Source organism: Erythrolamprus reginae, chromosome 2 (genome assembly GCF_031021105.1).
Source record: "Erythrolamprus reginae isolate rEryReg1 chromosome 2, rEryReg1.hap1, whole genome shotgun sequence".
Taxonomy (NCBI): domain Eukaryota; kingdom Metazoa; phylum Chordata; class Lepidosauria; order Squamata; family Dipsadidae; genus Erythrolamprus; species Erythrolamprus reginae.
The window spans coordinates 183,154,251-183,390,460 of record NC_091951.1 but is presented as its reverse complement, the minus strand read 5'-3'; the positions used below and the strand labels follow the sequence as shown (position 1 = coordinate 183,390,460).

Here is a 236,210-nt window from a genome sequence, read left to right as displayed (position 1 = left end):
CTCCAAACTTGACTGTAAAAAATATAACTTTAACAATTGAGTTGTCGAAGCGTGGAACTCATTACCGGACTCAATAGTGTCAACCCCTAACCCCCAACATTTCTCCCTTAGACGATCCACGATTGACCTCTCCAGGTCCCTAAGAGGCCAGTAAGGGGTGTACATAAGTGCACTAGTGTGCCTTTCGACCCCTGTCCAATTGTCTTTCCTTTATCTCATATATTATATTTTCTTCTTTTCATATATCTTCTCTTCTATTTTCACTTTTATCCTTATATATATTACTTCATGTTTATTTTCTTCCTATGTATTTGTGTATTGGACAAATGAATAAAATGAATGAATGAATGAATGAATGAATGAATGAATGAATGAATGAATGCACTGCAGTGGGGCTTGATGTGACGGAGTCGTGAAGTAGAGTTGTTTTTTCTTTCAAAAGGGTTTTTTGTTTTTTTTAAAAAATTACTCCACAGCTCCATTTATATATCAATACACACATACCTTGAGATAAATAAAAAATGAAGAACATAAGAAGAGCCATGCTGAATCAGGCCAAAGCCCATCGAGTCCAGCATTCTGTGTCACACAGTGGCCCACCAATTGTCCATGGGGATCTTGAGCAGAAAGAGAAGGCAAAACCTTCCCTTTCCCTGGATCCCCAAGAAATGGTGCCCAAGAGAATCCTGCCTGCCTCAACCAACATAGAGGCGGCACATGGACATCCGTTTCAATACACTTGACATCCATGAAAAAATTGTTTTGTAAGCCGCCCTGAGTCTATGCGAAAGGCATCATAGAAATACAAACAAACAAATAAATAGTTTTACATTATAATTCAATCATCCAAAAGTCAATATCTCATTTTGCACTTACCCGTATTTTCCCTCTCTCTATCTCTGTCTCCTCCTCCTACCTTCTTACTCCTTCGCTCCTCCTCTACCTCTCTACTCCTTCTCTCCCTCCTTCTATGAAGTAGGGTTTCTGACCTAACATCTGGCTTATTCAACAAACCACATTAAATTAAATCATAATACAATGTATTGAGTCCCCATCAAGACAACCTTAGACAATCGGTGCCTTGTAGAGGAGGTGGAGTTCAACTTCCAGAACCTGCAGCTCCCACTGTAGAAGGTTAAAGATGCTAGGAATTTATTCGGTAGATTTTTATTCCACCTTATTTATTTATTTATTTATTTATTCATTCATTCATTCATTCATTCATTCATTTATTATTTAGATTTGTATGCCGCCCCCCTTCGCAGACTCGGGGCGGCTCACAACAAGTGAAAAAACAATCTACAACAAATCTAAATTACTGTTTAAAAATATTTAAAAGACCCCATGTTCTAAACACACATACATACAAACATACCATTCATAAATTGTATCTTCCTCGCGGAGATGTTTCTGTTCCCCCATGCCTGATTACAGAGGTGGGTCTTAAGGAGTTTACAAAAGGCAAGGAGAGTAGGGGCAGTTCTAATCTCCGGGGGGGAGTTGATTCCAGAGGGCCGGGGCCGCCACAGAGAAGGCTCTTCCCCTGGGGCCCACCAACTGACATTGTTTAGTTGACGGGACCCGGAGAAGGTCCACTCTGTGGGACCTAATCGGTCGCTGGGATTCGTGCGGCAGCAGGCGGTCTCAGAGATGTTCTGGTCCAGTGCCATGAAGGGCTTTAAAGATCATAACCAACACTTTGAATTGTGACCGGAAGTTGATCGGCAACCAATGCAGACTGCGGAGTGTTGGTGAAACATGGGCATACCTAGGTAAGCCCATGACTGCTCTCGCAGCTGCATTCTGCACGATCTGAAGTTTCCGAACACTTTTCAAAGGTAGCCCCATGTAGAGAGCATTACAGTAGTCGAACCTCGAGGTGATGAGGGCATGAGTGACTGTGAGTAATGAGTCCCGGTCCAGATAGGGCCGCAACTGGTGTACCAGGCGAACCTGGGCAAACGCCCCCCTCGCCACAGCTGAAAGATGGTTCTCTAATGTGAGCTGTGGATCGAGGAGGACGCCCAAGTTGCGGACCCTCTCCGAGGGGGTCAATAATTCTCCCCCCAGGGTAATGGAAGGACAGATGGAATTGTCCTTGGGGGGCAAAACCCACAGCCACTCCGTCTTATCCGGGTTGAGTTTGAGTCTGTTGACACCCATCCAGGCCCCAACAGCCTCCAGACACCGGCACATCACTTCCACCGCTTTGTTGACTGGACATGGGGTGGAGATGTAAAGCTGGGTATCATCAGCGTACTGATGATACCTCACCCCATGCCCTTGGATGATCTCACCCAGCGGTTTCATGTAGATATTAAATAGCAGGGGGGAGAGGACTGACCCCTGAGGCACCCCACCTTGATTACTTTATAAGCACAGGTGGTCCCCTAAGTTAAAACCATTCATTTAGTGACCATTCAAAGTTACAACAGCACTGAAAAAAGAGACTTGTGACTGTTTTTTCACACTTACAACTATCACAGCATCCGCATGGTTGTGTGATTGAAACTCAAGTGCTTGGCAACTGACATGGTTTTTTTTTTTTGACAGCTGCATGATCGGGGTTATGTGATGACCTAATGATTCACTTAATAATTTTAATTTAATTTATTAGATTTGTATGCCAACCCTCTCCGAGGATTCGGAGCGGCTAATAACTGCAGTGATTTGCTTAACTGTAGCAAGAAACTGAAAAATGAGACAACTCCCACTTAACAATTTCCTTGCTAAGGAATGGAAATTTTGGGCTTCTTTGTGGTCAAGGACTATCTATAACTCAAGGATTAAGTTGATTGCAAGTATGTATGTTTTTTATATTATTGTTATTATTGATGTTTATCATTAGATTTTAACTGTTTTTATTGTTGCTGTATTTATTCTGATTGTTAGCTGCTCAGAGTCCATTTGGAGTGAGTGGGATATAAATACAATACAATACAATAAATAAATAAATATATAAGGAGACAAACAAAAGGGGCGAGTACAAGTGCACTAGAGTGCCTTCCGTCCCCTGTCCTATTGCTCTCCTATATCTCCTATACCTTTCCTCTATTCCTATATCTCTTCTTCTATTCTTTCATTGATATATTCTATTCCTATATCTTCTTTTCTATTATTTTTTAGATATATTTTACTATGAGTATCTCCTCTATAACCTTCATCATGTATTTTACTCTGTGTATATTGATATATACCCACTAAAACCCTCATTGTGTATTGGACAAATAAATAAATAAATAAATAAAAAATAATAAACATACCTAATATTCCTTTTTTCTGTTTTTTCTTACAACAACCCTGTGAGGTGGGTTGGGTTGTGAAAGGTAAAACTAACTCAAAGTCACCATCCATAAATCAGGATCAGAACTCATGTTCTGGTAATAGTAGACCATGGTACCTTTACCACCACACTTAACTGATGTACACTAATTGCTGCATAGCTACAGATTTTCCATTCCTATCAGAGCAAACTTTTCTAAAGGCAGGTCCCCCATTGTCTGTGCAAAGGGTTGATGCCATAATAGCAAGAGAAAAGAATGGCTGTCTCTGCAATGGCCTTTTGAGGAAATGACATTTAAGATAGAGCCTCGGTGGCGCAGTGGTTAGAGTGCAGTACTGCAAGCTACTTCTGCTGATCACCGGCTGCCAGCAGTTTGGCAGATCGAATCTCAGTAGGTTCAAGGTTGATTCAGCCTTCCATCCTTCCAAGGTCGGTAAAATGAGGACCAAGATTACTGGGGGGCAGTTTATTACTATTGTGAAGCGGTATATAAATATAAATGCTAAATGGTATTGCTATAGATCAGTCTAAACAGGTACACTCTTTCAGGATTAGCTGAAGAAGAGAATGGAGCCATGCTGTTGCTTTTCTATCTTGTTTTTGGCATCTCGGGAGCTTTTATCTGACCAGGAGGAACTACAGTGGCATACACCGGCCTTAGTCAAGCCCATCACATCTTGGTGTGTTCTAAGAGGGAAAATATGGTGTGTCTTCCTCAGGAAGCATACATTTCTGGTTACTTCTGGAAATGTCTCTCTTCCAGTTCCTCATACTATATAGAAAAAAGGAAGACTCCTCGTCTGCCTTCATGTGTAACCTCGACCATGTTTCAAGTTATAATTTTAACTTTCCTCAGGAAAATCCAATGAAGACATTTCCCCTCAGGGGTTCTGGTTTCCTGGTACTGCAAGGCTAACCCGAGTTCTGTTATAATTTGGTTTCCTTCTTTTAATTATCCCTCCCAGAAATAATTCATGTTTCAGATTAGGGATGTAGCAAATTTTAGCCCTTTCTCTCCCTCCAGCGTCCATCTTTAAAGATTCATTTATTGTCACACTCTGCCCAGAGTTGCTTACGATAGGTGGCCACATACTTTTAAATAAATGCTAGATGTAAACAATACATTCATGTTTACTTAGCTCAAGAGTAGGTGACATGTGGACTTCAACTCCCAGAATTCCTGAACTAGCACGATTGGCTCAGGAATTCTGGGAGTTGAAGTCCACAAGTCATAGAAGAACCAACTTTGCCTACCCCTGACTTAGCTTAAAATGTAAGTAAGTACTGGTACATTGAAAGTATATTTCCTATTTTAGGTCACTATTGTAAGCACTGATCAAGGTCCTAGTAGGAAATAAGATTACTTAGCAGGTGGCATCCTTTCTAGATAATAATTTGGCAGTCAGTAAATTTTTTGGAAGAAGAAAATTATATTCTTATTGGAAGCCTCTATCACAAAATGATTATAAACAGCTGATGTGCTATTTTTCTCTCTCTCTCTCTCTCCTGTATTATGTGGGTACAACTGCTCTGTGTCTGCCCTCAAGAAGCCCTTCTCCCATACGTTCATCTAGTGAAAACCTTACTTGTTGTAAGCCACCCAGAGTCCTTCGAGAGTTGGGTGGTATAGAAATACAATAAATAAATAAAAAGATGATAGGTAGGTAGGTAGGTAGATGCAATGAGTAAATAATACTTAAAATTCAGAAGCATGGCATGCAAGCTGAGTCACTTGAAGAAAAATAGGCAAAGCGAGCTGGAAGATACAGGAAGGATTGGAAGGCTACTTCTACACCAAACTGAATTGTTGAAAACAGTTGGAGTCGATCAGTGCTTTCTTCCAACTGGTCAATGGGAGCATAGTATTTCACAGGGAATCCCACATTCCCCTCCATATTTTGAGTGTTGCAAACTCTGCATTTGTTCAGTCATTCCTTTAAAATCCCAAGCAGCTGCTATTAAAAAAGAGAGAGGGAAGCCACTCAGGTAGTATTCCTCTGCTCCATTACAAGTGACTGTGAAAATGATTCAGCAACCACGATGCTCTGATGACTTCATTTCTATAAGGGAGTGAGGAGCACTTGGCTTGGGACCAGGAGCTGAGGGAGGAATGATTATATTCAAAGGGGAAACTTTGCAGACGGCTGTATAAAGTTTATTCTGATGGGGCAGGCAGTTTCCCTTCATTGGGAGCACTCACCTCATATTTTTTACTGGGATTTCCCCTCTTCCTTCTATGGTCAAAAGCCCACTTCAAGAGAAGAGGAAGCATAGAAGTGAGATAGTTTAGGGCAGCACATAATTGATGCCAGGGGTTTAAAGAAGGCTGGTGGCTACATAGAAATGGTCCGTGTGAAATAAATGATGACATAATTTATAAACAAGATGGTTTAATGTATACAGCATAAAAAAATAGCAAGTTATAAAAAAGTATTCACTTAAAGGTATTTCTCTATCTTCCTCTGTGGTTGCTTTTTTCCAGCTGATTCTATTCTTTAATTAGCTTTCTGGAAGTTCTACTCTAAATTTGGAATATAAAGGAAATAAACATTAGGGAAAGAGGTGTGTTCTCATTTAACATATTTGAGGCTGCTGAGAGACAAATATGAACAATATTTCCTGAGTCATGATCTTATTTTTGGTAGTTGCTGAGTTGCCCTTTGAAGATTTCCATGATTACTGGATAATGACATTAAGTTTATAATAAATTCAGACCCCTTTTCTGATCCATACAAGGTTTTTTTTTTCACTCATCTCTACATTCCTTGATTGAACTAAGATATCTTCAAATAACAATACTTTCCCATTGTTTCAGAGCTAGGAAACTGATGATGATCAAGTTTGAAATAAATCTTTTTATTAAACCATTCTTCAAATGATCTAAACATTCTAGTTTTATTTTCTGATCATCTTTGTTTCATGGGTCAAATAATAACAGGAAATAATAATATTTTCTAATTTAATTTCCCTGCTTGCCTATCTCTGATGGCATGTTAGAGCTGGATGAGATTGTAAGTACTGAATCAGAAGCTCTGTGACTTGCTCTTTGCTTATTAATCATTTGAAGTTGGGAGCAAATGATTATCCTGCACAGCCTAACACAGACGCTATTATTCTAATATACCTAGAGACCCTTTCCTTGGCACCCAGCAGCTTCCTGCCTCAGCTCATCTTTTTAATTTTTAGATTGATTTTATTTTATAGCCTAAACAGGAAATTGGCTCCTGTAAAGGAGAAGGTCAGCCTCTTGGGTTACCTTTGTTTTTACAAATGCCTCTGTCCTCTATATTGACTTCAGTGGCACACTCAGTAACTAGAAATGGGTATGTGGCTGCAACCCAGTGATGGGCTCCTACGGGAACGGCAGTTCCGGTAGCAAAATTTGGAGCTCCACCTCAGAGCACCCAATTTGCACTGAAAGATGTTGAAACAAAATGCATAAGCCACACCCACAGTGTGATAGTAACAATTTTGGTAGCCCATCACTGCTGCAACCCAATATTTTATCTGAAAATATTTCCACCACACTAGAACAAAAATGCAGGTAGCCTAGGGTGGAAGCAACCATCCTGTGGGCTAGAAATGTTTGTGGGAAGCAACTCCACTAGTTAGATTTGGGAGGCTGATACACATATACAGAAACACACCTATACATACACATACATGCTGATGTATACACATACAGACACATGTGTGGGTGGGTGTAAAGAAAGTATTTATTTTTTTGAACTTATTTATTTATTTATTCAATTTTTATGCCGCCCTTCTCCTTAGACTCAGGGCGGCTTACAACATGTTAGCAATAGCACTTTTTTTAACAGAGCTAGGCTATTGCCCCCACAATCCGGGTCCTCATTTTACCCATCTGGGAAGGATGGAAGGCTGAGTCAGCCTTGAACTTGTAGGAACCCCTGGTTTGAGGCCATGTATATCAAAATTAAACAGTCCTCTCTCAACAGGGGGTGATAGATACAACATCATCTATCTCCAGTCTACAACACAGTCATTTCAGCAATTGCAAGAAGGCTCCATACCCATTTGCACTATTCAGGTGAACCTGAGAACTTCAATGACTCCAGGTGGCCTCAAGGACTCTCTAAAAGAATGCAAATGACCAGCTATCTTAAAGGAGCTTAAATCCTTCCATTCCTCACCATCCAGCCAGAGCTGAAGAAGCAGTGAAATGTTTTCAAAAGTTGCCGCCTGAAAAAAGAACCTTTGTGACAACTGTGACCTGGATGACTGAGAATCCCCATAGACATGGGCTGAGAAGAACAAAAGACATTCTGGAGAATTTATTATTTATTTATTATTTGGATTTGTATGCCGCCCCTCTCCGAAGACTCGGGGCGGCTCACAACAAGTGGAACAAATCATAAATGACTTGAATTTAATACATTTAATTTTTAAAAGCAGAAATACTAATATACTGCTCAAAAAAATAAAGGGGACACACAAATAACACATCCTAGATCTGAATGAATGAAATATTCTCCTTGAATACTTTGTTCTGTACGAAGTGGAATGTGCACAACAGCATGTGAAATTGATTGTCAATCAGTGTTGCGTCCTAAGTGGACAGTTTGATTTCACAGAAGTTAGATTTACTTGGGGTTATATTGTGTTGTTTAAGTGTTCCCTTTATTTTTTTGAGCAGCGTATGTTCCAGGTTTAATGTTCTTATATGAGAAAGATAAGTTTTATCTATTATAATTATTAACCAAACAAAATTTAATTCAGGTGCAACAATACAAATGATCTGCACTTCCTATTCTAATTGTTTTATGTACAAATTATAAAGGCAGAACTAATAATATGATGGATGTGTTCCAAAGTCATTAATACTTGAGAAGAAAATATATGCATCATACTTCATCTGATTGTCATCAGATATGAAAATGTTCTTTGATTGATGTACAATGCCAGCCGTGTCACAGAATTTTTGTAAAGATTCTAGTAAAGATTTTTAAAATTTTCTTCCCTACATAATTCTTAGAAATAACTGTTGTAATAAAATCCATCCATGTCTTTGCCATAACGTCATGCACGAGTTTTTCTTGAATCAAGGCACAAATGACATTTCAGATTGAAAGCTCCAGTTCTGTTTCCCAACACATTTGTAAAATGTTCCTTAAGATCAGTGATGGGCTCCTACGGGAACGGTCAGGAACGCAATACGGGTAGCAAAATTTGGAGCTCCACCCCAAAGCACCCAATTTGCACTGAAAGATGTTGAAACAAAATGCATAAGCCACACCCACAGTGTGGTAGTAAAAATTTTGGTAGCCCATCACTGCTTAAGATTATCATCAAAGACAATTATGGTCAGATTTTGAAACTAGCTGAACAGTCAATAAAGAAAAAAAGTTTGAGCTACATCATGATTGGATTTCTGCGAAGAATCCATTCCCACCAGGGGAAGGTTCTAAATCACCTCCCTGCTGGTTCACTTGCTCCTGTGCCATGTGGGCGCATGTGTGTATGCGCAATAATGAAAAATCCAAAAAAAGGGGGGGAAGCAGGAAAAAAGATGGCGGTCACATGCACAGTACTGGAACTCGGCTTCTGCGCATGTTCAGAAGGGGAAAAAAATTAAAAATTTAAAAATTTAAAAATGAGATGGCGCCACCCACGAACTGGCATTGACCGATCCAGTTCAGTGACTTCATTGTGACATCACCAGTGAGTCGCTACCAGTTCAGGCCAACCAGTCTGAACGGGGAGCAACCCACCCCTGATTCTCACATGTAGTTGAAAGCATTTAGACTACAACAAAACCTCAAAATCCCCAAACTGGTTTATATTGCCACACATTTCTAGCTTAATGCTTTAATCCCTTCACCAAACTGGTTCTTAGTAACTTGGTATATTACTGTTCTTATTATCTGGAATTATCTCCCCTGCTCTTAACCTTCAGGAAAATATTGAAGCCTTAGTTGTTTTCTCAAGCATTTTTGTCTTACTTGTTTTCTCCTTTTGGTCTAATTTGTTGTTTTGGAATTTGTGTTTTGGCCTTCTGCTCTGTTATTTTAAATATTGAGCGTTTTAGCTATAAGCCACCCAGAGTCATTTAAGGTTAAATGCATATATATTGCTAGTTCCTTCAGCAATTTATCCAGTAAATTTGTTATTTATGTCGTATAAAATTGTAGTCCAAAATGACTCTGCTTATAATACTTAATTGTTGGTACATGAACTGAATTGGTACATGAACTGAATATTTATTTTAAATTAAACTATAGATCTGTGTTTGCTAGTAGATTCAAGAATCCAAAAGCAAAATTCAGAAGTATTTCCTAATATTGATGCAAAACAAGAATGGCCAAGCAATGCCTTTAGAAAAAAAGCTATTTAAACATGCTGCTTAATTGAATGAGCCATCTCTGAATTTCTACATTTGTCTATTCATCCTCTCTTGCTGCCTGACAATCGTAATGAACTATGCTTTTGTTACACATATTTCAATATTTATCAGTAGCCCTTTCCAAGCTGCAGAAGCCTTTATATATTTTTGTCTCTGTTGTATTTTCTAGTGAAATCATGTCAAACAAAGGAAAATTATGTCATTTTTCCCAGGGCACTAAGTTCTAAGCCTGACCATTATGGCTGGACACATTTTGTTGAGGAAAAAGGTTTAGTATTGACTAACTTGTCATTCTTGCTTCCATTGTTGTTTATTTCAAATCCACTATTGCTACCTGGACATATTTGCTTAGAACATCTAAGCAGATGTCTCAGGGCTGAGAAAGGAGATATTGGAGATATTTACCACTGAGCTTCCAGCTAAAAAGATTTAGGGATGCTATTTAAATCAAGCAGCAACTGAGCAGGTTGAGATAAAGTAAGGTAAGCATTATATTTTCGGAGAAAGCTTCCTGCAGTATGGGCATGCATGCCATTTGTTCCATCCCATTGTGTGCTTAGTCCATGGCATGTTCGAACTTGCTTCATTTGGTACCTTTAGTAGGGTAGTCTTGCTGTTCCATTACAAGCCTACACCCCAAATGTCCTGCTGAAGACTGAATGTATAGAAAACCTTTCAAAACAATTTTTCATGAATTGGGCTAAACTAGCTAGATATAATCCCTCAACTACCTCAGGAGGAAGAGTACTGGAGCAAAGCAGTGACTAATATATTGCAACATACGGACATCCTCAATGAGAGCAAAAGGGGAAAAAATGGTAGCATATGTGATGATTCATCCCACAAATGCCACACGTAAGGTATTTGCATCAGATGTCGAGGGGCAAGGACTAATGTGTGCTGGCATTTGTGCAGTGACATCATTGTATGTGTGTCATTGTTGCAGTTTATTGCAGAAAGTTCTGATTTAACCATCTAAGCCAGTGCTGCTTACATTATTCTTCAAGATAAGCCTAAAATACTTACTTTGCCCAATAGTCAAAGTTTCAAATAAAATTACTTCTTCACCTATTCTTAAAACCAGAAATATTCTTTCTTTCTTTCTTTCTTTCTTTCTTTCTTTCTTTCTTTCTTTCTTTCTTTCTTTCTTTAATTTATTTAGTCCAATACACAATCAGGGTTTTAGTGGGTATATATATATATACACACACATAGTAAAAAACATGATGAAGGTTATAGAGGAGATACTCATAGTAAAATATATCTATCAAAGAATAGAAAAGAAGATATAGTAATAGAACATATCAATGAAAGAATAGAAGAAGAGATATAGGAATAGAAGAAAGGAATAGGAGATATAGGAGAGCAATACGACAGGGGTCGGAAGGCACTCTAGTGCACTTGTATTCGCCCCTTACTGACCTCTTAGGAATCTGGATAGGTCAACAGTGGATAATCTAAGGGTAAAGTGTTGGGGGTTTGGGGATGACACTACGGAGTCCGGTAATGAGTTCCATGCTTTGACATCTCGGTTACTGAAGTCATATTTTTTACAGTCATGTTTGGAGCGGTTAATATTAAGTTTAAATCTGTTGTGTGCTCTTGTGTTGTTGCGGTTGAAGCTGAATTAGTCGCCGACAGGCAGGACGTTGCAGCATATGATCTTGTGGGCAATACATAGATCTTGTTTAAGGCATCTTAGTTCTAGGCTTTCTAGGCCCAGGATTGAATGTCTAGTCTCGTAGGGTATTCTGTTTTGAGTGGAGGAGTGAAGGGCTCTTCTGGTGAAGTATCTTTGGACATTTTCAAGGGTGTTGATATCTGAGATGCGATATGGGTTCCAAACAGATGAGCTGTATTCGAGGATGGGTCTGGCAAAAGTTTTGTAAGCTCTGGTAAGTAATGTGAGATTGCCAGAGCAGAAGCTACGTAGGATTAGGTTTACAACTCTTGAAGCCTTCTTAACTGAATACTTTGTTCTGTACAAAGTTGAATGTGCACAAAAGCATGTGAAATTGACAGCTTGATTTCAGAGAAGTTTGATTTACTTGGAGTTATATTGTGTCCCTTTATTTTTTTGAGCAGTGTGTGTGTGTGTGTGTATATATATATACTCTGTGTGTGTGTGTGTGTGTGTGTGTATATATATATATATATATATGTGTGTGTATATATATATATATATATAAAAATATATGTTTTTTTAATGTCGGATCACCCTGGTATATTGAAGGAACATCACAGCTCCTTTTTGCCTCTAGGCCCAACCCAGGACCATTTCAAGGCAGTTAATTTATTCATAGCCGACAACTATATTCTGTATGTATCAAATATATATATGAATAATTTCATCATACTTTGGTTTCTTTGTGAATAATAGTGGAAATCCTTTCTATTATTTATTTCCCAACAGACAAATTAGTTTTATTAAGAATTTTTGAACACAGTGGAATAATTGCTGTGTAGATGTTCACAGGTTTGCATTACAAGCAGATATAAGGCAGCAATCCCATCCATCCTCACATGAAAATAACCTCTTTTTTATTTTGTTGGTTATACTCCAATTAACAAAGTCTCTCTGGAATTTCCTCTATTAAAATGTGAAGGAAAGATGGATTGAATGGGAATCTGTTTTCAGTTATCTTCCAGCCACAAAATATTCCTCTTATCTGCCACTATTCTAGACTTTTGCTCATTCAAAAGTTCTTTTATGACAAAGAAGAGGTCGTAAATTCAGAATGTGAAATGTATTCAGAATATGAAAAGTACAGTATCAGGTTGTTCTGTAATTAGGGGCAATAATTAGAATTCAATGTTATTTTTTTTTTAAATTGCAACTTTGAGTGTACAAGAAAAATTAAAATATATACTTATTGTTCTTTTTTTCTAAATAATTAAAATAACTTTTCCATTACAATGGAATTTGGACTTTCTCCCCTATCAGCGTCACATGAATTTATTGCAGTTTAAAGTCCAAAGGTCACGAGGATCTGGCAGCTAAAGGCAATGCTTTTTGTCACTTGTTGAAAGACATAGGTATTCAGCAGCTTCCCATATTAAAAAAAACTCTATTGTAGGCTGAATGCTTTTTGGAGCACTGAGCAAAACAGGTTTTTGTGTTGCAAAGGTGTTTGATGTCGAACACTGACATTTTAAACTTGTCTCTTCAGCTGATTCAAAATTTCCCATTTTTGTAAGTCAATAATATAGAGAAACCAAACTAACTTGTTTGACTGTTGGATAGATCAAGAGTATAATCCTAAATCCAAGCCAAGGGCCATTTCTTTATAACCCTTATACAGTTTGTGATGTAATTAGCTAAACTAGCCTTTTTTAATCTTCTGGATTATTTACGAATCACTTGAAAAAAGAACAGTGCAGTTGTTTGATTATTGCTGCTTTATTTTAAGAGTAGTGTAAACAGAAGTGTGCCCTAGGTATGTGTTGATCTGAATAAATTATGTTGATACTGCTCACGTTTCCCATTCTGTTTGCTCCTTCTAATATAATACAGATTTTACAACCTGTTTCTAGTCACAGGCAAGCAACAAAGTAAGACTTTTTGAAGCGTCTTTAAGGAGAAACAGCACTGGGAGACTATATGAGATATAATAGGACATGCATTTGGGCCTATATTTCTTAACTTTGATTTCAAAAATAGAAAATTAACACATGTCACTGTTAGCAAATCTGTATCAGATATTGGAAAGAAGTCTGCTGATGAGAACTCACAAGTTCTTGACTGATTATCATCTTTGGGTTTCGAACACACCTTTGGTTCAAAGTTCACTTGAGTCACAATTTATATGATCGGCTGATAAATTCAGTCTAATTTGCAAGGGTACTATAAGTTTTGATGAAATAACCTAAGCCAAGTGCAGACCTTTGTTTCACAACTTCAGTTACGCTAATAAATTGTTTTATCCATTGTGGGTAGATATTGTTTTACTGCATAATATCCGTTCAAGCATTCTGTGAAAAATAATTAGGTAGATCTGGTTGCAAACCTTCTAATCAACACAAGGTGGTGCAAATTGTTTTCTTGAACAAGAGGCCGTTCTTTTTATTATTATTATTTTTTTCAAATGCAATAGGATGTTGTAAATAAATTAGATAAAAGCGCTTGGGATGCTATTTGCTAATTCCTTAACAAAACAACTCTTTGAAAACAACAAAATAAGAGCCCATTTGGTGTGGGCAGAATTTAGCAAATTCCTGGCAAAAGAAAAGAAAAAAATTATTAAATAAATACTTCTAGAGAAAAAAATGTTCCAAAAATATTAAAATAAAAATCTCCCAAAGTGCCCTAAAGAAAGAAATAACTGGTAGGAACTCAGAATGTTGTTGGCTGGCCAATTCTTTAAAAAAAAATATATATATACTGTATTGCTATTGTTTACACATAAATATATTGAATACAATGTAATTGTCCTAGAGTTCCACTTGCCATGAAAAAACTTTTTAAAAATAACATAAATATTATTTTAAACAGTGCTAGAGTTGTACAGTTATTTCTAACCATCTAATATCTACATTCTAATACATAGTATCTATTTCCATGTCCATTTAACCTGATTCTTTCACATTCCAACTTCTACTTCCTGTTTCTAACTATTGATAGAATTGGTTGGTCCATTCTAATCCCCTTCCTTCCTGGTCATGTGGCCGGATGCATCATTTATTTATTTATTTATTTATTTATTCATTCATTCATTCATTCATTCATTCATTCATTCATTCATTCATTCATTCATTCATTCATTTGATTTTTATGCCACCCTTCTCCTTAGACTCAGGGTGGCTTACAACATGTTAGCAATAGCACTTTTTAACAGAGCCTGCACATCACCCCCAGAATCCGGGTCCTCATTTTACCCACCTCGGAAGGATGGAAGGCTGAGTCAACCTTGAGCCGGTGATGAGATTTGAACCGCTGACCTACAGATCTACATTTAGCTTCAGTGGCCTGCAGTACAGCACTCTACCTGCTGTGCCACCCCGGCTCTTAAATGGCCAGGCCCATGCCTGGTTTAGCGAAGGGGAAAAAGTCCTGATAAATCTTATAATGATGCTGTAATGCCATGTGTTTTACTCCCCTGCTATACACATTCTAATAGCTTCTTACAAATCTTGAAAGATTTATTTTACCTATAGCCATGATGGCAAACCTATGGCACTCATGCCATAGGACGCATGCGGAGCCATATCTGAGGGCATTGCCCTGTGTCAGCTCCAGTGCACATGTGCACACTGGCCAGGTGATTTTCGGTGGGGGGAGGCCATTTTTGCCCTCACAAGGCTTCAGGAAAGCCTCTGGAGCCTGTTGATGGGGAAAAACAGACCCAATGGGCCTACCAGAAGTTTGGAAATGAGTGCGGAGAGGGGCGGCATACAAATCTAATAAATTATTATTATTATTATTAACTATTATTTCTATTTCTATCTTATTTTCTATTTCCCTTTTATTTGTTTATGTTTAATAACATCTAGTAACTCCATTATCCTTTCTTACATTATTCTCTTATCCTTTGTCCCTCTTCTCTAAAAACTCATACCACTTTCCCCGTACTTCCCATAATATTCTGTTTTCTCTTTTTCTTGTATTTCCTTTGTAAGTTTATCCATTTCAGCAGACTCTAAGATCTTTCTAATCACGTTTACATAGCTTGTGGCGGATATATACCACAATTAGTAGAAATGATGTGAACTCACCTGGAGAATAAAAAGGTTGCAGTTGATAAGTAAAGATGCCAAGTTTTCATCACAGAATTTGTGTATTATAATTATGTCCTGAGACCAGCTGTTGTTGATATATATGCATAAGCCTGCTCCCTTCCCCCCCTGATAGTTCTACAATCCTGTCTGCTCTAAGTATCTGAAACCCTGGTATATGCATACTATTGTCATCAATTTCCTCGTTTAGCCAGGATTCAATAAAGCATAAGGCAGATGTGTTGTAAAATCAGAATTGCATCTGTTTAAAAGGAGTATTTCATTCATCATATTAGCAAGTGAACGTACGGTAACTTGGTAAGAAAGATTGAATGGAGCGGGTTTTTTTAAAATTCCCTCATTCCTTAGTCTATTTAAAATTTCCACCCTTTTACCTCTTCATCTCTGCTGTCTGTGTTTGCTTTTGGTAATCCATAGTTGTGGGGAATTAGTTTCCTCCTGTGTTCCTCCTGTGAAAAAGGCTTGGAGAAATCACATGTGCAAGATGAATTAGCTGGCTCAGAACCTGTTGGCAAGGTTCCAAGTCCTATATTGTATACTATAAAGGGATTCATGTGAGTTACCCCTCCTAAAGGATTCTGGAGGATTTTTAAAGGTTCTTGCCAAGTGGTGGAAAAACTTGGCAGCAAAAATAAAATGTTCTAGAATATTATTAGGGCATAGCCAGTATTGTTTAAAGAGAGGAAGTATTGTTTAAAGAGAGGAAGAGGATGCTACAGCTCAAAATGATAAATTTTAAGTGTCCACCTTCATATTTTAAGACATAATACTGCGCCTATCCAAGGAATGAATAATATCCAGAAACAGTTTCCAGAAATCTGATTATGTCAGAGAATATATACTGCTCCAAAAAATAAAGGGAACACTCAAATAACACATCCTAGATCTGAATGAATGAAATATTCTCATTGAATACTTTGTTCTGTACAAAGCGGAATGTACATAACAGCATGTGGAATTGATTGTCAATTAGTGTTGCTTACTAAGTGGACATTTTGATTTCACAGAAGTTAGATTTACTTGGAGTTATATTGTGTTGTTTAAGTGTTCCCGTTATTTTTTTGAGCAGCGTATATTAACCTGACTTTCTCATCTGTTCAATTTTCCTTCAATTTTTAAAAAACTTTTCTGTGTTGAAATGATTAGGTCAGTAATGATTAGCTTTTTTGTTGTGTGCCAACAGAGTGTGCATGTGCATGCACAGTGGAGCTAGACTGGGTGACGGTTGGTGTGCCCGCAGAGAAGGCTCACCTATGGCATACGGGACCGCCTCCTGCTGCACGAATCCCAGCGACCGGTCAGGTCCCACAGAGTCAGCCTTCTCCAGGTCCGTCAACTAGACAATGTCGTTTGGTGGGGCCTAGCGGAAGAGCCTTCTCTGTGGGGGGGCCGGCCCTCTGGAATCAGCTCCCCCCAGAGATTCACACTGCCCACACCCTCCTCACCTTCTGTAAGAATCACTTGTGCTGCCAAGCTTGGGGCCATTAGACTCTAGTCCCCTGGCCGATGAATGAAATATATGTTTGTTCATTTGGAACGGGAATGATTGAGTTTTAATGAAATTGGGTTTTTTAGATTAGCTAGTTTTTAAATTTAATTGGATTTAGGACACTTTGTATTGTCTTTTTATATGTTGTAAGCTGCCCCAAGTCCTCGGAGACTATCGGCAGCATCTAAATCCAACAAACAAATAAAACAAACAAACAAACAAACAAACAAACAGGTTCATCATCATAGGATTAGGTTATCTGCTAGGTGGTTCCCTTCTCCTCACACAAACTGCGATACATTTTCTTTTCTGAGAATATTTCTGATCCGTTGTCTATCTTATTTGGGAACCATACCAAGAGTGGGTCCTGAATTACCTCGCTGCTGGTTCGCTTCCTCACATGCCATGTGATGGTGGGGCGCACGCATGCCCAGAAACCAAAACCAAGCTGCGCATGCACAGAAGCAAAAAAAGAAGATGGGGGTGCCTATGGTGGCACTGAGAGAGCCAGTTCAGTGTCCAGCTGGCCATCACTGCCGATTTGGTGAGTGGGGAAAATTCCCACTACCGATTCTATAGAAACAGTCCATACCAGCAGGAATCCATCTCTGAACTTTGCCAATAATGAGGAGGAATGGTAAACAAGAGATTGAAATCCATTTGCATCACTGCTGTGATTAGATTTGTTTTAGATTTGTTCCTGTACTCTGGAACTGCCATAGTGCGTGACAATTGTTCTATTGATTCTTGTTCCAACAATGTTACATGCAACGAAACAGGTTGTTTGCACTAATCCCATGATGACAAACCTGTTTGTTTGTTAGTTAGTTTAGTTAGTTTAGTTAGTTTAGTTAGTTTAGTTAGTTTAGTTAGTTTAGTTAGTTTAGTTAGTTTAGTTAGTTTAGTTAGTTTAGTTAGTTTAGTTAGTTTTCTTAGTTTTCTTAGTTTTCTTAGTTTTCTTAGTTTTGTTTGTTTTGTTTGTTTTGTTTGTTTTGTTTGTTTTGTTTGTTTTGTTTGTTTTGTTTGTTTTGTTTGTTTTGTTTGTTTTGTTTGTTTTGTTTGTTTTGTTTGTTTTGTTTGTTTTGTTTGTTTTGTTTGTTTTGTTTGTTTTGTTTGTTTTGTTTGTTTTGTTTGTTTTGTTTGTTTTGTTTGTTTTGTTTGTTTTGTTTGTTTTGTTTGTTTTGTTTGTTTTGTTTTGTTTGTTTTGTTTGTTTTGTTTGTTTTGTTTGTTTTGTTCGTTTTGTTCGTTTTGTTCGTTTTGTTCGTTTGGTTCGTTTTGTTCGTTTGGTTCGTTTGGTTCGTTTGGTTCGTTTGGTTCGTTTGGTTCGTTTGGTTCGTTTGGTTCGTTTGGTTCGTTTGGTTCGTTTGGTTCGTTTGGTTCGTTTGGTTCGTTTGGTTCGTGAAAAAATTATTCATGATTCCCGGAAATGTTACTTGCTATGTGTAATACAGGCTACAATAAGAAGCATTTCAGTATTGTCATCCTTAGATTCAAATACTGTACTGCAGTATAGGCAATTTTTTATAGCAAGTTATTTCTCAATATAACTTACTTGCTGGCTATTGCTCAGATGCCACATTTTTAATCTGGATCAGGCATTACACCTGTTGACAAAATCAATTCCAATCTTAATTGGAAGAGATGAATGCATTAAGTAATCATCTGGTATGAATTTTTAAAGTTTTGTGTTGCATTGCTAAATTCTATTTGAACATTTTATGTAATTTGCATGATTAATATTTACAGGGATTGGTTCTCAGACTGACAAAGATTCAAAACACAGTTATTTAAAACTAGCTGCGAAGTCGCCCATTATAACTGTACAGAACTGCTTCCCCTTGAGTGCATCATCAGCTGTGAGAAAAAGGCTCAGTTCACTTGCTGGGATTCTTGTATAACTGCTCTTTCATCTTAGCAAATCTGGTTAAAGAGAATTCTGGTTTTATGCTTGCGTAAAAATACCTAAAGTTTAGACAACTTGAAAAGACCTGACAAAATCAATATTGGTCTTCCATAATTCTAAGAGCTGAATCTCTTCAAATTCCTGTTTTCATCTCTACTGATGTTTAAGCATTTATAACATTCAAAATAGCATAAGGATCAATTGGATTTTCCCCTAGTCTAGTTTTATTTTGTTTTACTTGATGGTTTAATAGAGCCTGACTTTGCTCCTCTCTCTATCTTTCTCTTTTTTATTTATATTTTATTTAGAATACAATTGGCATAGGATATTGAAATGAAAATTTTAAGATGAGCTGAATTATTTCGCGGTCTAGCCCTTTTGTGAGTGTAGTAGCAGCTTGGTATGTGTGAAACCTATTTGTCAAGGAATAATCATAATCAGAATACTTCCGGGACCGCCTTCTGCCGCATGAATCCCAGCGACCAGTTAGGTCCCACAGAGTTGGCCTTCTCCGGGTCCCGTCAACTAAACAATGTCGTTTGGCGGGACCTAGGGGAAGAGCCTTCTCTGTGGTGGCCCCGACCCTCTGGAACCAACTCCCCCCAGATATCAGAGTTGCCCCCACCCTCCTTGCCTTTCGTAAGCTCCTTAAAACCCACCTCTGTTGTCAGGCATGGGGGAATTGAGACTTTCCCTCCCCCTAGGCTTATAAAATTTATGCATGGTATGTTAGTATGTATGAATGGTTTCTAAATTGGGGTTTTAAATTAACTTAAACTTAAATATTAGATTTGTTTACATTGTATTATTGCTGCTGTTAGCCGCCCCGAGTCTGCGGAGAGGGGCGGCATACAAATCTGATTAATAAATAATAATAAATAAATAAATAATCATGTGAGCTTAGTTACTTGCAATATATACTTAATTATACTTTTGGAAGGAAGAGTAAAGACTAAATGTGAGTTGCTCTGAATGATAAATAGGAACCAGGACACTAGTCCAGCTAGGTGAATTATTAGTAGTACTTTTGTATACTCTTCATGAAAAGTAAAAGTGGGAACATTTTCACAGGAAGCATAATGACAACTTATACAGGTAGTCCTTGACTTAAAACAACATTTAATTACCATTCAAAGTTACAATGGAGCTGAAGAAAGTGACTTATGATCATTTTTCACAGTTACAACTGTTGCAACATCTCCTTGGTCACATGATCAAAATTCAGATGCTGGGCAACCAACTCATGATGGTTGCAGTGTCCTAGGTCATGTGATCATCTTTAACAACTTTCTAACAAAGTCAGTAGGGAAGCCAGATTCACTTAATTGTGTGATTAATTGCAATGATTCTCTTAACAACTGTGGCGAGAAAGGTCATAAAATGGGGCAAACTCACTTAACAAATGTTTCACTTAGCAACATAAATTTTGGGGTCAATTGTGGTCACAATTCATTGTAATGCTGTTTTTTTATGTAATGCTGTATTGTAATGCTGTTTTTTTAAAAGTCTCATTGTGACCTAGCTTTGATTGGAGAAAAACAGAATCTGGTTTTGTATGCCAAGTATAAGAATAATTGGAGGAATCGTTTTATTTACTTTGAAAAACAGTGTGTGTTAATTGCTGGGACACAGCATTATGTAGCACAGATGTTGGTTATTCTAATATTGTTTCATTGGTCTATCCAATTAGTCTATATTTTATTTGTCTGATCAGTTAAATTATGTTCTATCAATGCTAAAGTAGAAACGTGTGCAGTCTGCAAACTCATTTTAGCCTTTTATTACTTACATTTATTAATAATAATAATAATAATAATAATAATAATAATAATAATAATAATAATAATAATTTATTTATTAGACTTGTATGCTGCCCTTATCCAAGGACTTGAGCGGCTCACAAAAATAAATTTATGGACAATTGCCTTTTTACTAGATGAATTAAGACATGTTGAACAATGTACAGCAAAAGAAAAATTGTATGGCATTGCAATTTCTGCAGGAAGTTCAGATTGGCGCTAAAGCTGGTAAGATAGGAGGATAGAGAATAGTAGCCAAAGAAGCCAGGATAATTTTGAAAGAACTTAAAGAGCAGAAGGTCTCAAGAATGCTATCAGAATGATACCTGCCTTTTATTGGTCTTAATTAATCTGATGAGAGTTCATTTTGCAATTCATTTTTAAAAAACCATATCCAGAATTCTGGATATGAATTCTCAAAACAATTCCTGATATCTTTCAGTAGTTAACCCAATTTTTTGGCTTGCTGAGTCTTATGGGACTTCTATAGTTCTCACCTGAAATGCTGTATATAGACCTAGAGAGACATAAATAAATCTACAAATAAGACTCAAGGTAAATTCATAAATAGATTAGCATTTAGGATAGCACCACTGTTTAAAGTTTAACATATTGATTTAAACTGAGGATACTGAATAGAATATTTGTGTGTCAGATTTCAAGATTTTTTTGGGCAGCATTAAATATTATTCATTTATGTTGATGTGTCTTTTTTCAGTCTTTAAAACAGACTGCAGAACATACGGTCAAAAAATTGTTATTGCCAAAATTATGCCCAGGCCTTACCAACTTCGCCAGCTCCTCTGCTGCCGCCACATGGTAGTCAGCATAGAATTGATTGGCACACCAGCTATTCTTTTGTGGCCTGCAATTATTTTTAATTTATTAGTATGGCCCTTTTCCCCTCTATGAATTATGCCATACTGTTTTAAAGGCTTAAGCAGAGATAAGGTCTTTCTACTCCAATTCTTGTTTTAAAATTCCTTCATACTTTTATTGCTGTTTTTGTTTCTTAAGAACAAGTCGATTGTACAGAAAGGTTTGCAGATTTTGGAGTTACAGATTCACTGATCTTCAAATCTCTATTAAAAGATAGCACGGTTTTGCTTTCACAGTGAACCCAGCATTTGACATATCGGAATGCAACCGATAACTCATACAGGATCAATGATCAACAGGGGTGGGCTGCTGGCCGCACCAGGTGTGGGGGGATGGACACAGTGGGGTAGCAAAAATGGAGCTCCACCTCAGAGCACCCAATTTGCACTGAAAGATGTTAAAAGAAAATGCAGGGCGTCCTGCATAAGCCACGCCCACAGTGTGGTAGCAAAAAAAATTGGTAGCCCTTCACTGATGATCAACCAATATCTTTAGAGGTTATTTACTTGATGTAGGGTAAGTTGAATTTGTTCTTCTCTGCTTTGCCTCCTCCTCATTTCTTGGTCCTAGGTGAACAAAATGTACTTGTCTATACATTTCTTGAATTACAATAACATTACAATTTTAAATATTAATAGTGAAGTCACTTGGAGACTGTAAATGTTGGCAAGTGTTCTGTCGGGCTCTCTGGTAGACTCCTCCCAAAAATTCACAGGTACAAATTTCAGACACACACGTTTGAAAATTCAAAACAATGTTCTTTATAATGAAAATTCACTTAAACCAAGCCCTCTTTTGGTATAGCAAAGAGCACTCGTCTCCAAACAAACTGGTAATTTATACAAGTCCCTTATCAGTTCTGTGATACTTAGCTTGCAGCTGGAAGGCAATTCACAGTCTTTCTTCTTTCACAAAGTGAAACACACTTTGCCCTGGTTTAGTTTCAAAGCAGGGAAAAATCAGCACACAAAAGGTCAAAGTCAGTAAAGCAGTCATAAAACACAACGATCAGATAATCCTCCACAATGGCCAAACCCACAGGCTGCTATTTATAGCAGCCTCACTAATTACCACAGCCCCAGCCAACCACAGGTGGCCTCATTTTCTTTGATAATAATCTCTCAGTTGTTGTTGCCTATGCATGGCTCTCCGCATGCGTGGCTGTATCATTAACTCTTGTTCTGAATCCAAGGAGGAGCTCGATAATTGATCTCCTTCTGAGCTGTCTGCCACACTCTCCTCCTCCCTGTCACTCATATTTTCTTGGTCAGAGGAGCCTTCATCAGCAGATTCCACCGGGAGCAAAACAGGCCTGCAGCATGTGGATGTCTCCCCCACATCCACAGTCCTTGGGGCAGGAGCTGGGCCAGAGCTAACCACAACAGCAAGAGTGCACAAATTTGTTGCTATTATATTTTTTAAAAACTATGTGTTCTCAACTTCTGAGTCTTTCATTTTTGGATTTTCTGGTGATGCTTCTAAACTCTTTCAAAGGAGGCCAATATTTTTGAAATCAAAATCTGTAACCACTAATGTCAACCAACAGAGGTGAGCACTCCACATAATACTAAACTACAACTCTCCATAGCTTCAATTAAGCTAACCAACAATGAAGGATGCTGGGCGTTATCATACAGGCATAATTTGACTGTTAAAGGTTGTCTATCTCTGGCATACCATTTGGTATTTATTGCAAAGAGAACAGTATTTATTTTACTGTTCAATATTAGTTTGAAGAAGGGTGGTATTCGCTGAAATAAGAAAGAACCTGCCATAGACAAAATAAGAAGATTCTTAGGTTAAAGTAAAGCACTGCCTAATTTTGATGTAGCTTAATGTAGAGTGTACGTATTAAATCCCCTGCATCTCTAAGCAGCCAGTTATGGGAAATAATAATAATAATAATAATAATAATAATAATAATAATAATAATAATAATTAATAATAATAATAATAATAATAATAATAATAATAATAATAATTTATTGGATTTTTATGCCGCTCCTCTCCGTAGACTCGGGGCAGCTAACAACAATGATAAAAACAGCATGTGACAATCCAATAATAAAACAACTAAAAACCCTTATTATAAAACCAAACATACACACAAACATACCATGCATAACTTGTAATGGCCTGGGGGAAGGAATATCTCAACTCCCCCTTGGCTGGCGGTATAAATGAGTCTTGAGTAGTTTATGAAAGACAGGGAGGGTGGGGGCAATTCTAATCTCCGGGGGTAGTTGGTTCCAGAGGGCTGGGGCCGCCACAGAGAAGGCTCTTCCCCTGGGGCCCACCAAATGACATTGTTTAGTCGACGGGACCCAGAGAAAGCCGACTCTGTGGGACCTTATCGGTCCCTGGGATTCGTGCGGTAGCAGGCGGTTCCGGAAAGACTCTCGGCTACGTTTCTAGTAATACTCTCCATGTTGCCCTCTCTCAACATGGCCTGTTGGGGATGATAGGAATTATTCATCCAAGCAGGGGTGTTAAACTGACGGCCCGTGGGCCAGATGCGTCAAGTGCAGGCCTCACCCACTCCAGCCATGGGAAAAATGTCACAAAATGTCATGTGTCAGCAATGTGATGTGGCAAAGTTTGACACCCATGATCCAAAGGCACAAGGTGGATGCTGGGTTGTGATTCAGGGTGAATGTAGCCCTGGTTTGGGGACCACTACTTTTTGCAAAATATGAAATCCAAAATAAGAACTTTGTGGAGGATTTCCATTGAATTGTATAATCCCCTTGTTTTGTGTAAAAGCATCTGCAAAATGTCAGAGGCAAATGAGACATAGTTGATGACATCATCAGACATAGTTATCATTTTGGCAGCACTAGGTGCCACTGCCTACGTATTTATGACTTATTGTTAACAAAAGTTTTATTCACTTTCTATGTGAACCTGAAGAAAAAGTATTGATATTTTTTTAAAAATCAACTTATTCAGGGTAATAAAACTCTTAAAGCTGCATCGCTAAGCAAGCTCAATAAAGTGGCAATTTCCTTGATAGCGGGGAAGAATATGTCAGTCTTCCCTCAACCTAATTCCAATAGTTTGCCAGCCATTCTTTTCAGCTACAAGGGCAGCTGTGCCCCTAAGTCTTCGGAGAGGGGTGGCATACAAATCTAATTAATAATAATAATAATAATAATAATAATAATAATAATAATAATAATAATAAGTCAGGGGTGTCAAACTCAATTTCATTGAGGGTCTCATCAGGGCTGTGTTTGCCTTTGGGGGGGATAGCCATGGCCCAGTGGGTGTGGCCAGCCTGACATCCCTTGTGTTGGGGGGGCATCTGTGGTGGCGTGTGTGTGTATGTGTGTGGGCGTGTGCATGCGTGCACACATGTGGGGACCATTGTCTGCTGCAAAGACCAGCGACTGGTTAGGTCCCACAGAGTTGGCCTTCTCCAGGTCCCATCGACTAAACAATGCCATCCGGCGGGACCCAGAGGAAGGGCCTTCTCTGTGGTGGCCCCGGCCCTCTGGAATCAACTCCCCCCGGAGATTAGGACTGCCCCCACCCTCCTTGCCTTTCACAAACTCCTCAAAACCCACCTCTGTCATCAGGCATGGGGAAATTGATTCCCCTGGGCCGGTTCCGCTTTATGTATGGTCTGCATGAGATGTATGATTGTTTTTATATGAAGGGTTTTAAATTGTTTTAAGTATTGGATTTGTACTGTTTCTTGTTGTGAGCTGCTCTGAGTCCTCGGAGAGAGACGGCATACAAATCTAATTAATAATAATAATAATAATAATAATAATAATAATTATTATTATTATTATTATTATTTTTAAAAAGATCCAAATCCTTGTCCTCCAGAGGAGTCTTGCCGTCTGCTAGTGACCAAGTGCTAAAGCAGGACTTTACTTCCCTCCTTCCTTCTTTGTCCTTCTCTTCCTTCTCCTTTCTTCTTCCTTCCCCTCTCTTTCTTTTTCCTTCCTTGCTCTCTTCCCATCTCCCCTTCCTTTTCTTTGTCTTTCCTTTTTCCGTTTCTCCTTTCCTGTCCCTTCTTGGATGCTCAAATGGAAAAGGGGAAACATTCCTCCTGTTATTTTGTTTTGCTTTGCCAGCAAAAATGGAGCCCATGGGGCTGCATGTGGATTTTAAGCCCTGAGTTTGGCACTCCTGCCCCTGGCCAGTTATGATTCTATATGGTCCTTGGTATTGCCTGCAAACCATAATGAATCCTAACGGTGATGCAGAGACTCTTTACCAGCAGAGGGCAAACTGGCTGCATTCCCGTGCTTTACATAGAAGGCGGTTCCACAGCTTCTGGCCCTAAAAGATTGAGGTTAGTCGAGATGGTGTAGAGCTTTATGAATTCACCGTCTGGGAAGCCACCGATTTGTGCATGGCCACTCTGCTCATTTTCTCAAGAGGGCTGGTAACAGGTCTCTATTAGTCTGTGGCACCTGTGACTGCCTTCTCATGCATTGCACAAGGAATAATAGAATAATAGAATAACAAGAGTTGGAAGGGACCTTGTAGGTCATCTAGTCCAACCCCCACCCACCCAAGCAGGAGACCCTATGCCATTTCCAACAGATGATAGTCCAGTCCCTTCTTGAAAGCCTCCAATGATAAAGCTCCCACAATTTCTGAAGGCAAGCTGTTCCTTTGGTTGACGGTTCTCACCATCTGAAAATTCCTTCTTATTTGTAGATTGATTCTCTCCTTGATCGATTTCCATCCATTAGTGTTTGGGTATTTTGGAAAACAGGGTGAACCCTCCTCTCTGTGACAGCTCCTCAAATGTTAGAACACTGCTATCATGTCTCCCCTGGTTCTTCTCTTCGCTAGATTAGCCATGCCCAGTTCCTGCATCCTTCTTCCTATGTTTTAGCCTCCAGTCCCCTAACCATCTTTGTTGCTCTTCTCTCTATTCTTTCTAGAATCTCAACAAGTGAAAAGTAGTCAAATGTAAATGTTACAAATATAGCTACCCATCATTAAAAAAAAAAAAGACTGGCACTTACAGATTTTTTTAAAAAAACCCAACAAGCATCTTTTTCCCTCTCTCCCTTCCTTCCTCCCCATGTACAGATATAAGTAGATTAGTCTAGGGCAGAGGTCTTCAAACTCGGCAACTTGAAGACTTGTGGACTTCAACTCCCAGAATTCTGGGAGTTGAAGTCCACAAGTCTTCAAGTTGCCAAGTTTGGTCTAGGGCAGGATTATCAAACTCATGTTGTCACACTGTCATGTGGCAAGGGGTGGGCTACTGCCCGGATGGAGGGGAACGCAGTGGGGTAGCGAAAATGGACCTTCACCCCAGAACACCCAATTTGCACTGAAAGATGTTGAAAGAAAATGCAGGGCATCCTGCATAAGCCACACCCACAGTATGGTAGTAAACATTTTGGTAGCCCTTCACTGCATGCGATATATTGTGACTTTCCCACCCTTCGCTAAACTGGGCGTGGCCAGTGCGTGATGCATCCGGCCTGCGTCCAGTTTGGGACGTTGTGAAGGCAGTCCTTCAGATTTATTTGGAAGCCATAAAAACTTATATAAGAAAACTTGTCCTTAATTGTAGAAAATTATGATATCATCTCAAAGGGCAGGACTTTTCCCCTGCCATCCCATACTGTATGAACAATTCATTTAGGTTTCAGCAACAGGAATCCTGTTTGAATCTCGGGAATTTTCTAAGAGTTTTCCAGGACAATGGAACTATTTACCCCAATGAATAAAGGGCTCCCTTTCAAAGGATTTATTTTACTGCAGCCAGTGTTCTAATCTGGATTCCTATATGAGCTAAGGTTGAAGACAGTGGTGAAATCCTACCAGTACACCCCGGTTCAGACATAGCAGTGGCTGCAGGTGGTTCGGAAAACCAGTAGCAGTGGCAGTTCGAGGCTCTGCCCACCTGCCTGGACATCGCCATATCCTTGTTTTTAACCCTCTTTGCATATGCAAAACCTTCTGTACATGCGCTGAAGGTAAAAAAGCACATGCGATGATGGCATGTGCACAAAGCTTGCGCTTCCGAACCACTAAGGAAGGTAAGTAGATTTTACCGCTGGTTGAAGACCTGAATATTTAAATTTATGATCTAAGCCAGTGATAGCGAACCTATGGCACGGGTGCCACCGGTGGGACGTGGAACTAGATCTACTGGCACACAAGCCACTGCCCACTCAGTTCCAACGTGCATGTGTGTGCTGGTCATTTGATTTTTGGTTTAGACAGAGGCTCCAGGAGGCATTTTTGGCTTCCAGAAACCCTCCAGGGGATGGGGGAGGGTGTTTTTACCCTCTGCTGGCTCCAGGGAAGCATTTGAAGCCTGGGTAAGGCCAAACATGAACCTACTGAGCCCACTAGAAGTAGGTAAACAGGCTGTTTCCAGCCTCCAAAGGGCCTCCAGGGGGGCAGGGGAAGCTGTTTTTGCACTCCCCAGGCATTGAATTATGGGTGTGTGCACTCGCACATGTGTGATATCGCGTGCGCACACTCTTTGGGCACCCAAGGGAAAAAAGGTTTGCCATCACTGATCTAAGCTGTGCATCTACAAGTCACTGGGTTAATGAGTGTCCTTATATATTTTCCAAACTGCTATGCAATTCATTGAAAATCTGGTTAAAGTCAAAAACTATTATTTTTCAGTAGTATTCACTGCAGGCGTATCCATTACAGTAAACTGAAATAATGAACCAATAATAATATCTCCGAGACCGCCTTCTGCCGCACGAATCCCAGCGACCGATTAGGTCCCACAGAGTGGGCCTCCTCCGGGTCCCGTCAACTAAACAATGCCGGTTGGCGGGCCCCAGGGGGAGAGCCTTCTCTGTGGCGGCACCGACTCTCTGGAACCAACTCCCCCCGGAGATCAGAACTGCCCCTACTCTTCCTGCCTTCCGTAAACTCCTCAAAACCCACCTTTGCCATCAGGCATGGGGAAACTAAACATCTTCCCCTGGGCACGTTGAATTTATATATGGTATGCTTGTGTGTGTGTATGTTAGTATAGGGGTTTTTCTTAAATTTATAATATTTTAATTAATTGGATTATGTATTGGATTGTCTTTTCACTTGTTGTGAGCCGCCCCGAGTTTTCGGAGAGGGGCGGCATACAAATCCAAATAATAAATAAATAAATAAAATAAGCCACCACCTATTTTTAGGAATTTTGTAAGGCAAATATCTTAAGGTTGCATATGGAGTAAGAGCATGTTGAAATGAGTGGAAAGGATTGGAATCTACTTTAACAAACTGCCATGACACTGATGGACATGGGTAGCACTACCATTAGCAAAAGTAATTGTGCAGAACAGCTGAGAATGGCAGGGAGATCATAAACAGAGAGGCTTAAGCTGAACGGGCAGCCTTGGGCTCCCTAAAAGGCTATTCTGTCACCCATGTTGACATAAGATTTAATTGCCAGCTCAAACTGGGTGGTAAACACCACCTCATCCTTCAGCTTAGGCAGCAAAACCACTCTGGCCAGTGCTATTGTTGGACTTACCAGGAATGACTAATAGACTTGTCTGGAATTTCATGGGAATAGAGTAACACAAAGCTTATTCTTAGAGGAATAAGAAAAAAAACGTGTGGTATTTAAAGCTGCCAGAGTCCATGCATTTCATACTGCCTTGATAATGACAACTCAGGTAGAACAACAACAATGACTATTAAAAATAAAATTTGACATTTATCTGATGCTAAAAACATTTTAATAGTTTACTGGAATTAAATCTTATAGTAAGAAATGTACTCTAGAATCAAACCCGAACAGACACACAACTGCAATTTTATTTCATAATATAGATCCAAACTAAATCGTGCCTAATGAGATTTAAATATTTGACAATAATACAACACCAAACAAGGATGATATCTGAGGTTTTAAGGCTCTTCAATGTTTTTCTCCCCAGTGATATGCTACATGTATTTTGTACTTTATTGAACTTCAAGTTACCTGAAGGCAGAAGGTACCAAAAACAGGTAACGCATTTCATGTACCCTTTAACAAAACTGAGAAGCTGATGGAGAAACATGTACAGAACTGAAGTTAAATTTCTAGAACCATGATTCTGCTGGTGCAACTTGCATTTTTACATACAATACAATCATATGTGTATCATGATGTGTAGCTGGGTTTAAAGAGGTATTATTATAGGGTTGAAATCCTGCCTCAGCCGTGGAAATACTTTCTCATTCCAATTTATCTGCTGTGTTTTTGCTGTGGGGAAAGCTCACAAGAAGGAGTACGGTGTATGCTATTTTGAACTCCTGGAGGAAGAACAAGATATAGATCCAGAGGTGGGTTGCACATACTTTAACAACTGGTTCACCAAAAATGTGAGCGCGCTACACATACACACCTTCTGCACTTGCGCACAACATCTAAAACAAGGCCACATGTGTGTGTGTTGAGGGGAATTATATCTGTTTGTGATCAACTTGCCAGCATTTACACGAGCTGCCTAAAGTTCAGGGGTGGCTTATTTCAAGAAGCCAAAAAGTTGTGGCTGCTCTGCAGTTTGCTGGGAGTAAGTTTTTTGAACCCTACATCATTTGGGAGTGGGTGGGTGCAGCTTCACATGCATTTCTTGACCTTCGCATTCCTGCTGAAGAGCGCAAACACCGTGCTGTTATCTATTGATTGAAACCACAACAGAAGGAATGACACAGAGTTACAGTAGGCTGTCAGCTATGCTCATCACTGGGAATGTTTTGTACATGCAGCTATAGTGATGTGACTGGCTCATAGCTATATATACTAAAATACTGAGAATAGGGGCAAAGCAGGTGGGTACTTTTGCCTGTATAGAATTCTGACGTATCTGTCTATCAGCATCCAGTTATTTTTAGCAGGCAAACTCGCTATGACATTGTTAGTCTGTGAAGTAAGACGATCCATGATATATTTTAACTGCTTCATTTGTACATCTTCTCCCAAAGAACTCAATCAAACACTTTGTGTGTAGTTCCTAGGGCAGTGATGGTGGACCTTTTTTGGCTCGGGTGTCAAAAGGGTGCGGGCACATCCAATAGTGTGCATGTGCTTGCCCACATCTATGATGCAATTTTCTCCTTGTTTCCAGGTTGAATCTCTCTTTGGTCCATTTCCAATTCAAAGTCATGAATCATCACTTTTAAAACTATATGGATATAGTCCTCAATGTGTGACCAAAATTGGGACCAGAATTTTGGTTGCTAAGTGATGCAGCCGTTAAGTGACTCATCATATCACTGGACCTGATTTTATGGCCATTATCACCATAATTGTTAAATGAATGATGTGGTCATTAAGTACATTCAACTTTTCCCTTTGCTTGTCAGAGGTCTGCCGGGGAGGTCACTAAACCACGATCATGTTACCACAGAACAGTGCAACTGTGTTAATTCCAACTAGTTGCCAAGCACCCAGAACTCTGGCAATGGTTTTCAGTGCTGTCAAAATTTTGAACTGTTGTTAAACAAACAATCGAAACTTGAGGACTACCTGTATGCCAGATTTCAAAAAGCATTTCTCTTTGACTTCTGCCCATGTTCCAAGCATCATTGTGAGTGACAGCAGAATTGAGAGATTGTGCTGACCAGTTTTATTGCTATTGAACATTTGTACTCAAAGAAAGCTGGCATGGTTTGTTATTCTGGGCCACTGCTTTATCTTGCCATAATATTCTCAAGTGGCAAACATGTATCTCTTTCCATTAGCACATCATTATTAGCAATTCTGAGCTCATGAAAATAGGGATCTGAAATCTAACTGTTTAGATTGCATTAACTCATATTACTCCAGTATTTTACTGTCCAAAATAATATTTCTTACAGTCCAAAATAATAATAATAATAATAATAATAATAATAATAATAATAATAATAATAATAATAATAATTGTTTATAAGAAATACAAAAACCAAAAATATTTTATTCATAACTTGCTAAAAAGGGCAATGAAGATTTTGTCCATTAGAAGGCAAATGCTGGTCACATAGAGAGATGGCCAGCAAAGAGAGGGTAGATTGTAAAGTAAAGTAAAAAAAAAAGAAATAATTGTGTTGCAAATGTGATTCCTGGTGATCAGGTCTCAAAAATGTTGCATCCCAGAACTTTCAGAGCATGAAAAACATTATGAGGTTTGTTTGTTTTTTGCCTGGACATAAACTGTTTCAACTCCTACCCTCAAAACGTCGCTACAGAGCACTGCACACCAAGACAACTAGACACAAGAACAGTTTTTTCCCGAACGTCATCACTCTACTAAACAAATAATTCCCTCAACACTGTCAGACTTTTTACTAAATCTGCACTTCTATTCTACTAGTTTTCTCATCATCCCTATCCTTTTCCTCCCACTTAGGACTGTATGACTGTAACTTGTTGCTTGTATCCTAAGATTTTTATTAATATTGATTGTTTCGTCATTGCTTATATGACCCCTATGATAGTCATTAAGTGTTGTACCACATGATTCTTGACAAATGTATCTTTTTATTTTATGTATGCTGAGAGCATCTGCACCAAGACAAATTCCTTGTGTGTCCAATCATACTTGGCCAATAAAATTCTATTCTATTCTATTCTATTCTAAGCAATGAACAAAGTATCTCCCAACTTCATCCCAGAGCATTTCCATGACCATTCAAAACTAATTTCTCTTTGAATATTTAGTGACATTCCCTAAAAACCTTTTTGGAAGCTGAATCCATTCTATCAATTAACCCCACTTGCAAGAGCCATTTAGAATTTTTAAAAACACCCTTTCAAAAGAGAACAAGATTACTTGGTTCCAAAGATTGCTTGGTGTCATTCTTTTTAATGGTTTGCTCTTTTTAATTAAGTGATTTTATCTACACTTTTACAAAACCCAGTTCCTTGACTTTAAATTCCTTTTACTTCAGCTCCTCAGATAAATCAGGGGAATTGTATCTTTTGTACATTCTTCTTTTGTTATGTTCAAAATTGAAAATAAGAAACTAAAATTATATGATAAAACAACAACTGCTACAAGAAAGGAATATGAATGTTTTTCATTGTGTTCTGAGAATATGTGCATATTTAATTAAAGTGACCATATAGATAATGCATTGAAACATGTTGTTTAGAAATGCTGAGAATATAATTCAGGTTATCTCCTTCGATTTCACCAGGTGGTTTGTGTATGTGTGTGTGTGTGGGGCAAAGATGTTAGCAGATAGAAAGCCTGGGTGGGCAAGAACCAGTAAAATGTTGTTACTAACTTACAGTATTAATGAGGGAAGGATCTAGGTTATGGGAACGTTTTGATAAAGCACCCCCTATTTTGTGCTATTTTTGAACTGATTCTTCACCTGCAGGAGTTACAAAGAAAGACAGATGGAAGTTGATACAAGAGGCTGATATTGGTTCAATTTGTTTATTGGTTCCATTTGTATGCCACCCAACTCCCTAAGGACTCTGGGCGGGTCACAACTAACAAAAACAATGCATGCAATATAAATATTAAAATATCCAAAAAACTAAGGGAGATTGGTGGAACTGGGCATGGACAGCCTAGTGAAAAGAAGGACCAGGGGGGACATGATAGCAGTACATAGGTATTTGAGGGGTTTCCACAGAGAGGAGGGGGGGGGTCACACTATTTTCCAGGGCACCAGAGGGCCAGACAAGGAACAACAGATGGAAGCTGACCAAGGAGAGATTCAACCTGGAAATAAGGAAGAACTTCCTGATGGTCAGAGCGATCAACCAGTGGAATGGCTTGCCTGCAGAGGTTGTGAACGCCCCAACTCTGGACATTTTCAAGAGATTGGACTGCTTATGGCTGGGGAGGTGTAGGGTTTCCTGCTTGAGCAGGGGGTTGGACTTGATGACCTGCAAGGTCCCTTTCAACTCTAATAAAATAAATAAATAAATAAAATGATTAAAAAACGATTTTTTTAAAAAAAATTAAAAATAGAGCAGAAAGGGGAAAGAAGTACTGTATAGAAAAATTGGGAAATGAGAAAAAGTTAGATTTGGTAGAGAAGACTTTTGGGGAAAAAACCCCCTAAAAACCGATTCATTTTTATGCTTCATTCATTCCCACCTTCCCTCAGACCAGGTTCTGTGTACCATTCCTGGCTGTGTGGGCGTGTACACTTGTCTTCCGAATACAAGACTTAGGACTTTCTCTAGTCCTCATCCCTTTCTTCTGCTTCACCTTCTGTCCACTTTAAGGGTCCAAGCTCAGTCTTCGCCAGTTCCTTTCCCGCCTCTATCCCGCTCCCTCACCTCACCCAACCCTCCTCCTCCTCAGCTGGTTCCCGCCCTCCATATTCCCCCCACCTTTGCCTCACGCCGTTCGCTTCTCCCCTCCCGCCGCTCTCCTCGCTTTACCTTGCGCCCCTCCTTCTTTGGCGCCTCCCCCACACCAGCCGACCCACCCATAGCCATGCTCTAGTCCCCCCCCTTAACTCTCATTCGCAGCCCTCTCGTCGCCCTCCGCCCCTCGCAGCCTCCACCCGGGCTCTTTCCACCCACGCCTCCATCCCTCTCCATCCCAAGAGCCTGAACGCCTCCCGGGCCGGGATTGGTTGCTCGCCGGGAGTCGGAGGAGAGAGATGGAGCCGAGGAGCGCGGTGGCGGGCTGCGGCCGGCTGTGACTTCTCAGCTTCCCCGCCGCTCCTCAGAACGGAGCCACCTGCTCGCTCGGTGTCAGCCAGCCAGTCAGCCATGCCCGCCGAGAGTAACGAGCCCGACTGTCTCCTCCGCTACCAGGTGAGCGCTGACTGAAGGGAGGACGACTGACGCGGCAGCTGAGGGGGAAACTTGGGCGGGTCGCGGATTCTTGCCCCCCGCGAAGGTCACCTTCGCTCGGCTGAGAGCCCCGAGGTGTGTGTGTGCATGTGTGTGCGTGTTTGGGGAGAGGTCTCTTGCCGCCGCCGGCCTTTGGGGCTTATTGCGGCCGCCTTGCCTCTAGCGGGGGCGGGGAAGGAGGGCAGAGAAAGGCGGCGGCGTGCCTGGCTCCCTCCTTTTCCTGGGAAGTGGGGCTGAGAGCGCAGGTGCTGGTAGGAAACCGGCTGGGCGCTTGCCTGTGCCGAAGGAAGACGCCGGCGCAGCGTTGGAAAAGTGTTCGGAGGAGGCTCCTGCTTCTTTTAGGCGGCACCGCTCGCCTGCCATCTCTATAGTTACTTTTCTCCCGATTCGTCCCCCTCTTTTTTATGCACTTGGGCTCTGCGGGTTATGGTGGGGTTTTGGAGCCGCGGCTGCAGCTTTCAGGATCCCCCGTTCACCGACTCTCCCACAAACCTGCACGGTATAAACTGGCTTTTTAAAAGAAGGAGGCTAGACAGCATCCGAAAACGGGCGGTATCTTTTCTCTCCCCCGCTCCCCCGGTTTATCCCAACTGATGGGGTATATAGAACGGGTGTTGTATGCGAAAAAAGATGCAAAGAGGCTCTGTGCAACTTGCAACTCAGCTGATGCAGCATGCTCACCTGTTGGGATTCACCTGGGCAACTACTACCCTTCACAAATATATTTATTATTTATTTTATTTATTAATTGGATTTGTATGCCGCCCCTCTCTGTGGACTGGTGCGGCTAATGTATCTCTGCAAAGCTTTTTCATTATTTATTCCCCCAAAAGAGGCTCTGGAGTTGTTGATTTTTTGCAACATAGTAATGGAAGGGAAAAGATTTAAAAAATGTGAAGTTTGTATTCGAGGAGGAAAATTAACAGTGACCAAGCCATTTATCTTAGACTATGGAGGCGCTCCGTTTTTATTAAAATACAATTGGATTAACACACATATGAGTCCTACAGGATTGAGTGGCATAGAAGTCAACTAACTAACTAACTAACTAACTAACTAACCAACCAACCAACCAACCAACCAACCAACCAACCAACCAACCAACCAACTAACTAACTAACTAACTAACTAACTAACTAACTAACTGTGAAGTCAGTTTAGAAGCTGCCCTGAGTCCTATGGAATTGGGCAGCATAGAAATTGAATAAATTAAATTAAATTAGAAAATTTTCTAATCTAATTTGTAATCTTGAGTTAGCAGTTTCTAGAATATTTAGTGATAATAACATTGGTACAAGTAGTCTTCCCAAAAACTTTGCTAAGGAACTCAGTTTTTATTTTATTGTCCCTTTTATTTTATTCAGTTAACTTCCTTAGACACATGTAATACAGTCCCATACCAAGTTTATCAAGTAAATACAAAAAACAAGAGCATGTTTCGACTGGCTGGGAACGGGGAAGGGTGCTTTTGTTTTGAATTCTTAAAAAGGTTTCTTATGTGCCACTGCAAATATATTTGACCATCTCTTCTACTTTTGGTTTAAACAATAAGGAGTTGTGGTACAATGGTTAGAAGGCAGTACGGTATTGCAAGCTAACTCTGCCCCACAGTCTGGAGTTCGATCCTGACTGGCTCAATGTTGACTCATCCTTCTATCCTTCTGAAGTTGATAAAATGAGGATCCAGATTGTTGGAGGCGGGCATATGCTGACATTGTAAACCGCTCAGAGAGTGCCATGGAGCGCAATATAAGTCAACATGCTATTGTTATTTAAGTGCTAAGGTGACAGTATGATTTCCAGTTCTTGTCATATTCATCCTGACAATTAGGCCATCTTGAAGATGACTGTGGTTCCCATTTGAAATGTGGGTAAGGGGTTGAGAAACGATTGGGGTAGCAAGAATCTTTTCAGTATGGGCATGTTACACATCATGCTTGTCATGAAACTTCCTTATTGCCTTATCCAAATTTCTTTCTATCTTCTTCATTCTAGCTCCACCCATAGAAAACACTCTTTTCAGGCATAATGACAAAATGGAATTTCCATGTTCAGTTGCAAGCGGCATCTGAAATAGGAACAAAGATGAACAGCAGGAGAATATATTGACTTTACATTCACTTGCAATTTCCCTAGTGTAACAGGCCTGGCTACTATTGGAAACTCAGTGATGAATTAGATGGTGACAAGCAAGGGTCCCCCCCCCCCCATTGTAGACTATATAATACCAGAAGAAAAGACAGAGAACGAAATACCAGACTATGACTCTGCTTTTATTTATTGCTGCAATATTGGTTACAGAAGGCAAATGAGACCCTGAGTATGCAAATTAGTTGTACAAGGCTAGCAAGTATGACAGGTGATGCCAACATCACATAATTTCCTCCTAACAATTCCAAATAATATATGAATTTCCCATTAACTCCCATTCAAATAATTTTGGCAAATTATTAAGAACTTTCTGGACGTCTCAAATTAGTTTTCATTCTGAATGTCTACTTTATAGATTAATTTGAACTCAATCTGTACAGTCTGGAGCAGTGTTTCCCAACCAGTGTGCCGCGGCACACTAGTGTGCCGCGGGACATGGTCAGGTGTGCCGCGAGCCCGGCCTGGCTGGAGCTTCCCTGGGGATGATGGGAAGTGAACTTTTCGGGCTCGGTGGGAGGGCGCCGGCCACTGTTGCTTCTAAGCTGCGTGGGCGTGCGACTGCACAGTCATTAGGACCCCCCCCTGCAGAAATTTTTGAAGTGGCGCAAAGCCACGCAGTCCTGAATCGCTCCCTTCTCCGGCCAGCAAAGTCGGCTGCCCGGGAAAGCGCCGCCTTTGAAAAGCGCGCATTTAAAAACCGCGCCGTTTTCCCAGGCTTGCTGGCCGGAGAAGCGAGCGATCCGAGACTGCGTGGCTTTGCGCCGTGATGACAACGGTGCCGTGGTGGCCTCCAAGTGCCGCCCTTCGTGGCACCCCACCACCCGTTCCTGCAGGTAGAAGTCGGACGGGGTACCGGGAGGCGGAGGCGGTGCGTGGCCGGGCGCTGAGCGCCATAGACACCTGGGAGGGCGAAGGGTTGGATGTGGCTGCTGCCTCTTAGGCGGAGGCGAAGGTAATGGCGGAGTTTGCGCTGGGGCCATGCGGGGCCGCTGATCCAGGGGGCGGCGGACCGGCAAGCCGCCCTCCACTCTCTCTCTGCTCTCTCTTTCTCTCTATGTTGCCGGCGTGGTGCACAAGAGAGAAAGAGAGAGAGAGAAAAAGGAGGGTTAGAGAGAAAGCAAGAGAGAAAGAGGAAGAGAGAAGGAAAGCGAGAGAGAGAGAAAGAAAGAATAAAAGAGATAGCAAGAGAGACAGAAAGAGAGAGAGAAAGAATGCAAGAGAGAGAAAGCGAGAAAGAAGGGGGGAAGGAGGGCGAGAGAAAGAGCAAAAAAGAGAGGAAGGAAGGAAGAAAGAAAGAGGGATGGAGAGAGAGGGAAAGAAAGAGATAGGGGAGAAATAGAGCGAAAGGGAGGAAGAGAGGGTTTTTTTGTCCAAACATTTTTAACCGCTCCCCCTGCTCCCCCCCCCCGCGCTCCCCCCCGCTCAGTGTTCCCCAGGATTTTGTAAGTGTGAATAATGTGGCTCAAAAAAGGTTGGGAAACACTGGTCTGGAGGACAGAAGGAAAAGGGGGGACATGATCGAAACATTTAAATATATTAAAGGGTTAAATAAGGTCCAGGAGGGAAGTGTTTTTAATAAGAAAGTGAACACAAGAACAAGGGGACACAATCTGAAGTTAGTTGGGGGAAAGATCAAAAGCAACATGAGAAAATATTATTTTACTGAAAGAGTAGTAGATGCTTGGAACAAACATCCAGCAGACGTTGTTGGTAAATCCACAGTAACTGAATTTAAACATGCCTGGGATAAACATATATCCATCCTAAGATAAAATACAGGAAATAGTATAAGGGCAGACTAGATGGACCATGAGGTCTTTTTCTGCCGTCAGTCTTCTATGTTTCTATGTTTCTAATTTTACTTTTCCTAGCCCTCTGTCTGAACTAAGGGTGTGTTTAATTACCGTATGACTATGAAGTGTCTTAATTTTTTTAACACATGAAGAGGGACATAAAGTATCAATAATAAATAAATTACTGACCAAACCCTTCCCTTCTTTTGTCTGAAAGAGAATCCTTTTCTTTCCCACCTGTTCTGTCGGGCTCTCTGGTAGAATCCCTCCCAAAAATTCACAGGTACAAATTTCAGACACACACACGTTTGAAAATTCAAAACAATGTTCTTTATAATGAAAATTCACTTAAACCAAGCCCTCTTTTGGTATAGTAAAGAGCACTCGTCTCCAAACAAACTGGTAATTTGTACAAGTCCCTTATCAGTTCTGTGATACTTAGCTTGCAGCTGTGAGGCAATTCACAGTCCTTCTTCTGTCACAAAGTGAAACACACTTTGCTCTGGTTTAATTTCAAAGCGGGGAAAAATCAGCACACAAAAGGTCAAAGTCAGTAAAGCAGTCACGAAACACAAGGATCAGATAATCCTCCAGAATGGCCAAACCCACAGGCTGCTATTTATAGCAGCCTCACTAATTACTACAGCCTCACCCAACCACAGGTGGCCTCATTTTCTTTGATAATAATCTCTCAGTTGTTGCTGCCTATGCATGGCTTTCCGCGTGCATGGCTGTATCATTAACTCTTGTTCTGAATCCAAGGAGGAGCTAGATAATTGATCTCCTTCTTAGCTGTCTGCCACACTCTCTTCCTCCCTGTCACTCATATCTTCTTGGTCAGAGGAACCTTCATCAGCAGATTCCACCGGGAGCAAAACAGGCCTGCAGCATGTGGATGTCTCCCCCACATCCACAGTCCTTGGGGCAGGAGCAGGGCCAGAGCTAACCACAACACCACAGAAGGGGAATAACACATATAATTCTACTGATTTACTGCTCCATCTCCTTCAATGCAATAGCAAAATTAAGATTTAAGAGGCAGCCTTTTTGCAGCTGTTGTCAAGTCAAAAGCTCACTACCAGTGCCTTAGTCATAAGTCTGCTTTCTTTCTCTCCCTTCCCATTTGCCTTCTCCAGTTACCCATGTAACATTTCGAAATATTCAGGATAATACATTATATCCAAAAAAGTAGCTAAACTGAAGGCACTAACATTTATTTATTTATTTATTGCAAGTTTTTATCCCGTCTGTGAGCACTATAACTTTCTATTACAGACCTCCTTTATTTTGCAGACAATAGAGGCAAGACTTTTTAACCAAGTTGCCAGTCCCCATGTATGAAAGAAATAAAGTAGAATCATTCCCCCATCCCCAGATTTTTGCAAATAAAAGATAACAGATGACAATAGTCATTGAGCAAAATTCATTATCTGAATGTTACATTTAGCAAAAAGTAAGAAAAATGAATCAAGTTCTTCCAACTGTAGTGAGGGAAAAGAACAGTTAGTACAATGAAGTAAGCAAAATAGAAAGTTTAGATTATTGAAAATGGGACAGTAGAAAATTGAGTGATGAGAGAAGGAAGATAAAGCAAGGTCAGCCCGACCAATAGAGCAAATCCTGGATGTTGGGTAGAAAATGAAGATACAGAAAAACAGAACACTCGTGTTAGCTTCTATACATGGACCTTGATAGACTGTCTTTTAGTACAGGTGCAAAATATTTTTGGTTAGATGCTGGATCTTTTTAAAATAAGATTTTAATAAATTCCAAAGGAAGATAAAATACAAGGAAGCAGAAATTGAGAAAAAAAAAGGGGAGGCAGGGAAAATGCCAAAATATAGATTTTCATCCTTCTCAAGATACTAGGGAACATCTGTTTTGGGTTGGAAAAAAAACATTAATGTTTGTCACAAGTAGGTAGTAGTTGGTGGTTGTGTGGGTAGGTGAAAAGAAAACTGGTGTTAATTTGGCAAGAGTCACAATGTATCTGATCAATATTTATGTAATGTCACTATTATAGGGCTCAATTCTTATTATTTAGCATATGATGAGAATATGACAGAATTAAAATATACATACAATCTATGTAATTATATACAAAACTTCTAGGGTCATACAGTAGTGGCCTCATAACTGAATGTCCAATTCCGCTATCCAGGCAATTCCCTCTGTGGTTGCTTTGAGCAGATCTTCTAGGGAGCCAGAAAACGCATGTCGTGAGCAGTCTTGCACAATATGTTTAATACAGTGGTACTTCTACTTAAGAAAGCCTCTACTTAAGAACTTTTCTAAATAAGAACTGGGTGTTGCAAGAACCCGAGCCCGGAAAAATTTCCCAGGAAATTTGAGAGTGGCACGAAGGCCCGGTCAGTTTCCTGCCATTCCCCCTTTAATCCCGGCCATCTCGGGCTTTTCTGGGCTGCCAGAGGAGCCTTTCGGTGGCGCTTAAGGAGGCTTTGGCAGCCCATAGCACTTGGAGAGGGAATAAACCATTTCGCTGTGGTGACTCCCTCGTGCTGCCTCCCATACACCCGGCGCGAGGTTGTCTCCCGGAGTGTCTGGGCTCGGAAAGGCAAAAGGGGGCACTCGCCCCACCTTCTTCCTTCGGCAATGACTGTCCTCCTCCTCCTCCTCTTCCTCCTCCTCCTCCCACCCAAATTCCGAGCTTTTATTTCTTTCTTAATGGGTTTGCATGCATTATTTGCTTTTACATTGATTCCTATGGGAAAAATTGCTTCTACTTAAGAATGTTTATACTTAAGAAACTAATCACAGAATGAATTAAGTTCTTAAGTAGAGGTGCCACTGTAGTTTGTGTTTCAGCACCACAATCTCAATTAGGAGAAACTTTCCATCCCCACTGGTACAGGCTAGAAGCGCTTCTTCCAGTATCATACCTAACTCTGTCCAGTTTCATCTGGACAGAGCAAGGCAGGCGAAACCCAGGTGACTTGATAGAAGGATCACTAATGGTCAAGCTACAAGAAGGTACCTTGGACCATTCCTCTCTCCAGGCATTCTTGGGGTTAAACTGGGTAGATGTTAATGAAACAGCTGTTTTCCATGTTGGCCTATGGAATTTCAGTCTTGTGATGGGCTGTGCATTGTCCTGGAAGGGCCTTATTGTTCAGCATTCTTGACTACATGAGCTTGTTGTCTTCTCATATGGGGCAGTACGATATTGTTAAGTACTGGTAATCAGTGCACAGGAGTGGGAAGCAATGTGTCAGAGATGATACGCACTGTCTGGTAGAGTTGGTCATCGATCATTTGGGTGCGGGTGCTTTAAGCCATGGGCTGGCACGATATCTACCTGTGGAATATGCCAAACCTGTTGTTCATAGAGTGTTAGCATCAGCACCCCAGGATATTCCAGCCAGTCTGTTTAGTAAATTGTTGCAGCATTTCACTTTTGCAGCCCCCCCAATATGTTGGAAGGTTAGTGACCTGTCCAGTGTTATCCCCAGATAATTCAATGACTTATTGCATTGTAAAATACTGTACAGTCCTGGAATTGCACCAAAGGCTGGTGATTTGTGTACCAATTCTGAAAAGATGCTTTAAATTCTTTAAAGCAGCCATGTCTTTTTCTTAGGAATGGGTACTTGCTTTAAAAGAAATGCAGATGGGTTCCATATTTGCACTCTGTACATCTGTTTAAAACTGTTGACCAGTGGTCAATAACAACTCCTAATGTATTGTCTTCAGTTGTATAGTTTTTCTGGGACCCCCCCCCCCTATTTTTTGCCTCTGCCATTCATACAATGGGATTCAATGAAAAATAAACATTCTTCTTATTTTTGGAGGAGAAAATGTAGTGAACCTTTTTCAGGTTTGTGGATAAATTACAATAGCTAACATGGAGAACAGATGTTTCAAAGCAAAAAAAAAGTGGGGGGTGAGGTTATCCATGAAGAAGTGAAGGTATAAATGTCTTTATTGGAATCTATACATAGAATGGTGGATGTAAGGGTAGATTGAGTCTGTGTGAAGAAGCCATCCCAATTTTACAGTTCTATAGTTGTAGCTCCTGACATACTACGCTTTGCTGCATGCATTCTTTGAAACAAAAGCAAGCAGAAACACAGAACAGCAGTTTATTCCTGATCTAGAACAATAAGTTACAGAAAGGTTTTATTGCAGAAGAAGCTAATGAGAAAAAGAGTTGATGATAGTGGGAGTGCTTAAAAAGGAAAATACTAAAAGCGCAATTACAAACAATTCCACTGAGAAATAATAATGAAGCACAGCAAAATAATTTACCATGATTATAGAAAAAGCTGAATGAAAATAGGGAAAAAACTGACACATTTAGGAGGAGGCAAGAGGAGAGATCTCCAAGAGTACAAACAGTTTATCCAAAATTGTTTAAAAAATGTGTCTGTTAAGCTAAAGCTCAAAATTATTTGAAGTTTGCAAAAGACGTTAAATTATATTTAAAAAAAAGCTTCTAAGTTCAAAAAAAAAAGAATATATGTACCAGCTGCTCAGTGAAGATATGACACAATGTCAACAAGTTGGAAAGTAAAGAGTGAACACTAAGTTCTTATTTTGGTACCTTCCAATAAAAAGAATCTGTCCCAACAAGAAGACAGAATTAAGGTGAAATATGAAAGATGAGAAAAACTCTAAACTTTTGGTCCTGGTGACTGACCCAGATTGGATGCTGCAATATTATCTTGGGATACATGTCAGCTTTCTCAACGACTCTAGCTGAACCCATATATTTCATATGGGGGAGTAGGACTTATGGAATGTAGAATGTATTCCTCCAATGTGCCAGACATAACAATGATAAGGCTCCTGGGAACCAAGGCCAGATCAACGTGCCCTAGCAATGGCAGGAGGGAGTGCTGAGAAGTTCATCACCTGCTTGGTTGGCTATCATGACCTGTGACACAAGGGGTGTATGTGGATAGTATGTCTTTTTTAATTGTACCAAAACATGGGAATTACTCAGTGTTGGTTTTGACTGTGCCGACATGATGCAACCAATAAACAGGATTTTTGAGGAAGCCTCAGAGTCTTGAATTGTTTGGGAGCATTACTCAGAATCATGACAAAAATGTATAGTTGCCTTCATTCATGAGAAAGATGAAACACATGGCCAATTCCATTCTCCAACACATGGGGATATGACATAATGATATACTGTAGCTGTACCTCTGCTCTGAAAGTTCAATGGAAGGTGGTGTCCATTAGATTCTATATATCCTTTTCTGCAACATTGTTAAGCAGAAAGAGCTCCTAAATCTGTATATACCAGTGATGGCGAATTATTTTTGCTTAGGTGCGAAAAGGGCACGCGTATGCACTTGCCCACACCCATAATGCAAGACCTTCCCCCCATGCATGCATGCATGCACACACACACCGCTGCCCCACTGCGCATGTGTGCATGCCTCACTGAAGCCTCTAGACTTCTGGTAGGCCTGTTGGGTCATTTTTCACCCTCCCCAGGCTTCAGAGAAGTCTCCAGAGCCCATGGATGGCGAAAAACAGATCCAATGGGCCTACTGGAAGTTCAGAAATGAATTTCTGGAAAGCCTCCTGTAGCCTGAGGAGAGCAAAAACGGGCCAATGGGCCTACTGGAAGTTCAGAAACGAATTTCTGGAAAGCCTCCTGTAGCCTGAGGAGAGCAAAAACGGGCCAATGGGCCTACTGGAAGTTCAGAAATGAATTTCTGGTAGGGCCATTGGCCTGTTTTTTGCCCTCCCCAGGCTTCAGGAAAGCCTCCTGAAGCCAGAGGAGGGCAAAAATGGGTCAATGGGCCTACTGGAAATTTGTTTCTGAATTTCTAGTAGGCCGTTTTTTGCCATCCACGGGCTCTGGAGACTTGTCTGAAGCCTGGGGAGGGTGAAAAGCGGGCCAACAGGCCTATTGAAAGTTTGTTTCTGAACTTCTGGTAGACTCATTGGATCAGTTTTTTGCCATCCACAGGCTCCAGAGGCTTCTTGAAGCCTGGGGAGGGTGAAAACAGCCTCCCTCGCCCTCCAGAAGGTTGAAAATTAGCTGGCTACCACACACATGCCCGCTGGAGTTGAAATAGGGCAAAGCCTCGCGTGCCCTCAGATATTACTCCCTGTTTCACCATCATGTGTATATACTCATCTAGAGGGCAATGGTCCATGAATTCAATTCCTACTGAAGAGTTAGAACCCCATAGAAAGAATGGTTTAACTGTATCCAAAGAAATACAAGCATTTCTTCTGAGAGACAAATCTGTTTTCTCTAGTGTGATGCTATTTAAAATGGAAATGGTGCTGTTGAAGTCATTAGTATCCCCAAGTTGTAGAACAAATGGATGATAAAGCAGGTATAAAGCAAGATAGAAGGAAGCTAAATAAAGTTGAACAAAAGGAACCTAGAAGTTGGAAAGAAGATACAGATGATGGAGAAAAGCAAGATGACTTTTGGGGTCTTGATGCAATGTGTTCTGCAAAAACATGTGGCATGACCAATTAAAAGGGGAGGCACTGATTTGGGGCAGAAGGAACCAACAATTTATTTATTAATTAAATTTGTATGCCTCCCCTCTCCGTAGACTCGTAAACAATGTTTGGGATGTCTTATTTCATACCTCAGGACATCTTATTTCCTAAAAGACAATTTTCAAAACAAGTGCATTTTTAGAAATTCTAATTTAAAACAACTTTGAATGCAATTAAGGTTTTGCCTTAACAGCTGAGATGGATAGGAGAAGGGAATTACCACAGTAGTGCTACAACTCTGAAGTAGGGGTGAAATTCAGCAGGTTTGAACAGGTTCTATAGATAAATATCTATTATCTATAAATAGATAAATTATGCACAGTTCGGAGAACTGGTAAATTGCACCACTGATTGGGCCTCGATTCCACGCCCCTCCAGTTACTCCTCTCTTCCTTCTTGGGTAAATATGAAAAGGTGAGAAGCAGCCAGATTGAACACTAGAAGACTTGGCCAAACTTTTCTTTCTTTTTTTAAAAATATTTTTTAATTGGTTTTGCACATTTGAAAATACATAAAACAAATCCCACCACCACCACCACCACCAATTGCGGGGGGTTCAAATATTTACTAGTTTATATTCTTTTATTTCCTTAGCTCTAATTTGCATTTGTTTACTATTCAAAGAGTGATTGGAGTTTATTTTTCAAATTTTTGTGACGAAAGTTGTGGCCGGACTTTTCTGTCTCTTCTGTGGGTGTGGCTTGGTGGGGTGGTGCCGCCTCACCTTGCCATGAGTGACATCAAGTTGGCCACACCCATTACGTCATATGACCCCCACCAAGCCATGCCCACCAAGCCATGCCCACACTCACAGAACTGGTAGGAGAAAAATTTGAATGTCACCCTACTCTGAAGTGTTCAACATATGTAGAAAATCAGAATATATCAAGTTATGGTCAAATTATTAACTAATTAGCAACAGATTGGACTAAATGCAACTGCACCAGATGATAGTTAAAATGAATTTTCCTCCGCAGTTATACCGTAATGTCTCCTCAATAGATGTTGAGATTATCTGAAATGGCACCAGGAAAATGAGTCATAACTTGCATTTGCAGCTACCAGTAATCAGATGATGCTTGGTGAAGAGTGAAGCAGAGGTCAGAGAATGATGTCAATCACGGGAGGAATGTTGGAGAAGCCATCCTGCAATCTTTTCATCCAGTATCTTTCCATCCTCCTAAGCAGAATATACAGTATGTTAAATAGGGTGAATAGAAGAGGCAGACAGAAGTGGCTTCAAACCAACAGCTCTTTATTTGGCAACTATTTAGAACCCAGCAAAGGCTCTGACTGACAGCCAGCCCTTTTATAGGGAGCTGCCAGACAGTCTAGCCCAGTGGTGCCGAACCTATGGCATGCAGAGTCATATCTGCTGGCACATGAGCCGTTGCTCTAGCTCAGTTCCAGCACACATGTGCATGCCGGCAACTGATTTTTGTCTTGCATGGAGGCTCTGGGAGGTCATTTTCGGCCTTTGGAGGATCTCCAGGGCGTTGAGCCTGGGGAGGACAAAAAACAGCTCTACTGGGCCCACTGGAAGTTAGGAAACAGGAGAATAGGGGAACAGGAGGAGTTGTACATGCATGCACAGGGGCGGGTCAGCACAGGGGGGTCATGTGCACAGTTTATAGTTTATAGTTATAGTTTATTAGATTTATATGTCGCCCCTCTCCGAAGACTCGGGGCAGCTCACAGCAAAACAGTAATACAATATATTACAAATCTAATAATAATAAAAAATTAAATCCATTTAAAAGGCATTAATAACATAATAAAACCCGTAACTATGCAGCCATACACATTCAACCTAATCATAATAAAAAAGGGAAAGATGGTAATTATCCCCACGCCTGGTGACAAAGGTGAGTCTTTATTATTTTACGGAAGGCGAGGGGGGTGGGGGCTATTCGAATCTCTGGAGGGAGTTGATTCCAGAGGGCTGGGGCCGCCACAGAGAAGGCTCTTCCTCTGGGTCCCACCAACCAACATTGTTTGGTCGACGGGACCTGGAGAAGGCCAACTCTGTGGGACCTAATCGGCCGCTGGGATTCGTGCGGCAGGAGGTGGTCTCGGAGATATTCTGGTCCAATGCCATGTAGGGCTTTATAGGTCATAACCAACACTTTGAATTGTGACTGGAAACTGATCGGCAGCCAGTGCAGGCCAGCATAGGGGGCATTTGCACTATTTGGGTAGTGAATGCACTCGCTTTGGGCACCTAAAGGGGAAAAAAGGGTTTGACATCATTGGTCTAGCCCAGGGGTGAGCAAAGTTGGCTCTTCTATGACATGTGTACTTCAACTCCCAGAATTCCTGAGCTAGCATGATTGTCTGAGGAATTCTGGGAGTTGAAGTCCAAAAGTCATAGAAGAGCCAACTTTGCCTACCCCTGGTCTACCCAATCAGCAGTCAGTATTTTCCCTCCATAATGGAGGACCTGACTGAAGCCTATGTGCTTCAATCTGAGAATGCAACAATGTACAATTTTGGTATTCTCCTCCCCCCCACCCCACATCTTAGTGGCAGTGACCTTAAAGTACATTGCTGCTGGCAATGAAAATGGCAGGCTGCACAACAGAAACCTTCACACCACGGAGGAACTTCTCGTAACACAGGCATTCGGAGAAAGCCTCTTAGTAGTGCAGCAAAGGAAACAGGAGGAATCTGGCCAGCCAACCCATCATGCTGCTAATGTGTCTTTTCTTGGGATGGCGCCATAGCTAAGGTTAGCAGTCATAGAATTCCAGGAAAAGCTGCACAGTGGTTTTAAAAAGTTGTAGCCATGTCTTATATACACACCGCATTTTCTACTCTTCAAATCCAGAATGTTGCACAGAGTTAACTGATATTATTGTCAAAAAAGAGCCCTAATTATTCTCGATGTATTGCTGATTTTATTGCTATATTTTAATTGTTGTTGTATTTATGATTATTGTTAGCCGCTCTGAGTCCTTTTTGGAATGAGCGGCATATAAATACAAATAATAAATAAACTTTGCTCCTGCTTTGAACAAAATAAAAACATAGTTTGGCTCAAACTGTTTGAAGTGCATTGAGTTCACTCTTCCCATGTCTAGATCAATGCAATAATCTTGAAACAAATAATGCAGAGATTCCCTAGGCATCCTAAACAAGTAGTGTTTTATCACTATTGTACAACAAAAGTGGATTTTAAAACATAAGGGATAAAATTACCCTGGAATTTGATAGGGTTTCAATATAATATAATACAGATTCACACTTCTCACATTAATTCAGGCTAGGTTAATTACAAGGAGTAGACAGGAAAAACTGCTTGTATGATACATAAAAATAGAACTGCAGTGATCAGAAAAAGATCAGGAAAAAAAGGAACCAATATTTTAGCAAATGCTATCAGCATAATTCAGACTATATTACAAATACAGTCAGTAATAACTGTAAATATATTCCAACTCTTGCATGATCAGAACAAGTTGACAAATATGCCGAAATCATATTTTCTCTAAACCAATTTATTCTAAAAAAACAAAACATAAAAAATAGGGAGAATGTTATACAGATTTAGTAAGACTTAATTCTGTCGTGATCTGCATATAACTATATGCTTACATTCAGCATCTTTGGAGTCTGTATTAGTAAAGGTTTTTGTGGGGTCATTAGAAGGAAGATTGCATAGTTAAAGTCGGCCTTCTCCAGGTCTCGTGTGCCAGACAATGTTGTTTGGCGGGGCCTCGGGGAAGAGCCTTCTCTGTGGCGGCTCCAACCCTTTGGAATCAACAGCCCTCAGAGATCCGCACTATTTCCACCCTATTTTCAGGCATAAACTCTCAGGAAGTATAAATGTTACTTTAATTGAAGTAAATAATATTTATCTATTTTTTATTTCATCAGAAATATGGGTATCAAAACAAAGCAATGCATTTATTTCTTTGGTTTTTCATTGTGCTATTTTTTCCACTCTGGAGCCTTCAGAGAAGCTCCCTGTAGCCTCCAGAGTGCAAAAAGCAGCACAACTGGCAAACTGGAACTCCATTTCTCCGTACTGAAGGAGCGGGTCCAGCAGTCACATGGGTTGCTCATGTCCAATCCGGTGGAACTGAGCCTAGTGTTAAAAAAGCTTGCCGGATCCGCCCCTTCCCCAGAATTCGCTCAGTTCGCATATCCTGCGGTTGTATTGTGATAGCTCGTTCAACATTCTAACACCTTCCCTTCGATCTTTTCCTTCAAAAGTAGTAAGAATTGTTTTACCATTATTATTTACTTGCACTAATAGCGCCAGCCGTTTGTGGCTCGGCTTTTTTCCTTTGGAGAAGTTGCGGTTTCGTTTCCCCCCGGCGGTTTTGCCGTGTACGATCCCCGCGGCCGCTTGTGGATTCTTTTAATCCTTTGGCCTGGAGGTCCTGGTGCAAGTATTAATCTATTGATTTATTGATTCTTTATTGTATATTATTAAAGGGCTTAAGAAATACCTCCTGCGGAGTGAGACGTCTTTCTAGTCTCCTGGACTTAGTCGATCGCTTCCCCTTTAAGAAATATTACGGAGCGATTTTTCGGCGCGAAGGCCTTCGCGCCCTTTTTAAATTTAGGCCTCTCGTGTTGGCCTCCTGCCAGCCGCGTAGGCCTCAGTCCACCGCGTGGATCCCGGAGCGGGCCTTGGGATGCCCAGGCTAAATTCTCCACCGGCTAAGCCTCCAACCAGAGTGCCTTGGTTTACTTAATTAAAAAGTTTAGGGAGGCTGGCCCCGCTGGATTTGGGGACACGAACTCTGGGTTTGCCCTCAAGTCTCAGCAGCTTCGAGGCCTCGAAGCAGGATCCATTCCTCTTGGGAAGTCCTTGAAATTCTTCTCCTTAATTATTCAGTTATTGGCTCAGCCTTGTCTTCTGTTAATTGTCAGACTATGGCTACTTTTCCCAAGAGAGGCACAACTAAAGGTCCCAGAGAGGCCAGGCCTACAGGCGATGAGATTACTAGTATCCCCCAGGCCTCTTCCTCCTCTTCTCCAGGGGCCCGCCCCTCGACCAAGGTCACCAGGGCCGAGAAGAGAAGGGACCTAGCCCTACAAAGAATCCATGACAAATCAGCAAAACGTTTGAAAGTACAGGCCCAAGTACTCAGTAGTCAAGACCCCCCAGAGGCTTCTAGTCTACCTCCTTCTGGGGTCCCTGTGTTATCTCTGGATGAGCCTAACCTAGACAGACCCCAACCTAACCTATGGGGCATAGGTCCAGAGGAACCAGATATTATTGAAGATTCCCCCCAGCCAGGATCCTCCCAGGCCTTTAGGGATTCTTCTGCCATTCCTGCTGATATTTCTAGTTTACCTCCTGAGTTCCAATCTATTTTTGCTGTGTTGTCCAAGGCCATTGATGCCAAACTCTCCACCATCAATGAGCTTCCCTTACCTCCTCCTCCTTCTCGTCCCTCCCGCCCCTTGGGTTCTTCCCCAGCGGTTAGAGCTCCTATTCAGGATGATTCAGATTCCTCTCAAGACGATTATGAGGATATGGAGGATGATGAGGATCCTTTTCAAGGCCTCTCAGATGATGAGGAATCCCAAATAAAGGTTCCTTCTCCAATTACCATTTTTCCTTCTCAATTATTCAAATCTCTCCTCCTCAAAGCTAGAATTTCTACGGGATTAGCGGCCCAGGAGAAACAAGCCTCCACTTCCACTGATCCCCCGGAGGAGAATTTACCTTACTTCACAGAGGAACAGGAGGATAACGAGGTAATTCCTATGCCTAAATTGTTTAAAGATGCTTTACTCAAACAGTGGGATTTCCCAGCCTCTGGCCTTAATCCCTCCACCAAGGACAGAAAGTTGTACAAACTTTCCTCTTCCTATGAAGAGCTTCTATCCTTTCCCAAACCGGATGAACCTGTCAAGATCCTTCACTCGGCAGCGGCTGTGCCAGGCGAGGCGGAGGAAGTCCTCCGCCCAGAGGACAAGCGGATTGAACAAATGCTCAAAAGAGGATTCACCGCAGATTCCTGGGCCATTAAAAGTTCTGCAGCAGCTTCCTTTTTCTCCAGAGCCATGCTGCTGTGGCTTCGCCAACTTCAACAGCATATTCCTCCCGATGACTTGAGAGGTCAACAAGACTTCAACAAGGTCTTTGCAGCTGCCCAGTACGTGGCTGATGCCACCTTGCAATCTACTAGATTTTCTGCTAAGTCTATTGCAGCTTCTACAACGGCAAGAAGACTCCTATGGATTCGCCCTTGGCAAGCGGGAGTACGCCAGAAGTGGCAGTTATCCCAGGGACCCTTAAAGCGCGACCTTCTTTTCGGTGATCTTCTGGATCCACTCCTCACGGAAACCACGGACAAGAAGAAAGTTTTGGGTCCAACCACAAAAAAGGCTACCAAAACGCAGTCCTTTCGTCGCCCAGGGCGCCAGCAAGATCAAGCGGCTTCCTATCAGAGATCTCCAGGTCAGTATTCCCCCCGCTTTCGTTCCCAAGGTAGGAACTCCAGGGGCAGAGGTTTTCGCTTCCAAAGGGGAGCGTCCTCTAACAGGGCTTCAAAAAAACCTAGATGGTAATCTTTCCTCTATTCCCATAGGGGGTCGCCTAGCTCATTTCGCCTCTAATTGGCGTCTCACCTCCAAGGACCCCTGGGTCATTGACACTGTTCAAACAGGCCTTCTTTTAGAATTTATTTCTCCTCCCCCGAAACGTTTTATTTCCTGCCCTTCTCCCAGGTCCTCCTCAGATTGTAACCGTATGGAGGAGGCCATTTCTCATCTATTGTCCATTAGAGCCATTCAACCGGTTCCTTCCGGTCAGAAGGGCCTAGGTTTTTACTCCATCCTATTTATGGTTCCAAAGTCCTCCGGAGGTTGGAGAGCTATTTTGGATTTAAAGAAGCTAAACCTATTCATCAAATATAGGAAGTTTAAGATGCACTCCTTATCTTCTATTTTGGCCGCCATCCACACGGGAGATTTCATGGTCTCCTTAGACCTCACTGAGGCCTACCTCCACATTCCTATAGCCAAATGCCACAGAAAATTTTTACGTTTTTCCTTTCATGGCAGGCATTTCCAGTATAGGGCGATGCCATTTGGCCTTTCCTCGGCCCCTCGGGTCTTTACAAAGCTTTTGGGGTCCCTGGCGGCCTATATCCGGGCGTCTCCCATCCACATTTTATGTTATCTTGATGATATTTTGATTCATGGGAACTCCCTAGAGAAAGTGAAAACAGACCTTTCTGTCACCATGTCAGTCCTTCAGGACCATGGATTTTCCATCAACTTTGATAAAAGTCACCTCCAACCTTCCACATCCATCTCACACCTGGGATCCATTATTAATTCAGAATCCTCCCAGGTTTTTCTCTCTCCCGAGAGAAAACTCAGTATAGGGGAGTTAATTTCTAACATTTTATCTAATTCTTCAGTATCCATAGTAACTCTGTCTTCCCTTTTGGGGAAGATGGTGTCATGCATAGGCATCATTCCCTGGGCTCGCCTTCATGCTAGGGAACTCCAGTGGCTCCTATTACCCTTTCAGAGATCGGGGCACAGCAACTCAAATCGGCGCATTGTCATCCCACCAAGTGTTCGCAGATCCTTCAAGTGGTGGAAGTCTCCGGCCATGGACAAAGGATCCCCGTTCAGGTGCCCGGATCAATTTGTCATCACCACAGATGCCAGTCTATCGGGATGGGGCGCCCACGCCCAGGGGATGATAGCCCAGGGCACGTGGTCCCCGGAGGAAGCTTCCAGGCCAATCAATTGGCTAGAGTTAAGAGCCGTTTCCCTGGCTCTGAAGCATTTCTCTCCTCGCATTCCCAACCGGCACGTTCTCATTCTCACCGACAACATTGCCACAAAAAGCCATATCTGCAGACAGGGGGGCACGAGATCCAAGGCCCTCATGAGGGAGGCCCTCAAGTTAGGCCTTTGGGCGGAAAAACATCTTCGGTCGCTCCTAGCCGACCACATCTCGGGGAGCCTCAACGTCCAGGCGGATTGGCTATCTCGAGCAACGATAGACCCAGGAGAGTGGAACCTCCATCAAGACCTGTTCCATCAAATCAGCCTCAGATTCGGCCTACCAATCCTGGATCTCTTCGCGACCAATGCGAACGCCCAACTCCCTCGCTTCTTTTCCAGATTTCCATCCCCGGGAGCGGAAGCAATCAATGCCCTCCGGAGTCCATGGCCTCCAGGCCTACTCTACGCATTTCCTCCAATTCCAATTCTCCCGGACGTGATTCACAAGGTCCTCACCGAGAGGGCCCGAGTAATCTTAATCGCCCCTCATTGGCCCCGCCGGCCCTGGTTCGCGGATCTCCAACAGCTGTCCGTCCAGGACCCTTGGCGACTCCCCGTTTCGGGGGATATGCTGCGGCAGGGGGCCTCATTCCATCCAGACCCGGAGTGGTTCCACCTCACCGCCTGGCTGTTATCAGGAGAGACTTAGAACTGCGTGGTCATGACCCCGATTCAGTGGAGGTCATTTTAAAGGCCAGAAGGGGTTCGACCAATCGAATCTACGACCACACGTGGTCCAAGTTTCACCAGTGGTGTCTACAGGAAGGTCTCTCCCCTCTGTGCATCCCCATACACAGAATTATTTCCTTCCTTATGCAAGGCTTCCATAAAGGACTTTCCACCAGCACCCTCCGGCGTCATCTGGCAGCCATTTCATCTGTCCTAGGGGGTCCCCGCAGACAGCCTCTCCGATCCTTCCCTGAAGTTCAGGAATTCCTCAAGGGCATAGCCAACCTCAGACCTTCCAAGGTCCACAGGTATCCATCCTGGGATTTGCCACGGGTTCTCCATTCCCTCACGCAGGCACCATACGAACCCCTAAAATCGGCGTCCCTCAGGTACCTATCCTTTAAGGTAGCATTCCTGGTGGCTATTACCTCTGCCCGACGCATTTCGGAGCTGGCTGCCCTCTCAATCAGGCAGGACCTTTGTCAATTTCATCAGGACAAGGTAGTCTTGCGACTGGACCCCACCTTCTTACCCAAGGTCAGTTCCATGTTCCACAGATCTCAGGATATTGTCCTACCTTCCTTCTGCCTCCAACGAGACCATCCCTTGGCAATTAGATGGCACACCCTGGATCTCATCAGAGCGCTGAGAATCTATATCCAACGCACAGGACCCTTTCGGAGGTCAGAAGCACTTTTTATAGCCTATCACCCCAGAGTCATGGGTGCCAAAGTGTCTTCAACAGTAATAGGCCGTTGGATCAGAGGGACTATATCTAAGGCCTATGAGTCGGCCTCCCTCTCAGTTCCAAGGAACCTCACAGCGCATTCCACCAGGAGCGCAGCCACCTCGGCCGCTTGGGCGACTCAAGCCCCGTTGGAGGAGGTCTGCAAAGCAGCCACTTGGGCCTCGCCAAATTCCTTCATCAGGCACTACAAGATTGATTCTTACGCTTCAGCGGACGCTGCCTTCGGCAGAAGGGTACTCCAATCCGTTATCTCACACGATAGCAATCTAATCCCACCCTAGGGACCATCTATTGGGTATGTCCCATGTGACTGCTGGACCCGCTCCTTCAGTACGGAGAATAGGCGTTGATTGCTTACCTGAACGCCTCTTCTCGTACGGTGAGCGGGTACAGCAGTCACTTCCCGCCCTTGTATGTGTCTTCTTTACCTTTCTATATCTTTCTTCCTCTAACAATGAGAGTTGAACACTACAGAGCTTCACAGCTGAGCCTAGTCTATGGATTCGCGAATTCTGGGGAAGGGGCGGATCCGGCAAGCTTTTTTAACACTAGGCTCAGTTCCACCGGATTGGACATGAGCAACCCATGTGACTGCTGTACCCGCTCACCGTACGAGAAGAGGCGTTCAGGTAAGCAATCAACGCCTATTTTCCAAACTTCCAGTTTGTCCGTTGGGTATTTTTTTGCACTCTGGAGGGCGAAACAGCATTCCCCAAGGCCGAAAATCAGCTGGCTAGCACACTGAAGCTGGCATAGGGCAATACCTCACGTGCCCTCTGATACGGCTCCACGGTTCTACACAATTTTATAGAATTGTGAAATGCATTGAAGAATTGCCCTACATGGCATTGGACCAGATTACCTCCGGAACCGCCTGCTACCGCACAAATCCCAGCGACCGATAAGGTCCCACAGAATTGGCCTTCTCCGGTCCCGTCGACTAAACAATGTCGTTTGGCGGGCCCCAGGGGAAGAGCCTTCTCTGTGGTGGCCCCGGCCCTCTGGAACCAACTCCCCCCCCCCGGAGATTAGAACTGCCCCCACCCTCCATGTCTTTCGTAAACTACTCAAGATTCACTTATACCACCAGGCATGGGGGAGTTCAGATATTCCTTCCCCCTAGGCCAGTGTTTTTCAACCAGTGTGCCGTGGCACACTAGTGTGCCGCGAGACATGGTCAGGTGTGCCGCGAAGCTCAGCAAGAGAGAGAGAAAGAGAAAGAAAGCAAGACACGGAGAGAAAGAAAGCAAGAGAGAGAGAAAGAGAGAGAGAAAGAAAGAAAGCAAGAGAAAGAAAGCGAGAGAGAAAGAAAGCGAGAGAGAAAGAAAGAGAGAGAAAGAGAGGCAGGGATGGAGGGAGAGATAGAAAGAGAGCAAAAAAGAGAGGAAGGAAAGAAGAAAGAAAGAGGGATGGACAGAGAAGGGAAGGAAGGAAGAGAGAGAAAGAGGGAGAGAAATAGAGCAAAAGGGAGGAAGAGAGAGATAGTTTTTTGTCCAAACTTTTTTTAGCCCCCCCCCCACTGCCCCCCCTCCCTGCTCAATGTGCCCCATAATTTTGTATATGTAAAAAATGTGCCGCAGCTCAAAAAAGGTTGAAAATCATTGCCCTAGGCCATTACAAGTTATGCATGGTATGTTTGTGTGTATGCTTGGTTTTATAATGAGGATTTTTAGTTGTTTTATTATTGGATTGTTACATGCTGTTTTTATCATTGTTGTTAGCCGCCCCGAGTCGACGGAGAGGGGCGGCATACAAATCCAATAAATTATTATTATTATTATTATTATTATTATTATTATTAATTATTGCAGTTTCTATTGTTTTTTCTAGCACTGTTGGTGCCCTTACACTAGTACATTTCTAGAGTTGAAACTGATTCAGAACAGAATTTAGATCCCCACTGACCAATCCAGAGTTTATACTTTGATGGAATTGTGGACCAATTGTAATTCATTCATATATTTACTTGATTTGTATGCTGCTTATTCTAGAATGCTTAATTCTGACGATAAGCTCAAATTAAATTTAAATTGACAGTTGTTGGAATATTATTTTTTCTAAACCTCCAGTGTGCTTATATTTTAGAAAACTAATGAAAAAACCAAAGATATAAATGCAATGTTTGTTATGAAGAAGAATGGAAATGCTAAACAGTCATTTGAAATTGGAAAATCTATTTATTGCTTCGCCGGATCTTTCTTCCATTAATTTGTGTAAAGATGAAAAAATTCAGCATTTTGAAACAGCTTGGTCAATTTACAGAAAAGTTACAGTGATGGGGGAAAAAAGAACATGCTGCAAAATCCACACATAAAAAATTAATCAGTATTCTCTATACATGAACTGCCTTATTTATTGCAGGGAGAATAGTACAAAGTCTGAAAATATGATGGCAATGCAGTGTAATGCAATGCAGAGATTACAAGATGCTAAATCTGAATTATGGTTTCTGAACCATAATTCCTAGCAATCTATATCCTTGTTTATACTGGATAATACAGTTAACCTGAATCCAGCAATATTTGGAAGGCCACATAATCAGCGGTAGGTTGGTCCTGGTTTGGACTAGTTCTTAGAACCAGAGCACTGGTAGGGGAAAGCTCCTCTCAATCTCCCAGGAAGCTTCTGCATTTCCAAATTTCCGGTTGGCCCATTTTGGCATTTTTCATCATTCTCAGACTTCAGGGAGGCCTGTGCACATGTGTGGGGGGCAGCACATGGGGAGATGGTTTGTGCACATGCATGGGGGAAGTCATGGTTGTGGGCATGTGCATGTGTGCTAGTGCGCATGCAAACATCCTTTTGGCATGTGAGCCAAAAAAGATTCACCATCACTGCCCTAAATTGTTTCAGCCAAAAGCTCTTGCATTGGCTGCCAATCAGTTTCCGGTCACAATTCAAAGTGTTGGTCATGACCTTTAAAGCCCTACATGGCAATGGAACAGATTACCTCTGGAACCGCCTGCTACCGCACGAATCCCAGCGACCGATAAGATCCCACAGAATTGGCCTTCTCCGGGTCCCGTCGACTAAACAATGTCGTTTGGCGGGCCCCAGGGAAAGAGCCTTTTCTGTGGCGGCCCCGGCCCTCTGGAACCAACTCCCCCCGGAGATTAGAACTGCCCCCACCCTCCCTGTCTTTCGTAAACTACTCAAGACTCATTTATACCGCCAGGCATGGGGGAGCTGAGATAGCTCTTCCCCCTAGGCCATTACAAGTTTGTGTGTTATAATAGGGGTTTTATAATAGGGGTTTTTAGTTGTTTTTTATTATTGGATTGTACATGTTGTGTTTATTATTGTTGTTAGCCGCCCCAAGTCTGCAGAGAGGGGCGGCATACAAATCCAATAAATTATTATTATTATTATTCTTGAAGCTATGGAAGAAATTTCCCGTAGGTGAGGCTATCCCCACAATGGATTTTTCTCCTGGCCCCTGGGTCTATTCTGTTGCTGCCACTGCCTGTTGTTGCTGCCTATCACTGCCGCTCACTTCTACCTATCACTGCCACTTATTGCCACCACTTGTCTTCTATTACTGCCGCTGCTTATCATCACGGCAGTGATAGGTGGCAGTGATCCCCACCAACTGGAACAGCTGATTGGCGGTATTCTGGGAGGCTGATCCAACTCCTGATAGGTGGTAGCAGCGAACGGTGGTGGTGATAGGCGGTGGCAGCAACAGGTGACAGCAGCGATAGACAGCGACATGCCTGCCTGTTGTTGCTGTCAATCCCTTTCACCCCTCTGATGTGGCCTGTGATCAGCGGTGGGCTATGAGCCGGAATGCTAAATTGCATTCGCAATTGTTCTTGCGGGACCAGCGCAATTTTGCTGCTGCACATGTGAAGGTAGCAAAATTGCGCACGGAGCCACAGGTAAAACCTCGCTGAAACACGGGCACAATTTTGCTACCTTCACAGGTGCAGCAGTAAAATTGCGTTGGTCCCACAAGAATTTATGAGCTGCGGTGGCGAGCACAATTTAGCGTTCCGGCTCGTAGCCCACCGCTGCCTGTGATGCAATACTGTGATGCACTATCACTGTGATGCAATATTTGCTCCATAAGAAGCAAAGATATTTCCATCTACTTTTTTTTGGAGGGGGGGACAGAATGCAAATGACCAGCTAGCTTCCATTCCCCACCATCCAGTCAGAGCTGAGGAAGCTTTTTAGATCAGAAGTGAAACATCTTCAAAGAAAAAACAGAAAGTCCAGTTGCCTCTTGAAAAAGCACCTTTGGGAGAACCATGACCTGGATGACTGGGAATCTCCAAGGAATATCAGTAATTAAAAGAAAAGTTGAAAAGTGCATTGGTATTTGTTTTTTAAAAAATAGAGGTTATACTTAATAACTGTAGTAATTATTTTAATTAAACTATAACTAAATACTATCCTTTCCCCCAAAAGGAATGTATCTTTGTACATATAGCCAACAATATTTGGAATTTGGAAAAATAAATTACCTGTAATTTATCTGTTCCTTATAATTAACCAGGATAGCTACTATAGTTAAGCAAGAACGCAGGAAGAGCTTCTGGAGCAGGGAGTTAATTGTGGTAATGTAGAAAATTATTGGGGTCTGTTAAATATTTGTTGGGAGAACTTTCAAAGCCACTGTGGGTAAACAATATTTCAATATGTTTGGTCTTTGAGAAGAATCAGTTGCAATTAGCTATTTGAGGATACCAGACTTGGAAACAGGCAAAGAAAGGAAAAATAAACAGTCATGACATATCAACAAAAGCAAAAAAAATATGTCAATGTTTTCATTCTCAAAGAAAAAAAGGAATAGAAAAATGGATCCAGTAAGTGGAGAGATAATAATGGAACAAACCATTTTATTCACTCATTCATTTCATTGAATTTATTTCATTTCAAATAAATGATTCTGGGTAACTTTTTTTTTAAAAAAAACCCCAAACCACCAAATAAACAAATAAAAATAATCAGGTAAGATAAACAAAATGGTACAAATTATTTCGATAAAACTAATGTGTAAAATCTAACAGACACTGTCGCCACACTCTGAGGGATTAAGTTAATTAGAAAATATAGGAAAAGACGTCTTTGGAGGTAGAACTGAAATACAACCTTAGACTGCAATAGAGGTGGTTACGACTTCTTATTAAGAAGCTAGAACCAGAGGTGGGATTCAGCAGGTTCTGACCAATTCTGGAGAACCAGTAACAGAAATTTTGAGTAGTTTGGAGAATGGGTAACTCTGACTGGCCCCACCTCCATCTATTCTCTCCTTCCCGCATCCAAGCTGATCTAGAGCAACGTTTCCCAACCGGTGTGCCACGGCCGCGAAGCTCCTAGGGAAGCTCCAGCTGGGTGGGGCGCTGCCGGTGCTGGTGCCTCCAACCTGGAGCTTCCACTTGCAGCTGTCCCCCGGCTCCTGCCCGTTGCCACTGTTTCCGGCGCTCTCCTGCTGGGCCCCAAAGAAGGAAGGCGGGAAAAAGGAGAGCTTCATTCTTCGCGCCTCCTTTTTCCTGCCTTCCTTCTTTGGGGCTCAGAAGGAGAGCGCCAGAAACCGTGGCATCGGGCAAGAGCCGGGGGACAGCTGCGAGTGGGAGCTCGGAGGCACCGGCAGCGCCCCGCCCAGCTGGAGTTCCCTGGCGTCGGCGGCAAGTGTCCTTTGGGGCCCGGCGGAAGGGCACTGGCAGTGGGAGCGGGAGGGTGCCGGCTGCAGCGGCCCCAGGCGGTCGCGGGGAGATGGGGGCGGCGAGAGGGAGCTCCAGGGTGGAGGCACTGACGGTGGCGGTTGGACGTGCTGCTGGATGCCGTACATGCTGGCGCTGTGGGGCTGGCATATACGGCATCCAGCAGCACGTCCAGCTGCCGTCGTCAGGGCTCCCGCTCGCAGTCAGCCGAGAGAGAGAGAAAGAAAGTGAGACATAGCAAGAGAGACACAGAGAGAAAGAGAGACAGAAAGAGAGACATAGCAAGAGAGAGAGAGAGAAAGAGAGACATAGCAAGAGGCAGAGAGAGAGAGAGTGAGAGAGAGAGACTTAGCAAGAGAGACACAGAGAGAGAGACAGAGAAAGAGAGAGAGAAAGAAAGAGACATAGCAAGAGAGACAGAGAAAGAGAGAGAGAGAAAGAAAGAAAGAGACATAGCAAGAGAGGCAGAGAGAGAGAGAGAGACATAGCAAGAGAGGCAGAGAGAGAAAGACAGAGAAAGAGAGAGAGAAAGAGAAATATAGCAAGAGAGGCAGAGAGAGAGAGAGAGAAAGAAAGAGAGACAGCAAGAGAGACAGAGAGAGAGACAGAAAGAGAGAGAAAGAGACATAGCAAGAGGCAGAGAGAGAGAGAAAGAGACATAGCAAGAAAGACAGAAAGAGAGAAAGAGAGACATAGCAAGAGAGGCAGAGAGAGAGAGAAAGAAAGAAAGAAAGAAAGAGAGACATAGCAAGAGAGACAGAGAGAAAGAGAAAGATAGAAAGAAAGAAAGAGATAGCAAGAGTGGCAGAGAGAGAGAAAGAAAGAGACATATAGCAAGAGACAGTGAAAGAGAGAGAGAGAGCAAGAAAGAGAGAAAAAAGCAAGAAAGAGATAGCAAGAGAGACAGAGAGAGAGAAAGCAAGGGAGAGAGAAAGATATAGAGGAAGGGAAGGAGGGAGAGATAAAGAGAGCAAAAAAGAGAGGAAGAAAGAAAGGGATGGAGAGAGAGAAAGAAGGGAAGGAAGGAAGAGAGAGAAATAGGGAGAAATAGAGCGAAAGGAAGGAAGAGAGAGATTTTTTTTGTCCAAACTTTTCTTTAGCGCCCTCCCCCCGGTTCAATGTTCCCCAGGATTTTGAAAATATGAATAATGTGCCGCGGCTCAAAAAAGGTTGGGAAACACTGATCTAGAGGACATGGGGATTTTGCAGTAACCTTCCCCTGGAGTGGGGAGGGAATGGAGATTTTACAGTATCCTTCCCCTGCCACGCCCACCAAACCACGCCCACCAAACCACGCCCACCAAACCACATCACACCCACCAAGCCACACCCACAGAACCATTTTGAATCCCACCACTGGCTAGAATTATCTGCGTCATAGAGAAAAACGCAGCTTTCTTACCAAATGGAAAATATGAGGAAGCCTGTTGTATTTGATACCAGTATTCACTTTCAAGAAAATCATGGGCAGAGTTTTTCTCTCTCTCTAGGAATGGATGCAGTGGGGTGGAATGGAAGGGCAGGTATCTTGACCAACCCATTTGGAACGTTTGTGCTGCTGTGTTCCATGCTGTCATAGTAATGATAGTCATGTAGCCCTAGGAAAGGAAGAAAATCTAGTCAAAGCAGTATCTTTATTATACCACTGTTTCCCCTCCCGCACCTAGCAATCTATATTTCAATTGTCTAAAAGACGTGCTGAAGAAATGATGAGTTCTGAAACTGGCTTCTGTTACGAGTCAACATGCACGTAGCTGGTTGGAATGGACCCCAACTGTTTGCGTCCTGCATGAAGAGAGACCATAGCTTAGAGTCTAGATTTGGAATCTAAATCATAATAGAAGAAAGTTATTTTCTCTTTCTTTGTGGTTTCACACCCCGTGCTGAAGACAAACGATGACATCATACAGGAATTTAATTTCACAGGTAAAACAACTCATAGAGAATGGATGAGTCATCTTTGGAGACCTTCTGTGTTAATGTTGGATATTTATTTTGATTAAGAAGCAGAATGCAGGTTATGTAAACTCTGGCGTTCTAGGCAGAATCTAATTAGTCATTTTGGCCAACGGAGAGGCTTCTGTCAGAGAACAGAGAGTAGAATAATTAATAATTCAGTATTTCAATCAAATACCATTTCCCAAGGTCCTTATAAGTATTCTTGCTGTTAATTTGGTCAGTGGCAAAATTTATTAATCTGCTATTTTTTAAGAGTAGGATCGTTCCCAATCATAACATTGTTAATCTAAACTGCACTGAAACTGACCTATTTACAACTGCTTGGTATACAGGAATAGAATAGCAGAATTGGAAGGGACACCTTGGAGGTCTTTTAGTCCAATACCCTGCTTAGGCAGGAAACCCTGCACCACTTCAAGCCAAATGGTTATCCAACATCTTCTTAAAAATTTCCAGTGTTGGAGCATTCACAACTTCAGGAGGCAAGCCGTTCCACTGATTAATTGTTCTAACTGTCAGGAAATTTCTCCTTGGTTCTAAGTTCCTTCTCTCCTTGTTTAGTTTAGTTTCTACCCATTGCTTCTTGTTCTACCCTCAGGGGCTTTGGAGAATAGGTTGACTCCTTCTTTGTGGCAACCCCTGAGATATTGGAAGACTGCTATCATGTCTCCCCTAGTTCTTCTTTGCATTAAACTAGCCATGCCCAGTTCCTGCAACCATTCTTCATATGTTTTAGCCTCCAGTCCCCTAATAATCTTTGTTGCTCTTCTCTGTACTCTTTCTAGAATCTCAACATCCTTTTTACGTTTTGTCAACCAAAACTGAATGCAGTATTCCAAGGGTGGCCTTACTTACCAAGGCATTATAAAATGGTATTAACACTATATGTGATCTTAATTCTATCCCTCTGTTAATGCAGCCTAGAACTATGTTGGCTTTTTTGGCAGCTGCTGCACACGGCTGGCTCATATTTAAATGGTTGTCCACTAGGGCTCCAAGGTCCCTCTCATAGTTACTACTGTTCAGCAAGGTGTCACATATACTGTACCTGTGCATTTTGTTTTTCTTGTCTAAAGGTAGAACCTTACGTTCTTCACCATTGAATTTCATTTTGTTTCATAGCACCCAATGTTCAAGTCTGTATTTTGAGCCTATCTTCTGGGGTGTTGGCTATTCCTGCCAGTTTGGGGTCATCTGCAAATTTGATGAGTTCCTCATTTATCCCTTCATCCAAGTCTTTGAAAAGATATTGAAGAATACTGGGCCTAAAACAGAGCCTTGGGGTACTCCACTGCACACTTCACTCCATGTGGTACAACACAGTACCATCCCTCTTTATCTCAGATTCATTATTAACTCATGTTGGTATGTTTGTGCCTGGCGCACTCTGCCTTTTCTAAACTTTTTGTATATATGGAATAAAAGTTCCAAAGAAAACATTAATATTAAAACATCTCTACATGGGTTACAGGTAGTTGAGTTACAGCCATAATCGACCCATTACGGCCATTACTGTTGCAGGTTGCAATAAGCAAGGTAATGTAATCACCTGTTTAATGACCCCACCCACCCTTCTCTCCCAAATGTGGTTGTTTGCAACCACATAGGACATTAAGCAGAGCATGGGGTGCCTTGCAATGGGAGGCCTAGTACAGGCCGAGGTTTGCCTGCCCCAGATCTCTGCCGCCTACTGAGGAACCCTGTGCTATGCTTCCTGGCCCCTCAGGCCTTGGGGCTGCTTTCCCACCCCATCAGGTCCCATCCCCTTTCCTTCCTGCCATCACCAATCACTCACTCACCTTCTATACATCTCTGGAGCTCCCATATCCACCCACATCCTCCTTCCCATAAACTTGTGTGCTATATTATACTATTTCTACTACAGGTAGTTGTTGTTGTTAGTTGTGAAGTCGTGTTCGACCCATCGCAACCCCATGAACAATGTTCCTCCTGGCTTTCCTGTTCTCTACCATCCTCTGGAATCCATTGAAACTCACGACAACTACTTCCATGACGCCATCCAGCCACCTCATTCTCTTCTCTCCCATTCTTCGTTTTGCTCTCAATCTTTCCCAGCATTAGGCTCTTCTCCAGTGAGTCTTTCCTTCTCATTAGATGGCCAAAGTATTTGAGTTTCACCTTCAGGATCTGTACTACAGGTATACTAGCACTACTGTTACTATGCTGTACTACAGTGTTTCCCAACCTTGGCAAGTTGAAGATATCTGGACTTCAATTTCCAGAATTCCCCAGCCAGCATTCGCTGGCTGGGGAATTCTGGGAGTTGAAGTCCAAATATCTTCAAGTTGCCAAGGTTGGGAAACACTGCTGTAGAATCATCACTAATGTGCAAGAGTACTTTAACTCTTACAGCCTGCTCTGACCTGTCTCTAAATCCACCCTGCCCCTTTGGAATTTCTTCTATTGTTACTTTATTCTTTATTAGTGAGCAGTAGATAAAGCACTGACATTTTCTCAACCTTGGCTTTCTTTTTTCCTCTCTCTTCAAGATCTTCCTCTCTGGGAAAAAAACCCCACCCCTTTTTGTTTGGCTGCTTTGCTGCTGCACTTCAAAAACACCAGTTTCCTCTTGTCCTGTCCCTTCTTTCCCACCTGCTCCTGCTTCAAGGTTAAACTTTTCATAAACAGTTCTGCTGACCCTGGATGAGATGTAGTGGGAAGGCTCAAACAAGAGGGGAGAAAGCACAGGTGTCTGCAATTATCTCACCAGCCTGCCCTTCCACAGCCATTTTTTTTCATTCATTCATTCATTTATTTATTCATTCATTCATTCATTTATTCATTCATTTGTCCAATACACAAATACATAGGAAGAAAAATAGACATGTGATAATATAAAAGAGGGTGAACTTAACTCTACTGGAGTTTGGCTTGGAGGATAAAACACGTTGGCTTTACCTTCCCCTCTGCATGGCAAGCTGTATTCTCCAGCTTCTGCTCTTCAGTTTCAGGGGCTGGAAATTGTGGCCTCTGTTCCCAGTAGTCCCAGATGGCGAGGAAAACTAGAGGTTGTTGCTCAAATGACTTGGACGTTATAGAGGTGGGCCTGAATATTACAAGAACCTTAGGGGTCTAGTCATTATGTTGGGTCCTATTTTTAGGCCTGTTTATGACACGTAAGCGGATATATATTTTTGCTCTCCTTGTTTTTTGGACTGCTTGTAAATCTCAACAGAGGCAACCCACAGAAAAGCTGTTGCTAAGGCAGAATAAATAGTATTTGGAAATGCTGCAGAAGTAATTAGGAAATGAATAGTCAACAGTGATTACAGTAATGGACTGGCTGCTAAGTTACACACCTAGTGAGTTCAATTCTGTAGCAACCTGTTTGATTTGACATAAGATCTTTCAGGATTTTTTTAAAAAGTGTTTTTCTCCAAAGCCTCTGTAGATGTAGTAAATCTATGGTCATGCAGCATTGAGAAATACAAAATTATCTCCGATATTTTCAGCATACTCTTGTAACCTGTGTCTTCAGGATAATTCGTTTTTCAAAGAGTAAGTGTTATTAATATTATTAAGCACAGTCAGAGTGACTCTTGATTCTATGTCTGCGGTATAATAATTTTTTTGCTCACTTTATAACATAGGAATGGAAGGATGGACTGCCATGCTTTAAGCCTGCATAGTCTAGGGCAGTGATTTTCAACCTTTTTTGAGCCGCGGCACATTTTTTACATTTATAAAATCCTGGGGCACACCACCAACCAAAATGACACAAATAAATAAATAAATAAATAAATAAATAAATAAATAAATACATACATACATACATACATACATACATACATACATAAATAACCCCCTCATATATACAATCCCATGTAACATCCCCTTATAAATACCTGTACAGTCAATCATCAATCATCCCTCCTGAAATTTATCCTACTGTCTCATTTCTGGGTACTTCTCCTGTCTTTCCCCCTTTTCTCTCTCATGTTTCTAATTTCTCTCTCTTCCTCCCTTTTTCCCTCATTCCTTCTCTCCCTCCCTTTCTCTCTCTTTCCTTTCTCTCATTCCCTTTCTCTCTATCCTTTCTATCTCTCACTTGTTCTTTCTCTCCCTCCCTTTCTGTCTCTTTCCTTTCTCTCATTCCCTCTTTGTCTCCTGGGGCTGACTGCGGCTGCCCTCCACCCCCCACCGCGGAGGGAAAGCATTTGGCATCGGCACCGCCAACCCCCCCTCCAGGAGCAGCAAAAGCCTCAGCGACGGAGCCGAAAGGGAAACGGCGCGATCCGTCACTTAGGCTTTTGCTGCTCCTGGAAGGGGGGGGGAGGATTTTCTCCTCCCCACCCCCCCGGCAGCCAAACGTCGCTGAGGCTTTGGGCATCGGCGCCTTCCCTTCCACGAGCAGCAAAAGCCTCAGCGACGGAGCCGAAAGGGAAACGGCGTGCCCCGTCGCTGAGGGTCTTGCTGCTCGTAGAGGGGTGGCGCTGATGCTCCCTCTCGCTGCCTCCATCTCCCCATGACCGCCTGGGGCCGCTGCAGCCGGCACGCTCCCGCTCCCACCGCCAGTGCCCTCCCGCCGGGCCCAAAGGACACTTGCCGCCGACGCCAGGAAACTCCAGCTGGGCGGGGCGCTGCCGGTGCCTCCGAGCTCCCACTCGCTCTCCTTTTTCCCGCCTTCCTTCTTTGGGGCCCAGCAGGAGAGCGCCAGAAACCGCGGCAACGGGCAGGAACCGGTGGACAGCTGCGAGTGGGAGCTCGGTGGCACCGGCAGCGCCCCGCCCAGCTGAAGCTTGGCGGCACACCTGACTGTGTTTCGCACACCGGTTGGGAAACGCTGGTCTAGGGCAGTGTTTCCCAACCTTGGCAACCTGAAGATATTTGGACTTCAACTCCCAGAATTCCCCAGCCAGCGAATGCTGGCTGGGGAATTCTGGGAGTTGAAGTCCAGATATCTTCAAGTTGCCAAGGTTGGGAAACACTGGTCTAGGGAAGCAATTTTCAATCATTTTTTGCAATGATAAAACGATGCATCCAAACACTGAGCACCATTAATAAGAAAGTCTGTAGTCATGCATGATTAGTTTGCTGGATTTCTTAACCTTGCTGTTCTGCTCAGGTCAATATGAACCGAAACAAAATTTGTGACCTGTAGATTATTTGTCATGCGGATCTCAAACTTGTGATTAATTGACTTTTCCTTATTTTTACTATGAGTGTGATTTTTTCCCCATTTTGTTTTCTTTTTGCTACATGCTGATTGTTACATTTTGTTACACCTGAAATAGTACAAGTGTATAGTAAATGGGAACACAACAGCAAGGTTAAACCAAGCAGTCCTCAACCCCTGGGCTGTGGGCTGGTACTGGTCTCAGGCCAGTTAGCAACTGGGCTGGGCAAGCAAGCAAAGTTTCATCTGCGCATATATAGCAGAGGTCTTCAAACTTGGCAAGTTTAAGACTTGTGGACTTCAACTGCCAGAGTTCTCCAGCCAGCATAGCTGGCTGGAGAATTCTGGGAGTTGAAGTCCACAAGTCTTAAACTTGCCAAGTTTGAAGACCTCTGATGTATAGGATCTAGGTAGAGTGCAAAACCAGCTTTTAAAATATAAATTGTCCTTTATAGTATGAAATTATATGGGCATGGAATAATGGTTATGGTTAAGCCCTCCCTCAGCCATAGAAACTATTGTATTTTTGGAGTATAAGATGCACCATAGTTTGGGGGGGGGGGAGGAAAACAAGAAAAAAAAAGCCTCTGCCTCCTAGCAATTTGCCAAACAGCAAACCGTAGAGATGATATACACTGTTTGCTGTATATTTCTGTGCATGTGTATCTGACCCATAGAAATAACAAAGAATTGGAGAAATCTCCATTATGGCAGAATATTAATGCCAGAAAGTGTTCTTAAATGTAGTCACACTAACTCCTCCCAATTATTTAAATAGATCTACTTCAAACATGACTAAGTCAGGGTTTAACTCAGCTGCCTTATCTTAATACTAAACAGGACACTGTTACATTTCAGATTATACTTTTACAGATCTTTAAATTTGATGTGGCTTTCTGGAAGTATAGTTATTTTATTAAGTTGTTTAGAACAATAATAAAGCAGTCTTTTTGAGTCTAATAACAAGATCATATGCTGCAACGTTCTGCCTGTCGGTGACTACTTCAGCTTCAACCACAACAACACAAGAGCACACAACAGATTTAAACTTAATATTAACCACTCCAAACTTGACTGTAAAAAATGTGACTTCAGTAACCAAGTTGTCAAAGCGTGGAACTCATTACCGGACTCCATAGTGTCATCCCCAAACCCCCAACACTTTACCCTTAGATTATCTATGGTTGACCTATCCAGATTCCTAAGAGGTCAGTAAGGGGCAAGTACAAGTGCACTAGAGTGCCTTACGTCCCCTGTCCTATATCTTCTTTTCTATTCTTTCATAGATATATTTTACTATGAGTATCTCCTCTATAACCTTCATCATGTATTTTACTATGTGTATATAGATATATACCCACTAAAACCCTCATTGTGTATTGGACAAAATAAATAAATAAATAAATAAATAAATAAATAAATAAAATTTGAACATTGTACAGACATTTATAATTATTGACTTATCTCCTTGCAGTTTCAGCAGTCCAACATTGCCAGCAGTTCACCTCCCAGCAATTTGCCTCCTTGCAGCTAGTTTCACTTTCAGTTCTAGCTGTGGGGCGGGGCCTGCCTGGGCTGAATCAGCTGTGGGTCAGGAGGCTGATAATCAATTGCTTGTGATAATCAGGCTCTGCATTGCTTGCTAGAAAGAGGTATAAATTGCTGGGAGGCATAGGCCAAAGAGTGGGGGTGGCTGGGTGGGGCTACACTTGGTGCATAAGATGGACCCAAGTTCTGACCCTCTTGGAGATAAAAAAGTGGAGATAAATATGGTAATCTTCGGAGTCTTCGGAAAGGGGCAGTATACAAATCTAATAAATAAATAAATAAAAATAAAAATAATATAAAAATAAATATAAAAATTAAAATTAATAATAATAATAATAATAATAATAATAATAAAAAATTGGGTGAGTTTGGTTCAGTTACTCTCAGTCCAATCTACATTGCAGGGAATGTTGCTACATTGAAAATTTGGGAGGAAGGTGTGCTCTGTACTGCTTGAGCTCCCGAACAAAAGGCAGCATAGAAACCTGAGTTTTTTCCATAGGAAATCTGTGCCCTGCAGCTCCTGCTGAATAATACTGTAGCTACAGCAACCTCAGTCATTATGGCCAATTGTGACAGATGTTGGGAACAGCCCTCTTTGAATTCCACATACTGCTTCCAAACTTGCTTCCAGATTGGATATTTCTATGACAGAATGTAGAGCATATGGAGGAAAACAATAGGAGAGAAATAATATATTCTGTGTCTATACTGTCCAGAATAAAACTAATTATTTCCCATTTCAGGGGGATTTATAAATAGACTTTGGAGTCCTGCTTAGGGAAAAAATGTTTCTTTAGAAGTACCACAATGCAGCACGTTTCCATTCTCTCTCTCTGTAGTGAACTTTGCCTTTATTTCTGCAGTAGAATAGAATACGTGTGTGATCATGGTCCTGGGTGTAACAGCCTGTGCTGTACCACAGAAGCCCACTCTATCTTGATTATAAGAGATGCGGTCAATTTAATACCTGCTGTGGCTTACAGATGTGTACAGCCTCTACTTTTAGTAAGATCACTGGAACTTTCTGTTCAAGTTCTTGGAACATGGAGAAAGAATTCACCTTAAATTTGAATGTTGTGGTGGGTGTCATACTTGAAAAATTAGCTGCTCAAAGTTGCCTTCAACTGCAAGATGGATGGCAAATTTGAACACCATCAAATATCAATATCTGCCTGTCCCTGGGAAGGACTCGATAGGTGGACAAAGATGCCACATCCAGTCCGAACATCTAGCTGACTATGTAACGAACAATAATAGTAAACTCCTAGTCGACACTAAGAATGCTGTGACTTTATTCCTGGTCAGAAGCTGTTCTGTTTAGAATACTAAAGGTGGATTTGGCATCCAGGAAAATTGTGTTAAATGTTTTATCACTATGATGGTTTTTGGTATTGATAATTCCTTCAGGTTGATACTTGCATGAATTGTGCAATGTTGAATAGCGGATGTGATCGCAATGACATGTTATTTCTATTTCTTTTCAACATATGTTAAAATGTTTTATTTGACAGATTTCTTACAGCTACTTGATTTCCAGAATAAGGTTTCTTGATCTTTGTTCCCCAAAACCAAAGTTTTTACTGCCACACTGTGGGTGTGGCTTAATATCATGTGACTGGGTAGGAGTGGCTTGCTGGCCCTGTGTCCAGGTGGGAGTGGCTTGAACGATTATCATCGTTCAAGTGAACTGTTAAGTCCTTGACTTACAACCTTACGAGTGTCGCTCACTGGGGTGACAATTTGCTTCGCGTTTCCCGTGCTCTCCTTCCTGGGTCATACACACCCATCTCAAGCTGGGTAGCTAGGTGAACGGGTGCTGCCAGAAGCATAAATGCTGCCAGCGCTGCTGCCACCCACGCCTTCTGCTTGCACCTCAAGTGGGAGGTGGTGGCATGAGGCTAGAGGGGAGCTGGGCAGGAGAGACGGAAGCTCATCTGAGGCCAGGAAGGAGGAAAGAGGAAAAAAGCAAGGAGCGCAGATGCAGTAGCAGCAGCAGAAGCAGAGAAAAAAAGGAGAGCCGAGCCAAGACCAGTAATCCAGGAACTGACAGTTGCCGATCAGCTGGAGCTGCGCACGCATCTTCATTCCCACCGGTGGAACTGCGTTCCACCCCATCCTGCCTGCTGCCCACCTCTGGATCTAAGCTATTAACAATTAACCATCAGTGGAATGGCTTGCCTCCAGAAATTGGGGGTGTTTCATTACTGGAGATTTTCAAGAGGAGAACTTACAATATGTCTCCTTCTTGAGCAAAGGGTTGGACTAGAAAACCTTCAACCAACTCTGTTATTCTGTATTCTAAGTTCTGTAAGGCAATGCTCTGCCTTCTTATTTCAGCTTTCGTTCTGTAAACAACTATCCTCTATTTTCCCTGGAGCAATAGTTCAGTATTTGCTAATTCAGTGTTTGCATCAACTTAAATAGAACATAATTATCACAAATAATGAGAACCAATTGTGTGTGCGTGCAATATTTGTATCCTTTAAAAACATATTTAAAAATGAATCCAGTTATTGTTAGTAAGCCTTTGAAAAGGGATAGCTCCATAATATTTTTTATTGGTCTCACAGGGAACCTTTAGTGTGGAAGCATCATAAGTATTTTATAGATATTTTAGTGTCTTGGTGACAAGTCCCTGCAATTTTCTAGGCAACATATTCAGAAGTGTTTGTCATTTCTGTATTTGTTTCCTAGGGGAGGGACAGAATAACTGGCCCAAAGTCGCCCAGTTGGCTTTGTGCCTAAAGTGGAACTAGAACTCACAATCTCCTGGTTTGTAGCTTAGTTCCTTACTGGGTCTTGCAAATCCAAGTAGATATCTATCATTTTGTTTGGCAATCCTAGTGCAATTTATAAAAATAAGTAGCGTATCAGGTAAGAAAAATATTACTAAAAAGAATACAAAACAGAACAATTTGTATAGTGTATGCATATGACAATTTATCTGTTTACATATAACATTAAAAACAATTTCTGTGGTTTTATGAAATAATACTGAGCAAAACAACAGTGTTACCTATTGAAATGTGACAGTAGGCTTGTGGACTAGATTCTTGCTTAAGGATTTTTTCCCCTTCGGGTTATTCTTGCACCAAACTACCTTCCATGGAAAGGATGCCTTCAGAGATCTGACATCTGAAAGCTCCAGGAACAAAATCCTTCTCTATAAATCAGTAATCAGGGCCACCTGAATAAGAATTAATTAAAAATCAAAGTACTACTTACAAATGAAAATTATAAAATAAAGTGCAACTTTCAATAATAAGATATAAGCAGAAAAAGTAGCAATTTAAAAACAGTAAGTTGCCAATGACATTAAAAATAATATTCCAAACTAATATGTGGTTTAGAAACTGACTGAATGCCTATGGGTAAATTAAAATAAATTAAATGCCCTAATGCCTAGAAGAAAAATAGTATCAGATAGAATGGTTCTGCAGCTAATTATGCAGGTGTAACACTGTCACAGAAAAGGCCCTGTCCGCCTACTATTACTACTTGTCTGAGCTGTGGGTAAAGGACTACATGGAACAGAGCTTCAAATATTAATATGAAGGCAAGGCAGGAGCTACATTGAGTAATTGATGGTGAGAAAAATAGAAAATATTAGACTTGTGAACTATGGGCTTAACTGAAATAAGGGCAAAATGGAACTGCAACCTCATAGCTATGCTGGTCTCTAAGAAGGATAATTGTTGAAATACATTAATGGATTCATTTACTTTTAAAGATTTTCTTCCATTCTATTATCCTTTTGGAGTTAAGCCTTTCTGTTGCTTTTTGTTGAGTGAGAAGTAGGCATTGCAATAAAACATAAAGCAGTGCTTGCTGCTTAAAAGATGGTTTGCAGGAGCATTTAAACCCAATCAGATTAAACAAATCCTAAATCCTATGCACAGATCATCTCCAGCATTGATGGAGGAACTACAAGTAATTGTAGAGGAACTTTAAAAAACTCCTATATATTTAAACTTGGCTGATGACCATTCAATTGCTGATATGAAACTGAAATTTAAGAAGCTAACTGGGGTTCTATTTTTTGGAATAATTTGGTTAGAGATAGAATTGCATTTTGTTGTTTTTATATTGGAATTTGGCTTCATTTCGTTATGGCCCATTGATGAGAAAATGTTTTGGTTTTCCTTGGGGAATATCTGCTTTCAGCAGAGCTATATGAGATTGACATGCATTATTGATGTTTCTAGGTTGAGGAGAGAAATAAAAAGAGGCTGCATGACTGTTTTTATTGAGTGGTCTTTCTTTCTCTTTGAAGGACTATTAAAATTTTAATAAATAGGATGAGGCATAAGTGGCAATGGGCGACTATTTCAAACCATTTCTGTGTGTCGTTTCCCATTTATTTGCCAGGAAAAAAAGATTCCTCATTGCTAAGCTGATTCTCATGGATTTTAAAAGAAGTCTGCCAATGAGAATTCCTGCATGATTTTCAGAATCTCATCCTTGGTATTTCAGTCAGTTGTGCCTTGATAAAATAGCAGACACAATGTTCTAATGTTGCAGTATAGCATAATGTTATAATAGGATTATATCATAATTATATATATCTGGACCTCTAGCATAAAAATACTCTGCTTACCCTGATTCTACAAGCCAGGATAGGAGGGCACTAACTGCTTAATCTGTATTCCTGGTAATTTCAACAGGGAAACAAAAGGGCTCAATAAACAGCTCACTAATAAACAAAGTTTACATCACTCCAGACAGGACGTTATACGATCAAGGGGGGAGATTTACATTGCCTGAAGCATACACAGGACGATCAGGTGATTAAGGAAGATTAGTTGTGAAAAGGCAGAAGGCTTCAGAGAAATTAGGTGTGAGAAACATTTGCTCTAGGAAGAGTTTCTAGGAAATTGGTTTGTGATATCTGTGGGAAAAGGAAGAACTCAAAGACATGTTTGAAGTTATATTATTTTTGTGTATCACTTGACATGTACGTGTAATTATCCCCATTTCCTTATGTTCCCAAATAAAAAGAGGTACATGCTCTATACCATGTCACTTCACCCAGAGAGAGAATGTGTCCAAGTCTTCTTTCTAGGATTCGCGTTCATGAGTGATCCCACACGGCTGGGTTGCACTTAGTCCCATTGAAGACATTGTCTCCATCAGGGACTTTGGCAGCATCCACAGTCTAACAAATGACTGGAACTTCCTACAGGTTCTGAGGATTTGATAGCCCCCTAAGAGGGCACCATTTAAGTGCATTTCTCAGCAATATTATGTAAGGCTAACTGTGGCTCTCTTCCATATTTTCTTGGCTGCTTTTACAGATAAACAGAAAAGACAATGTAAGTGATGTTCTGAGGTATTTTTATACCTTTTACTAATAGGGACCTAAATGTTTCTTTAAATATGTATATTTGAAAAATATAGATGCAAACTGGCAAGATTTGAGCCAGTTTGGTCTAAGTGGTTAAGGTACCAAACTAGAAGCCAGGAGACTGTGAGTTCTAGTCGCAGTTCATGTATGAAAGCCAGCAAGGCCAACCACTTACTTTCAGTCCAAGACACCTCAAAGGGTTGTTGTTTTGAGGAAAATAGGAGGAGGGAAAGCGTATTATGTTCGACACCTTGAATTATGTATAAAAATAATAAATGTGAAGATAAACAAATATATTTCTAGCTTTGTTATGGGTACTCTTTTATGTTTTTAAATAATGGATTTTTAAAGATCCATTTTTGTTGATTGAAATTTGATTTTATTGATTGACTATAAGAAATATCTTGCACAATTCATGTCATCATAAAGAATTATCAAAATATGCTGCCAGTATTCTGAAGTATATGCCAGAGAGACCAAGTCCATTATACTGTGAGGTACAATAGCCTTACACACACACACCAGACAAAAGCTCTCTTTTTCTTTCCCTCCCTCCTTCTGGGGGGAATCCATAGTGATACATTTATCTCAAGGGTGGGATTCAGTTTTTATTACTACTGGTTCTATGGGCGTGGCTTGGTGAGCATGGCAGTGGAAGGATACTGTAAAATCTCCATTTCCTGTCAATCAGCTGGGATTCAGGAGGCAGAGAATAGATGGGGGCAGGACCAGTCAGGTAGTATCTACCAATTCTCTGAACTACTCAAAATTTCTGCTACCAGTTCTCCAGAACTGGTCAGAACTTGCTGAAACTCACCTCTGATTTATGTGATATATCTTTCCAACAGAGGCCCGAGGATGAGGCGATTGTTGATTTGGGAGGCACCAGCAATGTTGTTAACATTCATTATGAACCAGAGGAGTTGGAAGGTAAGACAATTATCGTATAGTGTTTTTATCTCTTCTTCTACTTTTCTATTACATCATGATTAATTTAAATGTTTGAAAATGGATCTAAATGTGTTTTCCATTTGGAACTGCCTGTGTATAATGAAAAGTATTTTATATATCACGCAACCAAACACATTCTATGTTTGTTTAAAACAAAGAAAACCCATCAAAATTATTACCAAAAAATATCAAATTTTACTTTTGGAATGTTGAGTTGTTTAGCAATAGCAATAGCATTTAGACTTATATACCGCTTCACAGTGCTTTACAGCCCTCTCTAAGTGGTTTACAGAGAATAAGCCTATTGCCCCCAACAATCTGGGTCCTCATTTTACCGACTTTGGAAGGATGGAAGGCTGAGTCTACCTTGAGTCCACTAAGATTTGATCTTCCAAACTGCTGGCAGACGGTGATCAGAAAAAGTAGCTTGCAATACTACACTGTAACCACTGTGCCACCGAAGCTCCTTCATTTAAAAAATGATAATTCCTTATTTATGTCGTGCAGGCCTTCCCTCTGCTTGGAAAGCCTATGCTCGTAGTCCTCAGTGAGGTGCTTCTACTGAGCTGCCTCTTCGGTCAGATCTGAACTGTTTTGCCAGGCAGCTCTTTCTTGTGGTGTCTGCTTAGTTCCAACCACTGCTTCCTGCTGCGACCCTAAGGAGCCCAGGCAGGGAGGTCAGGAGTGGCTGGGAGGGGAGGGGCGAGTAGAGGCTGGCCCCTCATTGTGAGTGACATGGAATTAGCCACACCCCACCCAATCACATGATCATCTAACCATGCCAACCCAGCCAATCATTAGGCAGATCATATTAGTGGTCTGCGAGATTTAAAATTATGAATTTAGTGGTCCCTGAGGACTGAAAGGTTGGTGACCCCTGCTCTAACTCACATATTATTTGTTGTCTTTAGTCTTACTTTTAAATTCTGCAGATGAGATTCTTGCATACCAGTAGTGATTTGATCAGAAGGCTGGTTATATTCCCTCCTATGGAGGTTGATTCTGATTGGGGAAAAATACCTATATTTAATAAAACATTCTTGTTATGGGATTCAGAGTGGTAGAATGGTAGACCTCTGCTTCAGTACCTTGCTTAAGAACATGCTTGTCAGTGTTTGAATTTAAATTTGTAACTTACACTTAAGATACCTACATTTTCTTTATGGATTTAGAAATGACTTATGTATGTAAGCCCAAGTCTTTATCACATCCTCAAAAGCAAGCAGATTGTCAATTCCAATAAATAATTCCCTTTATGTCAAAAGAAGCATCACTCTTGAGAGTCAGTACAAAGGGGAAATAAATAATTATTTCTGTAGCTTATACTTTATTCTCTTTGTACTTGTTCCGGATCCTGCCTGGTACAATGGAGCCACAATACCTCACAAAACCTTTTGTCTCTTGTGAATTCAGATACCTGTTTTCATTGCTGGGGTTTCAGGCAGTGGAATAATAAAAAGAAAGAGAGAGAGAACCCATATCTATGAACTGAGTGAACTTTCCTCATCCCTAAAAATGTTCACCATGAATGAGATAGGTTTTACAAAGTCAAAAGAGTATTGCTTTCAAGTAGATTTGCATACACTTTGCTTTTTTTATGTTTGCTAGACAGTTAAACTCTGGATGGGTGAGGTATAGAATTGTATCTGAACAAACTACCGCCTTGATAGAACAAAAAACAACAAAAATGAGTATTGTCTTGAAGCCCCCTTGTTTCAGAATACATGAAAGGAAGCCCCACTTTTGGTGGTCCACGACATATGACCACAATTGAACCCAAATTTTCTTTTGCTAAGCTAGACAGTTATTAAGTGAATTGTGCCCCATTTAACCACCTTTCTTGCTACAGTTGTTACTGGTTTATTTGATTCATATGGAGGCCCACCGCAACCAAGAGTGGTAAAGAATCAATTAAAACCAAATTACAATCACAATAATACACACACATATACAGTATATCAGTTGAGAAAAATAACAATAGTTGGAAAATTATAATTCATAGATGCTAACATAAGCAGGAAAAGGAGCCCTTCACATTTTATTTTTTTAATTTTTGCTACTTACCTCAAACTGCAAAAGCAAGGGAATTGTCAAATACCCAAGAGGTTATTATGTGTTAAACAGTTAAAGTAACTGTGTTTAATTTGATGGCTTATATTGCAGGTGAAAATAGATCTCTAAAAAATGGTTGTTCAAAAAATTGTGGTTTCCCTTCCTGCTTATGAATGCTGATCCTGATCTACGCAGATAACTGAATGTTTTTTTAATCAGTATGCACCAAGCATAGCTTTCATTGTCTTTTCTTCCAATCCAATTCTCCTGAGTGTATAGGCCTTTTTACAAGAAATTTTCTTTCCCCTTGTGCAGTGGACAGGCAATTAGAAAAATAGACTCCTTCTCTCTCATTTCCTATATTAGTATGATTCTCCCTCAGCCTGCAATAGCCGCCCCGAGTCTACGGAGAGGGGCGGCATACAAATCTAATTAATAAATAATAAATAAATAAACATGTTTTCACCACTAACATGGGGGAATTCTCACCAGGAGCAAATGTAAATCTCTTGGTATTAAATAAATAAATAGACCTTTATTACAGTCAAAGACCATCAATATAAGATTAGATTAGATTAGATTTATTGGATTTATATGCCGCCCCTCTCCGCAAACTCGGGGCGGCTCACAACAATAATAAAAACAGTACATAATAACAAATCCAATGCCCACCAATCTAATTACAGTTTAAAATTAATAAATTCATAAAACAATCCCAATGTATATAAAAACAGACACACAGTCAATCAATCAATGGCAAAACAACATGGGCAGGGGGAGATGTTTAGTTCCCCCATGCCTGACGGCAGAGGTGGGTCTTAAGGAGTTTACGAAAGGCAGGGAGGGTGGGGGCAATCCTAATCTCAGGGGGGAGCTGGTTCCAGAGGGTTGGGGCCCCCACAGAGAAGGCTCTTCCCCTGGGTCCCGCCAGACGGCATTGTTTGGTTGACGGGACCCGGAGAAGGCCGACTCTGTGGGATCTAACCGGTCGCTGCGATTCGTGCGGCAGGAGGCGGTCCCGAAGATATTCTGGTCCGGTGCCATGAAGGGCTTTGTAGGTCATAACCAACACTTTGAATTGTGACCGGAAACTGATCGGCAACCAATGCAGACTGCGGAGTGTTGGAGTGATATGGGCATACTTAGAGACGCCCATAATTGCTCTCGCAGCTGCATTCTGCACGATCTGAAGTTTCCGAACACTTTTCAAAGGTAGCCCCATGTAGAGAGCGTTACAGTAGTCGAGCCTCGAGGTGATGAGGGCATGAGTGACTGTGAGCAATATAATAATAATAATAATAATAATAATAATAATAACAACAACAACAACAACAACAACAACAACAACAACAGAACATCCAAGAACCGTTTCAGATTCTTAGAATCTAGACATTTTAGTATCTCTTTGATCCTAGTAGCAGTAACTCTTGGTAGCATAATCATCCTGGCTACACTCATGCCTGAGCAGAGACTCTTAAGAGACAGAGAGGAAATGCTTACAATTTTTCTGTCAATGGAGAATGTCAGATGGCGTGAACAAAATATAGAGAAAGGCAAGTCCGAAAGATGCAGCAATCAGATTATGTTCTCAAATGAGCAGTTCATCTCAATAGTCATCTAAAAATGGACTTGTGCTAAATGTGGACTATAATACATAGTAATTATTAAAGTACAATCCACATGATAATGCTGGATATCCCTCTTTTAGTGCTAGTTTTGATTGCAAGGCTTTGGCTGGCTATTTCAAATTCAGAAACCAACAAGATTGCTGTACTGACTTAGTTTGTACATCACATTATATAAACCATTTAACATTTAGAGACTTAGCAGATGAGAGAAAAAAAACAAAAGCAGGTAAACAAAAACTCATAGGAAATTCAATCGAACACTAATGGGAATCCATCACTGGGCTTACTTTGAAGTTGTGATGGAGGCCAGAAATATTCTCTTCCAGCATTTATCCTGTCACTGTCAATTATTTGAAGTCTTTCCGGGTAATTGTGGTGCTATCCAGTCCAAGTTAGAGACCATACAGAATGTTTTGTAGCTTTCTGTGTGACTTATTGGCAAGACGCATTAAAGACAAAATACGTCAAATATGGCAAAATCAGCTACTGTTTCAGCAGTTTGGGCCCGTGTGAATTAATACATGATCATATCAATCTGTGTGATTTCTACCCTATTTCCATAGAGGTCAAATTAGTAGTTTGGAGCACTTCTAACCCATCTTTGACATTAGACGCCCAGGTGGGGTATTTTTGTTTTTTGTTTTAAATATATGAAGTACCTTCCATTAGCTCAGGCTTTACTGGAATAGAGATCATAAACACGTTTGCTTCACTACGCAGCTGCTTTGTTTAACAGCTCAGTTACCAATTCCAAATGTGGTGGCTAAATTAGGAATAGCAGTGGAAACTGCAGTTTAATGTTTCCAAATGTGAAATAATTCACTTGGGGAAAAGGAATCCTCAATATGAGTATTGTATTGGCAGTTCTGTGTTAGCAAAAACTTCAGAAAAGAATGATTTAGGGGTAATGATTTCTGACAGTCTCAAAATGGGTGAACAATGCGGTCAGGCGGTAGGGAAAGCAAGTAGAATGCTTGGCTGCATAGCTAGAGGTATAACAAGCAGGAAGAGGGAGATTGTGATCCCGCTGTATAGAGCGCTGGTGAGACCACATTTGGAATAGTGTGTTCAGTTCTGGAGACCTCACCTACAAAAAGATATTGATAAAATTGAACGGGTCCAAAGACGGGCTACAAAAATGGTGGAAGGTCTTAAGAATAAAATGTATCAGGAAAGACTTCATGAACTCAATCTGTATAGTCTGGAGGACAGAAGGAAAAAGGGGAACATGATCGAAACGTTTAAATATGTTAAAGGGTTAAATAAGGTTCAGGAGGGAAGTGTTTTTAATAGGAAAGTGAACACAAGAACAAGGGGGCACAATCTAAAGTTAGTTGGGGGAAAGATCAGAAGCAACGTGAGAAAATATAATTTTACTGAAAGAGTAGTAGATGCTTGGAACAAATGTCCAGCAGACGTGGTTGGTAAATCCACAGTAACTGAATATGCCTGGGAGAAACATACAGTATACCCATCCTAAGATAAAATACAGGAAATAGTATAAGGACAGACTAGACGGACCATGAGGTCTTTTTTTGTCGTCAATCTTCTATATTTCTACGTTCAATACCTATATACAATTTATGTACAGTGTATAAGTAGTCCTCAAGTTAACAACAGTTCTTTTAATTATCATTCAAAGTTACAATGGCATTGAAAAAAGTCACAATGAATATTGCCGCATCCCTATGGTCACGTGATCAAAATTCAGATGCTTGGCAACTGATTCATATTTATGACGGTTGCAGTGTCCTGGGGTCATGTGACCACCTTTTGCTACCTTCTGCCAAGCAAACTCAATGGGGAAGCCAGATAACAACCATGTTATTAACTTAAGACATAACACCTAGCTGCTGTGGCCTAGTAGTTGAGCTCTTGCTTCACAAGCAGGAGATTGTGAGTTCAATCCTAGGTAGAGGCAGATGTAGAGTCTCCTGCTTGGACAGGGAGTTGGACTAGATGACCTCTAAGCTCCCTTCCAACTTTGTTAAAGCTGAGTCACCTGTAACAACTATAAAGCCATAAAATGGGACAAAACTCACATAATAAGTGTCTTGCTTATCAACAGAAGTTTTGGACTCAATTGTGGTCCTAAGTCAAGGACTACCTGTATATACTGGACTGATGTTCCAAGGTCTACATCTACATAATGACAAGGTGTGGCTTTAATGAGGAAGACGACACTCTGTTTTTCTGATAGTTTGTGGTGTACATTCAACAAAGTCAAAGCCATAAATACCTGACAATCTGCTTTTATTCCAGGGCACAGGACATTATATGTTGGAGTACGGATGCCTTTGGTTAAACAAGGCCACAGACATAGAACCCATGGCCCCAAATCCAGGAAACGAGATCGGATAAAGGAAAGTATATTGAAGGAGCAGGAAACCTATGGTAAGTGTGTGTTGATAACAGAACACAGTGGGAGAGTAAGCCAAAGTCTCCTATTTGCCATATTGTTGTATATACCCTGTTTCCCCAAAAATAGCGTCTTATATTAACGTTTGCTCCCAAAGATGTTCTACCTCTTATTTTCAGGGGAGGTCTTATTTTTTTTTCAATGAAGAAAAAATGCAGCTTAGCGGGAACATTGTCGCCGATGTGTGTTTTATGCATCTTTCTGATCCGTTCCAAGAATTGACATGTGAATTAATGATCCGAAAGACGCAGCAGCACCCCTACCGTATTTAAAACTACCGGTATCCGGTATCCGTTAGGGTGCATTCAGGGGCGGGCTACCAATAGCAGCCCTACCAGAACGTGCCAGGAGCACGCCCCTCTGTGCATGTGTGGGGCACAATTTGGCATTTGTGTATGTGCAGAAGCCAAATCCCGCGCAAAGATGCTCATGTGTGCAATTTCTGGGCTTCTTTTGCTTCTGCGCATGGGCAGAAGCAACCCCCCCAGAAATTGGAAACAAGAGTTGCCGGTCTCTCACGACCGGCAAATCAAGGTAAGATCTGCCAGCCCATGCCGCACCGCTCGCCCTCGCTCCCCCCACCATGCCACTCGCCCTAACTCCAACCACTGCTCCCCTCGCCCCTGCTTATTTGGATCACCTCCTGTAGGGGCCATGGCACAGGGAGCAGGCCAGGTGGCCCCAATCCTGGCTGCGTGGCCTGTTCTGTGCTCTCCCGCACTGCAGACATCTCTCCTGTGGCCTGGGAGATCAAAGAGCAGGCCACAGGGCCGGAGCTGGGTCAGGCCGCTTTTGCTGCTGGCCCCAGCTGCTGTTCTAGGCGAGGCAGTGAGATTTGGCTGCTGCGCATGTGCAGCAGCTGAAATCTCCTTCCGGCAAAAAAAAATTGCCGGTTTCTTTGCTTCCATGCATGCACAGAAGCAAAAAAAAAAGAGGTAATTTTTACCAGAACCACACCGGTGCGTGTGCATGGCGTGTGCATGCTGGATGGCAATGGAGCGAGCCTACACGCTCCATTTCTGTCAATGGCAGTCCCCCTATTCCACCTAGTTGCCCACCCCTGGGTGCGATCCTGCTGCAGCCGCTTGTTGGATGCGTATTGGATGTGTTTTAAATCTGATTGATGCAGCGTTTTGGAATGCAATTTATGGACAGCAGTGTTATATATGTTCTGTTCGGGAATGCTATGAAACGTCTCCTACGTATTACTTTTGGGGGATGCCTTATATTAGGCAATTCTACGAAACCTGGTGGCTCGGACTGGTTCTTTAGAACCGGTAGTGGAAATTTACCACCACTTGCTGAACTTGCAGCAATGACTGGTGGTCCATGCATTCGAACCAGTCCTCTGGTCGCCACAACTTGCAAAAAAGACCCTCTGTGCACACGCAAAGGCTTCTTCGCATGTGCAGAGGATCATTTCCTGGTATTTTGCATCTTGTGATGAGGGCGGAAAACATGCACTTCCGTTGTGATCAGAACCGGTAGGGTAGATAAGTGGAATCTCCTGACAGCCACCTATCTGAAATAGTATGGGGTCTCCTGCTTGAGCAGAGGGTTGGGCTAGAAGACCCCCCCAAGGTCCCTTCCAGCTCTATTCTGATTGATCAAAATTGTAATTTTTTTCAGTGCTGTTATAATTTTGAACAGTCACTAAATGAATGGCTGTAAATTGAGAACTGCCTGCATGCTTTTTAATTCTTTTTCCTTGATTCTGCTGGCGTTTCCATATCCACCAAGAACACATTTATTTATTTATTTATTTATTTATTTTGTCCAATACACAATGAGATTTTTAGTGGGTATAGATCTATATACACATAGTAAAATACATGATGAAGGTTATAGAGGAGATACTCATAGTAAAATATATCTAAGAAATAATAGAAAAGAAGGTATAGTAATAGAACATATCAATGAAAGAATAGAAGAAGAGATATAGGAATAGAAGAAAGGTGTAGGAGATATAGGAGAGCAATAGGACAGGGGACGGAAGGCACTCTAGTGCCTTACTGACCTCTTAGAAATCTGGATAGGTCAACCGTAGATAATCTAAGGGTAAATTGTTGGGGGTTTGGCGATGACACTATGGAGTCCGGTAATGAGTTCCACGCTTCGACAACTTGGTTACTGAAGTCATATTTTCTACAGTCAAGTTTGGAGCGGTTAATATTAAGTTTGAATCTGTTGTGTGCTCTTGTGTTGTTGTGGTTGAAGCTGAAGTAGTCGCCGACAGGCAGGACGTTGCAGCATATGATCTTGTGGGCAATACTTAGATCTTGCTTAAGGCGTCTTAGTTCTAAACTTTCTAGGCCCAGGATTGAAAGTCTAGTCATTACCATTGTTTTCATTACCATTGTTTTCAACATTAGGATTATTAATACAACCTTCCACTTTGTTAGATACCCCATCTCAGCGAGTTCACTTTATCCTTGGTATGGAAGAGGATGATGAGCATGTCCCCCATGACTTATTCACAGAAATGGATGAAATCTGTGTGAAAAAAGGTGACAAATCAGAGTGGAAAGAAACAGCAAGGTAATAAATAAATAAATGAATGAATGTATACATACAAGATTGTATTCCACCTTTCTGTACAGTTGGTTTAGCTTTATAATCCAGAAAGAAAGCAAAAGAACCAGGGAATTTCCCCCCCCTGCATGTTGATTGTTAATGAGGAACAAGCAAATCACATTTTAAATATGGAGGGAACTGGTACAATAGTCTTCAGTATGTCTCTCCCAATTTTACTTGGACAGAATTTGCCAGATCAGGATTTCTGGTCTAGAAGCAGCAGCTGCTCCTGTGCAGAATCTGTTCTTATTTCCCCAATTTTACCTGCAAATCTCTGAATCTGGCAGTCTGTTCAAAAGTTTTGTGGGTTATTTTGAAGTGTACAACTGGATTTGTGTCGGCATAATATCGTGTCAAATCAGGAGACTTCTGTGCATTCAGTAGCTCACCTTACAGCTATGGGAAACATTTCAAGCTTACATCATCTTTGAATTCAGTTAAAATCAATATATGGAGTAGTGCATTTCTGTTGGCTATTGTACTGATAACTACTGTGCCAAATACCACTTTGAACAGAGTTCAGAAATGGTTTTAAAGTAATTCCAAACTTGATTCAGGAGTACATTTAAAACACTACCAAACATAATTCAAAATATATGAGTAAGAAAATAGAAAGTAACATTTGGAAGCTGATAAAAACCTTACAATAATACATTTATTATTGGCTTGGTTTGTTGTAAAATGATGCCATCTTCTGGCGGATAGAATACTAATGTCCGCTAGTACACTGCATTGCCTATACTGTATATTACTTCCACATAACTGTTGTTACTATGACTGGTAGCCATAGTTCCCTCTAAGCTGAGCAGTGAGCAATCGCTCACTTAAAAATCATCATCAACTCAGAGTTTTCCAAACCTGCCCAGAAGCCGAGAGGGAAAGAGTGAGAGGGAAGGAGAGAGAGAGGAAGAGAGGAAGAGAGAGAAACAGATAGAAAAAAGAGAGGAAGGAAAAGAGAAAGAAAAAGAATGGGAGTAAGGAAGAGAGAAAGAAAATCAAAATCTGGTTTGAAACTAGCTCAACTATTTAAGTGGCATTTTGATATTGATAGAGTTGCCCTATTATGAGCTCACTGTTATAGACACACTGTACAGTATTTTATTTTGAAATTCTCTGAGGCAAAACAGGGTGGGTTTTTTATTTGTTTGTTTGTTTGTTTGTTTATTTATTATTTCTGTGCCGCCCAGTCCCGAACGGACTGCCGCTCAGACACTATACTTTCCCGCCCACTCCCCCAAAAAATTAGAGGGAACACTGCTGGTAGCACAGTGTTACTATGACTGATAGCACAGTCAGCCAAATGTTTAGATTTTGTCTAACATATTATTTAAATCAGAAGATTGAGAGTTCAGTCTTGGGTAGCAGCAAATGTAGGATACAAAGAAAAACGCTCCGCTCCGTCCGGTCACACTCCAATGCTACCCTGAATTAAAGGATTACAGGGTTGCAAAAAGGGATTATTATTATTATTATTATTATTATTATTATTATTATTATTATTATTATTAAAAATATAGGAATTGAAATGAGACAGTGGCACTTCTTGTAAATTTAGCATATTTGTGGTTTTGGAGATTGAGAGCAAAGCAAGGAATCTATTGAGGTTATTGCCAGGGTAAATTTAAATTAAGCAGCATTCTATGAAAAAATAGCGATAACAATAGCATTAGCACTTAGATTTATATATATGCGTCTGAGTTCCAAGGGCCACATGATCACTTTTTCTATCTTTCTGACAAACAAAGTCAATAGGGAAGCCATGTTTACTTAACAACCTTGTTACTAACTTAACAAATGCAGTGATTCACTTAACAACTGTAGCAAGAAAAGCCATAACATAGGGCAAAACTCACATAACCTCTGCCGCCAGGCATGGGGGAATTGAGATCCTCTTTCCCCCTAGGCCTTTACAATTCTATGCATGGTATGTATGTATGTATGTTTGGTTTTTATATTAATTGATTTTTAATCATCAATACCAAATTACTATTGTACACTGTTTTATTGTCGCTGTTAGCCGCCCCGAGTCTCTGGAGAGGGGCGGCATACAAATCCAATAAATAAATAAATAAATAACAACTGTCTCACTTAACAAACAGAAATGTTGGGCTCAATTGTGATCACAAGTTGAGGACTGCTTGTACTTCTGTATTCATTTATGATTTCCCTGGGCCCTGTAGACCCTTTTGTAAATGAAAGTAATGATAAAGATTGGTGTTTTGCACTGCTTTAATTCACATGGGACAGAGCCTCGCAGATTTTGAGGAATATGTCCACTGACTGCATTACACTAATATTAATGCATAAAAGCTTTCTTGGTTTCTCTATTTCACAGCTGGGCCTTCCAAGCCATGTGGAAAAATAAATAATGCATTGATCCTGAAATCTTTTGCTATAGTATTTGATTTGGATTGTGTTTCTTGCCTTACTTGCAGGTGGCTGAAATTTGAGGAAGACGTAGAAGATGGAGGAGAACGATGGAGTAAGCCATATGTGGCTACTCTGTCGCTGCACAGTCTCTTTGAACTGAGGAGCTGTATCATCAATGGGAGTATCCTTCTGGATAAATCTGTAAACTGCACTGAAGACGTTGCAGGTGCTATTTTTAACAATTTATGAGAATAAAAGTCAAGGAATCTGTTCCCTGTGTCTTCTTCTGTGTATAGAGAGCATCCTTCCTGGATATAACCTGCCCAGATGCAAACTTGGATTAGACAGAAATTTCCTCAAATTCTGGAAATCTGTTTCAAGGCAGAATACTATAGCAGTCTTCCTTAATTTGGTGCCCTCCAGATGTTTTAGGGATATGACATTGGGAATATCGAGCCTTGCACATGATGACTAGGAATTTTTGGAGTTATATTTCCAACAATCTGCAGGACCACTTTTTGAGGGAAGGTTTTTTTAAATTTAAAAATCAAGCTGCTTTGCCCAGTTCGGTGATTCATTACATTTAGAGAATATTAATCCTCATTAACACAGGTTGGGTGTGTGGGAAGATAGGATGCCAAAGTAGTACAAATGGTTGTGTAAAGAGTGTTTATTGTGCCTGGTTTTTCCCCTTTAATTATTTTTAAAATGTTGGATTAAAAAAATGTGGAAGCCAGAACAGATTTGGCTCTTTTTATGAACTACCATCATTACTCATGGAATGGAGCATCAGGGATAGCTATTCTGAGAATTAAATATGGCAGTTAAGAATTTTCCTCTGATTGTTGCTTTGGGGTGATTGTATTGTTTCTATGCTAGGTATTTTTTCCTCAGAAAGAAATAAAATGGATATTTTTAGTATCCTTTACTCAAGCATGCTACTGCCACTTTCTACCCAATCCCAGGGCATGAGATCTAATTTAAGAGATGAACAAGTATGAACTTCTAAATCAAAAGTCAATAAGATTGCATTATCTGATGACTGAACCCTTCTCACATTGAAATAAATGCCAGTATCCTTGAAAGAAGAAACACATCCTTGTTCTTGAATATGATACTATATAGCTTGAAGGGTACAAGAAATGTACTGATATTGCAAATACACTTCTGTATAAGTCTTTATATTATACTGTTCAGAACCATTTTGGGAAGTAAGGAGTGGACGGTAATCTAAACACTTTTCTTAGCTGTTTTATTTGGCAATTATAAAAAAAATTAAAGGGAAAAAAGCTTTGGAGAAAATAGAGATCTTTTCTGTTATTTTTGAACAGAGTGTCTGTCTGTATGCCTCAGGCGTGGGTTCTGTATCCTTTTGCTGCTAGTTCACTCAGGATGCACCTTGTGTGCGCAGCAATCAAAAAATAGCTTCTTCACATGCTCAGAAGCAAAAATTAGCTTCTGCAGATGTGCAGAAGAGAAATCCAAAATGGCGGTGGCTCAGGAAACATGGAGACAGAACTGGCTCCATGACATCATTGCTGAATTGCTAACAGTTCTAAAGAACCGGTTAGGACCAGTAGGAACCCATGACTTCATATTTCAAACCATCTGCCCATTAGTATCTCTGAATAGGCCTGATGAAAGTTGTAGTTCAAAATATATGAAGGAACCTGAGTTGCAGACAGCTGGATGGAATAAATTTCTGGAGGGTGGGTTTACCAGTGCCTTTCACTAATATCATAGATAAACCTCCACCTCTCCTTTTGAAGACTGAGACTTGGCTTAGATGAAGTCTGATCTGATTCTGCCAAGATACAGTAAAAGATAGCCCTTGAATTTACATTTCATTGTGACCATTTGAAGTTACAATGGCCTTGGAAAAAGTGACATGATCAGTTTTCACATGATCATTGAACCGCCCCGGAGGTCATGTGATCAAAATCCAGGCACTTGCCAACTGGCACATGTTTATGACAGCTGCAGCATCCTGGGACCATGTGATTACTATAAATTTTCCCAGCTGGACTTCTGACAAGCAAAGTCAATGGGGGAAGTCAGATTCACTTAACAACTCCAGTAATTCAGTTAACACTTCTGGCAAAAAAAGGTCATAAAATTAGGCACAAAAGCTGCCAATGGAATAGAAATTTTGGGCTCCATTGAGGTTATAGTTGAGGACACCCTATAATTGTCTCACTTGAAGACAAATTATGAATTACACTAATTTGTTCTGAATGATGGTCCAGTCTCTGATTTGTTGTGAAATACTCTTTCTTGTTAATGGAGTAGTTTTAAAAATGCGGCTAATTGCAGTGTGCAAAGGATTATATGCAATAATAGGGAATATCTCTGAACCAGGGGTGGACTGCTGCTGCCTGGACTGGGGGGGGGGAGATGCAATGGGGTAGCGAAAATGGAGCTCCACCCCAGAGCACCCAATTTGCACTGAAAGATGTTGAAAGAAAATGCAGGCCGTCCTACATAAGCCACACCAACAGTATGGTAGTAAAAATTTTGGTAGCCCATCACTGCTCTGAACCTTAAAACCATACCCAGTCTAATCAATACAATTTTAATCCAGGATCATTGATTGCAGTGTAATCTGCATTGCATTTGTATAATTAGGTGGTTTTCTCTTTCAGAAATGATCCTGGATAGCCAGACAACCTGCAGTGAACCCACACGTAAAAAATTCTGGGAAACCCTCTTGAAAAAACACCACCATCAGTATGAAAAGAGGAGAAACATCCTTGTCCGTTCTTTTGGAGAAAGTGGCCATAGAAAGTCTGATGCTTCCTCAACAGGTAAGACAGGTAAAGCATCTCTGTAATCTGGCTATTCTGGTCCAAATTTCATCATTACATTAGGAATTATGAACCCAATATTGAGAAATCATTGGGAATATATAACAACTTATGATTTACAATGGCCACCAGTTCATTTGCATAACATCCGAATTGAAATCCAAACCACAAATGTTTGTGCATGCATCTAAGTGATCAGAGTATCCCTTCCTAATCTGTCAGTGCCTCTGCTTGTTTTCTGGATTGTACATACCATATTTTTCATTATATAAGACACACCCTTTTCCTCCCTAAAAGAGGCTGATAATTTGGGTGAGTTTTATACTCTGAATGTAGCCCCCCCCCCCCTCCAGCCCTAATTAGCTGCTAATGATCTTCCCAGCTCTTACCTTGCAGGCTCTTTCATTGTTTCACTCTGTGAAGAATGTTTTCCAAGCCCTAAGTCTTTGCAGGCTTTTTCCATTGCTCTACTTGCTCTAACCATTTCTTTCCAGGTGCCAATGATGTTCCTGGCTTGCAAGCTCTTTCATTGTTACTTTCTCAGAATAAAGTTTTTTTTAAGTCCTTATCCAGGGGATAAAATAATGTGCTGAAGCTCTAGTATTCGTTGGTACTGATTTATTATTTCATGTTAATTCAGTATTGATAGTGGCAACCATATAGATAGATTTGCCCAGAAATATTTCATAAGAAGAATCCTTCACTCCTCCTCCCACAACAAAATACCTTACTCCACCAGACTTGAAATACTGAAATTAGGCAATTCACAACTACATCATCTCCAAACTGATCTAACCATAGTTCATAAAATCATATACTAAAATGTCCTTCCTGTTAATGACTACTTCACTGTCAACCGCAACAACACACGGGCATATAATAGATTCAAACTAAATTTCAATCACTCCAAAACAGACTGCAGAAAATATGACTTCAGCAATAGAGTGATCAACATCTGGAATTCACTACCTGTTGCTTCTTCCACAAACCCCAAAATCTTTAACCTTAGATTGTCTACAGATGACCTCTCACCTTTTCTAAGATGTCTGTAAGGGACGTGCATAAGTGCACCCTTGTGCCTACCATCCCTGTTCTACTATCCTATTGTCTTCTTTTATTATTACTTTCTATGTTATGTTTATATAAACTACTATCTTATACTTCATTGACAAATAAATAAATAAATAAATAAATAAAATAAAATAAATAAAATGAAACAAGCTAGAGGTTGAGTGTCCAATCGCTAAACTCTGTTCAGCATACAACCATTTTCCCAAAGTTCATCAATAGCAATTTCTAATTCCAATTTTTGAATGCTGTTGATAATGACTAGTGTTGGCAAACCCAACAAAGTTCGGGTTCGGTGAACTCACCCGAACTTTGCCGTGACGTTCGGATGAGTTCGCCGAACCCGACAAGCAGCAGTGCCGCTGCGGCGTCCTTTTCTGTAAAAATAAACAAGCTTCTTTTTATTTTATAAATAAATAAGCTTTATTTTATAAATAAATAAGCTTCTTTTTATCTTTACAGAAAAGGATGCCGTGGTGCCGCTGCAAGCAAAAGGAGGTGAGAAATTCCATGATGAGATTCAGGGGCGGGGCCTGGACGTCACGGAGACTCCCTCCTCCCCATTTTGGCCAGCCAGGAAGTAGTCTCCATGACGTCAAAGCCCTGCCCCCGGAATCCCATTGTGGGATTTCCCATCTCCTTTTGCTTGCAGTGCTGCAAGCAAAAGGAGGTGGGAAATCCCACGATGGAATTCCCCACTGTCTTCCTGGGCGGTGGCATTTCGTGGTGTTCGACCGAACGGCGAACCCAAACTTTACCCGAACTTTTTAAAAAGTTCAGGTTCGGGTTTGGCATGCCGAACACTGCAAAGTTCAGCACGAACCTGAACTTTGCAAGTTCGGTTCGCCCAACAGTAATAATGACAAAGGAATTACTGTAGATCATTTGTTTTCTAGGAAAAATTTCCCAAGTAATGGAAGTCTTTTCTACTAGCCCACAGATCGAAGCAGTTAGGCTTTCATTATTGGGAGATGATCCACCACTTTCAGTGCTACTATTATGGAAGAATATAGTCAGCAAATTCATGCAGTGATTTTTGCTTGTTTTCTAAAACTAAATTTTGGCTTTGGGGATGAAATTTTCATTTTCATAATGTATAATCACCCCTTTAGGATGTGACCTTATCATATCCTCAATTTGTTTAGTTCAAAAATAAAAAAAATTAATTGGAGGGAGCTAGGAAATACTTGTCATTTTGTTCAAGTTGCTCTTTTAAAAGAACTGGGTCATTTGCTTGCAATGAAAATTGTTATAAGCTAAAATATAAATATAGACTGGTGGATCTATCTACAAATTCTAACAAGGTATAAAAAAGAATCAGAAGGGACAGCTATTGACTGTCAAATTTAACAAATAGACAAATTGTTAACAGGCCCAGAGGAAAAAATAATATCAAAAATCTATAAATACCTAACAGAATATGAAAAACATGAGGAAATAGTTAAAGGACTGATAATCGCCTGGGCGAAAAACATTGGTCGTAATATTCATCTGGCAGAATGGGAACAAACTTGGAAGAGAAATACTAAAATGACTAAATCAATAATATATAAAGAGAATCAATACAAAATGTTATACTGGTGGCACTTAGCACCGAAAAGATTGCCTCAGATATACCCAAATTATAATCAAATATGCTGGAAGTGTAAAAAAGAACCGGGCACCTTCTTCCATCAATGGTGGTCATGCCCCGAAGTGAAAAAATATTGGATGCAACTTAGAAAGTGGTTACAAGAAATAACTAATGTTGAAATAACTAATAACCAATGAGTTCTTTTTATTAGGCATTATCAGTAACTTGTATGAGAAAAATGTTAAATATTTGATGTTATACATTGTAACAGCTGCAAGAATAGTCTACCCAAAAAAATGGAAAAATCCACAAATCCCCAGCGATAACACTACTCCTCTCCAAAAAGACCTGGACGCTGTTTCTGAGTGGTCTAACACATGGCAACTCCAAATCTCAACCAGAAAATGCTCCGTCCTACACATTGGGAAAAAGAATCTGAACTCCAAATACGAACTGAATAATCAAATTATCCCAGATAACCCCCACTCGGTTAAAGACCTCGGTATATTAATAACAAAAGACTTAAGTGCCAATGCCCACTGTAACAACATAGCCAAGAAGGCTTCAAGAGTTGTAAAACCTAATCCTATGTAGCTTCTGCTCTGGCAATCTCTCATTACTCACCAGAGCTTACAAAACGTTCGCCAGACCCATCCTCGAATACAGTTCATCTGTTTGGAACCCATATCGCATCTCAGACATAAACACCCTTGAAAATGTTCAAAGATACTTCACAAGAAGAGCCCTTCACTCCACCACTCGAAACAGAATACCCTACGAGAATAGACTTTCAACTCTGGGTCTAGAAAGCTTAGAACTAAGACGCCTTAAACATGATCTAAGTATTGCCCACAAAATTATATGCTGCAACGTCCTGCCTGTTGGCGACTACTTCAGCTTCAACCACAACAACACAAGAGCTCACAACAGATTTAAACTTAAAATTAACTGCTCCAGACTTGACTGTAAAAAATACGACTTCAGTAACCGAGTTGTCGAAGCGTGGAACTCATTGCCAGACTCTGTAGTGTCATCCCCAAACCCCCAACCCTTTACCATTAGACTATCCATGGTTGACCTCTCCAGATTCCTAAGAGGTCAGTAAGGGGTGTGCATAAGTGCACTAGAGTGCCTTCCATCCCCTGTCCTATTGCTCTCCTATATCTTCTATGCTATTCTTTCCTATATTTATTCGATTTTTTCACTGATATATTTTATTCCTATTTCTTCTCTTCTATTCTTTCTTAGATATATTTTACTATGAGTATATCCTCTATAACCTTCATTATATATTTACTATATGTATGCCCAATATAACTCTAATTGTGCAATGGACAAAATCAATCAATCAATAAATAAAAAGGAGTTAATTGGGAAAATTTATGAATATGCAGAAATGTACCGTTTGACTATGGAACTGAACGATCAAAAGGACTCAGATTACTATGCTATTTGGATGAACTGGTACAATTGGATACAAAAAAGAAACACAAATCAATAATAAGTGATAGGATGTTATAAATGTACAAATGTAAAAATGAACAAAATATCAATGAAATGTGAATAAATGGATGTTAACCTGCATGAAAGTAATAGAAAGTACAGTGGTACCTCTACTTAAGAAAAGCTCGGAATTTGGGTGGGAGGAGGAGGAGAAAGAAGAGGAGGAGAACTCTTACTGCCGAAGGAAGATGGTGAGTTCAAGGGAAACAAAAAAATCCAAAACTTTAAGGCTTTTTTTAAAAAAAAGAGGGACTGCCCAGAGCGAAGGGAACGTTTCTTTTCTCTGGGCTCTGGCAGAAGTTTATTCCCTCTCCAAACGCCCAGAGAAAGGTAAATGCTTTGTTCACTCTGGACTGCCAAAGCCTCCTTAAGCGCCACCGAAAGGCTCCTATGGCAGCCCAAAAAAGCCCAAGATGGCCGAGATTAAAGGGGGAATGGCCGGAAACTGGCCGGGCCTTCGTGCCAGTCTAAAATTTCCTGGGAAATTTTTACGGGCTCAGGTTCTTAATCAGAAAATGGTTCTTAAGAGGAGGCAAAAACATCTTGAACACCTGGTTCTTATCTAGAAAGGTTCTTAAGTAGAGGCGTTCCTAAGTAGAGGTACCACTGTATTATGTTAATATTAAAAATCAATAAAAATATCTGAAAAAAAAATTGTTATAAACTGACCACGTTACCCCAAAGCATCAGTTCATGAAAGTTGTTTTCTTTTGTACATGCCATTCATGTAAATAAAATAATTCATGGACATTATGGACATTATATGGACAGATGGACATTATAAGTGAAATCAAGCAATGTACATGTTTATTATTGATAAAGGTTTGTTAAATATAATTTTTCTCAAAATTATATGTGCAATGTTTGATGTTTAACAGTGGTTCTCAACCTGTGGGACCCCTTTGGGGATTGAACGACCGTTTCACAGGGGTCGCCTAAGACCATGGGAAAAGACAAATTTCCCATGGTGTTAGGAACTAAAGCTTCTATTCTGGTGGCTTGGAACATATTTTTACAATCCAACCAATCAGGTGTTTACAGTGGGGTCGTCCCTCTGATCTTCCTGCCAATCAGCTTAAAACTCTGTTGGGAAAATTGGTGCTAGACTTATGGTTGAGGGTCACCACAACATGAGGAACTGTATTAAAGGGTCGTGGCATTAGAAAGGTTGAGAACCCCTGTTGTATAATGTAATAATTAATACAACAAATTATCTAAATTTTTCCTCTTTTCCTATTTAGGAACGACTTCACTGTCTCTTCATCCACCTTCTAACACAATAGATATTAGAAATGGATTGACTCATGATACTACCCCAACAGACGTGATCAAAGTGAGTTAATTAATTGTTTATCACTAATTGTAAGAGCATCTAAAAAGGTAAAGGATTTTTTGACAGACAAGTCATAGTCAATAAGGATGGGATCTCATCATTCTTCTGTTCAGATACTAAGCACAGGAGCCTCCCAGGGTTGTGTACTAAACCCTTTCTTTATTCCTTGTACACATGACTACTGCACCCCATTGTATAACACCAACACGATTATTAAATTTGCAGACGATACAACAGTGGTGGGGCTGATTAATAAGAAAAACGAGTCTGCTTACAGAAACAAAGTACAAGGGCTGACACTGTGGTGTAAAGAAAATAATCTTACACTGAACACCAAAAAACCTAAACAACTGATAATTGATTTCAGGAAGAAGAAAGATGTATGTTTACCATTGTACATAAATGGCGAAGAGGTTGAGAGGTAGTTTTAAATTTCTGGGTATTCATATCACAGAGGACATCTCATGGACAATGAATGTTAACATGCTTGTGAAGAAGCATCTATCTCAGCATCTATTGTTGTCCTACTATCGCAGCACCATGGAGAGCATCCTAACATATGGCATTCTCGCATAGTATGGGAGCAGCTTTGTAGCGGGTAAAAAAGCTTTATAGAGAATCATTAGAACTGCCCAGAATATCATTGAGCTCCAGCTACCAGCTCTGGATGATATCTTCACATCTCGCTGTTTTAGAAAGGTGCACAATATTCTCAGAGACTCTTCTCATCCTGCTTACAATCTTTTTGGACTGCTGCCTTCTGGCAGAAGATTCAGAACCATTAAAACTTGAACCACATGTTTTCTGAACAGTTTTTATCCCAGAGCTATAATTGCACTTACCAACGTACTGGAGGTCACCATCAGTGAACTGCTGGACAATAGTACAGTGATACCTTGTCTTATGAACTTAATTGGTTCTGGGACGAGGTTCGTAAGGTGAAAAGTTCGTAAGATGAAACAATGTTTCCCATAGGAATCAATGGAAAAGCGAATACAGTAATGCGTGCAAGCCCAAAACTCAACCCTTTTGCCTTACGCTGCTGGGAATCCCCACCTCCGGACTTATGTTGCCAGCCGAAGCGCCCATTCTTGCGATGCTGCAATTTCCCTGAGGCTCCCCTCGCTGGGAAACCCCATCTCCGGACTTCCATTGCCAGCAAAGCGTCTGTTTTTGCGTTGCTGGGATTCCCCTGAGGCTCCCCTCGCTGGGATTTCCTTCCCTTTGCCAGCACTGAATCCCAGAGAGGGGAGCCTCAGGGAAATCACAGCATCGCAAAAACACGGAAGTCTAGAGGTGGGGTTTGGGAATCTCAGCAGTGCAAAAACAGGCACTTTGCTGGCAACAGAAGTCCGGAGGTCGAATTTTCCAGCAAGGGGAGCCTTCGGCTGTCAACGGAAGTCCAGAGGCGGGGCATCCCAGCGGTGGTGGCGGCTTGGGTTCGTAAGGTGGAAATAGTTCGGAAGAAGAAGCAAAAAAATCTTAAACACCGGGTTCGTATCACGAAAAGTTCATTAGATGAGGCATTTGTAAGACAAGGTACCACTTACTTGGTCTGTTGTGTGGATGTTGGATGGTTCAGGTGGGAAATTGTGGCAGGTTGAGCATGTTTTTTCAGATTGTTATGTATGTTGAGATTGGTGTCATACTAATTTCATTGCATGGGTATACTGTGTATATACATACAATAACAATAAAGTATTCATTTATTCATCCATCCTTCTACCCACCCACCCATCTACCCACCCACCTACCCATCCACCCATCATCTCTGATATTATCTCTCTATAATGTCTATTTTTAAAAATTCAAAATTCAGTCCCCAAAGGAGGATGTTCTCTAGAATTTATACAGGTAGTTCCTGACCACCACTGGGAACTGGCACTAAGTATAACAGTTGTTTAGTGAAATGGCACATGTCCCCGCTGACTTACATCAGTTCCAGATGCAGGTGTTAAGCAAAACACCATGAGTCATTAAGCACAATATCATGTGACTGTGACTCGCAAATTTCTTGCTGAGTTTCTCATTGCCTAAGCAGAGGGTTGGACTAGAAGACCTCCAAGGTCCCTTCAACTCTGTTGTTGTTGTTATTATTATTGTTATTATTATTATTATTGACTTTGCTTGTTGGATGTCAGTAGTGGATTGCATGACCCCAGAAGGCTACTTCTGCTGTAAATGCACACTGGTTGTCAAACACTCAAATTACAATGAAATTATAACAGAGATGCTGTGATGGCCATAACTTCAAGGTCTGGTCATAAATCATCTTGTTCAGTGCTGCCATATCTTTGAACGGTTTCTGAAAGAGTGTATTATCTGTATTTATTAAATTGCCTGTATTCATTACCTGTATTTATTAAATGTGTCATAATATCAGTTCTGCCTTTTTTCTTTGTCATTAGACAGATTATCCTTTTATGAAGAAGATTCCCGTTGGAGCTGAAGCTGCAAATGTTTTAGTTGGAGAAGCAGATTTCTTGAAACAACCTATTATTGCCTTCTTACGCTTATCACCAGCTGTTCTTCTTCCAGGCATGACTGAGGTTCCACTCCCTACCAGGTAGAATGTAGTAGTGATGATGGACGTATTTGGGGATAATTAATAGTACTGAATGATGTCCTCAAGTCAGTGGTGCCTTTTAGTGATTGCATCTATGCAGTTTTCTTGGCAGTGTTACATTAAAACAGGAACAAGAATTGGAGAGAATAATGGGATTAGAATGTACAATTTTTTAAAAAATAATTAGGTATTTGGCTAACAGCGAGATGTTCCTTGATCAAGGAAGACAACTATGGGAAATTAATACAAAAAATAAAAACAGATTTGGAAAGATGGAGAACATTACAATTATCTATACTAGGTTGAATTTCAATCATCAAAGTGAACATTTTACTGAAATTGCTTTATCCTTTCCAAACTATGCCCATAAAATTAGATAATTTTTTCCCTGGATTGCAATTAAAATTTAATTTAAATTACAATAAAACAAAATTTATTTGAGCATTTTAAAAAGCAAGAATAATATTAATAGATTTTCAGGATCATAGAAGCAAAGGTGGGATAGCACTACCTGACTGACAACTTTATTACAAAGCTGCTTCTGGTGTGGGTTAAAGGGTGGATTAATCTAACATTGGAGGGGCATGATCTACAAAATGGTTGGTATGCTTTCCTATGGGACAAAGACAGTGATGGGCTCCCACAGGCATAGTTCCCTCTAAGCTGCGTAGCACGCTGGAGCGCAGGCAAATCCTACGGACAGCCCAGAGTTTTCCAAGCTGGCGCGGAGCCGGCACGGTTTCTCCCCGGCCGACAGCTGATTCGCCCCTCCCAAGCTGTTGGCAGGGGAGAAACCTCCGGCTTCTCTGGCTCTGTTCTGAGGCTGCCGTCACGCACACCCACCTCCCCTGTGACCTCAGAAGAAGGTAGAAGATTGCGGGGGAGGCTGATGGAGGCCAGCCCCCTCGTGCCAATGAAGGCCGCCCTGCGGGCTTTTTCTAGTGTCTGGATACAGAGCGCCGAGGGACGCCCTTCTGCTTCCCCTCAGTTGCCGCCGTGTGTGCCGTATCACTTGCCTGGCGGCGAGCGTTTTTCGCAGGGTTCCACCCCCAGTTTGGATGGGGGCGGCTAGTCACCATGGACATCCAAAATGGGCACGCTGCTGGCAGGGACCCAGTGAGAAATGCCCGCCGCCGGGCAAGTGACACGACACACGTGGCGGCAACTGATGGGGAAGTGGAATGGCATCCCTCGGGGCTCTGTATCCAGACGCTAGAGAAAGCCCGCGGGGCAGCCTTGATCGGCGCGAGGGGGCTTGTTCCATCAGCCCCCACCCCAGTCCTGCGGCCCGAGAGAAAGCAAAAGGGGGATGAAAGCGGGAGAAAAACAGAAATGAAGGTGACAGAAATAATAAAAGTAATAAATAATAATTGCCCGCCCGCTGAAGTTCAGCCGAGTCTCCTCCCCACCCTGGCACTGGGCCAGGAGCGGTGTCTTGGAGGCGGGGGGCTCTGGAAAGGGACTCCCCCCAGCTGGCCCTCCTTCCACTCTCCCCTCAGACCACGAAGGGACCAGCAGCCCTGAGGCCCCCTCCGCAGCCGCTCTCCGCCTTTTCTGCTTCTGCATTGAAATGGGAAATGTGCTTATTCCAGGCAGTTCCGGGGCTACGTGGAGCACAGACGGAGAGTCTCCCGTTTGCTTTCACCAATGCTGCCTAGCAGGTCCGGGGCCGCCCTTGCATTTAAATAACCCCGTAGTGAAGAAGGGGCTCTGCAGAGCGTCTGCTAAACTTTCTTCTCCCGAACCCCTTCTCCCACTTTTACAAAGGATGCTGGACCGCAAAAGGGCTTTTATGGGGTTCGTTTAGTGGCAGTTACTGTTAAAATTGAGACATTTTCTACTCCAGATTGTTTGGTGGTATTTTAACTTGATAAGTTTAGGGGAGAAGAAGGGGGGAGGAAGAGAGAAGGAAGGAAGGAGGGAGAGAGAGAGAGAGAAAGAAGGAGGAAGGGAGGGGAGGGAGAGAGAGAGAGAAAGAGGGAGAGAGAAAGAGAAAGAAAGCGAGAGAGAGAGAGAGAGAGAAAAGGATGTATTAATTTGTAAAATTGGATTAGAATTTTAGAATTATATAGAATTACATAGGTAAAATTAATGGAAGATACATATGATAAATAAGGGGTTTATGATATGTACTGTATGGTTTTATGAGTTTGCATTTTGAATTTAAAATATACTTGCAAATGTAGAAGATTGATGAAAGTTAGTAATAGTAAATGCTAAGTGCCTGAAAATTAATTGAGCTTGGAAATATTGAATGAAATTATAGAAAAGTAAATATGGAAATATATTAATTGATGCATTGGTGTTCAGATAGATTTTCATAGTATTACTAGATTACTATAATACTATGATAAATATTTAAGAAATGAAGATTTTAAAGCATGGATTTATTAATAGTTGTGTTTTTGGATTTGCTGGTTGTTTTAGTTTTAATAGTAATAGATTTTGGTTTTGTTTTATTATTAATTTCTTTTAATAAAAAAGAAGGGATTTTTTTCCCTATCTATCTATCTATCTATCTATCTATCTATCTATCTATCTATCTATCTATCTATCTATCCTTCTATGCTGCTCAGTCCCGAAGGGACTGCCGCTCAGACACTATACCTTTCCGCCCACAATAAAAAAAAATTAGAGGGAACATTGCCTACAGGTATGATCAGGTATGCAGAAGCAGTTTATCTTTTTTCCTAAAGTTGAAGATGGCTTTAGGGACTAGAGGCTGCAAATAGATAAAACTTTAGTGTAAGCAACACAGGGCTGAACAGAGCAGTGGTGGGATTCATGTACCTTCCCTACCAGTTTGCAAATGTGAGTGTATGCGCCTCACCTGTGCATGTTCAGTTCTCAAGCATTACATCGGGGTGGGGGTGTGTGGAACCTCCAACAGTCACCAATACTGGTTCACATGATCTGGAGAGAACCGGCTGAATAGAGCCTGATAAGTTCAGTAGTGAGTAAATATTGGAGCAAGCGAATGAGGAGGAATAATTTCACCTTCAGATATTTTTTATACCTGGAGAAAAGTTTCACTGTTCTAGAAGATCGTGGAAAGGTCTTTTGAAGACTTTGTCTTTTCTTTAATTGGACAGGGTCTGTCTCATTTAAATGAGACTTACTTTTCCAAATGACTTTAAAATGTTTGACTTATATTGCAATCATTTCTTCTTCTATTTCTCTTTTAATAACTAGGTTCTTGTTTGTCTTGCTGGGTCCAATAGGGAAAGGGCCGCAATATCATGAGATTGGAAGGTCAATGGGTACCCTCATGACTGATGAAGTAAGTGAAGTACGGATCATTTCACTGTGTACAGCAGTGTTAATTTTTGCATAGCTGCCTAGGGCAGGGGTAGGCAAAGTTGGCTCTTCTATCATATGTGGACTTCATCTCCCAGAATTCCTCAGCTAGCATGATTGACTCAGTAATTCTGGGAGTTGAAGTCCAGGTTTCTTAAAAGTTGTCAAGCACTGTGGACCTAAGCCATTTACATTTCTTTGAATGAGTTATACATCAAAGAACAATAACAGAGTCATAAAAAGAGTTATAAAAGTCAGAAATAATGATTGCACACACTCCAGATAAAGAATTAGTAAACACATGGTAGAATTACTTTTTTGTTTTTCATAACACATATTCCCTTTTAATATTTACATCACTTCATTGTAAATTGTAATAACCTGTAATATGTGTTACTTTTCATTCATTCACATGCTATATAATCAGAGCCACCTTTGTTCTTTTTTAAAAAATGAGCCATGGTTAAACCAATTGTGACTTAGGGTGACTGGTACACTCAGCTAAGTGAAAAAGTGTTTGATTTTGGTGGGAACTTATGCAAGGATGCTGTTTCTCTACCAACCTGCCTTCCATTTGATTGCTTATATGTACCCGGACTATCATTAAGTGTTGTACCTTATGATACTTGATGAATTTAGCTTTTCTTTATGTACACTGAGAGCATATGCACCAAGACAAATTCTTTGTGTGTCCAATCACACTTGGCCAATAAAAAATCTATTCTATTCTACCTGGAAAAATATTATTTATCGATATATTGTTCCACATTCAAGGTAAATGATTTTAAAGTTTTTCTTGTTTAACTAGTTATCCAGACAAAGATTCTTTTTGAGAGAATGAATACCGGTATATGGGGACATTAGAATTGATTTAGCTATTGTGTGTAAGTAAATGTCTCTCTCCTGTCTGTAATAGGTTTTTCACGATGTTGCTTATAAAGCCAAGGATCGAAATGACCTTGTAGCAGGCATTGATGAGTTTCTAGACCAGGTGACTGTGCTGCCACCTGGGGAATGGGACCCATCAATCAGAATTGAGCCACCTAAAAGCCTTCCTTCTCAGGTAAACTGTGGCTTACTTCTCTAACTCAATAAAACAAAATAGTAATATTTTAAAAATATCATCTAATATGTCTCTAAATTAGATGGCTAGAATCATAGCACAATGTATATATTTTTGTCATTTATTGGCTAAGGCTCCCTAGAAAGCTATCTCAGCTATTTGGCCTGTTTTAATTGCAAAGAAAGAAAAATGATCCTGCTTACTTATTGGAATCAACATCAACACTAAGGCAATTGTGTTCAAAGGAAATTGCAGGTAGTCCTTCACCTATGACAATAATTGAATTCAAAATTTCTATTGCTAAGTGACATATTGTTAAGTGAGTTTTGCCCCATTTGATAACCTTAAACTAGCTAGGCATTTTATGTCTAGAGCTGGGGTGGCGCAGTGGTTAGAGTGCAGCACTGCAGGCTACTTCAGCTAACTGCTAGCTGTAGTTCAGCAGTTCAAACCTCACCACCGGCTCAAGGTTGACTCAGCTTTCCATCCTTCTGAGGTGGATAAAATGAGGACCCAGATTGTTGGGGGCAATATGCTGATTCTGTAAACCGCTTAGAGAGGGCTGTAAAAGCACTATGAAGCGGTACGTCTAAATGCTATTGCTGTTGCTGGGTTGCCAAAGAATCATATGAATATGAGACACTGCAACCATCATAAATGTTAATTGGTTGCCAAGTGCAAAATTTTTAATCATGCAACTGTGGGGGTGTTGCAACAGTGTGAAAAATGGTTATAAGTCATTTTTTAAGTGCTGCAGTAACTTTCAACAGTCACTAAATGAATGATTATAAATCGAGGACTACCTGTGTGACATTTATACGGCTTTTGATATATACAGTAGCACTGTGTTTCCCCCAAAATAAGACCCTATCTTATATTTTTTTGAATTCCGAAATAAGTGCTTAGCTTTATTTTTAGGGAGGTCTTATTATTTTGGCTCACTTGGAGCAAGACGGGGGTTCCTCTTGCCGTCTTACCTGATTTCCAGCTCTGTCTCCCTAAGCAGGGGAAATGGCAGGGATTGGCTGTGCATGGGTTTAAATATTTTCAGAGGAAGGCTTATTTTGGGGGGAAGGAGTTATTTTAGGAGGAAGGCTTATTCTCAGGGGATGCCTTATTTTTGGGAAAACACGGTAATGTTGCAACTATAAGACTGGGATTAGCTTCCAATTTGATATTTTTGGATGGTTTTGATGGTTGTTGTTGGGCTTTTTCTTTCTTTTTTGGTTTTGTTTAGGAAAAAAGGCCACTCTGCCTTTGATTGATTCAAAAGCCAGCAGAGTGAAGTTAATTTATCAAACATCTTTTTTTAAATTAGGATAAGAGGAAGACGGCAGGAAGGTTTTCGATGTCTGAAGAGGAGATTGAGGATCGCACAGGGCCAGAACTCCAGAGAACAGGAAAGTGAGTCCTGGGAGTCTTGTGATGGCTTCTTCTGAAGCAGCGATAAGCAATCTTTTTACTAGCTAGAACTGCATTTTAAAAGGTATTTGACCTCTGTGGCCTGCAGGGGACATGGCCAGTGATATTCTGGTATCAATGCAATGGAGAGGTTCAAATTATTGACTTATTTTGGAAGTGTTTTAAAAAGTTAAATGTCTCTACCTTAAGATGCTGATTTTTCTCTCTAGAATAATAATAATAATAATAATAATAATAATAATAATAATAATAATAATAATAATAAAAAAACATAACCAAACACCGTTGGCACAATTCAATCAAGAGTTTTTGCACGGTTTCAGAAGTGTGTTTGTGGGTCATATATTATACAAACTTTTACTAAAGAAAATTTTCCCAACTTTCATTACAATGGCTCTATAAACTCAGGGACACCTTATGAACTAGATTATTATTATTATTATTATTATTATTATTATTATTATTATTATTATTATTATTATTATAATATTATTATTATTTATTAGATTTGTATGCCGCCCCTCTCCGTAGACTCGGGGCGGCTCACAACACAATAAAACAGTTCATGACAAATCTAATAATTTACAATTTAAAATATTTTTAAAAAAACCCATTATTAAGCAAACATACATACAAACATACCATACATAAATTGTATATGCCCGGGGGAGATATCTCAGTTCCCCCATGCGTGACGACAAAGGTGGGTTATAAGGAGCTTACGAAAGGCAAGGAGGGTAGGGGCAGTTCTAATCTCTGGGGGGAGCTGGTTCCAGAGAGAAGGCTCTTCCCCTGGGGCCCGTCAATCGACATTGTTTAGTTGACGGGACCCAGAGAAGGCCCACTCTGTGGGACCTAATCGGTCGCTGGGATTCGTGCGGCAGAAGGCGGTCTCGGAGATATTCTGGTCCAATGCCATGAAGGCTTTAAAGGTCATAACCAACACTTTGAATTGTGACTGGAAACTGATCGGCAACCAATGCAGACTGCGGAGTGTTGGTGTAACATGGGCATTCCTGGGGAAGCCCATGACTGCTCTCGCAGCTGCATTCTGCACGATCTAAAGTTTCCGAACACTTTTCAAAGGTAGCCCCATGTAGAGAGCGTTACAGTAGTCGAACCTCGAGGTAATGAGGGCATGAGTGACTGTGAGCAGTGACTCCCGATCCAAGTAGGGCCGCAACTGGTGCACCAGGCGAACCTGGGCAAATGCCCCCCTCGCCACAGCTGAAAGATGGTTCTCTAATGTGAGCTGTGGATTGAGGATACAGGTAATCTTTGGTTTACGACCACAATTGGGCTGCATGAATTCCAGCGACCGGTTAGGTCCCACAGAGTTGGCCTTCTCCAGGTCCCGTCAACTAGACAATGTCAGTCGGTGGGGTCTAGGGGAAGAGCCCTGGCCCTCTGGAATCAACTCCCCCCCCAGAGATTCATACTGCCCCCACCCTCCTTGCCTTCCGCAAGAGTCTTCAGACTCTTTTATGCCGCCAGGCTTGGGGCCATTAAATTCTGCCACTTGGCCAATGAATGGGCTGAGAGAAACATGATTGAATGGGAATGACTGGTTTTTATGATTTATATTTAATTAATTGGACCTCAACTGTTATATATTGTTTTATTATATATTTTGAGCCTCCCCGAGTCCTCGAAGAGAGGCAGCATAAAAGTCCAATAACTAACTAACTAACTAACTAAATAAATAAATAAAAAAAATTTGTTGCTAATCAAGACAGTTGCTAAGTGAGTCACGCCCACTTTTACAACCTATTTTGTCATGGTTGCTAAGTGAGTCACAGTTATGTGAATTACCCTCTGTTAAGCAAATTTGGCCTCCCCTATTAAATTTGCTTGTCAGAAGCCACCTGAGAAAGATTGCAGATGGGGATCAGATGGCTCTGGAATTCTGCAACAATTATAAATACATGCCGGTTACAAAGTGTCCATATTTTTATCACATGGTCGTGGGAATGCTGTGTGAGTTGTAGTGTACCATTGTAACTTTGCACTGTTGTATGTCTATGAATGCTTGTAAGTCTAAGAGTACTTGTAGTACCGGTAGATTTAGGATGGTGGCATCTAGTCAACTTTTGAAGAATTGGTCCAGATCATTTTTGCTACCACTGAGGACTATAATGAGACAGGAAATATCTCAGGGACCAGGAGTGACGTCGTGGCACTACCAGTCACAGGGAACAGAGCTTTCCATCTCTTTGCTGGCTTCTCGCTGTTTGTAGGCTCTGAAAGGAGCCAATGCCACCTTGCCAGGGTGGTAAAACTAAGAAGGGGCAGTGAAGCTAAGGAGCGGCGCCCTGGGAGATAACAGAATAGATTGCCATTCTCCTGCTGAACGCTGTTGTGTTTGGGCCTGGGCCAGCCGTTGCTCCCACAGATGGGAGAGACGCGGCACAAAGTGAATGCGAAAGCCTGGCTGACAGCCAGGAAGATGTGGCAGACAGCCAGGAAGATGTGGCAGACAGCCAGGAGGACGAGGCCACTGGGACGCAGGATTCAGCAGACAGCCCAGGGGATTTGACATGCAGTCCCTCAGACAGTCTTTCGTTCCTGGGTTCTTCTGCAAATCAATATATTGATCTGTGTAGCCAAAGAGCTATGCAAAGAAGGGATTGCTTTAAGGAGTATTACAAGTCATTATAGGAGCACCTGGGCTGGGTGTGGTTCCTTTAATGAGGGCTAAAGGGATAAAAGGGAACAAAGGCCAAGGGAAACTGTGGCTGTTTATCTGTGTTATTTTGTGGTTCCTGCTCTGAAGTTTTTGTTCCATGCCGTTGGAGTTTTCAACCCAGCTTTTTCAGACAAGTGGGAGGTGAAAACTCTGGGACTTGCTGTTTGCTCCAAAGATGCAAAAGGACTCCTGAAACGTCTTTGCTCATTCCAGGTTGTCTTTGTTTGTTTTTTCCTGTGTTTTTGTATGCGGCTGAAGTAAGCCTTGCACTATCATTGTTTTCGGACACGAAGAACTGTTTTTGAGTAACCCTTTTTTGTTTATCTAATACAAGTTTGCTGATTAGCAGAGCACGTGTGTGTGTGTTTGATTTCTTTTCCTTGGACTGTTACGCATTGCCTGAGCCAGTCAGGCAGAACAAACGCCAGGACTTCCCCCCTCCCTACCATGGTGAGGAGAAGAGGCAACTTAAGATAGGTGCCACAAAGCTGGGGCAGCTTAACATATAAGAATTGTGCTGGAGTGGAATTGGTGAACACTGGCTGGAACTGGCTGAGGAGAATACTCTTTATTTAATGTCTAATGCCAGAAGAATATCCAGGAAGAGAAAGATTCATAATTATTTCTAAAGTAGCTGCAACATAACACCTTGAGTAAAAGTTTAAAACAGAAGGAAAAAGAATCAAAGGGAAGAAAGCAGAAAAATTGTCAAAAATACAGAAAATTGGATTTTTAAATTGGACAGGCGTTGTTTTGAATAGGCATTTTAAAATGCTGGAACTACAGTGGTACCTCTACTTATGAACACCTCTACATGTGAACTTTTCGAGATATGAACCAGGGGTTTAAGATTTGTTTGCCTCTTCTTAAGAACCATTTTCACCTTACGAACCCGAGCCCGGGTGTGTGCGCTCTCTTACTGCACATGCACTCTCTTACTGCCACAGGGATTCCCCTGCCTTGTGACTGCCACCACCTGGATTTCCCATTTGCTTGCCGCCCCCACTGGAATTCCCCGCCTCTGGACTGCCAACATCGACTGTTGCCAGCTGAAGTGCCTGGGATTTTCCCTTTGCTTTCCAGTGGCTGGGCGAGATGCCCCCCTTCCTCCTCCTCCTCCTCTGGATCCCGCGGGGACAGCCACATGCTCTCCTTTGTCTCCGTGGCCAAAGAAGCAGTGGCCAGTTGAAGTTGCGGCCCGGAGTCCTAATCCGGCCACTACTTCGCCTCCCTCCACCTGATCCTCAGCAGCCCTGGCGAGCCTATGATGTCTGTCTGTCTGTCTGTCTGTCTGTCTGTCTGTCTGTCTGTCTGTCTGTCTGTCTGTCTATCTATCTATCTATCTATCTATCTATCTATCTATCTATCTATCATCTATCCCTCTACCCAACTACTCCTCTATCCCTCTATCCATTTAATTATCTATACCTCTATCCATCATCTATCCATCCATCCACCCATCAACGTTTCTACTTATGAACCTGGTCATGGAACGAATTAAGTTCATAAGAAGAGGTACCACTGTATTTACTCAAAAAACTAACATATTTATATTTTGGAATATCATTAAAATTGGATACTCTTTCCCCCTAGGCCTTTACAATTTTATGCATGGTATGTCTGTACGTATGTTTGGTTTTATAATAAGGGTTTTTAACTGTTTTAGTATTGGATTATTATTATATGCTGTTTTATTGCTGTTGCTAGCCACCCTGAGTTTGTGGAGAGAGGTGGCATACAAATCCAATAAATAAAAAAAATAAAAAAATAAGATTAAAATTTGATTTAACCCTGCTGTTCTGTTTCAAAAAAGTTACAAATCTTCTGTTCCCGGGTCACCCTGACCCGGACCGAAAACTCTTCATTTGCAGTGCTTATGTTTGGTCAATTTGAATACTTTTTTCACTTGGAAAGTAGTCTGAACATTTCTGCACACAATGATATGAAAATTGAACTGAAGAAATTAATCCTTATTGGTTTATTTTGCACATAAATATTCCTCCCCCCCATTTTTGTGAATTTATTTTAGGTTTATTGATAATTATGCCTGCAAAATGCATTCTATTGTACTAAAGTTGGTGTGGGATTGGTAGCTTGAACATTTCTGAACATAATGATATGATAATTGAGCTGGAAAAATTGATGCATATTGGTTTATTTTGTTGATGAAATGCACGCCCCCCCCGGTTTTTTTTAAAATAGTCTTCACTTTATGGATAGTTTTGCTAGCAAAATACATTCTATTTTACTAACGTTGGTGTGGGATTGGTAGCTTGAACATTTCTGAACATAATGATATGAAAATTGAACTGGAAAAACTGATGCATATTGGTTTATTTTGCACATAAATGTATGCCTCCCCCCGTGTTCAATTATTTCAATTTATATAAAAATTATGCTGTTAATTTCAAACTTACATACTTTTTTTTAGTAAAATGGATTTGTTTCATAAAATTAGTTCTCTGGCTACAATGTGGTTGATTTTCAAAAGGATATTCCAAATATTTCTAGCCAAATATGTATAAAAAGTGACAATAATGGCACACAGCAAGGCCGAGGGGGGGGGGCTTTTGTGGCAAAAATAAACCAAAAGGAACCATTTTTTCCAGTTCATTTATATTTTTCTTATATTCAGAAATGTTCAATTTAGTATATCAAACCTTTTGGGGGAAAATTCCTTATGGATTTGTAGCCTTAAAAAATAGAAATTGACACGAAATTCAGAAAGGATGGGGGGAGGGGCTTTTTGATCAAAATAAAAATATAGGTCTCAATTTTTCCAGTTCAATTTTCATATCATTATGTTCATAAATGTTCAAACTAGTTTTCCAGTGGAAAAAGTTTTCAAAAAGACCAAATTCAAGTACCTAAAAAAACTCATTTTGTTCCGGGTCTATATGACCCGAACAGATTAGACGTGACTTTTTTTTTGCCCAGAAAAATTTTTTTCCCCCACCCCCAAAAATATTTTTTTGATGATCAGCATTGTTAAATTGAGTAAATGAATGCCTAAGATTTTAAAGAATATTTCGGATTTGGAGCATAAAAAAATAAAAAGTGAAAATGGTTGCAAGCAGCTGAGGGGGGGGGGGCTTATTTCTGATGTTAAAAAACCAGTAAGAATCATTTTTTTCAGTTCCTTTATATTTTTCTTATATTCAGAAATGTTCAAGCTACCAATCCCACACCAACTTCAGTAAAATAGAATGCATTTTGCAAGCAAAACTATCCATAAATTGAAAAAACTTTCACAAAAACGGGGGGGGGGGGCGTGCATTATATCAGCAAAATAAACCAATAAGAATTACTTTTTTCATTTCAATTTTCATATCATTGTGTGCAGAAATGTTCAGACTACTTTCCAAGTGAAAAAAGCTTTCAAAAAGACCAAACATAAGCACTGCAAATGAAGAGTTTTCGGTCCCGGTCAGGGTGACCCGGGAACAGAAGATTTGTAACTTTTTTTGCCCAGCAAAAACTAAGCCCCCCACCCCCCAAAAAAAATTCTCATAGAGAGAACCCCTGAAATGATGAGCAGTCATGAAATTTCAAGTTTCAGATATGCAGGGAAAATTTTTTACAGGGACTCAAACTTGGCTTCAGGTCAAATAGACCCGAAACAGAACAGCAGGGTTAAGACTGCCACCTGCTGTCAAAGAAAGGTACAACACATTCCCAAAATCTTGAAAATACTTGGAGATATAAATGTGAAAATGTGTTGATTGGAGAGGTATGTATGTTTGGTTGATTGGATTGCTGTGGGGTATTGTAGGATTTTATTGTTATTATTATTTTATTATGTTAATATTAATGCTGGCTTCTTTTATTATTGTATTTTATTGTGTTCTACATTGTTGTAAGCCGCCCTGAGTCCTACATGATTGGGCGGCATAGAAGTCAAACAAACAAACAAACAAACAAGAAAAAAGAAAATAAATAAATAAAGAAAGAAAGAAAGAAAGAAAAGAAAAGAAAGAAAGATTATTATTATTATTATTAAAAAAGGCTCCTGAAGGTTTTAACACAAGATTGAATTTACGGAGGGATTTATTTATGAAGGTTCTATTTTTGGATTACCCTTGAACATTGGACACTGAATTTTTTGAGAAGTGGCTCATAGGTTTAAATATACAGTTTTTGGATTATTGGACAAAAATAAATAAAATAAATAAAAACAAGAAATGAGTTTGAATTTGGGAAGAAATCACATCAATAACCCAGACTATTAAAGCTTGGAGGGGCAGGAGGGTCGGCCTGACACCCCCCCCCCCAGCGCTTCACCTCCCGGCCGGGCAAGAGGGCTCGGGAGGCAGGCTGTGGAGGATCCTGCCGGCCAAGGGTGATGGGCGGGACGAAGGGGTTGGGAGGACTGGGAGGCTCAAGCCTCCTTTTGGCAGCGGCAGCCCAGCTTTACGTTTTTAGCTGGGGGGGGCAGGAAGGGTGGCCTGACACCCACCCTACGCTGTTTCCCGCCGGGCAGGAGGAGGAGGAAGGAGGGCATCTCGACCAGCCACTGGAAAGCCAAGGGAAAATCCCAGGTGCTTTGGCTGGCAGTTGGGAGGCGGGGAATCCCAGCGGGGGCGGGAAACGAATGGGAAATCTCTGCAGTGGCAGTAACAAGGCAGGAGAATCCCTGCGGCAGTAAGAGAGCCCACAAACCTGGGCTCATGTTTGTAAGACGGAAATGGTTCTTAAGACGAGGCAAAGAAATCTTAAGCCCTGGGTTCGTATCTTGAAAAGTTCTTATGACGAGGGGTTTGTAGATGAGGTATCACTGTAGTAGTATAATTAAAAGTTAAAATAGGGTATTAATAGAACTATGTAATTTTGTTAAATGTAATAAATATGATTATTAATGTTATATTCACAATAAACAGAATGATACTTAGAATATGATTTGCATGAAACCAGTGGTGGGATTCAAAAATGTTTACTACCGGTTCTATGGGTGTGGCTTGGTGGATTCTATGGGTATGGCTTGACTTGTTGGGCATGACCTAGGCATGGCAGGGGAAAGATACTGTAAAATCTCCATTCGCACCTCACTCTGGGGGAAAGTTACTGCAAAATCCCCGTTTCTTCCTGATCAGCTGGGACTCGGAAGGCAGAGAACTACTCAAAATTTCTGCTTCCGGTTCTCTATTAGAATTATATAAGACTATTAAATGTTACAGATATGATGATTCATCTTTAATTGTAGCAACAGGAATGACATTTAGAATATGGTGATTGTTATATAAATAACATTGAAATATTGAGTAATCAAATAATGAAAGATTATAATTCAACAACATATGTGTACTATTACTAGAACTTTGTAGTAAATATGAATAATATTTTATTTTTGCTAAAATGTAAGACACTCAGGAGCCACACTGTTCACACATTGATATGTTTGTAAAAAATAAAAAAGAAAAGAAAAGAAAGGAAACATCTGGTAATATGGAACATACTGAATTAGATGCAAGCCTATAATCAAGAATTGTGGACAAATAATGGGATGAATATGTCAAAGCCAAAGAGCTGCCACTCCATGTTGTTGTATTTAACCCACCGCTGTGAATCCGCCATATCTTAGCAATTTCTGTCTCTGTTTTGCAGGCTCTTTGGTGGCTTGATCTTGGATATAAAACGGAAAGTTCCTTGGTATTGTAGTGACTATAAAGATGGCTTGAATTTGCAGTGTTTAGCTTCCTTTCTCTTCCTGTATTGTGCCAGCATGTCTCCTGTGATCACCTTTGGGGGGCTGCTTGGAGAAGCAACAGAAGGAGAAATAGTAAGAACATTTCCCTCTCCTTCCTTTGTTATGAATGGTTGTCAAGGAGGTGACAACAAACCCAGTGTGATAAAAGCAATGGACACAGTAGTGGGTTGTGAATTAGTTTGCTACCGGTTCGCCCGTGCAAGTGTGCACGCATGTGACACTTCTGTGTATGTGCATCCTGGGTGGGTGGGTGGAGCCTCCCGCCTCTACTGGTTCTAAGAACCTGTCCAAACCAGGGGCAACCCACTGCTGAATGGACATTTAACCTCACCACTGCTGGTCTATATACTATTTTGCATTAATAGATCACAGTTCTAAACTATTGGTGTTTTGTTTTTCCATCAAGGTTTTAAGTGTGTGGTGATCCATCCACATGCACAGAATTTTACAAGGGCCTCGGATCTTTTAGCACTTTCTATGTTTTCCATCTTCACTTTTTTTTCTTACTTGGCCAATAAAGAATTCTATTCTATTCTATTCTATTCTACTTCATAGAGAGGGGAAATTAAAGCAGTTGAACTAAATAGCCGGTTTTCTATTCTCTAAATCCTAAAGAGGGAGTGACTGCACATACTGTCAGTCTGATCCATTATTGGCAGCCCTTCTTTTCTTCTGTTTGTGCTTAAATCTGCAGAGTACCATAGAATCCTTGCTTGGAGCTTCGATCACTGGAGTGGTCTACACTCTCTTTGCTGGCCAACCTCTCACCATCTTGGGAAGTACCGGACCAGTACTGGTTTTCGAGAAAATTTTATTCAAGTTCTGCAAGTAAGGTTTATGTACTTTTACTAGGGATGATGGTGATGATGAATCTAACAGAGATAAGTTAACTAACCCATTAATAAACATTTCTAACTAACCCATTTCTAACCATTTCTCAATGCTCTTTTATGAAACAAAACAAAACACAAGACAGCAGTATTGTAAGCTGGGTCTCATTTGAATGCTTAGGAAGCCTGAAATGCTAATAGAGCAGAAAATGTGAAATTCTGATACGATTTTGATGCATACATGGATCTATTGTAGTGTGTCTGAAGAATAGTGTTCCATCCCCATCCACTTCCTATATCTATCTATCTATCTATCTATCTATCTATCTATCTATCTATCTATCTATCTATCTATCTATCTATCTATCTATCTATCTATTTTATTCGACTTCTATGCTGCCCAATCCCAAAGGACTCAGAACGGCTTACAGCAATATAAAAAGATATAAATACAATAAAAAGAAGTCAAATATAAATATCTAAAACTATAAACCCGTTAAAAACCCACAATTTGAACAATCCAATCAAAACACATGCATACCATTCAGTACAATTTGGCCATGACATATGTCAAATTCATGGCCCCAAGGCCTGCCAGTTAAGCCAGGTCTTCGCAGCCTTTCAGAAGGCCAGTAGGGTGGGAGCAACATGGAGGTCGAGGGGGGGTGGGGAGTTGGTTTTATAGAGCTGGGGCGGCCACAGAGAAGGCCCTCCTCTCTGCGGCCCGGCCAACCTGCATTGCTTAGTTGTGGTTAGTATTCCCAACCCAGGTGTTAATTGTGAGCAGTTATTTCTCTCCTCCCTTCAGATTCAAACCCTGGCTCTGATTGATAACAACTGCACATCCAGAATAGTGGACAGAGGTAATCTAATCTGGAATGCTGGCAGATTCCTATCAAACACATATGTGGCCAAACAATATTGCAGACTTTTAAAATGTGCCATCTTGCCTGGGAGTTCCCTCATTATTTCTTCCCCTGGATGATTCCACTGTATTCTGTGAAACCCAATTCCTGCTTAAATCATTGTGGATTTAATCCGAAGGTTTCGTGGCTTGTGAGAAATAGACTGTACGAAGAGGAGAGATGGGCTGCTGCTTTCTAATGTATCCAGTTTTGAATTTGAAACTAGCTTTGTGATGATTCTAGTGTGGAAATTTTAGAATGTTTAAAGTGCTGTAGATGGCGGTCACTTATCAAGAACCAACCCATATCAATGTCTATAGTTTTCAGCCCTTACAGGTAGTCTTTGTTTACAGACCACTTGTTCAGTGATTGCTCAAAGTTTGAAAAATACCTGAACAAGGAGACTTATGACCAGTCTTGAAGTTGTAGCTGTTGCTGCATCCCTGTAATTATGTAATTCCCCCTTGTGATTTTCAGGGCCAGCTTCTGACAAGCAAAGCCAATGGGGAAGCAAGCAGACAGTTGCAAATCACAGTCATGCAATGTTGATATTTAATGATGTGTGATTAGCTTAATGTTCACAGCCAGAATTGATGAGCCGACGCCGTAAGTCGAGCGTGGACATCATAAATATGTGTCAGTTGCAAGCGTCTGAATTTTGATCCTGTGACCACGGGGATGCAGCAATGGTCATAAGTGTGAAAAACGGTCATAAGTCACTTTTTTTCAATGCCAGTGTAAATTCAAAACGGTCACTAATGAACTGTATCTGTAACTCAAGGACAACCTGTATTGCTACTTTCTATAGAAAAGATAGGAGTGTAGAAAACATCAATTAATGGACAACTTAGTGAAGCTTAACAATTTCTGCATTTCAATACTTTTACAATTGCATGATCAGAATCAGCATGTAATGTTCCTTGTTTCTTATCTTTGGCACATATTTGCAGAGACTATAAGCTTTCTTATCTTGCTCTGAGAACCTGCATTGGCCTGTGGACAACATTCATGTGCCTTGTGCTTGTGGCCACCGACGCTAGCTCCCTGGTCTGCTACATCACTCGGTTTACAGAAGAAGCTTTTGCCTCTTTGATCTGCCTCATCTTCATCTATGAGGCCATAGAAAAGCTGTTTAAGTTGGGAAAGACTTACCCATTTTTCACGGCTAGCAATCTGGACCATCTGACCTTCTATTAGTGAGTCAGTGTTGTTGTTTTTTCTATTTTGAACGAGAAATGGCTCAGTGTAGTTTAATTGTTTTGTTTCAATATATTTAAATTCATCAAATGGCATAAGATTCCTAATTGTGCAGAAATAGCAATAACACTTAGACTTATATATCACCCCACACTGCTTTACAAAACTTCCTGGGAGGTTTACAATGTCAGCCTATTGCCCCCAACAATCTTGAGTCCTCATTTTACAATCTCAGAAGCTGAAAGGCTGAGTCAGCCATGAGTCCTACCAGGCTATAGGCCGAATTAGCCTGCAATGCTGTATTCTTCTAACCACTGCGCCACCATTGACACAGGTTGTGGCATCACTTTGGAAGTGTTTTGAACTCTAAAATGAAACCATCTAAAGGCCAACAACTTCACAAGTCTATGTGGCCAAGTGATTTCTTTGCTATTTTCATCCACCTTCAATTGAGCCAAATAGTAATTTTTCCTGTGATTTGTCAACTCATGCAAAAGTATTACAGTGTTTTTAAAGATCTGTTTCTATAATGACTCCTTACTACCTTTGGTTCAGTTTAGACAAATAATTGACAGCCTGTTTGGATGAAGGGTTAAAGACATTGGACTAGGAGCAGGGAAACCTGAATTCTAGTCCTGCCTTAGGCATGGAAGCTAGCTGAATCACTTTGGGCCAGTGTCCCTCTCAGCCCAACCCATCTCATCCAGGTGGTAGTTGTAAGGAAAATAGGGGGAAACATGACTATGCTGAATTTATTAAATAATGGCAAAATACAAATCACAGCAAGCCAATAAAAACTTTCAAAAGTTGTTGGACTAAAGACTTGGGCTTTCAGAAGTAAACACGGTTTTATGTATGGTGCTCATTAACCCTTTTCTGTGCCCACTAGCTGCAGATGTGCAGCTCCTACCCATCCCAGTAATGAAACCTTGATGTACTGGAACAGCCACAATATCGACCCTTCCAAAGTTGTCTGGGATAACCTCACTGTCTCTGTAAGTATAAGAGCTTGACCCTCTATGCATGGTTGACAAAACGATTTCTGTGATAACATCATATTCTTTGATTTGAATGGAACATTAATCTTTGTAAAAGGGTTGAAGAATTACATACATTTCCTTTTTCACAAAAGGGAGAGAAGGAAAGTTAATTCTTGATGAGAAGACCTGTATATGTTAGGAATGGGTAACAGGTTCATTTTCTGGATTAAGTTCCTCTGAGGTTTCTTTTCTTTAAAACGAAAGGTGGCATATTGAGTAGTCTGTTTAAAAAGCATTGAGCTTTTGTCCCCATAGCAGGGTTGGGTTCTGGTTTTCTTCACTGCTGGTTTGCTCAGGGATGCACTGTACACTTTGTGTGGGTAACCAAGAAGCTTCAACGCATGCTCAGGCAGAAAAACAAGATGGCACCTATGGCGCCACCATGATAACTAGCTTGGGGGCATGGCAGGCCTGGGTCGATGCTGGTTTCAAAGACCCAGGCTGCCAAGTTACTACTGGTTCTATAGAACTGGTCCCAACCAGGAGGAAGCCACCACTGCCCCACAGGTTAGATTGTGAGCTTGATTGGATAGATGTCAGAAATGGGATAGTGTAGAATTATGATGGCGGCTGTTAGCTAGAAGTCTCTGTAATGAGACCTGTAATTGCAAATCACTAGGAATAGATGTGTGATGTTGACTATACTTTACTTGAAATGAAACTGAGTTGGGACAACCGATGGGACGGTGGGACAAGGTAAGACGATATATGACGAGCAGAATCCGAGACCAAGCTACAAGAAATAAATTGGAATCACTCTATAATATGTAAATAGATATATTGCTCTTGGGTTAAGTGGACTATACAAGAAACACCCCCGATTTGGTGGTGGGGAATGTGTGTGTGTCTGGGTGGCGGGCACATTTCACTATGCACTATTTTATGTTGTGTGTAATATAAATTTGTTAAAAATTAATTTAAAAAAAGACTATACTTTATTTGATTGTCTTCAATATACTTGCATTTTTAAAGAGATTAAATGTGTTCATGGAATAATTATCTAGGTACTTGCTACATTTGCCAAAGGAAACCATAAAGCAGGAGTGTCAAACTTGTGCCCATTGCAGGCTGTATCAGGATTTTGTTTGTCCCTGGGGGGCACGTGGAGGGTGTGGCCTAGTCATCACAGCCAACTGGGTGGGTCGGCTGGAGTGGCATGGGGCTGAGATGGCACCAGCCTGTCCCTCACCATCTCCGGGATGGCACTGCCGGACAACTCTGGGCCTATCACGGGTCAGATTTGGCCCGTGGGTCCCGTGTTAGACACATCTGCCATAAAGTAACTAGATCATTGGCCTAAATTCAGCACGTTTCTCCTTTTCTTCCTATTGATTTTGATAACTGAAGATCTAAACCAGGGCCGTCAAACTCCTGGTCCATGGGCTGGATGTGTCACATGCTGGCCACCTCCACGCCTGGTTTAGTGAAGTGGGAGAAAGTCCCAATACGTCATGTGATGCCACCATGATGACGTGCGTTTGACACCCGTGATCTAAGCCATTAATGGTTTTTTTTAAGTCTTGAGTCAATGAAAACACTTGTAGACATTTGAAAAGTAACAATTATCCTTTTAACTAATTATTGGTTAATTTTGACAAAACTAAGTTTTGAGTAAAAACTGAAAAAAGCTCTTAGGTTGGCTGGGCATATATGCATTCTATTCTGCATATAGTCTGTCAATTGCTATGCTGCTGATTAACTGAACAATAATTAAGCAATTATGTATAAAGTGATTGGATTTCTGATACTTCATCTTTTTTTAGCTACCCCGAGTCCTCGGAGAAGGGCGGCATACAAATCCAATAAATAAATAATAAATAAATATCACCACGTATTTGTTACTTCACTTTGACCTAATTAGGACTAATAAATCAGACAAATTCAATATTTCTACATGTATGTAAGTGGGACAGATTTTTTTGTAAGGGATACTTTCAGACTAATCAATTCTTCTTTTGTTTTTAATGTAGAGTGTGTGAATATACCACATTTCATTTTAATTTCATTTTGATTTGCACCCCTGATGTGTTTTATTCGGATACTAACATTTAAACACTTCTTTTATGCATGCATTGACAACATGCTGAATTGTAAAAGTTAATATTTTCCCCAAAGCATATTTAAATGTGCACAATTGTATCTGAAACTTCTTGTTGCTTGGGAACAGAACACTACATTTAACTGCAATTGAGATCTAATTTTGATTCTTGCATGATGTTTTCTTCATTTGAGAATTAAAGACTCTTAATATATTTAGGTGTTTATTATTGTTTATCCGTCATTAGCCCCATATTTTTGTTGAAGTCACTGTATTTTTATGCTACTGTTCCTTTTTAATTCTTTTGTCCAATCAGCAATGTCGTGAGATACATGGAGAATTCAAAGGATCTACATGTGGAGCCAAAGGGCCGCTTGCCCCTGATGTTTTTTTATGGTCCTGCATCTTGTTCTTTACTACCTATATTTTGTCAAGCTTGCTGAAGAAATTTAGGAGCACTAGATATTTTCCCACAAAAGTAAGTAGATTCCAGCAGCTTAACACTAGTTTTGAAACCCTAACTAATTCCTGCTTTCTGCTTTTCTTTATAACTGCAATCAGCCAGATGGATTTCCTTAAATGCATAATTGCCCCTAGGAGAGATGGTTGGAATAAAGAGTAAATTTTAATACATAAATAATAAATACCACAGTTGAAAATTGAAAGGAACCCCTCCCCTCATTTCTTGGCACTGAAGCCAATCTGCATTCAGATAGAATTTTTTTTTCATTTTTTTCGTGTTTTTCTTGTCTTACCTGCAGATTGTGGTTTGAAAGTCAGTGTTGTCCCTGGGTTGGGAACAGAGAATATGTTTCTGCCTTCTCCTTTCAGGTACTCCAGAGGCAATTGTTGGTCACCGTAAGAAGCAAAAGGCTGGGCTAAGAAGGGCATTGACCATATTTATTTAAGGCATTTAAGGCCCATCTTGGGAACAACTAAGAGGCTCACAACCAATAAAACAACATGCAATATTAAACTAAAATAATATACAGTAAACCTAACAATAAAACTAAAAAGAAAAAGGCCTGGTGCTACAGCCACATTTCTTTGATGCAGGCACATTTCTTGTCCCATCCTAGCCCCACCCTTTCCCAGGGGTGGGTCCCAGAGTCTGAACCGGTAGTGACTTCTGGTGATGTCATGATGATGTCACCAAACTGGATTGGTTGGTGCTGATTCATAGGCACCACCATCTTTTTTTGAATTTTTTTTTGAATTTTTTAAAAAATATTTTATTCTGAGTACATGGAGAAGCCAGATTTCTGGCACTGTGCATGTAGACGCCATCTTGTTTTCAGCTTTCTTAAATTAAATTAAATTAAAATTTAATTTAAAAAAAAAATAATATTCTGAGCATGTGTAGAAGCCATGTTTCCAGCACACTGCCTGCAGTCGCCATCTTGTTTTTGGCTTTCTTTATTTTAAAAAATATTTTTTTAAACATTTATTTTAAATGTTGTTTTTCTTTTGAGTGTGTGGAGAAGCTGAGTTTCTGGCACTGTGCATGCTGTCACAGCCCTCATCTTGAGGAAGATGAGCAGTGAGGCAAATTAGAACCCACTCTTGCTTTGGTCCCCTCACTTTTCAGTTCCAGGAAACGGCTGAAAAATGCCCTTATCTTAATTTGCAGCCATGCACCATTTTCTGTCCTTGCCTCCTTCCCATTTTTATTTGGTTTTTCCCTCCCACCCTGAAAGCAAAAGGAAGCATTTGTATTTGCAGAACAATACGGATGGAGAAGTAAGTATATTTCATAGGCCTTATTGCTTTAGGGTAGGGATGTCAAACTCAATTTCATTGAGGGCTGTATCAGGGTTGTGTTTGACTTTGGGAGGCCAGGGTAGGCGTGGCCACCTCAACATCACTCATGTCAGGGGCACCTGAGGTGGCCCAAGCGCTCTGCCAGCAAAAATGGGCTCCTGAGCTCCACGTTCAGCTGTGATGGCCTCCTGCAACCCTCTCCATTTTTGCTGGCAGAGGCACTGTGGGCCAGTCCCTCACCGTTTCCAGGGTGGCCCTGCAAGGCCAGATCTAAACACCCCTCAGTGTGGATCTGCCCTCCGGGCCTTGACTTTGACACCCCTGTCTTAAAGTAAGTCCTAATGAAGTTTCTCAACCTGTGCTCGATTGACATTTTGCCTTCCACCAGTGAAGCTCTAGGTAACTTTTGGTAATTGTTTGGTCATGTCTTGGAGTTCCTTGGTAATCCAAAGTACTCTATAAGATCCACACCCACAGAGATTCTCCACAGGTGCAGTTAAGTCCAGCACCCCCTTCACCTACTTATTCCAAGCCACAGTAAGGGCCTTGGCCAAAACACACGCCAGATTTTTGGGGACAAACACCAAGCTCCCTCTAAAACCATCAGATGCCTGAGTTAGGCAGATCCCTAGACTTATATTCATAAATCTTGGGACAGACTGATTAAAATGATATTATTTGGTTAGCTTCAAATTAAACAATAACTCTGTTTGATAAACCACAAATAGACTTACCATCCATAGTGCCTAAGCCAAAATCGAAAATTAACTTCACTGTGCTTTAATCTAATGTGTGAACCAGACCAGGACAACACTACGTCAAATTCTGTATGTGCTTAACAGATTGAAAATATCAGACACTTGCAATTGCTGAGATGGATCAGTGTCAGGCCCTCTCTACTAAATCTTCCCTTCAGCAATGGGTGGGAAGAGGTTGGAAGAGAAGAACAGATGATGTTCGACTAGACTTGTTTGAGAGATGGCTCCTTTTGAATAATGAAAACAAAAGATATAATTTTTAGAAGTAACGTTTCTGAAATGTCTTCCTGCCTTTTCCTGTGTTCCAAATTTTTCAAAACAGCTCATATGATGTCCAAGTTGAATAGAAGATCTATTGAACAAGATCTTGAACAAGATATTGAACAAAGCCATTTTTTGTTGCGTTGCACAAGCACCAAAATTTCATTATATTTATTTTCAAATTTGAGGAGCAATTATTCATCAGGTGGACAGTGCATCTATTCAATATCCAGCAGGTGTCATGGTTGGCAATATGAATATCATATATCCAACACTTCATTTATCTGGAACTGATTATTTAGGTACATAGATCAAGTCTTATGCATCCTAACCCTAACCCTATAGAGACTTGTCTGTTCTCTCCCCCCCCCCTTTAGATACGCTACGTGATGGGTGATTTTGCTATTTTTATAACCATCGTTGTCACAGTCCTCATTGACTACTTCACTGGAATTCCATCACCAAAACTGAAAGTCCCAGGTGTCTTCAAGGTAGGTATCCTTTAAGTGTAGGTAGTGGTATGTGGAAAATAATCCTTGCCCGAGTAACCTTTTGCCTTTGATGATTTCTCATATCCTTTAGGGAGGAAGGGAGGATGTCACACTTTGTAGTTAATTGTGTCTGGGTGAAGGGCATTGAGGCTGCATGAATTGCTGAGTGGGAACTGAGATCCTTTTTATAACATTCGGGATATGCTGTATTTTGTTTCTGAAGTGGGAAAAGTACTTTGGAATGGGTGGGAATATAAATAGGATACAGACCTGAGATTCTTGAGTTGCATTTAGCTCCTAAAAGGCTAGAGTGCCCCAAAAGTGCCCAAAATAGACACAAGAACAGTTTTTTCCTCAAATGCCATCACTCTGCTAAACAAATAATTCCCCCAATACTGTCAAACTATTTATTAAGTCTGCACTACTATTACTACTATTTTTTTCTCATTATTCCTATCATCCATTTCCTCCCACTTATGAAGGTAGGACTGTAACTTGTTGCGTGTATTCTTAAGATTTTTATTAATATTGATTGTTTCCTGATTGCTTATTTGACCCCTATGACAATCATTAAGTGTTGTACCTCATGATTCTTGACAAATGTATCTTTTCTTTTATGTACACTTAGAGCATATGCACCAAAGACAAATTCCTTGTGTGTCCAATCACACTTGGACAATAAAAGAATTTATTATATATATTTTTTTAAAAAGTGGCATAAACTTGTTATTTTAAATGTGGTAATAGGAGAAAAAGGCTAACTTTAGAAGGAATGATCGAAATAAGGATATTTAATGTTTAAATTAAATTAAATTTCATTTTTAGTAGCCAGCCTCCCCTTTTTTATTCATTTAACTCCTCTTACTTTTTATAGTGAAATCTCTACCATGTTACTCAAAAGGTTCTGTGGGCTTGGTCCTAGAAAACTTGCATAACCAACATTTTAATTTCCTACCAAAGAGGAATCATAGGTTTACATTCACAATTGAGTGGAAATAGCAAGGCCCATGTTCATTCAGTGAAATGTGGGGAAGCAAAAAACCTCACATGCACATCCCTGTGCGGGATTTTGCTAGGTGCACAGATACAGGAAGCAAAATTCCACTCGATCCCACACTCATGCTCCAGAGCCGCAGAGCTGCACATAATTGGCCATTCTGGCAGCAGCCCAAACAAGCTAAAACAAGGGTGGGTGAAGGGCATGCAAACATGGCACAGTTCATTGTTGTATCTGTATGTTTCCTTTCCCCCCTGCAGCCAACAAATGATGACCGTGGATGGATCATTAGCCCAATAGGCCCCAATCCCTCGTGGACTGTGGTAGCAGCTATCATCCCAGCACTACTCTGCACTATACTTATATTTATGGACCAACAAATCACAGCAGTTATTGTGAACAGGAAAGAACATAAACTTAAGGTAATAGAGCAGCATGTCCAGGATAATTTGCCAAGCTTTTCTTTCTATGGTTGTCACATGAGAAATAAAATCACAATGGACCACCAGCATAATTCAGACTACAGTACATGGAATTTGGGTTTAAGTAAAATCAGCAGTTTGGGCTATTTTAAACAGGTTTTTATACAGTGACATAGTGAAATGCATCCCATTACAGCTATAATCCAGGGTGTATATACTGTATGGAGGGGAAGTGGTGGTGAGGGAACCCATAGCATATGGAATGGCAATCTCAAATTCCTGTGGAATAACTTGATTTCCAGTTTTCAGAAACCAGGTGAGCCAGATTTCCATTTCATGTGGCAAATAAGGCTGCAATCCTATATTGCTTGTGTGAAAATATATCGGGGTCTGCTGCATTTTTCAGATTGCTCTGATCTCGGCGGGAGGAATCAGTGTTGAAACGTTCCCAAATTCAAAAGTAATTTTGAAGGTTTTATACAGGAACATTGCTGTGAAAGTGGAAGAGATATGGTTCTGCTCTACTTAACGTTTGCTTCTAGGCTGACCAAAAACCGAGGGAAAAATTTAAGCAGCCTAGAGCTTGGCATAAAAGGAAAATGTAATAATAAAAGTGCCTCTCTCCTACTCTTCCAGACTCCCATATCAGAATCTCTTAAGTTGATAGGAGATTTGGTAAACCAGCATGCCAGGCTGCTGCTTTAAAGTGGAAACAAATAAATCCATTGGTTTATGCTTTATAGTCTCTTTTGCTTGCCTCTTCCACCTCTGGCAAATGTGCGGTATATATACAAGGATCAGCATAGGAAAAAACAGCCAGTCAAAACAAATCCTGAAGGAAAAAAGAATAAGAAATCCCAATACAGATTCATGTTGATGATTGTTTAGTAATGTAAAAGATGGACCATTAGAACAAAAGGAGAATTTCTGGCTCTATCCCTAACCATTCCATATATGAGCAGAATATTCCTGCCTAATTTCTGGAAAGCTCAAGCCAGTCCTGAAAATATTGAATTTCAAAGATTTATCAATATGATGTAGCTTCCAGTAGTGCATGATTGTCACTATTTAGTGAGTTGCACTTCTGCTCATCACAAACGCACACATACAATTTTAAAATCTTTCCTATAGTCAGAGCCAAAGTGGGAGAATAAATAAATCAGGAAAGAGATCTGATAAAGACCCTGTTCACAAACATAAAAAGCCTTGGAAACCGCAATTAGCCCTTATAACTAGTTAAATGTGTGTGAAGCATCTTAGTTAAAAGTCCTTATTCCATACCATGATTCCCTAGTTCTCAACCATATGAAGAAAAATTGAGCAACACATGTGAAGAAAAGTTGAGTCATAGAAAAGTGTTCATAACCAATCTCAGTGCAGATTTATGTATTTTAAAACATGGAAGAATTTTGATTATAACAAATATGGATAAGTTACTTTTTTCCATTACCACCATCCAGAAATAAGGCACTAACTTTTGGTGATTCCTATAACCTTTTCTCTAGTATGTATCAGTGATTCATAGTGAATGATAACAGGGTTTCTTTTCAGTTGATCCCTACTAATGATTTCTGTTTTCACAGAAAGGAGGTGGTTACCATCTGGACCTTTTCGTGGTGGGCGTCATGCTTGGTGTGTGTTCAGTGATGGGGTTGCCTTGGTATGTTGCTGCCACCGTCCTTTCCATCAGTCACGTGAACAGTCTTAGACTTGAATCTACCATAGCAGCTCCTGGGGAGCAACCTAAATTCCTGGGCATAATTGAACAAAGAGCAACTGGAATGATGATCTTTTTACTAATGGGCCTCTCAGTCTTCATCACTGGTGTGTTAAAGGTAAAAGCATGGAAGAACATTCAAGGGTATGTCAGGGTAACCTCCTCTCCCTTTTTAAAATAGTCTTAGCTTTAATGGAGTTGGCTTGAGGCATTAATCTTATCCCATTCTGAAAGTGCATATCTTTAGTAGCATTTACCCAAAACTACCTTGACTTTCTCAAACCAAAGTCAGGAGAAGAGAAGGGATCTTGGAGTCCCAGTGGTCAACCTTTTAAATATGAGCCAGCAGTATGTAGCAGCTGCCAAAAAAGCCAACACAGTTCTAGGTTGCATTAACGGATAGAATCAAGATCACGTGAAGTGTTAATACCACTTTATAAGGCCTTGGTTAGGCCACATTTGGAATACTGCATTCAGTTTTGATCACCATGATGCAAAAAGGATGTTGAGATGTTGAGTGCAGAGTAGAGCAACAAAGATGATTAAGAGACTGGAGGCTAAAACATTTGAAGAACGTTTGCACAAACTGAATATGTCTAGTTTAATGAAAAGAAAGACCAGGGGAAACATGATAGCAATGTTCCAATATGTCAGGGATTGCCACAAAGAAGAGGGAGTCAGGCTATTCTCCAAAGCAGTGTTTTTCAACCAGTGTGCCGTGGCACACTAGTGTGCCGCGAGACATGGTCAGGTGTGCCGCGAAGCTCAGAGAAAGAAAACAAGAGAGAGAGAAAGAAAGAAAGAAAACAAGAGAGAAAGAAAGAAAGAGAGGGAAAGAAAGAGAAAGAGAACAAGAGAGAGAGAGAAAAAGAGGGAGGGAAGGTGGGAGAGAGAAAGACATAGAGGGAGGTAGGGAGGGAGAGAAAAAGAGAGCAAAAAAAGAGGAAAGAAGGAAGAGAGAAAGAAGGGATGGAGAGAGAAAAAAAGAGGAAGGGAGAGAAAGAGGGAGAGAGAAATAGAGCAAAAGGGAGGAAGAGAGAGAATTTTTTTGTCCAATATTTTTTTAGCCGCCCCCCCCCCCTCAATGTGCCCCATGGTTTTGTAAATGTAAAAAATGTGCCGCGGCTCAAAAAAGGTTGAAAATCACTGCTCCAAAGCATCTGAGGGTAGAAGAAGAAGCAGTGTGTGGAAACTAATCAAGGAGAGAAGCAACTTAGAACTATGGAGAAATTTCCTTGACAGTTAGAACAATTAATCAGTGGAACAGCTTGCCTCCAGAAATTGTGAATGCTCCAACACTACAAGTTTTTAAGAAGTTATTGGATAACCATTTGTCTGAAGTAGTGTAGGGTTTCTGGACTAGAAGACCTCCAAGGTCCCTTCCAACTCTGTTATTGTTGTTGTTATTGTTTTTTTTAAAATAATAATAATAATAATAATAATAATAATAATAATAATTATTATTATTATTATTATTATTATTAAGATTTGATGCCTATTTAAAGAAATGGGCCTTAGACCTTTTGAGACCCCACCCCCAAAGACATTTCCCCTCCCTGCCATTCAGATTGGGTATCTGATATTCCTTGTATACACAAACGGTAAAGATACATCTTTCTGCATCATTTCCCAGAACAGTGAGCAAATTCTGCCCGTGGAATTGCAAGACGATAGAGTTAATAACTGCTTCCCACAATTGGCTTTAAAGCAGGGTTAAAGAAAGGAACAGGAAGTAAGTGGTGGGATGATTACATTTCAGGTTGGGCCACACTAGCTAATCATGTCGGTCAGTGACACCGGCTGCTCCCATTGACTTTGCTTATTGTAAAGCCAGCTGGTAAGGTGATCACAAGTTCTCAGGACACTGCAAGCATTGGAAATACATACCAGTTTCCAAGTGCCTGAATGTTGATTGTGGGAATGCTGTGATGATTCTAGATATGAGGACCGACAACAATTCACTTTTTAAATGTTGTTGTAATTTTGAATGGTCACTAAATAAATGGCTGTAACTTGAGGACTATCCGTATTTCTCAGTAAACTTCCACGGCCAGAGAAATCTGCAACGTTAATGTATGATTTTTTTCCTGTATTCAATTCCAAAATAAAATGTGTAAATGCAACACTGTATCCCATGGCACAGATTAAAGGCAGATTTGATACTAAAGTTAACTTTAATAGTTTAATACTTTACAAGATTTGTATACCGCCCAACTTCAGTGGATTCTGGGCGGCTAACAACATATAAAAAACAATATGAAAAGTTTCAATATCATAAAATGTAAAAAAACCTCCTCCAGTTTAATAAACTCTATTAATAACTCTCAAACATTCAGTCATTCATTCATGGTCCCAGGCCCTCCAGAAAAGCAAGGTCTTAATGGCTTTCCAGAAGGCAAGTAGGGATGGTGCGAATCTCCACAGGCAATTGGTTCCAAACTGTCGGAGCTACCACAGAGAAGGCTCTTCTCCACGATTCTGCCAACCGACATTGTTTGGCAGACGGGACCTGGAGAAGGCCAACTCTGTAGTCCCTTATTGGTCGCAGGGACGTATAAGGTAATAGATGGGCCCATAAGTAGTCTGGTCCAAAGCCATGTAGAGCTTTAAAGGTGATAACCAACACCTTGAATTGCATCCGGAGGCCAACTGGTAGCCAATGCAGCTCATGGAGAGTTGAAGTTATTTGGGTGTACCTTGGTACTCCTACTATGGCTCACACGGCTGCATTTTGAACCAGCTGTATCGAACGCCGCTGAGAGGTCAAGAAGCACCAGGATAGAGGAATGACCCCTATCCCAGGCACACTAGAGACCATCCATCAGCATGACCAAAGAGGTTTCAGTGTTGTAACTGCGTCTGAAGCCAGAGTGAAATGGGTCTAGACAATCCGCTTCATCCAAGGACCGCAGAAGTTGGAGCACCACCACAAAGGGCAGGTTGGAGACAGGGCGGTAGTTGTTTAATGAGGCGGGATCCAGGGAAGGCTTCTTGAGGAGGGGCCTCACAACCACTTCCTTTAGCGGTTGTGGGGAGGACCTCTTACTCAAGGAGGCATTGATTAACACCTGGAGCCAGCCTTGTGTCACCTCCCTGCTGGCCGAGACCAGCCAGGAGAGGGACGGGTCCAATAAACAAGTGGTGGCATTGATTGCTCCCATGTCCTTGCCCACTTCATCCGGGGTCACAGGATCAAACTCGTCCCACACAACAGGACTAAGACTTGCCCCAGTCATCTCGGTTAACCCATTGGATGTAAAGATCAAGAATGACTATTCATTCAAAATAAAAGCTATCGTAATGGTTCATAAACACGACCCTTGGTGTTTAAACATAATACCTTATTCCATACATTTGGAATGGTAGCATGGAGAGTAAATCAGATCCCCTTTTCTCCTTCTCTAAAAACTAATTCAGAACTCTGTGAGTGCAGAAATCTACTAAACCAGTGGCCCCCACCCCCAAACTTTTGGGTGCCAGGGACCTGTTCCATGGAGGGAGATTTTTTCGTAGACCCGGGAGGAAAGGGTGTGGTTTTGCACACTGCTTGCATTCCATGTGTAGGCGGATGGGGGCTCGTTCGCTTGCGCAGACTGGTTCCTGGTGGGTTAGAAATCTATGCACTAAACTTCCCCTGTTAAGTGTCCATCAAGCTCCTGTCTAAAACCCTCAAGACAGGACAATACACTGCTGTTCATGACCTTTGCAGGCCCCTTAGAGTTGTACTCTTGTGTGGTTGTGCCTCTTTTCATCAAGTAGAAAGGTTACATTTCCATGTGGTTTTTCAAAGGCCAAAAACAATAACAGTTTGGTAGCCAAAACTGTTATTAATTTTCCCCAGTAAGGTTAACAGTGATTGGATAGTGGTGTTTTTTTAAAAAAGAAGTCATATCAGTGAGAAGCTATACAAGTAGTCCTCGACTTTCGACCACAATGTCTGTTGCTAAATGAGACAGCCCTGTTTTATGACCTTTACCACAGTTAAGTGGGTAACATAGTTGTTAAGTGAATCTGGCTCCCCCATTGACTTTGCTTGTCACACAGAACATGATCAAATGACCTTGGGAATATGAGCCAGTTGCCAAGTGGCTGGATTTTGATCACGTGGCCATGGGAATGCTACAACAGTTGTAAGTGTGAAAAATTGTTATAAGTCACTTTTTCCAGTGTTGTTGTAACTTCAAATGGTCACTAAACTGTTATAAGTCGAGGGCTACCTGTACTTTTAAACAATATAGTATTATTTTTTAGTTATAAAGAATTTCGTGATTATACCTAAACTCCATCTCATGCAGTTCTTATGTTCTTTTTCTTTTTAGTTTATACCTATGCCTGTTCTCTATGGATTGTTTTTATACATGGGTGTTTCTTCTCTGAACGGAATACAGGTATTTATATATTTTTACATGAGCACAGCAAGGAGGTCTGGGCCTTTAAATAGTTAATGTTTGTGGGGAGACTTTGTAAGTGGCAGGGATATCAAAAGATTGAGAAAAGCACTTCGCATTTTGAACAGAGAAAACATGTATTCCACCAGATTTGCCATAGTAAAAAAATAGTCAGTCATGTCTGATTCTAAGGCACAGTGTTTATCTCAATGTCTTGGCTGAGGGGGGGGGGGGGGCAGCATGATCTAAGCTTTTAGGTTTTTACACTATTTTTGTAATTGTGATTATTGTTAGCTGCCCAGAGTCCTGTTGGAATGGGGCGGCATATAAATTTAAAAAACAAATAAATAAATAATAATAAATGAATAAGAGCAGTGTTTCTTAACCTTGACAACTTCAAGATGGGTGAGTTTTCAGGATTCCCCAGCCAGTTGAAGTTTATATATCTTAATATTGCGAGGTTGAGAAATATACTGTTTAAAAGTATATGAGATAAAGAATTTCTGGGAAACCACACAAACCAATTTTATCAAAGTGTTTTTTTGGCCATGGGTGGAAATATATATGATTCCTGTTCATAGGATGCAGATTTAAAGAATTAAGGTTAATGGCTTTTGTATTGCTGGCTAAAGCTCTTGTGTGAAAAATGCTCTTAACCCACGTACAAGGTTGAGCGATTATTTCATTAGGGTAGCACATCCATAAAAGTGTTAGTTGTACAACCCTGCCTTGCCTTCCCAGCCATCATGAGCAATTCCAGGATGCTTGGTTGGACCAATATGATTTCTAGAATGCCTACCCTACCAATTGCATCTTTTTAAACACATGCTTTGTTTTTGTTGTTCTGTTTCCCTAGTTTTTTGATCGCCTGAAGTTAATGGCAATGCCCAGCAAACATCAGCCTGATTTCATTTACCTGCGACATGTTCCTCTGAGGAAAGTGTATCTCTTCACGGTGATCCAGCTGACCTGCCTGATCATTCTGTGGGTTGTCAAGGCGTCTCCCGCAGCCATTATCTTTCCCATGATGGTAAAAACACTTAAGCTGAAGTGTCCATCTCTGTCATAAGGGCATGGGGAGGAGATTCAGAATTGTATCTCGAAGGCATTAACCTGGGATCTGGTATGACATTTCCCAATTTTGAGAAGACCTGGTTTTGCTGAGAATGCTGAGTTTAACAAATGGGCCGTTATTTATTTATTTATTTATTTATTTATTCATTCATTCATTCATTCATTCATTCATTCATTCATTCATTCATTCACTTACTTACTTACTTAGTTAGTCAAACTCATATTAGATAATACATTTAAGTATAAACATAATTTGAATACATGAAATGAATAAAGGAAACATTAGGACAGGGATGGTAGGCATGCTGGTGCACTTATGCACGCCCCTTACAGACCTCTTAGGAATGGGGTGAGGTCAACAGTAGACAGTCTAAGGTTAAAGCTTTAGGGGTTCGGGAAGAAACCACAGAGTCAGGTAGTGCATTTCTGGCATTGATCACTCTGTTGCTGAAATCGTATTTTCTGCCATTGAGTTTGAAGTGGTTCACTTTAACTATGTATCTGTTATGTACTCTTGTTGTTGTGGTTGCAGCGGAAGTAGTCATTGACAGATAGGACATTGTAGCGGATAATATTATGAACTACGCTTAGGTCATACCAAAGGCAACGTAGTTCTAAGTTGCTAGGCCCATAATGTCAAGTCTAGTAGGATAAGGTATGCCGTTGTGAGCACTGTAGAACTCTTTTCATATATTATATTATGTTATATTTTGTTACGTTATATTATATTATATAATAACAATAACAATAACAACAACAATAGTAGTAGTAGTAGTTATATATTATTCATATATCACAAGTGACAATAGTTTATTTATTTATTCATGTGAGAATAATAATTTTAGTAGTCCAGGATAATAAAAAGGGAGAAAAAATTTTCTTATTGGTTTGAGCAGTATCAGAAAAGATCCATGGTTGTGTTTATTTAACAATGGGAGAACAACAGCCTCAGAATTAGCATAAAAGCAAACATGGAGAGGGGATAGACAGACAGACAGACAGACAGACAGACAGACAGACAGACAGACAGATTGCCCTAATGAAAACTTTTGGAAAAAGAGACCTTGATGATGTGTGACTTGCTTTCTGGTTCTCTCGCTTTCAATTTATTTTCTATGGTGCTTGTTATCTACTTTGCTCATTTCCAGTGAATTCTGCTGTCATCTCAGGAATGTTACTCTTTTATTAAGTGTTGTACCACATGATTCTTGACAAATGTATATTTTATTTTATGTACGTTGAGAGCATATGCACCAAGACAAATTCCTTGTGTGTCCAATCACACTTGGCCAATAAAAATTCTATTCTATTCCCTTTTTCTTTTTCTCCCTTCCAAAGGTTTTAGCACTGGTCTTCATCCGGAAACTCATGGATTTATGCTTTTCAAAACGGGAACTCAGCTGGCTTGATGACCTCATGCCAGAAAGCAAGAAGAAAACATTAGATGATGCTATCCTAAATGCAAACCAAGAAAATGTGAGTAGGTTTAAGTACACATACAGCGAGTCCTCTACTTGGCAGTAGTTTGTTTAGTGACTGTTCAAAGTTACAACAGCACTGGAAAAAAATGACTTACAACGTTTTACAAAATGACTTACAAACATTTTCCACGTTTGTGTCCATTGCAGCATTTTCATGATCATGTGATAAAAATTCACTTAACTGTCTCTCTTAGCCACATAAATTTTAGCTCAGTTGTGGCTTAGTACCAAGATGTATGTGTATGTTGAGTGTCTATGTTTGAAATTAAGTGTACTTCTGCAGAATTGAAAGCATGGGTCTTTAGTGAGCTATTTTTAAATTTTTCCTTTGCTTTGGAGCTAAATGATTTTCCTGTCTCTTCTCACTGATCTTTTTCAACATCTTTTATCCTTTTTGGATAAAGTTGAATAGTTTGTTGTCTTTACACAGTCTGGAATTCTGAAGAAAAAAAGATACTATTTATTTTTATCCTGCTTTTATTATTTTCACAAATAAGTCAAGGCAGTGAACATACCTAATACTCCTTTCTTCTATTTCCTCCATAACAATAACTCTGGGAGTTGGGCTGGGACGAGAGAGAGATTGGCTCAAACTGTCCTAAGACAGGGCTAGAAGTCCCAGTGTCCCAGTATGTAGTATGGTGTTTTAACCACTATGGCAAACTGGTTGTCCTAATTTTTCAACATAAATATGTGGTCCATTTAATTCTTTGCATAAATGCAGACAGAATAGGCATGGCAATTATAGATCTAATCCTGATTGTCCCTTCCAAGGTTTCACCCACGCTTTCCCCTAACTTCAGCTTGCTTTGTCCTCATGATATTGTTTACGTCTCATCCTCAGCCAATAACTGATGTTTTCTTTTTTTCATGACACAGTTGTGGCTGTATGTGTGTTCAGGCTACTGGTGAAATCTACTCACCTTCCCTACTGGTTTGGAAGCTCTTGCTCCGCCCACTCATGCTCTTGCTCTAGTCATGTGCGCAGGCTTTTTCGCCTGCACTTTGCTTGCACACAGCTTTTTCACTCTCTATGCGCAAGCACAGATGGTAAAAAACAAGAAAATGGCGACATCCTGGAGGGTGGGCAGAGCCTTGCGCTGCTGTCGCTCCCAGTTCTCAGAACCACCAATGGGCGTCGCTACCAATACAATCAGACCGGGCCAAACCGGGAGCATTTCACCCCTGGTTCTAGCCCTTCACCAGGAACTGCATTGAATGATGCTGTAATCAGAAGCAGAAAACTGTCCAACATTCACATCATTTGCTTTCTGGCCAGTGCTTTTGGGAGAGTAAGTCAGATCTTATCTGGGCACCTTACTAACAATCACCACTATTGTAAAAGAGTGCAAGGTTGTTTTCATGCCTTGCTTCAATGCTGTCATGAGTGACCACTAGAGGGGAGCATTAGATCTTTCTTTAAAAACAAGATTGGCTTTCTCTCCAGAAATTTCACTAGGAAAAACAGGGTGTTTTTTTTAAGCAGAAAAGATTATCTGGCTAACAAAGGAGAGTACTTTCTGTTTTCAAGTTGTTTCTTTTGCATAGTTATTGCAGTTCTTTTTTCTTATGTGTCCATATCTTTTTTTCTATCGGGCTACTTCGTTTAAAACTTGTTTATTTATTTAGAAAATTTATACTGCCGCCTATTCGCACACGGTGACTCAAGGTGGCTTACACAAATATAAAAACATCATATATGAAAAATAGAACTAATAGAACAAAATAACAAAATAATAAATTAATAATAGCCCCTCCCCACCCCATTGACAACACATCACACAACCCAATTAACGGGCTTCATCTCGCTCTGGGTTCCCCGGGTCCGCTGGCAGAACCAGGTCTTCAGCACCTTCCTAAAATGTGTTGCAGCCATTCTAATCTCTGGGGGAATGATGTTCCAGAGAAAGGGAGCCACCACAGGGAAGGCCCTTCTTCTGGGTCCCATCAGGTATATCTCCCTGGGGGATGGGTCCTGTAACATTCCATGCCTCCCCACTCTAATGGGTCTGGTACATGTGACCGGCAAGAGATGGTCCCTCAGATAACATGGTCCCAAGCCTTGAAAGGCTTTAAAGGTGATAACCAGCACATTGAATTGCACCCGGAAACAAATTGACAACCAATGCAGCTTCTGCAGGAGAGGTGATACATACGCATTGTCAGCAAATGTCATGAAAGTTGATAAATTATGTTAAATAAAATGGGGCAAACGTTATCCAAAGGGCAACCATTATCAGTTTGGGCATAGAAAACTTTGGTTGGTGTATGTGCAGATTATTTTATCACAATCTAAACCAGGATTTCTCTGTTAAAAAGGAATTTCCGACAACGAAAGAAGGTGGTACTGTAATTGAAATGTCTCCAGTGACTTCAAATTATTTGGCAGTTCCAGGAAGCTCAAAAAGTGTAGCAAAACCCAACATTAGGTAAAAAAAAGAAGCTAAAAGCAATTATCACATTGTTATTGTTTGTGCTGCTATTGCTATTTTAATTCTGCAATTGCTATTTTAATTCTCCCAGTAACCTCTTTGGGAAGAAAAAAGTGGAATACCCTTTGGCACATCATTTGAGTGGTATCAACTACTTTTAGAACTGCGCTTATATGCAGAGAGTAATGGCTCAATCGCTGGTATTTTTTTAAGAGTAGCACCTTAAAAAAATTCCAGCTTTGTAAATATGCACAGGGCCTAGTCAGGCTGTGTCCCACCTGCATGGGAAATGATATAGATTGTACCTGCTGGAATTTCTATTTCCAAAACTTGGTCCTTAAAAAGGACTGAGTTTGGGAATCTCCCCCTCCAAGATCTTTAAAAATGTGGCCTTATTTTGTGTGTTATAAAATATGGCCTTATTCCTTATTCAGCAATGACTGTTGCTACTACCCGTGTTTCCCTGAAAACAAGACCCTGTCTTATATGTTTTTAAACCTTGAAATAAGAGCTTGGCCTTATTGCCATGCACTCAAAAGCCTGATGGGGCTTATTATCAGGGGATGTTTTATTTTGGGGAAAATAGGGTTGTTGTTCAAAAATATAGCACCACCCGCACCAGTTAATATCACAATATGTGTGTGTGTGTCTGTCCTCCTTCCACGTAAGAATGCCTCGGGTAGTAGCATCAGCCACAACTCTCTCCACTTACCGTATTTTTCAGAGTATAAGACGCATCTTAGTTCTTGAGGAGGAAATTAGGGAAATTATCTGCTTATCAGGTATTCATCTGGCTAGAATCCTTAGTCTGGTCACCTTCAGCACATTATTTTATCCCCTGATCAAGGGTTTTAAAAAAATCTTTATTCTGAGAGTGTAATAATGAAAGAGCTTGCAAGCTTGATAGTCCTCGACTTACAACCATTTGTTTAGTGACCATCCAAAGTTACAACATCAGTGGGGAAAAAAATACTGACAATTGTTTGTTCGTGCTTGCAACCATTGCAGCATCCCCATGGTCATGTGATCAAAATTCAGATGCTTGGCAGCTGCCTCACATTTATGATGGCTGCCATGTCTGGTGGCCATTTTTTTGACTTTCTGACAAGGAATGTCAATATGGAAGCCAGATTCACTTAACAACCATGTTACTAATTTAAGAACTGCAATGATTCTCTTCATAACTGTGGCAAGAAAGGTGGTAAAATGGGACAAAACTCGCTCAACATCTGTCTCATTTAGCAACATAATTTTGGGGCTTAACTATGGTCGTAAACTGAGGACTGCCTATATCTAATGAGGGCAGTATACAACTAAGAAAGGGATAACAATATTAGAAAAATGGATGTGCTATTTCTTACCTCGACTCCCTTTATAGGGATACATATATGTATGAACTGTATTTGTTCATTGACAGAGAGCTTTTAATATTTAAACATTCTGGCATTCCACACTTCTGGTTTTAGAATTGCTATAATCATGGTTTCGTTCATGTGGTCACAGAAAAGAACCATTAAAATAGTCTGTGAATAATTCCTTCCTCATTTTAAGGCAGGGAAATCATCTCTAAATGATGAAAATAATTTTATAAATTAAGAAATTACCTTAACGAAAATGTTATTACAGGTCTGATCCTGCAGATATTAATATCTCAGAAGAAATGGCTAAAACGACTGTGTGGAAGACCCTCAGCATCAACACACAAAAACTCTGAAGTTAAGAGGAATAAGGTATGGAAATTTTCCACAGGAAAGCCTCAAATCACTACATGCAGTAGTCAAGAGATGACAATGTCACATAGATTGGTAATGAAATATCTGCAAAAACCCCACCAAGCTCCAAGAGCACCACAATCTTCCAAGAAAATTATATAAAGGGGATAAAGGCTGAAGTTGTAAGCTTCGTTCTAAGTTTTGATATTATGTTTGTGGAGATTTTTAATAATTTAAAACATAATATCAAACATAATATCAAAACTTCATTTGTCACTAACCAGAAAATATCAAACATCCTAAGAAACCCAAAAGACAAAATCCATCTCGAAAACCAAGGAATCTATGAAATACCATGCAAAACATGTGCAGCCACATACATTGGACAAACTAATTGCCATTGATTGATTGACTGTGTGTCTGTTTTTATATACATTGGGATTGTTATAAATTTATTAATTTTAAACTGTAATTAGATTGGTGGGCATTGGATTTGTTATTTGTTATTATGTACTGTTTTATTGTTCTTGTGAGCCGCCCCGAGTTTGCGGAGAGGGGCGGCATATAAATCCAATAAATCTAATCTAATCTAATCTAATTGAAGAATAAACGCACGCATTGCAGAACATAAAAATGCAGTCAAAAAAGAAGAAAAAACTTCCTCCCTTGTCCAGCACATTAAAAAAACAGGACATGAAATTGACTTCGAAAAAACTAAATTACTCTCCAAAACAGAACACGTATATAAAAGAATAACCATGGAAGCCATAGAGATAGAAAAACATCCCTTCAGCATGAATAAATGTGATGACACGTCCCGCCTACCAGAAATTTGGAAACCAGCCCTAAACAAAAAAACATATCATAATCATCACCATGTCAATCCTTCAACTAAATGTGATTCCACCAACCAATCAAATCATTAAAACATAGCCACCCAATCTACTTGCTACATTCAAACCAAATCTCCACCCCCACCACTATTTATAAGGAACAAATGGCAGTTGCAAACAAACTATATCTACAGGAGCACGAAGCTTACAACTTCAGCCTAATGATGGTGAATGTGATTTCACCAAAACGTCGCATAGACACTCAAAATATTACATGGGGCAAAACCCGAACTCAGAACAATCTACATACATATACCCGTGAAAATCTACGAAAACATGTATGTGTGAGTGTGTGTGTGTGTGTGTGTATCTATCTATCTATCTATCTATCTATCTATCTATCTATCTATCTATCTATCTATCTATCTATCTATCTATCTATCTATCTAACTATCTCCCAGTAAGGGTGTGGCTAGCTGATGAGGCCAGAACAAGGCCGAAATGGTACCATCCTAGTCTCTCTTAATTTTAAAATTTCAGCTAAATATATATACCGTATTTTTCGCTCTATAAGACGCACCTGCTGATAAGACGCACCTAGATTTTAGAGGAGGAAAATAGAACAAAAATATTTTGAGCCAAAAAGTAGCTATCACACATGAGCAAGTTCTTGCATCCATAATTCTATCCTTTCTATGTCTTCCTCCCTCTTTCCTCCCTCCCACTTTCCTTTCTATCTCTCCCTCCCTCTTTTCTTTCTATCTTTCCCTCCCTCTTTCCTTTCTATCTCTCCCTCCCTCTTTCCTCCCTCCCTTTTTCCTTTCTATCTCTCCCTCCCTCTTTCCTTTCTATCTTTCTTTCCCCCTGCCTTTCTCCAAGCCCTTCCTTTTCCCTCTCCCTAACTATCCCCTTCTCCCTCCTTTCTATCTCTCCCTCCCCCTTTCTCTCTCCCTTCCTTCATCTTTCATTCCCTCTCTCTCCATCCCTCTTCCTTTCTCTCTTCCTTCCTCCCTCTTTTTTGTTCTTTCTCTCTCCCTCCTTCCCTCCCTCTATGTCTTTCCCTCCCCCTTCTTCCCCCCTCTCTTTCTCTTTCTCTTGCTTTCTTTCCCTGTCTTTCTCTCTTGCTTACTTTCTCGCTTTCTTTCTCATTCTTTCTCCCCTCCTTTATTTCTCTCTCTCTTTCTCTCTCGTTCACCATGCCGGCAACAGAGAGAAAAAGAGAGAGAGAGAGAGGGAGAGAGAGTGGAGGGCGCCGTTGTCTTCGCCTCTTCCCGACAGCTCTGCAGCGAAGAGGAAACAGTCGCGCACCGCCTCCCGGGAGCCCAGCCGATTTTTGGAGCCGTTTTGTTTTCAGCTGGGCTCCCGGGAGGCGGAGCGTGGCCGGGTACCGTGTCTTCGCCTCCGCGCGCTGCCTCCGCCCGGCCGAGAACAAAACGGCTCCAAAAGTCGGCCGGGCTCCCGGGAGGTGGTGCGCGATTGTTTCCTCTTCGCTGCAGAGCCACACGGAGGCGAAGACACGGTGCCCGGCCACGCTCCGCCTCCCGGGAGCCCAGCTGAAAACAAAACGGCTCCAAAAATCGGCTGGGCTCCCGGGAGGCGGAGCGTGGCCGGGCACCGTGTCTTCGCCTCCGTGTGGCTCTGCAGCGAAGAGGAAACAGTCGCGCACCACCTCCCGGGAGCCCGGCCGACTTTTGGAGCCGTTTTGTTTTCGGCCGGGCGGAGGCAGCGCGCGGAGGCGAAGACACGGTACCCGGCCACGCTCCGCCTCCCTTTTGGTGAGTATTTCGCCCCCCCTCTGCTCCAGCGCCTCCCCCCCCTCCCTGCCTGCAGCTTCGCTCCATAAGACGCCGCTGATTTTTCATCCTACTTTGGGAGGAAAAAAACTGCGTCTTATGGAGCGAAAAATACGGTATATATATTTCTTTTGATAATCCTATAATCCCTTGCATTGGGATGGAGTCGGGGTGACTGAAAGGAGCTCGAGCCTTTACTAACTGATGCCCTTCCTGACACCTATGCAGAGTTCACAGCAGACAATTACTCATTGTGCCCAGAGAGAGAGAGAAGTATCTTCCACTACCTAGGATCAACCCCACAGCCTCCTGATTGTGAGGCAATTATTTATTTATTTTTTGATTTTTTTAATGCCGCCCTTCTCCTTAGACTCAGGGCAGCTTATAACATGTTAGCAATTGCACTTTTTAAACAGAGCCAGCATATTGACCCCATAATCTGGGTCCTCGTTTTACTCACCTCGGAAGGATGGAAGGCTGAGTCAACCTTGAGCCAGTGGTGAGATTTGAACCACTGACCTGTAGATCTAGCAGTCAGCTTTAGTGGCCTGCAGTACTCCACAATACCCACTGCGCCACCTCGGCTCTTCATTAATTCCACCTCTAGGCCATTGCCCCATTCTAAATTATTTCTATATGCCATGGATATAATTGGACAACCATGACAAGCACATTCTAAACCTGTTTCATTCACTTTAAAAGTTGGGGTGGGGAAAAAGAAAAGATATGCAGGAAAATGTCTTCAGGGTATCCAGGCCTAATATCTCTAATGGCAATTTTTGATTTACAGCTTGGTCATTTGGGACTTGGCTTAGGACAAGGAGCTTGCAGCACATGAAGATGACTCAGGGAAGAGCCAAGGTGTGCAGGCAAAGGAGAGAGAATACTTTTGCAATGCAAAAGGCACAGACTCAGTAATTGCCCTGGTACTTCCTTCATACAAGTAACTGGGTTCATATTAAAGCCATTGAGAAGTGTTTTGATTATCCTTTGTGTGCTTCAGTGGGCATTCTTTTGACCAGCAAGGTAATAGAAGTCTGATGTTAAAGCCTATCTTGTGTGTGAATACACACTTTCATATTTGCTGTATTAAAAATTTTTAGTAGTAGAGAGATTGCTGCCAATTTATTTTTTTTTGCCTTCTGTTGTGTGTTCAACAATTTCCACTTTGAATGTATAGCAACATTATGCAACAGTTATTTTCTGTTTGGTTTGGTTTAGTGGGTGCTACTTAGAGATGTGGGTGTCGTTTGCAAAATGTTACTGAGATATCTTGCAAGCAATTGATAAAAGGTAACCCAATATTACAAGTAAGTGGGAGAAATGTTTCTATGTTTCTAACACCATTTTAATTTCCTAATCATGCTACTTAAATTCTTTTTCGGTTTCTTGTTTATTTGGCAGCCAATCCTGTGAGGAGGGTTTTTTTTTTAAAGGAAATGTATACGTTGCTTTGTTAATGTGATTTCATGTCTAAATGAATTCAGCCATTGATCTCAGCAGTACAAATTACTTAAGGGGAGGGAAAGGTAATTACAGAAGAATTGTCAGTGTCACTGTTTGCACTATTTTGATGGTTACTAGCTGCCAAGATAATGTGTGAGCAAAAAATAAAAGAGATATTGGAGCTCAACATGTGTACAAATGAAGAGGTAGTGTAGTGTGTTTAAGTGCAGTGCAAACATCTATTATCACTCTTCATCGATGTGATAAAATACGTACCTGACCTTGGGAATAGGAAGGAGTGAGTGAACTGTAAAGGGTGGTCATTCACAAAATATTACTCAGATGTGAAAAATAAGGAAACATGAGAAAGAAAAGTCAAATAACATACAAACTAACTTTGATCGTTATAAGAGATAGTACAAAGAAGCTATGACAGTTCTCAAGACTCTGTTCTTATTCTCTAGAATAATAAGGATAATCTCAAGTGGTCCTCAGTCTCATTTCAAAAAAGTTAAAGTTATAATGTCATAAGATAATAGAATTATTTGGCAAAAGTGATTCTTCCCTTTCCACACAGCCTGCTTGGTTGACAGGGAAGAAGGGGTGAGACAGTGGGAGGGAGAAGATATCAAGAAGATAGAAATAAAACAGGAGATCAGGGTTGCAGAGAAAATTGATGCCTTTAATCCCACAGAGAGCTTGCTTCTATTCCATCCAGTAGCATCAAGTGAACTCCATAGTTTAACCTCCCTGGAAGTATGACTGTGGATAGAAAACAAAATTGTTCATTCCTGCCCTATAGCTCATTCTAAAGCAAGGTTGTCAAACTCACAGCCTGCAGGCTCGGAGCATTACATGTTAGCCATGCCTGGTTTAGCAAAAAGGGGAAAAGTCGCAATATGTCATGTGTCAATGCTGTTTGACACTCCTGTTCTAAACCATTGCTTTTCTTTTTCTTGTTGTTGATGGTCATAGAATATTTAATCTCACATTTGTTGCACTCAAAACAGCTTACAAAAAGGCGGGCCAAATTGATAAATATGAAAGCACACTTTGCATATACATAATCCTAAGGAAAACTGCTTTAAAGTAATGCCACTGAACCCTGTTGTTTACGCATTCACTGTGTTTTGGAGTGTGGTCATCATATTGGAATGGGAATTTCTGTTTTTGGAGACTAAGATAAATATTTTGCAGGGTTTTTAAAAAGTACAGATGCATATCTATTTTTTTAGTATACAACAAATCGTACACACTGTAATACAATCTATTGAAGGCAATGCACAGTATGGATATTCTCTGCTTTAAAACATTTAACTTGATGTGTTAAAATACTTTTCCCCAAATCATTATCCAGAATCCTGACATATCACAGTGTCAAGGAAGATTGGATCACTGGGAGTATGTCAGTTAGATTCAGTATAGTATTTCTGAGCAGCTGAAGCTAAAGCTCCACTAAGAGTTTGGATGGTTAAATATGCAGTAAAAATTACTTTATATTTAGTTTATTTACTTTATGCATTTTAGCTCCAGTCCTTAAAAACTAAACTGGAAAAACCTACATTGATGAGCAATGTGATTGACAATGAACAATTGTTTCTCTTTATTTTCTCTAATAGCATAAATTGCTGCCTTTGTTAGGAAATTGGGAGGCACTACTTCCTGCAGAGAACTCTTAGATGATCCACTTTGGTCTGCATGCTAGATGCAGCCAAATGACTATTGTGTCTTTGGTGATCCAATGAGACTAGCAAGGAAGTGAAAGCAAAGTTACATATGCTTACACCCCAGGTTTCCAGGTGAGCTGCTATTTTTGGAAACCAAGTTGGCTCTGTGCTCTTTATGCTCAAATACATAGAGAGCTGTATCAGGATTCTCTTTGACCTGGGGGGGGGGGCAGTGTGGGTGTGGCCAGTGTGGGTGTGGCCAGATTGACGTCAATTGTTGAGGCTCTGTTTTTGGCAGTGACAGCCTCCTGCAGCCCTCTGCCAGCGAAAACAGAGCCTGGGAGGGCTCCCAAGCTCTGTTTTTGCTGGCATAGGCAATGGAGGCTAGTCTGCTGTTTCCACCCTGCAGGCCAGATCTGGCCCATGGGCCTTGAATTTGACACCCCTGCTCTTATACTATACAGCTGTGGGCCAAGTCATCTTGTAAGCTTGTCTGTTTGGTATTTCATTCCTTAGGCTGCTCCCCTATGGGACTTCAAATTCTTTTTTTTAATGTTTTATTTTTGTTTTTATTACATATAGAAATACATCTATTTACAGATCATTGCCCGTTTTTAGTATACATTTGTAATAACCTTTAGTTTTGTAGCATATGAGTAAAAGTATAATGAGAAAACAGGGAGCTTACATCAATCCCAATAAATATGCATTAGTGATAAAAAAGAAAGCGGAAAAGAGGACTTCAAATTCTTATAGTGTCACTACTAAACATAGAGAAGAGTAATTGGTTCTTGCCGATTGATGTGAGGCAACTTAACATTATGCCATGGGTTCCCAATCGTTTGAAGCCAGTAGGCAGACATATCTAACCTTCAGAAAGCATGTTACTGGTGAAATGCACAAAATGGCCCATATGCAAGTGTGTTTACACATACAATGACCACTGCATGGAAGTGAAAAACCTTCCTCAAAAAAATCTGCATCACAACACAAATGTTGAGGGTTTTTAAACAAAAGCATTTACATAATGTGACATATTAAAAATAAAGAAGATAATATTTAAAACAATATCGATTGTTCTGCCTACCTAGCAATTACAGGAAATAATGGCAATTTGAATAAAATTAAGAGAATTAAACAGATTTAAACCTTCAGGGGATGAATAATGCTGTCTTATGCCTGTATGATGTTTTGACACAGCATGCTGTCTGTAACTTTCCCATAAATCAGGTGCAGCTAGTTCTCGATTTATAACCATTCATTTAATGACCATTTGAAGTTACAATGGCACTGAAAAAAGTGACTTATGATCATTTTTCACATTTACAACCGTTGCAACATCCCTATGGTCACATGACCAAAGTTTGGATGCTTGGCAACTGATCCTTGAACTAGCAGCCATGGCAGCATCCCTACAGTCATATGATTGTGATTCGGGCATTTGGCAACCAGCACACATTTATGATGATTGCAATATCCCACAGTCACTTCGTTTTGTTTTACAACAGCAGGCTTCGAACAAGCAAGTCAATGGGGAAACCATTAGGAAGTTGCAGCTCATGGTATGATGTCATGCTTAATGAGCCACACTGCACCTCTTCACACTAAGTTGGCCATGTTCACATTTACTTTACATCTGATAGCAATACAGTTGCCAATCCCAACTGCAGTTGGTAAATGAGGACTACAGGTATTTGTATTGGGGGCTAAGAGGAGAAGGCCGAATTGAATGGGTTATGGACAGTATCACGATGGAGTTCTGTAGGGCACAGTTAAGGCAGAAAATACACTAATGTGAGGATTGTTATTGGTTATTTTCAGAACATTGCTATGTTAAGTAAAGTAAAACACCAGCAACCATACTTAACACATGGCTGGATTCATATCACAGAGCCAGTTTCATATAGTAGATAAGGTATCAGCCTAGAAACCAAGAAATTGATTTCTAGTCTCACGTAAAGTACAAGCCAGTTAGTTGATCTTGGGCCAGTCATTTTCTCTCAGCCCTAGGAAGGAAGCAATGGCAGACCATTTCTGAAAAACCTCACAAGGAAAATTCCAGGTGGTTTTGGACACGATTGAATGGAAGAAATAGACTCCTACGATACCAAACAATCTGTTCTGGAATAATATTGAAAGATGCCACACATGGATCTGTGGAACTATGTATTATTCCAGGTACTTGGGATCATTCAAAATTAAAGTTTAAACCTCAAGACTAGAAAAGGTCCAAGCATTGAAAAATAAGCCTATTGTTTCTTTCACTTACATAATCTAGACCAGGGGTGTCAAACTTGATTTCAATGAAGGCTGCATCAGAATTCTGTTGGACCTTGGGCGGAGTGGATGTGACCAGAGGAGGCATGGCCAGTTCAACATCACTTGTGTTGGGGCCACCTGTAGTGGCTCGGCAGCTTTGCCAGAGAAAACAGGCTCCCGAGCTCTGTTCTTGGCTATGACGGCCGCCTGCAACCCTCTGCCAGTGAAAACAGAGCTTGTGGCTATCCCAAGCTCCATTTTCACTGACAGAGGCTCTGCAGTCCAGTCCTTCGCTGTTTCCAGTGTGGCCCCGCAGGCCAAATCTAAGTACTCTGCTGGCTGGATTTGGCCCCTGGACCTTTGAGTTTGACACCCCTGATCTAGACCATAGGGCCACTATTCATCGATGAATAAAATATTTTTGGAAAAACAGGGGAATTAAAATTTGTTTGAGAAATAGCATCCAAATGAATAGTTTTTCAATTCAGAGGGCTGACATTCATTTTGGGTAGCAGGAGGAAGGAGTCTAAAGTTCTGGGAAGAGCAGGACAGGGAAGAGGAGGCAAATTTATCTTTGTTGCCTCTGAATGCCTAACAGTTTTGACAAACGCACCATAGGGTGTTTTAAAAAAAATCATTCCAATCTTTTGCAGAGTAGACCAAAAAAATACAATTAAAGGCTAGCTGGAGGTAAAAGACCCATATCATTAATTGGGGGCTAAGGGACTGAAGATTTTGTTCCAGTTTCTTCCAAAACATTTATGATATTTGCTCTTGATCCATTTTAGATTAATCTCCCACAAACTGAAAATCCTAGTTCCAACAGAAAGGGAGGCATTAGGGGAAGATGATAACAACTCTGGGTTAAGTTGTTCAAGCATGTTGGACATTTTTGAAATTTATGAAGGATTTCATAATCTTAACTGAAAAAGGAGGGGAATCCAAGAAAAGGTGCTGGCACATTTTTCTAGTGTTTTTTCTTCCTCCTAGATGACAACTACATGTAGAAATAGAGAAACTATTTTCTTTTTAGATATAAAAGAAAACAATATTTTGTTGTAAGAAATGTAATTTAAAAAACCCCCACCCCATGTTGTAAATAAATGTAATAATGGGGAGAAGGACTCTTATTGGTTCTGTAGAAACCAAAATACATTTGCTAAAATTTTGCTCAAAAACGAGTTATCTAAGTATAGTTTTGTTGTTTTATGGTTTTAAGAAATCACTGATTCTGCTTCATATTTCATGTCTGTACAAACTCTGTCAGTAATAACTGATGGTTGAGAATTGTACCCATTGTTGATCTATATGTTAAACTTCAATATTAAAATATTATTCCAAGTGTGTTCTTTATCATGTTATTTTCAGAAAACAGTGGCTTTGATTGAAACAGATTTTAAAATTGTAAAGTACTTTCCCAAATATTTTCTGATTTTTAAAAATTATTTTACTTGTATACTCAACATATTTTTAAGATAACTTAATTTTTAAAATCTGTGTGCATGTGATGAATAAAGTAAATCTTCAATGACAAAAAAATGAGCTGATATGGAAAATACCATTTTCTGCTCTAATTGTTCCCTCTTTTTAAAAAATTGTGTACAAGTCTCCAATGAAGTGAGCTTCCTGCCTATTCTATGTTTTCATTCTGAAGGAAAAGGGAGGAGGAGGAGATAGTGATGAGGATGGGGGGAAAATGCACACATATACAGTATTGGGATCCAGCAATGAGTGTGAAAGTGCATTCAAACTATGTGTGTAAGAAAATGAGAAAGAAGAACTAATGCATGGTAGTGGCATGCTATAGATCAGTGTTTCCCAACCTTGGCCACTTGAAGATATCTGGACTTCAACTCCCAGAATTCCCCAGCCAGCATTTGCTGGCTGGGGAATTCTGGGAGTTGAAGTCCAAATATCTTCAAGTGGTCAAGGTTGGGAAACACTGCTATAGATGGCCAAACCAGGCAAAAGGTCTGGGTAATGTGGTCCATAGACTAAAGTTTCAGGAAGGAAAGCCATAGTAACTGAATCAACCAAGGTTGCAAGGTCTTAAAAATTCCTCAGAGATTTTGCTGAGAGTTTCATTTCCTGGCTGGTTGAAGAAGACACTATTCTTCCAGACCTGATCTTCACCAATAGGTAACAGCTATCTGAAGAGGTAGCAATAACTTTGGAACCGAAGCAGTGATCACATCATCTTGAAGTTCAAATATTGCAGAATGCAACATTGTTCCTGCATGTTAGTTCTTAGGAAAGTCAGTTTGAAACAAACAGAGAGAGGTACTAGGTGGAATATCATGGGGATAAAACCTTAGGTTAAAGGGAGCAATGGATATATTTTCTCATTGAATATTAATCTTTTTCAATCCTGAGCAACTTAATCGACTACAGAAATGCAGTTTCTTCAATATGGCCTTCAGCTACATCTCATGAAATTTTAATAAGGAAGCCCACAAAATATGGTTTGGACAATGTTACTGTTAGGTAGGTACAAAACACATAGAAAATACTCTAAAAGAATATTCTGATGGGCTTGATCCATCAGGGTTCATATTGCCTTCTGCTCTTTACATTTTTTGCAAGATGACAATGATTCTTCATTCACTATCTGTGAAAAAGAGTTCCATGTATTCTTTGGTGACAGCAAAAAACGTTCCTCTTGGGGCACTTGTGACAAATCCTTTGTAAACAGACAGCTGGGAAGCTGACGTGGGAAACATTGGACTCTTCAAAAATGTAGTAAAATCTTTAAGCATCCAGGATCAGGAATTAATAATGAAAACAGACTCTGGAGTATTAGCAGTTCAAGCCAAGAATTAAAAAGTAAAATTTCAAAATAAGATCTCAAACCAATAGAGAAAATGGGCTAGGGTGAAGCAATTTGAGGCTTGTTAGCTTCTTTTTGCAAGAGCAGACTCGGTGGGTAGTCTAGCCTTGGCATTAAATCTCCTCAGAAGTCACTGGCAGCTTATTTTTTCCTAACAAAAGATTTCCCATAATATGAAACATCCCAAACACCACAAACTATCCTCTTACGCAGGGGTGGGTTCTGACTTACCTCACTGCTGGTTTTGTTTCCTGCGCAGTGCTAAAAACAACAGCTGTGCATGCACAGAAGCAAAAAACAAGATGGCGCTGCCTATGGTGCTCCTGAGAGAGCTGGTTCAGGAGGGTGTCCAGCCAGCTATCGCTACTGGTTCAGCGGGTGGGAGGAAATTTCCACTACAACCAGCAAGACCACCTCTACTTTTGTGGCATCTAAAAGGCAATTGTCTTTGGAGTCATTTATGGGATTTTCAAAAGAAAAGGCAGCTTCCAGTCATGGGTTTGATCCCTTAAATCCCTTATCCCTAGTTGCTTAACATTCATTACCAGACTCCATGGTGTCAACCCCCAACATTTTTCGCTTAGACTTTCCACGGTTGACCTCTCCAGATTCCTTAGAGGTCAGTAAGGGGCGAGCATAGGTGCACTAGTGTGCCTTCCGTCCCCTGTCCAATTGTCTCTCCTATATTTTATATATCTTTTCTCCCATTCATATATCCTTTCCTCTACTCTTCATTGATGTATTCTATTCTCATATCTCTTCTTCTATCCTTTCCCTGATATTTACTACTACAGTGTTCCCTCGATTTTCGCGGGGGATGCGTTCCGAGACCGCCCGCGAAAGTTGAATTTCCGCGAAGTAGAGATGCAGAAGTAAATACACTATTTTTGGCTATGAACAGTATCACAAGCCTTCCCTTAACACTTTAAACCCCTAAACTGCAATTTCTCATTCCCTTAGCAACCATTTAGATTATTACCATGTTTATTTATTAAAGTTTATTTAAAAAAATATTAAAGGCGGACAAAAGTTTGGCGATGACGTATGACGTCATCGGGCGGGAAAAACCGTGGTATAGGGGAAAAAACAGCAAAGTATTTTTTAATTAATATTTTTGAAAAAACGTGGTATCGCCGTTTCGCAAAGTTCGAACCCGCGAAAATCGAGGGACCACTGTACATGTTTTTATTCTCTTTAACTTTCTATTTGTATTGGACAAAATAAATAAAATAAAATAAAATAAATTCAGTGCTCTCCCAAAATACATGGTAAATAAAAAAGAAGCAGAGGCTGAAATGAAACATGTTTAATATGACATTTACTGTACACACATTTACGAACAAAGGAAAGGAAGGTCTATAATTCACTGGGTTGGAAACAACTGAAAAAGAGCAGCAAAGTATCAGCAAAAGTTCTCATTGCTGGATGTGCTAAAATGCAGCAGGTGGGAATGTCCAATTCCTGTATTATCCTTTCAATTGTACCTGTAAAAAAGGGACAGAGGGAGGAAATAAGCTGAGTCATGTGATCAGGGGGTGCTGAGAAATCACTTTGATCTACTGGGTGCATTTTAGAAAAATCACAATAATGATGAGAAATTATTATTCATTCAGCTTGGCCAAAACTATTTGGATCACTGTCTCTCCCTGTAATTATAATATAAAATTAGTGATTTAGGATATCTGATTAGAATTTCTCTGCATGAAAAGACTGGGACAATTGTATCATCATATGCGTAATAACAATTGGGACTGAAATTTCTGTTGCTAAGCAATACTACCATAAAACATGATGTTCCATGGCTGCATTGCTTAATGATGCCGGTTTTTGCAGACCTGGTTGCCATTTTTAAGCAAGGGCTGTGTGGGTCATTAATTTAATCATGTGACCATGGCTTCCCACCAGTTTTCCCATTGACTTTATTTTGTGAGAAGCTGGCAGGCAACGATGGAATTTGAGGGCATGCAATTGCAGCTCATTGCAATACAGTGGTCCCCCGAGTTTCGCGATCTCGATCATTGCGAAACGCTATATCGCGATTTTTCAACCCGGAAGTAAAAACACCATCTGCGCATGCGCGCCCTTTTTTCTATGGCCACGCATGCGTAGATGGCGCCGGGCAGATCAGCTGCTGGGCGGCTTCCCTGGGTCTTCCCCCTCTTGCTATCAGGAGGGCGAGCGGCGGGCATCAGCGAGGAGTTTGCGTGGGCGGCGGGGAAACCCCAGCGCCGCTTCCCAGCTGAGTCCTGAAGCCAAATGCGGAAGTTCGCTTCAGGACTCAGCTGGGAAGCGGCGTGAGCGAACGGCATGGGCGGGCGAAGGGCGGGCGCGCGGGCAGGCAGGCGGCGGACAAGCGGCGGGCGGACAAGCGGTGGGCGCGGCAGCAGCGAGGAGTTTGCGTGGGCGGCGGGGAAACCCCAGCACCGCTTCCCAGCTGAGTCCTGAAGCCAAACGCGGAAGTTCGCTTCAGGACTCAGCTGGGAAGCGGCGCAAGCGAATGGCGTGGGCAGGCGAAGGGCGGGCGCGCGAGCAGGCAGGCGGCGGACAAGCGGCGGGCGGACAAGCGGCGGGCGCGGCAGCAGCAAGGAGTTTGCGTGGGCGGCGGGGAAACCCCAATCTTCGGCTCCTCGCTGCTGCGGCGGAAGTAAAAACACCATCTGCGCATGCGCAGATGGTGTTTTTACTTCTGCACCGCTACTTCGCGAAAAACCGATCATCGCGAGGGGTCCTGGAACGGAACCCTCGCAATAATCGGGGGACCACTGTATTCTAATTGTGTCCCAGACACCAAGCACACAGAATTTTAAGCACCTGTCGTGGCACTCATTCAGCCCCATCACAAATTTGGTAATGGAATGAATGAATAAACTGAGGACTACCTGGATTAAGAATGAATAAACTGAGGACTACCTGCATTAAGACTAAGGTAAGAAGCTAAGAAACTAAGACAAAGACACTCTTCAGACCTAATCCCCTTTTATTAGAACAGCTATAATAGCAGAATCTTGTAACCACTCTTGCCTCATTTATAGTATTGTCATGAGAATTTGGATTTGTGTGTGTGTGTGTGTGTGTGTGCACTGTCTAAAGCATTTTTGGCCTGGGCTCACATTTTATTTGTCCAATTGTTAATAGAGGTTCTTCCTTCTGTCCTTCACGGCTGAAATGTTTAGCTTTTTACCTGCCTTCATTTCCAAGTAAGGGAAATTATATTAGAATACAGTACATGCATAGTACAGGCAGATAAATCCTCGACTCACAACTGTAATGGAGCTTGCCTATTATGGTCTCATGTCATGGCAGTCATTAAGTGAAATGGCCATGTGATTGTCTTGCTTAATGACTGCATCCCTGCTCTCCCTGATGCAGTTGTTAAATGAATCATGAGGTGGCTTATGGGTGAGGGAGTGGCCTAGCACAAGCCCGCAGAGACCTGGGGAGGAGGGGGAATGTAGGCCCAAAGCCTGCGGCAACTGGGTTGGGCAGGATGGGGCAAGAGATAAGTAGGGGAGGCTACTCTGCAGATGACCATAACTGAATGGTTGCTAAGCAACCACCAGTCATAAGTTGAGGACCACCCATATGGCAGAAAGATGCATCCATTTCTTGTATTTCTTCTGATTTCCCTCCCCCCAAAGGAGGCGAAGATGGCCACAGCTGATCTCCTGCCTCCATTTCATTCTCACAACCATTCTATGAAGGAAGTCTGGATGCAAGTATGCAACTGACTTTAGCTACTAGCATCCAGTGAGCAAAGAATTCAGCTGGGGACTAATAATAATAATAATAATAATAATAATAATAATAATAATAATAATAATAATAATTATTATTATTATTATTATTATTATTTATTAGATTTTTTGCCGCCCCTCTCCGAAGACTCGGGGCGGCTCACAACAATAATAAAAAACAATATTATAGCGAAACAAATCTAATATTAAAAAAAGAAGCATATAAAAACCATATTTAAAAACCAAACAACACATACATACCAAACATAAAATATAAAGAGCCTGGGGAAAGGTGTCTCAACTCCCCCATGCCTGGCGGTATAGGTGGGTCTTGAGTAGTTTACGAAAGACAAGGAGGGTGGGGACAGTTCTAATCTCCCGGGGGAGTTGATTCCAGAGGGCCGGGGCTGCCACAGAGAAGGCTCTTCCCCTGGGGCCCACCAAACGACATTGTTCAGTCGACGGGACCTGGAGAAGGCCAACTCTGTGGGACTTTATTGGTCGCTGGGATCAGTGCGGTAGCAGGCGGTTCCAGAGGTATTCTGGTCCAACGCCATGTACGGCTTTAAAGGTCATAACCAACACTTTGAATTGTGACCAGAAACTGATTGGCAGCCAATGCAGGCCATGGAGTGTTGTAGAAACATGGGCGAATCTGGGAAGCCCCACAATGGCTCTCGCGGCCGCGTTCTGCACGATCTAAAGTTTCCGAACACTTTTCAAAAGTAGCCCCATGTAGAGAGCGTTGCAGTAATCGAACCTTTAGGTGATGAGGGCATGAGCGACTGAGCAATGACTCCCTGTCCAAGTAGGGCCGCAACTGGTGCACCAGGTGAACCTGGGCAAACTTCCCAGTCTTGGTCCACTTTTCCAAACTTGCATTTCCATCCTTTCCCAGAAAGAGAGAGGTGTTTGGATAGAACCACATTTCTCAACCTTAGCAACTTTAAGATAGTTACAGTTTATTAGATTTCTATGCCACCCCTCTCCGAAGACTGGGGGCGGCTCACATCACAAGATGTGTGGATTTGAACACCCTCCTCAAACTCCCAGAATTCTGAGGTTGCAAAACACAGAGAAACTCGAAATGAAGTGTAAAGATGCAATAACATAGTTTACATACTGTGTAGCCTTACCTCAGCCAGAAAGAGCCAGGTGGATAGCCTAAGAAGATGGGTTTTTCTTTAATGAACCGCTTTGTAGAGCTGTAAGGAAAAAAAAAAGAATGAGGCAAAGGCTGTGAGAGCCGCAAAAATGTTGCAATCTTAAGCAGGTCTACTCTGAAGTAAGTCACACTGCATTCAGTGGAACTTAATTCCAGGTGAAAGTTCAGAGAATTGCCTGCTGGAAGTGCTACATCTACTCCAATAACCAAAATAGATTCATGGTTATACATACTGTCCTCAAAAGGATATTCTGGATATTGCATCTTGAAGAGCTGTCAGGAGGTCAGTATTCATTTTTGAGGCTGGATTCCTTAATAGGAAGGTTTATTTAGACAAGAGACTATTAAAAGATAAAGTATTTTATCTTTTAGATATAGATCTTTTATCTATTTTGCCACTTGCAAAAGAAGCTATGGATGTCATGACAACCTTGCAAAGCAGACCAGAGAGGAAATATGGCCAGGTGAGCGTATCCAACATTATTGTAACATATTAATTAGTAATAATTAATATTATTGTCCCAAAGGTGCTTTTTCAAGAGGCAACTGGACTTTCTGATCTTTCTTTGAAGATGTTTTGCTTCTCCAGCTGTTGCTAATATGATATTAACATAATCTTTCAAGTCTGAAAGTATATTTAGTCCTAGATCGAAATCCCCTTTTACTGCTAAAGATACTAGGGAGAGTTTCTTCTGAACTTCTTGTCCTTTCCACCTTCTTTTTACAGGCTCTCTATATCAGTGATTTTCAACCTTTTTTGAGCCGCGGCACATTTTTTACATTTACGAAACCCTGGGGCACATTGAGCGGGTGTGTGTGTGTAAAAAAAGTTTGGACAAAAAAATTCTCTCTCTCTCTCTTCCTCCCCTTCGCTCTATTTCTTTCTCCCTCCCTCTTTCTCTCTCTCCATCTTTCTTTCTCTTCCTTCCTCTCTTCCTTGTTCTCTTTCTCTCTCCCTCCCTCCATGTCTTTCCTCTCTATCCTTCCCTCCCTCTCTTGCTTTCTTTGTCTCTCTCTCTCTCTTTCTCTTTCTTTCTCTTGTTCTCTTTCTCTCTCACTTGCTTTCTTTCTCTCTCTTGTTCTCTTTCTCTCTCTCTCGCTCTTTCTCTCTCTTGCTTTCTTTCTCTCTCTTGCTTTCTCTCTCTCTTGCTTTCTTTCTCTCTGAGCTTCGCGGCACACCTGACCATGTCTCGCGGCACACTAGTGTGCCGTGGCACACTGGTTGAAAAACACTGCTCTATATCATAGAAATGGAATTAATAAGTACCTGAACTTTTCTTAGCCAGTGTCTTTTTGCCCTGTCTCTCAAAGTTATTCCCACATACTTTTACACATGGGGTGATATCTTGTTAATATAGATTTGCATATATAAGCCCATACACAGTATACCCGCATATGTCACCTGTGCTCCGTGAGCTGCACTGGCTTCCTATTGGTCTCTGGGCACAATTCAAGGTGTTGGTTATTATTACCTATAAAGCCCTATATGGCTCAGGAACAGACTATTTACGGAACCACCTCCTGCCACATACCTCCCAGAGACCAATAAGAGCACACAGAGTTGGCCTCCTCCAGGTCCCGTCGAATAAACAAGGCAGGTTGGCAGGACCGTGGGGGAGAGCCTTCTCTGTGGCTGCCCCAGCTCTATGGAACCAACTACCCCCCAAAGTATGTCCTGCTCCATCCTGCTGGCCTTCCACAAGGCCAGGAAGACCTGGCTTTGCCGGCAGGCCTAGGGGCCATGAAATGTACATCTTTCATGACCAAATGAATGAATGAATGGTGTGTATGTATAAGATTTGACTGCTTTTTTAGATAAATGGATTTTATCATGGGGTTAGTTTTAGAGATTATTGTTGACTTCTTTTTATTGCTTGTAACTTTTGGTTTATTATTTTGTAAGCCACCCTGAATCCTTCAGGATTGGGTGGCATAGAAGTCAAACAAACAAAGAAACAAACAAACAAACAAACGAATGAATGTCCTCCTTTTTGGTTATGCATTTCTGTCTTGTTGGGGTTTTTCCTGGGGTATTAGAATTAATCAAATCAATCCTGGGTAACTGGAGATTAGTCTGAAGAGTGACCTGCATCTACAAGTACAATCTAACAGAAATCTAATTTAATACACATAAAGATCCCAATGAAACAATTATAGTGAAGAAAAACTTTTCCATATTGGTGTTATTTATTTATTTATTTGTTCATTTGTTTGTTTGTTTATTTCATTAGATTTGTATGCCGCCCCTCTCCGAAGACCCGGGGCAGCTCACAACAACAGAAACAATACAAATCCAAAATTAAAACAATTTAAAACCCATTAATATAAGAACAATCATACATCTCATACAAACCATACATAAAACAGAAACGGCACAGGGAATCAATTTCCCCATGCCTGATGACAGAGGTGAGTTTTAAGGAGTTTGCGAAAGGCAAGGAGGGTGGGGGAAGTCCTAATCTCTGGGGGGAGTTGATTCCAGAGGGATGGGGACGCCACAGAGAAGACTCTTCCCCTGGGTCCCACCAGACGACATTGTGTCGTCGACGGGACCCGGAGTAGGCCAACTCTGTGGGACCTAACCGGTTGCTGGGATTACTATTAAATAGTAAGCAGTCAGAAATCAATTATAATTTTATCACAAGCCATCCATTGCATGAGTGAAATACTCCTGGGTCGAGCATGCCTACTGGTGGTTGGAGAGCCGATAGCGACGACAGTGCGAGGCTTCGCTTACCTGCCCAGGTGTCGCCATTTGGGTTCTTTTACCCTCTGTGAATGCGCAGAATGCTTTGCGCATGTGCAGAGGATAAAAAAACCCAAATAATGGTGTCTAGGTGGGTGGGCAAAACCTTGCGCTCACTTCACAGCTGGCTCTCCAACGACTGGCAGGCACTCCCGAACCGGGAGCATTTCACCTCTGATCCATTGACCAATCATTAGAATTGATCACTATCTGCAGTATTCAATCATCATCTGCTTAAACGTAAAATATGATTTTCAAGATTTATTTTGCTTTGGACTCTAAAATCTTCCTTCTTAGACACATTCATTCTTATTCTGAAATGCACAGCAATTTAAAGGACATCCCTCACTGTCTTTTAAAATCGCCCAAGGTAATTCTGTTGAATATATTTTGAATCACTTCTGACAAAAAAAGTATTATAGTCATTGATGAAACCGAATTCTTATTAAAAACTCAGAAGATGTTTGTCCCACGAGAACAAGCTGCAGCAGATTGTCATAAACATCTCATTGGAGTCATTAAATGTAGTGACTTTTATCTTTTTAATGTAATTTTTGAATGGCTATTCATTTAATTTTATATAATTTTTAATCTTTGCTTCTTCATTTACTATTTTAATTGCTTACCTGATAACTGAAGATTGTGTTATACCCTAAAGCAGGGGTCTCCAAACTTGGCAAGTTTAAGACTTGTGGACTTCAACTCCCAGAATTCTCTAGCCAGCTATACTGGCTGGAGAATTCTGGGAGTTGAAGTCCACAAGTCTTAAAATTGCCAAGTTTGAAGATCTCTGCCCTAAGGGTTGGAATAATAGGTTAAATAATTATACTATTATGGAAAATGGATATTTTTCTTAGTTTTTTAAAAAAGTTTTTTTTAAAAAAAAAATGCTAAGAATCAGGACCACGTGTTAAAGTCCAGTTAAACTGATTTATAACTTGCGCCTATATTTGAGAATCTAGTCAATTAGTAGTCAGCACTAATTTGGTTCTAGATGAGAGTTAACAGAATTCAGGAGGGGTTGTTCAGCCTCTTCTTCTCCTATAGTTTCCATCTTCTACCTGTAACGTTTGGCATTGATGAGCCAATGCACGAAATCTCTGGCCTTCATGTTGTCCAAATGTTCAGTAAAATCACTGGTAAAGGTTCCTTCAGAATGGCGTTTGATGTCGGAGGTAAAGCTGCGGGCACTTTTCATGTTGTAAGACTGCTGCCATCTGAATGAAAGCAAAGGATAAGATAGATAGATAGATAGATAGATAGATAGATAGATAGATAGATGGTTAGATAGATAGATAGATAGATAGATATGTAGATGGATGGATGGATGGATGGATGGATGGATGGATGGATGGATGGATGGATGGATGGAGGGAGGGAGGGATGGATGGAGAGAATAACTTATCAGTTTGAATATACGCTAACTGGCATACATTACAATGAAATTTTGTTGTATACTGCTCTCACAGGGTCACCATCTCCCATGTTCACTACATAAATATGGCTAAATAAATAAATAATATACCCATCTGCATTATATTATACAGAAAAACAACACAGTATTCTCCCTCAAAGAAGAGTATTGTCATTGCTTGCGGTGGTACACCAGTGACATGATGATGATGATGATGATGATGATGATGATGATGATAATAATAATAATAATAATAATAATAATAATAATAATAATCGACATTGCAATCCCAGGAGACAGCAGAATTGAGGAGAAGCAGCTAGAGAAATTAGTGAAATATGAAGATCTAAAAATCGAGCTGCAACGACTCTGGCATAAGCCAGTGAAAGTGGTTCCAGTGGTACTTGGCAGACTGGACGCAGTACCAAAGGATCTCAGCGGACATTTGAAAACCATCGGAATTGACAAAATCTCCATCTGTCAATTGCAAAAGGCCGCTTTACTAGGATCGGCAAACATAATTCGCCGCTACATCACGCAGTCCTAGGTGCTTGGGAAGCGCCAGACTGGTGATGAAATACGAAATCCAGCAGAGTGATCTCATTTGCTGTGTTGTACTGACATAATAATAATAATAATAATAATAATAATAATATAAATAATAATAATAGCTATACTATCCTAAAACTAGCCAAGTGTTATACAATATATCAATGCTGTGTTTTCGGTGGTTAGATGGTCTAGACAGGTATTTGAACATAGATCTTTGTAATATTTACATTTTGTGTTTTACCAATATTATTATTATTATTATTATTATTATTATTATTATTATTATTATTACTATTGTTATTATTATTTATTAGATTTGTACATCAGATAAAATGTAAATATATATTGTTTGTCTATGTATGATGCACAGTGAAGGGCTACCAAAAACTTTACTACCACACTGTGGGTGTGGCTTATGCAGGACGTCCTGCATTTTCTTCAACATCTTTCAGTGCAAATTGGGTGCTCTGGGGCAGAGCTCCATTTTTGCTACCTCACTGCATTCCCCCATCCCCCTGGGCAGCAGCCCACCCCTGATGATATCCCACCTTGCAAGCCTTTAAAAGGGCCTTTTTCGCCAGGCTCTGGGTTAGGTAGAGTATGTGTTCCCTAAGTGGTATTGAATCCATGGATTGGTGTATGCTCTTGTCCTTGCATTGTGTTGTTTTTAACTTATACATCACCTAGAGTTATCATCAACGAAGAGGGAATCAAACTAAAAACTACCTTAGGTATCATAATTCTTGATCATCTCTTTCATTTTTCACATTTTCCTTCACTTCTTGTCTCATCTATCTCAGCAGCCTTTTTTCCACTCCCTTCTCTGCTTCTATGCTTTCTTCAGATTTTATTTTCTCCAAATTTAGTTTTGGGAAGATTGTGGTAGGAAATTGCCCAACAGAGTGGCATCTGCAATCCCTCTCCCTATGCATACCCCCCCCCAACTCAAATCAAATATATTAAAAGTTTCTTCATACCTAGACTCATCTGTTGAATCCTTCAGGATCATTTGCCAACTAACAGGGAGCAAAGCTGCAATGATCATTCCATAAATACAAATCCGCCGTGTCTTCTCCATCAAGTCTTCTGAAGCAAGGCAAACAAAGGCATGAAAAAGAATTGGACCACATTTTTAACTCTCCTACCAGTTTAGGACTGGATCCTCATAAGAAAACACAGCTTTTCATTTCCCCAGAGATGAGTTGGAATCGTTCTTGCAGGCATTGAGTTTACAATCCCAGTTTTGCATACTCAAGTTTTTTTCCAAAGCTATGCAAATTAATCCAAAATAGATAAACTGAAGCAGTTGCTCAGAAGTTGATTCGTGTTTGTATTATTTAAAGGCATTGGGAATTTCTAACACAGAAAGAACAATAATAATAAAATTCATCCTCCACGAAGAATGAAGGCGATAGGATAAGATAGGAATCATTGCTCAGTGTACTCTCATCTCCCTTTTAGTCTCATTTACTACTTTTTTTCTTTAAAAAAAATATGACTGCAGATTTGATCAGATTATGTTCTAAACACAGAGCTTTGAATTGTGTTAACTTGTGAACAAAAGCTGTTCCCCCCCCCCCCCAAAGTGGTTTAAACAAGATCTAAAACAAGATCTAAGTATTGCCCACAAGATCATATGCTGCAACATCCTGCCTGTCGGCGACTACTTCAGCTTCAACCACAACAACACAAGAGCACACAACAGATTTAAACTTAATATTAACCGCTCCAAACTTGACTGTAAAAAATATGACTTCAGTAACCGAGTTGTCGAAGCGTGGAACTCATTACCGGACTCCATAGTGTCATCCCCAAACCCCCAACACTTTACCTTTAGAGGGGCGGCATACAAATCTAAGTAATAAATGAAATAAATAAATAAATTATCTGCAGTTGACCTATCCAGATTCCTAAGAGGTCAGTAAGGGGCGAGTACAAGTGCACTAGAGTGCCTTCCGTCCCCTGTCCTATTGCTCTCCTATATCTCCTATACCTTTCCTCTATTCCTATATCTCTTCTTCTATTCTTTCATTGATATATTCTATTCCTATATCTTCTTTTCTATTATTTCTTAGATATATTTTACTATGAGTACCTCCTCTATAACCTTCATCATGTATTTTACTATGTGTATATTGATATATGCCCACTAAAACCCTCATTGTGTATTGGACAAAATAAATAAATAAATAAATAAAATAATAAATAAAATTTAATATGATTGATCGATTTGGAAAAGAAGCACCCAATTGAACAAACCATGTATCTGTATAACGTGAGAGATGCCTTTCTCATACTACTTCCAATACGTGAAACAGATAGAACATCATCCCTCAAGCTTAGTAAGACTATTCTTCACAAATCTGCCTTTAAACAGAATTAAGCGATGCAAAGGATGTCTAGTTAAACTGATGAATACAATGACATCTCAGAATGAGCTCATGTTTCTTAATGTTATTCCTTTAACAGAAGAACTACCCCATCTAAGACAACCTCAATGGACAACAAACAACATTATTTCATTCTTGACTTGGTAGGAAAATAGTTCATGGTGGGAGTAAGAATTCTCCTCCAACTGTGTTTGAAAAATAGATATATTTTTTTGGACAATGATAATGCATACTTTCATGCTACAGGCAGTATGGGATGTGATGAAACATATAGTGCTTACCTTCAGAAAGATGAAAGCTTCTCCTTAAATCCCGTGTTCCTTTTCTTTGTATGAGCTGCTTTGTGTCTTAATGTTCTTCTTACCAGTGCTTTTAAGCTTGTTAGTAGAATGTTAAGGGATGATAGGTAGGTCATTAGTGTTCCAGGTTTTAGTTGGATAGGTCAGTTATGAATCATTGCCGGATCTTTTCTTGCTTTCTGCTTCTTCTAGAAAGCTTTATTAGTGGTTCCACAGAGAAGACGAAGCCAACCAACTCCTTCAAAATGTCTTGAGCAATTGACGGAGAAAGTACACTATGTGTTTTTTGGTATTGTCCTGCTAAAACAGAGGTCTTCAAACTTGGCAACTTTAAGACTTGTGCATAAGTGCTCCAGTGTGCCTTCCGTCCCCTGTCCAATTGTCTCTCCTTATCTCATTTATCTTTTCTTCCTTTCAAATTTGTTCACCTATACTTTTATATCTTTTCTTCTATTCGTTTCTTTAGTTATATTACTACATATCTATTCTCTTCAATGTGTATTATGTATTGGACTAACTAACTAACTAACTAACTAACTAACTAACTAACTAACTAACTAACTAACTAACTAACTAACTAACTAACTAACTAACTTCCTAGAATTCTCCAGCTAGCATATGATATGCTGTGCATATATAGCAAATATAGCATAGCTGGCTAGAGAATTCTGGGAGTTGAAGTCCACAAGTCTTAAAGTTGCCAAGTTTGAAGACCTCTGTGCTAAAAAGTTTACCATCTTCAGATATGAGCATAGAAAAAAATATATATACGCCTTGTCTTACTCTATTTACATATATGTGGGATTTGTATTACAAAGCAACAGTTAGAGAGTTGGCCACCACAATTTGTTTATATTCATCATGAGCTCTATTGAACTATATACAGGTAATCCTTGACTTACAACAATTCATTTAGTGACCATTCAACCTTACAACAGCACTGAAAAATGTGACTTGTGACCCTTTGTGATAGTTATAACCTTTGCAGCATCTCCGTGGTCAGGTGATCAAAATTCAGATGCTTGGCAGCTGCTTCATATTTATGACAATTGCTGTGTCCCAAGGTTATGTGATCTCCCCTTTTGCGACCTGTTGACAAGCAAAGTCAACGGGGAAGCCAAGATTCACTTAACAGCCGTGTTCCCAACTTAACAACTGCAGAGATTCACTTAACCAAGGTGGCAAGAAAAGTTGTAAAATGGGGCAAAACTCTCTTAAGAATGCCTCACTTAACGACAGAAATTTGGGGCTCAGTTGTGGCTGTAAGCTAAGGACTATCTCTACTCCTATGGACAATAAAAGGGGTCATTCAGGCTACATTTGATGAAATAACTTCTAATTCCTAACACCTTATGTTGTAAAAACAGGACTGATATTGCTACCTTTGAAAAGTGTTCAGAAACTTCAGATCGTGCAGAATTTAGCTGCGAGAGCTATCATGGGCTTTCCTAAATTTGCCCATGTTACTCCAACACACTGCAGTCTGCATTGGTTGCCAATTGGTTTCCGGTCACAATTCAAAGTGTTGGTTATGACCTATAAAGCACGTCATGGCATTGGACCAGAATATCTCTGGGACCGCCTTCTGCCGCACGAATCCCAGCAACCAGTTAGGTCCCACAGAGTTGGCCTTCTCCAGGTCCCGTCAACTAAACAATGTTGTCTGGCGGGGCCCAGGGGAAGAGCCTTTTCTGTGGTGGCCCCAGCCCTCTGGAACCAACTCCCCCCAGATATCAGAGTTGCCCCCACCCTCCTTGCCTTTTGCAAGCTCCTCAAAACCCACCTCTGTCGTCAGGCATGGAGGAATTGAAATTTTCCCTTCCCCCTAGGCTTATAGAATTTATACATGGTATGTTTGTATGTATGATTGATTCTTTAAATTGGGTTTTTTAAAATTATTTTTAATATTAGATTTGTTTACATTGTCTTTTATTGTTGTTAGCTGCCCCGAGTCTGCGGAGAGGGGCGGCATACAAATCTAACTAACTAACTAACTAACTAACTAACTAACTAACTAACTAACTAACTGTTGTGATTCCGTCTGAGGCCCCTCAGGGAACGGCTGACCCTCTGCCGGCTCTCTGCTCAGAGGGGGAGGATGAGGAACAGGGAACGGCTGACCCTCTGCCGGCTCTCTGCTCAGGGGGGGAAGATGAGGAACAGGAGGTTCAGGCAGACGAGGAGGAGGAATCTCAGCCCGAGGGGGAGCTCTCCCCAGCAAGCAGCCTGGATTCTTTAGATGACCAGGCACAAGGAATAATAGATTTCCGGCAGAGAAGGGCAATCCAACGAAGGGGACAATTAGCCAGGTACTTCAAGCACTGAATGGGCAACAGCTGGGTTTGGGTGTGGTGCTCTCTGGAAAGGCTAAAAAGGCAGACCCACCCTTCCTGGTTTGTGGAGAATTATCTTTGAGAGTCGTGAGACCTGGCTGTGATCTTTGGCGTCTTGGAATTCTGGCTTGTGACTTTGAATACTGAAACCTTGAGGGGAAAAGGTGGGTGTGCCAGCAAGAGGTCTGCTGTGAAGGCTCATAGCCTGCCTGTGGGGAAGAACAGGTTTTCCTCTGTGTTTATTTTCAAATTATAAAGTGCTTTTGTTTCTACCAGCGTGTCTGGCTGCTTTTTCCAGTTGGTGCTGAAGTCTGGGGGCACCCAGACAGAACACTAACTAACTAACTAACTACCTAACTAACTAACTAACTAACTAACTAACTAACTAAATACATAAATAAATACATAAATAACATAAATAACATGAAAAATATTGCCATCAGAATTATTTTCTTTTCATATAGCCCCATGATGGTGAACTTATGGCATGCCTGCCATAGGAGGCATGCAGAGACCTCTCTGTAGCACGCGAGTCATCACCCCAGCTGGGCTCTACCATAAATGCCTCCCACTGGCCAGATGGGGTCTTTGCCACGCATATATGGGGGGGGCATATGAGGGAGACTGCATGGGGCCATGTGCCATGTGCGGGGCACACATGTGGGTCACATGTGCATGTGGGAGGGCAGGGGGGGTGGACCACACACCTATTGCATTAGGGGTTAGCGCGTGCACACATGCTTTTGGTAGTCGGTGCCAAAAAGTTTAACCATCACTGATATAGCCTTTATATTGACTGGAAAAAAGGGCCAACCGATCTTCCAGTTGATAAAGTATAGGTTCACCTCCTACGTCTTCAAATGGAGCTCTATTCGCCATCCACCAAATACTCTTTATGCAACCAGGGACAAAGAGCTGAGATTTTGAACAAAAAAAAATCTTCTGGAATCTGCTGAGGTTGCTGAAGTCTTGCGGGTTACGTTTTAGCAAAATAGTCTCAAAATCTTGCAGAGTTTCATGAGGAAGACTATGGAATTGTTTTTTGTTTTTATTTAATTTTTATTCTTTGCATTCAACATACAACTTCATATACCTTCAATACATCTTGATATACACTGCTGAAAAAAAATCCAGGAAACATTTAAACAACACAATATAACTCCAAGTAAATCAAACTTCTGTGAAATCAAACTGTCCACTTAGGAAGCAACACTGACAATCAATTTCACTTGCTGTTGTGCACATTCAACTTTGTACAGAACAAAGTATTCAATGAGAATATTTCATTCATTCAGATCTAGGATGTGTTCTTTGAGCATTCCCTTTATTCTTTTGAGCAGTATACATATCTCATTATTCAATTACAATGGGCTTAATCACATTCCAGATTAGCTTTATATGATTACATCCGTATGATCTGACTTTCTTCCATCCACTTCCCTCCTTCAATCTCAGGCGACCATCCCGCCTCTACTACCTACCTCCTTACTCCTTCTGAGACTGTGGAATTGTTGTAAGGTTTTGTGCAAGGCCAATAAAATAGTCTGAGCTCCAGCTGAAAGTGTCTTGCGTTTGAAGGATTGTGCTCTGCAAATCTGGTTGGAAGATGCAGGAAGAAAAAGGAATTAAAACTTGAATGGCAATTCTTCCTTTGCTTCTTGTCCAGTTGTGATTGGACATTGAGCTGCGGTGGCACAGTGGTTAGAGTGCAGTACTGCAGGGTGTTCTGCCTGACTGGCTCAGGCAATGCGTAATAGTCCAAGGAAAATGATGCTCTGCTAATCAGCAAACTTGTATTAAATAAACAAAACAGGGTTACTCAAAACAGTTCTTAGTGTCCAAAAACAATGATAGTGCAAGGCTTACTTCAGCTGCATACCGAAACACAGGAAAAAACAAACAAAGACAACCTGGAATGAGCAAAGACGTTTCAGGAGTCCTTTTGAATCTTTGAAGCAAACAGCAAGTCCCAGTGGGGTAGCAAAAACTCCAACAGCACGAAACAGAAACTTCAGAGCAGGAACCACAAAATAACACAGATAAACAGCCACAGTTTGCCTTGGGCCGTTGTTCCCTTTTATACCTTTATCCCTCATTAAGGGAACCACACCCAGCCCTCAGTATAAGAACCACACCCAGCCCAGGTGCTCCTATAATGACTTGTAATACTCCTTAAAGCGATCCCTTCTTTGCATAGCTCTTCGGCTACGCAGATCAATATATTGATCTGCAGAAGAATCCAGAGACGAAGGACTGTCTGAGGGACTGTATGTCAAATCCCCTGGGCTGTCTGCTGACTCCTGCGTACCAGTGGCCTCGTCCTCCTGGCTGTCTGTCACATCTTCCTGGCTGTCTGCCACATCTTCCTGGCTGTCAGCCAGGCTTTCGCATTCAGTGTGTGCCGCGTCTCTCCCATCTGTGGGAGCAATGGCTGGCCCAGGCCCAAACACAACACAGGGTACTTCTGCTGACAGTTCGAATCTTACCAGGCTGAAAGTTAACTCAGCCTTCCATCCTTCCGAGGTGGGTAAAATAAGGACTCAAATGGTTGGGGGCAATATGCTGACCCTGTAAACTGCTTAGAGAGGGCTGCAAAGCACTGTGAAGTGGCATATAAATCTAAGTGCTATTGCTATTGCCATGTGGATTTTACCAGTGCTGGTCTTTTAGCAGGGATAACTCCTCTTCTCATTTTGAATGCAACTGCTATTCATAGTCTGTACTTTTCACTTCAGACTTTTCCCAACCATTGAGTTTGTTCAAATACCATTTTAAAAGTATCTGTTGGAGAACAAGAGACTCCTGCTAATTAGACAGCTTCTAAGGTACAAGTAAACTGACCTTCACACATACAGATTCATTAGTGTGACCTTTTATGAACTGAACTTCCCATTAAGCTAATATTTTAGTGCATGATTGGGTGCTCTGTTGTGATTGCTGTCAAATTAAGTTGCAGTGTGATAATTTGGTTCTTGCAGATGTTAGGCATAATAGATATTAGAAGCTAATACGTAATTCTGGATAGATTACTGTTTCAGAGTAGAAATATGGAGAAGAGAATATTAGAAGCTAATAAGGAATTCTGTCCTGCCTGTACTCTTTTTTGCAAAATAGAACTATGGAGAAGAAACAGGGAAGTAATACTCTATCCCCCAACTAGGGATGGTGAATCAAATAAACATTTGATTGTCCATGTAAATAAGGAATATTTATCTTATCCCCCAGCCCTGCTACAATGCATAAGTTGAATAAAATGGGTTTCTTTTGGAAGATTTTTTCCCAATTTGTTTTGAAAGGTCTTTGGAATTGTTTACATACCATTCCAGTTCTAAATTAGGTTTTTTTAGCTGGAATTTTAAAATTAAGGGAGACTAGGATGGTCCCATTTCGGCCTTGTTCTGGCCTCATCAGCTAGCCACACCCTTCCTTACTGGGATTCGATCTGGTGAACTCTGCCTTGTAAAGCAGAGAACTAGCAGTTAGAGCTATCAGATCACATCCCTTCCAGCTCTGTACCAGGGAGGGTCTATACATTTTTTTTTAACAGAGCTTGTAAGGCAGAGAATTATCCTCTAGGCTACAGTATCCAATCCCTTCAGCTCTGCACCATGGAAGGGTTACATATGTTTGTGTCAAATCACCCTGGTGTATTTGAAGGAACATCACAGCTCCTTATTTGCCTCTCGGCCCAACCCAGGGCCATTTCCAAGGCAGTTAATTTTATTGATAGACGACAATTCTATCTGTATGTGTCACATATTTTTTTGCTGAATTTGAAAATTAAGAGAGACTAGGATAGATCTATTTCGGCCTTATTTTGGCCTCATCAGCTAGCCATACCCACTGGGACTTGAACCTGCAACCTTTGCCTTGTAAGGCAGAGAATTATCCTCTAGGCTACAGTATCCAATCCCTTCAACTCTGCACCAGGGAAGGGTTACATATGTTTGTGTCAAATACAGGTTCAAGTCCCAGTGGGTATGGCTAGCTGATGAGGCCAAAATAAGGCCGAAATAGATCCATCCTAGTCTCCCTTAATTTTCAAATTCAGCAAAAAAATATGTGACATATATATATATTGTTCTGAGTTCGGGTTTTGCCCCGTGTAATGTTTTGAGTGTCTATGCGACGTTTCAGTGAAATCACATTCACCATCATCAGGCTGAAGTTTTAAGTTTCGTGCTGATGTAAATATGGAATGTTTGCAACTGTCATTTGTTCCTTATATATAGTGTTGGGGGTGGAGATTTGGTTTGAATGTAGCAAATAGATTGGGTGACTATGTTTTAGTGATTTGATTGGTTGGTGGAATCACAATTACTTGAAGGATTGACATGGTGATGATTATGATATTTTTTTTTGTTTAAGGCTGGTTTCCAAATCTCTGGTAGGCGGGACGTGTCATCTCTTTTATTCATGCTGAGGGGGTGTTTCTCTATCTCTATAGCTTCCATAGTAATTCTTCTGTATAAATTTTCTGTTTTGGAAAGTAATTTAGTTTTTTCAGAGTCAATTTTGTGCCCTGTTTTTTTAATGTGCTGGACAAAGGAGGAAGTATTTTCTTCTTTTTAAACTGCATTCTTATGTTCTGCAATGCGTGCGCTCACTCTTCGATTGGTTTGTCCAATGTATGTGGCTGCACATGTTTTGCAAGGGATTTCATAGATTCCTTGGTGTTCTAGTTGGATTTTATCTTTTGGGTTTCTTAGGATGTTTGATATTTTTTGGTTAGTGACAAATGAAGTTTTGATATTATGTTTGTGTAGAATTTTACTAATTTTGTCTGTGGTGCCCTTGATGTAAGGGAGGAGGGTGGTACCATTATCCTGTTCTTGGTCTTGATTTTTGGGGGGTGTCTCTTTTTTTATTAGGTTTGTAATAGTTTTCCTTTCGAATCCATTAGAAATTAATACATCTTTGAGTTTGTTCAATTCAGTTTTTAAGTGCTCATGGTCAGCTAGGCGTTTGGTTCTGGTGATGAGAGTTTTAGCTACTGAGGACATAGTTCCCTCTAAGCTGAGCAGTGAGCAATCGCTCACTTAAAAATCATCATCAACTCAGAGTTTTCCAAACCTGCTCAGAAGCCGAGAGGGAAAGAGTGAGAGGGAAGGAGAGAGAGAGGAAGAGAGGAAGAGAGAGAAACAGATAGAAAAAAGAGAAGAAGAAAAAGAGAAAGAAAAAGAATGGGAGTAAGGAAGAGAGAAAGAAAATCAAAATCTAGTTTGAAACTAGCTTAACTATTTAAGTGGCATTTTGATATTGATAGAGTTGACCTATTATGAGCTCACTGTTATAGACACACAGTACAGTATTTTATTTTGAAATTCTCTGAGGCAAAACAGGGTGGGTTTTTTATTTGTTTGTTTGTTTATTTATTTATTATTTCTGTGCCACCCAGTCCCGAAGGGACTGCTGCTCAGACATTATACTTTTCTGCCCACACCCCAAAAAATTAGAGGGAACACTGACTGAGGAACCAAACGCCTAGCTGACCATGAGCACTTAAAAACTGAATTGTAAAACTGTAAAACATTACACGGGGCAAAACCCGAACTAAAAATCTACACACACACACACACACACACACACACACACATATATCTCAATCCATATACCTTAAGACATATCAATAGCACACATAATTATACATTTTTATCCAATCAATCATGAATCAATGGTGTTATGTCCTGAGGACAGCCGGAAAATATGGGCCGTCCCTTGTCCTATGCGGGAAAATACAGAGCCAGGATTGGCTGGCTCAGCCTGGCAGCAGGAAATATAAATAGCTGCCAGGCGTGGCCATTGTTGTTGTTGTCAGATTGTTACTACGAGTTGCTGTTACTCCTTTGCAATAAACCAAGTGTTGCCTGTTCCCATGCCTGCCACTCTCTCATTGAGCCAATTTTACAAATACTGTATTATATTTTGGCACCTATTTTATGCTGTTGTTTATCAATCTTTTCTTTACACTCCCCCCCCTCTATCTCCATTTCCTTCCGCTACCTTCTTACAACTGGCTGGCGGTGCTTCCCAGAACAGCCGGGGAGCTGTCGGCCGATCAGGATGCACAAAAGGAGGTGGGGAATCCCACAAAGGGATTCCAGGGGCAGAGCTTTTATGTCACTGAGACGTCCTTCCTGGAGTCCCTGTTTCAGCTGGCCAGGAAGGACGTCTCAGTGACGTCAAAGCTCCTCCCCTGGAATCTCCTCGTTTTTTGCCTCCCGACTGGCCCACAGCTCCCCGGCTGTTCTGGGAAGCGCGGCCGCCCAGTTGTCACCTTCAGAAACAGCCGGGGCACTTTTTGGCAGTCTCCCGAATGCCGAACCCGGAAGTTCGGCAAACGTTTGGGTTCGGGTTCGGGAGAATGCCGGGAAGCACCCCGGCTTTTTCAGAAGGTGACAGCTGGGTGGCAGCGCTTCCTGGTGCTCTCCCGAACCCGAACTTTTGCCGAACATTTGCAGAAATTCGGGCTTGGGTTTGGTATACCGAACTGCGCAAAGTTCGATACGAACCCGAACTTGGCAGGTTCGGTTCGCCCAACACTACTGGTTACCAGATGCCCGAATTTGGATTATGTGACTGGAAATGCTGCCAGACTCGTAAATGTGGGAGTCACCTTTTTTTCAGTGCCACTGTATTGTTCAGTTACTAAATAAATGATTGTAAGACCTGTATATCAGTAGAGCAACTGGCATCTTTCTTTCCCCCACAAGGTGTCTCTCCTATCCAACAGTAGACTTAGACCTCTGAAGCTAGGCAGAAAAGTAAACATAAATATATTTAAAAATCTGTATATTAACTGAAGCCATCTGTCATTTTATAAATTCCTGCTGGGTGGTTATGAAGCAGATTGGACTTATGGGGGTGTGGAGGAGAGAGTGGAATGACATGAATCTTTTAAAAAAAAAAATAGTTTACTTTTACCTCTTGAATATTTTATCCGGTTATTTTTTTTTCTTTTTCTCCATGTCTCCATTATTGTTCCTTGCTAGAAAGTCAGGACCGACATTCCAGCAAGACACACAATTGTGGGCTATAAGTTGTCTACTTACATAGGTTTTTATTTAGTATTATTTCAAGAGGACATTGAACCCAAAAAGAATGTACCTTTAAAAAAAAATCCATAAAATCCTCCCTACCTCAAGAAAAATACAAAAAGTATGCTTTCAAAATATAAAAATGCAAACATAACTTTAAAGAGAAATACAAAATGTTCTGCTTTTGTAGAACATGCTTAGATAAATGGATGAAATCTATTAGGAAATTCTTAAATGGATAACCAATAAGAATTGAAAGGAGATACTGGCTCCTTTCTCCTTTCCCAATTTAAGAACTTCTATGCCTTGGATCACATCATAGGAAGGGGGGCATGACATCATTGTGACTCACAGATGCCCTACATGCAATGTTGGAAGGACATTAGGGAGAACAGCCATAACCAGGATGTGGATTTGGCAAACGTCTCAGAAGGGACTCTCCACGTTTTCTTTGGCTGTAAAAGTATTGGGGTGGGTGGGGGGAGGAGAGAAGTACTTTCAGACTTGCAAAACCCTGTTAATATAGTCGTACAATAAAGTAGAATTAGTCTATCCAGGTGGACCACCTTTTCTAAGCTGGTATCAAGCCCCTCTCTCATAATTCATTGGGTGATACTTTCTTTTCTGCCAACCTGCCTTCAATTGAGGACCGGTACACTGCACGAGTTAAAAAGAGGGCTGTGAAAATATTTACTGACCTCTCGCATTCTGGACAGAAACTGTTTCAACAACTGTTTCCTACCCTTAAAATGATGCTACAGAGCACTGCACAACCAGACAACCAGACACAAGAACAGTTTTTCCTCCGAACGCCATCACTCTGCTAAACAAATAATTTCTTCACCACTGCCAAACTATTCCCTAAGGCTGCATTACCATTACTATTAGTATTCTCATTGTTCCTGTCACCCATCTCCTCCCACTTATGACTGTATGACTGTAACGTGTTGCTTGTATCCTTGCAATTTATATTAATATTGATTGTTTACTGATTGCTTATTTATACCCTATGACAATCATTAAGTATTGTACCTCAGGATTCTTGACAAATGTATCTTTTCTTTTATGTACTGAGAGCTTATGCACCAAAGACAAATTCCTTGTGTGCCCAATCACACTTGGCCAATAAAGAATTCTATTCTATTCTATTCTATTCTATTCTATTCTGCTGGATTTGTTGTTCCTTCTCAACCTTTAATCTGATCCATTCCATTTGTATGCCACCCTGAGTTCTCAGAGAGGGGCGGCATACAAATCTAATAAATTATTATTAATTATTATTATTTTCAAACTTGATCTTTCCTTGGCCAGTGTCTCCCCACACACCAAATCTGGTTCTACTCCATTTCCCAAGAGTGCTACTGACAGATAAGCAGATAGAATACCAGACTATAACTAATTGGTTTCTTGCATACAATTGAGCTGGAAAGGATAACAACAGAGACTAGAAGAATAAAATAACCTTTAATTAAAAGCTTCTTCAAGATTTTCTTTCGCTGTGTTAATTTTTCATCCAGTCCTACATCCAATACTTTTAAATACTTGTTCAGCCAAATTAAAGCTACTTTCACATTCTGCTGCAGCAAATTTGGTAACCAACAAGAAAATGTGGATTAGTTTCTTGTGTTCATCATGTTATCATTCTTGAAGAAAACAGACATTGAAGTTATAGATTAATTTATTATAAATTAATCATGCCATAGGTTTGCCTTCATGGCCCTAGTCTCACGCCTGAGACCAAAGTCATGTGAATTTTTCAACCCTGAATCAGAATAAGGCTACCTTGGCTCTCCCTAAGGAGGCCTTTCATTTGTTAACAGCATGTTCCTCTCCTTGGCATCTCAAATAACTTGACGTATATTCAGGATTTAAACGTCTTCATCCACAAACCTGTTTGGTTAGTTGATTAGTCTATTTGTCCTTTGTTTCATTGTGCTGGGCTTTGGTATTTCCTGGTATCAAAATACAATGAAAAATGTGGGGAAAAAACATACTCTGGGATGAATTCCTCCAAGCCTTATAGCTGGGATTATTGGATGGGAATTGGTAGCATTAAAGCAGTTTTCCTCAACCTTGGATCATCAGATACTGTTACTGGCTAATTTCCATTTTTATTAGTCAATATGAATCATGATAATGATTATGCGGTTGTAAGCCCTACAGTATACTGTTGTTGTTAGCTCTGGGCCAGCTCCTGCTTCAAGGACTGTGGGGGTTGATGTGGGAGAATCCTCACATTATCATAGGCCAGTTTTACTGCCAACAGCTTCCGACAGCGAAGCATCTGTGTCAGGGGAAGATTCTAGTGAAGTAGGATCAACGGAGGAGGTAATTACAGGCAGTCCATTTGCTAATTACCCCATTAGTGAACCATCATCATCATCATCATTATCATTGTTAGGTTCAGAAGAGGAGGCATTCATAGATGTTCGCAGACTCAGGTTGATGTCAAGGAAAGAACAACTGCGCAAGTATTACAGGAAATAAGGGAGAACACCTGTGGCTGGGGCAATTAGGCTAATGGGGCTGCTGATAACTTGCCAGCGTTGTTGCCTCTTGGTGTGGGAGTTTATCCATTTGGAGAGAGAGAGAGAGAACTGTGTTTTACGTCTGTTTCAGGATTTAACAGGACTCTTGGACTAATTAACAGTTAAGTTTAAGTGTGACGACTCTTGAAAGGAGGTGGCTGTGACGTCTTCACAGCTGCTTTTTATCTGCTTTGCTTTTGTTTTATGTTTTTCACAGCATTCAAGGCTTGTTGTGTGTGGGAGAGCACTGGCTGATTAAAAGTGCGTTTTGGACAGTATTTTCCTTTTCATAAACCAACTTTGCTTACTTTACAAACGTGTGTGTTTGAATTTCTCCTTTGGACTTAATTGGAGCTTGTAACGTGAAGCCCAGCATAAGAGTATACAATAACCATGGTGGGAAAGGCTTGTTTTAAAACCTGGTTATCACCTATAAAGCCCTACATAGCTCAGGACCAGACTATCTTTGGGACTGCCTTCTGCCACATATCTCCCAGTGACCAATAAGAACCCAAAGAGTCGGCCTTCTCTGGATTCTGTCAGCCAAACAATGTTGGCTCGTGGGCTCCCATGGAAGTGCCTTCTTTGTTGTGGCTTCACCCCTATGGAACCAACTGCCTCTGGAGATTTGCGTCCTCCCCACCTTGTTGGCCCTCCATAAAGCTCTAAAGACCTGGCTCTTCTAGCAGGCCTGGGGCCAATGTTTGACTGAGATATTACCTAGATCCGGCCATGAATGAGGAATGATTGTGAGAACATATGTGTTTTAGTGGGGTTTTCTAATTCATGATTTTTTAAATATTAGAATTACAAGTAGAATTTTGATTCCACCTTTACCCAAGAATTGTTTTTACTTGTTGGAAGCCACCCAGAGTCCTTCAGAAGTTGGGTGGCATATAAGTATAATTAATAAATAAGCATAACTAATAAATAAAATATTTGGGGCAGTGAAAGTTGATTGGGTGAGCACTCAGTTGACTTGCCCATCTCTTCCTTCTACTTCTGCCCTGAAATACCTGTATCTCCACACCAGAAAAAAAGACAAAGGGCAACCTGCAGCATAACACGGAGCCCTTCTCGCTCCCACCAAAGTCATCCCACAAACGGGTGTTGGATCTGGGAAAGTCCAGTGCCAGCAGAGTTCTGATTGTCCTCATGAAATGCTGGCTCATCTTCCCATTGTACTGGCATCTATTTATCTACTCATATCCTGTACAACATGCTTTCAAAAACTGAGGTGAGTGACGGGAGCTCACCCCTTCGCACAGTGCTAGGACTAAGACCATCTCCAGCGTTATTAAGCCACTAAGCCATCACGCTTCTGATTCAGCTGGTTGGAAAAATAGGAAAATAAAAGCCCAATATGAGCAATTCATGAAAGTGCTAAACTCTCCGTCAGTATAACTTTTTGTCTCTTTGTTCGGCAAAGCTCTCTGATATTAGCTCCAGATAATCAGCTGCCTTCTATCAGAAGGATGAAATTCTTTTCGGACTAAGCTTGCCAACACAAGTAGCCACTACACCACCTCTGGCATTGGGCCAGACTACTTAAGGGACCGTCTCCTGCCGCTTGAGACTCAGCAACCGGTCAGGTCCCACAGAGTTGGCCTTCTCCAGGTCCCGTCAACTAGACAATGTCGCTTGGTGGGGCCTAGGGGAAGAGCCTTCTTGGTAGGATCTCCAGCCCTCTGGAATCAATTCCCCCCAGAGATCTGTACTGCCCCCAGCCTCCTTGCCTTTCGAAAGAGTCTGAAGACGCATCAATGCTACCAGACTTGGGACTACTAGATTTTATACCGCCAGGCATGGGGGAGTTGAGATATTCCTTCCCCCTAGGCCATTACAAGTTATGCATGGTATGTCTGTGTGTATGTTTGGTTTTATAATAAGGGTTTTTAGTTGTTTTATTATTGGATTGTCACATGCTGTTTTTATCATTGTTGTTAGCCGGCCCGAGTCTACGGAGAGGGGCGGCATACAAATCCAATAAATAATAATAATAATAATAATAATAATAATAATAATAATAATAATTATTATTATTATTTAGCCCCCTGGCTGGCAAACGTTTGTGTGTTTGTTGTTTGAGTGGAAATGCTTGCTTTTTAATGTAATTGGTGATTTTACATTTTAAAATAATAATAATAATAATAATAATAGTAGTAGTAGTAGTAGTAGTTGTTATTGTTGTTGTTAATTAAATGTATATGCCAATTAATAAAATAATAAAATAAAATAAAATAAAATAAAAAATAAAATAATAAATAAAATAAAATAAAATAAAATAAATAAAATTGTCCCGGTGATCCAGGCAATCCTCAGTTTGATTTAAATTAAATTAATTTTAATGAAAATTAAAATTCAGCGAATAAGGTGTAATTTATATTACCATGCAACATATCTCTTCTGGCAGATGAAAAATGACTGCCAACCACTTTGGGAGTGCTCAGGAGAGCATTCCCATGAATTTTGGGTGGGGTGCAGTTTATGCATGCCTGCTTTTCATGGTTAGGCTGTTGGTCCACCCTAGGCCCTCCGCAGTTTCAAATCTCTGTGACATTTCTCCTAGCTAAATGGGTGAGAAGAATTTGTCAGTGTGATGCAGAAATCCCGGAGTCTGAACTTGACAGCATGTTTAACCAACAGAACAAAGAACTCACTGTTGGCTACACATCATACCAGGCCCATCTCTCATGCCAGCTAATGCCCGTTAATCCCCTGTGATTAAGTGGTATGGCTTTTCTTTTGACATATCTTGGGGATCTATCTATTTCTGTGGTACATGAGGTAAGAATAACAACAGGAATAAATGTCACATTAGCCCCCCTGACTCAGATGGAAGGAGAAACATACCAATCTGAACCATAAACAAGTTCTCGTCCAAGCAGAGATTTCACAATTTTTATGAGTCCAGAGTCTGATATGATTAAGCGGTTTGATTAAACAGCAACAATTTCCTTACTTTCACACAATTGACCCACTCAGATATGAGGATGTCCGGGTCCCAGTTAAATACGCAAAAGGCATGCTACCAAAATTAGTCTGTAAACTACATGGTAGCTTAATCTCCGGTAGGATTAGGCAGCCAGGATTCAGTGATAGCTTTGGAAAAGTTTACTTTGAAGCTTAGCATTAATGGGAGGTTCCCTCCCCACCTGCCTTAACAGTCCTTTGGATTTATTATTAAAGGTGGATCAAAGCCAAAAGCAAATATTGGATTGTAGATTCGTTCTGCTTATTTCTGATGTGGAGTGCAGGGCTGGGAATGTGACATGGCAACAAATATGAAATAGCTAATAAGGTAGAATACCATGGGCAATGCATAATATTATATAACAGTGATGGCAAACCTTTTTCCCCTTGGGTGCTATCGTGCATGTGTGAGTGCCCACATCCATAATTCAATGCCTGGGGAGGGCGAAAACAGCTTCCCTCGCCCCCTGGAGGCCCTCTGGAGGCTGGAAATGGCCTGTTTCCCAGCTTCTGGTGGGCCCAGTAGGCTCGTGTTTTACCCTCCCCAAGATCCAAAGGCTTCCAAAGGCAGCTGGGAGAGGGCAAAAACTCCCTCCCCTATCCCCCCAGAAGCTCTCTGGAAGTCAAAAACACCCTCCCAAAGCTGCTGTGTAAGCCAAAAATCATGTTGGAGGCAGTGATGGGCTACCAAAATTTTTACTACCACACTGTGGGCATGGCTTATGCATTTTGTTTCAACATCTTTCAGGGCAAATTGGGTGCTCTGGGGTGGAGCTCTATTTTCGTTACACCACTGCGTTCCCCCCATCCGGGCAGTAGCCCACCCCTGATTATCTACTATATAAAGTGTATGTACAGAAATGCACAGCTCTTCTAAAATTATACACATTCAACCTCATTTACTGTGATAGGAAAAACATACCCTGAGCCCAGAAGGGGAAAAAAAAGGGGGGGGGGATCAAAATTTTGCTACCGGTTCTGTGTACCTGACCATACCCACAGGAACCCACAACTGATTGGTGAGTTAGAACAACAGCTCACGTGCCAGCAGATACAGCTCTGGGTGCCACCTCTGGCACCCGTGCCATAGGTTCACCATCACCAACATGGCAATACAACAGTTTCTAGGGTGGTGCAACACGGTGGAAGGGAAATTCTATATGGGGCTACTGGTCTATATTGTGATTGCACACTTGGTGTCAATTGCAATCTGCTTTTAAGTAGGGTGTTTTAGCAATACATAGAATTTTTCCCACTCTTGAAATCAGTTTAAGTCCATGGTTTCAGTGTTGCCAAGGTTGGGCATCCCTGCCATAAAGGGAACATAAGTAAAGAGCAACAATGTTAATTGCACCTGGAAGCTAGTATACACATTCCCCTGCTGAAACCAGATTTATTTATTTATTTATTAATCAGATTTGTATGCCGCCCCTCTCCGCAGATCAAAAAGGGTTCAAATTAATTTGTTCCAGGATTCTCTGAAGCTGCAATGTGGCTATTTTTCCACCTGTTCTAAAAATGGAAGGTTGGAGACAAGGATGAAAAATGTCCAAAGAGTCAGGTTCATTAGTGACTTTTTAGGAAGGAGAATTGGTACCTCTTTAAGAGATGACAGAGCCACCTACTCCTCAAGGATAAATCTACTGCCACCAGGGCCCAATTGCATATATCTCACTAGCCTGGATCTAATATACAGGTGGTCAAGAACATTGTGTGCTTCATCAGGACTAACAAACTCATCTCAGCTAACTAAACCAGACTGGGTCTCAGTCATCTTCCTGGGACCTCAGGACTGAAGTACAGCTTGAAGTGAATCCAAGCAACTTTAGCCAACAGAGGTCTAAGCTATTCTTTCTCAGTGGAATTACAAGTGGAATTTTGATTCCACCTTTACCCAGTAAGAGACAGATATCTTTTAATAGGGCCACTGGATAGTACAGAAAGTACAGCACTGAATGACTATCTATGGACATCATTTGAGAAATACTGCCCTTACTACTTTTCGGTAGACCTTAATAACAGCTCTAGGTTGTCCTTGATTGGTTTACTTCTCATGGTCCACCAATAACAGGCATTTCTTCTTCTTTGATTTCATCTCCTTCAGCTTCTTTGTAAGCTGAAGGAAGCCCCAGCCTCTATGAGAGGAGAGAGGCAGTCTAATGCAATCAAGGCCACAGCCACCCTTTCATTTCAAGTGGCGACTAAGGTCTTAGTTGAACTTTGCAGCAGACCTTCAGGGATATCCCAAGGTTTTTCTGGAACTCTTCCTTAGGCATGTCAATGGAAAAAAGACACTGGCTTTACTATAACATGGGAATAATGGTGATCTCCCTCAACTCCAGATGGTGCTGCTGATGCCCAAACAAGGAAAACAGATGAGGCATGTTATGTGATGAGTCTTTTATAACCTGGATCAGACCTAAGGTTGACATAATGACCATGAAATCCCAATAAAGAATTCAGTTGTGTTGTGTTGTGGTCTGCTGTGTTCTGCTGTGTTCTGCTCTGCTCTCTACTCTCTACTCTCTACTCTCTGCTCTCTACTCTCTACTCTCTACTCTCTACTCTCTACTCTCTACTCTCTACTCTCTACTCTCTACTCTCTACTCTCTACTCTCTACTCTCTACTCTCTACTCTCTACTCTCTACTCTCTACTCTCTACTCTCTACTCTCTACTCTCTACTCTCTACTCTCTACTCTACTCTCTACTCTACTCTCTACTCTCTACTCTCTACTCTACTCTCTACTCTCTACTCTACTCTCTACTCTACTCTCTACTCTACTCTACACTACTCTACTCTACTCCACTCCACTTTATTCCCATATTTGTCAAGCAAATTACAGTGCTGTTTAATTCAGGGTGGATTCAATCTTCATATCCTCATGCTGACATAAGATTTCAAGTAAAATAAAATCAATTGAATATGGAAATTTCTCATAATCTGGAACATCATAACAAGGATGGGAAAAGAGTTTCCTTAAACCAGCTTCCTTTGTCTTGTGATAGATTTGCAGATGCAGAAATGGTTTTTGTAAGAGCTAGCCAATCTTTTCTAGTGAGAGCTGCATTCCTGTTGCAGATTTAAGTTTGGAGAACTTGTAGGGTGTCCTGAATATGGACACTGGCTGGTATTTTAGCAATTATTTCTCTCAGACTTGACTGGTTTAACAGCTATAAACTTTTCCTGAGCTTGTCAGTTGGAAAGCTTACATCCTGTGTTCGAGACCTGAGCGCTGTGTGTCAGGGCGAGCCCCCGTTACTTCCCCCAGCTCCTGAAAACCTGGAGATTAAAAGCATGCAAATATGAGTAGATAAATAGGTACCACTTCAGTGGGAAAGTAATAGCATTCTGTATGCCTCAGCATATAGTCATGACTATGGACAACACTGGTTCCCTCAGCTAAGAAACTGAGATAAGCACAGCCCCCTACAGTCGGACACAGCTGGACAGGGGGAAACTTTATCTTTACCTGTACATTGGTAACATTAGGAATAATTGGTTAGAGAAAATAAACTGTTGGAATAGATAGGCCTTTGATCTAATTAACTCTCTCTCTCTCTCTCTCTCTCTCCCCCTCCCCCTCCCTCCCTCTTCCTCTCCCTCCCTCTCTCTCTCCCTCCTTCCTCTCCCTCCCTCTTCCTACTCGCTGCAATTTTGTTTGGCTTTTTAACTATATATATATATATATATATATATATATATATATATATATATATATATATATATATACACACACACACACACACACACACACACACACACATATATATGTCAAATGTTTTTTTAGCTGGACATATATATACACACACACACAGTTGAATGTATAAAAATGCAGAAACGGCATATAAATTCTTTAAATGAACAGAAAAAAAGTTTCCTAACTATTCAAGGCATAAAGTGATCACCAAACATGAGGATTGTATTAACATTTTATTTATATTATCAGCCAATGTTTTCTGTCAAGAAGGCTGTCAACATGATATACATATATAAAGCAAGGGGGAAAACAATACTCATTTCCACTCATTTATTTTTAATGGATAAAAGATCACTTTCTGGATTATTAACAACAATATTATTGAAGAGAAAGTGCATCTAGTACATTATTATCTTTCTATATTACATAGCCCATGAATGCTGCCTGATTAATTCCACAATCCAGAGAAGAATCCGAGCCACAGTTTTGAAGTGGAAATGCTTACAGGTTAAATGGGGCTCAGAGGGAGGATATGGTGACTTTGAGATGGATGTGGGCTCCTCTTTCACAGTATGAACCTATCTTTGCTTCCTCTCCGGTGCAGTGCTAAGTCTTTCACCAGAATATTGTCACAGGGGCTTTTGAGGAATACGAGGCTTGACGGACATCTCTTCTCAGGCTGGTAAGGTAAGTATCACTCCGCAAGGCTTTCCAAGTTACATGTGTGAAGTATAGTTCATGGGGTGGCTCTCCTGACCGCTGGGATCTGAAATCGGCAGAGGGTTAGTGGTGCTTTTTAAGAGAGCTAACCATAGTACAATAGAGATATTACTGGCCCAAATACACAGGTATGGGACAGTCACATTTTAGAGAGACCCCTAACGGTATTTGTTAGATATTTGCCTGGGTGACCTACCCAGACAGGGTAAAAGTCAAAAGTTCAGATTTGTTTATTGCATGTTGATTGGTTGCCTTCTTTTGGTGCTTAAAATGTATCTTTGTAAAACTGCCCTGTTGCTGGGCTAGATTGTATAAATAGGAGAACTGTCATTGTATAGAGCTCTCAATACTCCATTGCTTCTTGACTGATTTGACCTCCTTGTCCTGTTAGCAAAATAAACCTTGCTTGATTCAACCTTGCTTTGAGAGTTATTACATTGGCGACGAGGAAACCGACCCTCCGTGTGCTATCATGGCTACTCCATCGGTAGTCCAGCCACCTGAATTCTTTGACCCAGAAAGAATGACCTGGACAGCCTACATGGCGAAGTTTGAAATATTTTTGGAAGCGGCCGGCATGAAAGACGCCGACAGCAGCCGCAAGCGTGCCCTTTTCCTCAATTACTGTGGCACACAGATTTTTGAGCTGGCAGAAACCCTCACTGACCCTGAACCGGCGAAGTCCAATCAAGACTGAGAACCCCATAACATAATTTGCCAGTTACCACACAAAGAGTTGTACAAATGACAAGGCAATAGCCTGAACCCCTTGTGTGACTTTCTGACAAGCAAAATCAGTGGGGAAGCCAGGTTTACTTAACAGCCACATTACTAATTTAACAACTGCAGTGATTCACTTAACCTGTGGTAAGAAAATTCATAAAACAGGGTAAACTTCACTTAAACATTTCTCAGCAGCAGAAATTTTGGGCTCAATTGTCGTTGTAAGTCGAGGATTACAACTGGTGTTTTGCTCTCTGAGGTAGACAGATGCTCCCAATTTGAGATACCAACAGGACAATTTAAAGGGTTACAGGGAGCACAATTACAGTCACATTATTGTTTTTCAAAAGTACCTTAGAGGAGTGTTTCCCAACCTTGGCAACTTGAAGATATCTGGACTTCAACTCCCAGAATTCCCCAGCCAGTGTTCGCTGGCTGGGGAATTCTGGGAGTTGAAGTCCAAATATCTTCAAGTTGCCAAGGTTGGGAAACACTGCCTTAGAGGAATGTCTATCAGTACTTGACCCGTCAAGTCAGACATAATTGTAAACATTTGAGCTGATGTCTTTGACTCTTAAGGCAGGGAAAAGTATATCCCAAATTCCATAGAGCCAAAAGAAGAAGAGGAAAAGGGCTAGGTTTTGGCATAAATATAGGGCCTAATTTCTATATCCTGCTGATATGTTGGTTTGTTCCATTGGGGCAGCTATTGTCCACCTAAATGGATGGCCATGAATTAATTGGGCTGGTTACCTTCTGCTCTTCTGAGAGCAGCTATGGAGTACCCCCCCCCACAGTATTTGATGCAGCAATCAATGTGGGCAATGATTTCTAGAAGCAGCTGGCAAATTTTAGATAAGGAAGGTAAGTAGATGCAGGTCTTATTGATAAGATCTACTCTGCTCAAAAAAAATAAAGGGAACACTTAAGCAACACAATATAACTCCAAGTAAATAAAATGTCTGTGGAATCAAACTGTCCACTTAGGAAGCAACACTGATTGACAATCAATTTCACATACTGTTCAACTTTGTACAGAACAAAGTATTCAATGAGAATATTTCATTCATTCAGATCTAGGATGTGTTATTTGAGTGTTCCCTTTATTTTTTTGAGCAGTATATTAACAAGTAGGACTTCTCCGTGGATGGGGGAAATCATTGACTCTGAACAGAATAGACAGAGTTGGAAGGGACCTTGAAGGTCTTCTAGTCCAACCCCCTGCCTAGGAAGGAAACCCTCCACCTCTTCAGACAAATGGTTATCCAATATCTTCTTGAAAACTTCCAGTGTTGGAGCATTTACAACTTCTGGAGGCAAGTTGTTCCATGGATTAATTGTTCTAACTGTCAGGAAATTTCTCTTTAGTTTTAGGTTGCTGCTCTCCTTGATTAGTTTCCACCCATTGCTTCTTGTCCTGTCCTCAGGTGATTTGGAGAATAGCTTGACTCCCTCTTCTTTATGGCAATCCCTGAAATATTGGAACATTGCTATCATGTCACCCCTGGTCCTTCTTTTCATTAAACTAGACATATCCAGTTCTTGCAACCGTTCTTCATATGTTTTAGCCTCCAGTCCCCTAACCATCTTTGTTGCTCTTCTCTGCACTCTTTGTAGAGTCTCCACATCTTTTTTACATTGTAACTAAAACTGAATGCAGTATTCCAAGTGTGACCTTACCCAATCTTTATAAGGTGGTATTAACACTTCACGTGATTTTGATTCTATCCCTCTGTTTATGCAGTCTATAATAAATCCTGGCTGGCAGGCCAAGGAAACCAATGAGTCTAACCCTGCTGATACAGTAGTTATAATATAAACCATTTTAACTAGGAGCAATGCAAGTGTTCATTCATACACACATAAGCATCAACTCTGGTCTCTATTTGTCAAAAACAGACAACATTTATGAGCATTTGGCAATCATGGCAGATCCTTTTATTATGGCTTGCAAGCACGGTTTAAACACTTGGTCTGGAGTTAAATCCCATGTCTGCTTGTGGTGGACTAAGTAGGCATGGAATTAGACTTTAATTAAGGAACGCTTTAATTTATTCTTCTTCTTGCAATGGTAAGACATTGTTCCTCTGTGTTTTGCATAACAAGAATGGGTGGTGGGTGGTGAAGCCATTCACGCAGAATTTGATATAATCACTCATGCACACTCACTGTTCCAGCGTGGGTCAGCCCGATTTCCTGGTGGCTGCTGCAGATTATCTTCAGCGACAAAGAAACCTTTAAAAATAGCCAGCCTCTCCTCCCTGCTCAGTCTCTGGGGACATAGGACGTAGTTGTAAACTATACTAGCCAAGATAGCCCCCAAGAAAGGTCCCATCCAGTAGACCTGTAGAAAGAAGCAAATGAAAAGCAGCTTTGAAGAATGCAAAAATGTGGCATTGTCAGGCTAGAATCCTTTGTATACCTTGCGTTAGATGTTCCATTGCTAGACAAACCACCAAGAAGCAAATCTGATTCAAATATTTTGGTGCCTGAGAAGAACCAGTTATTTCTACCAAGGTGCCATGGTTCCATCTCTTCTCCAAACTATGTTCTTAACAGACAACAGATTAACAGAGTTGGAAGGGACCTTGCAGGTCATCTAGTCCAACACCCTGCCCAAGCAGGAGACCCTATATTTGTCTCTACCTAGGATCGAACTGACTATGTTGTGAAGCAAGATCCCCTATTCCGAAGACAACTGCTGCAGTTGTCTCTCTGATTTTCATATTGTACTTTTAGAACAGATTTCATGCTTTAGATACTGCATTTTCCCAAAAAATAAGATCCTGCTTTATATTTTTTTGAACCCTGAAATAAGTGCTTGGCCATATTGCCATGCACTCAAAAGCCTGATTGGGCTTATTATCAGGGGATGTCTTATTTTGGGGAAAAAACAGGATAATACTTGGCTGTTTACTAAGTACAATATATTTATGATGTCCTTGGTTCTCCCTGAGCTTGGATGGGTTTGGGGTTTTTGTTTGCCAACACTCCATTGCCAAGCTAGGTAACACCATCAGTGTTAGTAGGAAGTGGAATCTGCCTTGTCCATGTTAGTAGGAGTGGTCTTACTGGTTCCTTGATAATATATTTGATTCTCTGAATTAACCATTTAAAGCATGAAGACTTGTAAATGTGATACTCTTGAAATGCTGACATCATCAAAGCAAAGGTTAGATAGTAGAAATAGAGTATAGCACATGGTTTTGCTTTGTTTTTATATTTATCCTTAGAGCCCAGTCTTGACCCTTTGCCACTGCTTGGACAAGTCCCTGCAGTTGTCTTGGCAACATTTTTGGAAGTAGTTTCTTTACCTCCTTCCTCAGTTTCTCTAAGCCAGCGGTCCCCAAACTACGGCCCGTGGGCCGCATGCGTCCCGCTGAGGTCATTTATCCGGCCCGCGGGTGAGTGACAGGAGCACAGGTACATACTTTTATTTTAATTAAATTCTCTCCTTAATGTTCCTTCAAAAGTACAACACCAATTATATTTCTAACTTATTAATCATTATGCCAAAGTGCTTCCTTCTTTCTTTATACATTTTTCTATAAACCAAGAAAACCTTGTATAGCCAATCAGATGTTAACAAAAGAAAATTAAAAACAAAACATAAACATATATGAATTTCAGATTTCTTCCCCCCCCCTCTCTAAATAGTATGTTCCCATTTTGTTTTTTACTTTAAAATAAGGTATGTGCAGTGTGCATAGGGATTTGTTCATAGGGTTTTTTTATAGTCCGGCCCTACAACAGTTCGAGGGACAATGAACTGGCCCCCTATGTAAAAAGTTTGGGGATCCCTGCTCTAAGCACTCAGGGAGAGGGACTAGCCCAAAACCTGTCTTTGTACCCAAGGTAGAATCTGAACTCTCAGTTTCATGGTTTCTATCTGGATAGCTTACTTACTACACTAAACTGGGTCTCAGCATATGATTAGGGGTGTTGTTTTTTGGAGCAAAGGGAAACAGGGCACTACATTAGCTCATAAGGGCCATTGGGGATCAGCATTATTTGTTTGAAGGCCTGTCTAAAAATGAAGGACTGTGAGAAGAAAAAACAGAATGAAACTGCTTGTCTTCAGGGATCACTGGACTGATTGAATACTGTATACAGAGTTTCCTCCATCATGGTGGGTGCATCGAATATCTGCTGAAATAGCAATTGGTTCTGAGTATTAGCTTGTGAATACGATACATACTGGCAGTGAAGGGCCGCTCTTCTTACCTCCTACCGGAGTTCCCTCAAAGGCCGTCACAGGTGCATATCCACCCATCGGTCACACACGCGTGCATCTTTGTGCAATATTTGGCTTTTGAGCATGTGCAGCAAGCCAAATATCATGTTCGGACATGCGCGAGAGCGGGATTTCTGCTATTTTCGGTGATATTTTTGCTTCTGTGCATGCGCAGCAGCAATAAATCAGCAAAAATAGCCATAACCTTCCTCTCACACCTATCTTTGCACGAGATTTGTCTTGTTGCACATGCGCAGAAGCCAAATCTCATGTGGGGGCATGTCGGGGGGGTGTAGCTGCGCACGCATCCTGGATTTTCCTACCGGAGCTGTGCACCTGGGTGCACCAGCTGCTGCCCGCCACTGCATATTGGTGTCTTGTTGTCCTCTGCACCAGTTATATATTTGCTTGTTTTTAATGACAGCTCCCCTATGCATTCCTATGATTCAATTTTGGAGCAAAATCTAGAACGTTCAGTCTTTCTCACAAATTGATTAGGTACCTTATAAGCCTTTGGTCTTAGTAAGCAATGAAAATCTGTTTTTTAAGTGATGAAATTCCCTCGGTTCAGGCCTAGAGAACTTGAAATAGAACTGTGGAAGTCTTAGTTATTAAACGTGTATGCGGCTGATTCTCAACAATTCAGGGCCCTCCCAGACTTTCCTCTGCTTTGTCTTCATTACTGATTAGGATCTTCACCCTTGCCATTGTTTTCAATAATCTTTAAATGTAAACCAGGGTTAAGACTCTTGACAAATAGAGTATCTAATGATGGAGCTGGAAGGAGGTTTATCAGTGAAGTAAGTTTGGTGTCAAGGAAGTTTATGTAATCTAGGCTAACAATGGAAGATCTGGGCTGACAGAAACAGCAAGAAGAACCTTACCCAGTGAAAAGGACCGAATGTTCCCAGTACGACAGCAGGGGCAAAGGATCTTGCTGGATTTATGGAGCAGCCAGTATAATAAATCTGTTAAAGGAAAAAAAAGGGCATTAATTTAGATTGGTGGTGCTCTTCTATCAAGAGATTGAAACCATGTTTCCCAATGCACTTCAACTCCCAGAATTTGCTTAAGCATTGCTAAGAATTCATTACCGGACTCAATTGTGTCAACCCATAACCTCCAACATTTCTCCCTTAGACTCTCCACGATTGACCTCTCCAGGTTCCTAAGAGGCCAGTAAGGGGCGTACATAAGTGCACTGGTGTGCCTTTCATCCCCTGTCCAATTGTCTTTCCTTTCTCTCACTTATCATATATATTTTCTTTCTTTCATATATCCTCTCCTCTAAGTTCACTTTTACCCTTATGTATATTACTACATGTCTATTTTTCTTCCTATGCATTTGTGTACTGGACAAATGAATAAATAATAAATAAAATAAATAATTCTGAAAGCTGAAGTCCACATCTCTCAAAGTTGCTCAGCTTGAAAAACATTTGACTTCAAATATTCTCTATTCATGGGCCTTTTCTCTTACTTTATCCCATGTCCTGTATAATTTATTATTGCCTCCTTTGTCTCATTTAGATAAACATCACTGTCGGGATATTTCCCTTTTCTTCTTGCCCATTGCAAAAACATTGATGTATAAGCTATCTACAGATACTTCCTTGTTTTCTCCCACGGATATAAATTTGGGGTGATCTTGATACTTGGCATCAAGCACTACTTCCTTTCGATTCAACAGTGGAAGTTGTGTTGATCCCTATCAGAAACATGCAAGGTTGCCATGTATGCACCTGTATAGGGAATAGCTCTTTGTAGGAAGGAACCTCACATAAGAAAGCGGAGGTTTATATGCCAAATCCAGTTTAAAAACAATACATTGTGAAGCTGAAGTTATTTATTTGTAGAAGCAGACTGGGCAGATCCACAAGGCATTCGATCATAATCACCCACATTATATGAGTGGTTTTGAAAGTCTATTGAAAATATCAAAAGTATTTCTAAATTTGCAAGCATACATATACATTAGATCCTGCCCTTACTTGGCCTGCTTCTTAATGCTTTCCTTAATATTGCATGCATTATAATGTCACACATTTGTAAATATAATACGAAAGGTGGAAACAACATTATCATTTCAGCAATACATGTTTATTCAGTTAGATACACATTGCACCCAAGAAATGGGTGGAAATTGAGGCGAAAAGACCCTCCTGCAAATAAATCCAAATACAATTAACTAACCTGTTTGCAGAGATTCATCTCTGCACTTTAATAACAATATTAAGGCAGACCTATTCTGCATGGTTTTTCTGAATCAAAGGTGTTGGTGATATTGATTTATGAACTGACTTGTTTTGACACTAATTAAGGGTGTCAGAAACACTCTGAGCAATTTCATCAGCTGGGTCAAAACATCAGTGGCTTCTGAAATTTGCTCAGTATTTAGGTTTTTTTAAAACAAATATTAATTTATTATAAAAACAAGACACCAACATACATATAAGAGAACGACAAACGTACAACAAAATAGAGGAGTTATTACCGCTCCGCTCTTATCAGACGTTTCCAGAGAAAAACCTTTGCAAATCATATCATACAAAGAAACATCTACTCATATTTCCTATTATTTACAATTTTTTAGCTATTTACTTCTATATAATATATTTAGTTATTCCTTAATTTTCTGTTCAACCAATCATAGACCTTATCCCAGACTTTATAATATTCAATTTCCTCTTGTCCCTCAGTGTTTAGTTTTTACATTTTTTTCTTTCAGGAAGTTTGAATCTGAACTGTTCTGGAGTCTCTCAAAAGCATTTGGTCTTCTACCCAACCTCCTCAAGTAAAGCATTGTTTAAAAAACAAATAAACTTTTGATAACCTTGAAATGCCACATCATAAAAAACAAAGCCAAGCAAGTCAACCCAAAGAGTGATCCCCCCATTCTCATAAAATCTTACCCAACTTTTGCTTTCTTTCCTTCATTTTTCTTTAGTAGGGAGATGTCTTTTGCTGTATTTCCTACAAGTGAATCCTTCTGCTTAGTAACTTGTAAAGAATAAAATGAAGGGACTCACCCCAATAAGATGAGCCATAGAGACAGCCAGGCCGATAGACAATGGCGCATAACTCCTGCTCTCTCTCCTGCGCTTATCAGTTGCAGAGAAGGTGCTCATGACCACGGAAAAGGTTAGAATGATTTCAATCACAAAGCCTTCCCCTGAGGATACCTCTTTGGGGATCTACCAAAGTGTCAGAAAAGAGGAATTAAGGGGTGGGGGGGGGGGAAACACAGGCACAACACAAAAAACTTGTTATGGTGTCCTTGTAAATTCCTCACCAACACAGTCTCACTGTTGTCTTCCCAAAGATATGTTACTAGGAAGCAAACTCCATTGCATTGGAAGAGGACGTGTCAATCCCCTCTCCCTGTGGCTGCAAGTTTTGTTAGGTATGTGGAATTCTTCAAGAATTGTTGTAGAAGTCACAAACCTTTTCAGACAAAATCATTTCCCCAAATGTGAGTGGTCGGCTGCTGATTCAATCATAGGAGGGCCATGGAGGGCTACTCATGATGTCATCTCAGCAGTGGTAGACTCTCTTCCTTGTTACGGCAGGGGCATCTCTGTCTAGGGCAGAGGTCTTCAAACTTGGCAACTTTAAGACTTGTGGACTTCAACTCCCAGCATTCTCCAGCTAGCATAGCTAGGAGTTGAAGTCCACAAGTCTTAAAGTTGCCAAGTTTGGGGACCTCTGGTCTAGAGACTTTCAAAGGTAGTCAGTTCCCTTGCTTGGGTCTTCTTTAATTAAACCTCACAATGCCTCTATTCCCTCCTATTGTTCCACAAGGAGATCCTAAAGACAACTTCTAATACAAGTACTGTATACCGGCTTTAATATAAAGGTTCTACATAACAATTATGCATAACAGTTTGTTATTACCTTTCTTCTACTTAAAGGAACACATCTCAGGCCTAAATACACGTCAACTTTAAATGCTCTCAGCAAGACCAAATTGATGCTTCTGTTGTAGAAAGTTGCTTCAAAAAGGAATTTTGGAAAATTGGATCCAGCTAGAAACACACCCATTGGTTGTTTTTTTAGGAGAGCACCCAGATAACTATATCATAGGGTCTTTTGGCAAAGCCAGAGGGGCTCTTAAAGAATTGCCTGTATGGCTTATGTTCAATCACTGAGCAAAAGCAATCAGTTGGGGGTCATGCCCACAAGCTTCGTTCAGATTAATTGGAAAAGGAAGACTTACCTGATTGGCAAATAGTGTTGAGCGGACATCTCCCGGTGTCACTGCATAGATGATTCCTGTACCAGCAAGGGCTCCCAGCACCTGTAGGATGATATAAAATACAAAGCGGACGATGGAGATCTGGTTCCCCACAAAGTAGGCAAGGCTGACAGCTGGGTTGATATGTGCTCCGCTGATAGGGCCAAAGATATGAACTACAGTTGCGACGGTTAGTCCGAAAGCCAAAGAAATCTGGAGAACGTTAGGCTCTTCCAAAGGCCACTTGAAGGATGAGCCCATGGCAATGAAGAGAAAGATCGCAGTTCCTGCAAATTCACTTAGAATAGCCCAGGCAAATTTGGGGCTCAGAATCTCTGCTTGTCTGTTAGTAGTAGTGGTAGCCATGGCTGGTGCAGTAGACAGCGAGTGGGTGTTAACATGGAATCTGTAGGCACCACGAGCAAGGAGTAAATTTATTGGGCCATGCTGCATGCATTTATAGAGAGAAAGGGATGGGTTTAACCAAGTGTAGGTGGGGCCGAAGAGAAACCTGTCAGTCATCCCGAGGATAATTTTGGAATCAGGACTACTGTATTTGGAGGTTCAAATTTCCCAAACAATTTATCCAGCTAATAAGAAAGCCCTAAAGACTGGGGGAAGAGGGGGCATTCTTCTCAAAGCATTAGCCTGTTTTTGAAAAGCCTTTTACCAATTATTTCAGAGCATTCATAACATCATAGACTTGTAGGACTGGAAGGGACCTTGGAGGTCTTGAAGCAAATAGTCATTGTCTTTCTTTTAATTCTCATTCTCTGAAAAGTGGGAGTTCTCATATTTTATTTTGTAAAAATGCAAGCAAATACAACTGTATGCATTTAGATGGATTGTATAAATATTTGCCTGGCCCCCAACCCCCAGTCCATGGACCAGCACTGGTCCTTAGTATGTCAGAAACTTTGCAAACAACAAAGCCCCTTCTGTGGGATGCAGGCAGCATGCAAAACCAAGCCCCATCTGGTCCATAGAAAAACCCCTCCCCATGGAACTGGTCCCTGGTATCCAAAAGGTTGGGGTATACTGTTGAGTATGTGTAATTCAATATAAATAGTTGAAAAATAGCTGAAAGCGCCTGATTGGCTAAGACGCTGACAGTTGGGTTTTGGTGGGAAGCCTAAGTGTATAAAAGGAGCGTCTGTCACTGTGTAAAACCAGATGCGTTCCTTGCTGGAGTCACTTGTCAAAAAAGAGCTGAATAAAGAAACCGTTTTAAAAGCCTGAGCTGCCTCAGACTTTTCACTGGCGACGTCGGACGGTTGAACCTACGCTCTCCACCATGGACAACTTGTCTGTCGGAAGAGCTCCTGACTTCTTCGACCCGGAGAAATCCACATGGGACAACTACATCTTGAAATTCGACATCTTCCTAGAAGCTGCGGGCATGAAGGACGCCGACAGCGACAGGAAGAGAGCGATCTTCCTGAATTATTGCGGCTCAGAGATCTATGATCTCGCCCAGACTTTGACAGATCCGCTACTGGCAAACTCCGTGACTTGGGACGCCTTGAAAACCAAGCTCGCCGCCCACTTCAAGCCGACCAAACCGGCCAACGTTTTCCGGCATCAATTCTCAAGAATGAGCCAGCTCGACACCAAATCTATCAATCAATATGCCACCCGTCTTTGCACCGTGCTGATTGGCTAAGACGCTGACAGTTGGGTTTTGGCGGGAAGCCTAAGTGTATAAAAGGAGCGTCTGTCACTGTGTAAAACCAGACGCGTTCCTTGCTGGAGTCACTTGTCAAAAAAGAGCTGAATAAAGGAACCATTTTAAAAGCCCGAGCTGCCTCAGACTTTTCATATACGACCAAGTTCTCATATATCCTTTTCAATGGGGTGATCTTGAAGGAACATAGGATAGGTCCATGTGACATCCCCACTTCATTTTGGTTTCTTCCTGGCCTAGCTCAGGCTGTAGAAGAGAAAGCCCCTTGAGCATTAAGCTGAAGACCCTCATGTTTAGAGTTGAGGAGAGAGTTCAAAACTTCCTTGTTTACTCAGGCCTTCTAATTGAATCCACCATTTTCATAAGTGTACCTGTTTTAGCCCCTTAATTATATGCTTTAAAAACACATCATGTAATTGTGTTGATAGTTTGTTTACGTGGTATTTCAGTAGTTTTTATTCACTTTCTGAAAGGTGCGGCAAGCCATTAAGGAAGTGAGGAAGTACATACATATTTTAAGCAAACTAATAAGATACTGTACACAATTTATAACTTGTCCTATTGTGCAGGATGGCATGAGAAGATGCAAATCCATATTGACAGAAAATTAGACTTGATGTTGTCCATTGATGAAATAACAAAAGGCAATACAGTAGAACCTCGACATACGAGCTGCTCTATATACGAGCATTTCGAGATGCGAGCTAGGAGGGGAGAGATATTTTTATTCTACTTACGAGCCCAAATTCAGGATACGAGTGTTCCTTCTGCCGCCGCCAGGCTCCGCCCGGCTGTCATTTTGTAGAGAAGCAAGAAGCGGAGGAAGAGCTGGATGCTGGCGGCGGCGGAGGAAGGCAAATGCGGCTTGGAAGCTGGGAGGGGGGCAGAATATGGGAGGAGAGAGGCAGCCTCCATGCTTTCCTTTCGGAGGAAGAGCTAAGTGGCCAAAGACGTTCCGCCCCCGCCCCCCACACAGTCCCGGATCGCTTGCTTCCCCGGCCAGCAAGCCGGCTGCCTGGGAAAGCGTTTTTCAAATGCGCTGCTTTCCCAGGCAGCCGGCTTGCTGGCCAGGGAAGAAAGCGATCCGGGACTGTGTGGCTTTGTGCCGTGAGGACAACAACGGCACCCCACCACCCGTTCCTGCAGACGCGCTGCCTTCCGCCTCGTTTCCTCTTCCCGCCGCCGCATTCGGAGCCCGAGAGGGGGAAAGAGAAGAATGGAGAGAGAGCCGCACATCGGAGGCGAATGCCGCTACTGCCTCAACAGCAGCCACGGGAGGGGAGTCGCAATCACACCGACACGCGCCTCCAGCTAGTCAGAGAATGTGAGTGCGGGGAGGGGGGTTCCTCTCTTCTTATGCCTCCCCGCCACCCCCACCCCCTCCGCTTTCTCCTTGCGTCGGCTTTCGCCCCCCTCCTTCTCCTCGTGCCCTCTGCCTTCCACCGAGCGCGCGCTCGCCCACATTTTGTCTAGTGCTGCGCGCGGGGCACCTGCTCGTCTGGTTTGCCGGCTGCTGCTTGTTTGCTGCTGTCGCCAGCGCCACCCATTGCTGCCGAGGCTAAAAAGTCTGCTTGCTGCCACTGCTGAGCAGTTCTAAGCCCTTCTTCCAGCCGCCGAGCTTGTGGCGAGCGAGTCCGGCTCCTCTGGTGGGGTTTGCCCCCTTTCCCCCGCCCGCTCCTTTCCCCCCTTTGCTTGGAAGCTGGCTGCTGGGAAGCCCCCCCCCCCGCCCGGCTGTCACCTTTTAAAACAGCCCCCGGGCTGTTTTAAAAGGTGACAGCCGGGCGGCAGCGGTTTTTTGCGGGTTTTTTTTGTTGTTGCACGGATTAATTGACTTTACATTGTTTCCTATGGGAAACAATGTTTCGTCATACGAGCTTTCCGACTTACGAGCCTCCTTCCCGCACCAATTAAATTCGTAAGTCGGGGTTCTACTGTACAGTGTTCCCTCAATTTTCTCGGGTTCGAACTTCGCGAATAGCCTATACCACGTTTTTTAAAAAAATATTAATTAAAAAATACTTTGCGGGTTTTTTTCTATACCACGGTTTTTCGCATCATTCATCATCTCCAAACTAATAATTTTTGCAAATAAATAACAAAAAAAAAATTATTGGTAATAAATAATTATGTTTATAAATATCAGGATCACTAAGGGTCTTATTCAATGGTGAGTACCAGTAATAATGGTGAGTAAATGGTTGTTAAGGGAATGGGAAATGATAATTTATGGGTTTAAAGTGTTAAGGGATGGCTTGTGATACTGTCCATAGCCAAAAATTGTGTATTTACTTCCGCATCTCTACTTCGCGGAAATTCGACTTTCGCGGGCAGCCTTGGAACACAACCCCCACGAAAATCGAGGGAACACTGTAGTTCCAACAGAAATAAATTATGTCTCATTAACATATGGGGGGGGGGCAATAATGAAAAGATTGAAAACAAAGCCAAAGTCACCCAAGGAAGTTGATTCAACAATCAAAATTATATTGACAATTCAAATTGCATTGGGATTAGTTTTCCCCTCCCTGCTTTTTCCTCACACTACCTCGATGACCTATTTGTGAGGGAGCCTGTTTTCTAAGTATCTGCATAAAAGCTTCAATATGCATAAGTATTTAAAGAATACTCCATTGCATATTCATCATTGTTTACCAGACAATGCCACAGTAATGCAATGGGTAATAAATTCCAGGAAGGACCATTCTTACCATTGACGGAGGAAAATGGCAGGAGTGAAGGGATATCCTGGATTGTCTCCTCTGCCCAGGATGGGAGGATCAAATAAACATAGAAAGAATCATCTGCAGCTAGGAAGGAAATGTTCCGTATCTGGGACAACAGCAGAGAAAGCAATAACAATCCAGAGGTGAGGTTCCTAGTCTTGTACATTAGGGATTTGTCACCTGTATCTTATTAATCTCTAAATACGTTCTTAGTGTGGCTATGTACAAGTGGTTCCTAACTCAACGTCATATAGAAACATAGAAACATAGAAGATCTAGTCTGCCCTTATACTATTTTTTGTATTTTATCATAGGATGGATATATGTTTATCCCAGGCATGTTTAAATTCAGTTACTGTAAATTTACCAACCATGTCTGCTGGAAGTTTGTTCCAAGGATCTACTACTCTTTCAGTAAAATAATATTTTCTCATGTTGCTTTTGATCTTTCCCCCAACTAACTTCAGATTGTTTCTGAATCTGTACAGCTGGAAGCAATGCTATATCCATCTATAGTATTATATTGTAAGGTGTCTTTTGAGAAAACTGAACAGAAGTAGCTATTGAAATGGTCAGCGATCTCCTTATTCCCATCAATGCATGTATTATTCCTGGTACTAAGCTTCGTGATGCTGCAGTTTTTCTTCTTCCTATCACTAATATATCTGAAGAAGGTTTTATCCCCCTTCTTTACAGTTTTGGCAATTTCTTCCTCTTTTGAGGCTTTAGCAGCATATATTATCTGTTTCGCCTCCTTCTGTCTCGTTTTATACACCTCTCTATCAGCTATACTTCCAGCCTTACATCATTGCTAAACCATAGCGGTTTCTTCTTCCTTTTACCTTTAGTTATATGTGCCTGAAGCAGCAACTGCTGCCTATGTTTTATTATAATTCAGCCCTGAGAGATAGACCAAATTTGGAAACCAAAGATACATAAGATGAATGATTATCATTCAAAGATAAGGTTATAGTAATACAATCTTATAAGTTTGAATGTACTGCCTCCCTCTCCCTCCTGTTATCTTCATGAAAACTAGGGACAGCCATGTCTGAGATGCTTCCTGAGATGCTTCCTCAAATTACATTTCTGCCCGGAACTCAGATTTCTTTTACGTGACCCTTGACTTGACTGCAAGGGTCCTGTTCCTCAAAAATTATTTATTCTGCCCAGTGCATTGTATATGACAACCTGAATGGCTTCTCCTCCCAACAATGCAAGTTTGGAGATAGGGGAAATGTTCAGCAGGTGATTTGTGGGCATTCTCACATTTCATCTAACCATATAATATAACATAAAATGGCAAGCATTTCCTTTCTCTTTAAATATAGCTCAATATATCTGTCATGATTATTTGTGATCTGGTTCTATTGCTTAACTACATATTTAGTTTTTGAGGGGTTTTTGGTTTTGGTTTTGCCTGGTTGCTTTTAATGGATTAATTTGATATGTTTGAGTGTGACCAGAGAGAGGTGAAGTAAACATTTCTAAATGAAATGAAATGAAATAAAATAAAATACAGTGATACCTCATCTTACAAACTTTATTGGTACTGGGACGAGGTTTGTAAGGTGAAAAGTTTGTAAGACGAAACCCCACCTCCGGACTTCCGTGTTTTTGGTATGTTGCGATTTCACTGAGGCTCCCCTCACTGGGAAACCCCACCTCTGGACTTCCGTTGCCAGCGAAGAGCCTGGTTTTGCGCTGCTGGGATTCCCCTGCAGCATCACAAAAACGCAGAAGTCTGGAGATTGTGTTTCCCATGGAGGGGAGCCTCAGGGGAATCCCAGCAGTGCAAAAATGGGTGTTTCACTGGCAACAGAAGTCCGGAGGCATGGCATCCCAGTGGCGGCGGCTTGGGTTTGTAGGGGGGGAAATAGTTTGGAAGAAGAGGCAAAAAAATCTTAAACCCCGGGTTTGTATCTTGAAAAGTTTGTAAGACGAGGTATCACTGTAAATCAAATGGCTAAGAAAGGGATCAGTTTTATGCTCTTGGGCATAGGTTCTGAAACTTGTTCACGCCCCAGAATTTGTTAGTTGGGGGGGGGGGGGGCGAGGATCCATGGAACACCTGATCAAGAGGCAAACCTCTAGCAATATAAAAATGGCCATGCTGTACTTGCATAAACTCCCACCCCACCTCACCCTTAGTATCTTAAAGATCATCACCAAATTCTTTCAGAATATTAGACTTCTTCAGGACACAGTTTGAAACCCCCTGAACTGGACAAATCTGTGTTCATTTGGATGATACATGCATCTTGTGTTGATACTAATGGGCAACCTGATAAATGTTAAGTCCAAGCTAACTAAACCACACACCCGGAACTGATATATCAGATCATTGCTCTTCCCACATTGCTTGAATGATCAGATGCAGACTTCAGCTCAGAAAGGTATGAAAATAAAAAGTTACAGTGGTACCTCGGCATTCATCGTTAATTGGTTCCGGGAGGCATAGAATAGAATAGGATAGAATAGGATAGAATAGGATAGAATAGGATAGAATAGGATAGGAATACAATACAATACAATACAATACAATACAATTCTTTATTGGCCAAGGGCGATTGGGCACACAAGGATTTTGGTTTTGGTGCAAATGCTGTCAGTGTATGTAAAAAGACAAGATACATTCATCAAGAATTATAAGGTGCAACACCTAATGATGGTCATAGGGTACAAATAAGCAATGAGGAAACAATCAGTATCAATATAAATTGAAAGGATATAAGCAACAAGTTACAGTCATAAGTGGGATGAGATGGGTGATAGGAACAATGAGAAGACTAATAGTAATAGTAGTGCAGCCTTAGTGAATAGTTTGACAGTGGTGAGAGGTTATTTGTTTAGCAGAGTAATGGCAGGAAAAAACCGTTCTTGTGTCTAGTTGTCTCAGTGTGCAGTGCTCCTTAGCATTGTTTCGACGGTAGGAGTTGAAATAATTTATGTCCAGGATGCGAGGGGTCAGTAAATATTTTCACCACCCTCTTTTGACTCCTGCAGTATACAGGTCCTCAATGGAAGGCAGGTTGACAGTAATTGTTTTTATCTGCAGTTCTGATTATCCTCTGAAGTCTATGTCTGTCTTGTTGGGTTGCAGAATCAAACCACAGTTATAGAGGGGGGAGGGGGAGGGGGAGGAACCAATTGTACAGGTATCTGATGTGATTTTGTTTAGCTTCACCTGCTGCTTCCTGTCTGTTAACAAATACCCAAAACAATGAGTACCAAACATTTTTTTCTTGTAAGGAAAATGATAAACAACTGACATCAACAAGTTCTAGCTTACAGTCGAGTACCAAACAAATGACAAGTACTGGAACAAAATTTTCATGGCAAAATGCATCAACTACCAAATTTGACAAGTTTCAAAGCAGTCAGGTATCAAGGTACCACTGTAATTGGATTGAGATAGGCGACTCTAAAAATTGAATGAATGAATGAATGGATGGATGGATGGATGAATTAATTAATTAATTAATTAATACATAAATAAAATTTTTGGAAATAAATATGTTTAGAAATGTAAAGATGGGGCAAGGGGTTGGGGGAAGAGGAATATTACATTCATTCATTCATTCATTCATTCATTCATTCATTCCTGCCATTGATCAACCACTCAGTCACAAATTTCTGAGCAGTGTATGTCAAAAAACTCCAGTAATAAAAGTACAGGTAGGCCTCAATTTATGACCATGATTGAGCCTAAAATTTATATTGTTAAGTGAGAATTTGTTAAGTGAGTTTTGCCCTATTTTACCGCATTTTTGTCACAGTTGTTAAGTGAATCACTGCAGTTGTGTGAAAAACTGTACTAAGTCAGTTTTTTTAGTCCCCTTGTCACTTTGAATGGTCATTAAATGAACTGTTCTAAAGCGAGTACTATCTGTACTATTGACCTACAAGGTCCCTTCCAACTCTGTGTACCTGTATGTTCCAACTCTGATATTCTATTATTTTATTCTGTTATTCTGAGATGTTCATGAAATTGATCAGAATTTTTAATGTCTTTTAGAAATTCTTCAAACCTTCTAGGATCTTTGACCCAAAGTGAAAAATTATGGCTGAATTTCATTATTGGGAAAAATCTAACAACAACCTAACAACAAGAAGGAATTTTTGAGAAAATTGGTCATAATCTTGCTAAAACATCTGTCGGTGTCCTTAGAATTCTTTCACCTGAGAAGGAATATTAGCTTTTGTTCTGCAAACTGTTTCAACAACTTTTTGGCTCTAATTACATTTTTTAAAAAAACAACAACAGCAACAAATAAACTCAATGACATGGACTTTAAATATTTTCTATAACTGCAGGACTTAGATGCCAAAAATCCTCCAATACACATTTCAGTCCACATACATTTTGTGAAATCAGATACCAGAAATGATCATATTTGTTATTGAAATTGCCATTGCTTCGATGCCATATTGTTCCTTTTCATCGTTTATCTTTCCATTACTCAGGGTCCCCGTTGGAGGACAAAAGACAAAATGAATGTTTCATACTATGTGCATCATGGTGGCAAGGACCTTATGAAATGTTGTTTATACAAGTAGGCTTCACAAACATTTATTCCCCATACATGCATTATCCATCCTGTCTGTATAATGAAGTCTATGCAAATGAAAGACAGCATAGCTCATTCTTAGAAACCAGTGGAGAATATGGCCACAATCTGAATAGGTTTTGTGACATCATCAATCACTAAGGAAATATGATTGCTATTAGCATAATACTTGGTGTTATTCTGAACATAACATAGCCCAAAGCAGTGGAAGGCAAGATAACTTCAGATCAGCAGAAAAGAGAGGAAACATATTGAGTAGAAAAACAATATTCCCTGCCCACAAAACCTTATTCTTTTCATTCCCAAATTTCTGCTGCTGAATGTGTATTTACACATCACTAGCACTGTCAATCACTTAGTGAGTTTGCTTAATGATAGCAATAGCATTTAGACTTATACACCATTCCATACTGCTTTACAAAAATTTAATTCAGATTGTATGCTTTGATGAATTCTTAAGCCAATAGAAATCAACAAAATATCTCATGCCTATTATTGATATGTTGACAAGTCCAGAATAAGAACATTGTAAAATGGCAGGCCAGTTAATAATAATAATAATAATTCATTAGATTTGTATGCCGCCCCTCTCCATAGACTTGGGGTGGCTCACAACAAAATAGTGACAGTGTAACAAATCTAATATTAAAAACATTCTAAAACCCAACATTGGAACCATACAACACAATCATACCATGCGTAAACTGTATAAACCTGGGGGATATCTCAGTTTCCTCATGCCTGGTGACATAAGTGGGTCTTTAGTAACTTACAAAAGGCAAGGAGGGTGGGGGTGGTTCTAATCTCCGGGGGGAATTGATTCCAGAGGGCCGGGGCTGCCACAGGGAAGGCTCTTCCCCTGGGGCCCATCAGACGACATTGTTTAGTCGACAGGACCCAGAGAAGGCCAACTCTGTGGGATCTTATCGGTCACTGGGATTCGTGCGCCAAAAGACGATCCCGAAGGTATTCTGGTCTGATGCCATGTAGGGCTTCATAGGTCATTACCAACAGCTTGGATATGCCTATTTCTCTAGATTTTTTTTTTTTAAGTCCTGGCTGAATCACTTTGGGATATGCTAAATCCTAGAAGGGCTAAACTTGTACAGTACATAAAATGATAGACAGATTGATAGAGAAACAGCAGACAAATAATTTTATTAAAGAAATGAAAAAAAAAGTGTGTATCCGAAAGAGTACTTTTCCACAACAAAGCAAAATCCAAAAGCAAAATAAAACTAATTTCAATCAAACACATCAGTAATTTACTTTGGCAAATCTTGTATAAACTCAAGAACAGAAGAAAGGCCTGTCCAATTATGTGTTAAACTTGTCATAATTTTACACACATTTTGAAATAGATGGTAGAAGGTATTACCATCAATAATTCTTCGGGCAAATCTTGCTTTGTGACAGAATGTCAAATATTTGATAATATTAGATTTTTTTGTTACTATTAGTTTTTTATATTGATGAAAATTATTGGCATTAGTGGATGTGGAGGGGAAAAAACTGATATGGTACAAAGTGAGTTTTCGGTGCAAGACATGAACAGAATTTTTTTTCCTGTAGAATTTTTTTCTTGAATAGATTGTTGTTATTCTAATTTATTCCCCATGAATAATAATCAATGGAATTATCTCCAGAGTAATCAAGATGTGATGTGAACCATGTCCTTTGATATTTAATTGGGTCTTGGAATCTTTGGTATGTTTGAAACAACAAATTCAGGGAATGCATGTGAACAAAATTGAACATAAATTATTATTATATGCAGATGACATCTTGGTCTTGTTTATAATGTTTGTCAAAGATCTTTATTACATTCATAGAAATCATGCAGCAACATGGTATAACCTCTAAACAATCTAATCAATCAATTGAAATATGCACAATGTTATAACAATTGGTAAAAATGTCTCTCTAAGCCAGTGATGGCGAACCGTATTTGGTTTGTGTGCCAAAAAGAGGGGAGCGTGGGGGGGGGCATATGTATGCATGCCCACACCCATATTTCCATGCACCCCCTGATGCAAGCACGAGTGGCATGACTGTCTTTCACTCTCCCCAGGCTTCAGAGCCTCTCTAGGAGCCAGCGGAGCGCAAAAATGGCCTTCCCCACCCCCTCAGAGATCCTCTAGAGCAGTGTTTCCCAACCTTGGCAACTTGAAGCTATTTGGACTTCAACTCCCAGAATTCCTCAGCCAGCATCCGCTGGCTAGGGAATTCTGGGAGTTGAAGTCCAGATATCTTCAAGTTGCCAAGGTTGGGAAACACTGCTCTAGAGGGTCAAAACACTCTGTTTGCCGACTTCCGGTTGAACCGGAAGTTTCATTTTTTTGCTCGCCTCAGGCCTCAAAGCTTTTCTAGGAACCTGGGGAGGGAGAAAACAGCCTTCCCCACCCCCTATGGATGCTGAAAACAGGTTGTTTCCTGACTCCCGGTGGGCCCAGGTTGTTTCCTGACTCCCTGAAAATCAGCTGGCTGGTGCATGCATGCGCACTGGACCTGAGCTTGCGTGCCCACCAATATGCCATAGGTTCAGAACCATAGGTCTAGGCATTTGTAATGTAGGCAGATGAATGGGATTTATTCTGTGAAATATCTGTGGTTATAGATAATCCACAATTTACTACCTTAGTTTAATTTAATTAATTTAATGTAATTTAATTCATTTGACTTTTATGCCACCCAATCCCAATGGGACTCAGGACGGCTTACAACAATAAATAGTACCTACAATAAACAAGTCAAATAATTAGTAATAAGAACAGAAAAACCCATAATAAACCCTAAACTCACATATATGCAGAAACAGTTGCAAATTGGACGTGATGTTACATTCACAGGCCTGCCGGCAAAGCCAGGTCTTTACAGCCTTTCGGAAGGATAGTGGAGTGAGAGTAGTACAGACATCGGGAGGGAGGGAGTTGGTCACATAACATTGGGGCAGGCACAGAGAAGGCTCTCCCCCGCAGGCCCATCAACTTGCATTGTTTAGTCGACAGGACTTGGAGGAGGCCAACTCCTTGTGATCCGATTGGTTTCTGGGAGGTATATGGCAGGAGATGGTCTCGTAAATAAACTAATTAATTAGTTTATAAATTAAACTAACTAACTAACTAAATAAATAGGAAATTCAGTCCAAAAGTTACTTTGCTAAATAAGGAAATTGTTAGATGAGTTTTGCCTAATTTTATCACCTTTTCTTGCCACCGTTGTTAAATGAATCACTTCAATTGTTGAGCGAATCATGCAGCTGTTAAGCAAACCTCGCTTCCTTCACTGATTTTGCTTGTTGGAAGCTGTCTGGGAAGGTTACAAAGGGTGATCACATGATTCAGGGACAGTTACACCTGTCCTAAATACATGGTTGCCAGGTGCCCAGATTTTGATCATAAAGCCATGGGGATGCTACGATGGTCTTAAGTGTGAAAATCAGTCATAAGTCACTTTTTTCAGAGCTGTTGTAACATCAAACACTTACCAAACAAATGTTTGTAATGTTTGTGACTATTTGTAATGTAGTTATTATTAGGAAAATAATCTATATAGCTTAAATGAATATTTAGAATTGTATTATCAAGGGATTTGCTAAGCAATCCCCGAATATCCAACAAAGTATGTTTATATGGACCTGGAAGGAGAGGGGGGAAATGTTTCAAATTCAGGCTAAGGCCTCCTGGTTATTTTTTTCTGAGAGTTTACTTACTTACTTACTTACTTACTTACTTACTTACTTACTTACTTACTTACTTACTTACTTACTTACTTAACTTACCTTACCTACCTACCTACCTACCTACCTACCTACCTACCTAACTCTGCCATGTAGGTATATGTTTGGGGAAGGAGGTCATGGAAGTGAAATGATGAAATCAGCTCTGTACCATCATGTTGCAAACTCCTTCCCTTTTATAAGTATGGCTTGATGTCACATATACATATGCATATGAAAGGGACAGAGCATGAGGCACAATGAGTGGTGCTGCTTTAATTATTTCAATTATTTAATTATTTTGACAAAAGCATCCTGTGCTCTAATAATTTGTACAAACATGAATAAGATTTTTTAAAAATTGTGTTACTGTAAATAACTAGAGAAACACTTGTTATACTGTGTCACACTGTTTTTCTTTCATTTTATTCATCTTCCTTCCTTCCTTCCTTCCTTCCTTCCTTTCTTCCTTCCTTCTTTCCTGCCTGCCTTTTTCTGCCTTTTTTTTACTGTAGAAATCGTTTCTACACTAAAAATGCTCTTTTTGTCTTCTGTCAAAAAATAAAAAAATAAAGCAAAATCAAATCAAATCCTGATAAACACAACATTATCAGAGAATACTGTAATGTACTTGCTATCTAACTTTCGCCTCTAAATTTGTCTAAACTACTATTTAACTTTTCTGCTGGGATAGAAGAGCTTAAATCTGGAAAGCAGCATTGTGGCATTTGTGCAGCTAGCACTTTAACACAGCCTTAATAATTTGGAAGGTGAAAAACTTTATTTGTGTGCCACACTTCCCTTTTGACTCCAGAGTGGCTTATGAGAACTATTATGAAGATAATAACAGAATGCCAAAGGAAGATTCTCACCATCCCTGTTTCTGATTGAGGAGCCCTGTCACCTTAATTAGATCCAAATTCTCTCGTAAAGCCATAATTTGTTTTAATTTAATTCAAATGAAGTGCTATTTTGATTTGCAAATCATTTTATCCCACCCCAAGTGATCAAAGCAAATTTCTTACTCCTCCTTTTCCTTCTCTTCCTCCTGTATTACAGCCCAATTACTGAAATTATATAAAGTTTATGATTACAATAAATTGGATTTATTGTAACCCATTCATCGCTTCCTCAGTGCAGGAATAACAACAGCACTTAGACTCATACACTACTGCATAGTGCTTTAAATCCTTCTCTCAGTGGTTTACAGAATCAGTATATTGCCCCCCAATAATCTGGGTCCCCAACAATTTGGGTCCTAGATTCTCAGTGGTGCAGTAGTTAGAGTGCAGTACTGCAAGCGGCCAGCAGTTTGGCAGACTGAGTCTCAGTAGGCTCAAGGTTGACTCATCCTTCCATCCTTCCAAGGTCAGTAAAATGAGGACCTAGATTGTTAGGGGCAATATGCTTATTCTCTGTAAACCGCTTAGAGAGGGCTGTACAGTACTGTGAAGCGGTATATAAGTCTAAATGCTATTGCTATTGTTATTTTACTGACCTCGGAAGGATGGAAGGCTGAGTCAACCTGGAGCTGGTGAGAATGAAATTGCTGGCTGTTGGCAGAATTAGCCCGCAATGCTGCATTCTAACCACTGTGCCATCACAGCTCTTTTGAATGGATCTCCTCCTCCTCCTTCTCCTCCCACTACAAATATGCTCCATGCAGCTTCAGTTCAAATAGCTGTTTTCTGCCCCAAGAAGTCTCAAAGATAGTCTGGCCCTAATCCATATAAACCTATAAAGCCCTACATGGCATAGGACCAGACTATCTCAGAGACTGCCTTCTGCCGCACGAATTCCAGCGACCGGTGAGGTCCCTCAGAGTTGATCTCCTTAGGGTCCTGTCGACCAAACAATGTTGGCTGGGAAGAGCCTTCTCTGTGGGGGCCCCGGCCCTCTGGAATCAGCTCCCCCCGGATATTCGCACTGCCCCCACCCTCCTTGCCTTCCGAAAAAGCCTAAAAACACATCTTTGTCACCAGGCCTGGGGCTGCTAGATCTTCCTCCTGACCAACAAATGTTTTTTGAGTATGATTGTTGAGTGAATGTTAATAATGGAAGTTTTTTTAAAATTAGAATTTTAAGGATTGTTTTTATGTATATTAATTGGATTGATTTATTACTGTTTCTTGTATATGTTGTGAGCCGCCCCGACTCCCTGGAGAGGGGCGGCATACAAATCCAATTAGACCTTAAACCTAAACCTTGCTTAGGAATTGTGGCAGCTGTATTCCAGTGGCTCATAGGACCCAGTATCAATTGGGAAGCATCTTTTTTTTAAGAAAAAAGAAAAAAAAGCAGCAATAGAAACATCAAATCTTCCCAATAGAGCTCTACATCCAATCCTAACAGAGGTATCTGCAGGTAGTTCTCAACTTACAACAGTTCATTTAGTGACCATTCGAAGTTAAAACAGCACTGGAAAAAAGGGACTTAAGATGGTTTTTCACACTAACAACCTTTGCAGCATCCCCAATGTCAAGGGATCAAAATTCAGATGTTTGGCTACTGGTTCACACTTATGACCATTGCAGTGTCCCAGAGTAACGTGACAATTTTTTGCAATCTTCGGAAAGTCAGTCAGGAAGCCAGATTCACTTAACAACTGGGTCATCTACTACAGTGATTTACTTAACAACTGTTGCAGCATCACATGATCAAAATTCAGAGCACGGGTATCAACCCTGCGGTGTCACTTTGCCGTCACATGATGTATTACAATGTTTTTTCCTCTTCGTGGAGCTGGGGTGGGCATGGCCTGCGCATGACACATCCGGACCGTGGACCGCCAGTTTCACACCCCTGATTTAGAGGCAACTCAATGAGCCGAGGTGGCGCAGTGGGTAGAGTGCAGTACTGCAGGCCACTAAAGCTGACTGCTAGATCTGCAGGTCAGCAGTTCAAATCTCATTACCAGTTCAAGGTTGACTCAGCCTTCCATCCTTCCAAGGTGGGTAAAATGAGGACCCGGATTGTGGGGGCAATAGGCTGGCTCTGTTAAAAAGTGCTATTGCTAACATGTTATAATGCGCCCTGAGTTTAAGGAGAAGGGCGGGATAAAAAATTGAGTGAATAAATGAATGGATGAATGGATGAATGAATGAATGAATCAATCAATCAATCAATGAATCAATGAATGAATGGAATCAATGAATCAATCATTCAACCAACCAACCAACCAACCAATCAATCAACAAATAAACAAACAAACAAACTGTCTCATATTTATGACAGTTGCAGTGTCCTGGGGTCACGTGATCAGCTTAACTTTGATGAGCAAATTCAACCAGGGAGCCAGATTCACGTAACCATGTTACTAACTTAAATGCAATGAATCACTGAACAATTGGGGCAAGGAAAGTCATAAAATGGGGCAAAACTCACTTAACAAATGTTTCACTTAGCAACATAAAGGGTGGTCGCAACTTGAGGACAACCTGTATATGTGGGTGTGAAATTTACATTATAGTGATTTGATAGAAGTTTCACCCATTCTTACATGCCTACCGCTGACACGGTTTTTGTCCCTTTGACCAGAGGTGAAATGCTCCCAGTTCGCTTGGGCCTGTCGGTCGGCAGAGAGCCGGTCGTGAATGGAGCGTGAGGCTCCTCCTGTAATGTTCCAGAGGGCTGCTAGAGGGCTGTTAAAATACCGGGAGTTTTAAGGAACAGGATTGGTTGCTATGTTTGCCATTACACTATAAATAGGAGCTGTCATTGTTAGGCGGCCTCAGTTCCTGTCACGACTCTCTTCTTGTCAGCTGTTATTAAAGTTACTTGCAGTTCCCTCAGTGGCAACCTGACTGTTCATTTCTACTCCATGTCACTGCCCACCTGCTGGGACGCTGCCATTTGGGTTCTTTTACCCTCTGCGCATGCGCAAAACATTCTGTGCATGCGCAGAAGGTAAAAGAATCCAAGTGGTGGCATCCAGGCAGTTGGGCAGAACCTCACGCTCAGGGTTGGGCTACTGCCCCGATGGGGGTGAACATGGTGGGGTAGCAAAACTGGAGCTCCACCCCAGAGCACCCAATTTGCACTGAAAGATGTTGAAAGAAAAGGCATAAGCCATGTCCACAGTGTGGTAGTAGAAATTTTGGTAGCCCTTCACTCCTCACGCTCCCTTCACGACCAACTCTCCGACGACCGACAGGTAGGAGTGAACCCGGAGCATTTCACCCCTGCCTTTCACACAAGTTCTGCCAGTGCCTTCCAGCGCCACCTAGTGATCAAACTATAGGAACACACCGCCCATGCAGAGTGGATCCTCAAATCTGGTGTCTTCCACTCTGACTGGGAAATGTGTTGTGCCAGGGAGCTCAGCTCCTTCTGCTGTGCCACATGTCTTGCACAAGCCTGCCTTTCCACCCACTCTTGCACTTGCTTGGTGGCTACCAAAGATACCGGCCTGCCTTCAGGCTTAACGATCTATCATCGTTTTATTTATTTATTTATTTATTTATTTATTTATTTATTTATTTATTCATTCATTCATTCATTCATTCATTCATTCATTCATTCATTCATTCATTTATTCCAATACACAATGAGGGTTTTAGTGGGTATATATCTATATACACATGGTAAAATACATATGCTCCTAATGTAGGAACTTTGCAGCCTAGGTAGAATTTTTTTTGTTTGGGGCCCTTGGCTGCTTTTAGGGCTAGGAGCAGGGGTGGGCTGCTGCCTGGATTGGGGAGGGGAGAACACAATGGGGTAGCAAAAATGGAGCTCCACCCCGGAGCACTCAATTTGCACTGAAAGATGTTGAAAGAAAATGCAGGGCGTCTTGCATAAGCCCCGTCCACAGTGTGGTAGTAGAAATTTCGGTAGCCCTTCACTGGCTAGGACCTATCCTTGGTCTTTGGCTGGAATTCTGCACCCACCCTCCCAAAAAGGGAAACTGGGTCAGGACAAGGAGGTGAACAGAGCCAAGACAAGATATTTGATTTCATTCCTTCTGAATAAAAAACTGCATTGTAATAATTAAGCAATTCTTTTCTCCTTCTGTGTTTAATTCCTATTAATCCATGTTATAAAATTCCAAGCATTTGTGGGAGGTCCCAGGCAGGGCATCAAATTGCACAGTCTCTCATTTCTGATCCAGTAAAAAAGAAAAGAGAAGAGAAGAAAATGAAGACAATCTGCAGAGTGCCTTGCATTGCAGAACCACAAACATGACCAAGAGTTGTTAGATATTTATCTGTAAGAAGCTAATCGATAGCTTGAAAGAGTTTTATCAGCCAGATCAGAGTGACAAAAAGCCAGCAGGGCTGGTTGTTCAGGACTGGGATTAAATAATCATTGCAGGATGGCTTTTTCCAGGGAGTAAACACGGTTAAGAGGCCTGGCTGGAAACTGGTTTACTAATAAGACAGAAGAATGGAACTGTTTGCAGTTAAAGTTATTTTTCTCTTAAAGTGGCACATTGCCTCAACTTTAAAACAACACACAAGCATTTTATTATTTATTTATTTATTTGTTTGTTTGTTCGTTTGTTTATTTGTCATACAAATATAGTATTGTTTAACATAATATAAGTACAGTATAAAGTAGAGGTAGAAAAGATAAAAAAAGACATTTGGACAGGAACGGTAGGCACAAAGGTGCACTTATGCACGCCCCTTACAGACCTCTTAGAAAAGGGGAGAGGTCGATTGCAGATAATGTAAGGTTGAAGATTTTGGGATTGGGGGAAGAAACAACAGAGTCCGGTAGTGAATTCCAGGCGTTGACCACTCTATTGCTGAAATTTCTGTATTTTCTGCAGTCTAGTTTGGAGCTATTTACATTTAGTTTGTATCTATCGCATGCTCTTGTGTTGTTGTTGTTAAAGGCGAAGTAGTCGCCAACAGGGAGTATATTGTGATGTATGATTTTATGAACAACAGTTAAATCAGTTCCGAGGCAGCGTAGCTGTAAATTTTCTAAACATAGTAATTGAAGTCTGGAGGATTAAGGTAATATGTTGTGTGAGGAGTGGAGGATTCTTGTGAAGTATTTCCGGACTCCTTCTATTGTATTGTATTGTATTGTATTGTATTGTATTGTATTGTATTGTATTGTATTGTATTGTATTGTATTGTATTGTATTGTATTGTATTGTATTGTATTGTATTTATTTATTTATTTATTTATTTATTTATTTATTTATTTATTTATTCGATTTTTATGCCGCCCTTCTCCTTAGACTCAGGGCGGCTTACAACATGATAGCAATAGCACTTTTTTAACAGAGCAAGGCTATTGCCCCCACAATCCGGGTCCTCATTAATGTCTGTTATGCAGTGTGGATTCCATGCAGGTGAGCTGTATTCAAGAATTGGTCTGACAAATGTTTTGTATGCTCTGGTTAGTAGATCGGTGCTTCTAGAGAAGAAGCTGCGTAGAATTAAGTTTGTGACTCTTAGTGCTTTTTTGGCAATGCTGTTGCATTAAAGAGGTAAAGCTTTTATTTCAAGGATCAAGAAATGAATAGCAGAAGCACTACTTGTTTCTAAGGTAGATATGGACTGGGGAACAGATGGATCTTTAGATGGCCACAGAACTTTTTTGTATCTATTTGCAGCCATTAAATGGCAGCATGGAGTTTTTCAGCTCAGGTCCAATAGTACTTCAGATAACTAAATCTGTGGGTTAGAATTCAATATGATTTTTAAACTGCTAACTTGGGACAACTCCATCAAACAAAACTGAAAAAAGAAAAGACATGAACTAAACCTTAACTTGTATCTCTAAATTAGTGAATCTGAGCATAGATTTTGTCAATAATATAAGATAAAATAAAATAAAACATCTATTCCCAACTATCTTCTCTAAGACATTTTATCACTGAATGTTTAAAAGTACCAGAAGACATTAAAGAAAATGCTCAGATTAACAAGGCTTTCAAGAAACGCATCTTTTTTTTCAAAATCCCCTTTAAAATCATTCAAATGTTATTCTCTCAATTTTTTGAGATGCTGCATGTATATGCATAGAACCAAATGAACCTATGGGGATATTTCAGGGATGGCGAACCTTTTTGTTGCCGTGTGCCAAAACTACATGCATGTGCCAGCACTCCCATGTGCCAGCACCCATAATGCAATACGCGGTCCCTGCACATGTGCATGTACCCCACACTAGCCAACCAGCCAGCAGGACCATGGAAGAAGGAGCCTCCCAGCCTGCTGTTGCTTATATGTCACCCTTGCACCAATGCTCTGCTCTGGGCATGAGCAGAAAACAGCCCAGCCCACATGGCTTGCCTCTCTCGGGGGCCGCAAGCTGGCTTGCCCTTCTCGACCTGGCTCCCAACCCCGTTGCCAGCCGCTCGTACATGGTGGTGGTGATGTCTCATTCTCCTCCTGGTTGCAACCTGGAGGTCAGAATTGCAGTCCGGCAGCGCCCGCACTCGGAGGACAAAAGAAGAGCTGGCCGAGCGCTGGGATTGGCAGGAGTGCTGGAAAGGCAGCCTGCTTGCCTTTATATCTTGTGCAGCAGCACGAATCCGGCCATTGCCAGGCTCCTTAATGCCACCCAATGGTCTTCGCCCTTATAAATACACAATACTGCAGAAAAAACTGCAGAAAAAAACAATTGCTGCCAACCTGCCTTCCATTGAGGACCTGTATACTGCACAAGTCAAAAAGAGGGCGGGGAAAATATTTACTGACCCCTCACATCCTGGACACAAATTGTTTCAACTCCTACCCTCAAAACGTCGCTACAGAGCCCTGCACACCAAGACAACTAGACACAAGAACAGTTTTTTCCAAAACAGCATCACTCTACTAAACAAATAATCCCCTCAACACTGTCAGACTTTTTACTAAGTCTGCACTTCTATTTCTACTAGTTTTTCTCATCATTCCTATCATCCTTTTCCTCCCACTTAGGACTGTATGACTGTAACTTGTTGCTTGTATCCTAAGATTTTTATTAATATTGATTGTTTCTTCATTGCTTATTTGACCCCTATGGCAATCATTATGGTGATTCTTCACAAATGTATCTTTTTCTTTTAGGTACGCTGAGAGCATATGCACCAAAGACAAATTCCTATCCAACGGCTGTCCTGATCCACCCCGCTTAGCATTGTGATATTAACCAAAGTTGGCTTAGTGCTTCTATGTAGTTGAACTGTAGTCCTTTTATCATGTGTTTTTCATGCTCAGTTACTGCACAGGAAATGCTTGTTCTGGTGAAATGTAAGAACTCATTCCAACTGCTAAAATCATCATCATATTTATGGAGAAATATGGTAATATAAATAGTTAGGATTTTACAGAGTGAATACTGTATTATTCAAATACTGTATAGTGCTTCGGGTTTCATATCAATGCAGCATCTCTCCAAAGCAGCCTAACATTTTCATATTGAAGAAAGTGAAGAAAAAGTGTCATATTGCTAAAATAATAAACTTGCTATATTTGATTTGCTGAAAAAAACTTGAAAAAAGTCTCTTATGTTTTCTTCTTTCTGAAAAAAATCTGCCTTACTAAAGTACAGTGTTCCCTCAATTTTTGCAGGGGATGCGTTCCGAGACCGCCCGCGAAAGTCGAATTTCCGCAAAGTAGAGATGCGGAAGTAAATACACCATTTTTGGCTATGGACAGTATCACAAACCATCCCTTAACACTTTAAACCCCTAAATTACCATTTCCCACTCCCTTGACAACCATTTACTCACCATTATTACTGGTATTCACCATTGAATAGTGATCCTGATATTTATAAACATAATTATTTATTAACAATAATTAATTTTTTTGTTATTTATTTGCAAAAATTATTAGTTTGGCGATGACATCATCGGATGGAAAAACCCATGGTATAGGGAAAAAACCGCGAAGTATTTTTAAATTAATATTTTTTGAAAAACCGTGGTATAGGCTATTCGCGAAGTTCGAACCCGCGAAAATCGAGGGAACACTGTATAGGGATGTGCACTTTTTTAAAAAACAGGTAGACCGTAGAAGAAGCAATTTCCCAAAAAGAGTATTGGCATTGAAAAAGTATAAAATGGGAAATAAAAATGATTGGAAAAGCTTATTTTCAGCATATATTGTACTTTCTCATAAGTTTTCAATTACAATTCAAGCAATGTTTATTATTATTTATTTTATTCATTTATTAATTGGATTTCTATGCCATCCCTCTTTGAGGACTCGGGGCGGCTCACAACATATAAAATATACAATACAAAATATCTCAATTAACTAATTAAAAATCTAACCCCCCCAAAAAAACCCCATAAAAAAACAATCATTCCATTCACTCCACATTCTCTCAACACTTAAGATCCACTTGAGATTTAGAGTAGAGTGACGAAAAATGAAGCCAGGATTAGGACTAGGTTGGGCAACTGAATTGGCAGAATAAATATATTTTAAAAAGTTTTTACTGAAAGAAAATAAGGAAAGGAAGACAGAAAGACAAAAGGAGATTGAAAAGAAAATATGAACACACAGAGACACACCTGTCTCCCACACCCTTCACTCCTAGTAGGGTAGCAATTTTTCCAAACTTCTATTGGGCATGAGGTTTGATTATCATCAGAGGTGGGTTCCTCCTGGTTTGGACTGGATCTCCCGAACCAGTAGCAACCCACTGGTGATGTCACAGATCTGATTTGGTCGGTGCCAGTCCATGGGAGCAGCCATCTTTTAAAAATCTTTATTTGTTTGTTAATTTTTCCCTGTTTGATTGCCTTCTCCTCCTTCGCTGCTTGAAAACAGGCCTTCTTGCCCAGGTTAATACTGGCCTTTATTTCTTTGCCGGAGGCACAGCTGATCAGTTCCTCAGCTATGTTTTAGGCCGATTCCATCTACTGAGCACTGCATGCAGGGGTGGGCTACTGCCCAGATGGATGGGAACACAGTGGGGTAGCGAAAATGGAGCTCCACCCCAGAGCACCCAATTTGCACTGAAAGATGTTGAAAGAAAATGCAGGGCGTCTTGTATAAGCCACGCCCATAGTGGGGTAGTAAAGATTTTGGTAGCCCTTCACTGACTGCACAGAAGCAAAATTGCATGACTATAGCATGCGCGTGAACACACAAAATGTCACGATGCAAACTGGTGGTGAAAGTAAGTGGAACCCACCCCTGCTTATCCTGTTTTTAGTACTTATGGAAGTGAAGTGCAAACAAGTGAAGTTCAAGCAGCGAGGACTCCTGCAGTTGGGCTTCAAACTCCTTTCTAAAGGTTAGGAACAGTCTTGTCTGGAAGTGCCCATTATTGCTTGCTCTTATTGCACAATCCACATGAAATTAGTGCCAAATTTTCCTCTCTAGGCCTCCTCTGAATATAGCATTATATACATTTCAGAGATTGCCCAAATAGAGGTAATTAATAAGTCAAAAGCTCATGTTAACCCCCCCCCCTAAAAACCAACACATTCTTGGTGATAGAGGTGTTAATTTCATCACTTATCTGAAAAGCCTGTTTCTAAACCCCAAAAGAGAGGGTGGCTTAGCCAAAGCTTATACCAACATGTGTTGACACAGTTCCTAAAATACCCATCTGTTCTGGATCTCAATTGCTTATTCCCAAGATGATGCATCTCCTTTCAAATTAACAGGTGGGATCAGCCCCTTGCTCATATTTGGCAGCGGTTGCATCAAAACAGGTTTCTCCTGCAAAAGAGAAATAACCTCAGCTAAACCTGCAGTGTTACCTGCCTGAGGACAGATAAAAGCAGTAGCCATCCAATGGTATGCTAAATTACAACTCTGAAGATATCTACAAAGCTTGAGCAATTGTAAACCAGGCCAAGAGTTATAGTTTAGCCATATCAGCAGGGGTGGGCAGCAGGCAGGACAGGGTGGAACGCAGTTCCACCGGCAGAAATGAAGCTGCATGCACAGCTCCAGCTGACCAGCGGCAGTAACTTCCTGGATTACCAATCTCAGCTCGGCACTCCTTTTCCCCCCTGATGCTGCTGCTGTGCTCTCCTTGCTTTTTTCCTCTTTCCTCCTTCCTGGCCTCAGACGAGCTTCCCTCTCCTGCCTGGCTCCCCTCCAGCGTCACATGGCCACCTCCCAAGGCCAGGAGAGCCGCGTCATGCCAAATCAGCCTGGGCTGTGGTCCTTTTCCCCTTGCGAATCCCTCACTCTTCCCACAGCTGAGATGAAAAGGCATAGTGCGGCAAAAACAGTTCACTTGAACAATGGTGATTGTTCAAGCCACTCCCATCTGGTCACATGACTGTCGAGCCACACCCACAAGTAAGCCACACCCACAATGTGGCAGTAAAAATTTTGGCTGCCCATTACTGCATATCAGAGTGCCCAATGGCTTACTTTGCCCCCTAAGATCTCCGTGGGACTTAATAAATCGCTCCCTATATCCTTCCCCTTGTTAGAAATGACAAAATAAACTTGGATTGATTAAAAACAAAGAGTATTTATTGGAAAGAAATAATAATAACAGCAGTTTGCAAAGAGCAGTGGATCTTTCAGCATGACCTTAAATTGAGGTTCGAGCCAAAAGCTCCACTTAAAATTTCAAAATCAGTACATTTTATAGTCTCTATCTCATCCCCCACCCCCACAATGCTCCTCCTCTCGGATACAGTCACCGATCACAGCTACTCCATAATGCCTCAGAGACAACAGCATCTCTTCCCATTATTTTGCCCATAAAATATTTTACAACAACAGCATTTTCTTATCTCCTTTGCCTTGGCATTAAGGAATGTCCCTTTGTTGGTCCCCTTTCTAACCAATGAAATAATATATGTTCAGCATATATTTTCTTCAACTTAAAGCAACTAATCTTTTACAAGTTCAAGCTGGAAGGGACCCTGTAGGTAATCTAGTCCAACCCCCTGCCCAAGCAGAATTAAATCTTCTACATTTATATACATTGGTTTATAGAATTCACTTCCAGAAGAGGTCGTGACAGCTGTCAGCCTGGATAGTTTCAAGGCAGGATTAGACAGATTGATGGATGCCATGTATATTGGTGATTATTGAAATGGATGTCCAAGTGCCACCTCTATGTTGGTTGAGACAGGCAGGATTCCCTTGGGTACCATTTGTTGGGGGTCAAGGGAAAGGGAGGGTTTTGCCTTCTCTTTCTGCTCAAGATCCCCATGTACAATTGGTGGGCCACTGTGTGACTCAGAATACTGGACTCGATGGGCTTTGGCCCGATTCAGCATGGCTCTTCTTATCTTCTTATGTTCTTATCTCATTTTCCCTGAGCTGCTGCTGCTGCTACTCACAAACTTGCTACAAGAAAGAGAAGTAGCTTAAGAGAGCAAGTGACCGGAGAGCAGATCAGATGAGGGATCAGTATTCTCCCAGTTGGTTTTTCTGTGTATGTCAATCTTCTCATTTATAAGAACAGCACCCTTATGCCTGCTTTCATTGTCCTCTTAAGAATAGTATGCCTGATTTCCCAGGTAGCACCATGTTAGGAGGTCTTCCATCACAATGTAAGGTCAGCTCCCTTCCAATTCTCATTGATGAGTTGATGTGGCCAAGGCATAACTGAACAATTACAGTGATTCACTTAGCAAATGTGGCAAGAGAGGTCATAAAATGGAGCAAAACTCACTTAACAACAGTCTCACTTAGCAACATAAATCAAAGGGTCAATTGTGCTTATAAGTTGAAGACTCCCTGTAGATGGCTCATCAGAGATATCCTTGATGGGGAAGTGTGGGGGAGAAACAAGAAGGTGGCTGCATTAAGTGTTAACTCTGTCCTTTCTATAGACACATCGACATACATTTACAAAGAAGGTGGCACTTCTACTGTATGGGTATGCTGCCATCTTCATTTCCTTGCCTCTTCTTCCCCATGCTGTTCCTTAAATCTCACACACTTTCAGCCAAAGGTTATTATGCCGTCTTTCTTTTATTGATAACTAGTAGTGAATACCCATGCTTCGCTACAAAACTATGTGATTGGCAGAGGTGGGTTTTAGCAGGTTGTGATCAGTTCTGGAGAATTGGTAACAGAAATTTTGAGTAGTTTGGGGAACTGGTAGTGGAAATTTTGAGTACCACCTCTGACTGGCTACTCCCCCATCTATTCTCTGCCTCCCAAGTCCCAGCCGATCAAGAAGAGATGGGGATTTTGCAATGGAGATTTTGCAGTATCCTTCTCCTGGAGTGGGGTGGGAATGGAGATTTTACAGTTTCTTTCCCCTGCCATGCCCACCAAGCCATACCCACCAAGCTACACCCATAAAACCGGTAGTAAAAAAAATTGAATCCCATCACTGGTGATCGGGCTTGATAAATCGACAGTTAAAGCTTGAAAATTAATGAGTAGTTATAAATGGGCTTGATACGTTGACACTTAAACTTGAACATTTATGTAGAATGTTAGCATCAGAGCATGTTAATATAAGGCAACTGGCAGTTGGAACAGAGTTCTTTTCTGGTGGGGAGTGGGAGTAGAACATTTAACTCAGCATCAGAGCGTGTTAATATAATACCGTATAAGAAATACTAATGATCTGATGGCCATTTCGAAAAACCCTTTCTTAGCGAACACCTAGTAGCCAAGAGGAACATAAATGTCAAGTTTCAAGTTTGTAGGTTTTAAAGTTCTGGAGATTTCATCACAAGTGACTGGTATTTAACTTTTTTTAATATATATATATATATACACATAGATAAATAATACAATACATAACAAATAATGACAAAGATCCCAAGAAAAACACATTCTTCTTTTGTAGAAAAACAATAGTTGGATGTGGCCTGTTCGTTCCAAAGTTAAGTTATAAAGCAGACAAGTGTGTAACATTTGTTCCGGACTTTTAGGTGGAGAATGAGGACTTTTCCCCCTCATAAAATGTAGGCTTTCTTAAAATTCAGCTTTTGGCTTAGCCTTTCATAACATTCTCTTGAATCACAGCTGTTGTCACTCTTGGCCTGTACATCTGCTAGATAAGATTGTCTTTCTCTGTAAGTAGATTCCACCCCCCCTATTGAACTCAAATTAGTTTATTAAGACTTCTAGGTGGAGGAGGAGTCTTCCTTTGGCCCTGCATATCAATCAGGCTTTACAGAGAACCCTTTTGGAGCCTATATAATTTTGACCACAAGGATCTGCATTGGCTGCTGATCAGTTTCCGGTCACAATTCAAAGTGTTGGTTATGACCTTTAAAGCCCTACATGGCATTGGACCAGAGTACCTCCGGAACTGCCTACTACCGCATGAATCCCAGCGACCGATAAGGTCCCACAGAGTTGGCCTTCTCCGGGTCCTGTTGACTAACCAATGTCATCTGGTGGGCCCCAGGGGAAGAGCCTTCTCTGTGGCAGCCCCGGCCCTCTGGAATCAACTTCCCCCAGAGATTAGAACTGCCCCCACCCTCCTTGTCTTTCGTAAATTATTCAAGACTCACTTATACCGCCAGGCATGGGGGAGTTCAGATACCTTTCTCCCCAGGCTTCTTTATATTTTGTTTCATGTTTGGCATGAATGTGCTGTTTGGTTTTTAAATATATGATAGGGTTTTATATGCTTCTTTTAATATTAGATTTGTTTTGCTATAATATTGTTTTTATTGTTGTGAGCCGCCCCGAGTCTTCGGAGAGGGGCGGCATACAAATCTAATAAATAATAATAATAATAATAATAATAATAATAATAATAATAATAATAATCTTATCAGGTCCTGATCTTTCCCCAGAATCTTAAGAAATATTGCATCTTTCTCATGCTAGGGAAGAATTCTGCCTAAAATTGTATAGTATAGTTATTTTTACACACGTCCTTATTCTTTTGGTGAGTGGGGGGTGGGGGGAAGGATTCATATGGTGTTACCCTGAGGCGGGAAAGGGACAGTGAAATGGTGACTCATCCCAGGTGTTGTCAGTGCATTGCACTCACATGTTGTTGCACCCCCCCCCCCGTGCTGCTTCTCTCTATATAATCTGGAATCCAAGCATAAATTGAACACTGTTGTCAGCTACCAGAGCCGACTTCTGCCTACTGTTATTGCTTCTGGTGTTAACTTCTACCAATTAATTGCACTTCTCCTCCACTGTTGACTTTTTTCTAAGCAACACAAATGATGGCAACTCTCCTTCATTCTCAGTGCCTTCTCTATCTGTCTCAGAAACAGGCAAGAATTAAACTGGATAATCTACTGAGTAGCCCTCAAAGAATTTCTGTTTGCTGCTTCTTGGAAGCTACATTAAGATGGAAATTAAGCCAAAGCAGGGACCTTTGATGTAGTGTATTCTCTTTGAAATCACTTTAGGAAGGGAATGGCTGTAGGCAGTTCCTGGGGACACTTGCATTCTATGATAAGAACATCATTGAGGGATCTTAAAAGTACTATCTTCTTTTTAATTTCCCTTTGTGGGACCTCCAAAAAATCCTCACAGGTGTCAGTGCAATGTTGCTATCAGCTTTTCTCTCTCTTTGTGTTATTCTGCTATTCTTTCACAAGCCACATAACTACTTTCAGCTCAGGGGTTCGCTTCATATTTCAGCTGCCTTAAATATCCTACGCATCAAGACATCCTACGCATTTCAAAACAAGTGACAAATGTTGGTGCGTAGATGAGATGAGCTCAAGTCACTCTGTCCTCACTCCCCACCCCCCAAAAAGAGCCTGGAGCATATCAATAAACCTGTAGTGGCAAATTCTGGACTCCTGCCATGAAGTCAAATGTCAGTATCTAAACAAATGACTGGGCCCTCTTGTAAAAATAAAATAAAATAAAATAGAAATGTGGATAAAACAGTCCTGGAGTACATCCAGATTCTTGTAGCCCCGGGAGGTGAAGGTACTCTCCTAGCCTGATTTTGATGTTTGAATGAGCCATGTTTTCTTATGCACTCACATGCATACAGCCCCGGGTTCAAGGCAGTTATTTAGGAAAGTAAGCTATTTCCATTCTCTCTCCAAGTCCTGGGCACTGGGGGAAGTTTCTTGGGCTTGCAAGGTATACAGTGAGTATTTTTCATCATGCAAGCCAGCAGGTTCCTTCTCTCCTTCTCCTTCTGATCGCTTTTGTTTACGGAGAAGACATTTCCATGCTTTTCTCTTTCTCTTCCCATTCTTCTTCTGACTCATAAGTACCTTTGATGATGGCTACTCTTTCAGACATATTCATTGAGTGGGGAAGGAGAAGGTAGTTGTACAACAGAGAAGCTAGAATGGCTCCAGAAATGGGTCCAATCCAGAACACCTGAAAAATCAATACAAGGAATTATTATTATTATTATTATTATTATTATTATTATTATTATTATTATTATTACCCCTCTCCGCAGACTCGGGGCGGCTAACAACAATGATAAAAAAACAACATGTAACAATCCAATATAATAAAACAACCAAAAACCCTTATTATTAGTTAAAGACTTTCAAATTTCCCCAACTAAGCCAACTAGCACAGTTAATACAGTTATTGGTGGATCTGCAGAAGACACGGGTCTTGGTTAAATGGGACCAAGTAGGCTTGGTAGGTTCTGAAAAGCTATCCATTATTTTAACAACAAGTTAAGTTGTGTGAATCAGAATATCCTATAAAGGCATAATAACTTTTGTTTTGACACAGCATATTATGCGACACAGTCTAGTAGTTCATAATGCCTCTAAATTTCAGAAAAAATGAATTGTTTCTGCTTGTGCAAAATCTCTGTGACTTTTCAGAATTAGAAGATAATATGAAAGGCATGTAGAATGAATATATATACATTCCTTGATTGTCTTCAGATCCTTATGAAATAACATCAATTTGAAGGTGGTGGTGGTTGTTGTTATAATTATAGATAGATAGAATAGATAGAATTCTTTATTGGCCAAGCGGGATTGGACACACAAGGAATTTGTCTTTGTGCATTTGCTCTCAGTGTACATAAAAGTAAATATAGATTTGTTAATAATAATAATAATAATAATAATAATAATAATAATAATAATATAATAATAATAATAACAACAACAACAACAACAACAACTATAACAACAATAGTTGTTGTTATTGTTGCTGTTGTTATTGTTTTGTTGTTGTTGTTGTTATATTATTATTATTATTATTATTATTATTATTATTATTATTATTATTATTATTATTATTATACAAAGACAAAAAAAATGAACAAACAGAAACATCGTTTCCAAGGAAGGAAATCATGTTTCATTGATACTTGTGGTAATCGTTTATAATTAATGCTATACTTTTTTTTGAAATATTTTTGGATATTGAAATATATTGAGTTACTGTATGTAATAGATCATGATGTTACTGATCTGGAGTAGACCATAATCCAACCCCATTTCTACTTAGCACAAGAATCCATTTCTTATGATTTGGAAACTATATTTCTGTTGAACAACCCTCACTTTGATAAACTATAATGTCAAAGCCCTATTCATATGTAATGTTATTAAGGTAGATATTGCCCATGCTATAATTGTGGATTTAGTTACTTTTAATGCAGAACTTTGCATTTATCTGTATTAAATTCCATTCTGTTCTTTTCATCCCACTTTTCTAATGTATTATAATATCTTGGATTTCTATTTTCTTCAGTCTTAATTATCCTTCCCAGTTTTATGTTGCCTGCTAACTGAATAAGCATTCCTTCCGCTAGAAAGCTGCCATTAAGAATATGGTTCGATCAATTTCATTTTGGTTACTAGGAGCTATGCCGCTATGATAAATCCACTTCTTACCCAATGAGCAGAGGTAAATCTTTTCATGATAACAGCAGGTCCAAAAGATCTGGCAGGATTCATAGAGCAGCCAGTGAAATAGATCTGTAGAGGAGAACAACAAAAAAAGTTAGGCATATAAACTTCCCTTGACACTTCAAGGCGGACTTTTCTAACAATCTGTTTGCTCCCTCCCCTGGGAGATTACCCGTCAATTGTCCCTCAACTAGATTAGATTAGATTAGATTTATTGGATTTATATGCCGGCCCTCTCCGTAGACTCGGGCAGCTCACAACAATGGTAAAAAACAATACATAGTAACAAATCTAATATTTAGCAATCTAAATTACAGTTTTAGGTTAAAAAATCCAAAAGAAACCCCAATATATAAAAAACAAGCACACAGTCGAATCATACACAGAAACTACATGGGCAAGGGGGAGATGTTTCAATTCCCCCATGCCTGACGGCAGAGGTGGGTTTTAAGGAGTTTCCGAAAGGCAAGGAGGGTGGGGGCAATCCTAATCTCTGGGGGGTGCTGGTTCCAGATGGTCGGAGCCACCACAGAGAAGGCTCTTCCCGCCAGATGACATTGTTTAGTCGACGGGACCCGGAGAAGGCCAACTCTGTGGGACCTAATCGGTCGCTGGGATTCGTGCGGCAGAAGGCGGCCCCTGAGATATTCTGGTCCGATGCTCTGTAGGGCTTTATAGCTAGCATTTATCTTGCCATATACTATGGGAAATCTGGTTTCCCGTATCACAGCAGCCCAGAGGTGGGTCTACTGCAGTAGTCTGGTAATGGCCCACCGATTGCTCAATTTGTGTGCGACAGCTTCGGTGCTGCTTTTGCCAGTCCATGTGCAGAGCCATTTTTTAAAAATGAATTTTTGGCTTTTCTTTGCTTCTGTGCATGCGCAGAAGCAAAATCACACAAGGGGACACGTGGGCATGTGCTTAACATCGCAATGTTCACACAGTGCACTAGTATGGAAGTAAGAGGAACCTGCAGCAGCCAAATATTAAAGAGTCTCTGATGGATCCTGCTCCCAGCACCAGTCATGGAGAACACAAAAGATCAGGCAATAAACATCAAGGAAAAGTAATCGTTTAAGAGGGATGTTGGCAGTTCCAACTGTGCCTTGAAGCTACAGAGGCTTTATCATATGTGCTGATGTTTGGAGGAAAGGCAAGGAAAGACATTGTATTATTATTGCTGTTAGCCGCCCCGAGTCTACGGAGAGGGGCGGCATACAAATCTGATTAATAAATAAATGAAGTTCAGCACAGCCACTGAATTGTTTTGTGAGGACTGAGTGTTTTAAATTCTGTTAATGACACCACTCATTAACAGCATGGGTGTTCAACTTTTTGGGTTGCCTCGGCTGCACTGATTGAAGAGGAATTGTCTTATCTGTTAATAACAAACTTCATTTTTTCTAAAGTTATTTTATTGAAGTTTTTTTAAATAAGCATGGGGCCACTTTACTAGTTGTCCAGTCTGTGGGTTGGAAGCACCTAGTCCACAGTAACTACAGTAGATCCAAAGTTTGTTTTGAAATTTTGTGCCTTACAAATGGGAAGACATTGCCCAGGAAATTATCCTATTCTCAGAAAATCCCTATGTTCCTAATGGTCAACTCTGCAGAAAAGATTGTATCTACGGATGTCTTGCTCCCCTGCAGTTCACCCACACGCTGCTTCAACAGGAGGAAGAACAGACTGTAATAATGTGGGGGTGGTTACCAGCCAAAAGTGGCGGTGATGAGTCGAACACACTCCCTCCATTTGCTCTTTATGCACAACGAGCACAAACAACACTTACCCCCACCAGATGGCCCAGGGTGACTGACAATCCAATGGACAGAGATGGGGATCCCACATTGTCATTTCGGCGGTTGTCAGTTGAGGCAAAAATGCACAAGACCAGCTGGAAAGTCAAGATAATCTCCACGACCACAGCCTGACCTGCCGTTGTGTTGTTGCTAAGCTGTTAGGAGAAAAAGGACACAGGCTTAGGCTTCTTGTCAGGAAGTCACTTCTGCTAAAAATCAAGAAGAATTGTGAACGCCAGACTGTGGAAGAGGGCTTTGTGATTGCCTTTTGGTTTAAATCTTTTTGAGATGTGCTCTGCAATTAACTCTGCACAGTGGCTTTTCTTGTGTCGCTGGGGCTGTGTTCCTTAATCTCAAATAAACAATTCCATTTAGCAAGTTTCAGCAGAGGTATGAGATTAGAGGCACCTTCCCAAAAGAACAAGGTTAAGAGGCTTTTTAAAGCTCTAAAAAAAAATAATAGAGCGTGTTTCTTTGGACGTTAAGGAGTTCAACCCTGATTTTGTAAAATATCTTTCGTATTATGTCTTGGTCACAGAAATTAAGCTTTCTCTCCTTCCCCCATCTGGAATATTTTCCTTTGGATAATGATGTATTTACCCATGTGTCCAATGGCCTTTAAAACCATTGGGACTTGTTGAAGGTAACATAAGGAAAGAAAAAGAGATTATTCAGTAATTTGGAATAGATTTAAATTTTATTTTTCCTTTTTTTTCTTTATTCATTTTTCAATATACATATCAGTAAACCTTTTTTAACAGTACTGTTTCATATGCACCACATGGTTATTTACCTTTGTTTCTATACATCTTTATTTCTCTGCTTTAACCACTTACACCACCTATTCCACACCTCATAAAATCACATGTGGTGGCAATGTGCTAAGGTGAATAAGTATTGGGAACAGATAAGGAGATGGCTACAAGAAATTACAGGAGAACAGATAGAATTTAAACCTTAACTATTTCTATTAGGAATCATTGACAACAAGGTAAAGAAACAAATCCAGTACATCCTTTTACAAATAATAACCACAGCAAGATTTGCATACACTCAATATTGGGAACTGGAAAATTGATTGATTGTCTAATTTATTATGATTAAACTTTGGGTTCAATGAATTAAATGTTTCCCTGTGATCTTTTTCAGGGATTTTGATATGTAGGCCTGCTATACATGTTTGTAGCTGTCTGTCTTTTTCTGTTCAAAGCCCTCTTTCCTTGCATTAAGCTAGAAATGATTACTCTGATTATCAAAAGCTATTTTTCCAGGAGGCTTCAGGAGGGAACAATATATATACAGTACAGGTATATACAACATATGTATATGTATGCTTGTGTGCGCGCGTGTAAATCCTAGGCACCATTCTTTTGATGCCTTTCCAACAACGCACAAATCAAAGCATGCAAATTTGCACCAAGTGTGAAATTACTGGGAAAAGAAAAACAATGAATCTTTAATAAGCAGCCAATAACTCTAGGTAGATTCCTGCTCCTGCTGATCCTTTGATCTATGGCAGTGATTGAGTTAATGCATTTCTTGCTTTTCTTTTTAAACCAACTCACTCATCCCCTTAGGATAGGGGAACATTTGCAAAGAGCTGTGCCTTGTAAATAGCTCCATGCATGCTAGCAAACTTCTAGGGCCGTGGATGAGAGAACATTTCCCTCTTATGTTCCATCTGTTGTACCCCCTTCACTCTAGGAGTGGAAAAGACAATTTTGCACCGGTATCCAGGAACAGAACAGTTGCTGCTACTTTTCCCTTGAGGTGCAAATTTTCCTCGAACCAGGCTGAGAATTCCTCCTACAGATTATTAGACCCCACCGCCTTGCGAGAGGACACACTTACCCCATTGGCTGCCAGGTTGCCGCGGGTATTGGTGGGGGTCACTCCGTAAAGGATGCCTGCACCAGCAATGGCCCCCAGCAGTTGAGCCACGATATAAAACAACATCCGGAGGAAAGAGATCTGGTTCCCAACAAAGAAGGCGATGGTCACCGCTGGGTTGATATGGCCACCGCTGATGTGGCCAAAGGTCTGCACCATTGTGCCAATGGCCAAGCCAAATGCCAGGGAAATCTGAAGGACGCTTGGCAAGGCTGAGGGCCACTTCAAGGCTGAGCCCAAACCAAAGAACACAAAAAGCATGGTTGCCAAGAACTCGGTGAAGACGGCTCGGAGAAAAACAACGGTGCAAACTTCCCTCCTCATGGCTGCGCTGGAGCTGGTGGACTGGTGATGATAAGGCCAAAGAAATAAAAGGATTGTCCAAAAGTTGGGGCTGTGCAGATATATATATATATATATAGCTTTCTCTCTGTAGGTGTAGCAACAAGGGATTGTGCCCAAGTGTGGGTGGAGTCAAGGAAGTGGCCAGTCCCCTTTTCTACCTGCTCTTCTGGAGTTTGGAAACTTTCCATCTCCAAGCCAAGGTCTAAGCTTTCTCCTTTTGCAAACTCCAATTTGGATGCTAATTTCCTTATTTTTATCTCCACACAATGGAGCCTTGTTGAATGGCTTTGCTGTCATGAGATAGCCACAGCATTGCATAAAGATATACAGATTAGCACCTAGTCTGTTTACACCGCCCCTTCTCACTCCCCAGCCTTTTTCTTTTTCTAAGCATCTTTGATTTGTAACCTTAGGCTCTTTTTTTTAAAGGATTTTTTTTTTTAAAAGCATTTGGATTCTGACACCTTTGGTCTACTTCCTTAATCCCTTTATTAAAAGGAAAGTCCTTGGACAATCATAAGTGGGCAGCTTCGCCAAACTGGATTCTTTGGGAAATGAATATTTTCCCCCAATGAATTTCTTTCCAGAGGAAAGAAATGGAGAACCTGAAAACCAGCCCATGCCCTCATGTGCTGATGTGTCCCAAGGCTAGATTTCCTAAGGAAGCTGGTGAGTCAGGTATAAGTATAAAAAGAGCTTTTTGCTGCAGAAAACCTGAAATGTATTTGATTTGACAAGATTGTTCATTATTTACAGTAAAGGGAATTTATCTATCTATCTATCTATCTATCTATCTATCTATCTATCTATCTATCTATCTATCTATCTATCTATCTATTGGATTTGTATGCCGCCCCTCTCCGCAGACTCGGGGTGGCTAACAACAGTAATAAAACAGTATATAACAATAATCCAATGCTATTACAGGAATGTTAACTGTAAGGTGCACACAGTTTAATTGGCCCTAGTTGATTCTCAGAGGTCAGCCTATATGTCTCAGCAGATATCTTCCAATTGAGTTTCTTAAGCTTTAGTAGATCTATTTGTTTATTAGATGGTTATAATGCCTTCCCTTCGGAAACTCAATAAACCACGCTCCTTCCTCCAAAAGCTGTGGTGGTCACATGCAGACTTGATTTGGATTAATTCCCATTGCTCCTTGCCAAATGTTGCTTCATTTCACAGTTGTTATTTGCTATCAACAGTTATTATCTGTCTCGTCCGTCTTCTGAGTTCGGTTGATGGACTTTCCATTTTGCAAGTTTTAAAAAAGAAAACAGTCTGAGAGAAAGGCAGCAAAACCTTTACTCAGCTTTCTGGGCAAGGGTTTGCGCTCAAGGCAACTGTCTGGATTGAAGGTTTGTCCTCAGTCACGTCACTGCTGTGGTGTGCACAGGAATGAATGCGAAATAAAATAGACTGAAAAATGCCACAGGTCAGTGGAGGCTGCAAAATGATTAGCATTGGCCCATATCAGTTTTTGAAATCTAGGCATTGCGCCCTGTCCCAGTGGCTTCAAAAAATTTATCAAGGGGTTCTCTGCCCGGTTGCTTGGTGGGCATAGCCATGGTGGGTATGGCCTAGTCATCCTCCTGCACCACTGCAGGTGGGGGCGCTTTTTTGCCCTTCTCGGGCTCCAGAGATTTTTGTTGAGCCTCTGGGAGGGCAAAAATGGTCTCCCCAGGCTCTTCTGAAGGCCAGAAACAGACCCATTTCCGGCCTTCCTGAACTTCCGATAGGCCAGAAATGTTTTTCATCCACACAAGCCTCTGCAACGTACCCTGGACTTAGCTGCATCCAAAACAGGCCATTTGGGGATGCCTAGGAGGGGTGGGGTGGGGTGGGTGAGGCCAGACAGGAGTGGGATTTGGGGGTTCAGTGAAGTGCACAGAATCCTAGCTAGAGGTTCTCCTGAACCTCTGCGAAGTCCCAGCAGCCCATGCCTGGAGACATGTAACCAGCCTTTATAGCAGACCTGGGAAAGATGTGGGCCGACCACTGTGAGTTCGGGTTTTGCCCTGTGTAATAATATTACACAGGACAAAACCCGAACTCAGAACAATCTACACACACACACACACACATATATATATATCACATATTTTTTTGCTGAATTTGAAAATTAAGGGAGACTAGGATAGATCTATTTCGGCCTTATTTTGGCCTCATCAGCTAGCCATACCCACTGGGACTTGAACCTGCAACCTTTGCCTTGTAAGGCAGAGAATTATCCTCTAGGCTACAGTATCCAATCCCTTCAGCTCTGCACCAGGGTATTATTATATTATTATATATATAATATATAACATAACATAACATAACATAACATAACATAATATATAATTATAATTTATAATTATAATATAATTAACTCAGTTCTACCCAATAATATACAGTATTGGGTAGAACTGAGTTAATTACATTAGTCCGGCCATCTAAAACCATCCCAATTTCTCATGCGGCCCCATGGCAAAATTAATTGCCTACCCCTGCTCCATACTATGTTTTTCCATAGCAAACACACAAAACACACAGGACCTGTTTTCCATTAGTAGAGACTCTTAATAATGAAACAATTGTTGCTGGGGACTGGACTGATAACACTTTCCTGGCAAGGTTGCTTTAACTCAACTTGAGAGGAAACTGGCAGCCTTCTAGCAAATACATATCCAAGCAGTCTGGGTTGCCACTATAATCTTTCACGATTTGTGCCTACAAAGGCAAATAAACAGTGCTGTTTCTCTGTGCATGAATGCATATGTCAAACTGTCTCTGTGAGCACACACAAAAAAGTGTGTGTGTGTGTCTTTGCAGGAGGGACAGGTGTAGTCTTGTGTGTGTGTGTTAATCTCAAAGGTGGGTTCTGTCTTCTCTCTAAAGACATTCAGCAGTTCCGTGTCCTAGGAAGTGACGGGGGAGCAAACACGGAAGAAAGATTGGAATATTAAATGAGAATTTGGATTGTTTTAGTTGGAACAGCTTACTTCTTAAATCAATGATATCTGCCTAATCGCAGGCTCTTGGGAAGGGCTTGATAGGTAAATGAATGTGTCAGATGCAGTCTAAACATCCGACTGACTGTACAACCAACTATAATCCCCGTATAATTAAAACCGCAATAGGTATAAATTAATAATTTAATAAATATCTTTAATTAAATAATTAATATAACATTTGTAGCAATTATATATTATATTATTATATTATATGACACATGACCCTGAAACCACTGGAGCACCACTTCAACACCTTTGACATTGACCAAATTGACCAGTTGCGGCCCTATCTGGACGGGGACTCATTACTCACAGTCACTCATGCCCTCATCACCTCGAGGTTCGACTACTGTAATGCTCTCTACATGGGGCTACCTTTGAAAAGTGTTCGGAAACTTCAGATTGTGCAGAATGCAGCTGCGAGAGCAGTCATGGGCTTCCCTAGGTATGCCCATGTTTCACCATCACTCCGCAGTCTGCATTGGTTGCCGATCAGTTTCCGGTCACAATTCAAAGTGTTGGTTATGACCTTTAAAGCCCTTCATGGCATTGGACCAGAATATCTCCGAGACCGCCTCCTGCCGCACGAATCCCAGCGACCGATCAGGTCCCACAGAGTGGGCCTTCTCCGGGTCCCGTCAACTAAATAATGTCGGTTGGCGGGCCCCAGGGGAAGAGCCTTCTCTGTGGCGGCACCGGCCCTCTGGAACCAACTCCCCCCGGAGATTAGAACTGCCCCTACTCTTCCTGCCTTCCGTAAACTCCTTAAAACCCACCTTTGCCGTCAGGCATGGGGGAACTGAAACATCTTCCCCTGGGCATGTTTAATTTATATATGGTATGCTTGTGTGTATGTCTGTTAGTATATGGGGTCTTTTAAATCTTTTAATTTTAAATTTGTTAGATTATTTATGATTTGTTCCACGTGTTGTGAGCCGCCCCGAGTCTTCGGAGAGGGGCGGCATACAAATCTAAGTAATAAATAAAATAAATAAATCATAATCGGTCAAATGCAAAAGTCAGATTTACTTAGGACACTTTATATTGGATGGGTGTTAACAGACACAAACTCAACCCGGATAAGACGGAGTGGCTGTGGGTTCTGCTTCCCAAGGACAATTCCATCTGTCCGTCCATAACCCTGGGGGAGGAATTATTGACCCCCTCAGAGAGGGTCCGCAACTTGGGCGTCCTCCTCGATCCACAGCTCACATTAGAGAAACATCTTTCAGCTGTGGCGAGGGGGGCGTTTGCCCAGGTTCGCCTGGTGCACCAGTTGCGGCCCTATCTGGACCGGGACTCACTACTCACAGTCACTCATGCCCTCATCACCCCGAGATTCAACTACTGTAATGCTCTCTACATGGGGCTACCTTTGAAAAGTGTTCAGAAACTTCAGATCGTGCAGAATGCAGCTGCGAGAGCAAACATGGGCTTCCCCAGGTATGCCCATGTTGCACGAACACTCCGCAGTCTGCATTGGTTGCCGATCAATTTCTGGTCACAATTCAAAGTGTTGGTTATGACCTATAAAGCCCTTCATGGCATCGGACCAGAATATCTCTGGGACCGCCTTCTGCCACACGAATCCCAGCGACTGATTAGGTCCCACAGAGTGGGCCTTCTCCGGGTCCCGTCGACTAAACAATGTAGTTTGGCGGGTCCCAGGGGAAGAGCCTTCTCTGTGGCAGCCCTGACTCTCTGGAACCAGCTCCCCCTGGAGATTAGAACGGCCCCCACCCTCCTTGCCTTTCGTAATCTCCTTAAAACCCACCTTTGCCGCCAGGAATGGGGAAATTGACATATCTTCCCCCCCCCCGGGCCTACACAATTTATGTATGGTATGTTTGTGTGTATGTCTGCTTAATAACGGGTTTTTAAAAATGTTTTAAAATTATTAGATTTGTCATGAATTGTTTTATTGCTGTTGTGAGCCGCCCCGAGTCTACGGAGAGGGGCGGCATACAAATCTAATAGATAGATAGATAGATAGATAGATAGATAGATAGATAGATAGATAGATAGATAAATATCTTACAATGATATCTGAAACACCATCAAACATCCACATCTGCCTATCCCGAGTCCTTGGGAAGGACTCAATTGGTGGACAAAAATATCAAATCCAGTCTAAACATCTGGTTTGACTAACCACAATGGTAAGGCAGTCTTTAAATGCTTTAAACAAACTGAGTTGAAATTAATTATCAAGTAACCCAAAATACATAAATATATATACCTAATTTAAATGGAAATGTCATGTCCTCAGGCTGTTATCCATCCCTTTCCCCCCCTCCAATTTGGCTTCCCTTGTCTTTATTGTTATTGCAAAGGTCAACCAAGCCACAACTTTAACTCCAAATGTTTTGTTTCCTGTATGGATCCTGAGCAACAATTGGGGTGGGAAGGGGTTGGACGTTGCCAAAAAAACGGGTTATTAAGCTGAAAATTAATTATTCTTTTCCTTGTTGGCAGCAAATATAATGTAAAGGATCAGAATATAGCTCCCCAGCCCAGGTGCCCATAAACACCAATAGGCGGACTGTGGTTGTGCTACCTGTGGTGATTAATTGTGAGAATATAATGACAGGTAGTCCTCAACTTACACCATTTAGTGATTGTTCCATGTTAGAATGGCACTGAAAAAAGTGACTTATGACAATTTTTCAACCATTACAACATCCCCACGGGTATGTGATCAAAATTCAGGTGTTTGGCAACTGATTCATATTTATGACGGTTTCAGTGTCCCAAGGGTCATGCGATCACATTTTTGCAATCTTCTGTCAAGCAAAGTCAATGTGGAGACCAGATTTACTTAACAACTGTGTTACTCCCTTAACAACTGCAGGGATTCCCTTAACAGGTGTGCCAAGAAATGTTGTAAAGGGGGGCAAAACTCCCTTAACAGATGTCTCAGTTAGCAACAGAAATTTTGGGCTCAGTTGTGGTTGTAAGTCAAAGGCTACCTGTAATAGATGGAAGGACAGAAGCCATCTGTGGTGTTAAAATGAAAAAAAATAATACTCCTGTAGTGCAAATTGGCTGTGAGGAAAAAGTCATAGTTGGGCCCTGCTTGTTCTCTTCACACCAAGAAGGATTTCTAGAAGGTTCTACATCATCTATGCCAGTGTTTCCCAACCTTGGCAACTTGAAGATATCTGGACTTCAACTCCCAAAATTCCCCAGCCAGCATTTGCTGGCTGGGGAATTCTGGGAGTTGAAGTCCAAATATCTTCAAGTTGCCAAGGTTGGGAAACACTGATCTATGCCATGCCTCATCTCAACCTGCAATCTACAAACCAGATGCTGCGCATGGCAGATGCCCACAGCAAGGCTTTCCAATCTTGGCAACTTTAAGACTACTGAGCTGAGATTGCACAATGGTTAGAATGCAGCACTGCAGGCTACTTCAGCTAACTTCTAGCTGTAGTTCAGCAGTTGAAATCTCACCACCGGCTCAAGGTTGACTCAGCCTTCCATCCTTCCGAGGTGGGTAAAACGAGGACCCAGATTGTTGGGGGCAATAGGATAATTCTGTAAACCACTTAAAAAGGGCTGAAAAAGCTGTGGAGAAGGGATTCTTCTTGATTCTGAATACAGGTAGCCTTCGACTTACGACCACAAATTTCTGTTGCTAAATGAGACATTTGTTAAGGGAATGTTGCCCCATTTTTACGGACCTTCCTTGCCAAGCTGCTAAGTGAATCACTGCAGTGATTAAACTATTATCAATGGCTGTTAAGTGAATCTGGCTTCCCCATCAAATTTGCTTGTTCAGAAGGTCAGAGAAGGGGGTCACATGACCCCCAGGACACCGCAATTGTCAAAAATATGGATCAGTTCCAAGCATCTGAATTTTGATCTCAGGACCATGGGATTGCTTCAGTGGGCATAAGTGTGAAAAATGGTCATAAGTCACTTTTTTCAGTGCTGTTGCAACTTTGAATGGTCACTAAATCGAGGACTACCTGTATAGTAGTCTAGAAAATTCAGTTGCTCCAGTGCCAGGTTAACAGTTGTCTTTGTAGTGCTACAGACTTTAGAAAACGAAGGACAACATATAATTAGATCAAAAAGGGTGGAATCTTGTAATCTGTGAGCAAGACTGATGGAGACATGCAGAATTAGCCTCATTGTTTCCCCTCATCTTGGAAGGAGGGAGGGAGGTGGATTTGTGGAAGGTGTGGTTTCGTTTGAATTCAAGCTTACAAGGAGTTGGGCATTGGGTGTGGGCCCTGAGGTGACAACCAACTTGAATATCGAACACCAAAACTAGGGGCATTTGCAATGGAGGTGCTGTGGGGATTCCCCCAGACAATTCTTCTAACATCAGTATCTTCTCTTCATCTATTTAAATAGAAATCTCATTTGGAATGTGACTTTTGTGGATATTGAGAGAAAGAAACTCTCAGTCAAATTTTGCCGTGGTGTCATTTCAGCTCAGCATGATATTACCAAAAGCATTTTCTATACCTATGAACTGAGAACTTATATAGAATTTGTCAGAGGGGGAATGTATCTGGATTATTGTTTTATTTGGAATGTTGATGGCCAGATCTTTGGACCCTCAACCTATCTCATAAGACATGTGCATAAATCCTCTTGAAACATACTCAAACCAATTTGAGATGGTTCTTTGAAAGAACTGGGCCCAAAAGATGAGCAAATAGGAAGGGTATGGAATCTTGCTTCATAAATTATTGGGAACCATTAGCTTATGTGTTGTAATTATTTTAAATACTATAAAACACAGGTATAATATTGGGAAGACAATATACTGTAGGTAGAATGTATTAAAGGGTGAACAGAGGAGAAAATAAAGGAGTAAAATACAGTGGTCCCCCGATTATCGCGAGGGTTCCGTTCCAGGACCCCTCGCAATGATCGGTTTTTCGCGAAGTAGCGGTGCGGAAGTAAAAACACCATCTGCGCATGCGCAGATGGTGTTTTTACTTCCGCCGCAGCAGCGAGGAGCCGAAGATTGGGGTTTCCCCGCCGCCCACGCAAACTCCTCGCTGCTGCTGCGCCCGCCGCTTGTCCGCCCGCCGCTTGTCCGCTGCCTGTCTGCCCGCGCGCCCGCCCTTCGCCCGCCCACGCCGTTCGCTCGCGCCGCTTCCCAGCTGAGTCCTGAAGCGAACTTCCGCATTTGGCTCCAGGACTCAGCTGGGAAGCGGCGCTGGGGTTTCCCCGCCGCCCACGCAAACTCCTCACTGATGCCCGCCGCTCGCCCTCCCGCCAGCAAGAGGGCGAAGACCCAGGGAAGCCACCCAGCAGCTGATCTGCCCGGCGCCATCTACGCATGCGTGGCCATAGAAAAAAGGGCGCGCATGCGCAGATGGTGTTTTTACTTCCGGGTTGAAAAATCGCAATATAGCCTTTCGCAATGATCGGGATTGCAAAACTCGGGGGATCACTGTATAACTATGAGAGAATAGCAGAAAAAGATATAGGTATAGAAGAGAAGATATAGGAGATATAGGAGAGACAATAGGACAGGGGATGGTAGGCACTCTGGTGCACTTATGTACAGTCCTTAATAAATGTATTATTAGTATGTGTTGATGTGTGTGAATTGGGCAGCCATACACATTTGTTTAATAAATGATAAATTTTAACAAATGTTATGCTATATATTAAGCTCTCAGCCATGCTGTATTAGATTTTGAACAGTATTTATGTTACAAGAAGAGAAGAATAAAACCTTTTGCTCTAGAGAATGATTTAAAGATAAAATGATTGTATTTGTAAGACTCCCATCAGACATGTCCCAAGGAAATTTGATAGTGTATTACAAAAACATTGTCTAGTAATTTGTATGCTAATGGGTTAGCTAAACAGAGCTTAACTAAACAGTGTGATGTTACAACATTCTTTTTAAAATACAGAACAATTACTCTTAAGCTTCTCTTTCAAGAGGCTTGGAGGAATATAAGGGAAAAAAACCCAACATTAAAGACAACTTCAATGCCCCTGCTTTACAATGGAAATTTGGACCCTTTACAATGGAAATTCATATAGCCTGCTGAGATCTAATGTAATACAGTATTTTGTTGTGAGTTTGATGGGAAGTTGTATGAGTCCAGCCATGGTTCATGGTTTTTTAAAAAAATATTCATGGTTTTTAAAAAAAAATATTTTTATTAAATTTTTATTACAACAAACAAACAAACAAACAAAAAATCTTAAAGAAAAAGTGCCCAACACCAATAAACCCCACCACCATTTAGGGGGTTAAATTATTTCCAATAAACTTTAATTTCTTCCTTAGCTCCGGTTTACATTTCTTTACATACAAAAAGTGATTGGAATTTATTTTTCACATTGTCGTCATGGTTGAACACATTGATGTTAAGGATGAATCTCTGAGAGCGTACATGTTACACAATCAAATGCTACTTTTTTTTTAATACATTGTGGAAAAGGAAATCACCCTTTCCACATTCTGTTGAACTCGAGTCCACTGTTCCTTAGTTGCTGTGAATTTCACAAGCATTTTTTTTCAAAACGGACGTTGTACATGGTGTCTGAGCACAGATTTTATTTCCACTGGTGTCTAGTGTCACTCTAGTCTAGTACATCATGTTGCTACCTCTTGGGGTAGAAAACCGGCTTGCCTGGATTTTTTTGGGTAACTGGCCAGTTTAGTTTCCTTTCAAACTGCGTGCAGTTTCAAATGCAGCTCCAGAGGGTCGCAGGCTACAGCATTTGCAAAGCTCCCAGTCTCTTTAGAGCAGTGTTTCCCAACCTTGGCAACTTGAAGATATCTGGACTTCAACTCCCAGAATTCCCCAGCCAGCATTCGCTGGCTGGGGAATTCTGGGAGTTGAAGTCCAGATATCTTCAAGTTGCCAAGGTTGGGAAACACTGCTTTAGAGTCTCCTGTTAAGCCCAGACCAAATGGTCCAGTGAATGTCAGAGGCTCTCTTTTATGCCCAGTACTCTTCAACATCTTCACCAATGACTTGAACGGGGACATAAATGGGAAACTCATCAAATTTGCAGATGACACCAAACCGGCAGGAATAGCCAACATTCCAGAAGGTAGGTGCAAAATACAGAAGGATCTTGACCAACTTGAACAATGGGCGCTATCAAACAAAACGAAATTCAATGGTTAAAAAAGTAAGGGTCTACTTTTAGGCAAGAAAAACAAAATGCACAGGTACAGTATATGTGGTGCATTGCTCAACAGTAGTAACTGTGAGAGGGATCTTGGAGTCCTAGTGGACAACCATTTAAATATGAGCCAGCAGTGTGCAGCAGCTGCCAAAAAAGCCAACATAGTACTAGGCTGCATTAACAGAGGGATAGAGTCAAGATCACGTGAAGTGTTAGTACCACTTTGTAAGGCCTTGGTAAGGCCACACTTGGAATACCACATTCAGTTTTGGTCGCCACAATGCAAAAAGGATATTGAGACTCTAGAACAGTGGTTCTCAACCTTTCTAATGCCGCGACCCCTTAATACAGTTCCTCATCTTGTGCTGACCCCCAACTATAAGTTTAGCGCCAATTCTTCCAACAGATCTTTAAGCTGATTGGCAAGAGGTCAGAGGGACACCCCCCTGTAAACACCTGATTGGTTGGATTGTAAAATATGTTCCGAGAAGCCAGAATAGAAGCTTTAGTTGCTAACACCATTTGAAATTTGTCTTTTCCCATGGTCTTAGGTGACCCCTGTGAAATGGTCGTTCGATCCCCAAAGGGGTCCTGACCCCAAGGCTGAGAACCACTGCTCTAGAAAGAGTGCAGAGAAGAGCAACAAAGATGATTAGGGGACTGGAGGCTAAAACGTATGAAGAACAGTTTCAGGAGCTGAGTATGTCTAATTTAATGAAAAGACGGACCAGGGGAGACATTATAGCAGTGTTCCAATATCTCAGGAATTGCCACAAAGAAGGAGTCAACCTATTCTCCAGAGCACCTGAGGGTAGAACCAGGAGCAATGCATGGAAATTAAACAAGGAGAGAAGTAACTTAGAACTAAGGAGAACAATTAATCAGTGGAACAGCTTGCCTCCAGAAGTTGTGAATGCTCCAACACTGGAAGTTTTTAAGAAGATGCTGGCTAACCATCTGTTTGAAGTAGTATAGGGTTTCCTGCCTAAGCAGAGGGTTGGACTAGAAGACCTCCAAGCTCCCTTCCAACTTTGTTGTTGTTATTTGTTATTTGTCTTTCTCTAAATGAATGTGATTCTCCTCCATTCGCGTTCTTCTGTCAAGAAGCTCCCATGGTTTACTGGAGAAAGTGGTTTTAATTGTCAAGGCCCAAATGTATTTCATCAAGTATAACTTCTTTCCTGGGTTTATTAAAGGCTAATTTTGTCCAGAGGGAATTTGAATTTAGAACCCAACTTAAAAGCAGTAGGTGAAGCTCTTTGTATGTTAGGATCTGACAAGCTTAAAAAAATGAGTCTTATTATTAGGACGGAGTCCAAACTGGATCACCAGTGAAGCAAAATTAACATGAGGGAGAATCCTGGAGTCAAAAAATAGCAAGGTATTCCTTTTATATATTATTATTATTATTATTATTATTATTATTATTATTACTATTATTATTAATAATAATAATTAGATTTGTATTCCGCCCCTCTCTGCAGATTGGGAGTGCATCATAGTTCATTTGATTAGATTAAGAATTCTGTTTTTGGAACAATTGCAACATAAAGTACTTTTGTCCAAAAACGTACAGTTATTATGTCATCACTTAAAATGCCTTTTGAGTCATAGCTCTGAGCTAACAACATGCTTTCAAACCAATATTTAGCATTAGAGGAAGTAACATGAGTTTTACAAAATACGAGGGTTATCCGGAAAGTAAGGTAACAAGGCACGTAGCTCTCGCGATAGTGGGAAGTGATAGTGAAGGTTAGAGATGAGCATCCTCATTCTGTTTCCCTCCAAGTGCAAAGTGCGTGCTGTAATACACTACCTAAATGCTAAGGGCATGAACGCTGCGAAGTGCGTGCTGTAATACACTACCTAAATGCTAAGGGCATGAACGCTGCTGCAATTCATTGCGAAATTGTTTATGGATAGGACGTCATGTCAAGACAGCATGTGACAAAATGGGTCAATTTTCTGCACCATGTCATCAGTTACAACAGATGGCCATCAACTTCTTTCTTCATTGTGAATTTCTGTCCTTCCGAAATTGAAATTCTGTATCCCTTTTGCACTTTGCACTTGGAGGGAAATGGAATGAGGACGCTCATCTCTAACCTTCACCACGGTGCCAGTCGATGATCTACTGACCACTGGCACTGGTCGTTCATTTCTGCTGGCTTTCCACTACACAATAATAATACCAACTTCCCCCACGAACATTCCCTGCAAGAGCTACGTGATTTATTTATTTTTGTTTTATTTTATTTTATTTTATTTTATTTTATTTTATTTTATTTTATTTTATTTTATTTTATTTTATTTTATTTTATTTTATTTTATTTTATTTTATTTTATTTTATTTTATTTTATTTTATTTTATTTTATTTTATTTTATTTTATTTTATTTTATTTTATTTTATTTTATTTTATTTTATTTTATTTTATTTTATTTTATTTTATTTTATTTTATTTTATTTTATTTTATTTTATTTTATTTTATTTTATTTTATTTTATTTTATTTTATTTTATTTTATTTTATTTTATTTTATTTTATTTTATTTTATTTTATTTTATTTTATTTTATTTTATTTTATTTTATTTTATTTTATTTTATTTTATTTTATTTTATTTTATTTTATTTTATTTTATTTTATTTTATTTTATTTTATTTTATTTTATTTTATTTTATTTTATTTTATTTTATTTTATTTTATTTATTTTGTCATACAAATATAGTATAGTATTGTAGTATGTTTAACATAATATAAGTATAATGTAGAGATAGAAAAGATAAAAAAGACATTAGGACAGGAACGGTAGGCACAAAGGTGCACTTATGCACGCCCCTTACGCTTTACGCTTATGCTTTGTAATCTTACTTTCTGGATAACCCTCGTATTAAGCCAATAAAGACTATTTATAAGAGTTAGCCTGTAATAAGATGGTTGGCCAATAAATGTAACAAGCAAGCCCCTCTCCGCAACCGAGTCTGCAGAGAGGGACGGCATACAAATCCAATAGATAGATAGATAGATAGATAGATAGATAGATAGATAGATAGATAGATAGATAGATAGATAGATAGATAAACAAACAAACAAACAAACAAACAAATAAATATAATAAATAAATGGTATATCCTGTTTCTTTTAGATCCTGGATTTAATACTTTTACTTCTGCAAAGGAGAAGAAAAAGGGCTGTCCTTTTAAGGTCAGGGAGGAAATATGCAATTAACATGTCTCTTCTTCACTCTTGCCCTGTCTCACAGAATCCACAGCAATCCCATACTTTATTTGTTCCTATGTTCCTGTGGTTTTAGAGAAATACCCAAAGGAATCAAAGACAAATACCTGATTTAAATGAAGAATTTTATTGTTGAATCTCTTAGGATCTCTAACCAGGAATGCATCTTAATATTTTGGGGGTAGACAAAGGCAGTAATAGGCAGAGTGATTCTGCACAGGGGATTAGATTACTACTGGAGTTGGAAGGTCATCTAATCCACACACATCTCACTTGATCAGGAGTCCCAACACCATTTCAGACAAATGGCAGTCCAATCTCCTCTTGAAAGTCTCAAGTGTTGGAACTTTCACAACCTACGCAGGCAAGCTGTTCCACTGGTCAATCACTCTCACCATCAGAATGTTCCTCCTTATTTCCAGGTTGAATCTTCCCTTGGTCAGCTTCCATCCATTATTCCTTGTCTGGCCTTCTGTTGCCTTGGAAAACAGCCTGACCCCGTCCTCTCTGTGGCAGCCCCTCAAGTATTGGAAGACTGCTATCATGTCTCCCCTGGTCCTTCTCTTTACCAGACTGGCCATGCCCAGTTCCTGCAACCTCTCTTCATATGTGTCTGTATCACATGCCTGGTCAGGACAGGCTTTTTCAGTGTTTTGAAAGGTGGAATGTTGTTGTGGTTAGCTCTGGCCCTGCTCCTGCCCCAAGGACTGTGGACATCCACATGCTGCAGGCCTGTTTTGCCCCCCCCCCCGGTGGGATCTGCTGATGAAGACTCCTCTGACCAAGAAGACATGAGTGACAGGGAGGAGGAGAGTGTGGCAGACAGCTCAGAAGGAGATCAATTATCTAGCTCCTCCTTGGATTCAGAACAAGAGTTAATGATACAGACACGCATGAGGAGAGCGATGCATAGGCAACAACAGAGAAATTATTATCAAAGAAAATGAGGCCACCTGTGGTTGGGTGGGACTGTGGTAATTAGTGGGGCTGCTATAAATAGCAGCCTGTGGGTTTGGCCATTGTGGAGGATTATATGATCTTTGTGTTTTGTGACTGCTTTACTGACTTTGACCTTGGTGTGTTGCTTTTTCCCCCGCTTTGAAACTAAACCAGAGCAAAGTGTGTTTCATTTTGTGAAAGAAGAAGGACTGTGAATTGCCTCACAGCTGCAAGCTAAGTATCACAGAACTGATAAGGGACTTGTACAAATTACCAGTTTGTTTGGAGACCAGTGCTCTTGGCTATACCAAAAGAGGCTTAGTTTAAGTGAATTTTCATTATAAAGAACATTGTTTTGAATTTTCAAACGTGTGTGTGTCTGAAATTTGTACCTGTGAATTTTTGGGAGAAGTCTACCAGAGAGCCCGACAGAACAAATGTTAAGATCATTCTTCTTCTTCTTCTTTGCCATGCTATTCTGGATTTAGGAAAAATATTATAAACGTTTGTTTTCTTTCTTCAAAACCTACTTTGCAGCAGATAGGGCCAGAGAAGCTCCATACCAATAGAAGAGAATATTTGTAGCTCAGGTTGAACTGCGAGGTCTTTGGTGCTGCCGAAGCTTGATTGTTTTCCTGCAGATGTTTCATCACCCCAACTACATGAAATATCTGCAAGACAACAACCAAGCTCAGGCAGTTCCAAGAACCCTGAAGAAATAGGTTTGTCTGTCTGTCTGTCTGTCTGTCTGTCTGTCTGTCTGTCTGTCTGTCTGTCTGTCTGTCTGTCTGTCTGTCTGTCTGTCTGTCTGTCTGTCTGTCTGTCTGTCTGTCTGTCTGTCTGTCTGTCTGTCTGTCTGTCTGTCTATCTATCTATCTATCTATCTATCTATCTATCTATCTATCTATCTATCTATCTATCTATCTATCTATTTATTAGATTCGTATGCCGCCCCTCTCCGTAGACTCGGGGCGGCTCACAACAATAACAAAGACAATGTAAGAACAAATCTAATAATTTAAAAAACACTAAAAACCCCATTATTAAAAGCAAGCATACACACAAACATACCATGTATAAACTGTATAGGCCCCGGGGGAGATGTCTCAGTACCCCCATGCCTGACGGCAGAGGTTTGCGGACAGTATGTGGCTGTGAATATGTGAATACTCAGATGTAATGTAACCAGTGAAGGGCTACCAAAATTTTTACTACCACACCATGGGGATGGCTTATGCATTTTGTTTCAACATCTTTCAGTGCAAATTGGGTGCTCTGGGGTGAAGCTCCAAATTTTGCTACCAGAACTGTGTTCCTGACTGTTCTCCTAGGAGCCCATCACCGAATGTAACCCTTTAAAACAGGAGTCTCCAACCTTGGCAATTTTAATCCCTGTGGACTTTAACTTTAAGAGTTCCTCAGCCAGGTGGCTGAGGAATTCTGGGAGTTGAAGTCCACGAGTCTTAAAGCTGCCAAGGTTGGAGACCCCCTGCTTTAAAAGTTATTAAGGAAAAAGTGCTGTGTTGGTCCTGGCATGTGCAGAAGCCAAACCTGTTTCTTTTACCTGCCTCTGGATTAGTTGTGATCTCAGTTGTTTCCAAAAGAAACCAAATCAAAGACAGAAATCAAAGCTATGCATTCATTGCAGCTTGAAAAGGGTTATTGTTTGGCATCTCTGCCCTTTGAAACTTTAATCCCTTGATTTTTAAATTGGAGCGCTTGCCTTTATGTGCCACCTTGTATAAAATACCTTGGGAGGGAAAGAAGGAGGGAGGGAGGAAGAGAAGGAGAGGTTCATCCCTTCCATCAAAGTAACAGAGCCCTTCATACAGTTTTCTTGTGGGTACATGATAGTAGAGATGTTGTGCATGTGCCTATGGGGATGCATTTGTGCCATGCAGAGAACCCTAGTGTCAAGAAAAAG

The 236,210-nt window shown here is 40.8% G+C and overlaps 4 protein-coding genes across 8 annotated transcripts; 1 reads left to right on the top strand and 3 right to left on the bottom strand.

Moving 5' to 3' along the window:
* Positions 1-33,825: 33,825 nt before the first annotated feature.
* On the top strand, positions 33,826-138,261 carry SLC4A8 (solute carrier family 4 member 8). Of its 4 annotated transcripts, none has more exons than XM_070740702.1 (26): positions 33,826-34,154; positions 74,322-74,403; positions 80,367-80,498; positions 82,926-83,061; positions 85,533-85,693; positions 88,110-88,280; positions 89,802-89,837; positions 93,657-93,748; positions 96,157-96,314; positions 99,507-99,594; positions 100,528-100,674; positions 101,993-102,078; positions 110,384-110,558; positions 111,181-111,314; positions 113,172-113,417; positions 114,308-114,413; positions 116,813-116,974; positions 119,654-119,767; positions 121,025-121,186; positions 122,770-123,021; positions 127,223-127,291; positions 128,148-128,321; positions 129,704-129,841; positions 132,166-132,275; positions 133,905-134,008; positions 137,407-138,261. In XM_070740702.1, exons 1-25 carry the CDS (start codon positions 34,110-34,112, stop codon positions 133,990-133,992), a joined length of 3,264 nt encoding a protein of 1,087 aa, XP_070596803.1. In that variant the 5' UTR covers positions 33,826-34,109; the 3' UTR covers positions 133,993-134,008; positions 137,407-138,261. The 4 variants fall into 4 exon arrangements, with proteins under 4 accessions (XP_070596803.1, XP_070596802.1, XP_070596800.1 ...); XM_070740699.1 differs by having other exon boundaries at positions 33,975-34,154; positions 88,110-88,271; XM_070740701.1 differs by lacking the exon at positions 89,802-89,837 and having other exon boundaries at positions 33,939-34,154; positions 88,110-88,271.
* An 8,028-nt stretch (positions 138,262-146,289) lies between these two features.
* On the bottom strand, positions 146,290-155,504 carry LOC139159470 (exendin-3-like). The gene is made up of 4 exons (XM_070736789.1): positions 155,404-155,504; positions 153,522-153,677; positions 149,686-149,754; positions 146,290-146,299 (listed from the first exon to the last, which is right to left on the bottom strand). Exons 1-4 carry the CDS (start codon positions 155,502-155,504, stop codon positions 146,290-146,292), a joined length of 336 nt encoding a protein of 111 aa, XP_070592890.1.
* Positions 155,505-176,124: 20,620 nt separating this feature from the next.
* On the bottom strand, positions 176,125-185,963 carry LOC139159469 (aquaporin-5-like). The gene is made up of 5 exons (XM_070736788.1): positions 185,580-185,963; positions 184,393-184,557; positions 182,248-182,331; positions 179,299-179,473; positions 176,125-176,452 (listed from the first exon to the last, which is right to left on the bottom strand). Exons 1-5 carry the CDS (start codon positions 185,961-185,963, stop codon positions 176,403-176,405), a joined length of 858 nt encoding a protein of 285 aa, XP_070592889.1. The 3' UTR covers positions 176,125-176,402.
* Positions 185,964-213,414: 27,451 nt separating this feature from the next.
* Positions 213,415-219,971, bottom strand: AQP5 (aquaporin 5). Of its 2 annotated transcripts, XM_070736031.1 has the most exons (5): positions 219,609-219,971; positions 217,748-217,912; positions 215,944-216,027; positions 214,281-214,450; positions 213,415-213,524 (listed from the first exon to the last, which is right to left on the bottom strand). In XM_070736031.1, exons 1-5 carry the CDS (start codon positions 219,969-219,971, stop codon positions 213,443-213,445), a joined length of 864 nt encoding a protein of 287 aa, XP_070592132.1. In that variant the 3' UTR covers positions 213,415-213,442. The 2 variants fall into 2 exon arrangements, with proteins under 2 accessions (XP_070592132.1, XP_070592133.1); XM_070736032.1 differs by lacking the exon at positions 213,415-213,524 and having other exon boundaries at positions 213,876-214,450.
* Between the last annotated feature and the right edge of the window lie 16,239 nt (positions 219,972-236,210).

What these genes read in the sequence shown, in the direction of transcription:
- LOC139159469 (XM_070736788.1), bottom strand. Translation starts at nt 185,963, where the DNA reads ATGGCTACCACTACTACTAACAGACAAGCAGAGATTCTGAGCCCCAAA. An exon ending in CAACACTATTTGCCAATCAG is followed by an intron (nt 184,558 to 185,579) that starts GTAAGTCTTCCT and finishes ACACTTTGGTAG; the next exon opens with ATCCCCAAAGAGGTATCCTC. An exon ending in GGCTGACCCACGCTGGAACA is followed by an intron (nt 176,453 to 179,298) that starts GTGAGTGTGCAT and finishes TGCCGATTTCAG; the next exon opens with ATCCCAGCGGTCAGGAGAGC.
- AQP5 (XM_070736031.1), bottom strand. Translation starts at nt 219,971, where the DNA reads ATGAGGAGGGAAGTTTGCACCGTTGTTTTTCTCCGAGCCGTCTTCACC. An exon ending in GCAACCTGGCAGCCAATGGG is followed by an intron (nt 217,913 to 219,608) that starts GTAAGTGTGTCC and finishes TTCTCCTAACAG; the next exon opens with CTTAGCAACAACACAACGGC. An exon ending in CCCTGGGCCATCTGGTGGGG is followed by an intron (nt 216,028 to 217,747) that starts GTAAGTGTTGTT and finishes TCTCCTCTACAG; the next exon opens with ATCTATTTCACTGGCTGCTC.
- LOC139159470 (XM_070736789.1), bottom strand. Translation starts at nt 155,504, where the DNA reads ATGGAGAAGACACGGCGGATTTGTATTTATGGAATGATCATTGCAGCT. An exon ending in GATTCAACAGATGAGTCTAG is followed by an intron (nt 153,678 to 155,403) that starts GTATGAAGAAAC and finishes GCTTTCATTCAG; the next exon opens with ATGGCAGCAGTCTTACAACA. An exon ending in ATCAATGCCAAACGTTACAG is followed by an intron (nt 149,755 to 153,521) that starts GTAGAAGATGGA and finishes TTTTCCTTACAG; the next exon opens with CTCTACAAAGCGGTTCATTA.
- SLC4A8 (XM_070740702.1), top strand. Translation starts at nt 34,110, where the DNA reads ATGCCCGCCGAGAGTAACGAGCCCGACTGTCTCCTCCGCTACCAG. An exon ending in TGAACCAGAGGAGTTGGAAG is followed by an intron (nt 74,404 to 80,366) that starts GTAAGACAATTA and finishes CTTTTATTCCAG; the next exon opens with GGCACAGGACATTATATGTT. An exon ending in CTGCACTGAAGACGTTGCAG is followed by an intron (nt 85,694 to 88,109) that starts GTGCTATTTTTA and finishes TTTCTCTTTCAG; the next exon opens with AAATGATCCTGGATAGCCAG.